Consider the following 288,358-nt stretch of genomic DNA (forward strand, 5'->3'; position numbering starts at 1 on the left):
AGGTCGGTGGGGCAAGAGGTATTGAACAGAAGCATGGCCTTAAGCGAAACCTCACCTGGAACAACAGGCGAGGCCAGATATATATTGAGGACAAAAAAACTTCTTTATCTACGTCATCCCTACATTGCAAAACACACACACACTAATTTGATTTTTTGTCATGCGTCACGAGTTTTTTGCTGGTTAATAGCACTAAATTTTTGCTATGTTTCTACCATGGTTTGGTTTAGTTTTATACCACAATGAAAATTTTGGAGGGATGCATATTATATATATATTTGTCCCGATCCTCCAAAAATTTATTCGCGACTCTCACACCCAGTTTGGGAATCTCTAACTTGTACCTTTTCTGTCTCCCTGGAAACAGAAAAATGCTTTATATCTTTCTAAATCATTAAAAGGTAGATTATTCCATCTCTGTCAACCACTTGTAGGGTTAACAATTGTTATTCTTTCTTTCCTAGTGATCAAATCTAGAAAATAGCATATGTAATATAACAGGAGAGGGATTCAAAGAAGAAAGAACCACGTCATGAAATTCTCTACCGAATAACTCCAGAGATTCTTGAATCAACAGATTGTTCGATCCGAACATAGGCAGAATTGGTTTTGACTGAGATATTCCACTAATTTCACGTAGTTGGAAACAAGTTGTACAGAACGCTGATGACTACATTGAAGGATTACATGTATTAGAAGCTATTATTTATCTTCAGATGTAATTATATTGCAGCCACTAATAAATTTCCAGCCATTATAATTAGAGATGTCACAAATTTTATAAATGTAGAATTAGAAGCTCTGATATTTTAATAGTACAACAGCTGCACCAATTGATACACTGAAGAAAAATGCCTGTTATTGCAACATTTGTAATGTCCGTAAAGAAAATGTTAAAAGTAGCAATAAACAAATTTTTTTGCATTTATTTCTCATTTTACACATTTTTGAAACCATGATTAGTAGCATTCTCTTTTCCCTATTGGGTGATTTTTAAGGATTCAGTTTATCAGTTTTCTATCTATAAATTTCTGTGAGTAAATAGCATTCTCCCTTAAATTATGTTATTTTTATTTATTTTGTATAAATAACGCATTCATTTGGATGTTTATCCATCGTTTACTTTGAAAACAGCTTAATACTATTAAAAGTTATGGTTTCTACGTATCCTTCTACGTAGCTTCAAAATTTGTGAGTGAAAAAAGTTGCTTGTATCATACGTGGAAAACTTGTACAACCTTGACAATATTTGTCTTTATATAATAAATGAGCATAACACTGTTTAAGTAGGCATTTTTAAAATTCAACTTACGAAAGACAACAACAAACTAGAAGCTCGATTTTGGTACTTTTAAATCTCAACTACAAATTTTATTAAACACCATAGGCGGATTTAAGTCCTGGCAATCCTATACAGTGCATATTATGAAACCTCCTCAACATTGCATATTTCAACTCATATTTAATATATTTATTAATCATTTTAGTTCATTTTTTCAGTAACTTTGTAAAAATACATATTGTGGTGGAACGAAGATCATTATGATCCATGCAGTGGAAGCAACAGGACGTATGTTTTCGGGAACTTTTCTTTAATGATCCCATTTCACACAAAACAAACACAAAAGATAAGATATTAACGCGCCTACACCTTAACTGAACAGCATCGCATCTCATTATTTACAATTGCAATGCACTATGGGATGCGTACTTAATCAGGCATCGCCATTTATTATCCAAAACAGAAGATAGAGTAATGCAGCTGCTACAATATTTTTTTTATTATTCACTTATGTCTTATGACAGGATGGCATGCGTTTGTACCCAGGACTATTTAACCTTATGCTATTGTATATTAAAAATTGTGCTAAGTGAACGGAATGAAACAAAATACTAACTAATTGACAAAGTGTTGATATTATTAATATATTATAGAATTCGTATTTCTAGAGTTTTGTATTTGCATTTTTTGAAAACTTTATTTGGCAACTAGGCCAATAATATATTTTTTTTTAAATTTTGTGCTTGCTGTCCCGCAAGCCTTATGTAGTGTCTTGTCTGTCTAGTTGGAAATCCACCGTTATTAAACACTGAATAGAGTAATCCTTTCTTTTAATCATAAATTTCAGTTGTCCGATTCAGAGTAGTATAGATTTAAATTCAAAATTTTCTGAAATTCAGCAGATCAGTTTTATATTTATCATAATTTGAAGAATCTTTACAGTACATGTCACATAAGATATTATCATTTTTCAGAGTTTTGTTTCCCCCTTTTAGAAAAACAAACGGAATAGGAAATCGTGGGGCTAGTTACAATTTTAGGAAAGATGTTTATATATTCGAATATATTTTACTTGATTATAACTGCTTTTATTTATAGCATAACTTTTCATTCATTATTTGCATAAAAAACATTCTACAATTTTTTGATTTTAGCATTAGAATTATTTTTACAAAATAAGTCATCTGTTAGAATTTGCCTCATTGTAACAAGTTGTAACAGTCGTGAGGCAAATAATTACAATTAAATAGGTAATATTTAAAAAAAAAAACGTTATCATTCTTTTATGAATTAAAATACAAAAGACATATGTGTTATTATTATTACTTGGCATAGTGATAATGAAGGATATCAAGTGACTTATAGAAAAATAACACTGTTTTAGAGAACACCATTAAATCAGTCTTGTTCAAATGGCAGTTAGCGAAAGCAAATAATAAGACTGAATCCTCTCATACTTTTTACAAACTAAGCATTACATCCATTCTTCTTCAGAGTTACCGTATGCATTCCCAACAAGCTACACAATACCAGTCTTCTGTTTCAGAATCATTAACCGAGTTCAAAATTCTTTTCTTCGCCCTTTCTCTCGTCGTTTTCTTTCTTGAATTTGTTTTTTTTTTAACTCTCCTCTTATTTCTTTTTACCCTCCTAGTTTAATATTATATTAAAAATTCATTAAATTTTATATCATGACGCCATATTCTCTTTCAATTGCTTCTTTTTCAGGTGTGTCATTTAGACTGGTAATTTTTTTTTTTTTTTTTTTTGTATCAATCAGTTTTACACTCTTTTCGAGATAAATCCTAAGGCAGAAGTCTAATCTTTGAGGCTGCATATTAGCATTTAAAGCAGAAATTCTAACTACATGAATAAAGACACTAGGAGAAAGTTGTAACATGTTACAAATTGTCCCATCATATAATTTCAGACATAATTATCGATTTATAAAACAGTATTGTGACCAATAATAATAATAATAATAACACGCATTTTGAAATCTAATACTTAGAGAAAATAAATAGTAAAAACATTTTTTAAAGAATCAATCAACTTGCATTGAATTAAAAGTTACGAATCCTTTTCCCATCATTAACTATATAAAACGGAGCATATCTCACAACCTTCAACTACCTGTCTTCTTACGGGCATTAATTGTGCTGACGTAATAGTCATAAAAATCGTGTCTCACCGAAATTTTGATAAAAAAAAATTCAAAATCATTGCGTAACGTGTCTATTATTACTACTCATCTCCTTTACAAATTACCCCTAGCTCCCCTAAAATCTAAATCTAACATTCCCTTTGATTCTCCAGTTAGAAATTAACATTGATGAAATATTTGTTTAAGAAATTAAGCGCTTTATTTTGCTGAAATATGGGGTGCATAGTCAATTTTTAAATTGCAAGTTGGTTTTTATAAAATAGATACAATGTATGCCCAGTTACTTTTAGGTCACCTCATTAAATAGCATTCTTCAATTAACACACTAGGCTCATTAAATAACTTCCTTCAACTTGTGTTGAAACAAGAGTGTATAGGCAATTATGAAATTTAAATTGGGGTTTATAATATAATGTTAGGTTGATAATGCCCATCTACTGCACTGGTCACTCCATTAAATAGTATTTTTTAACTTGTCTAATAGGTCCATCAAATAGCTTCCTTTAACTAGCATAACCAATTATAAATTTGCTTGTTTTAGTTTTTAAGGTGGATACAATGCATTCTCATCTGCTTTGGCCAATTCATTAAATGATCTCCTTATCAACGATCGCAGCCAGAAAGTCTCTGTTACAAAAGCTTGATCCATCATTGACCAATGTCGTTCGTCATATCACACATGATGGCCATTTGGGCCGATGCATCATCAAAATACCCTCCCCTACCCCCTCAGGGCTGACTGGCCAATTCGGTGTTGTTAATCAAGTACACTTCGCCGGCTTTCTATCTGACCACTTAAGGATCGAGTTGTTGATGGCTTGTCCTCTTATCAGAGCATTTACTGGGTGGGGGAGATCTCGCTAAGAAAGTTGATGAAAGAAAAGACCCTAGTCTTTATCTTTTCAATGTTGTGAGTGTTTTTTTTTTTGGTAGGAAAGTTGCAGTGAAGGACATTATCACAAAGCGAAGCTTTTATGGTAGCGTTTTTGTGTCGTGGTAGCAATTTTGGAAATGTAATGCGATACAAATAAGATGAGGAATACATTTGGGGTAAGAATTTTTATTTAAGTCAGAAAATTTCTTATTCGTAATCTTGCATTCGGGTTGTATTCTTTAAAAGCTATTTATACAATTATTTGATTCAGATTTCACTTTGAGCTAGCAATTTTAAGCAAATTAAAGACGATACTAAGCTCTGCGATACTTCTAAGTCACGAAAGTTAATTTATATAAAGCTTAAGAGTTAAATAATTTATCCCCAATAAGTAATAGTTTAATTGCAAGTGATGATCCAGATATGATTGATTCAATCAGTAAAATGTGTATATGAATAATCCTGATTATTATCAGTTCTCAAGTCAAATAAAATTATTTCCGTATGGAAACAACATTCCAGTTATTGTGTATGAAGGTAATTACATTTTTTAAAAATTGTCTATTTTACTTTGCTTTACACCTTCTGTAAAATTTCTTAAGTAAATAACCTCTATTTAATTTCCTGCAAAAGCCTCAAAAAAATTCATTGCAATTCCAGTCACAATGACGAAATATAAAGAAACTGAACTAGTGTGACATGCTAAAAATTTACTGGTAAAACTGAAGATTTCTTGTATGTATTTGATGAAGTTTGTATCTTGTAATCAGTTTATTTTTCTCAAATTATTTTCTCCAGTTTATGCAGCACAAAAAATTTCAATTTTCTTTGATTTTTTTAAAAAAAATCAATTTTAATTATTGGAAAAATATAGTAAAATTGTCACCGATATATACAGTATTCCTTTAGTACTTCGATTTTTTCCTTGTTTTGCAGGATTAATAAATATATTTTCAATATCGTCATGTAAAGTTTTGAATTAAATATCCCTACATCATTTATTTTCTTGCTGAAATTATTTTAAACAAATGGGAGAAAGGAGGGGGAGATGGTGGATAAACATAAATTCCATTACCTAAATTTATCTTGCTTAAAGACAATAGTTGTCATATCCATTTCTAATTTGTTAAGTGGTAAATAGTAGGAATCACATTGATGAGAATAATTTGATGCAGGGAAAAAATGAAATGAAAACAGTTTTTTTAATAGTATACTTTTATTAGTGTACTATGAAGTAGTATTATTTTATTTTTTCTAATTTTTATTTAGAATTTATTATTACATATATTAATGAATATGGAGATAAATTCTATCTCCCCTCCATCTTTCTAAGGGGTGATAAATTTTATCTTTACTACCCCGTCAGAAGAAAAATGGAATCAACCTGGTATAAAATTAAAACTCAACTAAGCCAATAAGTAAATTAACAATTAAGTCCTGAAAATATTAAAATTACGTATTTGCATAAAAAAATCATAAATGTACGAAATTTCAAAGTTCTAGTACATCAGAAAGTGTATGAAAAATCGATTCTAAAATTCCCATCGTTACCAAGTCTGGAAATTAAATGAAAGAGCTTAAAAATACAACAAAAGGTAATTCTCAGAGTTGATTAAAATTATGAGTCACTAGCCAACATGTAGAAAAGTCTCCTTAAACCCTAATTAGTAATTAACAAACATGAAACAAGTGTAATTAAATAAAAAGATTTAAAAATGTAATAAATCAGAACGATCAAATATCCGAACCAAAACAAAATTTGACTAATTCAAAAGATATATGCGGTGGGTATAAAGATATTCTGAAAATCCTACCATGTTGAGGAAATTTATATAGATCGCTTGCCTGACATGTAGGAATATCTCATTACCCTCTTGACTTATGAATTTACTTAACTTTCCAATTAAATATCACACCCTATTCGGAGATTCATTGTTATTTTCCTTCTTATAATAATATAAGGGGTATTTGAGAAATGAGCAGTTCTAAGAGATGTTTGCATTTTAAATTAATTAATGTTTTATCTTAATTGCAGATATAAAATTAAAAATTCAGTAATTCGTTGCCTTTTCCCTATGTGCGAAGAATTTAATCACTAATTCACAACTTGTTATTTTCAAGATAGATGGCTCCCTTTCCCCTATCCTCACAAAATATTTAGTAGTTTGAGAAATAGGCCATTGCATTTCTTAATTAAAAATTGCTTAATTAACAACTAAAAACAAACACTGTAAAATATCTTTGCAAAAATATTATTATTGGAAGTGTTAAATTATATGAAACGTGTCACAAAAGTGGTCTGTGTGTACTATTTACACACGAGAATGTGCCTTAATATGTATTTTTTAAAAGATGTAGAGATTTTCCAGGTGAAAAGTATTACCATTTTTTCATAACAAAACATTTACAAACTAGAATAACCACTTATTATCGGGGCATTTGAATTTTTTCTATCCGTCTGATATTTTCTCTAAATTAAATGAAGTAAAATTTCGAGATAATTTGAATTGGGGAACCCAATAAAAAATACAGATATATATAAAAAAATGTTATGGAAAAAACCAAGCGTAAATTTTATATAAATCAGAATAATTCATTACGCAAACGAAAATATTTTTTGTTCGTATTTGCAATAATTTCGTGTCTATGGGGCTTTTGATTTTAATTTATTGTATTTATAAGTCAACAGCAGTGTTTGACTGCATCTGATCTATCTATCTATATGCATGTTATCTATATACAGGGTGTTGCCAAATTCGACCGACAAATTCAGAAGGGTGATAGTAGGCATCAAGAGGATAAAGAATCACCATACAACATAAGATCCCAAACGACGTTTAGTAGGTGAAAAATCACAAAAATATAGGAAGTCCGTGGAATGTTGGAAACTTCAAAAAATTAATAAAAAAATAACAATTGCTGTTTCAACTATGAATTTTTTTTAAGGGAAAGCAAATTTTTAAAAAGATTTTTTCATACAATTAACACGCCGATTTGATGATCCAAGGGGTGATAAATTACTGTAAATGAAAAAGCAGTTTAGAACCCTTATCTGTAAAAATATTAAAACTTGAAGAAAGAAAAAGCTTGAAAATATAAGGAATTTTATATTCTATAATTTGATATGTAGTGTGAAAACTGAAGAGTTTTTAAGATATTCAAGAAAAACTCAAATGAGCATCAGAAAACATTCTGCAACATCGGTATCGATGTTCGCAAAGGGCGTTGTCAAATTCGAAAGATAAATTCAGAGCGAGAATAGCAGGTATTAAGGAGATGAAAAATTGCCAGAAAACATAGGGTTGCAGTTAACGTTTTTCAGTGAAAATCGCAAATCGGGTGGAGTTCTCACGCTGGAGGCTTGATACCCCACAGGAAGATGCACCCTTTTCTACTAGAGTTTTTTTTCTCAGATGAAGCTTGCTTTACGAGAGAAGGTGTCTTCATCACGCACAATGCAAATATTTGGACATTCGAAAATCCCCACATCACTATCTCGTCGAACGTGCACCACAAATTTCATATTAACATCTGGACAGGGTCATCTATTGCGATCATATCTTCTGCCCGAAAGCCTCAGTGGCACAAAGTACCTTGTTTTCTTCCAGCAGTTTCCTCCGGATTTACCGCAAGGAGCATCGACAATTGTAGGCTAGAACTTTAGTTAATGCATGATGGAGCACCAGCACATTTTAGTTGCATTCGTGAAATCTGACTTGTTTACGAATGAAGTTTAACGACCATCAATTCCGCAATGATCATAAATGAATACTTGCTACCTGCTTTTATTTTTATCGAACGCGTGAAAAATATACATACGAGAAGGCTTCTTCTCAATTACTTTGTTCCTAATCCTTGTATTCATAGGGCCACTCTCTTCGTTAGGCTCACTGTCAATTCGACGCCTGTTTTTGCGATTTTCACTGAATAAACGTTACCTGTGACACTATGTTCTTCGGTAATTTTTCATCTACTTTATTCCTATCGGTGATGTATTTAGGGCGTTAACGAAAAATAGTATACCTCCCTAAATCATTCGAGCTTTTCAATATTTGTCTCGGCAAATTCTCGCTGATAAATAGGTATTCAGCCGCCAATTCATAATAGGTTAGCCTCCTCGCTTACCTGATCACATTCCATGCGACTTTTGGTTTTGGGGTTTCTAAAAAGACCCGGTTTAATATGAGCCTCCCTTTCTTTATTTCTAGTTTTTTTTTTTTTAAATTTTACGAACTTTTGTATTTCTTTCATCTAATAAATGTTGAATGCTTTATCCGAAGACCCAATTGCTAATTTTTTGCATCATTTAAATAAATAAAACACTCTTCACAGCACCTAAAAATGTGAAGTTCAGTTTGAACAACTTTGCATTTCTTTTGGTTATTATTTTGGAATAAGAGCAATTTTTTTAAAGGTAAATTTGTTTTGCCCAGGCATTTTATCAGTCCCTTTCTTATTATTTAATTGTTCAGAAATGCTGCCATTTTTATAAAATACTTTTATCCATGTATATAGACATTTTTAACCCAGTGCCGTTAACTGTTTCCTTTCTTTATGCAGTAATAAACTGATATACTATTTCCTATTGCATTAATCTTATATTGAATATGAAGATAACGAATCTTTTATCTTCCTATTCTTTAAGAACATACTATACAACAAAACTATTGTGTCTGGTCGCTGCTTTTCCTTTTCCTTTTTTTTTTTTTTTTTTTTTTTGAATATCGCCTATTGGACAGCACAAAGAGAGTTTCGGATAGTGCATTATGTATAAAAGTTTATTGATTCTAAGCACTATCAACCCACTCTATTATTCATTCTTAAGGTAATTTATTTAAATAAAAGGGAAAATTCATAAACAATTTAAGCTCTATAGAAATCCAAACTTCTGAATCGAGTCTTTTCAAAATTTGCTTTTAAATATTGTGAAGAATAAAAACGAGTTTATTAAAGCTTTGGTGTTAGTAAATTTAATAGTTAGTTTTTTTGTGAATAAAAACCACGTTTTCATGTATAGAAAAGATAAATTTACCATTAGTAGCGCCATTCCTACTGAATGAAAAGGTTAGATATTTTAAATCAATTTATTTATTTGCCCCCAAGATACCACTCGCAATGTTCAATTAAATTTTGTAACATTTTTTAACAGTTATTCACAACCAAATGGGAAAATAATAGCTTTCAACAGTATTAACAAATCTTTTGCAGTGGTACGTTATTTTTCGAAAAGCATTTTGTTTAGTATAGCTGATATAACATTAACTGATATATTTATTTTGAATGAAATTATAATAAGTTTTTCAGATTTTTTTTCTACATATACTAAAGTCTAAAGGAGGTTTCAATGCGAAACAGTTAATTAGTTAATTTTTGATTAATGAAGAACATGAAAATATTATCGTGCCGAGTAATGCCGGATGCATCGGCTAGTTCTTAAAATGAATTTATCAGTAACTTTAAATAAAGTTAAAAATTCTAAATAATTATTGGATTAAAAAAATCGAAGAATTATTGAAAAAAGTAATCAGATTTTTCACTTCATGGAAGCCTGTTTTCAGTAAAGAAATCGTTGCTAAGAAATTAAACATTTTTTCATTAATTTAACTATGGAATAAAAACGGAATTTTAATTTTAATTAAAAAATTTTCTCAATTATTTTTCCTTTAATTTTTACACCCGTTTCTAAAAAATTATACAAATACAGTTAAATAATAAAAAATGTCATGAAATAAGATACACAAATATACCAAGAATTCATATTCGTGTTTATTTGCAAGAAAATTTTAAAAATACTGCATTTGTTCAATTTTCTTTCATCACTAATTATTCTTCATTTTCTTGTTTGTTTTTAAATTTTGAGCTCGCGAAGTTTTTTTTTTTCTAAACAGAGGAAAGATCAAAATACTCTTTTTTTTTAATTATTATTTGTTTTACTCTTTTTTAAAGTGCACTCTTCTCTTTGTCTCGTTGAAGTGCATGCTTAGCAAAAGGATATCGGGACTACGCTAAACCGCAGTCTTTGTTTCAAAGCATTTCCCGGGAACGTTTCCCTATAAGACCAAAAACTGTTAGAGTGGGGATTCCCAAATTTTGGGCCACGACCCACTGGTGAATCATGTGTCAGTTTTTGGAGGATCGTGGCAAGATATTGAATAAATATGTATTATTCCATAATTTGTATGGATATGATATAAGCTCAAAATCTTCAAACTATCTGACAGCTACATGACAAAAAGAAAAAAGGCACAGTACAGAACACAAGCGACTCGTGTTAGTTGAAACTCCACCCTTCTAATCAGAATCTTCTTTTCGCTATAAACATTCAATTCAGTTTGGTACGCATTAATTTGAAAGGAGTTTATCATAATTTGTATAAGCATTTATTATATTTAATAATGGATGTTTTTAATTGATTGATTTAGCTGATAATAACTCGTTAAAAAAGAGCATGTGCTGTTCGTCACAAAATAAAAATTCACTGCTCGAGGCTGAAGAGGATCGCAATATTTAAAAGTTTGAGAACCCCTGCGTTAATTTGCCGATAAATTTAAATAGAAAATAAAGAAAATTAAAGCAAATAACCATTGAATTTATACAGTGATAATATTTAAAGGGTTTCAGTTCCGTATTTCTTCCCTTTATTGATGTAATGTGAAATTCTAATTTCATATTCAATGATCTATATCTATATAAAGAATCCTATCAAATGTTTCACAGTTCATTTATATCCCAAACACCTCCTCTCATTCTTTCATATGTATTTCGTTCAAATGTGCAATTTTTTTCGACAATTACACGTGCAGAAAGATGTAGAATTTTTTTTATTTGAAAATAATTAAAATATTTATTTTAAATAATGGAACTGAGTAAAATAAAAATTAATACAAAAATATATTGCTAGGAATCTGTAATACTTCTTTCCTGCCATGTTAGTCTTATAACAAGAAAGAGAGATTTACAGACATTCTTTATGGATCCCAGGTAAATCATCCCCGACCTTGATGGAAGCTTGCTGATAATAATAATAATATAATAAAAAAGAGGCTTCTGAAATATGCAAGATTGTGGCTCTATTAGGATCCGAGATCTTGAAATTTTTCTGGAAATTCCATGCAACGTCACACCTTCTTAGGAGACTATATAAGTCGATGTGGTCACACTGGAACCAATTTCTCTCTTTGGAATTAAGTTCACAGAACGAGCTAGAAGTTGAGGTCGCTGAGCGTATTGCGGTAATCTTATGCTGTCTGCCTGTGTTATGTTTACAAGTACTGTTCTTTCTGTATATCGTGATTACGTTTTTGTTGCCTTTGTGTCATTTTTTTTTTTTAGATATTCATGAAATAAAGCGTTATTTCCCATTATTCTGCGTGTTAGAATTCTTTCCCGTATATCCTTCGGTAATTTTTTTTACAGTATAATAAAACGTTAAAATTCAAAGAAACAATTAAAAATAATTAAATACTATAACACATTATGTAATATTCATGTTTTATCCAAAATATATCACGACGTTGTCATTTTGACAATAGTGAGCCATATTGAATGACAAAGATATCCATGCATTGATGTTATCCCATTAACTAGCAAGAGTATACTCTCCTCGACTTTCTGGTAAATATCCATAACATGACTTGTTTCAAGCTTTGTAGTTAGCGAAGAAAACCGAGGAATTATTTTATACCTGTTTCTTGTTACCAATTTGGTTCAAAATTTGAAACAGATTTCTAACTTTCATATGAAGACCAGATACCGAATTTCATTTATTTTCCTTCTTGAGTTTACATACATAAGAATAGATAGAAAAACAGATTGTTAACTGTCGGTGGACTTATATAAACTGACACATATCTAAATTTCTGGTGATAAATGCTTGGGCCATATTCTATCCATGTAGTTCGTTACGTTTATGAGGTCCCGTATTCTCATACATACGTGAGGACAGGCTGACAAAGCTCCTATAAACGGATTTCACCCATAATTAGATAGAGTTACAATTTTGATGCGGAACAATAACTAAATTTCATTCATCTAGCTTAATGCGCTTTTTGAACTATCGTGTTCAAACTGGATTTTCAAAATTGGTTTATTCTAAGGAAGGACTAAAGCGTGACTATTCCTCAAAATCTGTCGAACCGTCATCGAATTTTTTGACGTTTACAATACTTATTCTTCTTATAAGAGAAAATGAAACTGTAAAATAATATTTCATAAATGAAATATAAACTAAGATGACAAAGTAAAAATTATTTATCTAAAATCTATATCCAAAGCTACAACTGATGGATATTCTAACCATACATAAACAATGTCATTTAACGAAATGTCATTTTAACTAAAATAAACTATAAGTTAATACTCATGATTTTTCCTTTTATATTTTCCCTGGAAAGGTCTATTCAGTCGCCGCCAATTACAAATGTAAACGCACTATACGTTATTGGAAATGATTAGACAAACACTAATCATAGCAGAAATTTATTTTTAATTTCCTCCGAAATGTTTACCCAATATTCTCCCAAACTTACAAGACACACATCGTGCATTTTTAAGGTACACAAACAAGCCGGTTATTATTCATGACAAACATATATTTAATTTCGTTTTGAAATGTTCAATTCAATTTTCGTTTTGATGTCTAAATATTCCGTTTGAAATTTTCTTTTATTTCAAATTATTAGCTCAACCAGAGGAGCAGACAATCTAAACTAATCCGCAGAATATTAAATGATTAAATAATGCTATGGCTGAGTAGAATTTTATCGATTTTGTCGGAAATGCCATATTTAATTTTCATCCCCGCTACTTAGTGAGAATTCAGTATGAAAAGTGAATATAATTTTCAAGTAAGCTCATCACTAAAAATTCTTCCAGTTTGAATGTTATCTTTTATATGAAAGTATCTTGAACTTTTTATCCTCACAGAATTTTTTAAACAAGTATTTAACTTGACATTTTTCATATATTATGCTTGCTTATTTTTGTTTTTTAAATAAAAAAAAAAATTCTAATTTTTCTTTTTAGCTTATTTTCTTAAGTTCAAGAAAACTGAATGTTTCTATATTTGTGCATTTTCGATGACAATGCATTAGTTTAAAATTTTCAGAACATAGTTATCAGTTAATTATAAACAAAATTAAAAAAAAATCACTATATTCAATATGAGATTAAAAAGTAGCAATTAATGAAAACCAAAAAATTATGTTTTTAATGTACTAATAAAATGGTATTTAAGGACTTTTTTAATTAAATTTATTGTGCGAAAAAATTTTTCTTGACCCCAATTTCATCCAAAAATTTGAGTTGCAACCGCAGAAGCGGGGAATAAATAACAAAATGAAGCATCATAAGCTATAATGATAACAAAAGGTTTAGTTTAGATATATTAACATTCTTTTTTAAAGCAATAAGAGGGCAATTTTGGAACGGAGCTCGTAATTTTTGAACCATGGCCAAAAGACGAGGACAATATCTATGCTGACATTTCCTCTCCAAACTTCCGCAACTCACCAGCGGCCGAATATAATAGAAGAACAATATGCACGTTTTTGTATGTAAGTGCCCTATATGATAGAGCCTTCGATATATAGCTAAAAGAATGAAATTTGGTATGCAATTTTAACAGCAATGATCTATTTCTTATTTTGTATGAAATCTGATAACAGGAATTTTGTCTGTCTATACATAAGTATATATTCACGATAACTAAAGTACGCAATGAGTTAGATAAAATTTTGCATGTGGTTTTATTATTAGAATTGTATAATTATACAAAATTTTTAACCAAATTTGTCAACGGATTGTCTGTATCGATCTGTATTTTCCTGTATATGTGAACATGCTTATTCAATAACGCAACGAGTAAGATGGCTCAATTTTGTATTAAAACTTTAGATACGCGGCGTCTAATTTTGAATAAATTTATCAACAAATGGACTGTCAGTTCATGCATATACGAGAAGACGATAAATCAGCAAACGCAGCACGCACAATAAATGAAATTTGGCACGTAGTCTTTTGACCAATAGTATAAATCCATGTCAGAGTTTATCTAATAGACCAAAAAGGAAAAGCCCCAGAAATTATACTAGATTTTATTTACTATACTACGAATCAAAACACAGAATTTCCCATTTTGCGTAGTTGAGAGAAAGTTGAAAGGAAATCGTTTCTGCTGGATTTATAGCTTAATGGAAAATAAAAAGACATTCTATTTTAAAACACTTATTCAAAAAATTTTATTTTTTAAATGATTTTTTATACATTTTTATTCAGCTTGATTTGCTTCATATTTGTGAAGAGGGAGTTTTATAATTGATTTTTCACTCTCTTCTTGACGTCTTAGAGTTTTGAAATTTTGTAAACGTGTGTTTTCTTTATGAAAAAAAGACTACATTAAAATTTCTAGAAATTAATCGATAAATTTAATTAAATCTTTATTTTATTGCCAGCTGACAGCAAATTTAAGAATAAATCAATTTTAAGATTTCTTAATAATGTTATGAATCTTTAATACCTCTGTCTTGCCACGCAAATCTCATTCCTGGAAAGAGGGAATTACGGTGATTTTTAATGTATGCTGAATCATATCAGATCAATGATCTATGACCTTGCACACAATTTTGGAGATGTTGGTAACAAAAATAAAAGTTCTAGAAAAGGCGAGAAATATATGGCTCATCTTCATTAAGAATCAAGATCTCGAGTTTGTTCTAGAAAATTCTTTGCATCATACTCCTTGTCAGCTGTATGAACGAGGGAGGCTGAAGCGAAGCAAATTTCTCTCTGGAGTTGTGTTTGCTGAAAGAGCTCTCAAGCCGTGCATTCAGAGCATTATCACTTCTTTCTAATTTACTGACTTCTTGATTCGCAAACTTGAACAAGTACTGTTCATTGTGTGTGTTTCTGCTTTACTTTTATTACCTGATTTCAGTTAAGGGCAGGTAATAAAACGGTTATAAATCGTTTTCCGTTATCTAGCTACTCGGATTTCTTTCCTGATATATCAACCAGACAATTTCCATGACAATATTTATAATAATAAATTACAAATTAAAATCTAGAAAAAAATAATTAGGATAAAAATTCTACTTTTTAGCTCACTAGTATAAGTTTTTTAAAAATTAATTTATTGTAAAAATTCTTGCTTACGAATATTGAATTTCAATCTTAAAAATCTTAATCATTCTTAAAACTTAATTAATCTTAAAACTTAATTCATTCAAAGACACCTGAAAAAATCTATTGCTGATAATGAAGTATATTACTGTTTCTAGTACACTAACAGAAGTATGTTTTTAAAGCCGTTTTTATTAAATTCATCTTAACAATTCTTGTTGACATATATTGGAGAATCTGAAAGATGAAGAACGCTATAAACTTTTAAGTAACATTAATATAATTTTACATGACAAATGAGATTGCTATTCACAATGTAATAAGCCCTATATTTACTACTAGTTCATTCAAAGACACCTAAAAAATTTTTAATGCCAATGAAAGAACTCCCTTTTACCATGTAGCAGCATTACGTTACAGTTCGAAGAATGCAATCTTTTTTGTATTCCCTTGGTGCTCGCTACCCAGATGGCCCAAACAACCTCATTTTGCATGAAAGCATTTCCAATTCCATGTTTTCATAGAATAAACACAGGGAAGACACTCCCAGACACTCCCAAGAAATAAGCTTTTCTACTGTTTCTCTTATCTTGTTCGAACTATAAGATTGATAGTTACCGAGTCATGGAAAGGTATGCAATATATCTGCTTTGGCTTGAAGTTAAAACTATTTATATAGTTTTTAAGCATTTGATGGGGGAAAATTAACAATTGGTATCTGAGTTAACAGTGAAGTAGATAAAAAATATCAACATATGATCAAAAGTTGATTTCAGTTTTGTTGTACACAATGACTAATTGAACTATGAACAATTTGAATTGAATTTGAATCGAGATTAGAATGTTTATATTCCGCCATACAAGTTATTGAAGATAATAAACTAACAAGTGAAAAATCATTTTATCACAATTTTTATTTTGAATAGTATTTTATATCATATATTTAATATGAACTTAAATTCTTTTATAATACAAAGATGTTGTACAACTTCTTTTCCTTTTAGAATTATGCATCTCAAATAATTAATGGAGAAACTTTGCAAGTGAAAAGCAGTTTGATGCTTAAAATGAACCATATTTAAAAAGAATGGTGGAATTATTTCACAACATTTAATGTAGAAATAAGTATTAAAATGTTTTTGGCACTTAAAAGCATTTTGTTCAAAATGCCGCGGAAGAAAAGAGTTGGATTAAATATTAATTTTACTGCCACCGTTGTCATATTTTATCATTCCAAATATTTAAAAAGGTCGAAATTCGCTTTCTAAATGAATTAATGGCCTAGATGGTAGTTACTTGAAGAATGAATGAAAATAGAGCTCTCTCGCTTTTAAAGGAAAACCTTTTCAAAATGTTACCACCGAATAACCGCTTTTGTGATTGATTTCAGAAGGAATGTTTTTTTAATCTTTTAAGAAGCTTTCTTTTAGTAGATCCTTTTATTCCGAACTTTACATTCTTTCTCCTTTTCTTCTTCGTATTTGAAGCACAGAAAAGAAAATATTCGTTTAAGTAAAATGTTTAAAAATTCGTCTTAGAGATTTTAAACAATTTCAATGTATAGTACCAACTTAAGTCAGAAAGAATCTTTGTTATGTCTGTATGTCTGACTATCAGTGAATATTATAACTTACAAATATAAGGAGAAAAAAGAAATTTATGGTATTTTCATTGGAATGGTTGCTGTGAAATACGATTAAAAGAAAACTGTCCATATGCATGTGAATACGAAAGTTTGCGAAATGAAATTTTGCATATTGTTTTATTATTTGAATTGCAAATCGATATCAAATTTTTTATCCAATCGAATAATAGGATAAAGTGGCATATTTCACAATCCACTGCGTAGATCCACTCCATAGGGTTTGGAAACAGTTAAATGACCGAAAAAGACGAGTTCTTACGAGATTCACGTACAGTTACATTAAGGATACTGGGGCGTTCTCAATAACGAAAATCGTCAGAATTTAAGTTTTAAATATAGGGAATTTTTTGTAAATAAGTTTTATATCTGATGTACAGTATAGTACGCATCGAAAGAATGAGTTGATTTCATTATAAAAAAAACAACAAAAAATATTTTTTCAACACAAATAGAATATATATTTCAATGGAATAACTTTCGAATTAATAACCACAAATCGATAGGCCAAGAAAACAGAATTCTGATTAAAATCACTCCAAAAATAGAATACTATGAAAATATTGACTCAAAAATTATAGAGAAGTTATAATTTTAATTTACTTTAAATAAAAAATTTAAAAAAATTAATGCCAAATAATTTTAAAATTCTGAAATATTTATGATGCACGATTTTTTACTTAATAAAGAATGTCTTAAGATTATTCCATTGTGTAGAAATAAATAAAAATTGAATTATAACAAACACATAATATTTATAAATACTGTAAAACAACAAAACAAATTTGATTTAAGAAAAATAATTTTTTTATGCTTATCAAAATTTGCAAAAAAGGTTTTGAGGCAAATGTAAAAACTACACATTTCTTTCTCAGGGGCTCATATTGCATTTATAAAAAGTTAATTTATAAGTTTTGAGCCTTTGAAACCTATGCACATTAAACAATCCTGTTACCAATGAAACATCTTCCTATAATTATACCACAACCATAAACTGGTTATTCCGATCCACCTGAAGGCACACGGAAAAATCTGAATGACCGGACCGCTGCAACAGCAATACTGGCGGGAACTTTGGTTGTGTCCTAAGGATCATCACCGGCCACGGTACAACCCCTTCCTAAGGAAATATGTACCGTCATCGATGAGAGAAACCAGATACCCACCTTTTTGTGTATCCACCAGGTGTCCCAGAACTAACCATCATGCCGGAAGATTCTCATCCTCAATTATCAGGTCCCCCCCCCCCGTGGGACCTCCCTATATTATACGACTAAAATAGAAAAATTAACTTTTTTAAAGATGTAAATATTCTCCATTCCGTTACATTTTTTTCTCACATTGAAATAATATACAATACATCATAATGAATAATACGATTTAATAAGTGATAAAACATTCCAAATCACATATATGAGGAAACCATCCATTGCTCACAAAATAAACAAAAGTCACAGACATCAACAATACCCCCAAGAATATTAATAAAGCATTATAAGATATTTCTCAAATTTTGAGAAATTGCAAATTTCAAAAGAAATTTCCATTACAGACAGCTCAGCCAACAAAGAAAAGATTTTTACTTACAGCTTTTATCCATGTAGATTTATAGGCAACTGCTGAAGAGGAGAAATGAAAATCCGTTGTGACATCACAATGAAAAATAAAACGGTGTTCATCATCAAGTTCCCCTATGGCGAAATTAGGTGAATTTAATAAACTGAATTCGAAAAGATATTCAAAAAAGAGATCATGGTTAGTTAAAAAGAAAATTAGTGGTAGATTAATGATCAGAGTTTTAATATTAACTTTGAGAAGAAACTCTCTCACACATATCCCGGTCTCAGAATCATTCTTTAGAAATCGCATCTTCAAAGCAGCGTTTTTTAAATGTACTAATGGCGCCGAAAAAAAAGGATAATCGATTTTTTTGAAACTGCGAAGCCAAACACAAGAGGTACCCTATTGTGTACGTATAATAATAGAAAGATGAGAGAAAAACACTTTCACAAGTTTAATCATCAATCTTTTTCTCGGTATAATGTATATTTCCTGAGTGTAAAAGTGCTTTAAGTGTATAACCATGGACTACATAAAAAGGTAAGTTTATCAAATATTGCGCCTCATAATTTGCGCTGTTAAACGTAATAAAAATATTAAATTTTTTCTAGTTTTTAAAAAAATATTTTTAAGAATATTTAAATTATTCTACATGTCATCAATGAAAATTTAATTTGCCACTTGTCAATATTAACTCATACAAGATTATGAGCATTTACACCTTTATGATTCATAGCATTTTCTGCTTTACTCTAGTGCTAAAAATTTTTTACGACGAAAATTTCATCATGGTTTAATATTTAATACCCAATATTAAAATCCTATAATTAATTTTTAGGATTTTCTTTATTGAACTATAAACGCATGATATCACTGATAATATGCTTTAAAGTTTTTTGAGTTGGTTAATCTTTCTAAAATAATTTTTCTTTGTAAATCGAATTGTTCTTTCTAAATTGAAAGTTCTGTATATCTTGATGTTTCTTAAAAGATCTTGCTTCATGTCAGTTCATTCCCAAAGGTTTCCGAGAATTTCCACATTCGAAAAACTTTTCGTTCGTAAATCCCTATCCTGTTTTTCTGGAATGCTTTGATGCCATATCATAAAGTATTCATGATTTTCCAGTCCAATGATTCTTTTTATGAGAAAAGCTTTATGTATTTCAATGTTTCTCATCAAGTTTTAATTCGTGCTAGTCAACTCCCAAGAATCAGTTTCCATGATCGGAAAAACTCTTTGTGTAATCGTCCTGTTTTCTTAGAATGGTATGATGTCATGCTAGTGATAGAATGGCTTTTTCATATTTTCCTGATTTCTGAATCAAATTATCTTTTAAAATGGAAATATCACATATTTCAATGCTTTTCAGCAGAACGTCAATCCACATAGAAGATAAATTGTTTGTTGAAACCCTTTATGTTTGCATAAATACAGTTCGTGTTTTTTGGAATATTTTGATACTTGATACAGGATAATGTAGCAATTTCATCATGCAATATTTCCAATGGCCCATAAATTTTTCCTGCCTATATTTATTCCAGAAATTTGCTTTATTTTCAACATTCCTTATCTACTGAATGACTCCAATTCAGTGGAATTTTAATCCCAGAAATATCCATTAGCTTTAAATGAAATCATAATTAGACATACTCATTAGCTTTAAATAAAATCATAATTAGACATACTCATTAGCTTTAAATGAAATCATAATTAGACATACTCATTAGCTTTAAATGAAATCATAATTAGACATACTCATTAGCTTTAAATGAAATCATAATTAGACATACTCATTAGCTTTAAATAAAATCATAAATAGACATACTCATTAGCTTTAAATGAAATCATAATTAGACATACTCATTAGCTTTAAATAAAATCATAATTAGACATATCCATTAGCTTTAAATAAAATCATAATCAAATCGGAAAACGAAATTTTATTTTTGATTAGTCATATTTTCAGCGGAACAATGTGTACACAAATGCATTTAGAATTATAAATGATAAAAAATGCATTTATTTTGATTATAATTGAAGCTTTCATCATCAAATAAAAATTTTCGTATGAAATACTGATATTTAAATTTCATAAAAAAGTACAATTGATTTTGTTTATGATTATCCGCATGTACACGCACACATCTTATCGCTTCACGTTCACATGTAGAGATTTTCTGTTTCCCGATATTTCACTTTAATATCTCTTTAAATTCAGATTTTTGGAGCTAGTTCAGAATTCTTTCACTTTTTTCAACAAATTATCTCATTAAATGGGCATCTATTTTATCTTTAACGCTAATCTAAACACAAGTGTATACTGTGATAGAGACTTAATTATCTAAATTTCCATAAACATGCACGAAATAAATTGATAAATTTTAAAAACATATTTTTAAAATATCCCGCGCGAGTAATTCGAAAATACCGCACAGTAGTTACATCATAAATTCACCAGTCCCTTGAAATTTAGCTGAGCTTTGCATTTAAAATCAATAACTCAGATCTGGTTTTAGTTTTGTAAGGTTTTCGCGATTTTCTTTTTCGACCTGCGTTACGTTAAATTAAATCCTGAATTCCGTTATTTTGTATAAAGCAAAACAAAGTGTCCATTATGTTTATGTACAGCTTAAAATAGTTCAAACTCTTTTCAGTGTATGTTATTGAAAGAATTGTTAAAAGGATTAGAAAATCTAACATAACTAATTTTCTTTATATACTTTTATTAAATTTTGCCAACTTTATGTTAGTAAAGGTTGAATTTTGAAATCAATTTTCTTGATGCACTATATTTTAAAAATTTTATACATTTGTGCATTTTTTTAAATAATACATTAATATTTTCAGAATTTAAACATTAGTTAATTGATTGGTTAAGTTAAATTTTGATTTCATATTAGTGTTGCCACCTAGTAGCGAGATTGAAATTTTACTATATTCATAACAATGAAATTAAAGATAAAAATCTAGAAAATGATTAAAATATTTTTTGATATATTCATATATATATATTATACTGAAAAAATGAGTAATTTTAATTTCTATTTTTTAAATAAAATTTGAATGCATCAAATATTCCAATTTTTTTCTTTATTCTATCACAAATGCAGTGATTTCAGTAGTAAAATTCGAGTACTTCCATGAAAACTTTCCCAAAAAGGACAAATCCAGGAATGATTATTGTACCAAAATAACAATTTTAAATTCTATTGATTATAATAAAATAATCAAATATTGCGATGCAAGCAATAATGGTAACTGTATTTTGTTGCATATAATGTGATAAAATTAAATAATCATAGATATATGCTTACTTAAAAAATGGTTATTGTAATAAAATTGATGAAATTGTCATTAAGTGCTGTTGAAATTTTTTAAAAAGTTTGAATTTTAAAAATATTTTTAATTTTGTGAGCATTGTCTGAAATTTCAAGCATAATAATACAATTTTATAAATCTATAAGCGTACTAAAATATGAAGTAATACCAGCATATTGCACTTTAAGTAATTTATAGAATTTTGGGCCAAAATTCAACAAAACCTCGTTTTGAAGTGATGCCTTGAAGAATATATGATAGAGATTTCACTATACATACAGATGACAATGATTTAGAATTGCACAAAGAATTTATAGATTTCCAACGATGTATGGAACATAACATTAAGACCCGAGAAAAGGAATCTATTCAATTTTTTTGCTACATCCCAGTAAATTGCATTAGTTTAATAGCAAATATTTCCCCTAAGAAATTCAATTTAACCTGCGGAAAAACCACTTGGATTGTTTCTGTGTCATCTTCGGAAAATAAAGCATTTTTAAAATAATTTTGCTATTCGGATTGTGCCCTTCTCTTGGCGGAGATTATATGAGTTCAGACATTCTAGAAATAAACTAAAATTTTAGAAATGAATTAAGGAAAATTTCAATAATTTTCTAAATTTTATTATGGAAAAAAAGATAATTCAAGATGACGAATAGAATTAGAAATAATAATTCTGATTGTTACTACGAAATTCATTGGCACAAGCAAATATGACAAGATGAATAATTTAAATCAAAATAACAGATACAGACTGGATTAAGAATTCATATTTATAGCGTGAATTATTTACAAAATTTGTGCAATAGTCATAATAATGAAAACTTATTTTTAAAAAATCTTTAAAACATTAAATAAAATTTAAAAAATAATAAATAGAAATTTGAATAGCAAAATAAATGGAATTTCAATGCCCAGAAAGTTACGAAAGTAACAATTCTATATTGTTCAAGGGAATCGGCGTAAGCTCTAATTACTAAAAATGATCAAAATAATTATAAAATAATAACTACTGGCTACCAGAACTATTTCGCCATTCAATAAGACGAAATATCATGAAAATTATAAGCATTAATTTGAAACCAAAACTTATTTTTGGATTAGAGAATACATCTTAACTACAATACTTAATAGAGGCTCTTAAAACGAGGGAAAAATTAATTTGAGCACATAGGTCGACCAATTTTAACTATACCTTTTTTAAACCATAAAAAATTTTACAGATTTTTATTACTTTCTCTCATCCCAAGCATACAAATAAAAATTATTGTAATCGTCAAGAAAATTTGAACGCAAGAGTTTTATGAATTTCTACGTTTCAAATTTCTTCGAATAGGAAAAATAAGCATTTTTGGAATTATGTCTTTCTGTCTGTGAATACGATAACGTTTTCAGCTAGACGGATGAAATTTTGTATATAGTCATTACCCTACATTTATAGATTTCTATCAAATTTTAAACGAATTCTATTCAGAAGATTGTCTGTCTGAATATAAATGAACTCGCTAACTGTAAAACAAAGAGAGATGAATGGACAAAATTTGGTACAAAGATTTAATATTTAATACATAGATATATATCAGTTTTGGAGCCAAACACATCAAAGGGTGACCGTCTGTCGGTTCGTACTTTCAACAGCATGTAAATCTGGTAACTCAATAACGCAATGGCATATATATGTAATCTGGAATGCGGTTTTGTAAAATATTTCAATTTTTTTTGTCAAATTTTGATTTTAATAAGCACCCAAAATACAAATTCGGTTTTCGATACTTGTGTATTAACTGCATCCTAGCAATTAATCGCCAAACAAAATCTACTAAGATCGTATACTTATTGGCTTTTTCGTAACTATTGTAAACCAATTACAAAATTAATAATACACAAATACATTTAGTACAGAGAGTATACGATAAAGTTTCGGAGAGACCCCTCCGGATGATTTTTCTGCTTATAATCGAAATAAAATTTTCAGCAATATTTTATTCTGTAGTCTTACAGTATGTGATTTCAAATGCAAAAAAATACGTCAAGCCTTAGTAATAATTCATTATTTTTAATACTTAAAACACCAACTTTTAGTGAAAAATTATCATTTTCAAACAATTAACTTGGTTAAATTCCAATCTGATATATCACTACTTTGTTTATGAATCATAAGTAAATATTTTTTAAATTTTGAACAATGATTAACTTTTTACCTGCGCTCAGGATAATTTTTCTTATACCCGTGTTCATGCACCTGTTGTTTCTCTTTAAAATATTCCGGCAGTTGCATTTAGGATGGAAATTTCTTTGTTAGGTTTCATATTGGCTAGAAATGGAAGAAAAGTGAGTAGCAAAGTAGATTGTAATTAATTAGCTGGATGATATTTATTTAAATGATAAATTGATAATCAGTTGCTTATTTTCAAGCCTTGGTTTCTGTATTAAAAATAATATTTGAGCAAGTGGAATCTTGAGCATTAATTGAACACTACCATAAAGAGACATACGATTATGAAACAAAATTTCAAACTATTAAGCAATAAACTCGTAATCTGAAGCTCGAAATGGAACTGCTGCTTTAGACTATTGTTTACCTTACTTGGGAAGTATGTAGGTGGCCCTTGAAAAAATTTCAGCTAATAAGTTAAACAAGATCAGATATTTCAAAATTTCAACAAAATATTGTAATATGGAAGGATAGTAATTACTTAGCTTGAAGAGACTTCTTATGTTTATTAAAAATTTATAAGGAACATAGAAAATTTTTTTTGTACCAATATACAATAAATAAATAAGTCGATTTTTCCAGTCCTTAACTTTAACAGAAGAAAATAATGTATGCATAAAAACTGGCATAAAAAAAAGCATCGATTTAAAGCACATTTAAAAATAAAAATATGTTTAAATTATATATAAAAAAAGTGTAGTGTATTCTGAAACAAGAAGAATAAATTGTTATTTTCTGGCTCTTAGAATGCCAAACAAGTAGGATAATCGCAATTCTAATCCCGTTTGGTCTAGCATATATAATGAAGACCATAAGTCAAGGACTCGTGAAAAATGGGAAACGTGACATTTTCTTCTCAATCAAAGCGCACTTGGCGCAGCTAAGTGGTATCGGAAGAAATTTTGTTTAGTTCCAATAAATGGGGTTAAGTTGTATTCCTTGGGGAACATCAGGATTAATTTTTTACATTTTTATCTGGCTTGGAAGAAAACTAGAAAAACCTCTAGTACCCAGCCCGATCTTAACGAGAAATTCATTGTTACGTAGCATATCGATTTATTAGTTTTTAAATAAAAATTGTTGAAAAGCTTTACACTTATTCAAATTCCTTAGCCTTATGATGCTATAATTCATTAGGCATTTGGTGCGACTGCATATCACCTTGTACTATATAACATTAGTAGTTTTTTAACCAAAAACAGAAAATCTTAAAAATTAAAATTTACAAAAGCTACAATTTTTTTAAAGCACCATTGAAAAAATAATAATACCCAGTATAATAGCTCTAAGTACATATGATAATCCTTTTAAGCTCTAAAACACATTTGAAAATGCCCATTTTTTGACATATGCACATGACACAAATGACACCGAATTAAACCGAATTACACCGACAGGAATTAAACCGAATGCTAATAAATGTTTAGTTCCTGAGGGAGTATCGACTTGAGCGCAAGAACAGACGACTCCGAAAATGGAAAGGAGTATCTAATTAAGTAGGGAAGAAAATCCTCACTTTAAAGAGATTAAAAGCGCACTGTTATCAGTTCAACAAGTCAACTCTTATAAGATGTCCTTAAATAAAAATTTATCATCTTTCGCCTTGTTTTTGAAAGCATGGAATTTTTCAAACCAAGTATTTTCAAAAAGAAAAAAGTAGTTTACTTAAAAAGTATTCTGAAAAACAAATAGAATTTGGTTCTTCATTTAAAGAAGACATTTTAAGAACAATGTATGTTTTGATTTAAATTTTTTTACGCGACCAAATTGACAACTGCTGAAAAAGCAATAATTTTTGTAAGATCCTATTTAGTTTTTCTTAAAAGGAAGTGATCTTTTAAAATAAATCATTAATTACTGAGAGTATTTTCAGTAAGAGTTGCATTCTTTGAAATACTCTTCTCTAAATAGACACCATTCTTATCCAGTTAACTGTTTCGACCGCTTCGAAAAATTCGTATCTAAACTGTCTCGCAAAAATTTAGCGATGACGAGTATACTCGTCAAACACAGTATGTGTAATATGAAATTCTGTTATAATGAAATGGCTTTTATTTTTTATTTCAATAATCATATTTATTTATTTACTTAAACTATCATACATTTTTTTTTCCTGTGAACGAAAAAATTTATTTATTATTTTAATTTAATGTTAGAGAATGGTATTGAGCAAAGCATGGTAAAACACATAAAAATCTTTTATTCGTTCCTTTGATTTTGACTTGGTCTCAAAATATTTTAAACATCTTGAAATTTACGAATATAATTGAGTTTTTACTAAAATTATAATTCAAACTGTAAATTGTCATTACTTATTACTCCTGACGAGTAAACTCATTATAACGCAAAATGTTGCACTTTTTTCGTGACGAGTATACTCGTCAAAAACAGTTAATTGATTAACGTATTTTCCATTTCTGGAATGGCTTCTGAGAATCGTTAGTTGGGACATCAAAATCAAAAGAACGGCGAATTTCCTTCGCTATTTACTATTTTTTCAACGTTTCAAGGTGCATTTCAAAGCTGGGAATAAAAAATGTCTACTGGGTGATATCTGGTAAGTAGAGGAATAGTTCAGAACGTTTTGACCGTCATTTGAATCATTCAACAATTCCCGAATATCTGTAACACTATTTAGATTTTGATTATCTATCAATCTTCTTTTATTACAAATGTTAGGAATGAATAGAATCACAATTTTTATGACTATATCAAGGAGTCGTTATTATAAGAATCGCAATAAGTAACATGCAATTGAATGAATCTTACCGGAAGTTTGAAGCTTTGTTAACGGCGCGAAAAATTTCATTTCAAGGAAAGAAAGTACTTACAAGAACTTTTTATTATTCGACAGTCATTTCGAAATCCATTTAAGCTAAATAAGTTTTCAAGTAAATTTGTTTCGTTATAAAAGGAAAGAAAAATAAAACGAAATTCGATTCATCAGTAGAACTGAAAAGATATAATAACGTAAACAGTAGAATGTAAAATTCCATATTGAGTTTTTTTTTAAAATTTTTTATTTATTTATTTATTTATTTTTGTGAATTCTGAAGTCATTTCCTGGCGCAAAATTCCAATCTAAGTATAAAAGACACGATGAATGATCTCTCAAAATCTACTTAAACTTAACAGAACTTTTAGTAAATCAATCATAAAAGTTAAGAAAAATAAATGGAATCTCGTTCGCTGAAACAGTATTGTTGAACAGAATCGCAGAAAATAAAATTTTATGCACAGAATTTTATTGAATTTTTTATTGACGAATTTCACCCATTTTGTGACTCAGTTTTGACTCTATAAAAGCAATTATTCCTAAGTGCGCTTCATCAGTTCGGAAATTCAGTGGAATTGAATCGAAATCATCTTTCTGCTGTAATAAAAGTCAAGAATGTTGATTCAAATTCATTCACCGCGGTAGTTTCTTGTAATAGATGAAATAATTTTTTCCCAATGAAAACAAAGTAATTTAGTGTATTCATTCATCGCTTTAAAAAGTTTTTATAAGTTTAATGACTCAAAACTCGATATAATCTCTCAAGATCTATTTAAACTTAGGGGAATTTTTAATAAATTATTATCATAAATAAAAAAATTGCGATTTTATTCACCGAAGTGATCCTTTTGTACGTAATCGTAAAAAAAAATGATGTGTTGAATTTTGCTGAAATTTTATATTGGCTGTGTTCCTTTCACGCTAAAGAAAAATAAATAAATAAATAAACCCACCGAGGATTGTTTCTCAACACTTTTTTACATTCCCTCTAATAATATAATTTTCTAATATTCCAGAAAACGACTTCTATAGCATTGTTATACGATAGTTACGAAATATCAACCTTTGGCATAAATTTAGCATTTTTACTGAATCCATAGTGTAATCCATGACGAGTCCTTGGCATGCGGTTAATAATATCTGAAAATCGAATTTGTGTTTTAAATGTGTTTTTCCCAACCGATTGAAATAAAAATTTGACACAAAACTATACTTGTAGTCACAAAATCACATACGAAATTTGATATATTTAAGTCACTGCGACGTTGAGTTATTACTTTGATATATTTTTAAAAATACAGACCTACACACAGTCAATCCTTTGATGTCTTTGGCTCAAAATTTGATAGGTATCTAGGTTATAGATGTTAATTCTGTGTATCGAGTTTTATCTATCTAACTTTCTTCGTTTTATAACCATCGTTCTAATTTATATTCGAACAGCCTGACAGCCAGACTTCTTCCGAGCGGATTTTGCGCACACTTAGATACAAACCTACAAATTTTGTGTAAAGACCGTATACCAAATTTCCTCCGTCTAGGTCAAAGTGTTTTTGAGTTATCTTTGTCTCAGACAGACAAACAGACAGATGGACATTTTCGAAACTTGTGTTTTTCGAACTAAGGGAGTTTCTAAAACGCGGAGATTAGTCAAAATCGAGAGTATGTATTTTTTGACGATAACTTTGACGATTTTTACTATAATTTCTCTCTACTACTTATACGAAAAAGTAATAATTATTCCGAAATGCAATTTACTCTAATTTGGGAATCAAATAGAATCCAATCAAAATATTCCTCAAATAAAAATTCCATAATAATGAAAGTAAAGAATGATGAATAAAATTTTATTCATCGCAGTAATACCATATAAATAAGGTTTTAAATGAATAAAAATTAATTTACTATATCATTGTTTTTTCTGGAAGTTTCCCTGCTCAAAGGAAAGACAGCGCACTTCATCCACCGATGGCCATTTTTAAATATATATAAATTAAGCTAAGTTTTAATAAAATAATAATTGGAATTGATTCATGACAGCAGTATCATCACTTAGATAGATTTAACAAAATTCGTAACAAATAAAATTTAATTTAATGTTTTTAATGAATATTTTTAAAAATCCGATATGCGAAGGAAAACTTCAATATAAGAAAAGAAAGTGCTCCAAATGACCTGTTTCATCATTTCAGGATTCTAGCGGAATTGACTTAAACCAAATGGAATTTTTAATAATGATAATAAATATTCGGAGCCATAAATCAAATGTTATTAATCGGGACGATATCATTTAACAGGATCGCAAGGAGTAAAATTAAACGCAATATATTTCATTTGGAAGTTTTCTGTTGAGTTTAGTGGTGCAAAACTTCAATGAAAGAAAAAAAAATAACCAGACCGGATGGCAGCTTCATCAATCTAAAGACACCTCGACCTTTACTAAATAGTATTTTGAAGAATGAATAATGCCGTTCATCATGGTGTCTTGATTCATCGGGGTTACAAAAAATTTATATATTTCATCGAAATTTTCATGGAATTTTCTAACTTATTTGTTTCGCACCAAATTCCATTCTCAGAAATGCAAAAACTAGGAAAGACTTTTCATTAATCCAGAATCAACTTTTAATTACCATAACCTATACTTATAATAAAGCTCAATGTGTGTGTGTGTGTTGGCGCTCTACAGGCCAGGTCATTTGACATACAGCTATCAAATTTGGTACATGTATACCTTAGAGGTCGGGAATGTGCACCTGGGGTCCCCTTTTTTGAAATTTTAATTAGAATTTTAATTATTAGTTAAAAACTAACTTTCCCGCCAAAAAAATTTTCCATTTTCCCCACTTCCAACTTTTCCGCCAAAAAAATCTTCCATTTTCCCCACCGCCAAGTGAGTAAGGCTTCAGTTATTTTTTTCTCCCACCAGAATTGAGGCTAGGGTTAACATTTTTCGGCGGATTATTTCAAACGATTCTGTTTATTTTCTTAATGTTTTATGCATTTAAAATTAAACATTGTTAATTAATCCATGTTTCAGATTCATTCTGAAGTACTTTTGAATTAAAATAACACAGAATAAAGGAAATTAAAAATGTATAATCTGCATAGCGTTACAACAACTGGCGTAGAAAAATTCACGCATTTGCGTTAACGTAACTGGCGAAGAAAATTCACGCATGCGCATTATTTTCTGACTGTTGACATGACAACCAACGGATGATTTAAATTATTTTTAGGTTAGTTGCATGCTTTTTTAAGTAAATTGTATTTATATATTTTTTGTATATGCTTATAGTTTTAAGTACATCGTTTTTTAATTAGTTTTTTTAAACCTGTTTTCGACCGATTATTTTAAACGATTCATTTTATTTTCTTAGTGTTTGATGCATTTAAAATTAAACATTGTTAATGAATCGATCTGTTCATGATGAGTCTGAGAAATTTTTGTTGACAAATTCTTGAGATATTACATAAATTAAGAAAGATATACTTTAGTGCCCATAAAGTTTAAACGCTCAGTGACTCTATTATCAGTAATCATAGTATTAAAAAAATGCTTTGTTTCAGTAAAAAATATTATTATATTAATTGCAGATTAATCATTTACACTTTAATTTAAAGCATAATTTCTACGAGGGGTAACAGAAAATTAGAGAGATACATATCACGCTATGGCTGAAGGCCTTTATAATATTATGAGTGAATTATATGACTATCAAAATTTGAAGTTTTAAAATATTTTGCTGAAGAATCTATTAAAGTTGGAATTGCGTAAAATATTTAATGGTACGACCGGAGTTTAACCCCCTGCTTGGAGCAATTTTTACAACAAAATCGCCAACAACGGCCTTGCGAAATGTTCAAAAGCAAAGGAGCAGATGTTCAATTATAGTGCATAATAAAGATTGCCAGCTTTGGCGCGTTATCGCAACTTGGCGAAGAAGGGGGTTAAACTCCGGTTCAACCTATTTAATTATTAAAATTTAAACGAACATTAAGATTGGCGAACCGGCTGGTCGCCAAAGGCGGCTAGTATTTCAATAAATATAAATATTATTAAAAGCAATATCCTTCATGAAAGAATTATGATCTAAATACGAATCGAAATAAATGGAATATCGTTTCGGTACATTCGATTGCAACATTTTAAAAAGTTTCGTTCAGCTTTCGTGACATCAAACTTCCTTCTAATGAAAGTAAGGAGACTTAATAATAAATACAGAATCGTCTAATGATTCGTTATTCACGATTCTATAAATATTTAATGGAATCATGAATAACGAATATGATCTTATTCATCGTAATGGGTTCATTGAATAGAATTGCAAAACTTCAATTCGAGTTTAATGCATCCCATCGAAAACTTTTTTAGAAGTTTCAAGTTTCAAGCCTATTTTGTGACAATTCGGCACATTTTCTGGAAAGTAAGGATGCTTCATTAATCCAGAAAACTTTTATTAAAAGTGTTAATGAATCTTTTAATGAATGTGCAGAATAATGAATGAAATCTTATTCATGAAGATAGTAGCATCTAAGCAAGAATTGCAATGAATGGAATTTAATGTTCTATGTTTGAGAGTCTCCTTTCTTTCTTTCTTTTTTTGGGGGGAGGGGGAGTTTTGTTCGGATTTCGTGACACCAAACTTCTTTCAAAGGAAAGTAAGGATGCTTCATCAATCCAGGGACCTCTCGGAGGCCTAGCAAAGTGGCTTCTGAACGGAACGGAACTCAATCAAGTGATTGATTGGTAGAGGGAGCTGGAGTCGGGATCAATGGCTCCGGAGCAGTTTCCAGTCGCTCGACTGTTGCTTCTCATCCAGCAGGTAAGTCGCATTCATTCTCCTCTCCTGTGCAATGGCATGAATGGAACTCACTTCAAAGTTGTTTTTGCAATCGATGCCGATATTAAAAATGATTCAGTTACCGAGAACTTATTTTTAAAAAAATTTCAAAGCTCGTCTTTTTTTTTTTTTTTTTTTTTTTTTTTTTGCAAAACTTTTTCCATTCACTTAGCAGCCGATTTTCCCCCTCTTATTTATCTGGCATGAAGATAATGAGGATGAAAGAGATATTATATAGGGTCAGTCATATTTTGACACGGTGAGATGGCCCGTATCGTTCTAGCGGTAGAATTAATTTGCTGTCAGAAAAGACGGCGAAATTGATGCATAAATAATCTTTCAGCGTTAATGTTTCGTAGCTAATTCTCGCTTTACTGCAATTAATAATTGCTCGCTTATTAATAACATAAGAGTAGCTTAAAGTTCTTTTTTTATAATGAGAACGAAATATTATCAAATGCAGGAATTCATAACGATAATTTTTTTTAAAATCCAATAAGAAATTTGTAAAATTATTAACTGGCATGAATAAATTTTAATTTCAAGATGCGGGGATGGATGAGGTGTTATATATGGTTACTCACTTTGATGCGGTAGCATGTCCCGTATCGCTCTAGTGGCAGGACAACTTTTCTGTCGGAAAAGATGGCAAATTGGTGCATAACTAATTTTTCAGCGTTAAGGTTTTGCAGCTTATTCTTCTAGTTTCGCTGTAATTAGTAATTGCTCACTTATTAATTGTAAAAGAGTCAAATAACGTTCCTGCATATTTATGTATTTAATATAAATGAACTATTATCAAATTCACGAATTAATAGCTGCAATATTATAAAATCTAATTAAGAATATTGTAAAATTATTAATTGGCTCATTATTAATTAGTTTAACAAGACAGATGTGATAAAGGTGTACCGTTTCGTTGGATGGCTTTCCATCACTTTTTAAAGCGTAGAAAAGTATCATAAATTTATACAAAATAATCTAGAAATTTATATTAAATAACAACATTATTTGTTAATTTAACTATGCGCGCTTTCTCAAATAAAGTTATTTTGGGAAGCAAATATTTCCAAAGTACCGCAAAGTTGCACTTTAGAAATACATAATGCAAATTATTTTTATAAAAGCATTTCTCATCATTATATTGCTAAAAATATTAGAAAATGAATACTATTTTTGAATTACGTAGTAATAATTATTAGTTATTTGACTATAATTATTACTACAGAATACTTTATGTGCATACATATTTCAGCCAACAGCAGTTCAGAAGAACATAGACTGTGAATGGTATTATATTAAAAAAGTAAAAAGACTATATTTTTTTAAACGCTTCAGCTCAATGCCTTTGAAGCGACTTAGTTTTAAAGAGTTTTATTAGTGCACTTCGAAAATCCTCCTAACTTTTTAAATATATAAACGCTACTGAAAGCATTATAAACCATGAGAGTTTTTGTTTTCATATATCAGAAACAATTTATTAGTACGTAAATACCTTAAACAAAGTAGCAAAACTGGTGAAAATTTTGTAAGGTGTTAAGTGGTAATTTTTTGAATTTTTAGTATTAATGTCACATTTTTATATTAAAAATTTAATAATTCTGCACTTTTTTTTGGAATAAAAAAGTCAGGAGGAGTCATGGGGACATTTCTTCGTCAGCTATTCTGATGGTAACAGTTGCTACACCAAATAGATAATGAATGCAATTAAGCAAGATAAATAATTTCAGGGAAAATATTTTTTCATCTTATATATGATAACCTTGGGTTTTGAAGTGACATATGTCTAATTCTGTTCATACAGATGGTGTTTAAGAGAATTTAAAGCAAATTACGCGGGGGGGGCGGGGTCGCAACTTAGGAATTAAGACTTGTCTATTTTCTGTATGAAGATACTGAAGTTTCCGTTATCGTTTCCACTATTTTAAATCAATTCAAAATATAAGAAACTGAATTGTATAATTAAGAGTATTTTATACCCTACACAATTTTAAAAAAAAGTTTTGAAATTTCTTCCCTTGATGCATTGATTAAAAACCACCTTTTTATTAACCAAGGATTCACACAACTTGAAATTGTTCTATTGAATTTTTTAAATTGAATTCCTGTTAATTTACATTTAGGAGTGCAAGAATTTGTTACAAATTGAATAAAACGCAACTACTTTGAAATATTCACAAAACAAATTTCTTAAATATTTTATATGTTTCGTAAATATTTTATACTATTTTAAACGTTTCTTCTGTACGTTTTCAAACGAATTTCGAAAGCAGCGATCAAAACAAGTAAAGTAGCTATTAAGGAGTCATTAGAATCCTGTTCAAAATGCCAAACTGTCATCACTTCCCGGGCAAAAATGAGACATACGCTTCGTCACTCTAGAGATGGCAGCTTTATCGCAACGAAGTAAATAGGTTAGTTGATATCGCATACAATTAGTGGACGTTTAGGAAAGAGGAAATTTGCGGAAAGCAACCTTTGCTTTGACGAATTATTAAAGATTTATCTCGGTAGATATCGATGCAAAATATCTAAAACTTCCTACGTATTAAAAACTTTCAAAGTTTTCCATTTTTCTCTTTTTTTAAATTCATGCAAGAACAGAATGTTTTTTTTATCAACATTATTGTAAGATGAAAGCATATTCGTCTTCCAGTCATTGCACTTCAACTTAGCTTTAAAAAAAGTTACAACTGTTCAAACTCGAGCGAAATTGTTATAAAGCATTTGGAGATTGCATATTTTTATGTGAAGTGATTTATTGTTAAAATGATTCTGAACTCCTTTTCAGTTCAGAAAATTTAATTTAAAGCAATATTCTTATAAAATGAATACGTGTTCTCTTGTGAGCCATTTTGTTTAATTTTATCGCTAAATTATTTACATTCTAGTTTATCAAACTAGAAGGAATTTTTATAGACCATTTGGAAATGATGTCTTTGTGTATTAATTAGTTATAAACTGCAGTAATTCTGAATTGATATACAGATAAGAAAATATTAATAATTAATATAATATACAATTCTGTAAAATTTGGAATTTCACTTCAATCTTTTAAATTGAATTTGTTAATATGCTATGAATATTGCTATTTTTGTCTAAAGAGTAAATTGATGAAAGAATTCCGAAATTACATTTTATTTGCAAGCATTATATTTTGTGAAAAGCTCTAAATTGAGAGCATCTCTAGTTTAATTTTAATAACTCTAAATTAAAATTTTAAAAAGCTACTCAACATATTTACAAATGTTTAATTATTGAAATTAAGTTCTAGAAAGTTTTATATATTTCAGAATCTCTTTTTTCGATATTTTATTTAAAACAAAATAATTTGTATGCTAATAAATATCTGATAAGTTTTAAGGATATAAAATGCATATTTTCCTCTTATGTATTTTTAGATATTATTTGAACATAATTTTTTTATGAATTAAAATTTTTAAGTGTCATTATCAAAGCAAATTACTTTGCCTTTTTTAAATGTTATGCTACAATCTGTTATTTAACATTATCTTTTGTTGTATGATCTTGGATGTTGAAATTGTACGTCATACCATTTGGCATCCCGGTTAGAATATTTTTTGTCATTTCATTGAATTTAAGTTAAAATGTTCTTTCAAAGAGATTTGAAATTTAGTAATTATATTTCTATAAAACAATTTTAAAATTACTGATCACTATGCAATTTTAGGGGTATATTCTCAATTAGAGTAAAAGATTCAACTGTAGAATAATACAAATATTTTAGCTCATGAATGAGTGCGTAAGTGCATATAATTCCATCCTTTTTACAATGATACGATACTGTGATATATAAAAATTTGAAACTATGATTAAAGTAAAATACTTACTGTTACCATGTATGCAGTTTTCAATGCGATAAAGCAATGTTCCATACCTTACAAGTTCATATTTATGATAAGCCTTCACTCTTAAGGGAACAGCTGGTGTGACGTACTGCCCTGATCGACAGCTTATCAGGGTTCGCTTAAAATGAATTTTACTAGACGCTTTCAAACATTATTTGTTAATACAGAGTAACTGGTTATAAGTTCAGTATCATTTTGGAGTTTTCGGAATTGGCGCATTTTCTATAAAATGCAGCTAATTCAACTCGTAATAAGAGACGAAAACGCTTTAGGCACTTTTAGAATGTCCATTAAGAAAAAACGTCTTTAAAGCTAAGAAGTTTATAGTAAGTAATTATAAAAATTATCGCTTGATTTGGAATTGCCGGATCTAAATAAATTGTTTTAGATTTTTGTTGAATGGCAAAAAACAGAATATTTTATACAAAATTCAACCAATTCAACGTTCAAAAAAGGGCGAAACATTTTCAGGATCCGAAATTTGGCTTAAATCAAGCACGGATTTGGCTTAAGATCGGATCATTTTAACATCTTGTTAATGCTAAAAGGTTTAGACAAACCTTTTAGCATTAACAAGGTATCTTGTTAATGCTAAAGGTTTCTGGTAGACAATATCAGGATTTGCTTACAATGCTTCTTAAGTATTAAGCCCTTTAACGTATTATCTATTGATACAAAGTAGATAATAAATATTATTTTAGACTTTTGAGGATTACTGAAAAGCACAACCGAACATTTCATATAAAATTCAATTAGTTAATCCCCTAAAAGGGAAGACAAATTTTCCGACCAGGTTTGGAGCATACTGAAAGATTCTAACAATAGATAGGAGATGGATCAGAGCTTACATTTTAATGCAGTTGATAACGAAGCTGCCATTTAATCCCTTTTAAAATAATTACGATGAGGGATTTAATATCTTGTTAATACTAAAAGGCTTATTTATTAGAGTGCTTATCAAGATTTATTTAAAAGAGTTTTTAAATAAAAAGCACTTTCAAGCATTATTTGGCTGATACAGAGTGGCTGTATATAAATACATTATTCTTTTAGATTTCTTGAAGGTTACCTAAAAACACAACCAAATATTTAATAACAAATCCTATTAATTCAACGTTTTAAGAGGGATGTAAACGTTTCGATCTTGTTTGAAATATGCTGTAAGATAATAATTGAAATATGAGAGACGAAGCAGTCTTTACATTTGATTGCAGTTTATAACGATGCTGCTCAAATCACGCACTTCTAGAAATATCACGATGGGAAATTCAACACCTCGTTAATACTAAAGGGCAAAGATATTTGAACTTTGAAAAATAATCTTTTCGAAATGTTTAAGACCTTTGTTTGAGTGTGATTTATTTAAGCATTTGCTCATTTTAAATAATTGAACAATTTTAGTATTATTATGTTCTTTTTATGTTAGATATACGGTTAAAATGTCCCATTTCTAAATTTTAATTAACGGAAAAATAGTAATGCGAAGTTTCATTAGTTATATGATTTTTCTTAGTCATGTATATATTTTCTTAGTTTTAAATTATTTAATGTATTACTAGCTATTTTAAGAGTATACCTAAACAACATTGATTCTTAGAATCTCGGGAAAAGTACTTTAGTTTTCAAGTTGCAGAAAGTTTCTTAGAAAATAAATGTAGTGTGACGTATTAAGTAGGCTTGATTCAAAGCTATATTGTTCAACACCCTCTTCATGTGCATTTTAATACTTAAAAAAGTTGCAAATATCTTTGATAGCCAGCTTTATAAAAATTACAACGATGTTCACTATCACTGTATTTAACTTTGCTGTTTTGTTTATTTTATGTAGTGCTTTATAAAAAGTACTGCATTTTAGTTAAGATCTTTTTTTATATATAACTGAAGTATAATACATTTTAGCATTCATAAATAAAATCTTTAATTATTGTTAATTTATCTTTAATGTTTGCGATATTAAGAAAGAATAAGGTTACTTAAAACTTATATTTCTCTTTTATGAGCAGCATATAGTATTGAGTTATAAAGAGATCTGTATTGAGGGAGTCAATACAAAAAGGCTTGATCTTAATAGAGCTCATTATTATGCATTTTATTCGGTAAAATTAGATAAATTCCTAATAATCGGTTCTGGATTATGAAAAAATAAAACAAGTGTATTGCTACAAATTATATATTATAGTTCATTAGTAAAATATCGCAACGTAGTTACTTTCGTTAATTTGCATAAATTTTAATTAAATTAAATTTTAAATAATGCAAATATAAATATTAAAACAATTTTCTTGTAATTTATCTACTTTACGAATTATACTAAACACCAACAAAGCAAAAACTGTATTTTTATCTTAACGGCTTTTTTTGATTTAATACTTTTACGATGGACTTAAATGTAAAAAGAAAAATCGTGTTTGGTTTGGCTTGGTTTGCGGCAGTCATCTTGAAAACATTTTTTAAAGCGAATTTAAGTCTTTGGTTAGGTTGTAATCATTGAGCCATTCAAAAATCTAAAACTTTCAAAAGTTTGGGATTCCTTCTGCCAACACTGCCGTGAAAACATCAATATCTTACCTAAGGTTGAACGCATTTATCGTCGAGGTGAGACGTATTATATATTTATTCGGATAATAAAAAGTTCAAAAGACTATCTCTATTCAAACTGGATTTTACATTCCGCTAAACTTTGGTTGCTCCCTTGTGAAAAATTGTTACAGTATTATTTTATACTGTTTTAAAGTTTTTTTAGCAGCTGCTAAATTAAGCTGCAATGCAGTGTTAGAGCAATGATTTATTTCTTTACATCTTTTTGAACAATAAATATAAAATTCGAATGTATTAAGATATTGATTTGTCTATATTTTTTCACCAAATCATGAAAAATATTCGCGTATCTAGATTTTATTTTTATCCCCGATTCAAATAGAAAACTATTATTTTTTGAGGCGAGGAATAACTAGAATATTGGGACAGAAAAATCAGAAAATTCTTGTGCATATATTTAAAAAAAAAATTTCATGAAAAGTAATACAAATTGTTTATTTTTAATCTTCATTTTAAAAAAATCTTAATATAATCTTTTTTTTATTCTTTGATTATTGAGTTCTGTTGCTGCCAAAAATTTTCCCGGCAATTTTTACGTTGATATATCAATGATTGTATTTCTCGGTTTCTAAATAATGAATATGAAAACATTCGAATGTATCTCAAAATTATTTTGACTATATTTTATTCAGTAGTTCAGTACTCCTCTTTCTAAAAAGTTTACTTTAAATCATATTTAAAAAAAATAGTAAACTTTAACCTATGCAGTTGTGCAAGAAAATTGCACTACTCCAATTCTCTAAGCAAAACCGCTCAAGAACTTTTTAAACGTGCGTTGTACTACTAAAAAAATTTTTAACTGCTAATTTGTAATGTGCTGCTAAACAAATTTTTAACTGCTAATTTGTTATGTGCTATTGAACAAATTTTTAACTGCACATTTCTAGTTATTCTTTGTTGCAATAGTATAAAAGTTACGTTATAAAGATTAAAAAAATTGTTTATAGTTTCAAATGTGCTGTCATTTTTTCAATAATTTACATCAGTTCATGACTGTTATTGCTTTAGAAGTAGTTATTACTTTCTTTATCAAAAACACTGAATACAGCATATCATGTAAATATTTTGCCTTCTAGGCGAGAAGTAATAGAATACATTAACGACAAAATCAGAAAATTCTTTTAAAGATATTTTTTTTATTAAAAATACCCAGACGAATTATTTTTTTCATATCAAAATGGCATAAAAATATTTTTTTAACTATATTTGATTATTAGATTACTGATTTTTTAAAGGAGTATGTAATGAAATAGAAAGAAATAAGAGTAATACATGTCTAATTTTTTTAAAAAAATGTCAAGTTTTATTATATGAAATTTTCAGAAGAAAAGTAAAAAAAAAATGTAACCATCATAGCAACGAAGCTAATTCAATATATCGACGTAATATGCAAATCGGTTCCCAAATTATATTTCAACAATTCTATCAGAAACTTGTTAAAAGTGAGCTGTCATTTTATGACAGGTAAAAAATGAAACTCTTCTATTATTAAATTAATGGGAATATGAAAAATTCATGATTTTAAACAAGTCAAAAATACCGCAATATCTTTTCTGGTGCTGATACTATTAATAATTTGAAGGAATAAATCTTTGTTGTCATGTATGGATTAAAGTTTCATTAAATAGTTAATGCATAATAAAATGTATAAGATTTTTAAAAATGCTAACTATTTGCATAAAAAGAAGCTCCTGATTAATATAATCTTTCCACTATCGGAATAAAATTACTAAATTCTGAAGCATCTAAAAATTATTGCATTTTCATAATTTAAAAATATAGTTAATGTCTTTTCATCGTATTGGTGCTGCGAAACATTTTGACAGAATGAATTTTTGATTTAGTTATTCGATTAAATTTTCATTGAGTATTTGGGATACATGTAATAAACAAATGAAACTTTTGAGAGCGAAAAAAGGACTATAGATATAGATAGTAAGGATATATCTATAATAAAAATATTTCGAATGACTTGTAAAAAATTAAAAAAAAATGTATAAAAATATATTCTCAAATAAAAATCTGTAGGGTGAAAGCAGATGTAACCGATTCGTAAAATTAAATTTTATATTAAAAAAATGCACGAATGTTCCTAACATGCAGAAAAAAGAAATAAAAAAAGCCTTTCCAGTCCCTAAAAGATTTCCAAAATGAAACCTTTCAACTAATTTGCTGTTTCAGAAAAGTGACATATAGTTACCAATCCCGGAGAAAGCTTTTTTGAAATTTTCGTTTAAAAGCATGGTAAGAGTTTTATTTATACGAAGCGCATAAAACTTTTCCAATAAAATGATTCTACGAGAAAATCTAAATTAAATTTTTAATAAAAGTTGTCAGATGCTGAGAAGAAACTACTTTTAAAAATATGAAAAAGGGAATTGTAAAGAATATGACATTTACAAAAGGAAGATTGTTCACATGCAAGAAATAACTTTTCACACATACTAGGTGCAAGAATTAAGCTGTTTTAAAATGAAACTTAATTAGAATGAGTAGAAGTTGCGGTTTTCTTTTAAAATTATTTTTATAATTAATTAATTATTATTCTGGTTTTAATGATAGTTTTTTTTAAAAAAATTAGTTAGTCATTCGTGACGGCGTATTTTTTGATGACCGTCCTCAAAAATTGAAATTATTGAATTCCAATAATTTATTCACAATGTTCTACCCATATTTTTTACTTGGAAATTCTTTGCACTTTTTCAAATTCTTAAATTATTAAAAACAATAACTTCCAGAAAATTAAAAATTCATATTATTTCAAAACTAGACATTCAATAATGTATATATAATATTAAACTAATGTTATATACAAGGATTGGAAACTTAATAATGACAATACAGAATAAAAGCCTTATAACATTTGGTACAGAGCTTAAAATAGTTATAATACTCAGATGCATTCAATAGGGTTGAGTACAACTTATTTCCAACAGACTGAAAGTCGTAGAATACCTAAAAAATCGCTTAAAAAAGTTTCTGTGAATGTTCGGATCCGAATGCCACGAAGGGGCTCCTGCTTTAGTTTGAATCATAATCACGAGGGCTTAAATCCGAGATGAGTCACTCCCGCTACAGCGAGCAAATGAATAAGTTGGGGGTTGCTATTGAAATGTTGAATAGAGTCTTATAGAAACGTTGAAATATCTCAGAAAGCAACAGACTGTTTCGTCCGAATTTTCAACAAAATTGATACTGCTTCAAATGTTCTATGGCTTCCTTGCATCAATTGAAATTATATGGTTTCCTCTGTCAAGTTTGCAACCCTTTCATAAATATATGGTTTTAGGCAATACCTTTACATTTGATTATATATAGTTAAATATTGATAATTGGAGTAGATTTGCCGTTTATTTAACTACAGAGTTAGAGAGTAGAATAATAAATATGTATTGGGGGAAAATTATGAGCCTCGTCGTATTCAAAACATTTCTGTATGTTTCTGAAGAATATAAGCATTTTAAATAAAAAATTTCAATCATTAACAGTTTCGAATTGCAGTTTAATCGAAGTCCATCTCTAATTTCAATTAATACAAAACAGGTTATAATAGGCAAAGGATCGACGAACGACTGAAATCAGGCCTTACATAAAACCTGTCATGGAAAATTAATTTCGACCAGTTCTATTTAACAAAATGAAAATAGCTGTTTTTAATTCAATAACCATTGCTTCATGAAGAATATGCTAACAAATAAAAAAGTCTTAACTAAAATACCAAAATATGCATTAATATTCACTCTCATATATCACTTGAATAAATGCAAAAATTATCAAAAAAAATCGAAATTATAACCGTAAAAAGAGCGATTGAATACAACCCAATATAATGCAACTAATATGTAGTTGTATATAGTAAACTAAAAAGTAGAAAATGTCGCAAATAATATCATAGCAGTAGATGTAGACAACATTTGCATCATAAGCAAGTATAATTAATCGTGGTAAAAAAATATTAAATTTGATAATATTTTAACAATGCATACTAACTTATCAAAGGAATTTGACAATTTGATTTCATTATTTCCTAACATAACTTAAAGCATACTCCACTTATGATATCCATTCCCTGAATTCGACGTTTAAAAAAATTATGTCATTACGAAGCGTTGATTCTTTTCCATTAATATAAGAGCGTCTTCCGAGTCACATAATATTTAACAAAAACTAGCTAATTTCATTTCTTCAATTTTCTATAACCTCAAATTCTTGCTAATTTAATTTCGCCATTTACTATCGAAACTTAAAGCATATTCAATTATATTCTTTACTCGAGGAATTTAATATTAAAAAAACTATCCATACATAGAGTTGGTTCTCTTTTTTATTAATATAAACTCATCTGTAGGCAATTACCCCTTGCTGATGCAAGTGACATAATATTGAACAAAAACAGGCTAATTTGATTTCCCCGTGAAGTGACAAAATACTTCTCCAATATTTCCAAATTCGATTTTTTTATTTACTTTCATAATTTAAATAATGCTCAACTTACGATATTTTAATTTATATTTAACGAGTATATCCGTACACGATATTATTAATTTCCGTTAATCTAAACACAGCATGCGACAAGAAATCCCTTCTTCCCGATGCAAGTGACATAATAAGGAATCAAAGCAGGTTGTCAGTGACACATCGGGATAAAACTCTGACTGAAAGACCCACGAGCAATCATGACTTATTTGGATTATTTCTGACATGGCTTTTTCCCCACCAACGTAACATCTAAATCCTAGTTTTGATGGGTTCTTTTTCTCCCAACAGCAACTCTAGCAAAAGGTGACCTTCCTTCCGTTAGACAAATATTGCCTGTACAAAAAAAATATTTTGTAGCAATATATTCAGATTAAGACATGCTCTTTGTTGTACAGTAAGGAACTAAACTCCAAAGATATCTTAGTATAACTTTTTAGAAAAATATTACATAAAAAATTCTAATGCCGCATTTTCCCAAAATTTATTATTGCAAGTAAAGTAAAAGGCTATGTAAAAGATTGAATAGACTCACTGTCTGATGGCAAATTATTAATTATAATTTTCAATTATAAATCCGAGATTCCTAAAACAGTAGTTAGTTCCTAATTATTTAACTATATTGATACATAAAGCTTAAGAAACTGTAAAAAGTAAGGAATCAGTTTTGAATTTTAATTCTGTAAAGGAGTTTTAATCCAATATCCGCATTGTGAACTGAATTCAATCATTTTTTTAACCAAAGATTTATGATATTGATTAATTTCAATTTGTATTTAATTTTATTTATAATTTATTTTTACATCCTTTTATTATGCTATACAGTTAAATGAAACAAATAAAGTGTCTTTACGGCTAAGAATTAAATAAATTTTTTCTTGTCCTAAAAGCGATTATTTGTGAAATGAAAATAAAACGGAAATAAATTCATTTTCATCAACAATATACTTCAAAATGAAACCATTTCCTCGTAATTTAGACATTTTTTTTTATTTCGTGCAAAAAATTCTTTTTAAAGTATAAGACATCATTAAGATTCAACAAGAGAGAAAAAAAGAAACAATACTCCCCGTGAAGTTTTGGAATTGAATGGAAATGGTAATTTCCTTTTCATTTCTTTAAAAAACATTTTTCATTTTCTTTAAACATTTTTCAATAAGTGTATGAAAACTAAAATTAAAGCAATTTAAACAAAATGCAAATTCAATCATGAATATTTGTGCTTGAGGGAATCATAACGCATTAAAGAACATACTTAAAAGGAACAGCTGCTCAAGGAGGCTCAAAATATTAATAATAAAAGCAAAAACAACAGCATAGGAGCAGTAGGGCGCAATGCAACTCGTGATCGCTATAGGGTTCTCTGTGACAATGAAGCAACAGGCTGTGATGTACTATTTCTAGAACCGATGTAGCGATTTTGCTAGTTAAATACAATCTATGTAGAATATATTTGACGCTTATTTTGATAACGAAAGGGAATTTTTCTAGCTTTCAATGATTATCTTTAATAAATTCAATCGGCTTAGAAGGAGAAAAATCAGCCGGAAAATGAAAAAACACATTTTTGCTTTTAGTTTATTAGGTTTCATATTTATAACAATATTCAGTACATTTCGTAAATCTATAAAATAATCAATGCTGTTGATTTCGTTAATATGAATATTGAATTCATGATATTCTCGTTAGCTAATTGGATGGAAATAATTTAGTATTGTAATCGTATTCCACGATTTAAAAATTTTACGAATCGCGATTCGTTTTTTCATTTTCTCGTTGAAATAGTAAATTGAGTAAATTAGATGCATAATGAGATTCAGGAATGGAAGTTAAGTCCAAGTTATTAAAAAAAATTGCTTAAATTCTACATGATGACATTTATTTTTAACTAATGAGGTACTTTAGAAAAATAAATACCTTCGAATAAAAATATTTTAAGCTAAAATGATTAAGCACTTTCATTAGATTTTCATTCTGAATATATTTCTTCTGAGAATTAGTACATCTTTAACCGCTGTCATATTAAAAATCCAGATTTCAATTGCTGCTGAGGCATATTTATATCAATTTATATCCAGTTTTCTTTTTCATTTTATTTCGTGAAAATAATTTTCCCCTCATGTCATGTGGAACATGGATTGAGAAATTTGTATTTTCCTTTAGATATAAAACTTAAAATGAATTTTATAATATTTATTTTCATTTTATAACAAAAATGAAGCGGCAGTTAACCTGAAAATTTTGAAAATCATTTGCTTGGGAATTGAAAGTAATTGCTTGATCTTATGTATATTTTTTTCGTATACAAAGACATTTTATTCTACCACCTGTTGTAAAATCTGCTTGTATTAACCGATAGAACAGAATGCAAGCCCCCCCACGTCTTTAATAATTTCATCTAATAGCATAAGTAATGTACATTCATTAGTGGGTATCATTAATTAATGCGAATTATTAACGTTCATAATCATTAACGTGGCCATCATTAAAGCGCATAAGTAATGTCACACGAAACGCAGTCAAGTATTAAAAGGAATAGATTGATTGATGAATATGCTGGAGTAATGTCTCGTTTTGAAGATGCATTAATGCTTTATTAATGCTCTCTTGCCACGGAACGAGAATTCTCGTTTTTATCATCTTAGTTTCATTGATTAGTCAAAAATGTGCATATTCGAAATAAATATTTAATCTTTTTCTAGATAAGCATTATATTAATTCATTTGGTCTCAGTGCTTGTTATTTTGATATTTCTTCTCAGTAATTTACAAATTTAGCTTTTCATTTATTTCAACTAAACATCGATGTATCAAAAAGGGAGAAAATTAGTTATTTAAGACATCGTTGCAGACCATTTTAACACTTTTGTAACGGAAGCTGAGAATAATCTTTTGTACTATTGCACAGTATCGTATAAAAAGATACACTAAAATATATTTAAACATAAAAAAAAATTAGGCTTTATAAAAATACTTCAATTAATCTGGATAATTTTCAATGAAAAAAGATCTATTATTTTAAATATTTACATGGGAAGTTTATAATTTTAAGTATCTAAAAATCAGAAGTATTTTTTATCCATCATCATAGCTATAAAAATTTATGCTTAAATTACCTACCTTACTTTTATAGTTATCATTTATCAAGGCAAGAAATACTTTTGTAATAATACCATCTTCGCTCTTTTTTGCTTTATTTTCACATCGATTGAACTTATAGCTGTCAATTTTAAATAGTTAAATAGTATAAATTTATTGAAGAAGTTAGATTTAGTAACGAAAACGCAATAAAAAATGACAGAGAAATGTTTACTGATTTCATTTTATTGGATATAGTATATGTTATTATTGATGTATTTATAAATATTCTAATGAACTGTTGTAGTTTTATACCTGAGTTACAATAATCCTAATTATAGCTCATCTTTGAACAACTTCAGGGGCACAAACGATATATTTTCCTTCATGAGAATGATATTAACCCTTCGCACTCGGAAAAGTAATTCGATGCATAACTATTCACCAAATACAAAAACTTGTTTATTGCTCAGAAAAATAAATATATATATTTGTTTTAAGTTGAATTCTCCCGTTTAATTAATTTACATCTTCTCATTATTCTTCTGGTAATTTTAAAAATCAAAATAAAATAAATGAATAAATAAAACGTCAAAATGATGCACCTTCTTGAATGGTGAGTGAGAGTCACCATCCGAGTACAAAGGGTTAGTAGATATAATTACTCAAAAGCGATAAAGAAATAAAATTAGTTCTGTTCTTCGAGTGATTATATTCAGGGCTGTCCATTTGCAACTGTCAAATTGTATAGAGATTTATTATAACTTTCATTACCAACGAAAACGTAATAAAGAATGTCCCTATAAATTTCGTCAGAGTGACAGAGATATATTTACTGCTTTTATTTTGTCGGTTATATTATGTGTTATTACTAACGCATTTATAAATATTGTAATGAATGACCTAACCTTATATCTACTTTGCGATCATCTTTCTTATATTTGTGTGACAGGTAATCTTTAATCCTTTCATGTGTACAAATAATTAATTTCTTTTCATGAAAATAACGTTAATAGAAGCATTAATTCAAAAACGTTAAAAGATAGAATTTATGTTGGCCTTCTATTGATTGCATTTAGAGTTGTCCATTTGTAACTGTCAAATATCAGAGTTTTATTGAAAAAAGTAGTAGTGAAAATGCAATGAAGAAATTGAAACTCAATTTTTTTTAGCGTGACAGAGAAAATGTTAACTGCTTTTATTTAATTGGATACAGTATATGTTATTAATGATCCTTTTACAAATATTGTAATGTATTGATTTAACTTTATATTTGTGTTGCAATAATCTTTTAGGTACCTGTGAAATAACTCATCTTTGAAACCTCTCAGGGGTACAAATAAATTATATTTCTTCACGAGAATGATGTTAATAGGTGTTTAATTCAAATGTGAGAAAAATATAGATCTAGTTTTGTCATCTACTGTCTTCATTATACTTTCTAAAAAGACAATTTTCCCCTTATAAATCGCTAAAAAATGTGTTTTTTGGACTCGAGGATCTCTAAAAAAATAGAGATTTTTCAAAATTTCTAATTCGAAGTGTTTGACTATTACAATACTTTCTCTATACTTCGTACATTAGAAAGTAAAAACAGTGAAGAAGAATACAAAGCAAGATACAAGATGAAAGAAAATTTCTAAAATTTTATTTATAAAACGAATATCTTCAGTAATTTGTTGGATTTAAGATTCAAATTTGTAAAATAAAAATAATCGGTGGAAAAATAATAAAATATCAATATTTCTGTTTTTATTTTAGCTGGAATAATGACACAACAGCGACAATCTTTTAATTTTTCATTATGAAAAGTGAAGGCAAATGCAATTTCATGGAATCTTGCGTATAATCCTAAAGCATGAAAAAAAAAAAAAAAAAAAAAAACACTTAAAATCTCAAGCATCGGCAACGCAGTTACTCGTAACTTTCTACATACTGTCAATTCAAATTGTGCTAATTAATGTTAGATCATGTAGGACATTATTCATTTATTAACAATGAATTGAAGATTACTTAGGGCTCTAGACAGGCGAGGAAGGGAAATTATAACGGCATAATAATAAATAATGTTAAGAAGAAATAAAAAATAGAAGAAGAATAATAATTAAGAATAAATAAAAAAGCATAGTAAAAATAATGTTAAGAATGTTCTTTCAAGGGAAAAATGTGACGTAAAGACAATATCGGGGAGAAATCGGCGAGGAGAAAATTAAAAAATAGGAAAAACCTCATTTGAATAAATTATAAATTATAACTGTATGATTCTTAAGACAATATTAAAAAAATACACTTTCAAAGAGAAAATAGAATGAGAAGATAATTTCAAGAAGAAAAATGGATTAGAAGATAAATTGAAAGAGAAAACGACAAATAGAAAATAAAAATAAACCTCAAATGAGTAAATTATAAATGCGATATTGACTTATTTGAAGTGTATAAGTTAGCAGGAATTGCAACCACAGTCTAATATCACTGGTAACTGAATCAAGAAAATAAATTTAAATGAAATGAAATGAAATGAAATGTAAACTGAATAGGAAAGGAAATAAAAATAATGAGAATTTGATGATCTTAAGATCACCATGAAACTTGGCAATTTCTAAAGCAACTACATAACAAATAATTTGTAGAGTTTAAAAAGTAGCTGACATCTCAGAAAATGATTATAGAAATATTCTAATATTTGTGCCTAGTCCTCATAAAAGAGCATTCACTAAAGTATTATATGCTTTTTTTATCGGAACACATATCACCAAATAAATGTTTCCAGATAACATTAACAATAATCATGAGAATAATGCATATTATTCCTCAGAATAAGCGTAGAGCAGCTTAAATTTAAAAAGGGAAGAAAGAATAGTTTTACAAGAATATTTACCTCCTGTAATAAATGAATATGAATTTAAAACAGAGTCATAAAATTTGACAATTTCGGTAAGCACATAGAATCAATATTTATCAAATTTCAAGATAAATATTAACCAGTTATTCTGAAATATTAAGATGACAAAATGGTTTGTTAGAAAAATTAGAACCAATCATTAAAACTTAGGATGATAAATAGCAAGAAGTTTGAGCTAAAACAGAGAATAGTACAGCATTAATGACAAGGAAATGGCAATTCAATTAAATTCCGATGCAAATATATAAGGAAAACAGTCTTTATTGCACGCAAAAGAATTATTAATCAGTGAATATAATTAAAAATATCAACGAAAGATATTTTTTAGCTGTTGCTAAAGAATCAAATAATATATAAAACGCATAAAAATTTAAAAAATATTCCAAGAAACAAACAAAAAAAAATTAAATGTCAAGGTTTTTTTGTCTCTTTAATTCAAGTGTACACGATATTCAAAATACAGTTCTAAATTCAAATAAAATCCCTCAAGTTTCTCCCAAATAATAACAATTATGATAAAAAATGAAGACAGAAAGACACCAATAAAATGGCATAGATATAACAGAAAATAGCCTTTCTAATTCTAGTTTTAAATGCAATATAAGTTAGAAAAGCAGTAGAGAAAGAACTTAAATATTCCCAGAGATTATTTAGTATTAAAATAATAACATTGTGAATTGATTACTGTAATATCGAGATAATAGATAATTTTTATAACTCTTTGAAATATATTTTTTCACATTTTAATAAATATTGAATGTAGAATCCATTCGACAATCTATTTTTTTCTTTCGTTACATGTTGCAAATAGGGAGCGAACTTCAACAATTTTAAAAGAAAAGCAATAAGTAGACTTGTTATACTATTTGGTCGATTGCCAAGGTAACAAATGGTCCATAAAATACGTGAAAAGCTAAAAGTATTTTCATAAATTTTAAATCTAAAACACCATCAAGAGTTTCCTCCCTTTTTCTCTGTACGTACATCATGCCGCATGGGCGAAAAAACGTAAAACGTTAAAAAAAGAACCCTGGAAATTATCGGATTGAAAAACGATTTGTAGGGAAAGCATCCTATCCAAATGTTTAAAAGAAAATCTATAGTTTCTAAAATAAGAAAAATTGGTGGAGGGATGCTGATATAAGCGAATAAGTATATACACAAAATAAGAGAAGATTTTAACATTTTATTTTTAACAACATCACGTGCTCAACATAGTTTCCATTCCAAGATGCACCACATTACAGCCTTGCATGAGATATTACTGAGAAATAATACTATGAAGTCTTGAGTACATAAAATCATAAATTGCATTCTAATTTGTATATCTCCGTTGAAGTTGCTCTTTAGTGTTTCACCGATTGGCGATACTTTGTATTGAATTTTTTTCACCCCCCCCCCTTTTCTATAAAACCCCACGCGCATGGGTTACTTATCCCATAAATCGTTTTACAATCCGATTGAGTTTCAATTTTTTAGGGTTTATTAAAATGCAAATGCATTTTCTTGTCAACCGTGTATATTGAAAATACGCCTTTAAATTCAAACAAGAACCATTAACTTCCTCCATCGTTATAATAATTCTGGTAAAACCGAAAAACAGAGCCATAGTATAGTATAGTATAGTATAGTATAGTATATAAAAGTATAAAAGTTTTATGTTAAATTTCTGACATAAAAGAATTACGAGAAAAAATTCGCATATTTTGCCTACCATGTATATTGAAAATACATTTTGGAAATAGAATACGAACCATTAGCTTTTTCCAAAATAATAGTAATAATTCTATAAAAGTGAGAAATAGAATCATTAATCGTCATGGATACAGTATAAAATCTCCTTTTTTAAATTTTTATTTCGAAAAAGCTGTAAGAAAGAATTTGTATATTGTAACAGCAATAAGCTTAAAAGGAATGATATTACGAATTGGTTGCAGTGATACTAAAGCAATGATTTATTTCCATAATTCTGTGAAATGGCTTTTTAATCATTTTAAATTTCAAACGATTTTTTTTTCTGTAAAAGTTGTTTTTCCTTTATACGAGCTCTATGGTGAGGAAACAAATTTCAACGATTCTGAGGGAAATGGAGTTTGTAGCTGACTTGTTGCGCGAATCGATCGATTCTAACTCTTTAATGAAGCCGTTTGTCTCCAATCACCTACTGTTATAATAACAGATCGGGTGATTAGATAAGCCCTATCATTATATATTTGCAGATCTACTATCTCGTGAATTGTTACAAACTGGTTGCTATGTTTGTAAGTGTAACGATTAGCTTGTAGTTGATGTAAGCACCTGCCTTACGCTCATAAGCTTACAATTTAAATTATGTCTCGCTTAACACACATCGAAAAGAATTTTGTTGAGACTAAAGTGTCTATTCAGTGCGTATGAGTGATTTTATTCACGGTATGAGTGAATTTATTCGTCATGTGGAATTCAGGATTGTAGAACGTATGAATTTTTAAATGCACTAAGGTATCTAACTTCGGGGATGGTAAAATAGGAGATTTTATAAAGTGATAATTAACTTTAGCAACATGAAGTAAATGACTAAGTAATTTACTTTTATCTTTTTCAAAACATTCAGATTTAAATAGGTTTTGAATCTACGACAAATCGTATATTCTTTCACAGACATTTTGGTAATCACGGTATAAGTGATTTTATTCATCAAATTCACACGCTCACTTTTAAGAGGAAGCCAAAAATGCTTGAAAATGGCGAATTAACTTTTAAGTGACCATTCTAGAGGATACTCAAACAGTGAATATATAGATTAATGTCACAGTATTTAGCCTTTTGATTATATTTTTCTATTTGAATTTACAAATTATTGAGTTGTTTTCAGGATTTTATTAGAGAATGACTGTCATAAGCATAAATGATATAAAATTATTCTATGAGTGAATTTTCCCATCAAATTTGGAGCTTACTTTTTACGTAAAAGTTAAATCTGAATAGCTGAAGAAAAGGAGGTCACTATTAAGTGCCCATTCTAATCGGTGCACAAACTTTTGATCTGTAGACTAATATTATAACATTTAACCATTTTACTACATTCTTCTAATTGGATTTATAAATTTTTAATTTAATGAATTGAAATCAAATGATTGCCTCCTATTTGCCGTTGTAAATCACTATCTTTTAATTGGTGCTTTATATTACGAAGACCAAATATGACATTTTATTAAATCATTATTTAAGTGACTTTTCCCATTAAATTTACAGGCTCGTATTTAAGCGACAATTAAGACAGAATGTTTGAGGAAAACTCAGGTAATATCAAATTCCATTTTTAATCGATATTCCAATTCTCTGTATGTAAACAGTTACCATGAGATTCAACCATTTGATCAATAATAATTATTTTTTTCTATTTTGTCTGCAAATCGTGAGGCTCTTCATGGAATTTCATTAGTAAATAATTTCTCTTTGAAACTATGAAATGTCGAGTTCATGACAAACTTCGAATCACAATATTGAACTTTCTTTGCTAAATTATAGACAATAATTATGGAAATATGTTTTGATTAACCGTATAGATTTATCTGAAAGAATCTTTATAAACCATCAGAATATAAGCGAAATATACATAAAATGTATCTTTGGACATATGAGTAGATATATCATGTATCCGAAGTAGCATTTTCAAGCCAAAAAAACATCTATTATCATATACTATGATAATGTATACATTTATTCAGAATCAGCCATAAAAAGAAAATATTAAGGAAATGAAAATTGTAAAATATACGAATTAAATTCGGAACTTATTTTATATTCTAAATATATGAGACAGATTGAAAATATTGTCCATTTTAGCTCGTCACTGCAAAAAAAGTACAAGAGAAATGAAAAATGTTATCAAAAAAAGAAACAGCTACTGTTGTTGTCTGCTCAATGATATTTATGCAACGTCTAAAGTTCAGAAGGTTTCCCGTAATCGAATGTAGATCCAAGTATGGCAGTATAATTTCCTTTTCCAAAGTGACTGACGTATTTTGAATAGCGAAACATATCCTTAGAAATCGCATCGTTGAATACCGCCGTTTGCTTGAAAATCTTTTTGAATTCTAATCTAAATAACTTGTAAACTTTCTGAAGCTGTATGCTTTACATTTGGAAAACGATTTTGTATAACTTACATTAGCAGATGATTTTTAACTTAAATTTAAAAGTCGTTTTATCCGCAGTAGGAAATTTAAACGAAGAAAATGACAAAACGTTAAAAAAAAATGTTTTTGAATTATTCAGATTTAGAAGCCATGTTTTTATTTTATTTTTTTCTAAATCCGTATTTGAAATGACGACGATAACATAATATTTTTTTGATAAATAAAATAATTCGCCATGCTGGAAGTATATGATTCAGAAGAAGAAAAAAAGTTAAATACATTTGTTGATTTTATTCCATAGTTATATTTCATTGTTATCCGGATAGTTTATTTTCGCTATCTTTGATAAATTCAAAGTAGTTATTTCAGTCATTGATTGCATTTTAAAAATAAATAAATACATTGACTTTTTTAAAAAACCAATTCCAGATTCAGAGTTTTAATTCAGATATTTGCATAAGTTCATTAATAAATAATGTTGTAGCAATAGTAATGATGATATTAAGTATAATTAATTTTTTTCCATAACTTTTGTCGGAAAATAATCTTGCGAACAAATAGAATAATCCAATTTTTGTAGTTTGAGTGTTATAATATTTTGAGTATTTATAATAAAATTGATAATAAAAAAGAATATACAATATAATTGCTTATCTGCAATATAATTTATAATGAATGTGAAATATAAGAAATAAAAATAACGGAAAAATATTTTTGACATTCAATGCAATTTGGAAATTCGAAATAATCAGTAAAGTTAGCTCACGAAATCGTTTATATTCTGCCAATAAAAAAAGAATTTTCGTCTGTGTTCATATATCTTTAAAAAATATAAAAGTATATTCTCACTTTTTACAAATCTACTTCATCAGTTTTGTTATTTGTTTCCAAACCAAGGAAAATCAAAATAAAAATATTAATATAAAAAATATAAAAATATGAAAAAAAATATTTTCTAAATTTCTTCATACCATTTAAATCATTGTTGCAATTTAAACTTTGTTTCTAACGATTTAGAATTTAAGACTGAAAATCTTGCATATTCCTGTTCTTATTTAAATTATAATTCATGAACTGAAAAATTCTTTTTAGAAAATTGCTAATTAATCCGCCTCTTAAAACATAATTTTTCTGCTTCTAGAATTTAGATTGCCATTCACTTGCATAGTTAGAGAAAAAGCACATTATTTTTTAAGTGACAAACTAATTTCTAAATTTTAAAAGAAGATGTGCAATTCATAAACCATGATTAAATACTTCTGTATTTAAAACATGATAGATAAATTACATATCTTCTTTGGAAAACAACTGTTCTGAGACTCAAAAAATAATACATCTTTTTCACCGTTTTAAATCCGTTTGTATTATTTCAAAGACGGAAAATTATGAAAATGATGAATCTACGCTTTTAGCACTTTCTATGAATCTACGCTTTTTAACGCTTTTAGCACTTTCTCTTTGTGAAATGAAAAAGAAAAGTGAAGCTCAAAATATTTTTAAAAATATCGAACATCGCTTCCCATTCTTCTAAGGATTTAGCAATACAGGCTCTCAAAAACGGATATGTATATATTGCGCCTATTTCTTTATCCATATATTTGTATAAGTAGAGCATTAAGAATATTTTCTCGGGACAACCCATTGAAAGAAACAACTTTTTCGGCCAGAAAGGCTTGAGAATTTACGGAAGGAAAAACTTTTGTGGAAGGAAATGGTGGGAAGTATATCCTCTATTCACTAGTAACTAAAGCACCGAGTATAACAACAGCGAGGCTCATGGTTGGGGGATTCAATACTAAGCAAACCGTCTGTGGGAGTTACCAGATACAGCTAAAGGTGAAAAAAAAATAATGTGTTTTGTCGTTATAGGTCTTCATTTGAAGCTTGAGAATAAATATAAAAGTCTCTATAAAGCATTACTATTATTTTTATTATTTTTCCGAGACAGTCTTTTCCATAATTTTTTCTTTATTCTTAAAAGCCTTAGTGTTTTCTTTCTGAGAGAACATTAATGATTTTTATATCATTAATATGTGGCTAAAAATTTTTTTATTGCAAAATCCTTGATGCGACTAAGCTAAAGATGAAAATAATAAAAATAAATAAGTAACTAAACAAGTTTTTATTTATGTAATAAAGAGTATATTTTTTTGTTATCAAATATTTTATAATTGTTATCCAATCATAATTATAAAATCGAGAGGACCGATGGAAATAATCTGGAATTGCGTTCGTGCTTATAATAGTTTTAATTTTTAAAGAAAGTTTATGAATTTTCTTCATTTATTTCATTGAGTCTTAATTACCTCATCTTACTGTTTGAAATACCCTGCTTTTATGATTTATGTTTTTGAGATACCGATTTTTGAAAGGAAATTCCTTTCATATTACATTAACAAAAAATATTTTTAGGTAATTTTTTATTATTTTCCATTTTTCAGTCTTTAATGTATTTTATAATTCATCATTATAAAGATTATGAAATATTAAAATCAATTTTTCTTAAATTCACTAACAGATGACTCCCTCTCATAAGGAATCAAACTTTAATTAAATTTTATCAGTTAACTGATAATGAATTCTAAAAGTATCAAAATATTATACTTCCATAGAGTGCACACAATAGCGCAAATTATAATCAATCGGCCTCACATTAATCTAGCGAGGAAATTGGTGAATAGGAGGGAGACTTATGTTTCATCCTCTTCGTCTGATTTCAAACCAAAATTACCGTGTCCGTCACAAATGTTTATTATGTAGGCTTGAAGCGAGTCACTAATCTATTAAATTAAATATTAAATTACACAGCATGAATGAATTTACTGGTGGTGTAATGATCTGATACCAATTCTATCGCAAATTCTATTGCAAATTACATTTCAGTGACATAAATAAGACAAGTGATGTGCGGAAGATAAAATGCCTTCTCCCCTGATCTTCCTCACTAGCTTAGCTAATGCAAATGATGCCTACAACAAGGTTTTACATTTGTGCCCCTACCACATATAATTGTAGATTCCTCGTGGCGAAACTTCAAAAATTTAAAACCGAGTTCTGAATCCACCAAATGGCACTTAAATGAATTTTTTTCACGTGCATAAGAGATGAAAGGATATCTCATATACATGCCTATAGAGGTCGACATACTCAATATAGAAAGGCAGATCGTCTACAGAAAAAAAAGAGCTTACAAATGTAGTTTTCTTTTAATGATAATCGCTTCTATAATTCTTAAATATATAGATGATATTTGACTTTGAAAATTATAATAGACTAAAAATTAAAAATAGTTATTATTAGAAATAGAAAATTATAATAGACTTAGAAAACAGAATAGACTAACGTTTTTTCAGTCTATTGCTTCCTTTGACCAATGCCTAGTGGATCTATATTTCTCTTCCCTCCCCTCTTCTCCCGACCTTATGCCATCGTTACATATTCATCAGAATGTTTGTAATCAGATACCTGTCAAGCGTATCAACGTTTTAAATATTTTAATATATTCTACATTAAAGCAATCCAACAAAACAAATTCCTTTTTGAACTTGACCTCATTTTGCTATTTGTCGATGTCTGTTATGAAGAGCAAAAGAATTCCAGAAATGAATTGGCAGACCCATATACCCCATCGAATTCCACATGATATTTTAAAAAAAAGTCGGACTATTGAATTCATCTCTAAATGAAATTCCTTAATCTAAGTTATCAGACAGTCCCCCCCCCCGCTATTTGAAGAATGGAGCGAAGTTCAATAATATCATGCCAAGTATTTTCTGATAACATTTCTAGAGCAATTGAGGCAGTCATTATGCCGAAAGGCAGTATGTTATATATTGATTTTTATGATTTTTTTTTATAGAATCTATATTTTCAGATGATTCAAAAATTATAACAGTGTAACAATGAATTTCTTTTAAATACCTCTCTTTCTCGAAAAAATGTATTTTTCTGTTACTTCTTTGTAAAGATATTTTATGAGAATTACAATAAAGGGGCCATATTAATTTTTCTCGGTTTAAAAACTTGCTTTTTTTCTTTTCTTGAGTTTCGTACTTTGAAATATTAAAAAGTAATATATCACTGATCTTACTGCAGTACATTTAAATGTATACAACTTATTTATTACATAGTAATACTAAAGGAAGTGTTGGACTCTATAATATATATCTGGAAAATCATTATGAAATTATGGAATTAACTAAACAATTAAATTCTATATTTTCCATATTTATAAAAATAAATGTCCATAATCGATTTTTTACTCACTGCCTTATATGCTAAAATTTTAAAATTTTATACATTTGTGAATTTTTGATGGCAATGTTACTTTAATGTTTTCAGAACTTAATACTCAGTTAATCATTAATCAAATATTAATTTTGATTCTGTACTAATTGCAAATTCGAGAAAAAAAATACTGAAATTAAGATTTAAAAAAATGGAAAATAATTATGATAAAAGATTTGCCGTTTAATACAAAACTAAAAGTATTTTTATATTTATTCCTAGTTATATTCATAAATAATTCCCCTTAATTTAATATAAAATTTTAATTAAAACTATATGTGATGAAATAATACTTGATATTTAAAAATTGTTTGATCTACAGCATATCTGCGGTTTCTTAATCATGAGAATTCGATCATAGGCATAAAAGATCTTTTTCTTCATTGTATTATATTTTTTATTATCTAATCATTCAATCTTAAACAACATGATAGCACGGAATGGGTATGTGGGAAGTAATAACTTTTTTTCCCTCTGTACGCATTCCACCAGTTTTGATGAAGTTCTTCTAAAATAGTGAAGCCATTTCGGAATTAATCACTAAGTTGAAAATTGAAATGTAAGAGACTGATTTGAATAATTTTTTTAATAAGCTTTTAAAACTATATCAATAATCCATTAATTTCCATTAAAATTATTTATTTATGATCATTTGAAAACTTTTAGTAACTGAAAAAAGACAGAAACCACCGACGTTTTAACTTCTTCGAATGGCAGCTTTTCTGTTGTGTGCTTCTTAGAAAGAGTTTTGCTCCTTTTTTGCATCTACTTTGAATTTTAAATATAGGCATTGCGTTTTACCACATATTTTTGCTGAATATCTTGCACATCGGATATAAAGCTTTTGTAGGGAAAAAGGACAGAATTTGAATTGCTAAATTTCTCTGAAGTCTTTTTTGTGCCTAAGTGCAACATAGAAAATGATGCTATACATCTTTGTAGCAAGCAGATGTTTTGTGGTGATCGTATGGAGTATAAATGTTCTTCCAGAATTCTTCTATAGAATAGCGTCTTATAAACTTTTATTTAACTTGTTTCATGTGGGCAAAGATGGAATTTGATAATGGATTTCTCGCTTCACCTTTTTATATGCCAGGGAATTGAATTTTGTACCCTCATGAGTTGAAAATATAATTATATAATATATTAAATTTTCAAGAGTTACACAATATTCATTATCTTTTATTTTTTGCTGTAAGTGTACTAAAATGAATATAAGTTCACTTCAATTATTGAAACTATGAAAACATAATATGCTAATTTTGGAGTAATTTTAATTAGAATTTTTTTCCTTGAGCGCTCTGATTGGTGGATAAGAAGATGAAGATTATCGTATCACAATGCATATTAGATTTGTTATTAGAAAAACAAAATCTTTAAGACATAAATATTTTTCTGCTGTTGTTAAATGAAAGCAGCTCATTCTTTTTATATATGTTAAATTTTATGAGATTTGCTTGCAAAATAATGCTCTTTATTCAGAAATGGAATTTCGGTGATTTTTATTATCCAGATGGCTTCAGTTCCTTTAATGTTAAATAACTCGGCATTTCGTTTATATAATTAAATTGTGAATGGAAAGCGGTTATTTCATCGATCGCAGTACAATTAGTATCAAATTTGAAGGTAGTTCTATTCTTGCAACTTTTTCAGTCATTTGACAATAGATCTTTGTGTGCTTTGTGATTCATTTGTCTACTTCCCACCCAAATATCGGGGGATTCTTAATAGCAGGTGAGGAGGAAATGAGTCATCAAACTATCTTCTATTATTCAACCATTCAAGAGAGGGGCTATCTCGTTAATCTCCAGTGGTCTCGGTGCTTGCAGGGGGAGGGATGGATAAATTTTTGATTACGCTCTACAGTGCATGAGCTTTCTTTTCCTTCTCATTATGCTCAAATGACTAATCAATACATCATTGTTCGAAATGATCTTTTTTCCGTCTGTTTCATAAATGTTGTGGCGCAATTTGATCTATCAGAAAAATAAAATGTTTAGATATAATAGAGCATTTCTTTTTCGTTTTCGTGCTGAAAAAGAATGAATGCGACATGAATAGCCAAAAAATAATCTGGGATTGAAAGAGCTTTTGCTGAAAGCAGGAATAAAAATCCTTTGTAAAGATTCTTAAATATCTTTTAGATTATTCTGATCTACTTTTTATGGCTATATACTTAAATTTCTTTGTTCTTTCTACGGAGGCCAATTTTATTACATTGTATCATTAGTTTCCAAAAATACAAACCAGAGATCATTAAACTTTCGTTCGTTTTCAATAATTTTAAATGCATTTAATCGATCATATGCTAAAGAGAAGACTTCTATTATAGACCACAATTATGTGTTCTATAATTTGAAATTAATGTGCTGAAATTTGAATTGTAAAATAGTCTGTGTATGTACACTCAAATTGATTACAATACATGACAAAAATATCGTCTTACTCAAAAATATTTATGTGCAATAGCGTTAAAGTTGAATTTACAGGTTCTCTTCAAATGACTTATTTACTTCCTTCATTTGACAACTTGAAGATTTCCTGCATCAGTTCGACGATATTATAAATTTATTTCAAATCCAAATAGATCATGATGAATAAAAGTGCGTTTAAATGAAAGATATCATTTGCAATATATTTTCATAAATATAAAAGCGATTCTGATTACATTTCACTTGAATGCCACTTAAATGCGATTCTTACAGGTACTGTTAATTGCGTTTCAAAATTTTACTAGACAAGTGCTATTCAGAAAACTGTTTTATTTCCTGTGTTCTGAAAGTATTCTGTTAAGAAGCTTAAGAGCTTAAGAATGTTCTTACTATCCATCAGAAGTCAGATGCATTCAACAGTTTTATAGAATCCATACAGTAACTCTTATACGGCTTTAGTTCCCCGACGGCAAATACTATTTATAGCTTGTATTTTTACGGAAATATAAATAGTTTTATTGCTATGAATTCCTACCAAATAATATCGTTAGAAAAATAAACAGAAATATCGTTTAAGAGCCAAAGTCCAGCTATAAAATTCTATATGAGAGTTATCAATTGTTTTTTGTAAGTATATATTAAACGATGCAGAAGCTGATAATTTTTGAAGGGAATTACAGGAAATCTGAAAATCTTTAAAATTCTTATATTTTAGTCTTCGCAAGACTTTTAAAAATAACAGATTTGGTTGAAATTTTTATGTAAAGATTTAAAATATTCCTGTTCATAACATTTGTGGAATGCTGCATGCAACACTGCTTAATATCAAATAATAAAACAAGATATTAAATTACTGACAACACTTTTTAGAACTTCAAAATGGGTAATGCCCTTATTTTGAAATGCAATGGATGAGAAATAACTGATTGAGCATTCTAAAAGACGCATGGAAAGAATTATTACGAGTATATAAACTGTGATTTCAAATATAACGCTGTGTACGACATTGCATGTATCTCCAGTAAACACTTAATTTTAGAAAGAAGATATTAAATTATGACAGTACTTTTTATAATTTTGAAGTTTGGGTCATGTCCTTAATTTTTGGGAGTTTTTTGGCAACTGAATTCTTAAAAATCTAAATATCGTGTTAGAATCAATGTGAAAAAAGAAAGTAAAGTTAGCTGCGTCCTATTTAATCCCAAATGAGAAAACGTGTGAAGAACATTAGACTCATTCCTCCTATTAATTATCATAATTATCAAAATAAGTTCAAAACATTTTTATGTGATCTAAAAAGTATTTTTATGGATTTTGATCAAATTAAAAAAAATATTGACAGTTTTGAAAAATGCACTCATTAGAGTTTAACATAGAACGATTTCGGAAAAACTGAATTCAATAAAGGAGCCAAGAATAAAATAGGTTGGGAACCATTTTCCTGCATTTTATAAATCACAACTTATTATAGGAGAATATAAAAAAGTTAAAGGAAGCACACTCATATTCTTTCTTTCATTCAGCTATAAATAATCTTCCTAATTTTTGATTTTGAACTTTAGTGATATATAATGTAGGGCTAGCGGATCTTCAAAGAGTTTATAATTTATTGGATTTTTGCTATCTAAATCAGTAATTTTTTATTTTTATTTTGTACGTAGTTGAGACCTGAAAATGAATTCAGATAACTTAACTCTCTTTTTTTTACAAAAATTTGCTACATTAATCACAGAATTATTTCAAGGGATATAAGGAGACTTAGCTCCCAGATCTACGAAAATATATTATAATCCTTTCTACTTTTTTAGCTTCTTATCTGACCGTTTCTAGCCGTTCCTTTTTGATCGAGCATTGCCATCCATCTCGGCTGTCTAGGTTGCAGGAAGAAATCCGTTTGTGATTTATCTTTCTTGCAGGTCTAAAACTATTAATAAAACTTTTAGGTGACTCTAAAAATGTCCATTCAAGGTCGTTATATGGACTTCAAAGAAAAATTAAAATTAAATTTTTGTTTCTATCAAATGAGCCTAGTTTAGAACAGGTATAGAAACATGTCAATGGTAATTTTTAAAGTATGGGTATGTAACCAGAATATAAAAAATTTCGAAATGAAATGGCTTCTCCTTTTTATATGGAATTTTTATTTAATAAAGCTTTTTTGGTGTATTTTTAGTATTTTGGATGAAAATTTAATTAAGTTGGCTAGATTAAAATATCTATTTCGATATTTTTAAGACTATTATTTATATAAGTACTGAATATTTGAAAAAATATAAACATATATTAAAAATTAAATTTGAAAATTACTTTTTTTGTATATTTTTTACAGTAATTTATATAGAATTTGTTAGTTTTACAAATACAAAATATTATTTTATATGTTTAAGTCAAAGACAGATGTATTATAGTTAGCCTAACACTCCTCTTCCATCCATTTAAGGATCGGTTTTAGAATTTAAGGAATGATCATATGGAAAATTTCATAGATAGGATCAATTGTCTAATTGAAGAAAAAGAATAAAAATGCATCATTTACCAATGTTTTAACTGAACAAAATCTTATTCTAAACAATGTCTCCTAATTAAATTTATTTAAGGGCATAAAATTAAATGCTTTGAATCATGTAATATTTACTTCCACTTCCTAATCTTCTTACTAATTCACTTTTGTCGGCAAAAGAATTAAAAGCATACAAAAAATTTGGTGCAAATTTACTAAAAAATTTTTCTAGGTTTATTGAGTTTTGTTTAAAAAATGCCTAACTAATTTAATATCTCTAAGATCCTTATTTGTATGATAAAATTGTCTACTGTTTTAGGTTACATAGATTATGTTAGCCAATTCGAATGATCGTTATTCTAGATTATGTTATCTAGAATAACGAACTATTACAAATTAATTTTTAAAATTTCTTTGAACATTCCTCGTACTCATTTTTCTAAGAACTTTATAGCTTATATATAATAAGATGTGGGGTAATTTACCCTTGGCATTCTCATATATCTTTTCAATATGTCCATTTTTGGGCTTATCTTCGTTTTATACTGAAGAGAATCGTGTAAACAAGTTAGAACCGTACCTATTTTGTTGACTTTTTCTCCAAACTTTGGTACCAATATGTAGTTATGTCCTAAACATCACACATCACATAGAAAAATTCACATTATTAGCTTATAACATTTTTGAGTTACCGCGTTCACGTATTAGACATAGAAAAACAACCAGTTGACGATTAAAACCATGCACCAATTCCCCTTATTCTAGTTTGTTGCTCTTTTGAGTAATCGTGATCACGTTACCACAGACGGTAACGTGATCACGATCACGTTACCACAGGCTGATTACTCTTTGAGGGATTTCGACCGAAATATAATACAGATTTCTAGTCTAATTGTAAAGCTCATATATCAGTTTCATTAATCAATCCTTTTCGAATTTTGAGTTTACATGCTTACATGAGTAATTTATTTTTTTGAGCATACATGAGTAATTTAATTTTTTTCGAATTTTGAGTTTTCATGCTCATATGAGTAATTTTTTTTCGAATTTACTACTCATAACTACTGAGATTTGAAACGTAGAAATTCATCAAAATTTCGAGATTAATTTTTTTAAAGATTACAATATCTTCTCTTTCTATACTTTTTTTTAACGAAAAAGATAACTTTTAAAAGAAGCAAGAAAGAGTAAATTTAATAAAAATTCATTCTCTTTGTCTTAAAACTTTTAGAATTCTCGTTTTCTTTCTCTGAGAGTTTGCTTTGATCGAATTTCTGATATTTTGGGCGATTCCTTAATTCTTTTTATCTGCGCATTTAAAAATCTAATATTTGTGAGTTTAAGAGTCTTAGAATTTTTTTCGCTTAGAATTTAATTAAGTATTGATCCCGAAGTTCTTTAGTTACCTTTTCGAAAGAGAGGAGCCACTTTCTCTGTTAATAAAAGCCTTGGAGGTATTATTAACTACTTCTCTTTTCGCTTTAAACGCTTCTCTAATTGATATGCGTGCTACGTCTTATTAAACTCGGTTATGAACTGGATAACTTAAATTTTAATCTAAAAACTTAAAATTAATTTTTTTTTATTATTTCAAGCAACTGACCTAATCTTCCAATAAACTTCTTATCGGAATTTTGCATTTTTGTATTACATATATACATGCATATTCCATTTTTGAGTAATCATTTTCACATAGAGACATAATTTCAGAAATGGATTCAAGGAGGTATAAAACATAGATATCCACCAAAAATTCGAGGTCAAAATTGAAAATTTTGTTGATTATAATACTTTCTCTCAGTATATTCCACATGCGAGGAAGTAAAATACATTGCTCTGTAGTGTTTAATTGCAGTTTCTTCAATGCCCCTCCATTTAAGAGTCTAAATGATTTTCTAAAAAAACTTTATGGATCGGATCAGTTACCTATCTAAAGAAGGCGATAAAAATTAATCTTTAACTAAGCCTTTACTGAACAAGATCTTACACCAAACAAAGCCCCGTCATTAAGTGCGTCTTAGGCCGTAAACTCACATCCTCGGAATCTTATAGTATTTACTTCCATGTCTTAATCTTCCCAAGAGGCACTTCTTTTATGTGGACACAGAGTCACAATCCCTGCTACTATTCTGATCGTTTTTTTTCAATGGGTTTTACTGTCTGTGGTGAGCTTGAGCGAATCAATGGATTGACCTGCTGGCCATTCCCATTTTCCTGCCAGTCATACATTTTATTTCCTTTTCCCGGACGAGACAGCAGCCGTTATGTTCTAGTAAAGTTGTTTAAATGGTTTACACCGTCTTTTTACTTCTTTGTATACAAAGTAGACTAAAAGAAGCTGCTCAAAAGTTGGATCGATATTCGGTGAAACAAATATCGGTCTCGAGATTCGACATACAAGCATCGATCATCAAAACCTTTGTCCTCGAAATTCGGTATCAAAAGTTGCTTGGCAAAAATTCGACCAACAGACTTATTTATGAGTGTTTGTGAGTATGTGAGCAAGATTCTTTAAAATCGAAACGAATTAGATAAATAAAATTCGTGATGTGGTCATGTACCAAAATTATAGCTCTTCATCATATTTTGATTCAAATCATTGTAAGAGAAAAATATTTTGCTGAAACATGTTTAAGATTTTCTAAAATGTGCTGGAAAACGTTAAAATTGGCCTTATTAATGAAGATTTCGATTATTATGAATGTTCGTATTCAAAATGAAAAAATATTACATTGAATAACGTTTTATAATATTATTTTAATATTTTTTAATAATTTTTTTAATAATTAATAGAAAGTTCTAACGTTCACAGTGAAAGAAAAATATTACGTTTATTAAATTTTAACTTCTTATTTTATTTACTTGAGTGTTTCCATTCGCATTAATTAATACTAAATACATCTTTAAATAACGTTTTGTTTATAAGATCTGTCATTCCGTCCACTGGCACTTTTAATTTTAGCACTGTACATTAACAAGAAATTTGATTACTTTAAGCACTGAGATGGCTTACAAAAACCACTTTACTTTAATGCATTTTTGACGGTAAACATAATTTTACATCTTTTGGCAATTCTCTTGATAAACTTCTTAAAATCATAAATTATATTTAAATTAATGTTTAAGAATATGTAATAAGATGTGATATCAATGTTTATATAAGGGTCCACTCTAAATATGGCCCAATATTTGGAATTCCCAATCCCAATATTTGGAATATCAATATTCGAAATGGTTAAAGGCAGGCATATAGTTTCTTTTGAAAAAATACTTTAAAAGGCTTAAAGAATTATATTTTATATTATTTGAGTCAATAAATGTGTTTCTGAAAAAATTACGAAATTGAAATTTTTATACAATTTTCCGATCTTATTTCATAAATTATCCTTGAAACACTAATGCATTAAAATAAAGAAGTTCCGTTCTTCTGCGATAAAACTGGCGAAGCTTTCATCGCATTTTATATTAATACCTTCAATAGTAGCCTCGAGGACATGGACCTTCATGGAAGCGGAATCAGATATTGCATAATTTTCTTAATTTTATTAGCATTTTAAATTCAATAATTTAAGGTACTGCCCCACCTGGATTTACTCTTGCAATAGAAAAGAGCTGTGTAGCGATAATTTACTAAAAATCAAACTTAACAAGGTGAAATTAACTGCGATTCGGTTGAAATTGAAAAATTAATATTAATTACTATAATTAAGGATTAAAAGGATTAAAACTCGAAGAATTTTAATTCTATTTGCTACATATTTGGGCGAAGTTGAATTTTCGACAGTTGCTTTCATAAAATCAAGGTATCGCTCGAAAATCTACGTTTAAAAGGAAATGAGGTTAGCTGCTTCCTATCTAATTTTACAACATGAGAAAATATGTAGACATCCGACTCATCCATCCAACCCAATTATCATAATTATTAAAATTCGTTCAATAAATTTTTATGTGACCTAAAAGATATTTATTTATTTTTATTTAATCTGTACGTTTTTAAGAAAGCCCCACGTTTTTAAGAAAGTTTTTGTTGGATTTTAACATAGGACGTCTTGGAGGAATCTAGATTCAATTACTATGCCGAAAATCGAAATTTTTTTAAAATCATTGTCATAAAGTATATAATTCCCATCGTAATATAGGAGCATATGAGAAAATTAAGGGGTTGTCCTTACATTTTTTTAATTCAATTATAACTAATTTTTCTACTTTTGATTTTGAACTTTAGGGATATACAGTGTATGGATTTTTTAAAATTTATTTTGATGCATAGTAATATTACCTAGTTTCTTATCTGGCATTGTACAATTGAATCAATTCATTCACTGTCAACTACCCTCATCCTTTCAGCGTCTTAATACAGGTGTTTTCTTATTAGACTAAGTTGTCTTAATGAGATACTTAGTCTTAATGTGTACCCATATGCAGGCGTATTTATTTCTCACTATCGAATAAATTCCGAGCAGTTTTGATTCAGATTTCTCAAATCTTTTTTGAAAATATTTTATATTTATTAGTTTTCTTTAGAATGCAATAAAATGTCCGATTAGTCGATTGATATAAGCTGAAGGAATTGAATTTATAATTTTTTTTTATAATTATATATTCAAATATTTAAGATTGTATTTCACTAAAAGCGTTTTTATGCAGTTTCCAAGACGAATAAATTTAATTAAAAAAATTTAAAAGCCAAGTTTTGTTAGCGTACAAAACTGAAGATTATTTTATTTTAGTAATTTGTTTTTTCATTTTAGTCTTGATATCTATTTTTCAAGTTTATTTTAAGGGTATTTCACTTGTATAGAATTAAGATTTAATTTAAATAATTTTTAATTGATAATTAAGTACTGAAAATATTAATATAGTATATTACCATCGATAATACACAATTGTACAAAATTTCAATCCCAGACATCAGAGCTGAAAATCAACTCACTGCAATAACGATATCTCCCTGAATACAAGGGTATTATTTAGCTGGAATTCTTATGTAAGTTTTCCTATATATCTGGCTTTAAAATTAGGGAAAAAAAAAGAATATACTAAGTTGCGCACGTGCGCATTTAATATTTTTTTACGTAAATACTCTTATTTCTCCCAAATATTCCTATTATTTGCTTTAAATTTTATTGTAAAGTTTCCCTAGCATCTTTTTATAATTTCTGTAATTAGGTTGAAAACTTTTCATGATTTAAGCTAAAAACAAGCGAAAAAATTCGGAATTAAAAGAAAAACACAATTTACATGTTATTATTTTTTTTAATCATGTGATTTTTGCTCGCAGCAAACAAAATAAATGATATAGATTTCAAATTTTTATCAACTTCCTGTGAAATAGTGTGCGCCCAGATTATTTTATTCTTTGTTACTTTTTAACCATAAATTCTGTCGTGATCAAATCTGTATAAAAAAATTTGGCTTCAAACATATTCTTTATTGGAACCAAATTCAAAAACAATTCATCCAGCCTTTTTAAAGAAATTCGAAAAAACATCAGAATCCGAAGATGTTCGCATACTTTTGATGAAATAATGTATATATCGTATTCAAGCAATATTGCTTTTCATTTAATACATATTGATCAACTCGTCAATGTCATGCTTGTAATGAATTCATCTCTTCAAAATAGATTAATCCAATTATTAACTTCAAAGACCGTTTAGAGCCAACGGTTTTAGCGCAAATATTTGTTAATGCCCTAATGCAAACATTTGCGGTGGCTTAGTACAAATATTTATCGGCTCAGCAAATCATTTTCATCAGAATTTATCTATTAGACGCGACCCTAGATTGATCCTTTATGATAAGAATTTATCAATATATTGGTTTGAATTAACCAACATTAATGCGTCTAAAGACAGATACCTTATTTTCACATTAAAATGCTGATATAAATTTTTGACATAATTTGCTTAAAGGAGGAAAACAAAGGGATATAAATTTTAATTTGATATTTATAAGACATAATATTTTATCACAATTTTATCTATAGTGAAGTAAACGTTTTTAATACGATTTTAATGCATTAAAGGGCACACAATTTCCATAATGTTATCCAAAAATTTACTTGCAAGATGAAAGTACAAGGATTTTCATTTCTTAAAGTTGTTTGCATGAACTCATATTTTATTCTAATTTTATTTACAGTGAATTAAATATTATTAATACAGTTGTAATGCAATAAAGAACAATCAATTAAGAAAATCAGTTATTAAGTATTTTACTCCCTTGAGGTAAATATACTTTTATAACATATTCAATATTTAAACTTAACTATGGAATTTTTAATAATTTTAATAATTTTTTAGTTTTTAAATAATTTAAATAATTTTTATGTTTGAAAACATATTTTTATGCCAGAAATTATTTTAAAATAGACAAAAGAATACCATTGAAGCGTAAGAATTTAATTAAATTTGTTAATTAAAAGATTTGAACTGAAATTAAAACCAAATTTAACTGACATTAAAACTGTACACTTCCAAAAATTACTATTTAAATGTAAGAGTAAAATAGTGAACAAAGACTTATCCTGATAATTATTCAACCAAATAATTAATAGCAAACCTTTTACGTTATGTTATCAGTCATTTGTTACTCTCTCATTTCGATACTTAAAGAAAGTAACATAATCGTTAAAAAATCTGATTTTACGTCTTGGATTTTCCCAAATAACAAAAGAAATATTTTTGAATCAACTTTTTCCGTTTTTTGATTTTACTGAATGTAAAAGAATATAATATTTCAGAAATTATCTGTGGAAGAAATTTAGCTCTATGGAAAAAAAAATTTGGCTTATTTAAAAATAATTGCACAGATTGCAAAATCTATAACATCCTCGCAAACCATATTTGAAGAAAAAATTCTAAACACAATGCTGAAAGGAGCTTAAAGTTTTGTTTACTCTCATAATTTCTCATTGTGGTTATGCAGACAATGTACATACGGTAGTCCATTTCTACTTCTAGTTAATTCATTGCAGTCTTAACTGACAAACGCTGCATGCAATAGCTGAAGAAACTATAAAGCAAAAAATAGCCGCCCATTACAACTAAGGACAACATAAACCATATCCATGCTCTATACAAGAGGGACCTTGCAAGGGCTTTATTACCCCGCGACCAACACGAGATCCTCTGATCTCACTGCCAAGCTGAAAAAAAGGCGCATTTATGGGCTGAAGAAGTCAAGAAACCGATATTAGATCAGATATCTTCTTCGTCAATCTGATGGTGGGGTTTGGGTGTGACGCATTTCGGGGATGAAGAAGGACCATCAAAGAGCAACTCCTTCCCTGCCATAGCATCCACGAAATCTGAATGAAGGAGTCGCCAAGTCAGAGAACTGAGGCAATGAGATGAAAGAAGTAAAACAACCCTAATTACGGTGCAGCCCATATACCTACCAATCCTCAACAGGTATGCCCCGATATCTATATGGAGGTACATCAACTCCATGTAATTAGCGTAGCCTCTGGGGAAGCGAGAACCTGCTAACTTACACTGCAATTTCTCATTGCGACATCTGAGGTTCTCCCAGTCTGATGAGATGAAATGGGAAGATTTTATACCTCCAAGATACTTCTATTTATACTGAGAGAATTAAGAATTGACCCTTTGATAGCATAAGCAAATATTCTTTCTTAACCATTTTTGCAATTTATAGAGTCATAGCTTAGCATAATATCTACTGTCATCAAATCCAAAGCAGGCTTAGCACAATTAGTACACCGTAACAGGATGTTCATGAAATTTTGGTCATTTAGTGTATAGCATCTTCTACAGAACTAGATCATTAGCTCCCTTTCATAGTAAAAATAAAATGAGGTTCATAAAAGCTAATGCCAGCTATTAGAATAAGGGATAATAACAATACGTGCGCAGAAAGATGATTAGCATTTGAGCCTCGGTGGTCTTTTGATTTAGAATTTTATTTTTCATTTGCTTTCGGAAAAAATAGCCTCATTAACACTGCTTTATGGTTTAAAAGGCAATCAAAATGTCTAATGGTTGGATAGTGGATGAAATAAAGTGTTGTGATCAGTTACAACTGAGATATCTCGCCTGAACGAGGTGTTGACCTTTAATGGCTGGATAGTCGTTGCCATAGCAACGGGTCGATCGCTTCTCTTCGCTCATTACTCGGGATGAAATGCACATTTTCTTCGTGCGGCATGCAAATCATAATAATAAATCTCGATTTAATATGCTGAAATTTTAACAGCATTGAATGAATTTTCCGAAACTGACACCTATGTGCTGTTTCACATGATCATCTGCAGGATCATAAAATGCTTAATATTTACTCTAAAAATAGCTCATATAGTTCTTTGAAGATTATAAAGTCGAATATTGCAGCTACAGGTTTCGCTCCGTGTAGCATATTGAAAAATGGTTTAGTGCTTGGTAAGATTTTCGCGCGACTGCTTAAACTGCTTTAAAAACAAAATTATGCTTCTCGTTTTTCTGTTTTTGTATATTGGTATTTTGCATGTTTTACATTGGAACTTAGCTAATTTGATAATAATGAGATCATAATAATAATTCGATATATCCAAAAATTTAAATCAAGAAAATATGAATCTATATACGTATCCAGAGAGCGCAAATGATAATTTGAAAACTAAAGCTGTCAGTAAATATTTATTTTTAATATCCAATAGTTTTAACAAAAAAATCATAATTCTTAAAGAAACAGCGAGTAATTTTATTAAAAATTTCTAATGATTTTAAAATCTATAAATTTAAAAATAAGTACGTAATTTTAATAAATAAACGATATCCTGCAATAACAAATTTACTTTGAAGACAATTGCTGTCACATATAAATAATTTGTATATAATAAATAATTTTGGTGTAAAATTTAAATAAATGGCATAAGTTATGTCTAATTTGTCCATTTTTTGATAGAATTTTTTTATTATTTTTGATATTGAATGCATTGTACAGCAGTCAAGTTTTCGAGTGAGTTATGGGTTTAGAAAAACTTTTTTTTTATTTTGTTGGATTAACTGAATTGAATCAATAAACCAAATTTGGCGTTAGAAATTGAATATTCAAATATTTGCGTATTTCTCTATTCATGGATTAAGAAATAATTTTGGTCATTCCAAGTTTAAAATACTATTTAATTTGGAATTTTATGTACTAAAATTGGAATATTAGTCATATATCACTGTTAAGTTCATAATACAGCGACATTTCACTAATTCAACCATTTTTAATTCGAGTCTTTCTTTTGTTCCTTAAATTTTCTTTTAACATAATGTTAACAAATAGTGCCAAAGTCGAATTTATTTTGCTCCATTCGAAATCAAAATTAAAAATTGTAAAAAATCATTTGAAGTATGAATTACTTTCAGTTTTTAAATACAAGTGAATAATATTTAAGTGAATAATAATAAGTGAATAATATTTTCTCTTTAATTTACTCGAGAATTTTATTATTGTACTATGTATTCAAAGAGAATAGTAATATAAAATTTCTCACTTTTTTAAAATGATTCCATAAGATGTGAATGTACTATTTATTTTGAAATTAAAATGAACAAATATTAAAGTCGAAGTCTGTTTATTATTTATTTATTAAAATTGCTTATTTGTTGAAACTATTATATTTAAAAGTATTATTAATTTGTTAAAATCAATCATTTTTTTTATCATTGTGTATTATTTATTAAAGCTATAAAATATTAAAACTACATCTTTCCAGCTATTTTTAATTTAAAGATAGTAGTAAATTTTGCTATATGACATTTTCAGATCCAGTTTTACTGAATTCAAATTTTTGGATAAATTGAATTTTTAGTGCAGAATTAAACAACTGCATCTGTATTTATTTCTAATAGATTTTGAAGTTTTTTTTTATATTTTATATTATCTTTTTTCCTATGCAAAAACAATAGTAGTTCAAAAATAATGTGATAACGATTTGACTTTTACTTTCTTTCTAATACTTAGAAAAACATACATGCATCATTAGAGTTGCAATTTTAAACCTGAACTCTGTGCTTGAATGTGAAGCTGAATTTATGCGACTTTCAATTTTAATTGTCTTATACGTCAAAGGTTCCTAGAAGAAGGATGGAGATTCTTTCCTCTTTTAATGAGATTTCATAAAGAGTTCTGAGAATTTTCCATAAAGCGAAATATTGAAGAAAAAGATGATTGGTGAAACAGTAAAAAGTTTTTATTTGAATTTGTCGGTAATTTGAAGTATTTTGTGGTCTTCCGAATTTCTTATTGAACATAATGTTAAAATATCGTGCATAGCTTAAAATTCTTTTGGTTGATTCGGCATCAATCTGTTAATTTTTCTGTTTTTTAATAATCTGTTTTTATTTCTGAAATGTTTTTGTAAGTTAATTGCTTGCGCATTTTATGTTTCTCAGTAATTGTTCTTTTACCTTCGTATTCGTTCTTACCGCTTGTATAAGGCCTTTAATGTATTCAAATACTTTTAAACAGAGTAATCAACCGAAAAAGTGGTAAAAAATGTCACTTAAAAATACTTTCAGCATGTTAGTTGTGAATTGTATAGTATATATGAAATTTTATTGCATAATTGTTGTTTTAAAAACACCATATTTTTTATATATTTATCCAATCATATTATAATTTTCAAAATTATTAAATTTTTATTGTAATTAACATCTTACTATTAAAATTATTTACTGTTTATTCATTAATGTACACACGTTAGCTATTAAAACTGCTAAACACTAAAAATAAAATTTTATTTCTCTTTTTATTTTAAAAACTGTCATTTTCTTTTGCGGAACTGACTTGTTTTCTTAATTCGAAATTAGTGCATAAAATTCAATTTTTATTGTGGCGCTATGAGCTTCATATTAGTCGAATTCTCCTTTGTAAAAAACTTGCATGCTCTATCTCAAAACGAAACTAAGTTTTGTTTTAAAACAATCTATAAAATTTTATCAAAAAATCATACTGAAGCAAGAAAAAATTGTATCGCAATCAGTAACTAAAATTTTACAAACACCCACGGGTTAAAAATATTTATCAAAAACTTATTCTTAATCAAGAATAAATTAATTATTTCGCAATCAGCTAATATTTAACAAACATTCCTCAATAAAAAAAAGCGTTTGAAAGGATGATAGAAAATTATATGTCACCAAAATAATTGTTTTTTCTCCCACAAAGACCTCTTACAAGGAATAACTTTTTTCATTTTTTGCTCCCACATTTAAATTCTATTTCTGTGCATTAAATAAGCTTAGTTCTTTTTTATTACTTTTTAAAACTTTCAACTTTCATCTCCATTTGTCCTTGCCGGAAATTAATTATATGGGTCTGATGATGCAGGCGCGAAATGCCTGGAGCTTAACTGTAAGGATATTCGTCGGTTAACTGGATTGTTTATGTAAAAGGAAATCTGGAGTGCCTCGGGCAGTGAGCTATTAATAATAATAAAATATTCTTTAATTATCTTTAAAAAGTATGAAGTTTTATATAAATAGAACAACAGATATCATGTTTTTTCTTTCTAATTTGAGAATCTTTAATTTAATCATACACTAAGCTCAGTTCATTTTAATTTTTTGAATTAATCAAATGTCAAATAAATACCAAGTTTAATTTTATAATTGTATTTACGAAAATCTTATTTAATTAAAACCATTATTTATTAATATTTTAATAACATCTATAAAATCCTGAACAAGCTGTTAATTTCAATGCTCTAAATGTTTAATTAAGCATAAAACATGGTTAAAAACTCCAAGTTATAGATAGAATTGATCTAGTGTCCTTTAAAAATGCAGTGATAGATGATTAATAATCCCTTGGTGATTAATGTATCCCTTGCATGAATTATTAGAATTTCAAAAGAATATCTTTATTAATGTGTTAAAAAAGATGTCAATTATTGAATTTTACAAAACCTTTTAGAAAAATTACCGTTTTTAAAATGAAAATTGTTATAAGATATAGCATCTGATGTAAGTAGAGAGGCCGCGGTGGCCTGGTGGTAAGATCTCGGCTTGTGAGCCATAGGGTTTGAGGTTCGAGACCTGATTCTACCGAAGAACCGTCGTGTAAGGGGGTCTGTTGCACGTTAAATCCGTCATGCCAAACGCCCTCCCGCTGGTATGGTGTGGTGTGGAGAGGGGGGTGCCGGCTCAGGTGTCGTCTTTGTCATCCGACCGCGGTTCAAAAGTACGAGGTCCGTCACGAAATAGCCCTAGTGTTGCTTTACAACGGGACGTTAATATAACTAAAAAAAAAAAAACTGATGTAAGTAGATAGTAGTAAGTTTTAGTAGATAGGTATCTGTTAGTAGATCGGTTAGTATATGTAAAAGATGCATACAAAAAAAATTCCTTTTCTTTCGTTTTTTTTTTTTTTTTTTTTTTTGTATTACATACATTTGCCAAAAAAAAAAATTAAACTATTATTCAATTAAACTAACTTGCACAATTAGTTGTAGCTTTCCTTCTACAAAATCGCTTTTAAATAAGTAAATGATAATGAAATAACTATAGTTTTGCAAAATTAAATTATTTAGACTAATTTCTAATCCTTTGTTATAACACTGCATATAAAATTATTTTGGTAATTTGTAATCTAAGAAACATTTTATGTTGAATTGTTACAGCACATACAGCTGTCATATATTAGATTTTATAGTCGTAATACCTAATTAGAGCAAACAAACATGTTTAATTATGAATAATTTCTGCATGTGGGAAATAATAGCTACATATTACCTACTTTATAGTATACGTATTTAATAGAAGTCATAGCTGCAATATTTGATATTATCTTTAATTAGTTTGTATGCATTTACATGAATTTGTAGAAAAAGTATTTGTTTTAACAGACACTCAAATTCATAAACATTCATTCACTTGAATACTAGGTTATATGGCTATACAAGGCGAAATATTTTCCTTCAGATAAATATTGAGACAACGAGCGTTTATTTAAAACATGTACCGATGTCAAATATAATGTTGCATTATAAAATATAAATAGTTCAAAAAAGAAATGATTTTTATGATTTTTGAATTTACAAATGAAACTTCGTGCATTCGTAAACATTCAAGGAACAGTAAAAAAACCTTAAATTAAATATTCTGAGCATCTGTAAAAAATACATAGTAGTATTATTGCCAAAAATCTATTTCTATTTTTTTTTTAATTCTCTTTACAAGATGCATCTGCAAATAGAATTGTTAACTGAAAAAGTAACGATACGTGATGTAAAGATTGATGTAATAACTGAATAGTAATGATTGATGTAAATTTTACACTTTTCAAATCTTGATGCATTCAGTAATTTCTTCGTACCTTTACCGATTGATTTAAAGCAATTTTTCAATTTTTGTAGGAAAATATCTCCAAAGGTGACTCAAATTGAATGATTTTTAGTGATCTACTCAGATCTCTTATTACCTTAATTGGAGGATACGTCGATACATGAGGGGATCAGAAAACATAATTTGAATCGAAATCTTATTTAAGGGAGGAAATTTGAGATTATCGGTTAAATAATTATTCAAACAGACAGGATACTAATATTTGGGAATACAAATGTTCGGTAAATTGAAGAATAAATAGAGGTAATTTATCTGATTAGTTAGACAGGGGCTAAAAGAAAATAACAACCAATTTGTAAATATCATTTGTGAAATATAATACTTCAATAAAAAAGAAAGGACTTTACATTCTCTTTTATTGTAGACTGATTAAGCAAAATAATTCTGTTCTTTTAGCATTGTTATGCTGTCTTGTTAAAAAATAATTCCCGACATAAATAAGATCTTAAAAAATTATTTCACTCACGATGTCTCATGTAAAAAAGCATTGCACAATCTGACGTGTTCGTTTGCCTAGGAAATAAGATTTAAAAAAAGCGTTGCATTTCGAATATTTTTTTTTTTTTTGCCACTAAGAAATCATTGTCATCTATTAAAGAAAAGGGAATTTTAGCAATAATAATAAGAGAGGGAGTTTTCATATTTCACTTTATTTAGAAAAAGAAAAATAAACCGAAAAAAATTCTTTTGAGATTTTCAAATTTGAAACTTGATTTAATCCTATGATTATTAGGAAGTACGTGAGATGCAAATCAAAGAAAGGAATAAAGAGGGAAGATTATTCAAGTTTTTTTTCTTTCTTTCGACGAAATATTTTATTTCACATACAAATGTGCTTAATTTTGATAATAAATTTTTAAGAGCATTACCTTAATATTTATTAATTGACTTAGTGAGTCTATTTTTAGTTATTTAATTGACTTAATAAGCCATTTGGAAATCAAAAAACTCTGATAAAAAAGTTTTCGTTAATCTTGATTTGTGCGTTCATAAACATTAAAGATCCTAATCCGTAGGTAATAACTTCTTATAAAGAAAATAATAACGTTCCACTAATTGATAAAAATTAACTACAAATAGAATCTTATTTTCATTTTAAAAGTTTCTCCAGGACATAAATACTTATTTTTAAAAATCTAAAAATGTTTTATGAAAAAATAAAAAAACATTTGATAGCAACACGTTATATGTGTGTGCTCCATTTGCATTCTAACAGTTCATTGCTTTATTAATATCTATTAAATATTTAATATTTTAATAGCAATAATGCTCTTTGTAAAAAGTAATGTTATGGTGTTTAAGATACGAAAGCATATTTGTGTGATTTTAACAATGTTTTACCATAACAATGACTTACAAAGTGATTCAACATTTTTTTAAAAATAATATCTAACCATCAATAAAATAATTTTTCGTTCACTTCCTTCTGAAATAATCATTTTCAGCATTTAAAAGATATTCATTTTTTGTTTATTATTCTCTTGAAGTTTATGCAAAGTGCGTTAAAAAATTTTCCACGAAGAACAAATATACCTTAACTTTCGAATGAAATACTTAGAACGTACAATTTATTTATTACCATAACATCATATTTATGTTGCTTTAATCTTGGATGTAATTTATTAATTATTTATGTCAATGGAATTTAACATTGAAAATCTTTAATAGTTTTTCTATGAAATATTGTTTGATATTTCCGTCAATCTTCTGCTCTTTCAGCATAAAGCAAATTTCTCTAGTTAATTAACAATCAGTGTTTAAACAGACAAAGTAAGGTCACAAATCGATTGATGAGTATGTGTTTATTTACTGTTCTGCTAAACTTTATGAGCAAATATCCTAAAAGATCCGTTTTGACTTAAATTTAAGAGCCAAAATCATATCGGATATTATAATTTAATAATTAAATATATATAATAAGTTACTAAATACTTTTTAACCTTTCAGTTATAAATTGGACATTAAAACTTTTAGTCATTTTTTTTCTTTTCTACAAAATAAATAAATCTAAACAAAATTTTGAATTTCTATCCAGAAATACTTTTAATTTTACCACAAAACTAGTTGTTCTATGTTTTAGCTTTCCATTAGCAAACAACAAAATTAATCAGTAGGTAATCAAAAAGAGAAACAAATGCCGCAGGCCTTTTGATAAGGACAGGTGTTTATTTATTTATTTTTTGTTTTGCTTAATTTATTAACAAATTTTTATGAGAAAATATCCTAATAAATACATTTTCGTTTAAATCTAAAAACCAAAAGCATTTGGGATATTTGGGTCTATAATAATTTATTAGCTACTTTATAAGCTACCACTCATCAGAAAGACTAAAAATTTTAATATTTTTCTCACAAAGATCATTTTGAGCATTCAAACTAAATTTTCTAGGGTCTCCCGAAAACAAATTATTTCCGCTTTTAAGCTTGAAATTAATAACCAAAGCTAATCCTTGGATAAGGCAAAAAGGAAAAATAACGTTTTCAAACCTCTCTACACGACCAGGTATTTGCTTTATTTATTTTGTTCTTGTTTCGCTAAATTTCATTTTAACTTTATGAGCAAACATCCGGAAAGATCCATCTTGTTCTATATCTAAGAACTGAAAAGATCCGGTATATTTGCGTCAACTTAAAAGACTTCCCCTCCAAAATTAATTTAGCAAACAAAACCAGGGAGACAAGCTAAGCTAGTAAATTACTTGAGTTCACAATGTATCCCTCTCCCTTTAGTGAACGTCACGAATGTAAATGGGGTAATACATTCAATAAAAGGAAATGGCGGCACTTTTTCTTTTCGAAGACTATGTTATCTTTCATCTTAATACTTTGTCAACATTGCGTCTGGTGAGTAACACCATTCTTTAAAGTAAAACGTTGAACAATGGATTCTAATCTTTTTCTTTCTTAGCTTGAAAGGAGCATCATTGAGACACTTACTTTGGTTGGTGACTATTTATATCGTTTTAACGACTTTATTTATGATGATTTTGAAAGCGTTGACTTTTTAAATGACAAGACTGTGATTTCTTCAAACACATAAATTTGTTGGAATTTTTATTTCAGTTCATTTAGCCTCATTGAAGAAAATACAGAGATCGTTGGCTTCTTTATTCACTTTTATTTAAGCTGGCTTTTCATTATGCACTTTAATTTGCTTTGTTTCATGTTTGTAAAGATGGATTTTTGTGTTCGATATTTCACTCAGTTTTTGATGAGCTAGAGTTTTGAAATTTTGTATATTAGTTTTTATTTTTGATGAAAATAAGCTATTTTAATATTATCAGAATATAGTTTTCAATTAATCATTCATTTAAATTAAATTTTGTTTCCATAAACAAATGATAAATGGTACTGATTTTGAGGGAAAATGGTTTAAGATTTTTTTAATATTTATATTGAAAAGTTATAAATCAAGAACTGACACTCGAAAATAATCAATATAAAAATACTATCTCGTTTTTATTGCACTAAAAAAAGTGGGTTTTTAAAAACTATTTTCATTAAATGTTTCTCTTATGGAATGCTGCTTCAATTTTTAACCGACAATGTTTAAAAGCGTTTTTTTTAGTATCAAAATTTGAATATTGCAAATTCAATTGAGCAAGGAAAATAATTTCCCCACTTTTGTTTTTGTTTTATTTAGTTATTCAGACATATACGAAGGTTTTTCCCTTTAAAAATATAGAAAGAGGGAGGGGGGAGGTGGCTGCCTACGATGGATGATAGTTACTTTGCAGTCAAAACAACTTTTAAAAAAAGAAGAAATTATTGATTTTGAAAGTTTTTTAAGCTTGAGTCGATGGATGCAATTATCGGATGTTAAATTATTTGATGCATGATTGCAAGTACTCGATTTAGCTTAGTTTCAGTTGTATTTACGCCCCTTTTGCAAACAACAAAAGATTATTTTGTAATGCATTTTTTAAATTTTGAACTGATGTCAGATAACGAAAGCAATACCTGAACTGGCACCTTCGTCTTCATATTTTCGCCCTACACCAAAGAATGTTTGTTTGACCCTCTGTGTCAGATAAAACATTCATCATACCTACACGAAATATCATACGATTAAATAGTATTTCAAGCCAAGAACCCTCCAGTCTCTAAGCTAAAACCTTACCAACAGGTTATCACTTCTTCAGAAGAAAGCGAATTTTAGTTTCGATTTGATAAATTTTATGAGGAAAGTTAAATAAAATCTCAAAACAACCAATAGGTATTCTTGGAGCGAATCAGGAAAATGCTCTTCCCATTTAAAATCACTGAAAGATAAGATTTTCTGTCTCATCCAACAACTTGTGGAGTTATCAATCCCTTTTTTATCTTATTAGTTATAAACCTATTTTCATTCTTGGGTTGAAACAATAGAAAAGTAAGGTAAAACTATTTCCATAGTGAGTAGAGAATTGACAGATAAGTTTAGTGAGAGCAGATGGCCAAATCGGGCAAAGTGATGAAATATAATGAATTTAATAATTGTTATGCGAGTGCAACTGATATACGGTGAAGGGATCAACAGCATTTTGTCATCAGTCTACAACTCTTTCCACCATCGAGTAAACTGCACTTGAGGATGTACTCTCAATCCCATATACATTCCTCATTCGATTGTAATTGTCTGTTTCCTAACATTTTTTTTTTGTAAATAATCATTAGATTATTGCGCATTGAGCCTTTCTAGAGGAATCTGTGGACGTATCTCACTTGTTTTGTCTCTTCTTTTTCATTCAATTACACATTATCTCTACCATTTTGCACAGTATTCTTTTGATATACAGAGCCATTTAACAGAGAAATCTTTACCATGTGGAATAATGCCGCTAGAACAATTTCATTTTCATTGGGTTTCATTGGGGCGCGGCACACACTTAATCCGCCGAATGTTAAATATATCAAGAGAAATCTTACAAAATTAAAAACTTTCTTTAACAAGTACAACTTATCTTGAAAAAATTGCGACATAAATATTTAATTCTGTAAACCTACTTCCCCCGTAAATTTATAAAGTAATTTTGAATTTTGCTATTTTTTCTTCACATGATTTGTTTTATATCTGTAAAAATTAAATTTTATAATCGATTTTGTTCTCATTTTCTGATTCTGTTCTCTTTTAATTTTATCCATTTTTGTATTTCGATGGTAATATTTAATTTCAGTACTTAATTGTCAGTTTATCAACTAATAAATATGCCTTGATTTCATACCATTGGTGACACAAAGTAAAAAATTTTGAAATTTTTTTTTCAAGAAACCATAATGTATATAAAATGAATTAAAAATTAAAAATAAACAATCATTAAAAGAAGAATTCTTTTTAGTACATAAAAAAATGCTCTTAAAAACTCTTTAAAATTTATTTATCCTTTCATTCAGTCAAGCAGTTCATTAATAATTAATTAATTAATTATGACATGTACTCCTATTAAGAAATTCATACTGTCTCTTTTATCAAGGAGATAATTACTAAGGAGAAACCAACAAAGTTTGTTCGAACTTAAGCTCATTTTTAAGATCTCTGTGTCTACTCTGTAAAACGTCTTTTATATAATCTCTTCCTGTCTCTTAATTAATTATAATGCACCATAATCGAGAATTCTATCGAATTTCTTAATTGGGCGAACAAATTAATATACAGTATGTAAATGTCCTTTAATTAATTGCAACATTGTTTTCGTTTAAGATTCCGCAGAATATATTAATTAACAGACAAGTATTTGTGGTAGTTTATTAATTTCGTAAACAAAATCAAACCCAGTACAAAGGCCCTTTAAGTCTTTTGAGGCTTCTTTTCCTTAAAATATCCCAATATTTCGAATATTAAATAATTTTGGAAAGATTTGAAGAGAGATTCATTAAAACTTTATTGAACAGCCTATGTGAAAAAGAACATTAAAAGTTTCTGAATAACTATTTTATTTAAACTATTTGCTGATTTAAAAAATAAATATATGGTACTTTTTGTATTTAATTAGCATAAAATTTTCTGGAAATGACTTAAAATTTAAAATTTCTAGTATGAATCGCGATGAAATCAATCCAACAAATAAAACAACACAAAATTAAATTTTCAAATAAACTATATAGCTTAAGGCATTAAATTCATGAAACTTCGTGCCCTAGATTATAAATTTATAAGCAGATATATATGTTACCGGGAATGTATGAAACACCGGCATTTTATAGAATACCTAGGAATTATATAGCGTAGCGTTAGACAAAGTGTGAAATGTGATAATGATTACATAATTACTCTAGGCATTATATAGAACGACAAAGGATGTTTAGGTGAAGTATGAAAAAAAGTATGAAGTATAATAATGCCATTATTTAAAGGACGTTCATTCCTTAAAAGTATAAATGTTATTTTGAAAATCATGATACAGTGTCAGTAAAACATATATTCAAAATGCATTAAAAAATCAATATTGTACAAAACAGAATTTATCTTTTTTAAAGAAAACAAAACAAAACAAAAAAAATGTTGCCTTTACTGTACCAATATAGAAAATAATTTTAGTTTGAATTACACTTAATTTTATTTCTTATTAAAAGTAAAACAAAATCATTAAATGAACCGTTTCATATTTTGCCACCTTGTAAATTGATATTCTATAGAATACCTAAGAAATGTGTGAAATGTTAATAGTTTCATACATATTGCAGGTTATTTTTCGGCATTCGACAGAATTCCTAACTTTGTCGATAACATATGTGTGTGTGTGTGTGTGTGTGTGTGTGTGTGTGTGTGTGTGTGTGTGTGTGTGTGTGTGTGTGTGTGTGTGTGTGTGTGTGTGTGTGTGTGAGAGAGAGAGAGAGAGAGAGAGAGAGAGAGAGAGAGATGACATATAATAACAGTCTTAATTAATTCCACTGCATTTTCCTCAGTATTTCCACACAGTCTAAATAGTACCATCTTCATTAAATAAATATTAGAAAATTCAGAAGGAATTTGTCCTTGATGAAGACAGAGTAAACAAATAGATTAAATTGAAAATGATAAATTGGACAATGCAGTGCATGATTGATACGGAATTAAATTAGACACCTCAGATGAATGCAAGTATCCATGACAACTCATTTATTTGAGTTAAAAGAGTATCAGACTATAACAAAGAAAGTATTTCCCTAAGGACAGCTGTTAAGTTCTGTCCTATGTATTATCAACATCCCTTTTCTCAACTAATACAAATGTTTCTTCCATGAATATGGTATTAACGGAGAAAACGTTTCACCGAATTCTGACACATAATTACTCAGTTTATGTTGAAATATATAGATTGTTTGAAATTTAAGCTGGAGAGATAATTCAAACTTAGGCAAAAGAATACTATTTAATTTAAACTAAAAGCGTTAATGACTTTATCAAGGCAAGCATTTATGCCCGAAAGATGAAGATCGCATAGAAATTAATAAAGATGTCGAACTTAATAAAGAAGAAGGAAAAAGCAAAGTTCACAATACTTCAATAATACAATTGGTTAACAATTTCACGAAATGATTGTTAACCAATTGTATTATTGAAGTAAATAGATTGAGCTCATAAGGCTTGCCAACATGTATGTTTGTTTAGAAAAAAACACTATTGTTACATTGAGCAGAAATTTAAATGCTAAACGTGGTTTAATTAATGGGGACAAGAATAGTCGTTACACGCTTAATTGAATATATTGTTACTGCTAGAGAAACTGACTCAGGAAAAGCTGTTGTCAATACACGAATTAACCTCAGCCCATCCAATCCAATTATGCCTTTCCAAATGACAAGAAGACAGTTTCCGCTGAAAGTTGGCTTTTGCAATGACTATCAATTAGTTTTAGTGACAAACGTTTCAAAGAGTTGCATTATACTTGCCAAATGGTTTATTTACTCGTGGGTCTTTTCAAGAGTGACTAAATCTAACTGTTGTTGTCTTTTTTGCATCAATTACCGAAACTGAAAAATAAAGAATTCCGGATGATTGCGCGAGGTATGGTAACTTGTAAAAGCTTCCTCATCAATAGAATGTCTTTGCTATTTTATTTATACACCTCACTGAATGTTTAAATACAACAATCCCACAAAAGAATAAATAATTTATTAGGGCGGGTTAGAGATGGTATAGAAAGTGCGAAGAAATGTCTTTTTGGTTTACTGATTGTATGCATAAAATTGTGTAAATTTTCAATGCTTATGTTGGTGTTACTTACGAAAAGATGCTGACATATGCTACAACTATGCTCTTTCTTAATATATATATCATTCGCATTTCGGAAAAGCCCTTCCCTAATTTGTTCTCCTAGTTCTGTTAAGCAGTTCTTTTGACACTGCTAATTATTTGCCAACTATCAAAAATTTGATTTATAAAAAAAAGCATGCGAAGGCACAGTTGACTTAATATAGATTTCAACACCAAAAAGATTGTCAATTTAGGATTCTTGAGTATATGAAAGTAGAACTGGGAGAACAGTGATGGATATTCGAGCCTTAATACATTATCTTTTAAATTTTTGAAGAAATTTGTTAAACATAAGAAGGCGTATTGTTGATATGAAACAGACAAGGGATTTAAAGTTTAAAGTTTCATTTCTATGCAACATAAAATGAAAATATAGATATTTGTATCGCTCATAAAGTATTCTCAACTTCACATTCTAAAAGGATTTTCTTTAGTAATTTTTCTATTTCTATTAGTTCCTTTTTCGATTTATTGTGATTTTAAAATAAATTATTATTTTAGATTTTGTTAAAATCATGATTAATTATTATTTTCTAATTTATCAAAATCCCAAATAAATTATTTTTATTCAATCGGAAAGAATTATTTGTGTCTAATTTTCATTTCAAAATAATAATTAATTAATAATTAATAATTTAATTTTAAATAACAATTTAATTAATTATCTATTTTTATTCCTACCATATTATTTGTTAAAAAATATTGTGAACTATTCCGAACAGTTAGATAGAAATAATTTTTAGGTTCTGAATTCTACAATGGCTCGCTAGACCATAACTTTTTTGTTTTCATAAATCAATTGAAATTGTGTCGTATTTTTTGATATGTTGAAATAAATGCAATTTACTTAATCGCATTTCCAGTTTAAACTTGAATGGCTACTAAAAATATTCTCATGCAAAATAAGAGAGGGCAGCACGTGATATCCGTTCTTCATATGAAATCGAAAAAAGAGAGGAAGGGGGATGGAAAAATTCCTTGTTGCGTGCCACTTCGTCTCTGAAAGTGTTACTTTTCATCCCTGTAGGTGTCGCTCGTTGTTTGAGATTGTACCTTCAATGCATGTTTCGATGCATCTTAAAAAATGTAAGATTTGATACTCAAATAGCAACTATCATAATATATATTTAAATACACTTATATGGATAGTATTATCTCCTAATTTAAAGACCATATTTTACAGCATTTAGTTAGGTATATTTCCGTTTATAACTAAGGTTTTTTAAACTTCTCCTAAAAATATGTTTAAAAACTTAATATGATTAACATTTGTAATTAAAAGTATTCTAAACAAATGTAATTAAAAATGTAGCAAGAGCAACATATGTAATTAAACACATTCTAAGTAAATATAACTAAAAATGAATAACTTTTTAACTTTTGTAATTAAACATATTCTCTGTGAAAGTTGCTGTAATACTTTTTTTTTAATATTTTAGTACCCTTAACCTTTTTGGTTCTTTGGATAGTTTATATATTTTATAAGATGTCGTATTCTATTTTGGGAATGTGCGACTGATTTGATACAATTAAGAGACCATAGAGTATTTGAGGTATTTATTGATTCGACTTAATTTTTATATCAAATTATAAAGTGTATGAACTATTTAAGATTCCACTTGTATGATCTACAAAAAAACTTAAGTGATTAAAGTACTTAATATTTTCCCAAATATATGATTTAAATCCCTTTATGCTCGAAACTTTTCTTTGAAGTCTAACGTATTATTGCTTAACAAACAATAACATCAGTACCACTTTTACAAACTAAAAGAAAAATTTAAATTTGCAAACCAACAACGAATGTTTCCGATTTTTTTTTTTTTTACATCTGATGTAAGCTTAAAACATTATAACAGAAATTTTAAAGCATTTATAGCAGAAATTTAAAAATAAATTAATATTTGATAATGGTTGCAACAAATTCAGTTTTTTGCTTCCTTAACTGAAATCTCGAAAATTAAAATATGTGTTGATTGCCAAGCAGCATTTTTTGCATTTTTTTGATGCGAGATAACTTTTTTTAAGAGTATGTCAGCATATCCATGATAGGAAGAAAATTGATGATTACAAAGGATTATAACTGTTTTATGGACACTAGTACAAAGATAAAATACACATCTCGTAGTAAAATGGAGCTCAAAAGATTTTTTCCAATATGCCTTTTATTCTTGTCGTAGCACAATTCAAACGATTGATATTGTTTTTTTTTTTTAAATTTCTGAACTTCATATTTTCTTTTAAAATCGGTTTCTGTTTACTGCCTTCAAATGAGAAATTAATTTCCCCAATGTTTTGATATGCGGCCACCCCTTGTTCTTTTGCACTTACATCTTGTTTCTATAAAGAACCGATACCATTTAGATATCCATTTAATATCAGGTACATTGTCTTAGGAATGATGAGATTTCTGTACCGTCATGACAAAAAAAAAAAAAAAAAAAAAAAAAAAAAAACGCATTTTAAAAATAGGGTTAATGCCTTTCCGACGAGTTTGATCATTTTCATTTACGCTACATAAAGAATGAAACTTCTTTTTACTATTTTCTGTAAATCTTAAGTTTTTACCTTTGTTCATTTAATAATTACAGCTATTTGGAATCAGGCAACCATTTTTAATTAATTAGCAATATCTAATGCCAAATTCCTAACGAATAGAGCACTCTCTGTAAACTATGGCTGAATTTAATTACAGTTTGAAATCTACTTTAATGTATCACTTTCATTCCACCTACGTGAAAAATTAATTTGATCACTAAGGTAAATAATTCTATGGAATCGTCACTAAAGAGCTGATAATGGACTTCGCTTATTTGTTTGTCTTCCTTTACCGATGGCAAACTCAAGGGACACATACATTAAAGTGAACTTCAATGCAATTGCCTAATTCGATTAACATCGCGAGTCCCATTTAAAAGCTGAATTAGCTAGTCGTTGACGGAATTTAACTCTGTTCTTAAAGCGATGAGTAATTGGGAAAGGCAACAACAGCCGCCATTCCTTATTTTCCAAAGGAGTCACAGTTAAGAGACACCAAAAAGCTTAGAATTTGAAAGGAAATAAGAAGTTAGGATTTATTGCCTGTGAATTTATCAACAAAACATTAAATGAGATGTTATCCTTTATATTGAGAAGCAGTTTTGCCCAAAGTATACTTCTGTAGTAAGGAAACTTTTTGTAGACTAGTATATATTATCACTAACTCTGTTGCATTCTTGGCAAAAGGGTCATTATGCAAGTTGAAGCACTTCAAATATTTAACTGCACTGATTTGAGATATTCCGTTCTTAGTCGATATATCATATCTGTCACTAGTTTTTCTAATTTTTTATTTATTAACTTTTTTACATTTGGCGTTAGTGGAATACCTACGTATTTCACATTTCCTTTTTTAATGAGATAGATTTCGAAATACCTATCTTATCCCAGTAATTTTTATGATATCTTGGAGTATTTTATTGACAATTGTATAACAACTATATTTTTTTACTTTAAAATATATTCGCCAGTCGGTATAAATAAAAATATTTACACAGTTTCCTATTTTCTACAATAATTTTACTACACAAAAGGTTGGAAATATATCGTGCATTGAAATTTTTCTGAGTTTTTTATTGATAAAATTGTACAAATCCGTTCAGGATATCTTACCTTATTTCCAAAAAGAACACTAAGATATTTCCACAACAAAAATCTTGTAACAATTTAAAATAAGCCTTTAGAAATTCGTACTAAGAAGTTTATTTCTTACTCAACGGGGATCTAAAACGTGATAGCTACAGTATCTGACAGGTGTTAACAAACTACAAAAGCGAGAACTGGCGCGACTTGAATATAAAGTAGAGAGCATACTTAAGCCAATAAATGTCGACATATTCGAATGAAATCTTTTGAGAATTTTGATGCAAAAGCCTCAGCAATAAATTCTTCAGCATTTGCTTATTTAAGAAATAGAAATCTTATATTTAAAATGCATTTCTGAAATAAAACAAAGCAAATACATTGAATATTAAATACTATTACTTCATAAAATAGGATTATTATTTAATTAAACAGAAAATATTATATATAGAGGAAAAAGAATTTTTAAAAACAAGCTTTTATTAATTTTCTATAGTGTAATTTTTTTTAATTTTAAAAACTTTTTACTTTTTAGTCTTTTATTTATAGTTCATTATTTAAAATATTATAGAATCTTGGAATAACTTATTCTTTCAAATTTCCTACCAAGTGCTTGTGTGGAATTAAAATTTCATTAAATTAATGAATTAACAGATATTCAAGTTTTGGAAATATTACAGAACTGTAATGTTATTGAGAATACACAATTGTAAAAAATGTAAGAGAACTAATACCAGGAGTACGTATTTTATCTTTACAGGCATGAAGAGCATCAATTAAATAAAAGTGTGAATAGACCGTTAAAAAATAAATTCATAATCTAGATTTGTAATTGATACAAGGTTTATAATCGATGCCTATACTGTGATTATTATAAAGTTTGTAATCGATGCTTCATTGTTATCGATATAAAATTTGTTTATGAAAAGGTGACTGGCGAACAGTACAAAAGTTATACAGTAAAACATTTCTTTTTTGTACAATAAGATCTGAAGTGTTTTGATCCAATTATTAACTAAATCGTTGCTAAGTTAGAATAATTTTCATTCTAAAATGTTAAGATGGATGACGTCAATAAAGTTTTTGAAATGAAATATAGAAGAATAGATGTTGCTTTAAGTCCCAAGTAAAAACATAATGCAAGAAAATGACTTCATATTCATGATGCATTTTAATTACGAATTCTAAGTAATGAAAACGTGAGATAAACATTTAAAATAGTCTTAAACACTTAAATATCTGTTTAATTGCGCATGTGTCTAGAGCATATTATATAAATTTAATTCAAAAAAAATATTTCAAACAGACTTTTATCAGTATACCAAACAACGGATTTTTTTTTAGTTAACTTCTGCTTTTTAATCATGAGATAAAATATTTCTCAAGCTTCATATCCGGTGTTGGCCCATGCATACCGAATCTAAATTTAATTAATTAATGATTAAATAATAATTAATATTTAAATTAATAAGTAAGTATCAAAATGTAAAGATAGTATTTTATCATGTAGAAAACACTAGCATGCAAATTTTCAATTCTCTAGCAAGTAAGGAAATGAGAGCAAACAGAATAAAAAATTCCATCTTTACAAGCATGAAACAAGTTAAAAAAACTGTTTAAAAAGGATATAAATTGATATTTCGTTTTTTTAAATATTTAAACTTTTTTGCACCATTTATTTACCCATGTCCCGAAAGGCATACTGCACAAATTTGGGATTCTTAAAATGATTTTCACCTCTATCCTCTCCTCCATCCGTCCAGGATACTTTGATTCTAAAATCCGGAACTAGATACATTACACACTCAATAAAAGTTTTAAATAAAAACCTCTGAGAATTAAAGATTTAATTACAAGTAATGCGTCCTTAAGAATTTAATTACGGTTTTTAGTCTTTGATTTGATGATTTAATTAAAGCATCAATTTTTACGAGAATTCCAGAAGCATAAGAATCATCAGTAGCTTTACCAGTTTAATTAAATTCACATTGCGTCATTTTATTCTGCTTTAAAACTTTCCCTGCTTTCTATCTTGCAAAATTAAGTTCACGACTTATAAGTTTAGAACTATTTCAAAAAAATTTCTACTTTCTCACCGAGTAATTAGCAATTTATTTTTATTTTACCCCTGAATAAATGCACTATTAACCAGATGGCTGGTAAATTTACAGTCCAACTTCACCTCGAAAAAAAGATATCACTGAAATATGCGAATCTGTTATTGCAACTTTACATCATTTTCGAATAAACCTTTTAAAATTAATTTACACCTACTTAATTTTGTAGCTTTACAACAATTTAACATATACCAATTGTTATTTTCACCCCTTCACTTACGAATTTATTTAATCTCCTAATTATATGAATATCCTATCTGGGACATTTATTGTTATTTCTATCCCTATAATGGCATAAAGAGCTTTTGAGATATTAAAGAGTTTCCAAGTGGTTTTTGTATTTTAAATTACTTAATAATTTCATTAAATATCCGACTTAAAAAGGCTAAAAATTTCTGTAATTCGATGCATTAGTCAGACGCGTCAGTGTAAGCGAAGAGGTTAAATGAATTTTGCACCAACCCGTTACTATCATCTTATATCGATTTTGCATCAGCCTATTATTTTAAATTTACATAAAATTTCTACCTTTTATGTTCAGCTTTGTAATTCTAAATATATATCTAAGATCAATATTTAAGGAATTAAAGCCAAAGTCAATATTTTTAGAACACGCTTGTATTATTAATTGGGTGAATTTATGATAGAATGTAGGAATAAATAAAATTCATTACTACATTTAAACAGATTTTAAGATTAGATTCTTTGTTAGATATTTGTTTAAGATATTTATTATATTTTGTTTTCTGCCAGTTTGTCAAATTCATTTCTGTCGGTTTCTTCTTCTTCTTCTTAATTTCGGTTTTCCAGATAATAGATTCCAGAATTTGATTCATGATAAATTAGCATTTACAGCATTTGAATTTACTATTTATTGATGGCATGCCACTTATATTTAATTTTCAAGTCACAGAAATTCAAATATTCTTATGGCTCATTTACATTGTTTGAAAGATTCCCCGGAAATTCACGTTTTCTATTAAAGTGTCTACCTGAGTAAAGATCACAAGTTAACAAAATAAAATTTGATAATCATTAGCAGTGAATGAGAGCTATTACATATTTAATATGTTTCTGTCCAAATGTCCTAATGATGTATTAATGCATACATTTAGAGAATGTTACTCATTTCAAATGTCATTTTAATCATCTGAATATATTCTAAATTACATGCTCGTTCTCTACTAATAATGTGCGGTTTCAAATTAGAATAGTTTCTAAAAGCGTCCGGATTTTCTAAACTTTGACCCTAAGAGCTCTAGATATTGAGAGACAGGGTTAATTGGGAGAAAACCGAGAGTGTCGTTGATAATTAGAAATTACTGGAAAGCTTAATTTTGAGGATAATGATTGCAAAAGTTTGGATAGATTGAAAATTAATCATGTCCGAAGGATTTATGATACTAAGGTTCCATCATTCACTAAAATAAGGAGAATATATTCTATGAATGTAAAAGTTGGGATATATTTTTCAAAGATTTTTTGAATCAAATAATGATAAGCTACATTTGTTATTACATTTAGATAAGCAATTTGTAAATATCTTTATATAAAAAAAATTCATATCATAAAGATAAACGGACTATCCTGAACATTTAATTAAAAAATGGAACAAATCAGAGACATTTATTCAGATGGAACAAAAATTCGAATATCTAGAAACAAGCAAGCAAATCGAGCTGCATTTCTTAAAAAAACATTCTGCAAGATTTCATTTTATCTCCTAAATCCAAGTATATCGGAAAAGTCGGGACAACCCAATTAACTCGGGATTAATGGCCCCTTTATTTTGATAATAATGAAGGTAAGAAGTTACATATAATGGAAATTAAAAATGTTAAAAGAGTGAAAGCATTAATTTGCCATTATTTTTTTAAATATTGTGGTCATATTCTATATATAGTAAATAATTGGAAAGAACTTTTCAAAAGTTAATTTTTCCCAATTATTTTTAGCTCAGAATTTTTTAAATATCTTAAAGTAAATTATAGACACTGTAAGTAAAACCAGCGAAAGTATTATTCCCTCATTTCGCTCACACACCATACTCAATACATTATTTTGTATTTAGTTTTATAATGTAGGAGAAAAATTGAGAATGGGAATCTTAAACCTCTTCCTTTTAAATGACTTAGTTCAAATTTAAATATTCAATTTTCAATTTCGATATCAGGCTTACATACAAAGTTTATTTTATCTAGCTTCTTGCGTTTCTAAATTATTGATTTTATATATTCAGGAACAGAAAAACAAAATTACAATCTACCCATTTACGAATTTGGACCAAAATTAGATACAGATTTACAATTTTAGTTTGATTACCATATATCTTTAATAGTACACCCCTAGCAGACGCACAGCATATGGCAAATCTAAATGACAGGCCGCCTCGTATAGTAATATTTCGGGTTTTACGATCGACAAATAACCAGCAGCTATTGTGCTTACCTTTCGAGTGGGGGCATTTACCATTATCGGTAATGGTCCCAAAAATCAACAACATCATTATAGTAAGAATCAAATATAAAAATTCATCTAATTTGCTATACGCTAAGGTAACATTTTCACACACGCACGAGCACACTAAGAAGTTGATGGAAATTCATAATTCTAATATAGAGAAGCATAACAAATTTCAACCATCTAGTTCTCCGCTTCTGTGAGTTGTCATGTTCATAGTCAAACACAATTCTCTTTCTTGCCCTATTCATTCAGCTTCAAAGTGTGGAGATTTATCACAACCTGAAGGACAATTTTTTAAAATAAATATATTCTTTGTGTATATTTCGTATACTGGGAAATAAAAATGGTACAAGCCGGAATATTTCTCTTAAAACCGTAAGAAACCGAGGAAGTTTATTTAAAATGAGTCAAAAACTCAAAAACAAGGACGTCTGGAACTCTGTGACTGCTCAATATATCAAAGAGATTGAAAGCTTGGGGAGAAATACTTTAAATTCAATTTGTAAGATTCATGTTTATCCGTATAAGAAATAAATCCGAGGAAAATAAAACCTATATTCAAATATTATAATATTATACAGCTCATTTTTTCATACCGTCGGAATTTCTAAGCTGAGACAAAAATTGAAAAACTGGAACGTCTAGACGCAGAGTAAATTTGAAAACAAATTAAATACCTTGGTCGCCAAAATTTCGTAAAATTTATTCTGGAAGATTTCTTTTTACCTCTACAGCAAAAGAAAAAAAATGACAAATAAAAGAGCTACTTTCAGATTTTTTATTGTTCTATACACCTACTCTTTTCACTTTTTCACTTAGCGTCAGAATTTATAACATTTTTTACACTAATTAATGGTCCGAAATTTCTCTTCTTTTACTGCGCTTATTTTTCATTCAGCACCATGGAGATTTTTATAGGCGGCTTCTGCGCAAGAAAGGATAAGTCTTAACAATTTTATGGATATTCCCCCATTTCGCGACTTTTCTCAGATAATCAATAATTAGCACGATCTGTTGAGAATAAACGAAACTTTGTTCACTCAACTGAGAAATGAAAATGAGTTTAATCAATGACGATGTTTTAATTAAAGGAAATGGGGAAAAAAAGAAAGCTATTCTTCGATGCTATTATAAAACCACCTAAAAAAATAAAAAAAATCTGGAAATTTCACAAAAAATGCAACAAAATAAAACATTGTTACCAGATTAATTTATTAGCATGCAGACTTCGTAAAAACGGTTTTTATTTAAATAAAGAAATGAATACTTCTCGAATTAATTATCGGCTTTAATTTTTATTTAAATATAGTAAAGGAGAATAGGTGTTTTTTCAATACAATATGCTAATAATCATTTCCATTTGTTTTATTTTTTTCTAAACTCGGATAAGAGCAGGTTTTCTTATAAGATCTTGAATGATTTTAAATTTAAGACTGAAAAGAAAGATTTGATTGTAACGGATAGGAATTTAAACAAATAATTGAAATAAATCTTTTGCTGTCTTTATTTGATAAATGAATTACCTATGGCGCAGCATGAGATAAAAAAAAGAATGACATCAATATGGGTTTCATTTAGTAAATACTAAAATGTAATTTATTACATTAATTAATTTCAAATAAAGATTGCGGTGTCTTCTGCTTTGAGGTTCTAATCCCAGATATCTATTATATTTAACAGGCCCATGACGCAAGATAAAATGTAACATTTTCTGTTGGTCAAACTATATTAAAGCCCCTAAATAGAAGTCTGCCTTAGATTCTACTATGGGAGAAGGAGGAGAGCCTCCTGGAGGACAGTTAAAAGAAACTTGCCCTGATTTTTATGTTTTATAAGGAGAACAGAAATATCTCCAGTTTTCCCCTCAACCATAGTAAGCAACTCAGCAAGACGCTAGAACGCATAATATTTGCCCTATAAGTCACACTGCTCTGATACAGCTTAACTGACTGGATCAGGTGTCTTACAAGAATCTGATATTGATCTTACCACGAGGACAGGGCTCATAATCAATTTTCTAAAATTCATGTTGCTCTGCCATTCAGTCTCTTAGACTAGATGTTTTACAAAACTTTGTGTTGAGTTTAGCAAGAGGACAGAGCTTGTAACAACTTTCAAAGTTATGAAAGGAAAGATAAGCATGCACGCACAAGATAAAACGTCAAACAGGAACTAAATCTATTTTATAAATAACGCACTTCACTGGCTGTTGCCAAATGTACTTAGTTACACGATGCTAATAAATGCATGGTAAAACTCATAGTTTACTACAAATATTATTAAAGAACTAATAATCATCTTTATACGATTCCTATTGCTCTGCTATAGCTTAATTTTTAAGTCAAGTATCTTACAAAAATTTTGTATTTAATGAGATTGCTCCATGATTATGTGATCTGTTGTTTAAATAATGTTTTTTAGTTATTAAAATTATATTAATATTGGCTTGTTTCACTTTAATAACATAATACTTTTCGTTTTGCCTTCTTTCTGAATTTTAGTTCATTGGGGGTAAGAATGGATAGTTGACAATCTTAATTCAGAACCTCAGAATCGCAATTCAATACCATATTTTATCACAGATATCTCATGTGAGCAACCCTAGTGTAAATTTGTTGGGCGAGAACCAACTCCAGCTGATATGCTGCATTGTGAAAGCTGTTTCCGTTACTGAAACATACATAAAATACATGTAACCAATATATACATAAATTTGCCTGTTGCCTGTTATAGATTAAAATCTACATGTTAGATTTACGTACATTTAGCAGACATACTGTCTGCTAAATGTCCTGTCAACCAACTGCTGTCGCTTAATGTCCTCAACCGTAACCATGTTAACTCATTTAATTTAATACTGTCTGTTTTCAAGTACTATTGCTCAAATTTTCAGAAATTTAAAAGACTGACTTGTAAAATATATCATGATTGAAATATTATTAAATAGTGAAATATCATTACATTATTATTCAAATATTTAAATATGTTAAGATTGAAATATTATTACGAAGCAAAATATTATTAAATTATTACAGTTTAAATATATCATTTCTTAATTGGAATAATGTTTGCACAAATCTGAACTACCTTAAATTAATTAAATTATTACAGTTAATCTGTTTCGAAATTTCGAACGATTCAGAATTTTTGATATCGGGTACTGTCTTAATTACATTGAATTAATTAAAACCGAATTAGTTTGATATTTGTGTTTATTTGAATATGATTTCGGAATTTCATATCGTACAATATTTGGCAAAAGTTTTGTTTCATGGTTATTTAGTTGATATTTTACATTATAATGAAAAATATTACAAGAAATGTTTAGAAACCACGATTTACACAAGTTTTAATTCCTAAGTTTAAATTATTTTATTTGATACTCAAAATTGGTTAACAACTGAGGAATTTTGATACTGTCTGAAAATGTTCTATATTTTCACTTATGAAACCCATAGTGAAAGAATCAAAAGTAAATTAAACTTTATAATATAATCTTAATTCAATAAGAACTTTTACACAAATAGGATCCAGCACTATAGATCCTGAAATAACGCGGAATAAAAATTTTAAGAGGAAAATAAAATAATAAATGAAGCTTTTTAAAACAAGTTTTTACTAGTGTACTAAAAAGTGGAATACTTTCTGATCAAAAATATCGGCATCAAAATAAAATTTTAAAATGTGAAGCCTAGAAAGGAACACTCTAATCAAATAAGAATTTTAATTTTTAATGAAAGTTTAGAAATTTCCACTCTTATGGTATTTATTGGAGCTTAATGTTTATTGAATTATTTTCAGTATCATCGGCTTTTACTATTTTTTATATCAACATTTTTGACAATTTTTAACTAGATGGTGAATTAATAAAGAAGGGCATTTAAAAGCCTTTTTTCATCTTTATAATTTTTCTTTTTTAGTCTAATATTTTTCTTCATTATAAATATCACTGAATCGCAAAATTATTATTTTTCTTAAATTGACTAGATGGCACCATTAATATGTAATTAGAATCTAATTGAAATTAAGACCTAGACTTAATTGCTTAGACCGAACCGAACTTTGAAGCTATATTTCCTAAAGGAGGATATTTTAATAAAATTTAAAAGAAAAGTTTACAAGTGGTTTTGCAGTACAGCATATCTGAGAAAAATTTAGCATCTTAAACTCCCTTTTCTGAATCATTTCTTTATTTGTACTATACGGATTCGCATAGTACTCTATATTTTAGGAATATAATCGGATATGTATATTTTAAGAAATCGTGGTCAGTGAGTCTACTTATATATACATTCATTCAAAATCTTTTTTCAGCCTTTTATTGCTGATAAGATATTTAACTAATAATCTTTGTAATCACTAACAATACAGGATATTCACTTTAATCGTTATCCAGTCATTAAGCATTGCAAATAGACATATATATCTATATAGAAAAATAAATTATGTAAAAAATAATATTCTACGTTGTTCGAGTCAATAAATGGACTTCTAAAATTACATCTAGATTTTTATACTGTTCCTCAGTCTTAATAATTATATTCAATAAAATATTTTTGTCAGAAAAATATTTTTAAAAATAAGAATTTCTCTCTTCTGATGTAAAAATTGACCGAGTTAAGATTTCAATATCACTATTTTAGATACTTCAATGGTTGCTTATAAGAAGCCCTATGAATCAAAAGGAGCGCATACACAAGGCTGCCGTTGATTGGCTTCAATTAGTAAAACTAATTAGCTTCAAAATTCTATCACTTTTTAGCCACAGAAGAATGGAACTTCTTTTATTTAAAATATTACCGTGTCAAGAATAATTTATTAAATATGATTAATAAGACCAAGGAACAATATATAAATGTAGATCTGGTATTGTTTTCAGCGGTCTATTTATGGACACATATAACATAGGATAAAATTCTTTAAAGCATTTTTCCAACTGGAAGCATATGTTTGTTTCTTTCGGTTTAGAAATTAAGTGTTCGGATAAGACTAGGATGGAAAACACCCTGTATTTTATAAACTTCGAGTTCAAACGAAAAAAATAATTCATTGAATATAATGAAAAAATTGCAAATGGGTACAAATGAGTCGGAAAATAACTGATGTCGCTTTTAAACAAAATAATTTATTTTGTGTTAAAAATTTAAATAACGAAGATAAGATTTTCAAATGTTAAATATAATTTAGTGCTTATTTATACTCTGCATAAAACTCACGATTAATCCTTTTAAAACTATAGGGCTTTATATCTTCAAATGAAACCCAAGTTGCTTCTCAAAGAATTTAAATATTTTACTAAATGTAAAAATGTAGATAAATTTATCCTGTAAAGAAATCTAACATGGAGAGAAAAAATCCCGAAGCCATTGTATATGACATTTGCATGAGATTGCACTTTAAAGGAATGTAATATTTTAAAAAATCTAAGAAACTAAAAACAAACAAAGTTGCGAAACATAAGCACTGGCTTAAAATGAAACATAGGCATTTTTGTTTGTTAATTCATTCCACAAAGTGAGAGAAAATTGCACTGGAATAAAATTCAAAACAAGCTTAACTTTGAACGTTGTTTGAAAAAGGAAAATGAGCTAAATATTATTGCGTTGTTTTGAATACTATACTTTAGATCTGGGGAATAAGAAAAATCTGCCGAGTTCGCAAAATATATGCGCATATTTTCAAGCAGCTGTTAGAGTAACGTTATTTTTGAATTTAAATCTGAAAAATTTTAAACTAGTTGCACTGAAACGGTTTTTTTTAACTTTTTAAGTGTGAGTTCAGTCAAAAAAATTATTCGAGTTCGACTTTAAAATGTATTGCTACAAGAAAGAAATATCTAAAAGGAAATGTAGAAAGATTTCATTAGAATTAGGTGGGATTTTACAGCAAATTATGTTAAAATTGGATAATTCATTTAAAAATAATGAAAAGAAATAAAAATAGATGGAGAAGTAAATAAGTATACATTTTCTAATAAAAATAAATGGAAAAGTAAATAACTATACAGTTTCTAATAAAAATAGATGGAGAAATAAACTAGTATACATTTTCTTACCTAATTTCATAATAATACATTGCAAAAACTCATATCAGTAAGATTTATATAATAATGAATAGATTATTTCAATTAGATTCTTCATTAAGATCCCTTATTTAGATTCTTTTTTCTCAGATACCTTGAATTACTCTTAACTTTTAATTTCCTTTATCTTCAAATGAACGTTACGTTGAGATTTTGTGTTTACTTTTTAGTGTATTTCGTTACAATGTTGATTTTTAAAAACAGAAATATATACTAAGTACCAATTTTAAATCAGAAAAGAGGTTATTTGATGAAAGATTTCTGGAGTAAGACCCAAAGAGAAATTCATGCAGAAAATATCTTCAAATGAATTTCATTTTAATATCGACATTCTAGGCACTTTTTTTGGAAAAAAAAATCTTATTTGTAAGAGAGAATTCGTGAGCAGAAATTTTCCCATTTACAAATCGTTCTTGATTTGAGACCGAGTTCCATTCGGACTGATAGGTCGTAAGCCGAATTTGTATTTTTTTACCACATTTTTTCTTTCAAATGGGATTTAAAAAATGTTATATACAAACACACACAAAAAAAATCAATCTCGGTGCTATTGTTTATATGTGAAAAATACATGATATTCATTCTATTGCACATTATATAAACAAAAACAAAACCCGAATAAACAGAATTTAATTTAGAGTTTATTTCTTTACTAGCCGCCTTTGGAGACCAGCCGGTTCTCTGGAAATATGTTTAATTTCACTTAATTCTTTTATAAATAACTTTGTGTTTATGATTCACTAAACAGTATATTTTTAAGCATCATATTGTAACAGATATTATAGTTATGTTAATAGATTTACATCTGTTCTATTTATTGGGTACATGAACCTTCCAAATAGAGCTGAGTCCCATACCATCGTTATGGCAATAACAGCTGAACTGCGTGGGTAATCTGTTTCAAAATTCAAGTTGCCTTTTGTTATAACCTAATTTCTTTTTCTGATTTCTCCTATAAACTGAGCAGATAATAAGGAAAATCTTTCTAATTTAGCTGTCAACAATGGAAAAAATCCTGAGATTTAATATTTGTCAAACAATGGAAATGGCTTGAATTTCATTGTAGCAACGAAATCTATTGCTGAAAATTCTGCAAAAAATATTTTTGAAGGATGTCAAAAATCAAGAAAAAATTTCAATTAAATTGATTGCATTGAAAGAGCTTTTTAAATCTTTAAAACAATTTAAAATTCAATTTTATGCAGTAATATTTTCGGAAATTGAGGAAAAATAAAATCTTGCTTAATTTTTAATTAATAAATTTTTTTTGAAAAGTCACAAAATCTATATTTCGACCCTTTAATGCCAAAATTCGCAGTTCTAGGTCAAACGACTTGTCTTTTAGAGTTCCAACACACACACACACACACACACACACACACACACACACACACACACACACACACACACACACACCTTTAATAGTAGTATAGATTTATTTTCTTTTATGGTCATAAATAGCCTAGGTCGAGGAGCAGGTGCAGTTGCAGATTTTTTTTTATTCAGTCATAAAGAATATTTATTTTGGAATCTTCAAAATTATAAAATATCCATGACAGGCAATTATATAGGCACGTAATTTAATAAATGATATTTTTTTGCAGATGATCAGAGAGCAGAATGGCGGCCTTCGTCGCCAAGCAAATGATGGGCAACAAACTCAGCGCTGTGAAAGGTAAGACATTTGCTTGTTATTTCCTTTCAACTTAAAATTTGTAAACGCGAAGTAAAAAACTGACCATATATCTTCTCTAAGATATATTGCGCCTAGATACAAACCTTTTAGTAATATTTCATGCTAGTCTAGAAAATATGGAAAAGATATATTCTTGAGGTGGGAAATTAAACTTTTAAAAAGTTCTTAAATATTTAAGTCTGGCATAACCAGGGTTCCATATCTTATATTAGTATATTACTGTTCAATTTTTACAGTCGGTTGAGGAATTTTATGAATTAAATATTCTTTTTATAAATTAGTCAAGGATTGGCACGAACCTAAAAAATAGTAAACGGAAATTTAAATGGAAGAAGCTATGATATTTGTTCAAACAATTATATTGTATTATTTTTCCTAAAATAAACAATTGATTATTAAATTTAAAGTGGCATTTTTTTCTTGATATTTAGTATCAGGTTCTATACTTCTAGAAACATTACAGCTGGTATAAGTTTAAAATAAATGTATGTGATTTTTAAAAAAGAATGGATGTAATTGTATGGAATACTAAAATAAAAAAACAAAACAATAAGCAATAGTACAGAAATAGTTTCCATTAAATAGATTTCAATTGGAAACAGAAAACATATCATAACCAGAAATTTTAGCCATTATTCTGCCAAGATATGCGAGTGTTAGACAGAGAGAACCATCAAAACAATAATAATACAGATACCGTGATTTGCACAAAATAGCTCCTATTTCGAGCAACATATGTACAGATCTTCCATAAAGAGGTACTTTCCGTCGTCGGCGAAGTTTTCGTTTACTAATATTTTATTTTTTCATCTCAGAGGAAATGAGAACCTACATATTGAACGGAGCAACTTCTCATACCCACATTCGTCATAACTTTTTTTCTCAGCCTCCGAGGAGAAAGAGAGATAGAGGCATTATAATTGAGTAGAGTAAATCCACAACTTGCCGTAGCATTCCAATATCTAAACATTCCAACACCTTCGATTAATAAATTCGGGCTTTGTAGCCAATGAACCATAGTTGCCATTGCGAGTTTTGCCTGCGATAACTCCTACTCGTCATCAGTTATGGAGCTGTTAACCAAGCAACACCACCAATATTGCACCTTCCAGGGAAAAGGGAACCTGTCAATGTCGTTTCACATTTGAAGTGTGCTCTTGAGTTACAAAGAAGTGGAATTGGAAATGAATTGACCAAAGTGAATGATCGGATCACCAGAAAGGGCAATATGGTTATCAAATACTGTGGAAAATACACCTGTTACGAGTGTATCACATGCGGAATTCTTACAAGGAGGTCATCTCTTCACTGGCAATAGAGCCGTTAACTACCCAACAACATTATTATTGCACAGTCAAGAGAGCTGAGGGTATGCTTCTTTATACCACATCACATCCTCGAAGTGATTTCCTCGTGGACAAGGTGCGCATCAACATTCTTGATATGTGAACAAATAGGTTGGTTTTGGAAGGTTAAGAAGCCGATCTCATGCACAAAGCTGGAACAGGCAATAGTACTGAAGTGGAACGATTATGTCATGAACATTTATCTAGCAGAATAGTTTTTGATCATAAGTCATTTCTAAACTTACATTGGTAACTTCTTGTAATGGAAAACTAGATAATAAATATTCAAATTGCAGAGATTCAAAGACCGTGAAAAAGAGATGTGCCATAGCAATCATCATAAGTTTTGAAGAGGACTGTTCCTATCTTGGTGAGGGTTATTACATGATATGATGGGTGTTAAATAATGGAAGCGGATCGGTCAAAAATAAATACTAGTTCAAGGTCCTAGCCTTGGTATGGGTTATTGCGTGATATTACGGGTGTTAAATAAGAAACAGTAATACCCGCATCATTTCAAGAAAATTTAACCTTGACAGATTCTTTGGTAGCGTACAAATTGCCCAGTAGACTCTGAAGTATATTGAGGTTTCTTTAATATACTTGATATTTCGCTAGATTCAGGCATTAAAAAAAAGGCTGATTTTACATCTTCCACTGCCTGCTAAAATTCTACTTATCTTTTGTGAAGTATTCTATAGTTGTAGAAGAATTATCTAAATTAAGGTGAGCTTCTTAGCTAAATTTTTGTAACTCTTCATTGCTTGAAAATTGTGAATGTGAATATAGTGAGAGTAGTAAAGTGATAGTGGTTGCATTGCTTCTATCCGTAACTCTTTGTTTCTTCCAACATGTGATATTTACAAATTCTACATCATTAGCCTAATATACTTTTTCGTGGCTTCCTGCTTTATTTGAATTCAGTATCAGATGCTAGGTGGTTAACACAGAAATTTGTTTTTAATAATTTGAATTTTTGACCATCGGATGGCAAGTAGTCGAGACTACAGCTAATTTGCTTTCTCATTCATAAAACTGATTCCTGTCTTTATTTTTACGGGCTTTTTTATAGATAAATGCAATAATATTACATAGATTGGTACAAATGCATATAAAAATATTATTTCCAATTGTTTTAGATTGAAAATGTCTTGAAAAAATAGTGTTCAATGCATGGATAATAACTTCATCTTATTACAAAATGTATAAAAAATAGCGGTTTTATAATGCATTATAATATGTGTACTTTATTATAATACGTAATTTTAATTATAGAATGATTTTCAGACATTGCCCTTTGAAACTTATTTTAGAGTATATAAGCATTGTAGTAATGACTAGAATTAAAAGGTTTTTCTTATTTCAATTTCTTATAAATAATTTTTAATTTAATCAGGAAATAAAGCTTTATTCAATTTTTTTAGCATATTTGAATACTAAAATCAGACAAAACAATCGGCTGTTTAAGTATAATCCTTTTAAAATAGAGAAGATTCCTCACGTATATTAAACTACAATGTTTATTTAGTAGCTATTATTCCATTTCAAACGACACTTTTGATTTAACTGTACTATCCGAGGTACAAAAGTCGAGACAGAATTTTGTCTTGTTTTACTTCAGTGGCCATGTATAAAAGGGAATGTGAAAGTGAGATTCTTGCTTTCTTCTTTTGTGACATAAACGTGTGTCAAGCTAGTAGACCGTTTTTCACGAAACAGCAATTGGGACAAACGTGTATCACTCCTTCAGACTTTGCTTTTCTCGAAATAGCGACTAGGGAAAGACTTTCCTGTGGAACTGTCTGACTCGGGAAAACGTGTTTCCAAGAAATAATGGAAACTAGACATTGGAATTTTCACATTTTTTTAGTATATCGCAAAATAAAACCTTATTACACAAAGTGGAACTAGATTTATCAAGTACTTTTAGAAAACTCACTTAGAGTTGGGCTATTTATGAAAAAAATGAAGTAGACATTCTTTTTTAAAAAAAATAGTATTTACTTTTAGTGTAAAACTTTTTACTGAGCTTTCTCATTTTCTTTAAAAGTCAAAAAGTTACGGCATTAAATTTTTAAAATAAAGATAGTGATGGTTAGAGTCCAGCGGCAATTTCGAATGTTGGGTACTTAGATGCAGCATCACTGGCAATGCCATATTGTAGAGAAAGAATGTCAAGTTAGCGGCGGACTATTTATAAGTATTTATAATTATTCAAAACATAGAACAACTTTAACGTGAAATACAGTACATAACAAATCGTTAATTAATCATTTTCAAAAGGTTCTTGGAATTCATAAGAATCAAACTAGGTCAGTTGGAGTTTTGAAAGTCACGGATAAAAAGGATTGATAGTATGTGTTTGTGTGTTAAGTTGCAATGTTAGTATGTATGTTAAGTTAGTATGTTTAAGTTACAATTAACGAGATTTAACTTTGTTCTATTTTGTATATAAGTAAAATTTAATAAAACTTAGAAGTGGAATATTTTAGTAATTTATAAGAGCAAAACCTATTTTCTTTTCATTTTCTCGCATTTCAAGAAATCTAGTAAAATTTAAACCAACAAAAAACATTGAAATCGTCAAAAAATTTGGCCTCATGATTTCGACGAATGTCTTCTTTTCAGATCTCACTGAATTCTGAAAATATATATATTATATATTATTTAATTTTGTTTGCCTGTAAACACGATAACCTAAAAACAAAAAAGATACGATAAACTACGAATCTTTGTAATGGCTTCAGAAGAATGCTTGGTAAGTGTCTTTTAACACCAAAATTTTAGTTTCTAGCAGATTTCGACTGCAATCTTTCAAAGGTAAGTGCTTCTTCCGTCTGTCAGTATCTGAACAAGATAACTCAAGCTTCACCTATAAAATCTGTAGCAGATTTTATCAAAAAATTTGCTCTATATTTATATCTAATGTTAGACTAATCTCTCGAAGGGTCTCCTGCATGTTGAAGGAAATTCAGTAAGTGGTCTTTAAACAAATATTGTAAATCTGTATTAAATTTTATGTGCAATCTGAGGAAAGGATCTGAATGTTCGGTTTTTATACGTAAGTACTGAGATTTAACTCAAAACTCGCCACAATATATGAGAAAATAGAGGAGAAAATTCACCCACTGGTTGTAAGCTGCAAGCCAAACGCGAATGTTCTAATGTACTAAATGAAGGTGCCTGCATCAATTGTGGCTTTCTAATGGAAAGCTCAGAACCTTGTAACTCGCGTAAGAGGATTAAATAGAGTTCAGCGGCTCAGAGAATCTCCATCTCCGGTACATAGGTGAAATTAAACTGGAAACCGCCATAATATGAAATGATTTGCACCTAAATAATGAAGCGTCATGTGCGCTAATTAAAAGATGTAAAGTGCTACTACAATTACCATAAATCCCTCATTCATACTCAGTTTTAGAATAAACTCATTTATCTATTAGGACATTTAAACCGGTTAAATTCTGTGAAATCGCAATAAAGGCTTGAGTTACAAAATTTGATATAAAGAATGATGTCATTAAAATGGCATGTAGCAATTTATTTTGAATGACTAAAATGTAGTCTTAAAATTAGACAATATATATTTTTTTTATTTTAAAACATGAAAGTAAAAAAATCATAAAAACTGGATGAGCTGGGAACAATATTATAAGGAAATGAAATCACAATAAATGTAACAAAAATATTTTAAGTTTAGTAAAAATAAACTTGTTACAATTGTAATTAAAATTCCAGCTTTCATTTAGAGTATTTAAATTAGTGCCACCCCAATCCGCCTCATGCCACCCCAATCCGCTTTTAACTTTCATATTTTTAGTGAAAAAAAATTTTTTTTTAGCACACTAATAAAGGCGTGCTTTAAAAGTTCTTTACTCCTATTCTTTTAATTTTTCCCAAATCCTAACTGATAACGTATTTTATAGTATTTTTCTAACTAAAAAAATCGTCTTTGTTTGAAAACTCAGATAAATATGTTTAAAAGATGTCTTTGATATATAATGATTTAATTCGTAATGATTCAAGTAGAAATCCACTAATTTTGTTTCCACGAATATATTGTATTTTTAAGAAGACGTCAAGATTATCCAAAAAATGTGTGTGATTTAAGTCTTGACGCGTTTGGGAGAATGATATACATTAAAAAATTATTATTATTCAAAGCTGATTTTAAAATTACAGAATTAATATAACTTCACTTTTCCACCATAAAGAATGGGTTTAACTTTTAACGCAAAGAATGCTCATAGTGAAAATCATTTTTTTAAAACACACCTTTTTAAGCATAAAAAAAGTATAACTGTTTTTATTTCAATTATTTTTATTCCTTAATTTATGATCTAGTATTATAAACGCTATGTGATCCTGCAATCAATTTTTCCTGGAATTCACAATCAGGTGTTGCCATGGGTATAAGATCAAAATTAAATTAAGTTGATCGATTGATTGATTGATAATTCTGTTCTGCAACTTTTGAAAAGATGCATTGTAATTGAAAACAAATAAATGTGCAAATATGAACATCTCTAGCATATTAGGAGTTAGTAAAAATCGATAGCAAAATTCAATATTTACAAACATGAAAATAAGTTCGTTTAAATAAAAAACTTTAAAAAATTATAATATCTCGCTCAAATTCTAAGTAAATGGTATCACACTTGTAATACTTATATGTAAATTCTGCTTTCGCAAGATTAGAAGAATTAATTAATATCATCCATAATATAAGAATAAATTTTAAACACGGCTAGTAATTAAATATTGGTAAAAAAAATCCTTAAACAGTTTCAAGAAATTATATAAAATATTCTTTTCGACAATTTAACATATTTTGAATTATTCACGGTTGTTTCTGTTATTAGAAAGGGATTTGCAGTAATAACAGAAAAATATTGAATTTTTTTTGTATTGAATTTATTTTGTAAAAACCTTTATTTTATATCTTTCTTAAATAACTGCAGAACATTAAAGTTACTGCAAATTTAGTCCCTATCTGAATGTCAAAACCTTGACTATAAATTATTTTCAACATTTAATTGGAAAAATGTTGGTTCATATATTGATGTCATTACGCTTTCCGAGTTAAAATTAATTGCAAGTTCCTTACTTAATTAGTAGAAAGTAATTTTAACTGCAATTTACAAGTATTAGTGAAATGTATTTTCACGAAACAAGCAAACAGCAATCTTTAACTTCGTTGCAAGATTCTGAGTTTGAAACTTGTTTACATATTTTAATTACGCGACACACGAATTCGAAACCCGCCTAATGTACTTCAGCAGTACGGTTATACAAGTTAAATTAAAACGAAAATGAAATAGCTCTTCATTCGGAAAAATATAATCTGTAAAGGATATTTTGATTTTTCGCAGGTATGGTATAAACAGAGAAAACCGAAAAAAATAATAACCGATAATGATGTTATAATGATAAAAAACAGATGCGCTAATAATAATAATTTATTTGTGCACAGAAAAACTTATGGTCAAATGGATGGAGAATTATGTAACTGTAACTCTGTTTTTCACATATCCCTGCGACTAGAATTGCGAAGATTTCCCATTAGGGGTGGAAAAATATGAGAGAAAAAAAAATTGTGAATGTTTGAGAAAGCCTTCGAAAAAAATGCAAATGAAGATGAAGCAGGAATAAAAAAGGCATGATACATTGGGATTTTCCATAAAAATAAGCAGGGCTTAAGAGCAAATCTTGTTAACAGTATAAGATAAGTAAAGTATAAGATAAGGAAGAACTCAGTATAAGACAAGTACTAATTAATAACTTACTGGAAGAATGGACTTAAAAAATACTCAGGACAAAAAAGAAAGAGACAGAAGAAGACATAGATACACAGACAGAAAAAAGGACGAAAGAAACATATAAAGCATTAGTCTACTAAGACAAAATACTGGCAAAAAATGGATAGTTATAGGGAAAATGGAAAGATTTTGCAAATCTGAATTCAGAAAAAATTCGTCTGAGAATATGTCTTAAAAAACTAAGGCATGAATAAAAAGAATGTTATATAGATAGATAGATTTATAATTATTTTTTTATCTCGTCCTGTTTTGTATTTGATGTTATACGTTGCAATCTGACGTATTATAAAAAAATCAGTTTTAAATAATTATATAAAATAAATTGTTAATGTATAATTTTACTTAACATAAAACAAATTATATCATTGTTTTTCCCAAATTTCTTTTGTATTTCCATAGAATGCACGTCTTTTAAATAAAAGGCTTATTATGATTTTTCATTCATAGTCTAAATAGCATTTTTCATTCTATGTAATGCCTAGGTATCGCATACAACACCTGTGAAAAGTGCATAATATATTCGAATAATTTCCATATTTTATATTTTTTTAAAATACCCAAGCATTCCATAGAATACCATAGCTAATTTTTTATTGTTAGTAACATATCTGATACAAAATTCTTCTATAATAAGGAAATACCAAGATAAGTTGAAACGCTATTTCTTAATAGGTTCTGCACTTCTGAAAAAAAGTTAGCCGTGGAAAAACGATATAAATATATATAAAAAATAAAGTCAATGTACCAAAATCTAAAATAATAAACTATTCTTCAAGTTAGTCACGTTCAGACCTACTTGAGTGCAGTGAAAATCTTTATATCGGTCTTCAACAATAAAACTCCTTGAAACTTACGAAGAAACAGCAAAGAAAGAAGCTATAAAGAACATATAGAACACATACCGGTATAAGAACGATACAACCAACATCTGGTATTTTCCTCCTAATCTTTTCTGCAGTCATAAAAATACTAGTTTCAATCGATCCAGTTTCTGATCGTGGCAGATTCATTTTTCTTTCTATTCGGAAAGCAATTTTTAATATCACCACCGTGAATCATGGACACAAAATGAAAAGTGATTTTTTTCAAAGAAATGTTGATAACTGCAGAATCACAGGTAGTTTAATTCTCTATAATATATTTACGAGAATAGAATTATCTCCAAACGGAAAATGAGTTGCTGCAGCAAACAAATATCTTCTAATCAGTAGAAAATTGAATTGATAAAAGAATTAATAATTGCAAATATTTTGAATCATAAAAATGCTTTGGCAAATTTGACATAAGATATTTTTGGTAGCAATGACGGTATGATAATTAGAAACTAAAAGACAGATGTAATATATAAGAGATACATTTTTCACGTGAAAGCCTTTGAATGAAGCAATATAAATCAAACTATCCGGATTACTTAGGACTGTACAAATTGACAATGGTATTGACAAGAAAAGGTTATTTCTTAAGGGAGGGGGGGGAGAGAAATTTTCTAATAACGTATTAATTTAATTACTCAAAAACAATGTTATTTACATTTTATATGTTGAGGGGGGGATTTTCTAATTGCATATTAATTTTATTTGCTCGAAAATAATGTTTACATTTTTTGTTTACAAGTTATTATGGTAATGGCAGATACCTTATTCATTTGATAACAATATTACATTTTTTGTTTACAAGTTATATGAAAATATCCTTGATAGTCATCAAAGGCAGTTATTTCGCTATTTTTATTCATTTTAAGCCAAACCGAGATTGTATTCTTTCTTTTTTTTAATTCAATTAAATTTGGGTATTTTTCGAATCGAGTAATTTGAACCTCACTATAAATAAACTATCTAGTATGTAAAGTTTCACCATTCACAACTAGGAATAATTAATTTTTGGTCGTTTTATTTTTTTATTTTTATAAGGAAAATTTCAATTCACAAAAGGATTTATCATACCCATCAAAATATATAAATGAAAAGAGCGAGATTCATTAAACTGATATAAGGAAATAAAAATTACAATGCGTAAGAAGGATTCTGTGGGAAAACTATCGCAGACGTGTTTATAAAATATAAATTCTTTAGATATTTAAAGTCATGTATGTTTCAAATCCATCATTTCCTTCAAGTTACAAATCGGCTCTTTCATAACAAACAAACTTTCCCTCCTTTTCCTAACAAACATTTTAGTTGGAATAAACTCATTTATCATCCTGCTAATCTTCGGAATATTTATTCAAAACTTCAATACACAGCTTCGCTTTTGAATGAAATACAAACGAACTGTTGCAAATGCTATTTCTTATGTTATCTACAATCGGTAGGGAAACATGCTGACAATGTTTTCCATTTAATTTAGAAATCTTAGTTAATATATATAACAAAGTGAAAAGAAATGAATCTGAGATTGTCATGCATAAGACATCACAATATTTTATATAAAGATTTGATGGTAACTTTTAATTGAATATTTAGCTTACCAAGGAAAAATTCACATCACTTCGACATTTAATTAAATTTTAAACCTTTTACATGAACTCAGAAATAATATTCATAACAATTAATTTTATGCTTCTGCGTTTGGATAAAAATGGTTATTCGATTAATGGCAGGAATAGGCTAAAATATTATGTTGTGCAAGGTTATTTATTGAAAGGCAACCTTTAAGTTAGTGATAAATAATATAAAGATAGAAAAAAATCATAAGGTTGTATATTAAATTTTTCAAATTAACTACATTTGTTATCAAATTGTTTATGCGATTTTTGTATGTTGTCATAAAATGCGATATATCGCTAATGGCTTTGATTCATACATCGAATTTTCGTTTTGTTATGTGTGGGTTTTGGAGTATGATATTTTGATGTAACAGAGTCGACACGCATTTATATATTTGACACGGATATAGCTGCAAATATCAAAAATGATTTATGAATAATTTTATGAAAGCCTACCTAATTATGAAGCACAGACCTTAGTACAGCGTTAATTCCTTATAACAATAGTGAAATACGTGTTTTTCTTTAACAACTGAATAGTAACTGAATGAACATTTGCAAACAGTTCATTTATGAAACATTATCTGGTATTATCAGTATCTGGTTTAATATTTTATTATATGACTAATATTTAGCAGCTTGTGAAATAATTTTACTCTGCCAAAAATTAATAAAATAACTAATACAGACATATCTAAAAATAACTAATACAGGCAAAGAATGTCTTTGTTATTAAAGAAAATTAGTCATATTTTCGACGTGGAAGAAAACGATGAAACTCATCTATCTAAAATCCTTCATCATAATTTGTGAAAACCAACCAAATAATTCAAATATACTCAAAGAATCAAAATAAAGTCCTGATTTCAAAGCTTTTCTGTTCAAATGGCAGATACCTTATTCATTTAAATAATGTATGTATCAAGATGTATTATGCTCAAATTTTGGTTACAATCATCAAAGATTTTCAATATGCTCTGCATTTTTTATACGACATGAATAAAGTCTGTCATACAATTCCTGAAATATCTTCGTCACCTGATATTACTAACTTTTGATGCTGATATTACTCACTTTCATCTTAAATAATTATTAACTTTCAGATTGTATTCGAACTGAAAGTTAACGCATTACATCTGGCTGTAGTAAGCTCAAAAAATTTTGGAACTTTTAAAACATTTTTCGAATACAAATGACTTGTGCTATTTTCTGCACTATAAGTAAAAATTATCTTGTTGTTGATAAGTTAGAATAGATTTCATCCAATTAAATTATGTGCAGTGCATGCGATATCCTGGGATTATAAGCATCCAAAACTTGTATCTGGCAAAGGAAAATGGTTACAAAAAGAAAATGACATATTTAGCTAGTTACAAATTACCAGTCAAAATGCCGTTTCGGTAAGTAGCTTATTCCACTGATCTGACTCCATGTGACTTTTTTCTTAGCTCATGAATTTGCTTAACCTCTTAGGACTCTCGGTACCCAACTAGACACATTTGTAAAATGCATGTTAAAATATATGATTTTCTAATATCCAAGCCCAAAGGGAAACTAACGTCCAGAGTCGATTTAAGTAAAGGATGTTTACAGGGTAGGCATTCATTTCCCTGAGCATATGAAATTGCCTAATCAGTTAAAATGTTATACTGAAGGTTGTAGGGGCAATTCTCGTGCAAGATGCAAAAAATGTGACATGTTGTTATTAGCGCAAAATTGCAACTGTTTTTATGAATTTTATCATAAATATTTTTTACGTTATGTATATTTTTAAACCGAAAATGTATGGCAACTTAATTATTCCTATGTAATTATAAAGTACCCATTTAAATACCAATTAATTAACTCAATTAACGATTTTGAAAAGCATGTTTTCCTATTTTTTTTCTTTTTTAATGATGATATTTAATTCAAAACATTGCTAAGTTATTAAAAATATCCATATATTGTGACTTGGATCCAAAAGATTAAGGAAACTATTCTTAAGTTCCGAAGAAGTGCAGCAACGAAAACTCTAGAGGAAATAGAAAAAGGGGGCTTGAAATTTAAACACACACACCAGATTTTCTCTGTGTTAATTCCCCAGTAATAAAATAAGTTCAGGAAATTTTTGCGCTTAGTAATATATACTCTTCAAATAGATGCAATAACTGTCTCAGTAATTAATTCGAAACTTGATGAATGAATACTTGGAGATTGATTCCAAGTAGCATTCCAGTACTTGGAAATTGATTCAGAAGTACCATTTTAGTATAAGTAAGAATTGTATATTTATGTCAAATCAATAATGCAAAACAAGAAGGGTTCTAACCATATTCTACAATTTAAATAACCTCGCAAATTCCTCATATATTTGCTTTATATATTTTAGAATTTTCATTTCAAACTATTCCAGATACACAAAACTAAAAAAATTGAAGGACAAACCAGAGAAGACAGAATAAATTTATTCACGTATAAAAATAAAATTTTAAGCTTTGAAGCTGTGAAATGTATCCAATATAGTTTGTTGGGACACTAAATCTAGTTTATTTATGAGACAGGCATATTGTCGTCGCGAAACTCAAAAAAAGATAAATAAATAAATAAAATGCACAAGAGATCGTGCCTTGGGTAAAAAAGTGACATATTGAAAAACGCCTAAATTTTGAAGGTCTTAGTTTCTTTGCTTTAAATTTTTAGCCAAGCCCTCAAAAATAAAGACAGAAACTGAAAAAGTAAAAATGTTGAAATATCCGGAACTTAGACGACGAGTCAGCTTTACTGATTTATTACTTTCTTATGCTTGTTTCTGGTGGTTGTAGCCATAATATATTATTGGAATTTTTTTTAAAAATTACTATCGTGATATAAAATATAATATTTAAATTTTCAATTTCCAATTATTAGAGATAATTAACTTGAGATATCAAATTTATTATTTTAATCATACTTCTTCGAATTGGGTGAAAGTAGTTTGAGGAAATTATCATTTTGACATTGAGATTGTTTATAACTAGCTAGCAAAATCTTGCAGTCAAATAAATGTTTTTTTTTATAAAATTCCATTATGAAGTGGTTAAAGGTTAAAAAAGTTTCTTGGAAGATTTAACTGGATTCATTTCAGTACAGGTATCGATTTCCTTTTAAGAAGAATGAATTATTTGATTGTAAAATCTTAATTAAAGCAAAAAATATAACGATATTTGCCGCCTATGGTGACCAGCATGTTCACCAAGATTATTAACTTTTGAAGCGGTTAAACAATTAATAATCATTGCATTTTTTTTTTTTTTTTTTGAAATTTCAACTTTTTATCTGGAAAGGATGATAAACAGGAATCTGATTACATCAGTCTATAACAAATTCCTGTGGATGTAAATTAAAATGTGTATATATATTACGAAATAACAGCGGAAGTAAAAATCCTATTTCGAAGTTAATGTCTATAAAAAGCAATTTGTTCATCTTAATTTTAATATTGGCAAAAGCACGCAATGGGTGTTTGTTTCATCGACGAGTTTGAGTTTTATCATAACATTAAAGACATTGTAAAATATTGTGTACTAAATTAAATTTAAGGAATTTAATGAAAATAAAGAAAAAATTGCACAGAAATGAAATGGATGCCAATAAAAAGGTAATTTGAGTTTTAAGAAAAATACAAAAACCAAACCATATTCGTATGATTATGATTAATGGTTTTAGAAAATATAGTCTTCATTTTCTACATATATAAGAGAAATATAGTTTATAGTATTTGTGAATTCATATCGATAACCGATCTAGCGATGTTTAAGCCTAGTTTCGCATCTAACTTTCTATTTGGAGCCTACTTCTTGATTTCATTTATATTTTCTTTCCTCTGACTGAATGGAGATTTTGGTGGTAAGGCGCAACCTCTCCATTACATTTCTAATAATATTTTACAGCTCCATTCATTGGAGAAGCTTTACATTAAGAACAGCTATAAAAAAGTTCAATGAAGCAGTCTGAAACGTTCGTAAATCGATTTATTTGTATATGACTATTGCCTTTCGACAATAAGCAATAATAGCGATTTCTGTGCCATATACGTTAGCGTTTTGCATATATGAAGACGATAGATGATATTTAAAAGCATTAATGTTTTCAGTTATTAAACTTTTCATCTTTTAAGCAATGAATTAATATTTGACCTTTTGAATTTTGTTTTTATTCACAATATTCTGAATTATTTTTAATCTGTAATTATATTTTTAAGAATTAAACAGCAATAAACAGTCAACCTTTGTTCTATTTTAAAACTATTTTAAATTAAAATCGTATTCAGATACTGAAGAAAATGAATGTGTAATGTTCAAAACATGACTGATAGTTACAATTCACGATACAGATAATATTTCAGCTAATTGTTCGTTTGGAAATTCATTCCTTGTCACTTTTCACAGAATTAAATTAAATTCTCATCATGAAAAAGTTACAGAAAATCCTACATTTTTTAATGGAATATAATTAAATTTAAATCTGCCATTTTCAAAATTGCTTCTGATCCGTTATAAAAAGAACAATTTCAAAAGGCGTAGATATCTGAAGAATTAAAAATTCAAAATGTACCAGGCTTTAAATGAAAACCTGAGGTCATTAATTTAAAACTGAAGATTCACCCTCGAAATTCAAGCTTCTCTCCAATCACCCAGATCAGCGATTCCCACCTTTTATCTTCTCTTGTGCGTCCTGATTAAATGTTTAATTTCGAGTACCTCTTTCCGTCTTCCCTGCCCCCCCCCAGCCCACTATAGACAGCGCAAAGAATCTTTCATTAAATGTTAAAAGTATAGGTTGGCTTATCAAACGATTTAAATTAATGACATCTGTAAGAGTTTAAATTTTATTTTTATAATGCAATTAACTCAACACTGAAATAAAAACAGCATTCAAATAATTTCACGTTAATTTATGATAACAGCTAACAATTACTTATCGGGATAGTTAAATTTTCAAGTAGAAACAAGATATATACAATACTAAAGTTTATCTAACCCTTTAATTGTCGTGCTCAAGCGCCATACGGGCATCGAATTATTGCTTTTGAGATTATAAGCTTAAATTAAATCCTTCAAACATATTATAATTCGATAAAAATTTACTTATATTTCACAAACACTTCAAGGTATTATATGGAAATATCTTAAGTACTCTATTTAATCAGTAGGATTCATTTCTGAGATGGGAGGTATCATTTAAATAGATTATGAAAAAAGCAAAACAGTTAAGAGGTTAATCATTTTGAATTTTATAAAATTATGCAAAATTGCGATTCACAAAATTGCGGATATTATCTCATATCTGGAGCTACGTCATTTTATACGCATAAGATGAGAATTCTCTTTATACTAGCCCTGTATTAGTGAACAGCAATAAATATTTTATTGCTTTAACACTAAGAACTATAAAAATAAAAATTCTACAATTTTTTTTTAAATTTTAATCCCTTACATTTTAGATTTTAAGCTTCAAGCAACATTATTTTTGAATACCTGCAATCGCGTACATCGTACTCTATTAAGCATTCGTGTGACAAAGGTTTAGAAACTTTAATCCAGATTCTATCTGAAAGGTACCTAATCAATAAACTTTAAAAACTAAGATATCCAAAAGTTGAACGGTTTTAATCTTTTATTTATCATTTCTTTGCATTCCTATACAAGAAAGATTGCGCTATTTACCGTAAACTCCATATAAATTATTTTGTTCCTATTCTCAAACACAGTTTCATTGTTAACCAAGTAATAAAAAGTAAGAAGCCAAGAAAAATAGATTGAGTTCCGAGGGAGCTAGACTAAATGGCTTCTCTTTTTATTCTCTCGCGCGATTCTGTTTGCTCTTCCACAAATAAGTATTAACCATCTTTTGTCATTCAGCTCCCCCTTGTCTATTTACAAGCACCCGAATCAACAGACTACTCAAGAAAGTCGCATTCTATTGTCTGCTTCTCGCTTCTTATTGAAGGTATTTTATGCTTGCTTTGTACTCTTATTTAGGATTTTTTTGAAGAGGAGACGCCAGCGCTCTCTTTTTATACTTAAACTCTAGAATGTTTCTTTTATCTAAAGTAAAAGAATGTTTCAAAATAGTACTCATCCATATTCAATGAGAACGCGAAGGATCAATAATGTATGTAAATACCTGAAACTTTAGTGTATAGGAAGAAATTCAAACTTTGAATCTACTTAGAAATAAAAATAAATATCTCGACATCCGACAGTGAAATGGCTTCATTTTCTTTAGATCGGCGAGTCTGGAGACATTATAAGATATTTCACAGAAACAAAAGTTTTATAATACTTACTTCCGTTACACAACAACATATCTTTAGCAGTCCGATTCTCCCCAGAGACGTTGAAGCATTTCATTTCCCCATTTTCATTTAAGTCTTGGCAATACGGTTCTCATTCGAAGGAAATAGTAGTATATACACTGTCTACGAGATATCTGAAAGAAAAAAAATCACCTCATAAAAAAATACTTTAATTTATTATCTAATAGCTACAAAAGTTTTATAATACTTCCTTCCATTATACAACAGATTGTCTTCAGTAAATCCGATCTCCTCAGAGGCGTTGAAGCTTTGCATTTCCCATGTTTATTAAAGTGTAGGTAACATAGTGCTTGAACGCATTCATAAGCAATAGTGGTACATGCATTATTTCTTTAATATTACCGAAAAGAATGAAATTGTAAACAGTAAAACCTGGATACTTGTAGATGTATCTAAAATGCTCTATGTATTCATCAGTTAACTCAGCTCAGGGAGGAAACTGAAAGCATGATAATAAAAATTTAATTACATTCTGCTGCTTCTTCCTCGGTCACCAATGAAGAATGTAATCAATAATTTTAAGGACATATCATTTCAAAATTAGCTGCTTATAATTATAATTACCCTGTATATACTGCCAGACCTGTTGTATGGTACTTGAAAAAATAACTTAATATTAAAACGAAACTTCTCCAGTTCGAAAAAAGATTTTCGAAGAAAGTAGTGTACAGGATAAGAAAAAAAATTACCATTGATAGCCCTCTAAAAAGATCTGAAGAAGTACTGTACAAGAATGCCAAGCGAAGATTCGTTTTTTGAAATGTTGTTTCATTTAAATTATTTGTTTAATTAGAATTTTCGAATTATTAGTGTGCATCAAGAAACAAAATTTGTAATTGAGGACACTCAAGGAACACTTGTAAAAATGTCTAAATCTGGTTGGAGGACTCACCCTTTCCAATAATTACAGTCGGTTCTGATTAATTGGGGATTATTAGACTAACAAATTCAGATTCAATTAAACGGCTGTCTCAGTTAAACAAATTTCATATAAAACTTAACTTTAAACAAGTTTCCGCTAGTATTTTAAAAGTATATAAAGCATATGTAAAAATGATAAGAAAATAATGCTAATATTCACGTCTTCCCAATGAACTATAGAAAATCTTTAATCAAATTCTTCTTCTAAGACTTCACAATCTCTGCCATCATGTTTCTTTTTGGGGTTTTCTTCGTTCATTCCGTAACAGCGATTCTTACAAAATTGTTTTCCCTGTTACAAGAGACGTTTTATATTAGATTCTTACTCCAATTACCTTAAGCATGCATTAAATGGGTGAGCATTGATTTTATCCAGCAAAATATGTCACCAATATGTGTGAAGCTCTTTGTTGGCATCTTCGGTTGGATATACAATTTAAGGAAATTAAGTTCCTTCATATATCGCTTAAGCAAAACGTTGTAGCTGTAATGGTGGAATTGACATACTCTTATTTTCTCCTGAGCAAAGAAATATAGCAGTGTAGCATAGTTCCAATAAATAGGTTGAATATACATATGCATTACCATCTGTCCAAGTTTATATATCACTTTAGAGGGACTGTAAAATTGGTGACATTTTAACTGAAAATGCTTCAACTACTATTCCAATTAAGTATTTAAACTACTCCTTATTTTTATTTTCGTTGTTCAAGATACAGATAAAATAAGAGGTCAAATTAACCAATGGCATAAATAAGCCGAATCGATTGGTAATGTAATGCAGTAAATTTTAGATAAAAATGAGTAATTATGAAATGCTATTTCGCTTTATAATGTTACTCAGAAGCTCTCATCATTGAAGCATGTATATTTGTTGGTAGGAAGCAATCATCCACAGATTAAATAAGTAATCCCGATTATTTAAATTATCTGATTATAAATTATTCATGCAATATGCACACTGCATTTGCAGGATTGCATAAATATATCGTAATCGCATCGATTGACAATTTAATATGTAACTCACTTCAATTTTAGTGGGAAAAGCTGCAATTTACTTCAATTAAAGCATATTACCGGTATCTAATTAAAGCTATCTGTTTTTACTGTTGATGTAATGGAACAAAGATTCTGATATTTTCGTGCAAATGATTACAAACGAGCTACAATTCAGGCACTTTGTTCTGATATTCGTTGATTTAAAGCACCTGCCATTGACGTCATAAAAGCTTACAATTAATCATATTATTAAAGAACCATTAGGTTAATAAAACTCTGGAGTTATTAATCTTAAACAATAGAGCGCCTTGCGCCTTGACCATTGTAACAAATGTTCTCTTTCGCACAATACTCATTTGTTGGTGCAAAGTTTTGACATACATTAAAGAAATTAATTTCTTAACTAGGCGAGAATTGATTAATTCTTCAAAAGTGTAATTTTAAAATTATTTTGAAGGTGCGTGGTGTTTATAATATGAACCGTTCAATTTATTAAATTGTTAAACTTAAATAGAAAATAAAGTAATTTGAATAATTGTTAGAAATAATTCTAGCACTCTTTGAAATCACAAGCTATGTTCCATTAAAAGTTTTCTTATTGAATAGATTAACAATTTAATTATTTTGTGAAGGAAGATCCTATATTTTTATATTGCCTGGAGTAAAATTTTTGATATTAGTAACCCAAGCGTTAGGAAGTTAATTAATAATTTGAATCGAGTTCCGACAAAAGAGGAGAAAATGCAAGTTCCTTCTTAAATATATAGCATTATCAAGATTGAAAATTAAATTTGTTTCCATATATATGTTACTGTCAATGCGATTAATCAATTATTATTAATTATTATCGCAATACTAACCGAGTAATCACACTGGCTGTAACGTGTATATAAAATGGTTTTTCTGAAAATTTTGAATATTCGGCTTAAAAAATATGAAAGTTACGTGAAATTCTTTGCATTTTCTTGCTTTATTTGAGAAAATCATCTAATTTTTCAAGTTTATGATTATTCGTAGATAATGAGAAAATCTGTTAGTCTTCTGTTTTTGATGATGAAGAGGTTCTTAGCTCAAAGTATAAATTTCAACCTAGAATAATCCCTCTAGTAAAATTCCATTTCTGAGCTGTTTAGCTCCGATTATTTGAAGGATCAATAAAATAAGTAGTTACTGTGGTTTCTATAGTCAAGCTAAAATAGAATCGCTTTTTTTTTTGTTACCATTCATTCTAAATGCAAATAGAAAAATATTTGTAAAAATGTCACGGTATCTAAAAATATTGCGTACAAAAAAATTTATAAGTGTTGTGAAATATTTTGGATATTACTTATTTATCTGTTTGGAAACAAAAGAACGCGAGAGAAGTTATAGCTTTCTGAAACACGGTACTCTTAGAGCTTGACCCTCTCACTGAGTTTTTGAAGTCCAGTTGGAAGTTCCAGTAATTTCTTTCACCTTGACAATCAGGGACGTCAATCATTTTATTGGTTAGGCAGACATGGCCCAATGGAGAAGGATAAAAAGATGGACTGTCAATATAAAAAGACAGATAGTAAAGTATTGGGTAATTGATTAGGAAAGAAATAACCACTCAAAAGTCTGGACATTTGATTGAGAAGTTCTGGCAGTAGATTGTTTCTAATCAGTAACCTGAGACAAGAGAAACTTGAAAAATATTTTGATATATCGTGAATATTTATGAGCATTGATTAGTTGGTAACGAAGTTTCTTATGTTCATTATCATCTTTCCTTGGAATATAATTTAGCATAAAAAATACTTAACATATTTCTTACAAATTGCTTACATAATTATCTATTAGAATATCCTTCCTTAGTTTATTTCTTTTTAGAAAAATTTGGCGTTCAGTAACTGAATAATAATTAAAAAATCATTTTATTCTTTATTACAAGGGGTGTTCAAACGAAAAGGTACGAAACGACACTGTGGGTATAAATGAAGACTTTATTCAAAGTATGCACCATAGGCCTGAGCACAACGATCCCATTGATTAACGAGACGAAACATTCCTTGTTCCCAGAATTCCAGGGGCCGTGACGTGACACAGTCCTTCACAGCGTCCTTGAGTTCGCCGTCCAAATTGAACCACTTCCCTTTCAGATGTTTATTCAGGGGACCAAATACATGAAAATCGCACTGTGACATGTCCGGACTGTAGGGCTGATGGTCGAGCTGCTCCAACTTGAATTTGACCAGTTCTGCGTATGTGACCCTGGAGACGTGTGGACTCGCGTTACCATGGAGCAGAACCACACCCTCCGTGAGTAACCCTGGTCTTTTGTTCTTGATGGACCAGCTATGTCTGCGTACTGGGGCGTCGAAAAAGACGGTGAGCAACACTTTGCCTGCTGACGCCACGGCTTTCAACGTTTTAGGGGGAGGTGACGGCGTATGCTTCCATTGCTTGCTGTCCCGCTTTATCTCTGACTCGCAGTGACGGCACCAGCTCTCATCACCTGTGACGATCCGCTCCAGGAAAGCGGGGTCTTCATGATACAGTAACAGAAGTTGAAGGGTAGATCCATAGTCAATTCCTTGTGCTAGTCGGTCAGCTGCTTCGGAACTCACTGCGAGCGCACCTTCCGATAACGCAACCCGTCGTGAACAATTGCTCACACTGTTCCAACGCTGACATCCAACTTCACCACCAACACCCGTAATGTGACAGGACGATCACTTCTCACTAGGTCGTCCACCTTGTCGATGAGATCGGCCGTGACGACTGTTTTCCTGGCCTGGTCTCGGATCAACCAAACTCTCACGGCCTGCACGAAAACGGACACTCCATTTTCTCACTGACTTGTCTCACACACAGTCTTCCCCGTATACGGTGACCCCCGGCGATGAATAGCGGCCGGTGTAACACCTTAAGCTGTCATAAATCGGATAACGCTGCGCTTCTCTTCAATCTTCAAATTTTGCAATGTGAACGCCATCCGGCTTCACATGCACTGCCACGTCAATTAGACGGCGCTCTTTATAAGAGCCTCTGCTCTCTCCTGCGCATGCGGGCCTCCCTCGCATGCTCTGATCTACGCCGGAGACTCTAATCGCATCCGTAGATGTCCCGCTACGTTCTCCCATAGTGGTATAGGCAAATATGTTAACGGTTACGTTGTTACGACATTTCGTACCTTTTCATTTGAACACCCCTTGTATGAAATAATATATTATTTAAGTTTAATTATTTAATTTAAATTTTTATAAATATTTTATGAATTGGTTATGAAATCATGCATTACTTTTATTCATTTCATTTATTTATTCATTCTTCATTTAAATAAAAGAAGTTTTTAAAAATCCTTTAAATATATCATTTATTTAAATAATAAGTTAATGACAGATATAAACATGTGTCTTCAAAATTGTTAAGTTATCACGAAATTTAAAACTGTCGATAATCCTGTTACTTTTGAGTGGCGTTAATAAATTTAACAGAATATCAATATAACATCATCCCTTAAAACCTGATTAAAATGGCTTTTGAAAATTATATTAACTCCAATAACAGTATGTAATGAATGTAAACTGCGACAATTGCATTCATAAAAATTGCATATCTTAAAAACTAAAAAATTAAAAAAAAATCAAAATAATTTATTCCAGTTCTTTCGTGAGCATACGATTGAAATATCGTAGATTCTTTTTATAAAGTGTTTCCCCATAAGCTGAATTTCTATTACAAAAATACAAATATAATGATGAATTTACAAGAAAATGGGATTCAATGCAGAAAATAAATATTAATAGTATTAAGTAATAAATCATATTTCTATCATCTTTTAAAAATCATTATTAATAAAACATGTGCCATTTTTAGAATAATAATATTCAGTTATAAAAAAAATGCAACATTGGTAGTCTGTACAGCTGAATATTTATAAAAACTACATATATCGATTAGGAAGTAAAAGGATTAATTATTCTTAATACTACTGTATATATTTGCATATATTAATTTTAAATATAATCATGGATGCAAGAAATTATTAAAATGTAAAATTGTTTTGGCTTTACATAATTTAACATCATATGTTAGTAATTGATAAAGTAAAATTATTTATATACGAGTAGCTGAAGTTCCATATATTATTTATAGTGGAAGTGTATTATAAAAGAGCTAAATAATCCAATACCGACATCTTTAAAGCTTTACTTAGGCGAAGTTCATTTTACAGTCATAATATTTCATATAAAATAAAGTTACTTTACCATTTAAAGAGAAAAGGCAATTAATTAAATTTTGACTTCAGCGAGTATAGCAACAAATTGTTTATGATGATATGCATTGGGGATGAACCAAAGAATCCCAGTTTCGATTCGGGAATCAACTTATCTGAGAATGTAAATTATGGCCATGAATCAATCATATTTCTTTTAATTAGCTACGGGCACTTGGCAAGTGTAAACTCAAAACTTTATAGCTGTATTTACCTTCTGAACATAGTTAAAATTACGACGCCTATCAATATTGCTTACAGATTTACACAGAAATATTTCTCAAACAAATCAAATCTATCTAATGGATCACAGTTCCTGTCGGCAAAATCTCATCCAGAATTCTCAATCGTCTTTCTACTCAACTTTTTAAAGCCCTAAATTATAAGGTCATGGGTTCTGGCAAATCAAATCTAATTTCTTAAATTTGGATAGTAAATAATCCTCTTATAGTGTGGTGGCTGTTTGAAAACAGAAGCGAATCAAGACGTTTATTAATTTTCACACAACATTTTTACTTACTCGTATAAAATGTGCAGATAAAATATGGCAATTGTCAAAAAATTCGAACTCGGGATTTTGATGAATCTCCACATTTCAGACCATCTTGAGCTCAAAAACACATATTGATATTATGTCTGTCCGTCTGTCGCTGTGAACTCGATAACTCATAAATGCTTTGAGTTAGATGCATGAAATTTGGTACTTGCATTTTTGACCAAATTAGTGGTTATCTTTTAAATTTTGAAAGAAATATATTCAAAGTAAGTTTGTTTATCTATTTGACGAGTACAATTGAAATATATAACTACGAAGTGTAAAAAACCAGTTTGATCAAATTTGGTACACAGGTTTAGCATCTAAAATGTAGATTCTTATCAAATTCTGAATCAAATCTACCGACAAATTGAACGTCTGGCGCTCTGTACTTCACCATGCATGTAAACTCATAAAAGTAACGACTCAAATCAATGAAATTCGGCATGTCATCTTGTAACTACAGCTATCGTTTCATATCAAATTTCGGTTCCAATCGATCTGAAAACAAGGCGCTCAGAATACATACTTGTATTATGAATTCAGTTAAAATGCTAGATTTACGCCAAAGATCTCTATTTGGTAACTATTGTTTGCCAATGTGAGAAAGCTTCAGGGAGACCATTTCTTGTGGTTAATATTTACTTATAGTGAATATATTTATATCAGTTATAATAGAGTCGATAAATGTTGGGGATTTTAATTAAATAAAGATAATATGAAATTAAATTGTAGATATATTGAATGTATTTATTGAATTATTTTTTTTTATTTCATTGTCTTTTACTAAAGTAATATTTCGATTGATCTAAATATGGCCTGATATAAACCTGTATTTCAGATACTTAGATAACATAAAATAAATCTTAAATAAAAACACGTATTAAAGTAAAAAAGATATTATTACAATTGTGCCACGTAATTGTAGTTTTACCATAGGTCGATTCTTTGAAAAAAACATGTGCTTCTGCAATATTCATTATGCGACCTTCCTTCTAATGCACAATCCTGTCTGCATTTACAGCTGTATAGCGCAATTACATCGAAATCAACTGATAGTCATCCAATAGTTATCTTTTCACTTACTTTTACACCGTCTCCTCTCCTTAACGTTTCGCTTCTCAGGCACTTTTATTTAACTTTACTAATTTCATGTTTGCAAAGATGGAATTTTGCCATAAATTTTTACTCACTTCTTGGTGTGTTATAATTTTTGTTCATTTTCGATAACAATGCACTGCATTTATATTGCCATTTCCTTATTAAGTAATCAATCAGTTTAACTAATTTTAATTCCGTACCAGTGACAACACGTAGCAGTGAATTTCAGAAACAAATTTATATCTGTATTCCATAACATTCCATACAATAAGAAATTATAAGTTCAAGGTTAAAAAGTAGAAAGTAATTTAAAAATATCCTACCTTTACAAATGCAATTTTGGATAAGAAAAAACAAAACTAACAAAAGATTTTAGATAGCAATTGCATAATGTAACCATTACAAGAAGAAAACTTTTTTATATAGGTACACTTCGAAAGAACAGTTCGTAGAATAATGTATATGCAAGGAAATGCTTATTTCTTTGTTCTAGAAAGAGTCTAAAATAATTTCCCTCTCTGAATTTATGAAATTATTTAAAGAAAATTTAATTTTTACTATGAAAGCATGAAAACGACATTTTAAATTTAACCAATATTAGCAGCTCAAACGCACATTCATTTTAACTCTGATATGTTACTGCACAGACTTGCAAGGTTTCAAATGAATTTTTTGGAGCCGTTAAAATTTATGTACGAAATAAGCACTTAGTTTCTGGAAAGTTTCTTTATCTAAAGACATAATTTTTCATTTCCATGACATTTACATGATACTCAACACTCTTTTTCACTTTTTGAAAGAATCCTTACATGGTGAACACTATTTTCCCTGAAGACCACTAAAACTTTCTTACGGCTTCCAAAAATTAATTTCAGCAAAACTGTTTTAAAGGAAACCGTTCAATTACTTCTAATTAATTTGAGTAAAAATGTTTTTAAGAAAAACTGTTCTGCGAAATTTCGTGTTATGCAAATTTTTATGTGTCGTACGTGGACTTTTTTTAGGTTGGTGACCTTCTATAATTCCTTCGGTTCGGCACATTGTTAATTAAAATAATTGGCTAAGTTTGCATTTTCTTCATTTATCATTGCATACTCGGAACAAGTATCGAAACTAAAAAACCATTTTTTAAACTAAGCTCGTTTTCAAATATTCATTACTTTTAACAAAATATGCTCATTTTGGTTGGATTTATGATTATTTAAGAATTTTTTTTTTTACTTCTACTGACAATTTTTTTTATGTTCCTATGTAATTTGATTTTCCAGACACTTGTTTCTTCTTTGTTTATTTGATATTTACATCCAACTTTCTAAAAATATGAAATTTTACCACGCAAAATAAGACTTTTTTTTAATTTCATATTTTTACTTTCTCGTGTATCAAATAGACAGAAAGAAAGTACTCTTATCATTAAAAACTTCGAATTCGGGATTCTGACGAATCTCCTCGCTTCAGACTTTCATGAGTCCGAAAAATACATTTTTAACATTAATTTTGAATCATTCTTGAGAGTTAAGTGTTTCGTAGTGTATTTATAAAAAAACAAATACTTATGTATTAATTGCATGGTATTGGGTTATTTACAAAATACTAGTCTTCGTTAATCTAGCATACGATCATTGGCAATTAATATAAAGTACCAGAGAATTTGATTTTGGATGATTTTTTGGACTGACTAAAAATCAATATTTAACACATAATTACAATTGTAGTCATACGATCACATACCAAATGCCATTTAAGTCTCAGAGTTTTTGAGCTATTGCGTTTATATGCATGCGGTAGTATAGATCGAAGGCAGTCAATCCTTTGACGAATTTGGTTTCAAAATTGTCGTGGATATGCATTTTAGATGCTAAATCCATATACCAAATTTTATTTTACTAATTTTTTGGTTTTCTAGTTATTTTTCTCATTTTTATTTGGGCAGCCAGACAGGAAAATTTCCTCTGAATGGATTTCGTTTAAAATTTGACAGAAATCTACAAGTTTGGTGCTAAGTCTACATACCAAATTTCATTTGTCTAGCTGAAAAACGTTTTTGAGTTATCGCGTTCACAGTGAGACAGACAAAATCTCTGAGCACTCCTCGCATTCTCGGCCTTGACCAAGGTCCAAACTTTTCTGCGGGGGGAGGGGGGATAAAACCAATACCTTTAATAGAGAATATGCGAAACAATTTTATGGAGACCACTCCCACCTGCTTACTATAAAGTTATTGCGCATAAAATGTATGACTTTCTTTCCGCATTCGTTCTAAAATTTGTGTAAAAAAAAGGATATCATTCTCAGAACTTTTAAAATACGTAATTCAATCATTATGTAAAAAAGAGATAAGACATAAATAAGTGCTTGAAATAAGAGCAATACAAAAACAGATCCTAAAATAATCCAATGCAAAAAAAAGATATCTGCCTTCTCGGGCCTTCTCTTGCAACAAGAATCGAAAGTGTAAAAATTATCGTTATTATAAAAACATTTTAATAATCAATGCGAAGGAGTCTCCCCCTCGATTTCCTCATATGCCGTTTCTTTCTCCCTCTGGGGAAGGAACCTGATTATCAGCATTTTCACTGACGGATTTCGTTCAAAATTTATAGAAAGCCGTGTGTGTGTGTGTGTGTGTGTGTGTGTGTGTGTGTGTGTGTGTGTGTGTGTGTGTGTGTGTGTGTGTGTGTGTGTGTGTGTGTGTGTGTGTGTGTGTGTGTGTGTGTGTGTGTGTGTGTAGGTGTAAGGAATGCATACCAAATATCATCTACTGAGTTTATTATATTTTTTAGTTATTTATTTATAGACGGACAGATATAATTGCAATATTTTTTTGAAACTGAAGGAGATCTAAAAGCGGGAAAATTCATTAAGAATCTCGAGGTCGAATTTTTTTGAAGATTAAGATTTTTTCTCTTATACGATCGAAAAGGAAAAGGCAACAAAAATCTTCGAAATGCTGATTGTTTTTAAGTTTCTAACCAAAAGAAAGTAAATTTGAAAGAAAGAAATAGTTTCTATCAAACTGTAGATATTTCTAATAGCAACGAAATAAGTTTTTACTGTTTCTATCTTATCTATTTATGATTATGCCTGAAACAAAAAGAATGTAAAGTTTAAACAACCATTTTAATAAACATGCTCTGTAACTTCCCTAATTTTTAATGAAATTTACGCACTCTTAAACTGGATTTTATTTTCCTGGAAACTCTTTTTTTAACATTTCAATTCTGCTATAATTTTCAAAGTATACAAATGATATGTTTGGATTAAAGTTATATTGGTGTTAGTTATATTTCCTTTGTTTTACAGATATTAATATATCCCAAAAGGTAGTATATTATTCGGATACAAAAACACTGTTAATGTTATCATTTTAAGAAAAAAATGATAAACAAAATTATCTCTTGGGGTTTTAAAGATAAAATTATTTCTAGGATCCAAATTGAACACAAAAATTGAATTGAATTTGTAAGATGGTTACAGTTTTAAACTAAACTTTTTTAAAAGTGTTTTACATTACCCGTCCATACAATTTCCTTTCCATTTGTTTCTCCAACCTTTATTTTATTCATATACATTCTTGAGAATCCAAAATTTTTCCGAATAAAATATAGCTTTTTAATTTTTCACATTTTGGATGAAGCTGTTTAGCAAGGAATATATCAGTTTGTGTTCTTATATAACAAAAGTGTGGTACTTTTACTGCAAAAATACTTTTTTAAGTAAAGCTTTTGGTGTTTTCAAAGTATGCAGTTCTACCATTATGGGTTCGAAAGAAGAAGAGTTTTTCCACGCTTATTTCTCAGAATTTCCCTTCCAGCGAAAAGCCTGAAGTATAAGAACTTTCTGGTTCAAAACATTCGGAAAAACGTAGATTTGCCTCTTCTGTATTCTTCAAATATGAATTTTTCAGGAGTTTCCTTCTTTTATATTGTAAACGGTGCAAAAGAAGGCAAACATTTTAAAAGAAAACGCATTTCAGACTTTTAGAAAATTCATTCAGGTCAGAATATTCAATGGGTTCAAACTGAATAATTCCGCAACGAGGTAACATATTTCTACCATTATGCATCCGAAATACAGTTGATCATTGATTAACGAACGGTGTGATGTAATAAGGAACATAATAGAACAATGAACATTTTCTTGAGACTTTGATGCTCGTTCACAGAACACAAGTTCGGATTCAGTACACCTCAGAGAAAAACCAAAAAACTGGTTATGCTTGTGTGTAAAATTTATGAAACAGTTTCTATTTGCTATCAATTCATACCACAGCAGGCGATGTGAAATTTTCAATATAGCAAAGTGCAGGAGTGAATTCGCTAAGCGAACAGATGAAATCAGAAATTGAAATTCGTTTTTATATTTTTTGGTGGTTGCAATTTATTTTTATTAATTTTGAGTTGTAATTTAATTGATGATTGATTAACGAACGGTTTGATGTCAGAACGAACATCTTTATGAAAGATTTTTGCGTTCATACAACGAGCATTTTTTCGGATAAAAAAAACACATCACAGAACGTAATGCAGATAGGTGCAAATCTCTTAGAATTCTTTACTTCTGTCATATTTTGGCGCCAGCGTAAAAAATATGGGCAAACCAAAATGAATTACTAAGATGTTGTCAAGTAGGATGTTGTCAAGTTGTCAATTCTAAGGTGTTATACATAAACAAAGGAATTTCACAACAATCGAAATATAAGCAATAATGTGTAAAACTATTTTTTTCACAATAGAACTCAATTATTAACTATTTTTATAATCAAATGTTATAATAAAACTTTTTTTTACAATCATCTGTTGTCGCTGGGTTAGAAGTTATGAATTAATAAAAATGGGCACTGAAGTGATGTAAAAAGCAGTAGTGAACTTGTCAGACGTAAAAATGAGAACGGAAAAACTCAAAAAAATTACCTTCTTAGCGACATCATCATTTCTATACAATTTTTCTTTATTTTTTAATAAATTCTTAGAATTTAATTTAATACACAATCTATTATAATGTTTTTAATGTTTTGATAAAACTCAAACACATCCATCAAACACTCATAGCGTCTTTTTGCTTATGTTAAAATAAGCAAATTGCTTTCTTTAGACACTAACTCCGAAATAAGATTTTCATGTCCACTTTTATTTCGGAAAGTATACACTTTTTAACTTGCCCCCATAGGAATTCGTAATAGATTGATCCAATTAAATCTACATTTTCCAGTCGTATCAAATAAGGAGCTGACATTTTTAAAAGTGCATTTTTAACAGTTGAAAAAGTCAATCTGGATAAACAATCTGATCGTCAAAAGGTAGCTAATATTAGGAATTCTTGTAATAATAATCAACTGCACTGACTCAAAAAATTGAAAATTTGAGTTCGTAAAGAATACAAAAGAAAAGCAAAAAAAAAAAAAATACTAATTACAGCTAAAAGATAAAAAAAAAATATGTTAAAAATTAATAAATTATGAGTTCTTGGAACGAAGCTAAATCAAAATGCAAGAAGCTTGACCTAAGATACAAGATATATCAAAATACAAGAATACCAGAAAATTAATAAAAAGATTGGTACAAAGCACCTTTACATGAAATTTGGTAGTTTTTTTACGAAATGTACTTAAAGTTACTTTTTGAAGCGTATTTCAATTGTATTTTCATGAAAATTACTTTTTGTTGTACAGCTCATTTCTAGTATAAACTGTCGTCTGTGTTCGTTAGCTCAAAATTCGCAGCTCTTCTTAAATTTATTGTGTTTTTAGTAATAATTAAATAATTTAATTGATATTTTATCATTTTTTCTTTTGTAGGTTATAATTTTTAGATGGATCATTTAAAAGTATTCATTAATTTTGGGGATACATTTATGCTTACTGACAAAAAAAAAAGTATGAGGTACAAAATCGTATCATAAAATTCTCTGTTATTAAAACTTCTGACATTTATGAATCTTTAATTAAAATTTGTCTGATGTATTTTTAATACATCTCAGTTTCATTAAAAATAATCATTAAAGAAGAAATATTTTTCAATTATTAAAAATGTCAGTAAAGTAAATTTTAATGATATTCTGCATATTCACTCATCTCGTTTTGCATATCTCATAAAAAATTATTTCCAGTTATTAATTATAAGTTTCCCATTTATTAATTCATTGCGTTATTTTCAAAGCGGCGAACAAATATTCTCTTCTTTTCTCTCCATTTTTTTCTCAAGCAATGTAATTTGAGAATCATTATTTTGCACATTGTTGAATTTTTCATTAAATCTCAATTTTAATGATTATTTTTCAAAACACCAACTTCAAGAAATAAGTACATGTTTTTATTTCTCCGTTTTTTTCAAAATAAAATAAAAGCGCTCTATCCTATTAATGAAACATTTTACTTCCAAAATTCTTAATTGCTTGAGGGTATTTTTCTTATTTAGATGCGAACATAAACACTAATGACCCTCCACTTTTTACTCTTTCATGCTGTTTTAAGCTCTTTGCGGTAATTGCAATTGCATGAAGTGGAAAATAATTAGGATGACTTTACGTTCAGTTTTTGCCAAATTTTTTCAATTGTTATTGAATCTCAGATTTTTATCATTTTTGGAGTAATTCTAATAATTAAATTAGATACTACGGTGTTTAATATTGCTAATGAGATACCTTTCTCTGATCATCCAAAAATCATGAAAAAGTGACATTATTTTAAAAGTAATATGTTAATTTGGGAGATTTGATTTTGAGATTTGAAAAAATTTTTGATTAGCTGGTTATTCGAGTTTTAGTCCATCTACTTGATGTCAAGCAAACATTTTTATTAACTGAAATTAATTGTTTTAATTGCAACTGCCCAAAAAATGATGGCAAGTCACTGAATACATTTATTAAGTCCAAAACGTAAAGTTGTTCGAAATAATCAATTTAATTATTACATATGCATTTTTTTTACTCTCTTCAAAAATGAAATTTAATTTGCTAACATTATTAAATTGTTGCATTTTAGACATGACAGCAACGTTAAAAAAACATAATTTTGGGAATGGATAAATTTGTAATATATTTTTTATTTGATTCCTACATGTAAAGATGGAATTTTATTATCGATTTTTCGTTCACTTCATGATGTGTTAGAGATTTAAAATTCTGTGCAATCGAGGATTTCCGATGAAAATGCAATGTTTTACCATTTTCGGAAGTCGATTAAATTCTTATTTTTTTTCATGTAATTTTGATTTAATGCAAAAGATGTTACCTGGTAGTTAATTTTATAAAATCAATCATAAGATTCTATAATAATTACCATAATTAATCATGAAATATATTAAACATTGATAGGTAGAGAAAAAATAAAAATAAATGTTTTATTGGAAATTTGGAAGTCAAAACAAAATTCATAAAAGCTTGATGGGCTAGAAACAATTTGATGAGATAATTATGTTATAATGAATATATAGAGCTCTTAAATATTTATCAGAATTGAAATGTGATTAAAATTCTAATATAGTCATAGAATCTGTATCAGTGCTTTACGCTTTTATTATTTTTGCTTTGATCTTCAAATACTTCATTAAAATTAATATTTTCTACTTTTTATGCTCTAAATAAGACATGTTTCTAAAAAAAATTAAATTTTTACCAATAGTAAATAAATGGGTTATATCCTTTGAAAAGTAGTTTAAATTTGTTATTGATATAACCTGCTCAAAATGCGTAGGTTATGCTTATCAATAATTTATAGCTGTATAATTAATTTTTGGTATTCTTTACTATATTTTAACTGTTTAAGAAACATTAAATCCCTTTACTTTCACGGAAATAACTTTCTTCAAGTGCTTGAGGAAATCCATCTGAAATAATATCTTTGTTTCATCTCATACTCAGCGAAAAGAATGCAAAGTAATTTCTACGTTTGCACCTTCTATTCAGCAATGTGATGCAAAGTAATTTCTACGTTTGCACCTTCTATTCAGCAATGTGATGCAAAGTAATTTCTACGTTTGCACCTTCTATTCAGCAATGTGATGCAAAGTAATTTCTACGTTTGCACCTTCTATTCAGCAATGTGATGCAAAGTAATTTCTACGTTTGCACCTTCTATTCAGCAATGTGGTGCAAAGTAATTTCTATGTTATCAAATTATACTCATCAATGTGATGCTGTATACTATCTATATTACCTCCTCATAATCAGCAAAACGATAAGAAATAATATCTATACTGTCACTTTGTACACAGCAAAATGATGCAAAGTAGCATCTATTTTGGCGCCTGGTATTCAATAATGTGATGCGAAGTAATATCCATGTTGGCGCGTCGTATTTTGCGAGATTATATTAAGTACTATCTACCCAATAGTTCTGAATACGATCCTAAATATCTAATAAATTAAATAAAACAACGCTTTTATTATCGGAAAAAAGTGAAAGTTTTTATTTCCGCTATTTTCTACTGTTTAGCCTTACAATTCAATTCTCAAGAATTCAATATCTGAAAGCGACAGTCGTAGAATCAATATTTCAATAACTTAATCGTTTTATTGATAATTCAATTCTGAAAATATTAAAATAATGCATTATAATCAATAATATGCAAATGTACAAAAGTTCAAAACTGCATCTTATCAGGAATCAAATGAGAAATCCGTTACAAAATCCCATATTAACAAATGCAAAAGGAGTAGAATAAAAACAATCAATAAAATTGAACAGAATTCATTTACAATAAGAATTGTGAAATACCCAAAAGCGAAAGTAAATTGTATGCTATGTTTATTTTGAATTTTACGTATAGATATCCTTGGTAAAAAACATAGAGTATGCACTTACCTTTTTAGAATTGAAGTCAAAAGTAGTAATCCAAATTAAAGGTATTTATACCTTTTCGAATGAAACCTTTATCTAATAAAGACTTGCATTACTTGATGTCAAACAAAAACAAAGTTTTTCTTCTTAAAAATAATATACAATGAGTTAAAATATACTTTTTCTAACAGAATATCGAAAAATAAAACTTTTTTTAGACATATTTAATAAAAATAATCTACTAAATTATGCACATTACAAGAATAGTCCACATTTGAATGAATGTTGCCATCTTGATAATTAAATAATAAACCATATTATTAACATTCATTTCTAGTAATTAGCGCAGACGATAATTCAATTTTATAGGAAACATTTAAAGGTTTAGAATTCAGATTATAAAAAAATAAAAATAAATACGAGGAGAGAAGTAATAAACATTAAAAATCACAAAAAAAAATATTTTTTTTTTTTTATTTAAAAAAATACCAAAAAAAAAGACCCCAAGACCAAAAAGACTTTTTAACAAAAATCCATCTTAAGCTGCCATCTAAACAATAAATTCAACATTTTTAAACACTTATTTAGAAATCAAACAAATATCGCGTATAACACGTACAATTAAATTCATTTATTCCAAGGGATTCTTTCTTTTGTATTCTTACATGCGTGTAAATATGTATTATATCCTTTAATGGATATTCAACCGTTCCTATTTTCCTGCATACTATCTAATTCAGCAATAACTGTATACAATGAAAACAAAAAAATGGAAAATTAGAAGTATTTATTGTGTCCATTTACGAATTTGAAGAACTTAATAATTTAATCATATAATTACATCTAATATAGCACTAATCAGAACTGAAACATTTATAGTAGAGGAAATTCTTGTACCTTGGACGTCGTGTGCTTCGTCGTTATCTCTTATCTTTGTGTGGGCTGCAATCTTGAACTATCTTAAGCAATATCCATGTGTATTTATCAGAAATCTGTTATTATTTCACGCCTTACTTATGAGTGCAGTTATGAAATTCTTCTTTCTAAGTAAAAAGTAAAATGTTTTTTATAAATTATATATTATTTATAAACTAAGAATTTTGTGGGAATATCCACTATATTCCAATTTGCGCAGTATAATTTGGTAAGTAAAATTATATGTCATTTGTTAGTTCAAACACAACCATTAAAAATTACTACGTGTTAGAAATGTTAACTGTCACTTTTTTCTCACAAACACATCCTATTTAATGAATCACTGACCAAAATATATGACGTTAATTATCGTAACTTTTTCAAATTATAAATCATGTCGCAGAACAAGACAGAGAAAAAAGGTGAATATATTCAACCTGAAGCTATTAAGTAAGCAATTTAATCTATGTCTCCAGAAGGTGAAATGAATATTTCAGCTCGAGAATCTTATAAAGTGTTTAAAGTTAAACGTAAAATGTTAACTTGACATTTGTCAGTTTTTGAAAATTCTAGGAAAGAGAAATTTAAATATTATTTTCGATATGACAATAGAAAAGTATTTTCTGAGAAAGAACTTTATTTAGAAGAGTATATAAGCAAAGTGGTAAGGATGAACTATGTATTGAAAAATAAAGGAGTTTAGACTTTACCTTATAGGTTTGTCATGGTAAGTAATAAAAACTTAACCTTTCAAGGGGAACGGATAAAAAAACTGCTAGGTTTAGATTATTGATGACAAAACACATTGCAAAATTATTCATTAGATATTCAGAGAGATATGTTTGTGAAATGCAATAGCTTTCAATCTACCAGCTTCGAACCCTTTTTTTAAATGCTTCAAGACACACATTTTAACTGATAACTTGCTTACATTTATAGTTTTCTTTTTCGTACTCTAGGAAACCTCTCAGAAGTATAGGCAAGGGAGTAAAACTATTAATAAGATGATTACAAGATATGCAGATTATCTCTGTATGCAACTAAGAATTTCAATGTTTTAATGACATAGCATCTGTACAACCGTATGGAAAAGTTTAGCTTGTCATTGATAAGTGATATTGTTTTGACAAAATTAGATGATAGGTTAAATAATTTAAAATTATACAATTTTAAAACCCATAAATCATCTTTTCCTTCTATGCACCATAACGTGCTATTTTCATCTATTCATTCATCAGTCATTTGCAGATTCATCGATACATTTAGTTATTGTAATAGTTGTAGATTCCACTTATCTTTAATTTTTTGCAACCTCTCATTTATATTTTATTTTAAATTACATTTACAGTATAATCTATTTGAAATCAATAAAGAACTATAACAAAATAGCCTAGTAAAATTTCGCATATGAGCCACAAAACTGACAAGAGTTTCCAGAATCGTATTAAAAAAACAGAAAAAACTCGCGGTGCAATGATAATGCTGCTACTTTTTGTCAATAAAATTGATACTTGAGTCTGGGTAAAGTGGTCCTAAAGAAAAGTACACGAAATGCTTTATGGAGTATGTCCGTCTAAAAAATGCATGCTCATATTGCATGCTATTTATTTTTATGATAAAAAAAGCATAGCAGTGAAAGTAGTTGCATCATTATTCTTAATGGTACCTATAAAAAGGGTCGTCTATGAAGAACATCAACAATGTTAGACAAAAAACATCGGTACCTTTGATAAAAATCATAAAAATTCAGTAAAATTGGCTAAATTGGACCAATTGTTGAGGATATGTCATTTTTATCGTTCAGTTTTATTTTGCGGTAATAATAGAAAATGGAGGGGGGGGGGGGGGTGATGAAGGGAGGGATGACCAGCTATGACGCTTTTAAGGTTCATGAGCTTTCATACGGTATAAAAACGGACGAAATTGGTGCAATGGCTATGATTGGGGGTCTCAGTGAAGGTTATTTATCACAGAGAATGTACATAAATGTTTCTGAAATTCTTCTCGAAAATGGAAGGTGGAGGGACGCAGGCAGCTATTGATGATATATCTACGGGTAATGAGCTTTCATATAAAATAAAAATCAGCGAACTCATCTAATAATTAGGGTAATTAGTGATATTGGGTTTTTTTTATTTTGCCCAATATTTTGCATATATAGATTCTTTAATTTTTAAAATAGAAATACTTCATTCTGTGAAGTAACATATTTCTTTTGTAAAAATGTTACGTTTGATTAAACTGATATTGGCGTCATCATTTATAAGACAATTAGAAGATGTGCCCGTCTAGAGAGGTTGTCATCCTGTTAACAATATTTCAGCTCTGCTTATCACAGATTAATTAACGAAAATTGTAGTAGAAAATCTCATGTAATACATTCTCAGAGTACTTAAGAAATATATATATATATATATATATATATATATATATATATATATATATATATATATATATATATATATATATATATATATATTAACGTCCCTTTTGAAAATAATGGTCAGATGACGAAGACATTGCCTTAATTGGCACTTTCCCTCCAAGCTTCCACACCACACCAGCGGGAGAACATTTGGCACACGCTTTCAGATTTAACATGCACCCAGCACGCTTAAACGGTGGATATTTAATGGAATCGGGTCTCGAAACTGGAATCTTCTAACCCCAAAGCCAGGGTCTTACTATTAAGCCACCGTGCCCAAATCCATATCTCTGTGAATTCCGACAATGAATTGTCAGTAAGATCTTTTCTATAATTTTCATAATAATCAATTATAGGTCTTATTGTTATAAGGCTTAAAAAAAAACACTAATCCTTTCTTTTTATAAAGAAATATATTTCCTTCTCAAACATGTTACTTTACATTAATTGGTACTAAACCTCGTGTTTAATACAGCAATGGGAATATATTTTAACTCTATCTGAATTCTTTATGCTGTAGCAAGTTTCACAAATCCCTCTATTTATTTATTTTTATTTTCGTCTAAGTACCTTATTTCGACTACTTGCAGAAAATACGTCATCAGGTTATAACTCTGTGAATGTCGATAATGAAATACTGACTAAAACTTTTTCATAAAATGAAAGAATGAAATATTTCAATGCACGTCTCAATCCTTTGTAAATGATTTTCTTTTATTTTCCGAAAGAGAAAAATTTTCTTTCTATAAAGCAATATATTTACTTCGAAAACATGCTACTTTGCATTAAACTCTATTGAACAACGCCTTTAATACGACGATGGAAACATATTTTAACTCTATTATTAATTCTTTGCTCTCTATATAACAAGTCTAATAAATCTCCATTCTTATTTTTTGAATACTTTTATTTCGGGTTAAATGCCTTACTTTACCTATTTGCAGACTATTGAACAGTTTATACCTCCTCCAGTGCCGATAATGGGCTGTTAACACAATGCAAGCACCTCGTTAGAATTTTTCATCATAAAACTTTTATAGTATCCATGAAATCGTCTAGTCTTTCTTATTCTGTTTTATATTCGTAAAAGGGTTTTTACCCATTGCAGATCGATAATTTAAAGCAGTGTTTCGTCTGGGAAGAAGTGGGATATTATGTTTCTCGGGAGTATTTTATTATAGCTTATCGCGTAGTTTGAAAATCTGCTTTGATTGTAAGGCAATTTTGTATGAAAGAATTGTATATAAAGCATTCGTTCAACCTGGATTCGAAGAAGAAAAATAATGATGAATGCTCTCTTGGTAAGTGCCTACTAAAAGCTTTCATCGTTGAAATAAGCACTGTTTTAAATATAGCTGTCGTTTATTTAGAGAGTTAGCGATAACATCAGTTGATAAATTATGTCTTTATGAGTTATAGTTATCAAAATATCTACCAAGTAAAATGCATATACCATGCTCAAAAACATTTTACTAAATTCTGCTCAAACGTGCAGCATTATAAATGAATATCATTTATAATACAAATGTAGTCTAATTTCTCTTGAATGGTCATTAAAATCCACATGTACACGAATTAAGATTTTTTTTTTTTAATTTCTTGCTTAGCCAAGATTTGATAGGAAAAATAACGATGAATACCTGTGGTTAAGCACCTTCGAGAAACTTTCATAGTTACAAAAATACTATTTTAAATTCGCTTTAAATTATTTAAAGTAGTAAATATAACTTTGTTAAGTAAAAAGTGTTTTTTATGTACAACTATCAAGACAACGATGAAGGGAAATGCCTGTATTAATATACTTAATATACTCACTAAATTCTGAGCAAGCGAGTAGTGCTTCTTAATAACTTATTGTATGCGGTCGTTTATAATACAAATGTGGGATAATATCTCTTAAAAATTCACAAAAACATCACTTATCTCCATAAGAAGTGTGAAAAAGAAACACTATAATTTATTAATTGAGATTTTCAATTTTCAGAAAAAGGTGCACCTGGTTAGGTACTTGCTGTTTCTTTGAGTGTTAAGGATATTATTGACAATAATGTATATAAAAATGTGTTATACTTTCCTTGCTGATAGCTTATATTTATAATTAAATCCATTTCCTACATTTGAAAATAAAAATAATCATGCATTTTACGAAAATGCGAAAAATATTTTGTTGTTGTACAAGGTATAAAATTTTAAAAAAAATTTAATATTATCTTGGTTAAACATTTAACCTAATTTTTAATAATTTTTACGTATGATTTCCTAATTTTTTTCTCCGGAAAGCATAATTTATCTACTGTGCTTAAGAAAATAAATTCAAATATATTTAAATCAATAAATAATTGAAATTTTTAAAAATTGGTATAAAAGTCATAAAAAATTAAGAAAGGAACACAAATATGGAATACTTTTTATATTTGGCAAAAAGATAACGACTAAAAATATTGATATTCAAAAAACTGCAATGCTGATGCAGTCAGTGTTTTCAATAAACTTTCATGAAATGGTCACAAAATATTTTCTTTGCGAGTTGGGGAAATTCAGAAATATTTAAAAAGGCGATTGTTTTAGTATAAAATCTTAAATATGGGTAACAAATATGAAATTCCTAAAAATCTTTGATAAAAGTTGAGGAAAAGTGCAAAAATATAATAAAATGTTTTATTATTATAAATCTAATGTATTATATTAAAATATTAATTAAAGGAGAATTTATGATGAAGAAATAATACATTTAAATGGTAGTCTGTATAATGTATATAACGAAGTTTGTTTCAGAGTGATAATATGGAATACTATTTCATATTTAAAATCCTACTAGTATTCCATATTCATCTCTCAACTGAACTTGATTTGGGTAATTATAAGTAAGGAGCTTGATATCGAAAACTGTAATGAATATAAAGAAAATAATTCTAAAAATGTACTCTATTAGTAGCATAAGTATCTCGAACATAGAAATAAAATTTAAATTTGGAAATAAAAACGAAAGAATGATTTACAGAAATTTATATTTAAAAAAACTCGTCAGGCAAACCTAGAACAACAATTACAGCACAAATAACAACTCTAAGATGATGGCAACTCAAAAAGAAATTTTCACCTTTATTGCCCTTTTACTGCAGCCTTTTAAAAAGGCCAAACCAACCTATTCCATATTTTTATTTCTATCCTATATTTGCGATCCTTTCACTATAAATAAAAGTCGCTGCATTTAAATATATTAAATAATTATTTTAAATGAATTTGTCCATACCAAAATTAATTAAAAACCTCTCTTTCCCCAGCATAACAAAATATTGCAATAATCGAGACGCAAAATTTCAGAATAATTTTCTTTTTTTACAGAATGTCAATATATTTAATGAATGTGTCTGCTGAAAAACATACTTGTGGAAAGCTTTTGTTATATTCCACTGAAATTTTTCTGGCGTTTTTCGTACTTCTACACTTCAGACCAAATATAAAGTTGAAGGTCATTTGAACAATTACTTTTTACTGTTTATTCTGAAGCTATCGAAGAGTTTTTATTGGCATTTTAATGATGTTTATCAGAAAAAAGTCATAAAAATTAATCGGTTGAGACAAGGCATTTTCGAAACTTCCGAGTTCCAAAATGATTGAAATGTGAAGGGAAAGATAGAGATTTTCAATTTGATAATCAGATTAAACCAACATCTTTCTTTTCATTAAAACATATTAAAGCTCTATCGCGAAAGTCTTTAAAAAATATTTTTAAAAGTGTAGTAAATAAAAATAAATAAGTATGTACATTAAGATAAATATTTAAGATAAACATTTAAACATAAACATTTAAAAACTATTCCACATTATTGGAAAATTCAGCTAAACGAAAACAAGATTGTAAGATGATATAAAAGCATTGAAGTAAACAAATCTTTGAGCGCCTTTCTTCAAAAATAAATTAAGGTAATAAATGGAATTGAGAAATGTGTTGAGATCTTGCAGAAAAATTGTCTGTTCGGGAATTACTTTTGTAATCCGATATAGCTCTATTCAAAACAACTTCCAGGATTCTTGGATCAGAAACATTTAATTCGAATTTAAAAATAACTGTTACGACTGTTTATTGCGGTGGAGATGTAACGTGATCTATATTTCGCAGGATTATAGGTAATGCTTTCTAATTAATTTTGAGTAGTTAAATATTATCAGTCGAAAACAATAATAAGGTTTGAGGAATTAGCGTAAATAAATTTTAACACATAAGTTATTAACTCTTATGAAATTTTTATTGTGAATAGAATATCAAAATAAATACTTTTGATTATTTTACATGCATTTTTTATACTTGTTTGTAAAGATTTAATCAGTCCTTGCTAACTAATAAATAATAGTGAAAGTATGTTAAAATAAATACATGTGTATGTATGTTATTTTCAGGTTTGTTTCTGAAAAAAATTAATAGTACAATATTTGAAATTTATTTTTATTTCTCAATAATTTTGCTTCACATTTTAGTTATATTCAAATTTCAAGCCCGAAAATAATTCTGCTGTTGTTTTTAATTACATTTCCTCTGAATATTGAACATTCTGAAAAATATGCTATTTGATTACTTATGGATTTAAGTATCACAGGCAAAATTGAATAATTTGTTGTTTATATTTATTCACTAAAAAAAGTTGGGATGCTGCAGTTCCTCAATGCTTGTGCACTTATTCAAAGAACCTACGATGAATGCCAGTTAAAACAAGTTAATTGATTGTGATAAATATAAAAAAGATAATTTAACAATTTTTGAATAAAAAAGATTTTATTCCTTAAGCAATTAGCTTATAGCTCTTCGTATTTATAGAATGAATCAATATAAATAATTCTTTATCAAAAGTTTCCAGGCATCTTTCGTGAACATGTCGTTTGTATGTGGAGATATTAAAAGAAAGGCTTGAAATATTCAGCAGAATAGTTTTCCCTTGATTTTCCAATACATCTCCGTAAAATAGCATTTTTTTTTTTGCGTGTATGTATTTAGATTTGTCATGTAATGAAGAGAATTGAGCATGCAATTTGGAAATCTTCCTATTGACCTCCTAGGTCGAAAATTTGGTACAGATCGAGAATTTTGATATCAAATCAAACACTAAGTTTCATTTTTCTTGATTTTTGCCCTTTTGAATAATCGTTTTCCTATTTATAAAAATATTAATTAAAATAATCAGCCATCGGTAAACGATTTGTTTCAAATATGATATTCATAGAAAATTCTGATGGAAAAGATGAACTAAATTTCATCCTTTTAGCTTGTGATTTTGAGTAAACCTATTCATGTACACGCATATGGATTGTTAGAAATAGTTTTGCAGGGTTAGAATTCGTCTAAAATTTGATGCTGATCTTCAATATTAACATAAAAACCACATATTAAATGTTATCCGTTTAATTATTCCCATTTATGAGTTGCCATTTTCACAAATAGATGCATAGATATAATTTTAATTTTTTTTTCTGACTGGGGGAGTTCAAAACTTAGAGATTCGATAAAACTTCAAGGAATGAAAAAATTATTTGGTAAAATTTACAGCTCATTTAAAAAAGTATATGCTGAATTATAATGCTATTTGAAAGTATTCAGCTTGATTTACGAATCTTGATTTGTTTACCAAATCTAGCCATGCCTATCTCTGATAAAAGAAATGCATTCAGGATAAAAGCGTAATTTGCTTGATTTACGAATCCCGATTGTTTTACCAAACATAATTGTGTTTAGCTGTCTTAAAAGAAAATTATTCAGAAAAAAATATAACTTCTTTAAAATAAGTATCTGTTTGAATTCTAAATTTTTAAAAAATCATAAGCATTTGTAAATGATCGGCAAAATATGATTATATAAATCTCTAATTTTCTCTACGTTTGTATTTTAAAAGCCATAAAAAACATGCTTTTTTATAAAAATATCAAAAACAACCGATTTTTAAATTTATAAGAAAACTTCATTCGTTTCGTTTGCAGAAACGCTTAGATTGCTTTCCCTGAAGCAACAGGTGTTGAGTTTCTCAGGCTATTAAAATATTTTTTATTATGCATCGCGTCTTCAGAAAATACAATAAGCAGCCATAAAGAGAAAGGAATAATATCCAAATTAAAAGAGCTTAACGATGTATAATGATGTGATACAACTACAACAATCTCAGATAAGTTGAATTTATTCTGTTTCAGTTTATCTAGAGGCATTTTAAGACGGAAAATTTTATATTTTCTTAAAGCATGCGATTCAACCATTACTGACCTAAAGAATAAAATTTTCCTACTTTCGCTTAAATCTAAAACCTTTCCCTTAGCTTCACATCTAAGGCAAAGATATTTTTAGATCAAACAGTTTGAAAAAGCGGAGATATGCGTCTTTGAGGCTCTTTGAATTTCTCAAAAGGAATCTCTTTTTTCTGCGACCAGTGACAGACAGTCAGCGCAGATTTCGAAGAAAATACATTTCAGTAAACGTCTATTTGTTCCCTACTATTTTCAACCCCCTACGGTCTCCAGCGAGAAAATGAAGGAATTTCAAAATCACCTGTGTTAGCAATCAGAATTCAATTTTTTTTTTTTTTCAGAGAAGAAATTTCATTAGTTTTTAGTATTTCTTTGTGTGTCTAGAATTTCAAATAATATTTTGACATTTTAGCAGATCTTGCATATCCATTCTCAGGGGATGCAATTAAAATATATGGCTTCTCTAATTAAAATTCACTATCTATTTTGTAACAAAATGAAAAATAATTCTAAAATTCAGGAGGTGGAAATTTGTTAGCATTGTTAAAAGAAGGGAATTATTATTTATTTGATTATTTAATGCAGCTATGCTTCTTCTAGAATGTTGCAGCTTTTTAAGGCGAAGCAAAGCTTAACCATTCCGGGAAAATTCAAATAATGATAAAAGAAATCGATTGTAGCATGCTCATATATTTTATTTGTTTTATTCTGAAAATTTTATCTATCTCCCCAAAAGCTCTCTGTTCTTCTGAATTCTGCGATAAAAACAATAAAAGATTATATCCTGAATATTTGTCAACAGATGAAAAGAGTTTTATTCGATTCTAAATCAGAATTTTAATAAAATACCCTTTATTGGATTTGTTTCAAATAAAGAAAATAACTTCGAATAGAGAAATTCGAGATTTGATCATTTTATAAAGAGATTAAGAGATTTTTAAGAGATTATAAAGAGATTTTATCAAGAGGGCAAAAAAATACTTTCAAAAATAAAATATTTACATTTTTTTAAAACAGAATTTTAATCTTTTCTTATTTTTAAAGTAAGAAAATTGATCAAATAAACGAAAAACTCCATCAAATTATCATGAATTGTTTTTCGATTCTTGTAAAAAATAAATATATATTGATTTCTTTTTCCGTGATCACTGATTCTGTTTGCTAGCACTTATAGCACCACAACTTAGAAGTTAACAGGCACGAAATTCATGAAAGATTTATATATATATATTGATTTCCTTCTCCATGATTATTGATTATGTTTCATAACATTCACAATAGCCCGAATCAAAAAGTAGCTTTCTTGAGATTTTTCACAAACTTTCATATTAAATTTGAGTATTTTTTTTCTCATTCTACGGAAAAGGAATTGATTAATGTATTTTTGGAAGCGTAATAGTTATTTTGAAGATGACTAAAGCGGAACACGCTATTTATAAAAATTATAATAATGCATCCACCTGTTTCATTCGGCAATGAGCATATTTAAAAATGTTTAATCGTCTATCTATAAATGCTAAATTTTTATTCGTTTCATTTTTATAAATGGCATTGTTGTTTTTATAAATTAATTATCCAGCATAAATTCTTTCACAAACAACCAACAAATCATTTTTTTTAAGTAATTGTCCATTTCAAGTGTAAAATTTCAAAGGGATTATACAGAACTTCAAATTGTCATATTCGTTATCATGAATTCATCTTTGGTGAGATTATTGAACCTCAGGCCTAATTTTAATTCTGAAACTTGATTTTTCCATATCCCAAACTTAATTTGAAACCTGATTCTTTAGAATGTCGTACAATTTTACGACATGACTAGAAATCAAAACCATGACTTGAATTTTAAACCGTATTAATTCTAAACCTCAACTAATCAACTAACTACTCTTAAAAGCTTTAATTAACTTTTTAGTTAATATTAGAAAAAATTAATTCTCTTTAATATGAAACATTCCCCAAATTCCAAACTTAATTTTTCCATATCCCAAACTTAATTTGAAACCTGATTCTTTAGAATGTCGTACAATTTTACGACATGACTAGAGATCAAAACCATGACTTGAATTTTAAACCGTATTAATTCTAGACCTCAACTAATCAACTAACTACTCTTAAAAGCTTTAATTAACTTTTTAGTTAATATTAGAAAAAATTAAACATTCCCCAAATTCCAAACTTGATTTTTCCATATCCCAAACTTAATTTGAAACCTGATTCTTTAGAATGTCGTACAATTTTACGACATGACCAGAGATCAAAACCATGACTTGAATTTTAAACCGTATAAAATCTAAACCTCAACTAATCAACTAACTACTCTTAAAAGCTTTAATTAACTTTTTAGTTAATATTAGAAAAAAATTAATTCTCTCTAATATGAAACATTCCCCAAATTCTTCTCTTTGTTCTGGAGAATCGCATAATAGTGTTGCCCAATAAAAGAAACAAATGGTCGTCTCAACGGGAGCAAAGAGCATAGTTCTCAGACAACGTGGAGGGATTTTTTTCTATGAGTATATAAGTTCCCGCGGCACGAAAAAACTCGGATGATGATACTGAGAACATATGGGAGACAGTGAAGCCACGCCACCAATTCATCATTGCCGAGATAACCGAATTCCAAACCTGAGATTACCAAATTCTTTCACATGCCGTACAGCCATATGACATGAATGAGAATCCCCCACGTTTGACGGAAAATCGAATCCCCGACTTCAACATAAAAGGAAAAAATTATAAACCGAATACATTTCAACGCTTCCATAAATAAACGAAATAAGTATCTTGTGCCAAGAAAATGCTAATTACTCATTCTATCAATGAATAAATTTCTTTTAAAAATTATAATCGAATTTATAAATTTTACAACTTTTTGAACCAGTTTTTTTTTTTAAATTCAGAACCAGTTCTGTATATTTTGCTTAAAAGATATCTTTTAACGAATCGTGTTCATAATTTGAACAAGGGAAGTTAGCTTCTTATGTCGTATGCCATCTAAACCAAAATAACAAAGTTTGTTTTTGTCCAAACCAAGTTAACACAGCAATTGCTTTTAAAAACTATAATCAAACTTTTTAAGGTTGGATTAAAGTTTTAAAACAAGCTTTTAAGAGCATAAATTTAGAACATGCTCAATAAAGTTTACTTAAAAGAAATCATTTTCATGAATCGAAATCATAAATTGAACATACATATTAGGAGTGTATCTTAAATTATACGCCTTCGAACCTCAGTTATTAAAATAGTCTCTTTTAAAAGTTATAATTTAACTTTTCAAAGATATGTCATAATTATTAGTAAAAATAAAATTGTTGCATTTTTCCAGGCATGCATTTAGAAAAGGTTCTATAAAATTCCCAAAAAGATATTTTTTAACGAATCGAACTCTTAATTTGAATAAATGAAGATGGTATCTTAAACCGCATACCACCCAAACCTCCATCGCCAAAACGATTGGTTTTTAAAACTATAATCCAAATTTTTACCTTTGAACATTTTATAGTTGTTGTACTTTTAAGTGCATGAATGTAGAATAGATTCCATAAAATTTTCTTAAAAGAAATTATTTAATGAATCGAAACCATGACTTAAACATATGAGACTAGCACCTTAAATCATATGCCCTCTGAATTTCCGTTTATACAACTATTGCTTTAAAACTTTAATTTATACGGCTGAGCATTTTAAAATTGTGGTAACTTTTGATGGTATGAACTCAGAACAGGTTATATAACATATTTTTAAAACGATTTAATGAATTTTTCTTTTGCTTTAAAAAATGTCATGCGATCATCCAAACAACAACTCGAAGCGAAGACCATCTCCCCTGGATACTGTGGAGAGGATTTTTATGTCAATATATTACTTCCCGCGGCACAAAAGAACTCTGATGACGGCGCAGAGTATTCGTGACAAAATATGGGGGGAGAATATCACTAATAGTCTCTCCTTTTGTTATCCTCACTAAAAAATATTCTTTGAAAAATTCTCCTGTTTTCCGTATCCCTCCACAAGTATAAATCAAGTTTTCTTATTACGTGCGGTTGCGTGAGGTATACCGGAGTGTTCGCGTAATGTATATGACAGGTACGGATTCGGAGACCAATCCTAGAATAGCACAGGGATCGGGGGGAATGATGGGAGAGAACAAAGGTGAAAGGGGGGAGTAGAAAAGAGAAATCTGTCCAGAGGTAGATATTCAAATAGATTTTGTGTATTCGTGTTTAATCCGTGAAAGAGGGTGGTTGTAAACGATTTCGCGCATATCTTGAAAATTTTTTGAAAAACTTCTGCAGAAGAGGAAGATTTTTGAAGTTTCTTCGTTAAGAAATGGAACCGGATCCTCAGTGTGAGTATGAAATTTATTCCGGCTGATTTTTGTTTTGTCTATCTGAATTTTTGCTCTTCTAGATAATGTAAAATTTATTTCAATCTTAAGAAGAAAAACGCAAAAAAAATATATCTTCTATGCTTATGGAGGTTATTTATGAATAAAGATGAGAGTATAAAAGGGAACAAGTCGAAAAATTTATCCATTGATGGATGTTCAAATAGATTTTCTGTATTCATGTTTATTCTTTGAAAAGTAGGGACCGTAAACGATTTCGAAAATATTTTTGAAAATATTTCTCAGAACCTTTTATGGAAAAAGAAGATTTCTGACATTCATGCTACAGATTGAGTTTTTCAGTGTAAATATAAAATTTATTTCAGTGACATTTTCTCTATATAAATTTATGTTTTCAAAGAAATTTAAAATTTATTTCATCGCTTTGAGAAAAGATTTAAAGATTTTTGATTCATTCCACGATATTTTTTTCATTGCTTATACATCAAAGAGATTCTTAAATAAGCATCTGATAATTAATTTGAAGTTCCACTCCGACACTTTATTTGAAGTTAATCTTTTATTTTTCTGAAAAAAATTCAGAAATGGATGTCAGACAAATATTTGACATTAAGATAGTTAAATTATTTTTGTACTTAAAAACATTTATGAAATTTTCAAAAGGAACCTATTTCTTTTATTTTTCCTAATCAATAAAAGGGAATTCAGCTTTTTTATTTTCTTCACAGGTATTTTTCTAACTAGAAATTATAAGTAAATATTTAATTCGATATATAGAACTCATCAGAAAAATAAACACAGCATTTCATTTTTTTTCCATTTCAAAGTAATTCAGCAATTTTACATCACTTTTACTCTGAACATTTTTGTTCAACTCCTTTTATGTAAAAAAAGAAGAAAAAGATGTACCAATTTTTTCTTTCTTCATATTCCGTCTTTAGAAATTCTTCTACATTTCTCCGAATTTTTATATTTCAACAAGTTCTTGGAAAACAGAATTTGTTTCATTTCTTAGAAAAACATCCGAAATTTTCTTTAAAGCTTTTAGAACTATATTTTTGAAGTATAGAATTTCTAATTGTTTACAGAAATATAATTCTGAAATAAGAATCCATTTCGAAATAAAAACTTAAATGAGTTCTTAGAATCTTCTTCCTCAGGAAAAAATATTCAATAACTGATATCTGTATTAATATCAACAATTAAGAAAATGATGTCTTTTCATAGAACTTGTTTCGAATTTTTCAAATGAATTTCTTATTTTTATTTTCTTCACTATTCTGCAATTCTCGTGCAGCTATATATTTTAAATAGAAATTTCAGATAATCATTCACTTAAAAATACTGTTAAAACTAGCAGTTTTAATTCGGCATAATCCAGTAATTAAATATTGATTTTCTTTTCCTAAGCATAGTTTCAATGTTTTATGTTTTTTAAAAAAATAATGTGCGTTCCTGTTCTTATAATTGTGATTAAACATTCTTCTTCTTCAATTTAAATAATTAATATTCTATAAAAAGACATTTTTGTTGTTTCTCTTGTTAATTTAATTATTCGAATTAATATTTGAAGAATTCCTCAGAAAAAATAGCAGCCGTTATTCTATACGAAATAAGTCTCTAGAAGAAATACAAATATCTTATTTAAATACCATGTTTTAAAAGAAAAGATTGTTTGCTCCATTTCTTAGAAAATTATCATTAAATGTTTTTCCTTATAGAGTTAAATATTTAATATTTTATGAAAAGAAATATATCCAGATTGCTAAGATTCTTAAGTATACGGCATTTGAGTAAGTACAGTATTTGAAAAATCTTCAATTAAATTAACAGTTGGAATTTTATATAAAATTAGTTTTTAGAGGAATTCTTAGTTAGAATTTTTTTTCAGAGCAATACTAAAAAAATTTTTCGCAAGCTTTTAAAAATGCAATTTATAGAGCTAAAACGCTTCAATAAATTGGCTTTAAAATGTTTACTCTTAAATCTTTTTACAATAAAGTACTTAAAATATACTTTAAAAAAACAGGCCTTTATTAAAATGTCAAACGGCGTTAACGGAACGACAAATTTATCCAGTATATGAAGATTATACACTTCAGTCACGTTTATAATTTTTCTTTAATACACATAAAATAAACAAAAAGTAAAAGCTCATAATACTCTTTACCGAAATAAAACAAATCTTAATTTCTTTTAAATTCCATAATTTGATTTTTTCATACAATTTAAACATATAATCTTTTAAAATATTTTAAAATCATACGCATCAACTTTTTCTTATCTCATAATCTCTGGTGGTGTACTTTTCTATCTACAAAATCTTCATATTGATATCATAAAGAATTTCGCATAACATTCTGCACTGTTTTTTATATTCTTTAGCAGGAATTAATAAATAAGTAAAGCTTTCGGATTATTCATAAGTGAACGAAGCAAAACATTAGAAAATGTAATATTTTAACATATTATTCAATAAATATTTAGATATTTGCGTCTTATATTTACTGTATCACAAAAAGATAAGATGTCTAGACAATAATTAGATAAATCGTTGTTATTTTTATAAACAATCACTTATATTCTCTTTTATGATATGTTTTTATGCTACAATTTATCCACATTTTAAAGTTATAATATTTTCAAAAACACATAAAAATTATTTGCTTGCAAAACGTTCTTCAAAAAAAATACTAAAAAATGCTTTATGTCTGATTTAAAATCTAATCTCTATTTTTAAAAGTTAATTTAATATTTTAAAAATGAAACTCTTAACAATTTAAAATATTCATTTTATGACTAACAATAGGTATTAGAATAGCTGTGGATGTCTGGTAATTGAAGTTTCTTCTTAATTCAGAAACATTTTACATGATTTAAGCTGTTTTTTTTTCCCTCATGTCATAAAGATTATACGTTACATTTAAGATTTATGTTGTTTATAAAATATTTGAACCTGTGTTCTTCGTTTGCATAAGAGCTCACAATATGAATTTTTACTTCATATTTAAATTTTGTCAACAAGGGTTTACTCAACGTATCATCTCATTTTAAAAGGTTTAATATAATTAGTTGTTTACTAGTTCACAGAATATTTGAATTTATGAAGGAAATTGGTTTAAATGCTGAATATTAAATTATATTCATATTTAACAGTATTTATATTATATTAAAAATAAATATGAAATGCTATTTTAATATTTTAGAGAAAAAGGCTCCCTATATAACAACTTAAATAGGTCTGTCATTGCATTAAAACGTAAGAAGTATGCATTTCTTCGCATTTCTTGTATTTAGACAAAACAGTTAGTTTTGCGTTTATCTTCGTAATATAATAAAGAGAATAAAATGTACATAGTATACCTTTCTTAATTGATCAGATTGGTTCAGCATTTGATACAGCTGTACAATTTTGGTGTTAGGGCTATATTCCACATTTCATCTATCTTGCTTACTATGTTTTTCTGTTATCGTGTTCACAAACACTCTGATTAACGAATAAAATGACAATCCATTCTTGGATGGATTTAATCCCAAATCATATCATTAATTTGACTAAAACTCACTTTCTAGTTTGCTGTGTATTTAAGTTATCGCCTTCATATGCACAAAAGTATACAGATTGACACATAATTAATCGATTAACAGACTGATCCAAGATTTCATATATATCAATCTTTTTATTAATAAAACCAAATTCCATCTATTTATTCTTCTGCGTTCTTGAATAACCATGTTCGCATGTCCACAGACGGACAAACAAAACAGTTTCCAGAAAAAAGGTTTGTATCTAATATTTAATCGAAGTCTAAACTTTTGATGTAATGACAGAATACCAAATTTCATACTTTTAACTTGTTGCGTATCTATATTAATTATTATGCACACAGACAAACAGATAAATAAAGATCCTTTTTTTTTTTTAACACGGAGTGTCTTAAAACTTGGATATTAAAATCTCGAGATGGTATGTGATGGTGATTACAACACTTTTTTTGTGTGTGTATTTCGAATATGAAAAAGTACGAAAGGAAGACAGAAATAAAATCAAAAAATAAATAAAGAGTATTATTTACTTATTATTATATCACGCATGAAGCCAAGTGACTGACAAGACGACTTCAGTTGCAATAAGGTGAACTGCATTCACCATTTAATATTTTTATACCATCATTGTGCTATGAATTTACATTCTTTAAAATGCTAATACGTAGAATTTGTGCTTTAATGACGTTTCATTCAAACTAATTATCTGCAGATTTTGGTATATTTGAGATTTTCTTGCTTGGTACAATACTAATGTTGACCATTTTGGCGCAGTATGGTCAAAATCATGGCTCTTGCGCCATAAAACCTCAAACAAACAAAACAATGTTGACCATTATCCCTTAAAAATGTCTTCATAAGAAATTCATTCATCAATGAAACTTTACGAGTAATGATAGATTAGAAATGATTATCAAATCCATCTAATGAATCACGAAAAAAAATAAATAAGAGAATCAGAAATCTTGAAAATTGTACCAGAAATGTTAATTGTAACAAGATGCTCGATTATTGAGTTAACAATTCATAAATAAGTACTTTTTGGTATCTTCACTTAACCTTAGCATGGCTTAAAGAAGGTATATAATCTTATCTAACTTAATCATTCTTGGCATAAAAAGATATGCCGAAAAGAAGAGTTTGGCATAAATCTAAGCTTATTTTGCAAATAAGTCAACAATATTATTTTCAACTCACTTCTTAAATGTGATTCATCTGTCACATACTTCCACAAAAACTTGATAGCACTTAAAGGATTTAGATATCCTTTTAATCTTTTTTCTGCAGAAAAATGAATGATTGTGGAGGAGAAAAATAGTCCTATTTTATATATTATAACTTTATAAAATAATATTCTAAAAATAAAGTAAGCAAATTTTCACATCTAGTAAATTCCTATGAGCTTCAAAGAATTGCCCCTACCTAGTGAGATTTGAGCCTCCACTTAAAATTTGTCTCCCAGATTTCACTGTTTCTGAATTATTTTCAAAGCCGTATCTTTTCTGAATTCTGCAATTCGTTTGTTTTTTAAATGAGCGTAAGTATGAGTGGAATCATAATTATGTACTACATAATTAGAATCATTAGTGACTAATTAAAATAACTGAACGTTGCAGTTGCATTCGTCTTTATGCATTCGTCTTTATGAACGAATGCAATGCTTTACGAAATGGTTGCCCAGTTTCTTGCCAAAAATAACTGTTATACCACAAACCTATTGATAGCAAGCCCATTGTCAGCTTTATTTCTGATAGTTGGTTGGCTTCCCTAAAATACTAAACAAACGAATTACTATGAAGAAGTTAATTCAGATCCATATATCTCGAGCTTTTGTTATTTTTCGAAAACCATAAACATGTTGAGCTTTTCCGCTGTCTGACATATGTTGTTATCAACCAATAAGCTAAGGCTACTAATAACTACTTCTTTTTGCCATACTAACCAAATACCAAATATTTTAACAGCTCTGGGGGGAATTTTATGCATCCCTTTATGTGTCTGATAATTGAAAGCAGCTGAGCAGTAAATCTATGATCTTGATCTCAGGTCAATTAGGGACATTATCTGTGGGGTTTCTCCGTAATAAGAGCCCCCTGATGCTTAAGTCCAAAGAGCATTTTGATGTGCGCCGCGGTTTAATGAGGGTCATTTATTCTTTGAGTCTAGACAACATTTAGTCGTTTTCGTGTACCAAATAGGCAATTACCTACAAGTTTTTTTATTGTTTTACTATGTTCCGATTTTGGTTTGCTCCATTTACTTCAAAGAAGGAACTTCATAGTTTGAGCATATTCAAGTTTTCCAATCTACAAATTTCTACATACCTGAAAATTCTTTGAAAGCCAACATGCACTAATTAGGCTCCGATTTTGCATTTGTTCCCTTTATTTTTGAAGATAAACTTTATTACGAGAACATGTTAAGCTTTCCTTTATCCATATTATCACATCCCTGAAGATCTTTTAAAGATTACGTTGCCCTTTAAAGATGTACTACGTTGAGATTCATTAAAATCTGGATTTTGTAATTTTTGACGATTACAATACTTTCTCACTAAATATTTTGTAAAAATGAAAGTAAAAAAAAGCTAAGAGTTTTTTTAAAGCTTTAAAATGCTTATTTTTATATCTAGCATTATACTCTTAAACATTAAAAATTCCCTGATTGTGAATTAAAAGTAACATTTTATAGAATATCATTGTATCCTTTCAGTAATTCAACAAATCTATCCTGAATTATCTGAGATAAAAAAAAACTTTCAAACACATCTCTCTCTCTCTCTTTTTATCAAAAATAGTTTTTAGAATTAATTTTCGAAACACGGTTATTTTTTTAATCCCTAGAAAAAAATTCGTGTGGCTGTAAATGTAAGAAATTTATTTTTCCTGTCATAATCCGTTTTCATCGCATTCATTTTTCTTGCATATAAAATGCCTCGAACTCGTTTATTTTCGTTGTAATCGGTGTTTCGACGATAACTGTCTCGAAAAGTTTTCAAAATCGGGAATTATGTATTATTAAGTTATCATAGAAATGAAAAGCACGATCTTTATTCTCATATGTTTCTGCATTTTTCGATATTTTGCGTTTTTCTTTATTTCAGCAATTATTTTCTTCTTCTGTTTTAAGAAAATATCATTGAAACACATCATTAAACTCTACGTACTAAGCATAGTTTACATGATCATTTTTATTTAAAATAAAACTTTAGTTTGGCTAAGAGGATTATTTGAAATGTTGAATTATCTGCCTATAAATAATAATTTTTTATTCTTTTTCAACTATATATGAGTTATTGATGCTATCAAGAAATACATAACATACTTAAGATCATTCATATATTTTTGGAGAGATTACTAAATTTCAAACTAGATTTTACGAAATTCTTTAAAATGCTGCACAACTCTATGATCAGAATTCGTATACACAAATTGAGTACATGCAAGCAACTTGAGTAAAATATAATCCAAACCTGTATAGTTAAATGAATTGCTATTTTAAACTATAGCTCCAGGCAGCTTTTTAAAATATCGGCACTTGAACAGTGTGAATTCAGAATAAATGCTGCAAATTGACCTAAAGTGAAATCATTTGATAAATTATCTGTTTTATACAATACTCAGTTGTAATGTGCGTCACTCAGCTCTCTCAAGTAACATAAAACATCATATTAACTTTTCCAAACAATGAAGTTGCGTTTTGGATTGCTTCTTTTCACACAATGTCTCCAAAATTCGGTAAAGATCTATAATTTTGGTGTTAGAGCCATAAATCAAATTTCATTAACCTAGTTTGAAAGTTTTTTGAGTTATCGTGTTCACATGTACGCGGGCAGACTAAGAGACAATATTTTTTTTTTTTTTTTTTGACAGAATTGGCTTAAAATTTGTAGCTGATCTCAATTTGATGGGAACTCAGTTCAGAAGCATATTCTTTAATAAACTGCAATATAAATGCTATCTAGAAATTCAATTGGTCTGTTTTAACATTCTCGTACATGAAATAAATAAAAGGAGATAGTTCAGGCATCTTCAAGATATACTATCTCGAAATTTAAACGTGTCTCTACGTTTTAAATCAGCTGAAATCCGAAAAACATATCTATAATTATGTTCCTCTTCATACATTGTTTCTCATAAGCTTAGCAAACTAAATGAATATTGGGAAATTTTCGTCTTCATATCAATCAAGTATATGTCTGTCAGTCCTTCCCTGTGCATATGAACATAATAACTCATAGCAAACGCAACGAGATAGGTAGGTGAAAATTGGCATACAGTTTTATCATCAAAATATTTTATTTATATCCCATTTTGAGTCATACCCATAGAAGCTTTTAGATATTTGTAGATCTGTCTGTCTGTAGGTACATAAACGAGAAAACTCAAACCTACAATGTTAGTTAAATGAAATTTCTTATGGGCTCTTGACGTCCAAATGTAAATCTGTACCAAAATTTGCACTTAATAGGTATAAGGAAAGAAATTCAAATGCATATTCTCTTCTCCTTACTACTAAACCTAAACATACTACATAATACGTTTGAGTTCGCACCGAAACGCTTAGTTCGTACTGGGCAAAACATTTCTATTTGGTTCTTTTCATCTTCATAACCTAACGCGATCAAGACTGTATGACTGTTAAGATATAACTTAAATGGCTTAGAAACATGTCTTGTATTGCTTAAGAGCCTCCGATTATTTCTAAATTAAGTCTTGAAATCTGCATGATTGCATGTTTCCGACGCATCGTTACTTAGAAGCTCATTTTTTATCTTCTATGAACAACGAGTTAGTGAAGAAGCATATCTAAATTACATTAGCGATCACGCAATCTCCGGAAGGCATAGCTGGTTGAATCCGAAGTAGTAACTGGCTTTTAAGGTTACATCACCTTTTAGATGCTTTAAGTATCCTTAAAGACTCGTTATCTTCAAAAACATTGGTTTTACATTAGATTAGCTATGCTTTTCTCCAGCTTGTGCTTCATTTTTTAAATTTATTTACTGATATTTTTGGCTATCGAAATCTTTAGCTTTTAGTCAAACTATCCTGATTTATCTGCAAGTTGCTTTTTTTAATTGAAAGACTGTGTAATTATAGTAAGTATGGTTAGATGGCATCAATGCAAGTATCTAACATTTTATTTTTTTGTATATGATGCAACCCTGGCAAAAATTAAACGTCGAGATTAGATGAGCTTTCAGATTTTAGAATTCTTTCTGTTCAAAAATCCCCTTTTTGTAATTCTGTTTATTGGTTTATGAACAATACAACCCATGGAAGTCTCTCCGAAACTTTTTTGCCTTTCCTCCAATAAAAATCTTATTCTCCCCTACCCCTCTCCACATAAAATTGGGGACCTTCGGTAAGGCCACAAATGCCTCTCATAGTATTGGCGAATAATAGTTGCAAAATATAAATCTATGGCTTGAATCTAGTATTTCAATTAACCCTTTAAAGGGCCATTTTTTTTTCTAGTCATATTATGTTAAAATAATTTTAGGCTTGAAATTAGAATAAGAAAAGGGATGGATTCATTTAGCTTATTAGATAAATTTAACTTGATTAATTAATTAATTTGGTTAATTAATAATTAAGTAACAAATCAAGACACATCATTTTGTCTGAGATAAAGAATTGAAGCATCTAAGTTTCTGACTTACTAAAAAAATTTGTCAGAAGTTATGCCAATCTACATAATTTCATACAAAGATTGATAAATTTGGTGGGAAGCATGCTTCCCACGGCCCTAGAAAGGGTTAAGATAGTATTTTGGACGCCTTTTCCCAATCGTTTGAAGTCGAAATTTGGCACAAAATTGCAGTTATAGTCACATTCCGAATTTCGTCGACTTACGTTTTAGTGATTATAATAATCGAATAAAACATTTTTAAGTGTAAATTATTCAGTTAAATTTGTAAATGAAATTTTTACATCATAAAAAATCTAAATATGCTGTTTAAAAGTAGTTAATAGTTGGTAACAATACATTTTAGAAAATATTAAGATTTAATTTCGTTGAGAATCCATGTGACGACTGCGCCCGTTTCATTGAAGCCAATTTTGATATATATAGGACTTTTGCTTTTAGAACTTTTATTTCAAGCCTAAACTAACTTCAAGTGGCGACTTTGACCTATGTTTATTTTTAATTAATGGCATGATTTAAAATCTAATTTCAGGAAGAAATGAGGTGTAGAAAGACATTAAAAATTTTATCACTTTGTCGGAAATATGTTTATATTTTCCATTTTAGCCAGAAATTGCTTAAGTTGGCTTTTTTATAATCATTCATGTGATTTCTCTAACCTAAAATATCTAAAAACTTATATCTTTCCTGGAATTAAACATTTCTAGAATAGTATTCTAGCATATGGTAATATGTTTGCCACTGCAGTTGCTATATTTTATGTATCTGAATAATGTATATTAAAAGAGATGCCGAAAACAGGAAAAATGCATTTATATCTGAATGATAAATGCTAAAGAAAAATGTGTAAGGAGGTTTCAAAAACAGAGAAAAAGTGTATGCATCTGGTGGATAGATATTAAAACAAAATATTATAAAGATAAAATTTACATTAATTTTGAAATTCGTCAAACTTTTTTGTACATAAATTGTACCTCTAAAAATAAAAATAAGTACTCCGAAAATATTGTCATCATTAGTGATACATGCTCCATACACTGATAATTTCTGGACTAAATACACGAAATCTAGTTTGGTTTCAAGTATCTAGTCTTGAAACCAAAATTTGAGATTTATATCAAATTTTGGATCCATTAGATCAAAGGAAAGACAAAAATGAATTCTTGATTTTAAAAAAAAATTAAACTAAGAAGCTAAACGCAAAAATCGCCATACTGAGCAAGTATGCGTGAAAATAGATAAACAATACTCTCGCTAAATTATTATTTTAAACTTCAAATAATAGAATTTTTTTTATACTCAGAATGAATTAAGGTATGTAGATTTGCATTGATAATTTAATAAAAGATGGTCGTATTACATATTGAACACTCCCTCATTTTGATTGCTATTCAAATTTGTAAAGAAATGAACCCCTCTACAGCAATTAGCCAATTTGAAATAATGAAGGATTTTAATGATGTTTTATTTTCAAGCACACATGCCAGACATCACGATATAATGATAACGTGAGTTTATTTACTGATTAAAAGGATAAGAAAATGTTTAGTTGTTCGGTCCTCTATCCTCACTAATTAAAACTTTCAGTTTTCACGTTCTATCAGTTACCATAACAGTGAAGTTCAAAAGTTTAAGATAATTAAAAGTTTTAAAGGTTTAAGTTTCACCATCTTAAAATATGAGCCTTAATTGTGATCATTAAAAGCTTCGCCTCTTTTAAATTCCACCCAATACAAAGAAAATTCATATTACCCAGTCTCTGCATAATATCGATGAAATTTAAATAACCAGCTTTAAAATGTATCTTTACGAAAAGCTTTGTTGAAAGTTAAAAATTTTTATTTCAGATATTTCAATCGCATCTGTCTCCACTACAATTTTCTCTTCTTCCTCTAAATTTTTTTCATTTTTTGTTAATAATTTTGATTGTGAATATTAAGAGTTTTAGCTCTTTCGAAATCCAGCCAATACATAGAATGTCATAAGAGCCAGTATGTATTTTCAGAAGAAGGATGTTTAACAATCAACTTATAAAAAAGATCTAAGAAAAATTGCTCAATCCAAAGATTTTTCTTTCAAATGTCTCGAACGCATTTTTCTCTGGTACTCATAAATTATATATATGCCGAATCTTTATTTACATTATAATCAATCATTTATAGATGTATCGACTTTCATGCGACATTTTGAGAATAGTAAATTACACACTATTAAGTTGCCTTTCCAAAGAGAAGAAAAGAAATATTTTCTTTTGTGTTTCGCTATTTCTTTTTGATACCCTTATCGTTCTCTCTCAATCATTCTTCGTTTCTTTCTTCTGTTGTGGGGACGAATAAATGGATGTGGTCTCAAGGTCATCAGTTTTAATCTATACTTAGCAATGAAACATTGTAGCGACATCTGAACATTTTTCATTTCTGGTATATGTAATATTAAATGCTAGGCTACAGTTAAGGAGTTGTGAAAGAAAAGTTGTGGTTAAGTTATGTTTGTTGATAGATTGCAGCTCATACATGCGAAGTGCTAGACATAAACTTTTGCTATTTATCTAGCGATGAGTTTTTTTAAGAGGTGGAAAGTATTTCTTTTAGAAAAAATGAGCATTCGTGAAGCACAGACAACTTTTGTTTTATGTTATTCTTTTTAAGAGGTGTCTTTTATACTAACGAAACGTTCTATGACATTTTACGGGCCTATGACATATGCGAAAATGCATGTGCCATAAGTTGGTATTATGAACTTTAAAAAATGAATCTAGCTCTACCGGATGATGCTTTTTATGTGATTTTGACTTGTTTTGGTTAATGGCTATTTTTCTTAACGTTATCAACAGTTTATGCGTTAAATTTTGAAGCATTCTGTGAAACAATTTCAAGTTACCCCCATGCTGCAAGTTTACTTTAATATAAGATTATTATGTAAAATTAAATTGTTTTATTATTTTTTTAGTTTTTATTCGAATAATAAATTTACCAGAAATGTCTATTTAGTCGGAAGGCATATCCCATAACAAAAATTAATGGGAGTTTAATGTCTTCATATAATTTTCCTGATGGACATTTACGGAGTCATTAGTCTGTTGAATCTAACTTCTTTCTATTTTCTGAAGCATCCATTAAGACTGCTTTTAAGTGTAGCAAGATTATTCTCCCTTTCCGTTTAAAATATTGCATTTTATACTTACGCAAGGAGACTGATTGCAATAGAATAATTTCTAGATTGGATGTTAAGAATGTTATTTCTATTGAATAAAAGGAAAAAAATTGTTTCATAAATGTTCTGTTTTCAACCATTAACTTATAATATATTTCTGTCATATAAAGACAGATGTTATCGTCTTTTTTTAAACAAATGATGTAACTTAAGTTTCTAGCAAATCTCATTTTCTTGAGCATTTTTGGAAATAAGCGCTTTTCGTGACATCTTTCATTCAGCAGACTGATTGCTTTTAAATAAACCTTACATATACATCGCATTTAGAATTTTTTTAACCTTAAATTTCATTGTTTAGAAGTTTCTAGTATATTTTTCTAAGATGACTATTTTAATCTAAAATGATGAGTTTTTTAACATAAAATTTCATTTGTATAAAATTTTCTAGTATCTTTTTTCAAGAATAATTATTTTGACTTGAAATTATGAATTTTTTTAAACTGAAATTTCCTTGATATAAAATTTCTAGAATCTTTTTCAAAGACGTTTATGACAAATGATCCCTACTTGTGTACAGTAACTCATTCTTGATCTAAGTTATTTAAAAACTTTAATAATAAGATCAAAACTGCAAAATGATTAGCTTGAGTACTACAGTGTTTTTGGCATATCAATATACTGCCATACATCTACTTATTGAAAAGAGTCGGCGGAACTAGTTAGTTTTATTGTAAAACAAAATTTTAGCATTGGAATAGAGATCCTAACTCCATGTTGTTACTAAAGAAATAAATCTTTGGTGATTTTTTTTGCAAGACTTTATTTCTTTAACTCAGTATTAACTTCTAATATTTAGAAAACGATAAATTCTCAAAAATATAAAAATTAGTAAAAATTAATATCCAAAGCTTCGTCAAACTTTTTTTAAACGTCAAAATTTTTTTTTATCTTACAGATAAAAAGAAAGAAGGTTTTCAATTCCAAATTACTCTTGTTTTACAGTATAATAAGGCAAATCAGGTCTAGCTGGTTCAAAGAAGTGTTTTTCTCTAATTTCCAGAACTAAAATATACATTTGAAAATTCAATAGTGGCAACAATATGATTAAAGTCGAAACAACATTAGCACTTGCTTGAAACGTTAAAATACTTCAGTGTAGTCACCAGATGTTACTACTTGTTTCCAGTGACCTGGAAGTTGTAGACTACCTGAAACAGTACTAGTTTTGCTGATGGATTAGGTGGAAAGACCTGTCATTTTTAAAATTTCTGGAAGAATTGAATAGTGAATGGCACGAAGTGATTCCTTACTTTTTGGAATCAAGACATAATCACAGGAGCTTAATTTCCAGTAAAGCAATTCCCAACTCTAGCAAGCAAACAAGCAAAAATCAGTCACGGATTGCTGCAGGATTTTATCAGACATTCTTAGTGCCAGATTGTTCTATGCGAACCATCCACAGAACTGGTATTGTTTCAAGAAATCTATGACTTCCATATCGCTGGAAGTAGATTATACACAACGCAGGGGACTGCATAGAGAAACTATACAAGCTTTAAGCTAGTATCAATGTTGTATCAGCTCTAATTATGAGGATGCGACTATTGAATTTCCAACCCTTCAACCAACATCTAACTAATGAGGTTTTTTTTTTTTTTTTTTTTTTTTTACTTCCGATCAGGGAGTATTCTAATTTGGTATGGAACAGGAGAGAAATCGCTAGTTTGGCATTTTGAAGAGGCTGACGGTGCTAGCTAAATCTTCAAAATGCTGAACTAGCATTTAAGGCAATCAAAGTTAATTTCAGCAGTTTTAGTTTGAAAAGCGAGATTAAAAGAGGATTTACCACTCACATATTCCAGGACAATCATTTGATATTTTTAATGAAAAAGTAACTAATATACATAATGATTAATTAATAAAATAATTGATCCATTCGTTTTCGATGAGGTTGAATAGATGCAATTCAAATCGGAGTCATAAGTCAATTACATGTTATTCAGAATGAAATGGAAGTGTTGTTTCTTTTTTTATTGGATTACGATGTTTGATATAAAATTATAAAAAAAAGACTAACTAAAGCAAAGAATAAAAATGAACATCTTATATTGCCTTTTTTTATTTATTTTATTATATATATTTGCTGACTTTTTTAACTAATGATCTTAATTTTCATATCTATGTTAGAAAATCTTAAGTTTATTAAAATACCCAAGAATAAAATATTCATTTTAGATTGCTGTAAAACTCTGAGAAGCTAAAGAAATTATAAGTTGTAATATACATTACTTGATCATAAACCAGAGTAATGCAGTTCCTAAATTGCGTAAATGCCATTGTAAATTAAAAATTGTTTTTCTCTACAATTCAAATAAATAACTGGTATATGAATAAATAATTCAGGCGAGCAATTAAAAAAACTATATTAATTGTTTTAATGAAAACTTAATCAAACAAATTTTCTTATTTTCTATATTTATATTTGATTAAAATTATTATGCTCAGACATAATATAAAAATATCCCATGTGCTGGACATGATAAAAAGTCCAAAAACTCTAAGCTAAGCTTGTTAACTCTAAGCTAAGTCAAAAAATTAATGCCTGAGGTATTAAGAAATTACAAACTGACAATCCGATTATCTATATCTTTTACTGGAGTGAAAGTTTTTCCTAGGTCTACGAGTTCATCTTAAGTTGGCTTAACCATCTTTTACAAGATTATACACATTCTCTAGAGAGATCTATCAAAGGTTCAAAAACTTAATATCTGTCACTTAGCTCAACCAAAGTTTTCTGAGGCTTAGCAGTGCTAAGTAGAGGATAATGTTCAAATTTCATACAGATAGAGTGTGTTTATCCTTAAAAGCAACATTATGTGTCTTTTGCATTATTTATTTATTTTGAAAAGGGCTTAAAAATATTTATTGATTGCAATTATTATTAATGTTTCAGTGGAACTTTTTTTGGTTTCCTTCCTTTTGAGTCATCTGAATAGTAAATTTTCAAGCAATCCTGAATAAATATAGGGACTTGTCTTTTCCCTTTCAGTTAACAAGTGAAAGCTTTTTGTGATATATCTCTGGTTCATACATGTAGCCTTTGTCCTGAAATGTTTTTAATACATGGAATATCGCAGAAAAAATATAATATATTTATCCCTTTCAATGAAGCTAACGAAAAAGTACAAATTAGTCATAGACTATAATTTTTATCCTCATAGTATTGGCATTTTTTTTAATTTTCCTGATTTCTACCTATAGCCTTGGTCTTGTCATATTTTTATTGCATTTAATAGCACACAAAAAGATGTAACATATATTATCTTAAAATGATTTTTATGAAACAAAGACAAAATATTCATGAACTACAGTTCTTATCCTCAAACTACTGGACTTTTTCATAAATGTCTACTTTTATCTAAAATTCACTTATCTCTTTATAATAATGTTTAAAAATTACGAATTAACAGACCTGAATCTTGTCTCCCTCACCTAATAGTCAGCGCTCTCTATATATAGCCTTCTATTAAACTTTTCTGAAACATTTATTCCAAGTTAACAGTAGTTAATTGTTAATTCTAAGTACAACATCTAATTTCAACCACAATAATTTAAGCAAAAAGTACAATATTACGAAATACTGTTCAATATTATACAATATTATACGATTGCGTTGTACCGTGTAATACTGTACAAGAAATTATATTAATACAAAATCAATAACAGCAAGATTATACGGGAAGTAGATTTCTCTTTTATTCGTTTCACTTTCTAAAAATAAAATAATTTGCATAATTGTTTATCTTCAAGAATAACAGAATAAAACACATCAAACAACTTCGACAAAAGAATTTTTCAATATCTACCGCACGAATAATTTGAGTAAAAGAGTCCTTATCTTTCTTATTTTCTTAATAGAGATGTACTAGAAATGATAATGGAATAATACTTCACGGAGCTTTATTTATTTCCTAGAAAACAACTGCTGAATACCTATAATGCATTCTTCCCTCCAGTTCCCCAAAAAGTCTATTTATAAAACATTCACGTAATGGAGACGAGCTATTATGCTCCTTTTTTATTTATTCACGATTCAAACATAAGTTGTTTTCGCTCCATTAGTGCCCCTCTTTTTTTCTATTAGGATGGTACTTTACGGATAACTCTCCCTCCGACATTTATCGACGTTCAAGGACATCAACAGATATTTAAGACTCTTTCGTTGTCATTGCTCTCGTCGAAAAACGGCAAACACTACTCGTGAGTCATGAATAATTAGACAGCAAAACTGAAAGAGAATTACTCAGAAGGGAAGGTCCAAAGAGCGAAATGCATGTCGTCCGACAGGTTCGTTGCGACCTCGGCTTATAGGCAAGTGGTAAATAAAGTTACAACGGAAATAAATTCATTTTACTACGGATAATTAAGATCCAATTTGTGCGTTTATGCCTTGTTGCGTGGAATCCTCTAAGGCTCTTCAATGTTCCTAAAGAAGATTTTATGGCGTATGTATTAAATGGATTAATTGTTATAAAAGTAGCACGTGATGCAGATGTGATTTGTTATTGTTAGCACTTCAGTGAATCTTAAAATAACATTCAGCTTTGCACTTTATGAAGTAAAGTAAAATAGTAAATTTTTGATGCAGTGATCTTTTCTTGTGTGAAATTGACTATTAGCTTGTTTTAAAAGGGTGTATGGCACATATTTGAAGAGAAGATTTTTTTATTTCATTAACAAAATTAATGTGGAAAATATGTGCAATCTCCTAAATCTGTGTAATGAGTGATTCACCTTTTTCATTGATTATTATTTTCTGATAACTCATTTAGTTCGTAAAGAGGAAATTGAGATTTGAGATTTAATTGGAATTGAGGAATTGAGATTTAATAAATTGAGATTGTTGTTACAAGGAAATTAAAAAAAGAATAAGAAAGCTCGGTCTTGATTAGATCGTTTATTCTCTCTATTGGTGATTAAAATTTATTTAACCTTAAAAAATGTATTTTTATAATAAAAGAGATTAAAAAATGTAATATAGAAAATGCGCTAATCACAGCCACTAATTAATTTATAATTAATAATATCAATATTTTTATATGAAAAATGTATAATCAGAATAGTATTCTTTTATAATCCAAAATACAATTATCAAATGAAAGATCTGTTTCTTCCATTTATTTCAATACAATTCAGTTTTAAATATTTATTATATTTAATGTAAATCTAACTCATATATAGCGTATATCAAAATGCAATTATTTCTTGAAGTCCGCACATTTTATATTTCATTTTTTATATCTATCTATCTCATTATAAATTAAATGTTTTTATAAACATTTTGAAGAATTTTTGTTTAAGATGTTGATTTTTAAAGCTTTTTTCAGGCTTAAAGTCAAAAAAGTATTTGTCTGCTCAAATTCACATCTAAACAATCATCTAAGACAACAATCTAAAATCTAGAAATAAGTAAACAGCAAATCATTTTGGGTTTATTTAGGTTGAAATTCATTGATTCATTGTTTATCTATCAAAATAATACAAATATTTATAAATATATAATTAAAACACTTAAGTATTAATAAAAGTAATTTCCATAAGTTGGAGATAAGCGTGCGGGGAACCAAATACTTAATATCAATATAATATAATCAATCAAACTTTAATGAAAACAATCAATCAACTTAATATCTGAATATGAACTAAAAATGATTTCCAATTTTCACTTTATTATTTATCAAAAAATATTGAATATATCACGAATATTAAACTCCGCTCATCAATATGCAACAAATTTTGAAGAATTTAAGCGCTTATTCAAAGGCTCAAATTTTATTTTTCAATACACTCTATTGTATTTGAAATTTCCTGAAATATTTACGATAAAAATGGTCAATAAAGCAAATATTAAAAGCGTGAATTGTTTTGTAAGCATCGAGAATTCGTTCTCAAAGCAATCAGCTCATTGCTTTTTCTCCCCTCTCGTGCCGACCCCTGAATCTTTTCGTGTGAAACGAACGATGGACTCGACAAGGATGAATGATCAATGAAAACCACGAAAAACAATCTCGAAGCAAGCTATAAATCAATACAACACGGATGGCAAGAGATTGAATTTTTAGCTGTCAAAATATTCTTCCATCCGATACGTTGTCAAGGGAAAAAAAGGTGAAATAAAACCTTTTTGTGTGAGATATTGGAAAGAAAATAAAGATAATATTTTTGTGGAAATGGAAAGATCCATGAAGAAGAAAATCCATGTTTGAGATAAAATTGCTCACGCATTAAGTTTGAATATCACCCTTGGCTAAGCTTTGATAGATTTTTACTAACACCTTTTCAAGAAGTTCTGTAATCTACGTACATTTTTACAACATGAAAAAAAAGAGCTTACATTATTTCTTTTCATTTTAAAGAAAATGGAAATGATAAATTTTGATTCAAATAATTGAAAAAATGACTCAATTTTTTTTAAAAAAAATTGAAATAATTCATTTATACGGAAAAGATAGTATGCATTCTAATGAAGAAATAATGTATTTCAATAATTTTAAAGAGAATTTTATCTAAAGTGAGGATGATGTTAATCATTTCAATCTATCCGTTTTATTCATAGGTCTGAATAGGAGGTTCACTCTAATTGTGATCCATTATCTAATATCTAAGTCCTTAGAGATAAGCATACACTTTGCTTGGAATTTTTTTTAACTGAAATAAAAAATTATATTTTATGTAAATATATTACTGATAAAATTATGAAATCCAAATTTTTATGCTGTATTTCGACCCTGTTAATAATATTTAGTAAAATATTTTTGACCCTCTAACTTTTTATGTGAAAAACCTACTCCATTTCTGCGATTAAAACTAATAAAGCAATTTAGGTTTGAATACCACCGTTTTAAACGATTTTAGACCTTTCAATGGCAGCATCGAGAAAGACCCGCGCCTCAACGGACAGTACTTGCTCCTGGAGGCCATTAATCAGATTAAAATAATGAAATTTAAAGCTTCATAACACGATCAGTTTTTGGTTTCAGAAGAGAAAAGCTTTTTTCATTTAAAATTTTAGTACCAGAAAAATATTTTACTAAATGTAACTAATAGTTCCAAAGAAACTGTATGAAAGTTCAGATTTCGTAATTTTTTTCAACAATCCATTTATTGATTGAGGTAACATAAAATGCACTTCTCTAAGTCAATTAAGGTATTTTTTCAATTGGAAGTGTATACCTATCGCTAATGGCTTATAAAGTAGCATTTGGACACTCATAATTTCGTATATTAATTAGTGGAGGCTTCCCATATATCTATCTGCAATAAACCTAATTTGTATGGATATTTTCCTAATTATATGAATATTTTTTCTAAAATAAATCATTTATTTAAAATTATAATATTTTCTCTTATATTCTTCTCGTGAATTTATTAATCTATTTTTTAAAAATAGATTGTATGATTTGAATAATAAAATTCAAATGATAATATTCTGCAAAATGTCTACATAAGCTTATTGTTATTTGAATAAACGTTTCACGTATGAATCTCTAAAATACCGCTACAAAATCTACATTTTGAATATTATCTTTATTTTCTTCCCAATATCTCACACAAAAAGGTTTTATTTCACCTTTTTTCCTTCAACAGCGTATACATTTTGAATAACGCCGGTATTATTACGTTATTTTTTAATTATTTACTTACATATTGTTTTTTTTCAAAGTACCATGTTTCGTTCTTCTTAACTTTAAGATGTTTTAACAGCTTCGAAGATGAATTTCATATTTAGAAATTTTAGAATTCAATTCCACCATGGAAGTATCTGCATATTTTTAAGAAAGGATTAAGATAATTTGTTATAAAACACAATAGATACAAAAATATATTATATTTAAAAATCAACACTAATGAGATGAATGAAACTGTGACTGCCTTTTCTAAAAATTCCCCATAATCTGATTTGATGCACTGATTATACAATTGTTTTAAAATCAGAGACAAGTACCATATAGAACCTCTAAGAGAATCGTATCTGGCTTACGAGCCTTTAGATTGTCCGTTACTCCATCAGGGTAATGTTGATTACCTCATGGAATTAATTCTAAACCTCCAATTCCATTAGGAGAACCAGAATTACCTGTGTTCCTGACACATTCAAGTAACTTTATACATCAGCATTTGTATGCATTAAAACACCGAGCATTTAATGTGATGACGGTTTAAATGCTCTATCACTGATATTCTTGGTTACAGAAAGTTCTAAAGTAATGCAGAACTTAGTCATCCTTAGTTTTATTGAAACTTTGACTTCGGAAATCTACTTTCAGCAGCTCATGGAGTAAGTTTAAACTTGAAAGTTGGATCGCAATTCAATATGAAATATTCTACTCAAGACGAGAAGTCCTAAGTTGTTGATAAATCGTTTCAATTGACAGAATCTAAAATACAAATATGTATATATATATACTATCAGTTTCGTGGCCGAATAGAAGAAACTTTTGAATTTTTAAAAATTCCGATTTTTTTCCATTCCGGAAGGCATAATTGATGTGCAAACATAAGTGGTAAAAAATACGCAGTCTTCATTGCGACACAAGAACAGAAGAGCAAAAGAGACCGAAATTTTCCCTTCAGTGGTTTATATAATAAGATTTTGATAATTATTTCTTTGACACATGTCGATTTAGGATAGAGAAATTTAGATGTATTTAAAAGAATGTGCTAAGCATTAAAGATTTTAATCCCTTCTCTCAGAGCGTGAGAACCTGCTGAATTTACAATTTTACAGAGCGCCTGTAGGACTAATTAAATAAAAAGGTAGGAATTGGCTCAAGAAATAAGAGAACATTTTAGCATGAAGTTAATATGGGCTAAGATAAAAATTAGAAAATTAATTAGGATTTAATTTAGATTAAGGTATATCATTACAAACACACAAACACACACATATATATATATATAGGGTGATCAGTAAAATTCTTTTAAGCCCCTTAAATTGAAAGCGGCGTCTGTTATAGCCAGAGAAGTAGTATGTACTTATAATAAAGTGATAATTTATAGTAAAATGAATTTATAGTTCTGAATTTATTATGACAAGTTACAGCCCCCCTAGTGACGAAATAAGGAAGAAAAAGGAAATGTATTGTAAGGTATTATCAAAAAGTTTTTCCTGGGTTATTCAAAGGAGGAGTGAAATTTAAGCAACGAAGGAAGTAAACAAAAATAATAATAAAAATATATGAAAAACACATTCGGAGGAGGGGGGAGGAATCTGAGGATGCATTTTTTAATTTTAAAACGAACACTTTTTCAAGTCACGGAAAGTTCGTAATTTTAAGCGCAATATCTCCACCAATTTTACGCCATGAAACGTTTTCCCGTATTTTTATTATGGTAGAGCATACAATTTTTAAATTACACTTTTTGGCCGATCTTCTTTATTCTTTGAATAATTTTATGTAGTCTTTATTTCACCTGTAGGGCGCTGAAACCTGTCTTAATAAATTCAGCATAGTCACTTTACTATAAGTACACGCAACTTCCCTGCTTATATGAGGAGCTGTTTTGAATTTAAAGAGCCTAAAAGGACTTTACCGATCACCCTGTATATATATAATCAAGAATAAATTAGTTTGACCATGAATACATCAATGTGGAAGTAAATAACTTTATATCAATACTAAACTTTAAACTTTAGATAAACTTTCAGCATTTATATAGATAGCTTTCAGTTTGGATATTACCAAACTTTTCAGTTGGTATCTAATATTCATAACTTAACCGAAAACAGAACTTCGAGTTTGACAACTGGGATGGAATATGCCTTTCAGCACTTACCACAATTATTTAGAAAGCAGAACCCTTTCTGGATAGGGTATTAATGTTCGAGAATATTCTTGCGAAATTCTGTCTATATGTCGCATTTTTAAAACTTGAAGTGGCTGCGATTTGAAAAAGAAAACATATTATAATCTTCCTTCCCCTTCCTCGTTGTTGAAGTGAATCCTCAAGGTAAGTAAGGTATATTAATGTTACGAAAAATCCATTTTAATCAACACCGAAGAAGTCCTCGGGAGCTGTTGCAATCATCCATTTTTTCGACAAACGAATCTTAGGCACGCTATTTAAACATTGCAGGGGAAGAAATGCGTTCTGAAATGAAACAAATATAATCTAGTCTAGGGGTGAACTGCATTGATTCCAGGACGTGACAGGGGTTGCAAGTAGATGAGATTGGAAAAGTAGCTGAATCCGGTGTCACCAGACACTTGCAACGAATCCACGCTATGAAGCGGTTATCTTTTCACAAGAAAAGGGAGTTAAAAGATAAAACATCAGGAGGGGTTTCTATGAGGAAAATGGAGGAATTAAATGTGGATATGGGTAGGAATCTGCTTCCTGTTGCTCTGTGCATCAGGTGTATCAAAGAAAAGAGAGAGACTATTTTTGAAATACCCTCAGACGTGCTTTTTTTATAGTTCATGCTAACAGAACGTGAAGTTGGGGAGCGGGGAGAGGAATTTATTGAAGGAAGAAAAACGTTTTATATTTGAAGAAATAAGTGTCAAAATTTTTGAAGTAGCAGGTATTAGAGAAGAGAGTAGGATTGCTGATGGCTTAAAGTTTCTGAGACATACTTTTATTTTAATCATCAAATAAAGATAATAAATAAAGAAAGAATCTCCAAGGTACCAAATAAAAAAAAGACTTACCATAGAGAGATAATCCATCTTAAAGAAAAATAATCTGCATGTATTGACCTAGACTCTTCTAAAATCTTCACTGTGAGCTTATTAAAAGAGATTAAAGAGATTTAAAAACAAAGTAAGAGAAGTTTCTGTAGGAAGTATTAAAAATCGATGCAGGCAGACGATTTTGTTTTTGTCATTCATCAGCTTCAGCAAAGAAAAAAAGTAATGCGTTTTATTTCTGATATCTGTTTTAGATATCAGAAATCCAAGATGTTCTGTTCAAAATCCGTACTAAGTAAACATGAAATTAAAGTCTTCTAAGAATTCTTAGATGAAAATGCATTTTCTTCTTAAAGGAATGAGGGCAAGACTTTTAGGAAAGAACATGTATACCGAAGAGAGAAGATTATGTTTGATTCTTATTGTTAGTTTCTTAGAAAAAATTTTCTCGTTTTCCGTGAGTAAAAGAATTAACTTGTAGAAAAATTGCAAAACCTGATGCTCTCGAGCAAGATGCGAAATAAAATGTAAATATACTTGTCATTCACACATAACCAATCTTAATATAAATAAATCATTGCAATTATGTATGTTAAGTCTTTTAATACCAAGCTATATCGGGTATGTCAGGTAGTAAAAAACAAACAGAAGCTTAATTCGATGATCCAGACTTATGCAAAGTCTATGCTATAAACTAGTTATTGATTTACAGAATTGGAGGATTAAAGGACAAAGTAATAGAAGGTGTTTCTATGGGAAGAATCTGTGATAGATATGAATTGAAGATTTTGTTCTTTATCAAGTGTACCAAAAAAATGCGTACTGCTTCTGATATTACCTCAGATGCTCCGTTTTTATGATATATGCCACCTGAAAGCTGAAAAACTGGGAGAATTCATTATGAAAAAGTATTTTAAATGAAAACGTTTCAGACATTTTGTGATGTATTTTATCTTGCCATATTGATAATAATAAAAATTGTATAAATGAAATAGATATTTCAATAAAAAGTGTACCGATCTATAACATTTCTGTACGCAGGTGTTTTTTTTAAATCTTTTTTGAGAGCATGTAGGATTATATATAATTGCTTGTTACGAAAAAGCAAAATGAATATTTGAACCTCTGCTGCTGCACATTATTTACGTTGAAATATAACAGAATTAAAGAAGAAGCTTTTTAATCTTCAAATAAGCTATTGAAATTTAAAAATTTTTAAGCAAATTAATTCATTTACTTAACGAAAGTTTTGCGTAAAAAAAAACTAAAAAATGAAGATTAGTTTGATACTTATAGCGAATCAAAATAGTTTATACATCATGAGAAGGTCAGAATTGTTTATATAATCAAACCTCTGTATATCAAACTCGTTGATTCTGGGAAGTGAGTATGCATGTTCTGCCATGCATATTGTTAAAAGAAATTTTCTTTTACCTTACATAAAATGCATTACGTTAATTTATTTAAGTACATGTATTATATGTGTTTTTGTATTCTTCTTTTCAATTCTTTCCTTTTTCTACAAGTACAATTGTTATTTAGATACTATCTTGTGTATTTTAAAATGAAATATTCTTCTTTTCCAGGCCAAATGGCTGGAGAGGGAGAAGGGTCGGCTGAAGATAGGGAGGCTGCCGCTGAGGAGGAACAGGAGCGGCTTGAAGCATTACGTGAGGCTGAAGAAAGAAGGAAGGAAAAGCATAAGAAAATGGAAGAAGAGCGCGAGAAAATGCGACAAGGGATTCGTGATAAAGTTAGTACTTTTTTTTATTCGCATATGAAACTATGATTCCGTAAAAAATAAAATCCAGTGAAAATAACGAGCTCAATACTCATCATAATTTATCATACACAAAAATCTGGATCTATGGGCATGTATCTTTTTATTTTCTGTTATTTCTTGTTGTATGATACTATAATACCTCCAAACCTTACAAGATAGGTAAGTACTACAAAAAAAGCGTATGAGTAATTTTGCATATAAATGCATCCGAAATTTAATTGACCAGAGGCAAGGGCTTGAAAAACAACTGTTTGTAAAAAATTATATAATGAAATATTTATACAAAATTAATATAATAATAATTCTAAAGTGCTACACAAAGCGAAGATATTTGGCTTCATAAAATCTTACAAAATCATTTGAATATTCAAAGTTTTTTTTTCTCCTAAAAATTTTTTTCATAGGACAATTAATAATATTTTTATCCTTACCTGAAATTTAGAATATGTTTCTTATTAAATTCTATTATCTTCCAAATTGATATTCCTTTTTCAATTGAGCCGAAGCATTCTGGCACGTTTGCAATCGCCACTTGCTTTTCTGCTGGTTTATGACTGAGATTCTTCTGTAATAATTCACTGACATCATTATGATCAACTTCTTAATCAAAGGCGGTTCGAGTAAGAGGGATTGAGAAACTGCAGCAACACCACTCCGTCCTCAACACACCCTTTTTCAGTGTATAATTTTAATCACTATTTATTTATTTGCATAAAGTACCTAAATCTATTAACAATTTAATGCATTTTTTTTTCGATGCTTCAGATAAAACGCAGAAAGGAGGAAAAAACCAAAGTTATTTTAAAATAGAACTAGGAAGAAAGCCGAGTTACTTTGAAATTTTCTCTAGCCGATAATTGTGAGTTCCATTTTTCTCTATTTCCTTTTGTTGGCGCACAAACGTTTACTGTAAATACAGCTTTTAACTTAAAAATAGAAAGAAAAAAACTACTGTGGTCATTGCAGTACTTTTTTTTATCATTATCAGTTGGCAGTAGTGCTAGAAAATGGGTTTTAAATCTTTTCTTGGCAGAAAGTTTTTTTGCGAGATAAAATTTGATAATAAATCATATATAAAATGACGAAATAATTAATAATAAATGAGAAAATTAATGCAGGTAAATTTAAAAAAATTCTAAGTATTTTTTTCAATTGCTTTTAAAATTTGTTTGATTGCATGCTGAAAAATTTAAAAGAAAGTGAATTTAAAATTTCTGTAATATCATTATTATTCAGCAGAATCTAATTTAATGTCTTACAGAAGAAGTTCTGTCAGATTAAAATGCTAATGTCTTACAGAAGAAGTTCTGTCAGATTAAAATGCGATTAGATTAAAAGAACACGATTTTATTTAAATTTTCAAATAAGGCGGTTATAGTTGTAGCTATGAAATAGTAGACTGATATAATTCCTTATATTAATAACGAATTTCCTTCTTGAATTCGAAATAATAGAGAAAGTATTAAAATTTCCAAAATATTCGGTCGCGGGATTTTGAAATATATCTAGATTTAGAACTCCTCCCTTACCCCCTCCCCCACTTTCAACAAAAAAGAAAAGAAATTTAGAATTATGTCTGCTTGTCCATTTATATATTAAGGTTATAATTTTTTTAAAGCTATCCATCCAGAAAAATTTAATTCAGTACAATATCTTTAATCCAAAGTTTGAATCTATATCAAATTTTGATGGAAATCCACCAAAAGGAATTCTGAATTCCAACTAGAAAAATTAAATCCAGTAGAATATCTTTAATCCAAAATTTGAACTGTATCAAATTTTGAAGGAAATCCAACGAAGCGAATTCTACCCGCTCATGTGCGTTTTCGAGTGATATGATAGTCAATCGAACATGAAAGAAAAATTTACAGATCTCTAAATAGTCTTCAATATTTCTAATGATTATTATTGTCTATGTCCCAGCAGGTATATTTATTTTAATTTAACGCTTCTTGAACATTTAAATATTAAATAGCTATTGTTGAAATTTTTATGACTAACAAATAAGGAAAAACAGCAAAAATAATGGAAAAATGTATTTTGATTTTAAATTCAAAACTAAACAAAAATAAATAATATCTTCGTTAAAATTTCTTTATTAAAAATAATCTTTGTTAAATCAAAAATATAATAATAATTTTTACTAACTAATTATTTAACTATTAAATATTAATTAAAAAGGGTATAATTTAAATTATGCAGAAGCTATCATTATGTAGCAAAAGACTGTAAATTGTAGTACCTTTGCTCAGCGATAAAGTGTACTCCTTCGATTGCAACCTGATCAGTTTCTAGCATTATTACATTTTTGAAAAAGAATGGACAAGTTTTCATTTTATTTCTTTATTTTAAATCAATATCATATTCTAAATTGGGAAATATTCGTAGTGGAAAGGGGAAAATAAGGAACCTGGTAGCTTCGCGTTCGTTTAAATTGGGGTTGTGTTACTCGAGATATTATGGTTCGTGTAATTCAAGAATAATTACATTCTTGGGGCTTTAAAGACTGTTTAGATTTTCATACAGTGACAGAGTAAATGAGAAGAGGAAATAGAATGAGTAAAATTCACTTTTATTAGATTATTTAATTGCAGTACAGATTTTAACGAAACAAGAAAATGGAGAATTGGTAAGCGATGGGAGAGTAAATAGGTTGCATAATTATTGATGAAATGTCGACTTATTTCATTTCTGTAATGAGCAGCTTGTTCCCTCCTTGCTTCCCCCTTTGGGGGAGATTCAGTGAGAAAGAGAGATGATTGGGGGGAGGCGGTGAAAATCCATTAATGTCAGATTCTTCTGAGGGAGGAAGAAATTATTGTTCTGCCCACAAGCGGAAGAATATGGGTATTTTTCTCCTCTAACACCATAAATGTGACTTTATAGAAATAGTTTTCTTTTCTATTCGTGCATTAAAAGACTTCAGTAAATAATGTTGAAATAGGACGAATATGTTGAATGAGTTGGTCATTTCACATTAAATTCGTTTTGAGAGTATGCTTGTAAACAAATTCGAGGGGAAATATATAACGACAAATAACTAATAAAGCCATTGTTGACAAAATAAACGACTCAATTTAAATTGTTTTTCCAACTCAATCATCTCTTGAAATAAAGAAAAAAATTATTGAATTAATTTTTTAAAAAAATTATTCCATTTACTTTATTATTCCTAGAGTTTGACAGTTTTTCAGACCCGGTTTTAAAAAGCCGGTTTTTTAAAATAAATTTATCATATTTGAAAACTGGTTTTTAAATTAAGAAAACGTTTTTCCGGAACATCTGGATATTCCTCCTCCTCTTCTCCTTCATCTTAAAAAAAAAAAAAAAAAAAAAAATCTGTTGGACAGAATCGTTCAGCAGCTGAAGGCTTAGGGCGACGAGATGTCAATTTTTTTAACATGTGAAGGTATATTTGAATTTCTGTTAAATGAACTAAAAAATGTAAACACTGAAATAAGTTTGAAATTATTGTAGGTTTTAGAAGAACGAATTCAAGATAGAAGACAAGTAAAATTAGCAACTCTTTCATTGTATTTGCAAAATCTACAAAACATTTCTAGTTCAGCGAAATAAATCTAGTGTACTTTCTTTTGCTTCAAAAACCGAAATTATTAAGTTATCTGGAAAGATATTGTCTCGAATATTTCCAAATCCTTATCTGGAAACCGATTCTGATAAATAGCAAATCAAAGAACCTACTCATTAATGTTTTTTTAAAAGAAGCCATGGAAAAATCAATTCATAAATTTCTATAAGAACCTAAAGGAAAACTTACAAATCCAAAGACGCTGAAAGCTGAATTTTCATTATTTGAGACAACGAATAAAGGAACAAAAAATTAGATTTGTTATTTGATGCCTTGTAAACTATAAAACCAAGCTCAGTAGCAAGTGAACGAGTATTTTCAATTTCAGGCAATATTGTGTCCAAAATAAGAACAAGTTTTAGCCACCGTTCAGTGGATATTTTAGGTTTTTTTAAATCCTATTTTTTTAGGAGAAATTAAGATTTGTGAAAATAATATTAATATTATTTGAAATTTTTGTTTGAGTTTTCGTTATTTTGTGTAAATAATATAAATATGTAATCCCTAATTTTTTATATATTTTGAATTTGAATTTGATATTAACTTCGTTTTTTGTTATTTTATATAAATTAAATAAAATATTTTTTCCTTATTCCATTTTTTTTTTTTTTTTGACAAAAATTCGAAAACCAGCTAAAACCGGTTTTTTGGCAATATTAAATTCGAAAACCGATTTTTCAAAAAGTCGTTTTTTGTATAAACCCTAATCATTCCTTGTATTTCGTGGATAATTGTTAGACACTGCGTCCTTTTTGAATTCAAAATTATTCTTTCCCGGATCCTATCTCTCTCGGCGTTTTCTAATTTTCATACGTGATCTCAAATCAACTGATTCGAATCGGATTTATATATATTTTAGTTATTTGCAATTGGCAGCATTGAAATGTAAATAAAGTATGTATTTTAAAACTAGATAATCTTTGCAATTCTTAAAATAAATTAATTAATTTTAAGTTTAGCACAGAACATTTATTAATCTAAAGGAAACAAAAAAATAAGTACAATAAAATGCATCCCATTTTTTATCCATTTTTCAGGAAAGACAGATTCTGTTATTTATCAGATAGGTATTTATTTGTTATTTTTCAGATAGAATTTGCTTTCTTCGCTGAGTAAACAAAACAAATGCTACCTATAGGAGATCCATTTAAAAAGTATTACTGAGGCACAAAGTAAATAATTACTTTGGTGTGTCCTAAGAACTTGTTGCTGTCCTACTGGGGATAGAGGATACAGATCGGAATGCAATTATTCTTCATTCCGTAAGAGAAGGGTCAGCAACTTATTTGATGTCACATGGATTGCGAAAACGAATTCCTTTCGATTGCTTAGAACAGTAATTGAAATTGATTTCTTCGGTTAAGACTGGTTTCTTACTACAGATTTTGAGATGTCCTATACTATGAAATACGTTTGGATGAGTGTGCATTCAATAATTTAAAATAATGATTTATTTTTAATTAATAAAAAGTTTTTGTAGAAACGAATTTTAGTGCATCATTATACCAGACGAAATTTTCTCCCTCTGTTTCCTCGCATTCTTTTATAATATTTTGCAATTTGAGTTGAACTTCGTAGTCATTCAACGAAAAAAAAATAGAATATGCATTTTCAACATCTTCTTTTTAAATATATTGTCCAAAATTTGATATTGATTAATATAGATTTAAAAATTTTATGCTAAAGCCACATATCGAATTTCACTTATTTTACCTTTTTAAAAGACAGGTTTTTTTTTTCTAGTCATGCATATTAAAATATTCTTAGAATTGAGATTGGCTTAAAAAATGATTCATTTAGATTATTAGATAAATTTAATTTGATTAATTTAAGTGTGTTGTTACTTATGGCACTTAGACAAGCCCGTTGACGAAGTGAGCGATTTTAAGCTGCGTTTGCGCAGTAGCTTCTGAGGGTAAAGAACCCTGATCACCCAAGGGCAGAAGTCTGACTTCTAGCTCATATGAAGACGACACTCAAACATTAGCTTGCACAACCCCTTTTTACAGGGAAGCTCTTTCACACTCCTCACTGATAGAACACAAGGAAAGAACAACCATGCTCAAACACAGGACGCCCAGATCACAGGAAAGACGCGCTACCCCTAGGTCAAGACGCCGGCATTTAGTTAAGTAATAATTAAATGACAAATCAAGACATACTATTTTGTGTGAGATAAGGAACTGAAACATCTAAGTTTCTATCGTATTGAAAAATGTGCCAGAACTTATGCCAACCTACATAACTTCATAAAAAGATTGATGAATTTGGTAGGAAGCATACTTTCCACGGCCCTAGAAAGAGTTAACTTGGAGAGGTTTAGAATTTTCTCTTTACATACACACGAATATACTGAAGGAAAAGCAGTTAACTTATTGATAGATTTAACCCAAAATTTGAAGTAGCTCTACAAATTTATTGATAAAATCCATCCATCTAGCTCATTAAGTTTTTGATTTATCACGCTCACACATACAAGAAGTTACAATTAAACTTCCTTTGGGTGAATTTCGTTAACCCTTTCTAGGGCCGTGGGAAGTATGCTTCCCACCAAATTTATCAATCTTTGTATGAAATTATGTAGGTTGGCATGACAATTTTTTTTAGTAAGTTAGAAACTTAGATGCTTCAGTTTTTTATCTCAGACAAAATTATGTGTCTTGATGTGTTACTTAATTATTAATTAACCAAATTAATTAATTAATCAAATTAAAATTATCTAATAAGCTAAATGAATCCATTTTCTTATTCTAATTTCAAGCCTAAAAATATTTTAACATAAAATGGCCCTTTAAAGGGTTAAACTGTTTAGTTCTTAAACAAACCAAATTTCATTCCTATAATTATTTACGGTTTTGAAATATCTTATTCACAGATCGACAAACAGATACAAGAACTCCATTAAAAATTAGTTATTAAAAACAAACTTTTATTTCTTTAAAGAATATATTTTGATACAATAAATGACAAAAAAAATTGTGCTTAGAAAGATATTTTGGTAGCCTCTCCCATAAGTTATACAAGAAAGATGTCATCGTGTAGCTTCAAAAAAGATGGAGAAAGGTAATAGAATAAAATGGATTATATATAATTCAATAAAATAAAATAAAAATCTTTTTGTATTTGTTATTATAAAATGTTTTGTGTTTGTTATTATAAAAAAAGTATTTGTTATTTTATAATGAAAAAAAACTGTGGGACAATCTAGTAATATTTCAGAACCAACATTTTTAATTCTTGCTCATGCGTAAACAAGTTTGGAAGATATCGCATAACTAACATGATCAGCAAACGCTAATGAATTGAGATGATTCTTGCTAGCAAAATAACATTTATTCTGTCTGAAGTATTTATTTTTCTGCTTTCTTGGAGAATTAATTTTATTTAAGCGGGGCACATTGGCCTAATTACATTGGAAGGAGTCCATTAACTTTGGTCCAGCTATGTGAGTAGATCAGAAGAATGAAATTGGACAGGAGCATTCTCAGTAAACAGCTATATTAAATAAGGACATCTTAATGTGTACGCCGCAGCTCGTAGATGGACCTTTTAAAAAAACAGTAGAGTTACTGTTTTTTGCTGATTTTTTTTTTTTTTTTTTTGCAGCATTTTTCGGGGATAAAAAAAAATATTTTAAAAATTTATTTTGATCATCTTATCAAAATATTTACTTCCTCATATGCGTAGTATAAAAAAATAAATATAGTGATCATCAACAAATTCGATTTCCAGATTTTGATGAGTCTACTCGTTATAGAACAATCTGGATTTGAAAAATCATTTTTAGGACACTACCTGCTTGTATATTAACTCAAAAATTGAATGACTGAGAATTGCGGAATATAGTATACGCTTTTTACTCTAAAAGTGTGAATTCTTATAAAATTCTGGAAAAACATCGTCGACGAAAAATCCGTCTCTGTGTTCACCTGTGTGTATGTGAACAAAATAGTTCAAAATTGCAAAGGAGTGGATAAATGAAATTTGGAACATTGCTTCTATCCATAGAGCTACAGATCTGTATGAAATTTTGAAATCGTTTGAATTTTGTTATCAAATCTGCAAAATGGCTGACTATCTATCGGTCTGCATATTTGTGTAGACATCAGAATTATAATTAAAAAATGCATCTGTTTCCTTATATGTCCTTTAAGCCAAAATTGCAAATCAATGTCAAATTTTCGAACAACTCCTTCTACTGTCTATTTTTATTTATTCTACTGTTTTTCTGATTGTATACCTGTGTAATGTGCGCATGAGTTTTGATCAACAGGGCCAAATCCAAAATGCATACTGATTTTTGTTCGATTTATAAAGCTTTAAGCACATAGCTTGCCATATTATAGAGGTCTAGAGATTTAGCGTAGTTTATCGCCAAAACTGTATATCAATTTCGGATTTTCAGCCAAATTCTTCTGTGTTTGTCTGTGATTGCCTATCCATGTAACGTGAACATGATAGTCGGTCAATGGGGACAAATCCAAAATGCATACATATTTCTGTTCGCTAAACGCCGTTGTTAAGCACTAAACGTACCATATTATGGAAGTCTAGTGGTTTAGTTTGGTGTAGTTATTTATTAATTTCCCAATTTGAAACAATAGATTGTGTCATTCTGAGCCATGATTCGATGACGAGGACAATACTTGAGCCGACACCTTCAGTTTAAACAGCACACTAAACCAGCGGAAGGGCAGATATCCAAAGAAGAACATTCCCACTGATCTCAGCATCTATTTTTAGCTGAAAATTCCTTTATATTTTCTCATTCTACTTTCCATTGATTAAGGCTTCATATTTAGTTTTCATATTCCGATTTCGGAACCATAATTAAATTCTCAGAATGAAAACTAGGTCTTCAATGGGAAAAGTATTAATTCTGCATAATATTATTACATAATAAATGCATTCGTGATAAGCAAAAAGCATATTCAATTAAAAATGGGCTCTAGAATCTCTTACAAAAGCGCCCCAGGTATGAAAAGATAAAATTCTGTACAAAACATGAAAGAAATGCTGCTTTTACTTCTTCTAATAAATAACTAACATTAATTTTTAAATAGCATGTTTCTTTTGATTACATAGATGAGTTAATCAAAAATATTTATCTCTTGCCCCCTCAGCTGATTCTATCTCTATTCAAAATTAATGAGAAAACGACATATTTATATCCAAATAAAACAGCAATGAATTTGGATTTTGATGATTAAATTACGAGGCCAATAGATTAGATTATGAATTATTTAATTACAATTCTCTAACCAGATCCATCTTTTTGAATATATAATGCATTTTATTTAATTTCACAGTTCCTATGTTTTCAAAGATAAATATTGTAATCGATTTTTCTCTCGTCTTTTTATGTCTTACAATTCAGAAATTTTGCTCAGTTGCGTATTCTCCGAGTCAGTATAATATTTTAATATTTTAAGAATGTTTTTAAGTTAATAGATTTATTTCGAATAAGTTTAATTTCATATTAGATATATCATCTGGTGTTGAATCTTTAAAAAAAATTGAATCACATTATTCCATAATATTTATAATAACGAATTATGAATTCTATAAGATTAAAAAATAAAAAAATTTTTAAATCAGGATTCATTCATATATTGAAAAGCATAAAACAAAATATATGGAGGACAAAACAAAGTCCACAAACATGAGACGCTAAAACTGATACTAAAAATTGACTAAGATAGAATGAAAAAACAAATGCATAAAAAAAGATAAAGATAATAATATTGTTTAAAAATTAAATATAAAGTATAAATATAACTAAAATTCGAATATTCTTAGAGCATTTCTGTAAGACCCTCATATTTTTATGATTTTATTTTGACCTCCATATTTTTCATTCAAAACATTATTTTATTTTTCAGTGCGTAGTTAAAAGAAAGTTTTCATATAAATATATTTTCATTTTTTAGCATGTGCTTTTCTTTTTAGTGTGCACTTTTTTTTGTGTGTGTGTGCGATGTTTCATAGGGGAAAAAAAGGAAAAAAAACTGAATGTGCCGATTTCTGAGCTAAGAAATGACAAACTAAAGTTAAGCTCTGTACTTTTATTTTTTACAGTACGGCATCAAGAAGAAGGAAGAGGAGGAGGAGGAACCGCTACCGGAAAGCAGCAGTTTGAACCGGAAGAAAAAAACTCCGGCTGAAATTGAGGCTGAGGATCTCGATGATTTCACTCGTAAGTGAAGTTTTTTTCTTTCATCGCTTTACGCTCCAATGACACATGTGATTTGTGTCGCACAAGTCATTAGCGACACAAAAGCGATTAACGGCTTGAAGTACAGCCAAATGCATATGCCGGATTTGTGTCAAACTTGACGGGCATTAATAGCATGTATACGCAGGGCTTATATTGATTAGTAGTGCACACTGACTTCGACTTCTGTAGAAAATGTATTACTAATTACTTGTCCGAGACCTGAGCTCGGCAGGTGATAGGTATGTATTACCCAACTACCATTTATTCATTGCTATCGACCAATTGTATTAAATTCCCTCCATTAATCACTTCGCCAAAATTTTATCGCCTATAAAATGTTCGACGGAAATCGTGCAGTCGAACCTCACGCTTTGAAGGAACTGTAACGGTCTGGTGAAATAAGATCTAGGCTTAGGGCTTAAGGGTTCCAGATTCGATTCTCAATTCTACTAAAAATCCTCAGTGTAAGTGTTCCTCGTTCATGTTAAATCTGGCGTTTAGAGTTAAAAGTTCTCCACTGGCACACACACCTGATTTGTCTTTCCTCTTTGTTGACGTTATTTTGAATCCCCCTGTACAATACTAAATTTCACTATAGTTAGTGGTCCCTTGATAATAAAATGAAAACTATGGAGTGTTAAATTATACCCTGTTAAATAGTGCGAGTTTCATCCTAATCTATTCAAGCTTAATTGATGAATTTGAAGAGAGCTAGGCTTTAAACAATAGTTATCAATATGTTGTGTATGAAATTGGTTTTAAAATAAAAATTGTTCGATTTCATAGAGATCTTTCTACAGCCATGGTGTAGAAACACATCCTTCACTTATAATTAAGCCGCTTATAATTTCCTGCTTTCTATCAACTTGGAACGTGAATTGCAAATTTAGTTACAACATACTTAAGTAGTTTTAGCTTTATAGGCGAAATATTTTCTTCTTAATAAACAAAAGTTTTTTTCTCCGTCGTTGCTTCTAATGAAGTTTCATTTTTCTCTCACATAAAGCGAAAAATTAGTTTTTACGTTAGAATAAATGCAACTAACTCCTACGCATTTTGTTTGAAATATGATTCTTCCTTATTTATGCAAGCAGTAGCACGAACTTATGACGATGCGAAAAATATGTATAATGTGGTTTAAGAAGCAATACTAAGGATTAATGTAGCAGTTCTTTGCGTCTCGTCGGCGCTATAAAGAGAAAAAAAGCGTCCCTGTGCGACATTAGTTTAATTATGGCAATATATGCTTGTCATTTATAACTAATGTCTTACTATTAACCTAATCTAACATAAACAATATCTAACATAAGCATTTTTTTCCATTTAATTTAAGTGATTTATATTTCACAACAAATTTTAACAAAACCCTAATCTCTAAAAAGAGCAAAATGAGATTTTTTTAAAACACACTTTTTTTTTTCAAAAAAATAAGTCATATTTTGTAAACCTCGTTTCAAAAGTCATATACATCGATTGATTCAACTCTTTCATTATTATTCAGTTATTTATTATTCTTAATTTGTTTTGCAGTCAGAAGTCACATTAACTTTTAAAGGGTTGAAAATTCTTTTAAGTTCTGCTCGGAAATTTTTAAATCCAGAATATACTAATCATTTATAATACAAGGGAATTTCAATAAAAAATGTAGATTTTAATAAAATTTTGATTAAAAAACTTCATTCTGATAGACTGTAATCTATATGTAACACTTTGAATAAAACATTTGACAGTAAAACTTCAAAATAAACTATAAAGTTTTTAACTAACGGAAGAGCGTTAAACTCACATGGCAGCATGGGCCAAATGGCAGCAAAATCTAAATTTATGTGGACTGCAAAAAATTAAAACTTAACTTTTTATAGAAATTAGGTTTATTTTAATAATAATATATAATTATTTTAATAAAATATCGTATAAATAAAAAAGAAAAGTTACTTATTTCAATTAAATGCAATAAAAACCGGTGAGATAAAATAAACTGGTGAAATATAAACCTGTCTTCCCGAAACTTTCTCGCGTACTCCCTAATAAAAAAAAGTAGCCTCTCGCATGAAAATTGCAAATTTTGAGCAAGGAAATAATGAGCGCTACGAGTGCTCATGTTTTTGTTTTCATACATAAATGTTTTGTGCATCGTAGTATAGGGTGTTCATTAATTATTGTCGGGGTTTCCGTACCTCATAACTTTCGAATAAAAAATATTACGCAAAAACCGATTACGTATTCGTAAATTACAACTCAAAGAATTTTATTAATGTTATTAAAGTGTAAAGCTTGCGCAATTTGCACTTTGTAGGCATTCAGCTGAAGGCGATTATGTATTCGTAAATTCGCTGAACAAATTTTGACTTTTGATAATCGTGCGGGTTCTCCGAGCCCCATATTCTACAGTTATGTTTATTCACTTTTTCTGACACATGAAAAGTGGATTCGTCACTGAAGAACCATTTCCGAAGGTAACTTTCATCATCCTCAATTCGAGTCAAAATTTGTTCAGCGAATTTACGAATACATAATCGCCTTCAGCTGAATGCCTACAAAGTGCAAATTGTGCAAGCTTTACACTTTAATATCATTAATAAAATTCTTTGAGTTGTAATTTACGAATACGTAATCGGTTTTTGCGTAATATTTTTTATTCGAAAGTTATGAGGTACGGAAACCCCGACAATAATTAATGAACACCCTGTATAGTGAAAAAAACCGATTTTTTTTTTTTTTGTACTTTCTTTTGACCGATGGAAACCAAAATTTGTTATATAACTACAATTTTAGTATCAAAATCATATATTAAATATCATTTATCTAAATTCCTGCGTTTCTAAGTTTTCGCATATACGATCAACCGATTGACGGATTTAATTGAAATTCGATACGAATCTACATTTTAAAAGCTAAAACTGTGTACAAAATTTTATTCTTCTAGCTCTTTGCTATTTGTAGTTATCGTGTTTACTTGTAGTCAGACTGACAGACAGATAATCTTCGAGTTAGTGGGTTTCGTTTGAAATTTTATAAAAATTTACAAATTTGATATGATGACCATAAACCAAACTTCATCTATGTAGCTCAAAGCATTTTTGAGTTATCATGTTCACAGACAGACATAATTACAAAAAAGTATTTTCAGACTCCCTTAGACCTGAAACGTAAAGTTTCTTGAAAATCTCGAATTCAAAATTATCACAATTATATTACTTTTTCTTTATATACTTCATATACTAGAAAGTAAAAAAGAACATTGTAAAAAACTGAAGTTAATATTTTTTTTTTTAATAATCATCTTCCCTACTTCGGGAAATGTCTTATTCGTAATGCCTCTTTTTCTCAACTAACAAAAGTGAATGTCAGTAATCCTTGATTGGACAGAAGATTGGTTTCTTTTCATAAGTGAAAATAATTGCTTGCTCTTACATGTACTTCCAAACAAGGATTTAATTTCATATGGCCGTTAGCAAATGTTTTCATTTCTGGCTGAAAATTATTTTCAAAATTCAGCAATCATTATTTCACTGAAATTTTGCTTTTGAATCTGCAACATAGATAAATCTGAATTACTATATATCTGGAAAAAAATTAAGAGACAATAAAGAAAATTTTTCTAAAGATTTGAAATCCTCAAACCTTGCACTATATTTAATTCTAAGGTTTAAAATGTTTTCCGCTTAAATTTGCATGTCGTTAGGTACTATATAGCTGGAGAAAATCAAGACAATAAAAAAAAAACGTTTCCAAGGATTTGAAATCTTCGAACCTTGCGCCACATTCAATTCTAAAGTTTAAAATGTTTTCCACGTATTTTTGATACTGTGAAGTTTCCCTAAATATGATTTGTTCGCATCACGTGTCGGAAAGTACGTTAAAACGCCATTTTTCAAAGAATTAGTTTACATACAAATGCTCTAGCTTGATCACACATCTTCATAATAATCTGATTTTTCTTTGCAATTTTAAATAAAATTGAATAAGTATTTTGCTGTATCAACCATGAAGAATAAATCTTACAAATATACCCGGCCCGAAAACAAACTCATGTTTTAATTTTTGTTATTAATAACTGATATTATTATTCTTTCAAGTCGCAGAATTGTTTAAGATTGTGGAACAGGACAACCAGTGTACTTCAGTATAGTAAAACAAACTGAAATATGTGCTTTCTAATTCACTTAAGCAAGCAGATGACAGTCGATGATTTATGTTATAACAATCTTATGAATTGATAATTTTTTTAAATATCTCTCACAATTTATTCCATCTTTATTACCTTGGCCCATAATATTTCTTGATATAAGACATGTGAATCATGAATGCTGTATTAAGTTCTCTTAATATCTTATGCAGTAATTCCATAAAAAATTTGTTTTTCCCTGTCATCGTAGGAGAACCATCTGCTGCTTCGGAAGTCAATTTTGAAAGTGGTAAATTATATTTTTTCAGAAGTTCATGAGCACAATTAATTATATCTTGCCCTTTAGCAGTTTCACGCACCGATATTAGTTCCAAAAATTCCTCAAAAATATTACAATTCCTATCGGAAACACGAAGAATGACAAGTTACTGAGATCTGCATCCCAAATGTCCAGACATTTGCAATCCGCAGAAAAAGGAAAAAAATTCAAAATTAGATTACTTTGTTTTGATCTGATTGCTTAGATTGCTGGATAAATGAGTAACTCTTTTCGCTTCTGCGTTTCGAGACAAAAAGATTACTTGAAAAGCTTCCAACTTTCACATTTTCAGAACAACTTCAGACATTTCTCGATGAAATCACCTTTAGTAAAAGGTTTCGAGTGTTCAGCAATTAACTCTGGCAAGATGTAGCTTGTACGCACAGCCACTTCACTTACTCGAGACACTCTTCAATACGCATCAATTGCTTCTTTTTTTTTTACTCCCATTTTACACTCCTTAGCCCTTCGATTGATTTATGTTGTTCGTAATAATGCTTTATATTATATAGCTTTATATCTAATAGCATTATTACATATCAGACAGATTATTTTACCCTTTATTCTACACAAAAATACTCCAATAGCAGCTTTAATTAAATTTTTTTTTTAAATCCCCCTGGAAAAAAGGTTAGTATTCAACTCAGGCAAGACGTAGCTTGCATGTATAACTATTTTACATACAAAGTTAGTCGTTACGTACAAAGTCTTACGATATTTTAGCAAACATTGACTGTTCTTTTTCTGCTCTCTTCTTAAACTCTTTCAACTTCTCATTAATCCTCCGACTGATTTATGTTGTTCACAATAACAGTTTGGTACAATTATAGCATTATAATGTATCAAGCAGATTATTTTATCTTTTATTTTATTATAAACTTGATTTGTCTATCTTTATTTTATTTTTTAAATTTGTAATTACTTGCACACACAAGTATTAATAATTTTTCATATAAGCGATGTGAGCGAGTATTAATTAAAACAATGGAAAGCATTGTTGCCAACTATATTTAAAAATACTTTTCAAAATTAATTAGAATTAGAGAAAAAAAATTGCGAAAAATGCAGCTGATATCACTAAAAAGCTTAATTTTTGAATTTTTAAGTGGAGTAAAAAGGTTTGATCTGCAATAACATTCATCTTAATATTCTTATTAAGAGAAAAATTTAAGTTTTCAATAATTTTTAATTAAATTACTGAAAAATATTTTCTTTGCGATCAACTACTACCCACAAAACAATTATATATCGGCTTCATTTTTTTCGTTAGCTTTGGTGGCATATATGTGCAGATAAAAAATATTATTTTATGGCCACCCTGTATTTATAAAATATATGATTTTGTACGCCATACAAAAGTGAAACATCATGAAAAAAAATTAATATCGTGCTTTATTCGATCGCAGTTATGTAAACTTAATGCTTTCATTATATCACTTGAATAGAGTAGGGATATTGTACAGCAATGGAATATTTTATTATGGTCCACTTTTTATTTTCCTTCCTTCTTTCTTTTTACTTCCTTTATTGCATCTAAGCTCTTTCCTTATATTTAAATTTTTACAAGAGAATTTCAATCTCCGCTTCTATGTTTATACTTGTTGATAATATTATAATAGAAAAAAAATTGTTTTCAAAGGAAGGACTATTCTTGGGTTTTTTTTTTTTTTTTTTTTTTTTTGTTGAACCGAAGGCTTGCAATGCAGAACAATTCATAATTTCTTGATACTCTTCAAAGTTGATTTTAAACTCAAGTAATTTATGTAAGAGAATGAGATTTGCTCTAAAATTCTTCTAACATTAAAAAAGAATTCAGACCAAAAAAATAATAATAAATTAGTTTCCTACCTAGTACCATAGATTTTTGCTATGCTTTAATAAAAGCGTACAAATTCACGACAAGGAGTTACAGAATAAAGCATTTACTTCGTTTCAACATTTATCTTGTACAATCCACTGCAATGGATTAATAACTGTGATTTTTTTTTTTTTTTTTTCTTTTTTGCATTTTGCATACAACTTCCAATGAACTGTTTTAATATATTTGGTTTCAAAGCAATAAAATAAGCAATAAATCTTTTCGAAAGGAGCTGTCTTCTTTGGAGCGCAAAATTAATTTGAAATTCTCAAGAGTCGTTATGTGCGAACCTAACAATTCCAATCTGTAGGGCTTTAGGGAGTTGAGATATGGCGCCATCTATAGGGAGAAAGGAGAACTAAATGTTTCATTGGCAAGAAAATAACTTCATGAAGAGAAGTTTAATGAAAACTACTCTCTTTTAGGCAAATTATTTGACTTTGATTTTGAATTTAAAATGTATCAAGAATTTTTTCACGTCTTTTTAGTGTAATATGCATTGTGAAAGTGAATTCATACTAGACAGGAAAGTATTTATATTTAAATTGTCATCATTGTATGGTTTAGATATTTACTATATAAACAATAAAGTTGCGTTAAAGCGAAAAATACTAATCAGTAATTCCTGATGTTTTGATATAAAGAAGTATATATGTACTCTTGCTGTATATTAATTTGTATACTTCTCTCTAAAACGTTTTTCATTAATTTTATATGAAATTTTCAAGGGACCAAGTGAAGTTTAAAATGAAACGTTCGTACGCTGCTGGAAAATACAAGTTCTTTTGGAAAAAATTTTTCTACTTGCTAAATATAATAAAATGGCTACTTTTTAAAAGAATACTACACAACTTGCGAATACGGATTTTAAAATTCCCGCATTCCTTCACACAAAACGAAAAAGGAAAAGTGGCCCAAGCGAAATTTAAAAGAAAGTTTGTTAGTAAGATAAAATTCGAATTCCTTGCTTTAAAAAAACTTTGCTCGCTAAATTCTATAAATATGTTAATTTTTCAATATACACTACGTAAGTTTAAGATGAACTTCTTAAATATTTAATAATTTTTAAATTGCTACCTCCCTTCAATCTAAATGAAAAGGAACTTTTCTGTGAACACAGTAAAAACATCTTCAATTCCGTTTAGGATTTTAGCTATTAAGCAATATTAAATATGATTTGTTAAAACTTTTATTTACAAAAAAATGAATTTATTTTTATCATATTCTTCTGTATATAATAATATAATAAAATGCTTCTTTTACATTCTTTATCTCTTCTGCAATTTAAAAATGCTTTCATCAGTGATGTTTCCATTATATTTTATTTTCAAAAACAAATTCTGAATCGAAACATATTGTTTCCGCAGATGCACTGTTATGAAAGTTCATCATAAAAAAATAGTGGAACATGACTAATTCGAATTTGACAAGACCAAAATAAAAATTAAATTTATCTAAAAATTCAAATAATGAAAAATTGAGTCTAAAAATATGAACAATAAAGAAAATGAAAATTTTTAAACTGAAAAGGAGAGTAAAAATTTATTTTTAATGCTAAACAATTGTAATGATACACATTATTAATAGAAAAATTATAATATTTATAATTAGGAAAGGTTAAATAATTTTAAAATGAATAACTTCTATACATAAGTAATGTTTTAATAAGTAAACAATATACTGCACTTTGAAAGAATTGTATAATAACTATTCAAAATAAGCACAATTCACGTCTAATGCTTCCTTAATTTTCTGAGAGAGTCGGAAATTTTTTATTAAACGTGATTATTGCTTTTTTTAATCGAATTTCGAACACATCTGTAAAGCATTATTCATTTGTTATCGCTGAAGACTCAAGATACGAAAATATACAATCAAGGTCATACCAAGCCTTTTAGGGGACCTCTTATCCCCTCTCTAATTATGTAAACCATCAATAAACAAATTACAATCAATTTTTTGCTGATTTAAATTTCATTATATAATTTTGACAAACTGAAATTTAAAAAACATTCAATTGCGGATCACTTTCAAGACAATTAGTTTTGGCATATCGCGCATACAAAAATGCAAAATTTAAATTTAAGAGTAATTTTATAGAGAATAGTAAAAAAAAGTAAAATTAAGTTTTTAAAACTTAATTTTAATAATGTTTAATTGTAGAATCAAATTTTTAATAATTATAAAGCATTATATTATTTTTAAAATTATGAAATAGCATTAAAAACTTTATATTAAAGCCTATTAATTGGGAATGCTGTTACAAAAATATTCCAAAATGTAAATGATACTTACTAAGTTCGAGTGTACAGCATTTATAATTAAATGAATATACAAAATTAAATTGCCCTGAAAATACCACAAACAATCTCAAGAACTCGGTCCCCTTAAAGCTATGGGCTCCTAGACAATTGTGTGCTTTATCTATTTAATAATCTGGCCCAGTATAAAAGAAAATAGTTATTAATTTAAGTCCTCGAATCAACCAAAGTAAATTATAATTTTAGATGCTATATTAATATTATGCCGATGAGAAATTCAAAGGACAAAACAAAAACAAAAAAAACTCAACTTAATAACCTTCGAATTAGTCAAGCACTTATATAGTTTATTTTCTGAAAATAAAAATTTTTCGTGTAACCATGCTAACAAAAATTATTTTCATAGTCGTATTTTGCCTTTACTCGAGCAGAAATGTGCCTAAGGACACATGGAAGTCGATAAAATATCTAACCCATCCAAACTAGGAAATTAATATCGATGAACTTGACAATTTACTTCTCTTCTCTGTGACATTCTTATCAGTGTGATGAGTGAGATTTCTGTTTACCCACCTTTCACCCTTTTTCTTTCTTCATTCATCTCTTAGTTTGCTTTCTCATATTTTATTTCTTTATTTGGCATTATTTTCCTTCTACATTCATTCTTCCTATTCATTTCTTCTATTTCTTTTCTCTATTTATGATCCTCTTAACCTGTTTCGCTTTTATTCTAATTTCTACAATATATCTTATTCTTCTCTTCTTTCAATCACTTTTCTTCTTTATTCTTTTGTACGTCTTCTGCTCGTTTCGTTTTTTTTTTTTTTTTTTTTTTTTTTTAATTTCACTACCGTTTTTTTTTTTTTTTTTTTTTTTCTTATTTGCTATTTATTGCTTAGTAATTTTATTCGTATTTTTGAAATGTTTTTGTGCTTTTATGGTCATACTACGGCAATAAAATTTCCTTGGAAAATCAATGAAAAAAATGCAATCTTGTTGGATTTTTTTTTTTAGTTCATTGGATAAAATTAGAGCTGAACTCTCGTTTTTAAAGTTTCCATGTATCGAATTTCTATATAGAGAGCTTTTGTCGGGAATCTTGGATTTTCAGTAGAAAAATAGCTTCTGTATGTCGAATAAAATTTCTATAAATCTAAAAAGAATTTCGCATGTAATATATATAATAATATAACAATAATAATTACAATAATATATAATATATATTAATATTATTAATATAATAATAATATAATATTAATATATATATTAATATAATAATAATATATAATATGTATAATAATAATAAGACACTAATGTCAGAAACCATCCACGGATTTCGTTGAAAAGAAATGCAATTTTCAACAATTATTGTTTGCTAGATTTTAAAGGGAAAAATCATATTGAATCATTCCGTTCTGGCGTAAAGCGTTTGGTGGACTTGAAGGACTGCTGGTATTATCATGGATACAGTGATTAGTGCAAAATAGTTTCCATTACAAGTAGCTCATGCACAGAACCCCCCCCCCACACACACACACACAAAGAGGCATAGTCCGTCATCGACAATGGAACCGTTTACCAGCTTTACTATAATTTTTGTATCTCGAGAGATAAAAAGAAATTACACCTTTCAAACGCTTACTCGATTGTCTCCCCCATCCTTGAGAACTTTGGAGGAAACCAAAAAACATATGAAACAGAAAACTGGTATGAGGAATAGTTTCTCTTTTTGTTGTTCCATCACCGGCTGAGATTTACATTCTTTTAAGAATTTTTCTTCATCCAATAGATTTGCTCTGCAGGAATGAGTTTAACAATCAGGTCAGTAAGAATAAGGTCAAAATTGAACCACGAGTCACAATAAATGACAATTATTAAGTAATAAAATAATCGAACTTCTCGCGTGGGTCGGGCTAGCTGTTGGACGTTTTCTTTCAGGTGAAACGCAAATGTTGGTCAGGTACCTCTGAAAGTCCACTAGGAAGACAACTAACTCTATATATATTGGAACGAAGTCAGACTTTTATCTTAGATGATGCTTAGATGATCCAAGATCATCCTGAAGAAAAGAAAATGTCACATTTAATTTTTTACATGGGGCTGGATAACACAATTTTAAACTAGACAAAGGTGATTAAGGCATTACATGGGATAATTGCCACAATTTTAAGTTCGATAAAGTTTCTTTAAAGCTTTACATGGAGTTAGCCACCATAATTTTAAATTAGACAAAGGTGATTAAATCATCACATGGGGTTAGCCACCACAATTTTAAACCGGACAAAGATGATTAAAACATCACATGGGGTTAGCCACCACAATTTTAAACCAGACAAAGATGATTAAAACATCACATGGAGTTAACCATCATAAATTTTTAAGCTAAATAAAGTAGCTTAACACATTTTTCAACAATATTTTTCTTTAAGAGTTTTGATCCAAAATACAGACGTTTAGAAACTCTTATTGAAGCCGTATTAAAGATAAAGAAAATGATTTTTACATTTTATACGGCTTCACTTTTATCTACCCAATTAGTTTCCGAAAGAAATTCATGCAAAAGTTTAAACAAGCCAAGGCTGATCCAGCTTTGTTAAAAAAGTTTAACCCCGGGATGAAACGAAAGGCTGATAGAACTTTTAAACATATTTTTGCAATGTCTAAAAGAGGCTGGTTCGAGATAAACCTAGTTCCCTGGAAAAGATAGGAAAAAGGGGGAGGGGGGATTGGTTTTCTTTTCTGGAGATTTCTATCCCTGATAATCCCCTTCGCAGACAGAGAAAATTTAATAAAACACACGAAGGTCTTTCTGGTTTTGCTTTAAGACAGCTTGCAGAACATTTCTGATCAGGAGACTCGACATTCTTTCTTTATTCCAGCAAATCTAATGAGATTTTCTGACACCAACCAGTATTGCATTAGCAGCTAATAAATATCCTCTGAAGGCACTATAAATAGCATCTTGTAATCAAAGTAATTCGTACGCTAGAATTTTTCTAAGTGAACTTCGTTTCATCTTTACATGCCAATTAATTAAAAATTTCGAAACTGCTGATGAAAAAAGGGAGCTTTCTATTCATAAAATATGAAAAACATTCACTCTACTCAGAAAAAACGATTGTGAGAATTTTTTCATACTATGATTAAACATCGAATGCTTACATACAGGTTTAATTTTTTTCTCTTCGTTTTATAATGGTGTGGATACTGAGGATCTATATCATTATGAAGTATTTCGTATTTTTATAAAAGTATAGATATAAAATAAAATATGGCAGATTTCAACATTAATTATTCTTCTTTTTTCTGTTATCTGCGTCCTTCGAAACTGTGATTGTGTTCTTATGTTATTTTTATTACTCTTATTTTTAAGGACAGAGATGAGATGCTTATAGTTGGGCCTTTTTCCTGCTTTTCATTATGCTAAAAGATTTCAATCAGCGTTTTTTTTCTATCATATTTGCTAGAATCTTTAATTAATTTTTATTTTGATTAGCGTGCTTTTTAACTTCTTATATGAGAATTTTTAAAAGAAAAGTAATATAATCATAAAAAAGAAATCACGAGATTGTGATAAATCTCCATGTTTTAAATCTTCCTTACTTAGAAAAAAATATTTTGAATTACGTCTATCCATCTATCTGTCTGTCTATGAGCAATACCCCAAAATCAGGAAAAATTAGAAGAATAAGTATCTGAATAGATTTGGTATGAAGCCTTCTATTCCAGACTGCAAATTTCTTTCAAATTTGGGGGTTGGAGGGGGGAGGTTCGCAGTGTTTGTCACGTAGAACGCATAACTTATCTCTTTGACCGCGCGCATATGAAAACGGTAGATAACTAGATAGACAAAAATTGGCATAAAGTTTTATTACCAGAATTATCTATTCTTATTAGAATTTGTACCAAAATCAACGGGTGGACAGTCTATCGATCGCTCCTGGTCGTGTCCATGTGAACACGAAGATTCATGTTAGAAATGAAATTTGGTGAATAGTCTTTACGGAGCAATTGTAGATCTGTTAAAACTTTTGGATTCAATTGATGAAAGCGAAGAGATCCAAACGTTCATGATTCTCATCTTTAGATAAATTTTGTCTAATTTAGTACTTTCAATGTATCATTTTGAAGTAACACTAGGGATATTTTTAGATGGCCCTCATAATTTGAACCGTGATCAGGTAACGTCGGCGACACTTGAGCTGACTCATACTCTTCAAACTTCCACATCACATCAGAGGGGAGAGCCTTTGGTCCCGGTGGATTTATCGGATTAATTGATCATTTCAATCATTGTCATTAATTGATCCTTCAATTTCTCATTAATTGATCCTTCAATTTCTCATTAATTGATAATTCAATTTCTCATTAATTCATCATCAGATTAATTAATCATTTTAAAAGTTCGTTCCAGATCTGTTGATAACCTTTAAACAAATGAAATTTAGATAATTGTATTAATCAAGAATATAATCTCCATTATTCTGTATGACAGATTTCCATCACTGCACAAATTTGCCAATTCCATTTTTGAAGAATGATCTTGATTTTTCCTTAAAAGATCCTGATGGGGTTTTCTACATCTTCTTTGGATTTTAAATTTTTGACACTTAACCTATTCTCCTAAGACACAAACAAATGATCATCAAATAGCGATCGGACAAATATGTTGAGTGTTGAAGAATTTCCCATTTCAACTCTGTTTTCTCAGCATTTGGGAATAAACTTTTACACTGACCTGGTAGTAAGAAGCGTAATGCCCTGGTGGCAAGCTCTCTGATTTGGAGCTGGAGGGTTTCAAGTTTGAAACCCGATTCCATCGAAGAATTGCCGTTTTTAGCGTATCTGGTGGACGCTGAATCCATCGGGGTCCAATGGTGTTCTGCAGATGGTGTGGTACGGAAGCTAGAAAAGGGGATTTCCAGCTAGGTGCACATCTGATTACATTTATCATCTTACTGTGGTTCAAAATTAATAGGTCCATTCCAAGATGATGCGAATGTTGCTTTAAAACAGAACGTTAATATAAATAAAATAAACTCAGCTGATCCCGGCGGATGAGCTGAGTCATGGCGATGGAATCTCATTTCGGTCTCTATGCCCGGATCTTTCACTATACGTAGAAGCTTAACATAAAATACACCATGTTGTAGAAGTATATGTAAAAGGAGAATCGAGAAATTCAACCCAGTTAAAATTTCCTTTGTTCTGCGAATTCTATAAAGACACTTGCTGTATTTTTTAGTGAGCTGGATCAAATTATATTATGTTAATTACTTTTGTAATCAAAATGCATATAAATTTCATTTTATATTGAAAACATATTCCACTCTTCCTTTGTCAACAGTCTAGACAGGAATTTGGAGACCCTAGTTTGTTACTTTTCAGTCTAGACAGGATTTTTTTTTTCTTGTCATGTATAAATATTTTTTTCTGTTCCTTAATCATAAGATTAAAATTATTTAATGTACTGAAATTCTAATTAAATCTATTTTTTTTCAATTTTAACTTTTCATTTTGAAGATAAAAAGCATGCTTCGTTTAAATAGTTGAAATTTTCAAATAACTTTTCAGATATCTCAGTTGATGATAAAATTTTTAAAGAATCTTTTCAATATTGTTAATCTATTTTATTTTTAAAAGAAATGACTAAACTAAGAAATTTCTGATTGTGAATCAGAGACATGTTACAGGCTTGAAAGCGGGACATAACTGAGATCTAGATATTTTGCTATATTAATTTTGAGTATCTCTTAAATGAAGAAATAAGAAACCGCATAAGGCTGAGATTTTCATAGTATTTAAATTCAGCTGTAAAAGAAACTTAATTTGTGTTTCTGCTATCGCTGATTTAACTGATAAGCCATATTTCTAATATAGACATAGATTATAATTATCTGTTATTTATTATGCTTTTTATAATGAAACCTATAAGTTCCTATTCTGGCGAAATCGAAAATAAAGTAATTATTTTTTTAGGATATAGAAATTACTAAAATTCCAGAAACAGTTAAAAGCTTAATAACTCAAGCTTAGACAGAATATTCTGCTTAAAATAAACGATGATTCAAATGATAAAACATATTTCGATTTAGATCTGCAACTCATTACTTCTCATTTTCATGAAATCTAGTGTATTCTATGCTTACAAAACCGAAAAATAATATATTTGCCTCTTTAGAGTGTAGAAGTTTTTTAATTCCAAAAACAGAAATAAATCAAGTTTAGGCAAAATATTCTATTAAAAAAATTAAAACACTTACTCAAGCTGAAATGAACCATCATTTAATGGATTTTGCATTCTTTATTTTAAGCTATACCTAATCCTATGGAAAATTAAACTTAGTCCAATATTTAACACAACAGACCTCTTATATTATCGTATGAATTTCGAATCCTCTAATATAAACTATACCTAATTATCTGTAGTTTGTTGTGGAAATTTGAACCCACTTCAATATTTTATACAACACACTACTTGACAATACCATAACAGATTTCGGATTCTATTTTATAAACTATATCTGTGTATAGTTAGCTGATAAAAATAGAATCATCTCAACACAAACACACATATATAACACAAAAATACATATATAATAACCAGTTAAATTTGTAAGAAATACAAAATTGGAATTTTTCCTGCAATAGTCTACATTTCAAACTGTACATTTTGGAAATGATTTCCAACTGCATAACCACGCCCAATTTCTCTCCCAAAATTAACTGCTGATGTCACTCGTTGCTGCCTAATATTTTACTTTCGAACTCCTCTTCTGATTGCAATTGGGCATATTATTTTAGGGCTACCACACCCGATCACTCCTTTTCCTTCAATAAAAATTTAAGACGATTCACAGCTTCTCTTTTACCATACTTAAATTTTAGATATTCTATCCTTAATCCCCATTTTTTTTTTTTTTGCCATAAATTAAGATGCCAAAAATGTGTTTCACTGCTAGTAAATTGAAAGTATCTTCTACAAAATGGGTCTTTTACAAAATCCCATTATTTCCATACCTTTGTAAAAATGCCGATCGATATTAAGCTTCACGACAATTAATAAAGTTCTTTTTAATTCATTCGTGCCATTTCATCTAATTGTCATTATTATTTTTTATAAACATTAATGCAACTTTTCAAAAAGAAGATATTTTGTATAATAAGGAATTCTTTTTATAGATGAAGAGCAGAATTTATATAAGTCTGAAAAATTTTCATTACATCACTGAATTTTTTTGAGTATTTTGATTTCACCCACTATCCGCTTAACAGAAAGAAGTAAAACAACATTCACACGGAAAACTGAAAAAGACATCAAAATATGATTATTACAATAAATATGTAAACACTGTCCACATTTATTTATTAACAGTTCATCATCATCACGATTTATAATAAGAAAAATGTAACATTTCTACTTTTCGAAAAATATTCTATATCAGCGTTTCTCAACCTTTCAGTATTTGCGGCCCAGTTTCCCATCATAATTATCATCGCGCCCCCCGCTTACAATAAAATGTATACAACAATAATGTATATTGAGTATTTTTTATTCTGTTTTTAAATTACTTTTAACTAACTGCCAAAACAAGAGTGAAAGCGAACCACCGTTGGCGAGAAACCACATCTTGCATTTTGGACAAGCCGGCAGTAAACAGATGAAACGAATGAAAGCGGGGAAAATTTAAATATTATATTTGAAATGAAAGCCAAACAGGGAGATAACGTTAAAAGAATATGAAAGTAAAAAAATTCGTTAATGAAAGTAAACCTAGACGGGATGAGCTAAATTTAGAAACTGGAAATACATTTTTTCGAATAATAAAAGAAATAAAACAAAAGCATGACTAAACAAAAGTGAAAATATAAGCAATGTTTGTGGAAAGGAATCCACACGACCTATGCTGTCACGAGCATGCGCGGAGCAAATGTTTTATCATGTAAAGAAGGAAAATTTTCGATAACGCAAGTTTCAATTCCAGAAAGTCTCATTCGAGTCGATCCTTTTATTGCTATCGAATCTATAGTGAATGTTATATATGTTTTCTTGTTAATTGCAATTCACCATATTAATTATTCACGGCAGTAGATTTATTCAGATTCATGGATAAATTTTTAAGCGGAAGTAAGCAAGCATTAGACGGTAGTCAAGCATCAACAAGTACACAGACGAGTGTGATTCCGAAAATAAAATCAAGAAAATATTCTCAAGAATACTTAAATTTTGGGTTTGCTCAAAAATGTTGGCCGCAGACAGCATGAAACCTAATAAACTTAAACGACATTTGGAAACGCTTCATAGTGAGTACGTCAACAAACCCAGAGAATTCTTCATATAAAAATTAAAATCATATAAAAAGCAAAAATCATTTTTAAAGAAACTTAGTCTGTGAATAAAAAAGCTTTAATTGCATCTTACAAAGTTCATATAAAATACCCAGATGTAAAAAACCTCACACCATTGGTGAAGAGCTTATTTTGCCAGCAGTAATTGAGATAGTAGAAACTATGTTTGGAGATAATTTTTCAAAACAATTGCAGTCCATACATCTTTCAAATGATACTGTTTCTCGTCGAATTGGCGATATAGCCAAAGATGTACAGTGCCAGCTTTTCTCGAAGTTGCGTGACACAGAGAAGCTTTGGCTTCGAAAGCAATGAGTCCTGGTCTGAATATTGTGTTAACTACGGTTGTAACCGTTGTAAATCATATAAAAATGAGACCCCTGACATCAAGAATCTTTTCCGCACTTTGTAAAGACATGGGTTTCAATACATTCAGCATTACTATTTTATTGTGAGGCAAGAGGGTCATCACGTGGGAAATTTTTGCAACGTGTTTATGAATAAAGAGAAGAAATTGTCAATTTCCTAGTTGAAGAAAACAGACCGGAGGCAGAGAAATTTGCGATGGTTTATTTGTGATGAAATTGAGGTACTTGGTCGCCATATTCGAGAAATTAAATAACTTGAATCTTCAATTCCAAGGAGCAAATATACATACAGTGGGTAAAAAAAGTTTCCGGACGGAAGACTAAAATAAAAATGAACTAGCATAATTTCTAATCTTTGCTTTTTATCTTTATAAACTATTTATATATTGTTAATATAAGTCTTGAAAAGGGAGTTTCATAATAAGTTTCTCTTTTTTACAAAACTCAGCAAGTCCGTTTGCAATTTTTAAGATAAATGACGAAGTATCATGCAAAAAAAGTTTCCTTACGCAATATGCAAATTCCTCCTGACGTGCTCTGCAACTAATCCACAGTAAATATTCGAAGTTTAATGGTTTTTCAGAGTGAAGAATACGACATAACAGCAGTTGTTTAATTTCAATGTTTCGCTGATCGTCTTAAAATGGAAATTCAGAAATCCATTCGAGAGTTAGTGATTCGGTTGCGAAAAAATAGATTATTTACGAAAAAAAATCAGTGAAATGACTTACAAACCAAAGTCTACAGTGCAGTATATTATTGAAAGATACCATGATGTGTAAACATTTGAGGGTAGAGATCGATCCGGAAGAACTCCGAAGTTAAATCGCTTACATAAAAGAAATATCATGTGTAAGGTGCAAGATAATCCCTCGGATTAGTGCACCTCAACTTGCAACTGATTTAACGGTTAATTACAACATTAAATTCGCATCTTAAATTGTAAGAAATGTCATTTTAAAAAAAGGTTATAATGGATGTGGGGCCCCCTAAGAAGCCTGTTATAAGTCTCTGCTACAGAAAAGGCGACTCGAGTTTACAAAGAAGCATATAAGCAAGCTTCTATCTTTTTGGGAATCGGTCCTTTTTAGTGATGAATCAAAATTTAATCTCCGTGGGTCAGATGGTCGAGTTATGATCTGGAGGGAATCGAAACAGCATATGTTACTTAAGAATTTTTGTGGAACTGTGAAGCACAGTGATGGTTGGAATATAGTATGGGGGTGCATATGTGCTGCTGGTGTCGGATATTTATGTTTTATAAATGGAAATATGTATAGGTACATACATCTTGGCATTCTGAAACAAAACGTTTTAACCAATGCAGATAAACTGTCCTTTGGAATAGACTTTACTTTTCAACAGAACAACGATCTTAAGCACACCTCCAAGATTTGTCAAGAGTAATATCTCTATAATGTTAAAAGACAGCTTCATAGCCCACCCCAGTCACCCGATTTGATCCTTATAGGACATTTATTGGAAGAAATCGGTCGTGAACTAAAAAAATATGACACAAAGAACAAGGTTGAACTCAAAAGGGTCATTCAAGACATTTGGAGTTGTATTTCTCCAGAAACAACAACAAAAAATGGGGATTATGCGACAACATTTGAGAGAAGTGATAAAGGCCAAAGGAAGGCCTACCGATCATTAAAGGCAAGTTGGTCAGCATGAAAAAGGTTTATCATGTACTATATAAATACTGTACGGAAACTTTTTTTGTTCCTTATTAGAGGCGTTTTTTTTATTCTTTCAATTTAAGTATTTAATTTTCGTCATAGTTTTTCCTTTATAATATTCATAAATAATAAATGACATTGTGTTAAACCAATTTTAAAATTTTCATTTTCATAACAAAATATTTTGTGCCAAAAATAAAATTTTTATTAACAGTCATAGCTGCGTACGGAAACTTTTTTTACCCACTTTATATTGGATACGAGTGATAAAGTTAATGCTTTTTGTAGAAAATTGGAATTGTGGAGCAGAAATTTAAAGCAAAAAACCTAACAATATTTGCAAATGTGGATGATTGTACTAAAACTTATAAGGCTGAAGAACATGTAAAAGTTGTTTTGTAACCATTGAAAATCTTTTAGGCATGCTGGTAAAGAATTTTAAATGGTATTTTCTTGCTGACGACAAACTGATAGCAAGTTACGAGTGGGTTAGGGATCCATTTCATAAGACTTCCGAAGGACTCTCAATTGATGAGAAAGAAAAATTCATAGACTTCACGATAAGTGACGAAACTAAAAGACAATTTAGTAATGAATCGCTATTTGAATTCTGGGCAGGAGTAAGGATGATTTTTCTGCTCTAAAAACAAGGGCATTTCACATTCTATTACCATTTTCAACATCCAACTTTTGTAAAACTGGATTTTCTGCTGTGACTTCTTTGAAGACAAAATATAAAAACAGAACTGAGAGTGGCTATTTCTAATATTAAGCCTTCCTTCGAAAAACTTTGCTTTCCAGGACAGGCCCAAGAAAGTCACTAATAATTATTAAATTTGTTTTTAATTTAGTATGTTTTGATTAAGTAAGTTTTGATTTAGTAAGTTGTTTTACTTCAATAAGTTATTAAATATGTCGAAATGTATTTTGTTTTCTATGTGTATGTGTGCTTTCCTTTCAGTCAGTTAATCAATTTTTTAAAATAATATTTTCTCTTGGATATTCTCGCGCCCCCCCCCCTTCTAGTGTGCTCGCGCCCCCCTAGGGGGGCGCGCCCCACAGGTTGAGAATCGCTGTTCTATATAGTTAGCAGTTTCTTGTACTAAATAATTAAAGCTTCTCGTCTATGAAGAGCGCAGTTAAAGAAGTTTCAAAAATAATTATTACCTCATTGAATTTCTTTATTTTTTTAATATATTGTTCGCACTTTTTTTACATTAAGACGTATAGAAAATAAAATAAAGCAATATCTACTCTCAAAATGAATAAAACTTTAAAATCATTTCCAATAATTCATAAATACTGTTCAAAATGAATCGTAACATTTCATCAGGTGACATTAGGAATAATAATAGGTAGCTTTTCTGCCTTTCGAAAAGTATTTTATACGATTGCTTCTTGGGTTAAATAAGAAAATCTTTGCATCTAGAAAGAACACATGAAAACAGTTTTAAAAATTGAGCGTTGAGTATCTTCAGACTTTCTGAAAACATTTCACTACTAATACGATCATCTTTATCTTATCCATACCATTATATTTTTATTATATTAATGAATTAGAATAGATCTAGGACATTATCTTTTTTTTTTTTTTTTTTTTTTTTTTTTTTGCAGAAAGTTAAGAATATAATGTGTGGCAAAAAATGAATTCAAAATTGAATATGCCATCAAAACAAATTAAAATAAGCAATCTATAAAAACTAAAATTCACAAATGTCATTCCTTTTATCGAATTTTTAAGTGAATCTGTTGAAAAAAGCTCAAATATTACCATTATCTCCGAATGTAATCCTTTTTCTGTGAAACTCTACAAATTACTCAATATCCTATCTACTGAAAGGATTTTCAAAAGTAGGTGGTTTATTAAACTAGGAATTACCGCATGAAATGCAAAACTATTTATTTTGCTAAAATTTCGATATTGCTCCAAAAGTTACAAAACAGTATCGACACAAAGTTTATAAAATTTATGTATAAGATTAACTGAAAAATAAATCACTTCCAAAAGTATATAAATCCTTTCCTGTTTCATTCTTGATATATAAATCCATTGCTGCTATAAAATCCTCTGGAAAATCTGTTGAAAGAAATACGAACATTGCTTAGTACGAAAATGCTATCATTTTTGTGAGAAAAACTACTAGTCTTTCAATGTCTTTTCTAAAGGAGGGATTTTTAAAAGTAGCCGCCGCTTTGTCAAACTAGAATTTATTGAATGAAATGCAAAACTATCAATTTTGATAAAATTTCAATACCATTCCAAGGATTATAATTACAATGGTTACAAAATTTATATGCAAAATCGACTAAGCTATCAAATTTGAATAATTGTAAAAATATATAAAACCAGTCCCATTCCATTCCTGATTTATAAATCCATCTCTTATTCGAACTCTCTTGCAATTTTTTTAAAGAAACTCAAAAATATCTAATCTCAAAATGAAATCCTTTTTCCAAAACAAACTACGAGTCTCTCAATATTCTTTCTAAAGAAGTTATTTTTAAAAGCAAATGATTTATCAAACTAGAAATTCATCTAGAATATTCTAGAATACAAAATCATCGATTCTGAAATAATTTTGACAGTTTAAAAGATACAAAAAGTTGCTTTAAAAGGCACAAACTATTATCATAATCTTGGAATGCAATCCTTCTTTTCTTGGAAAGAAAAAAAGGAGGTATCGGAAGCGCCATATTTACACTCAGCTCCCAAAAGACTAGGCATCTTTTCTAAACTGAAGTATTTTGTGTTTGTAACGAAAGAAAAGATCAGAATTTAAACTAGCAGATATTGTAGATGGAGACAAAAGAAAAATATCGGAATCAATCCTTGCACATAAGGTTTTCATTTTCCATGGTATTGAATTCTTTTACTGTATCGACTTACCTGTGAATGTTCTTTTGTTCTTTTCTTTACAGGCTGGAGAAACAACATCGAAATACAGCTTGGAGAGCTCAGACAAACTATAGAAAGTAAATGCGTAATTCAGTGATGGATGCAACGAATAAAGTGCCGACTTTTCTTTCCGGATATTTACTTGTGTAGTCTCAATGTATTCAGCTTTCAGGGAGCGGCATATTTTTTATGTATTTGGCTCAGAGTTCATCAATTGAAAAAGTGCAAAGGCTAATGGAGAGTTAAGAAAGGCGAAAAACGCCCATTAACTTTGTATTGCCTTACACAAAATAATCATATATGCTCATTTCTGTTTCATGTGTTTACACGATTTTTCTCATACTTTGCTGAAATTCCCTGGTTAAGTAGTCATATTTAAAAAGTTTAATGTCTAAATACATTAAAGGCTGAAGAATTAAGTGTATTATGTGCAATATGTAACTTTACCACGTTGAGGCTTTTTAACATGTGATTAGTAATCATGAGGGTGACTATGGCATTCAGATGACTTATATTTAACATGTTTACTGCCACGACTCTCCATTGATAATTGGACCGTCTATCTAATTAGATGACCATTTCTTTACTATATCTTAACTTTGTAGAGAAGAGGTCATCTAATTAGATGGTTCGGTACAATTATATAGTAGGTGTGAATCACATGTGAGTCATGCGGCAGTCAACGTATTAAACTGAAGCTACTTTCTCATATAGAAAATGTTAAGGTGGAATAGTAGGATTAATGATGCATCTTTATTGGAGAGATTTTCTTTTTGTTTTACGTTTCGCCCATGCGATCAAACAATGACTTACGCCTAAAGTAAAGTTACATTCTCATGCGGGACGAGAAACAAAAAATAATAATAATATGATTAGTGTTTTATTCTTTTATTTTTGCTCATAATTCTTGACATTGTTTTATCCACACAAGTCTCTTTCTAAATGGTTTTTCAGTTCAGATATTTTCAGGAATCTTCTTAATATAGATATGCTATATTTTAATCATTATACTGCCTATATTCGCCGTCTTACATTTCAGTGATGTTTTTTTTTCTGTCAATAAAGGTTTTAAATCAAAATAAGGTTTTAAAAAAAATAAGAAGTAAAAATATTTTTTTCTTAAAATTGTTCAATTTAAATTTCTGATCTAGAATTTGTAAGTTAAAAATATTATAGTTTTCCGTTTGTTAAATTTTAAAAATAGCGGTATCTGAGAGACACAATAAATCCATTATTTCTACCAATATAAGTCAATTTATTAACATTTCCCAGTAATAAAAAAAATACAAATACAAATTTTAATGCTATACAAAAATACAAATTTTGAAAAATACAAATACAAATTTTAATGCTATACAAAAATACAAATTTTTGGAAGTCAAATAACCAAGCAATTATGATTACAATTCATTTAACTTTTTTTAAAATAGAAATATGTGCTTGGTTTTTTAAATAAGCATTATTAGTTCAATTTTCAATAATCTGGCAAGCTAGACGTATTCTGTCAAAAATAAAATTATGATACGATGATAAATTGATGAAACAAAGACAGTGTTATAGAATCTAATTCGGGAAACCAATAAAGTTTACACAATTCTCGCAGATTTATTTTTACGAATTGATTTCGTTTTTTATTTCTTGGCATTCCTTTTTCTTTTGCCTAAAATATTTTTAGATAAACATATATTTCAAGAAAACACTCCTGATTTTTAAGTGTGTTGTTTATGAGTCATATTTCTAAAGCAATATGGTCTCTAAATGCTAACTTAATCAGTATATAATTACTTAAAATTTAAGAATTTAATATTTCGATAATGACTAGTGGCTGGAAGTACTTTTTAATTTGCTTGCATTAATGGTTTCAAATAAGATCTGGATACTGTTCAAGCTCAAGCATCAAAATATAAAAGGAATGCTTATGAAAAAACACATTTGAATTGCATAGTAAATAATGATCCATCGGGAAATAAAAGAAACAGAATAAAATGTGTGTTTTAATCATTTTTCTCTTCAATAATTATTTTCATCGGATTCCCCTAAGTGCAAAAGGGCCAATCAACAAAATATCAAGACGTAAACTTTAAAAATCAAATAATAATAACGATTTTTTTTTTAAGTATGATCAAACATTTTCATTTCTTTTTGTATTAGTAGCTGGATGAACGTTTTAAATAAAGAAGTAAATATTTGAGCTTTTTTATGAGTTGGTCTAAAAGTATGAAAATTATTGTTACTTTTATTGAGTTAATCCTTTATCTCTCTCCCTTTCATTTTTTTATATGGCTTGATTTTTAAGCCATAAAATAGAAAATTTTAAGACTGCTAGAATGAAACAATTAAAAATCGATTATTACTGGACCTTTTTCGCAAAGAGAATATGTCAATTAAAAGTTAAAATGATTACTTTTCTAAATTCTTTTTAAAGAACACTTATCTCAATGGGACTACTTAAATAACGAAGTAGGTAATTTCCCCATCACACATACACACACACACACACACAAAAAAAAAAAAAAAAAAAACAGTAATATCTGTACGTAATATAAACCATAAAAAAAGCTAATATTGGCACCAAAAATGAAAACGAAAAATATATGTAATGTAAAGCGATGAAGTTACCAATGTGATGCTTTAGATAAAACATAATTATTCTATTCCATTTTTTTAAGCTTTTATTTGCTTAAAGGGCTTTAAGTTTTTTCCTCTCGCGGTTCGTAAGATTCCTCCAATCACCATCCCCCCTCCGCGTTGTCCTTTTGTTTGTATTTCATTCTTTGGTAGTAATCTCTTTGTTATAAAGTCCCCTCATGAAACTAATCGCATGGAAAAACAAATCATTGATGTTTCTGACATGTTAGTCTGTTGAGATAAAATCGTGCTGTAAATGCTGGTTTATACTCATATTTCTTTGATTTTCGTAGTATTCTGTGCCATATTATCATAAAAGAAAATACTTACATGTATGCCAAAACTACTTAAGAACTTGTAGATGATTGCCACAGTGCAAATAACTTCTTCCGGCGTGTAAGACAATCGTTGAGTTTGCTCCAAAATTGTACTTAAAAAATAAAATATTACTAATATCAGAATAATGGGCATATCACAGGAATTCAAACAATGTTAAAAAAAATTCATTCAAACTGAAAAAATAAACATTGAAATAATTACAAACAAACTTAACGTATTAAATCGAAAATTAAAGTAAAAAGGAAAGATAAAGTCTGTATTCACTTCATATTCGCCTGTTCTAAGGACCTATCACTAAATTACGTGTTTTTGGACGAATTTTAAAATTAACTATATGAGAGAAGATGTTTCAAACTTTTTATAATTAAATTATGTTTGGATAAGATAAATACAACTAACATTTTTAAAAAAAGAATATTCTTATTGATGTATATTTAATTCCATTTGTATTTGAATTTTGGAATGCCAATATTGGAACATTTTTATCCAGTCTCATCTTAGAGAAGCACATTTTCTAAATTCTTTTCTGATAATATTTTCTATAATGCTTATCTTCGGCAAGAAAATTTTTCTGAAATTCTGCTACTGGAATATTTTTTATGTCTCTTATTTGTGCCTCATATTAGAGACTATTTTTCTACCTATGTTTATTAAAAAGATGAATCATACATATCATTATCCTTTGAGATGTTCTTTTCTATACTTGCTGACCAAAGCAATTTCAAAAATTAAGCTGAGACAAGTTAGCTGAATGTATTGAAACTATATGTACTAAGTGTTCAAATGACAGAATTACTCGTATGAGTTCAATGGATTTAGCACTTCATCACTTAGTCTTGGTTTTGACATCTAGCCCTGTATCTGTGTTTCAATCACTAAATGTCATGTTTATCACAGTATTTAAAGCTGATGAAGCTTTAACAGGTAACATTATCAATTGTAACCCACACGTAACGCGTAACATTAAATCGAAATTGTAAAGGTTGACTGGTATAGGGATAGAAACATTTAAAAAATCGCATTACTAATAATATTCATTAATATGCTCAAAGGAAAAACAATCATTATATAGCTTTCTTAATGAAAATACATATTTTTTTACGTAGCAATTGCGGAAATAGGTTTTTGAAAATAATGTTGTTTCTAAATAAATAAAAATAATGGATTAAAATCGATTCTTTTTCATATTCATTCACCCTCTCACATATTCATTAAGTATAAAACTGAATTTAGATAAATAAATCTTTTACGTTTGGTTGATTATTAAAAAGATCTCACACCTACAACCAATATAAAAAAAAAGTTTTTCAAACAATACCTATCATAATCTGGCCCCCTTTTTATCCCAATACGAGCGATCGATAGATATAGGTAACTTAGCTAGAATAAATGAGAATAAGGATAATCGTAATCTTGATGTAAACATTAAAAGCTGTTATGGAGTATTACAAAAAAAAAAAAAAAATGTTAGTCGCTATAACATAAGAATGAATGTAAGGAAAATGAATTCTAGTTTATGCGTTCAAACGGAAGAAAATCAAGAATAAACACTTCTAGCTTACTGACCACTTTGGTGTTTCCCCATCCAATAAATGTGTTTAACATGTGTAATCACATAATCTCTAACGCACTGTGCGTAAATCCCATTTCAATATCTTGAAACATATATTGTTGTTTATAAACTTTAAATAAACGGAAATTTCTGAGGTTGTGTTTCTTGTAAGATTGAGAAAAGTGGCCCTTCAACAGCGGGTGATTTTTATATGTTAAATTTCAAATGAATTTTAATAATAATTAAATCTCAAGCAATCTTAAGATTGTCATTAAAAAAGTTTGATGCATAAACATAAAAATCAAAATAATTGTAATCAGAAGAAATACTGTCCTTTCGTCGAAAATAGACTAAATCAAGGCTTCTTAAACCTTTCCCCTTTCCGAAAAAAAATATTAAGACATCGTCTTTTAAGAAAACATTTTACACGTACATTACGAAATAAAATAAAATAGACAAATTAAATGGCTATTAATAAAAACATATTTATTTAAATGTAGTTATTTTAATAATTTCGATGAAATGCTTTGTGGTTTACTGTTTTCTTTCTAAATTTAAGAATCTGCTGGAAGTTTGAGTTATGAATCGACAGGCATTCATAAACAGAATAATTTAAGACTGTCAATTATCACCTGCCATTGAATATTTCATAGCTGGTGATAATAGATCGTCAGCATTTGCGAAATATTTCGCGGTTGTTGATAATGGACAATTATGGTGTGCGGAATATCTGAAGGCTGGTGATAATAATAGACAGTCATTATTTGCGGAATATGAGCGGTTAATAATAAATAAATATCGTTGCGAATGTATTATTCTGTGGTTGGTGATTATAGATAGTCATCGCGTGCGGAATATATAAATAAAAATCATCGTGAGCGCATTATTCCGCTTACTGATACAATTGGGTTAATGTTTTCGTAACTCCAAAGCTTAGAGACGATACTCATTTAGGACTGGAATCCAAAGCTTAAGAAGCCTTGAAGAATACTATTTCTTTTCATACCGCTGCTTAAGGGTTAACTATTCTTCTTTTACTGGTCGTATCTAATCGCCAATATTGAACTGGCATTAGGATACTCTGTATACATATAGTTTAAATGTTTCACACAAATTGTTTAAACTCGTGCAACATACATATCTTCAATAGTTCAACATGCAGGAAGTTGTCAAAATCTGACAGCATCGATAGCGTGTGTTTAAGATATCTTTATATTTTTCAGAAAAGTTTCACTCTTATAGAATGTATTTGACTTGGATTTTTTAAAAACATTTTATGATCAAAAATAATTTCTTAAAAAGTTTCTTCTTCGATGTTTTTACATATAAAAAAAATCTTGCTGTGTTTTTTGTCCTACCTTCTTTATAAAATAATTGCAAACTTTAAACTTGAAATGTGTAACAATTTCATTTTGTATTTGAAATAAGCGATTTAACAGAACTTTCCATTCTTGCTGGAAAAAAAATTATATTTTGTGATGAAAGATTCTGAAATATTTTTACGAGATTGGAAATTCTAAGTTAGAAGGTCTACAACGAGAGACAATAAAGATATTATGAAAATCAAAATTCGCTGTCATGTGCGTATGTTGAGCTTGGTGCTTCATTTCTCTTAATAAAAATATTCATATATATCCCGATTTTTGCAAAAAATAAATGAATAAAAGAGCCATTTCTCATTTGGTTCTCTTCCTTTCAGCAAGAGCTTGACTAACGTGCTCATGGAAAGTGATTCCTATATTCATATTAATGTAGAATTAAAATATCAAAAAGGTTCTTGCATTACTTAGACATTCTAACCTCGTCTAGATTTCTCAATGATCCCAAATGTTCACAGGTCCTTTTGTGTCTCCTTCTACTTGCTGTCTATATCAAAGTTCATTAAGATGTTTTTGAAAGTCGTATTTCTTCAGAACCTCAAACTCACACCATCTCAAATTCAACGATGTAGTTACACACCATGCAACGAAGTGTATCTTGTACCTGTGAATTAAACCGCACTCGTAAGAAGTTGTGAAATTATATGTTGAAATAAAATGTGTAACAGTGAAATAAAGGTGTTATAGAAAAATATCTTTGTCTGTGTTTTCTTTCAGTTTCTGATATATAATAGTTTATTTAATACTTTTTATACCATTAAACTACCAAATTCGAAACCTCCAACACAAGAACTAGAATTGCGAATGAGTTCTAACTAGGTGGGAAGTGCGACATGTAGGAAACGAATATGCTAATATTCAACAAAAACAAATATGAACTTAATAGCTATTGCTAAATGTTTTATTTCATATATACAGAATTAAGATAATAATATTAAACTTACTCGTTTAAACAATTAACAGAAAAATTGCTTACCACCTTGCTAAACAAAGATTTACTAAATACAAATTTCTCAAACAAAAGTTCGTTTAGTTTTTTTTCACTTCAAGATAATTTTTGAAGAATTTCGCTTCAAATTTAAATAAATGCAACTTCTAACTGTAGAGATAGAAAAAAAATCACAATTTAAAATGCAATAGAACTTGACTATTTCGAATTCTTTGATAATTGTCTTGCCCTTGTATTTTCTACTCGCATATTTTTAAAACATCGCCTATTATTCAAACACATTTTGAATAATTCGAAGTCAAAACTCATTTCTGCGTTGTTTTCATTATTTAAATATGTTCGGACCTAGTTTCTATAGTGTTTGGAAGTAAATAATTTTTAAAACTCACACTTCAGTCGAGAACTTCAATGCTGTACAATCAAAAAATATATAGGAAACTTTTTCACTATTTTTTATTAGATGTGAATTGCATTGTTTATTTTGATGTTTTATTTAACAATTTTGTATTCAAAATGCTGTATGCCATTTATTTATTAAAATTACTCACTTATTTCTGGAAAATTAAAATTATTAAATATCCTTCATTTTAATTATTTATGAAAATTATTTACCATATATTTTTAATTATGTACAGTTATTAAATTCGTTAAATATTAAAAATAAATATATTAAATATAATATTTCAATTATTAGTTTAAAAATTGTCATTTCCTCTTGTTGCACTCATTTTTTAGATCCTATTTTTCTAAATTCGAATTTTTATAGTTAGTATTTTTATTATGATCATATCAGCTGCTAATTGGCCACTGTTTTTACCGAGATTTCCAGCATCATAGGCACTCGGATAATAAAACTTATAATGTGTTTAAAAATGAAGTTTTGAAAAGGAACTCAAGAATTCGGTTATTACTGAACGAATCACTTTACGGCAAAAATATTTTATTATATTTGTGAACTTTCTTAGATGAATGAAAAGGATAAATGAAAAGTTTTGTCCTATTTACAGCCGTTAAATTGTGTCATACATACGATAGTTTTTCAGTTGCCCTTAAATTCAATTACCTGCAGACAGGACAACTAACTTCAGGGATATGTTCTTCATTAGTATTTATTTCAGGAAGAGTGAATATTTTTATCATTTTCATTAAAAATTCTATGCAGTAATATTCACACGATATCAGACAATATTAAATCTAATCCAAATCACATATAAATTTCATTGACTGGCATAATTTCTTTTGGTCAAAGAATTTTAATCCTCAATTAGCGCAATATGCCCTTGTCTGGCTTTTGTGCCATTAAAATCAATAAACCAAATCTTAAATGGGATATTCGTACAAAATATCTTTTTTTTATTCTTAAAGTCACAGAAGAAAGGCTAAAACTAAAAGATAATAAAAACTTCGTTAATTATTGTATATATAATTAAAAGGATTGCATAAGAATTTTATAGAAATATGCAACGATATAATAATTTTTAGCTCTAATGAAATGACGAGAAAAAAGATATACCAAACTGATCAATGAGAAATTCTTCAGGAAAGACGAAACTGTTGCGTACGTATAAAATTTATTTAACTTATATTTGACCAATTTTTAAGTTCTATTGAACTTAAGTTTGGATATACGTTTGCAGAAAGCAAATCATTTACGACTCAAAGAACGATCATAATATTTATTCCTTTCTCTAACGACGCTGTTGCGGTAAACTAAAAAAATCGCTCACAGAATTTAAAATATTTGTAATAGTTCCCTTTATCATCTTCCACAAAAATTATTAATATGTAAAATACATGGAGGTGTACAACACATAAAATTGTTGGGCTATCGTTTTTGCGTTTCTAAATTGTCTTCCTATAATCAGGCTATCTTTTCTAAAGAACTGTACTTAATCAAAATCTATTCTAGTTTTTCATCGCATTAAGTTTTTTTTTTTTAATTAAAAAAACAAAGAAACAAGACTGTTTCTGTGATTCAAGAAGAAAAAAAACTTTTGAAGAACACTTCAATATGCCGATTTTAGAACATGTGTCCATCTATCAAAAATCGAAATATTTTAATTCTTTATATATGAAGAGACAGAATTTACGGGAAAAAATCTATTTATTATTTATTGATTAACAGAATGAGATTCAAATACCAATAGGGAGTTTTGGTGAAAGATGAAATATATTCAGTTCTCTGGTGTTTAATAATGATGCATGTTACGAAGCGCAACCTTGGATGACATACCATAAACCTAAAACACAATGAATATGCAAATTTGATCTCTTACTTCATATGTGAAGAGCTGTTGGAAATACTTGCTTCCTATGCAATGATTGTAGTAGAATGGCTTAAAGGACACAATATCTAAAAGACCATATTTACATGAACATTCTACTTAATCAGTTTGAATAAAGCTACATGGTAGGTCTTCAATAAAAGAGATTTAATGCTTTGAAATTTCCTCAGTACTACAAAACATTTCATCAGTTTTCAAAGAATAGTTTTAGTGAAGAATAGCACCTCTAAGAAATCGGCTTCCAAATTCAAAAGAGAATGAATATTAGATTATTTGTTGGATACTTATGAAAAATTGTGGGAAATTGGCAACAGTTGATATTCGGCATTTAAACCTTAATGGCTTTAAATCTCATTTATTGCTCATTATTATTTCGTGTTCAATATTTACTTATTAAACAACTTTCCTTGAATATTTTTTAATTTAATTTGATGTTGCATTAAGCATAAATTAAATCTTTTATACTATACTTTAAGAGATTAATGAATCACAACCAAAACATTTCAGTATTAGCTACCATTGTTCTATTTTAAATTACATATAATGAATTATTATAAATGATAAATCTAAAAGTGAAAATTATTGCTTGTATACAAATGAATAAAATGATAGATACTTAGCGCTAAGAAACTGTCTGCTTTTCATCTTATATTTTAATTAAGATTTTTATTATGTCTCGCATTTCAGTAAAAGCTGAAAATGACTATTAAATTATTTGTCATTGCTATAAAAAAGTATTGTTAGGAATCATGTATTCATGAAAGAGAGTTTCCAAGAGAGAGCGAAAGAGCGCTCACGAAAAGAAAACAATGAAATGTTCTTCTAGAAACTTTAAATTTTAAAAATCCATTCAACGTTTATGCTGCAATCTATAAGATTAACAATCCAAAACAAAAAATAATAAAGTATCACTATTTAAAATCCAATCGCATATGAGCATAAGAATATTTGTATTAATATCAAATACTTAACTATCAGAGCATTTAAATCAATAGTAACCATACATAAGATGCACCTGGATATTCTATATAGCTTACACTTAATGCTAATATACTTAATGGTATTCATATATTTAATATTAAAGCATGTTAGAATTTAAAACTTGACTACTATAAAGTTTTGGTAAAATTTTATTGACAATTGTAGTCATTTTCTAAAAAAAAATATTATAATCGCATCATTGTAAAATATTCTTTGTTTATTGATTTGTATTATTAGTTTTAATTTTGTGAGGCTTAAGACTATGGAAAATAATTATACAGTTCGAAAAAATGACAAAATATCTTCAGCAACTGTAATAGTAATTGAAATAAATTGAAGTGAATTGAAATATGAAACTAACATTCTATTTATAAATACACAACTACAAAAAAAAAATCAAATTATTTATAATAAATATACCTTCTTTCTTATAAATACATCAATATAAGCAAAGTATATTAAATTCTATGTGAAATTTAAAACAAATTATTTCTTCTTAAAGGGAAAAAAATTTATTAAATTCAAAATTAAAGTGTACTTGTCGCAAATATTATATTTTCATGTGAGGAATCCACGTAATACATGCTAGTGTACCAACTAAAATATCTACATTTATAACTTAATACATAATGTTTCTTCGTGAAAAGATTTACAAAGCTATCAATCTATGAATAAATAAAAGAGAATTTATACATTGGAACACATTACTCTCAGATGACTTCACTGATTCAACAAAATTTATCGACATTGACTTTAGGAATATTTAAAATACTATAAAGTCCTTTGAAAACTACATTCTATATAATGTACATCTTAAATTGGAGTAGAACAAAATTAATGCAAGAGGATCGAGTAGATTTTTTCTTGTGAAACGACTCATGAAATTGAGCACAACCTAGGACTTTTTAATTATCATTCACTTTGTACTTACCTACATAACTACAAACATAATAATAATAGCAAGTTCGAACATAGTAATAATAGCCTCAAATATAATAATATCAAGTGATGCATTTAATATCAAACAATTCAAAATATATTAGAAAATAAATCATCTAAAATTAGTTTTCGTAGTTAGTAGAAGACGTAGTCTGCTGTCGGAATATGCTGTCTTAATTATATTCATCGTTGAAAATGCAGATTCCCACAGGTAGATAGAGCCAAAGAACAATGATAAATGCTGTGCAAATTTTTAAAATTAAAATAATTTATTTCGTCCATTAGATTCTAAAAGTTATTCTTTGGTTCTGAACTACGTGTTTAAAATATTATACCATTTTGAAATTGGAAATTTTCGTTTTCCTCAAGAGGTAAAGAGAATATATAATTTATAATTTTAGTTATTTCTTCCACATCAACATTGTCAAATCTGTAACATATGAATGTAACAATTGGTTCTAGTCTAGTAAATTCTTGAAATACGTCCCTAGAATTCGGAGTGAAGTTTTTTCTTTGTTTAATGTGCCTCCGTTTTTAAACAACTCGTCAGAAATATTTCTGAAAATTTTCATTGGTGTTCCATAAATGTGTTTCTTTTAGTATGCGCGTCTTTAGGTCTTAGTAAAGACGGTCACCCCAAAATGTCTTAGCTGTCCACCGGTCAATCGCGATCGACATAATGCCCACCTCTGCTTTACAGAGTGATAAAAGAAAATCTTTTATTGATAGATAACCCCTTACAGAATATATCATTCGAAGAAAACGGAAAAATAATTTTTGAATGCATATATTATATGGTATGCGATGAAGAATGATGTAAAAAATAATAGTGCAGATATCACGAATACGGTTAGAGCGGCAAAATTTCAAAATTTTCAAATATAGACACCTAATTCTTTTTCTCAGAAATGCGATTATCACAATAAAAAGCTTAAAATGGAGTTGGAATGGTATTTTTAGTGAAAAAGATGGTGCCTGTAAGTAGATACGAAGAAAAAGTAAGTAGATACGAATACAACCAATAGCAGACAGAGAATCAATAATAAAACGAAATTTTTTATGATTTACAAATTTTCGATGAGTTCTCCCTCACATGCGACGATACTTTACATGTTGCAAATGCTATATAGTACTACAAACGTGCCATGTGAAGAAAAATCTAATGAATTTCACATTGAATAGTATCTTTCAAATTAGATACATTTTACAGATGATTAGATGCATCATGGTTTCAGGTATCCCGATATCCTGAAATCCAATGAAGAGACATCGGGTGGCTTTGGCGGCCATGGGAATATGAAATGGTAGGAATTAATTCTGTCATCAAAATGTTGAGTTAAGACTATTATCGATATAAGACTATTCATGTGGTTCAACATCTTTCTGCATCCACACGTCATCAAAGAAAACATTTCGTTGTTGTTAATCGGGAATAATGTAATTGATCAGCATTGATTATAACAAACTCTCATTAATCGCCCTTGAATAGTAATCTCTTCAAAAAAAAGAAAACGCTAGGGCCTAGAATGAAGATGTTTCTCATCCTTCACTACACAGTCGCTTTTGCGTCGGATGACAGAAATCGTGGGGATTTGAATCCGTTCAACGCACGCAATTCTTCAAATTGATGCTTCTAGTCAACAGAAAATGTGTCTAGTCTGTCTATAGAATGTTATTATTAGTGAAGAGCCGATTGATGAATTCAATAGCAAAATGCAACAGCAGTTACTGGTCATTTGCTTGGAGCATTTAAAAACACTGAAATATGTAGAAAACAGAACAGATCGCAGAATTTTGCGAGCGAGAATTTTTGGCATATCCAATATATATGAAACCTCACATTTGCGACGCAATTTTTGTCTATAGCCTAGTGCACTACTGCAACAGAAACGGATGATACATAAAGAGAGAGATCACGTGTGAAATCATATTCTTCAGACTGGCATAAATCCTCCCCTAAATCTTGTATTTAACACGGGCCGCATTATCGCCGTTGGTTTCTACGGTAGACGCGGTGAAGCATTTTGTCCATTCAGGTAATAAAGCTTTAAAATTTCTCTGCGCTGTTTCATTCTGAGAGAAATAATTTTCAAACCAAAAGGCAAGAAAAGAAAACGCACCGTATAAGTCACAGGGCCGTTTTCACCTCGTAAAGTGAAGACGTCAACCATAACAATAACTATTATAGAACTGGAAATCTGTATAAAGCTGGAGGCAAAGTATGGATTGTGACGCCAATGAGAAAGCATTTTGTATTTTTTTGAATACCGCTGTCGTTGTTTTCAGAGAGGATGTGAAGTGAAGTCCCCCCCCCCCGTCTCCAATTCTGTTTTAAGAGTTTTATTGCAAGAATAATATTTTCGTGAAAAAAGTGAGTTTTTCCATTTGAACTTTTGTCAATGTAACCGAAACTGTAAGAGCTGGTCTGTTGTTTCTTGCCTCAGTTTCGAACGCATAGCGGTATGCTCTCAACCAACGGTATATGCTGTGCGCTCTACAAGTATAAACTTTACAATTATCCTGAAAATAAGAATGTTCTTCTCAGTACTTTTTTTTTTCTTATTTTCAAGTAGAAGGTAAAATTATCTGCTATAATTTCTTGTTACTTTTTGAATATGCAAACACTGCTCTCTGATAATCTGAATCACTTGGCCTTTACTGTTTCAGATTCAACTTTGGAAAATGTTTTCTCAATAAATGCAGGGTTCGATTAGATCAAAATTCATCCTAAATTTAATGAAAAATTCTTTAGGAGCGGAAATTCCTCCAACAAACCTATCATTCAAATTTACCAAAGGAAATATGAAGAGTTTAAAATAATTTTGTACTCCAGAAAGGCAATATCCATAGTCCCTCGTGCAAACCTAATTCTTATTCAAGGATATATTAAATAACACATCAATCGGCATAATAATACTTGAAATAGGTAATTCACTAGGCAAATGAATTTATTTTCGCAACATCGGACCCCATGTGATCTCTTCCACTCTTAAATTTGGATGAAATTCTGGAAACCCCTATCGGCCGTTGTAATCTGGGAAAATGTGACTGATAGATTCTTGATCTTTTATATTCCCATTCAAACTCCATTTGAAGAACTGATGCTGTGTGTCTCATGAACTACCACGCAACAAAGATATAGAAATAAAAAAAAAAAATTTTGAATTCAATTTTGCACGAAATTTTTTCCTGTTCTTAACACATACTCGGTACCATCTTGCCAAAATCCATTAATATTTGATTTACAAATTAGAAAATACAGAAGCTTATATATAAACCAATACAATAAATAAATGCAACAGTTTCTAGCATCCATCTAGAATATGTAAAAAACAAATTTGTCACTTATACGGTGTAACATACAAAGACCGTTGCCAAGCACCAGTTACCAGGGTCCTCACCTAAAGAAATCAGAATTTACATCACAGAACGACAAATACTTGAAATCAAATGTCGAAATCATTTAACGACCAGGTGTCTATGACCAGACATCTCTTTCAACAATTTTCTAAATAAAATTAATCCAATGTGGTTAAAGCAAATATGTCTGTGAATGATGCCCAGGAAACTGCAAACCAAAAAAATTGAAAAAATTGTGGAAAACATCACAGAAAAATTAAAGCAACAAACAACTATGTTAATTGAGATTTTTTCCTTGACAAATTGTTTTATCGAGGGGAATAAACGAATCTCTAAGTAGAAGGGAAAAACCCGGAAAATCTACCTTCAACTACATGTATTCCTATGGAATGGGATATATATGGTCCTTTAGTTTGGCATAGAACAAAATTTCGGACTTCTTTTGTTTGTTTTTCCACCTTGTTCATGTTTTGTTGTTTGTCTTTCCAAACGGAGTAAAATTTTTATCAAATTTCGGGTTCGAATTCACGGATGTACTTGTTTTTCAATCCCTTTCGTATTTGTGTTTTTTATGAATTTTCTGAGGTAGAATTTCTGGGGTATAAAGGTAAAAAGCTTTGGCTTACAATCCTCAATTTTCAAGCTTCCCCTTTTTGATTCTTCAGAAGGGGTTTCTATCTAAAACAGAAACTTTTTCCTTTCCTAACAGAATATTTTTCCGAATCCCGAGAATAAATCAGCTGGTGGTCTTATAATAAGCATTCCCGCAAACATGTTTGGTAGAATAATTCCTTACAACTTCAAAGGAGATTTGAATTTGAAAATCTGGCCAGTTGAGTGCCAATTCCAGTGTGTCAAGTTTAACATTGCCAATTTATATGCTCCACAAAGCTTTGATATTGAACAAACAAAACTATTCTTTGAGCCTACCTACTTTCATCCTTGAAGATTTTAATCTGCACTATATTCTTTCGAGAAGATCCGATTCATCAGCTCTATATAACAATATCGTTGAATGGCTAATTATTTATCATTACATTATTCTTTATATAACTATTTCCACGCAATTCCTTAACCACTTGCGATGGCAAGAAATTCAGAGATATGCGATCCAAGACAGTCTACTGTAACTCTCAGCGAAGCCTCACAAATTATTCAATATCTTATAAGAATCAGAATAGGACATATTTTCTAAATGAATTGATTTTAGACCTAAGACTGTGCTCCAGCAAACAATTTCACTCGACCGGTCGTGAACATCATCTTTACTTCTGTAAGAAGCTTCCTGCTGAAGTGTGTTGAAGGTCGTTGGCGAATCTGTGACAAAAACATCTTGACGTAAGTGGCATATCTTTCCAACGTAAGTCGTTAAGAACACAATAAAACTTCGATATAACTCTTTGTTCAGCTGATATTCATAATAAAAGCACTTGCTATGTGGTGAATTCAACTTTTGATAGCGATCATAATCATATAGTTGTTTCCTCGTTGATAATAGACGGTGTGCCTGTGACAATTTAAAAACAATTAACTGGTAGAGAATTATACAACAAATATATAAAATATTTAACAATGCCAACAAATGCTCCAACGAAAAAACAATAACGGTGAATGCAACCAAAATAATTACCCAAAATATATTTTTAAACTCTTGTCTCCTAGAACTTGCCACCCTATTAGCACAAAATGCCGCACAACATTGAGCAGCATTCAAAACATCGAACAACATCCTGGGAATATCGTACAATATCTTGTGCTAATAGGTTTCCTTTATGGAATCTTTCTTGGCATAATTATAAAAAATTTAATAAGTATTTCCGGAAAAGAGCAATCAAATATTTTTGTGGCAGATTAGATAAAACATAAGAAATTTGCAAGGTGATTACGTTATCATAAGAAAAAAAGGCGAAAAGAGAATATCGAGAAAAAATTTTAATATATCTCGAAATCTAAAAATGTTTTTTTAATTTTAAATCATCTTTCAAATTATAGAAATCCTAATTCTAAATATAACATTATTTTACAAAACAGCCGTATATTTGCGACCAAAAAGCACTCCCAAGTAAATTTGCTAATAATTTTTCGAACTAAATTACAAATATTGAACCTATACTGTCTGTAAAAAAACCTCCCTCTTTAACAACAAATTTGAAATTTAGGAACTTAAAAAGCAATCCATGGACTAAAAACTCTATTGCTAATTGCCAAACAACGGAAATAAGCTCTAATCAATACGATTCTAAAATCATACAAAAGCGAAACTACGATTCTTCCCTATCGTCCAATCTTCCTAATTTCAGCTTTTTTTTTTTTTTTGTAAAGTTTTTGAACGCATTCTCACTCGATGTATCATTAACTTGTAATTAAAATAAAGCTTCGAAACTGTTTGCATGGATTCATATCTTTCAAAGTCAACCATACTGCAAATTGCACCCAACATCTGCAAATTGCAAAAGCATCCAACACTTTTCAAACAATAGCTCTGAGAATTGCTCTAGGTCTCCCAAAACGGACCATGAATATTGTCTTTTTAAATATTGCTTCACAAGAAACTCTGAAAAAAAATCAAGAAAATGACTTCCCAAATCTTCATTAAACAAATAGAAGAGATTTACACATCTCACTTCTAAGCTTTCTCACAATAATAGAAATATTCAATTAAGAACCACAGACGAAAAAACAATTTAGTACATTCTGAAAAATTTAAATATAGCTTCCAACCAAATTACCACATTACTTGCTTGGAAGTGATTGGAGCTGTCCTTGGTGAATTCCAATCATTTCGAAATATTTTTTACGGAATTTAAGTTTCAAGGTAAAAATTTCTCTTCGATATAGATAAATAATAACGTTAAAGAATGCATTCCTTTCCTGATCACTTAATTATAGCTACTAATGCATCTAAAACTTCGTGTTTTCACTCTATTCAAATTCGCGTTTCCGATCCATCCCGTCAACCCTATTTTCATTGTCGAAAGTTTAGTCATTGCTAAGTCCTCCCCGTAAAAGATTGTCTGATTCTTACAGACAGTTTCTCCGTGCTTACATCCTTGTAAAATATCTCCATCCGATCTCCAAAAATCATACAACGTATGGTCTCCAATATATATACATTGGCCAAACTAAACAAAGAAAATCCTTCCTGTGGGTACATGACTATTTGAATATAATCTGGAATAAAATAGCAGATCGTTTAGTCAAAGAAGTTGTATAAAATACTCTTACGATCTCTCCTGAAGGATTATTTTCAAGCCTCAGAAAAACAATACATCAAATCACAATAATTATCGAAACAGCAAATACTCCATCTCCTTAGGAGATATTCCAACCATTGACGCACCTCTCCCTGATTCACAAACGAAGCAGAGTTGTAGTTTTGGCCAGACTAATCAGCAAAACGATTATAATGCAAACAAAAATTTTTGGTTAAAATTATTGCAAATGAAACCAATTTCCATGTCTCTCTAAAAATAATGAATCACTTCAAGATCTATTAATTTCATCGATATTATTCTGTTGCGGTCTCTATGGGCCTTTTAAATCAAACCCTATCTCTTTGCTGCCTCAAAACTTCGGTCTGTTGTACCTCTACTTTTGGCTCAAATATTGGAGACATTAATATGGATTAAACTCCAACAGTGATATTGTTCTGCAACTGTGAATGGACTGAAACTTTCTTTTTTCTATGTGTGTACGGTGGTGAATTTACTTATTGTCTATATCTAGAAACAAGGTTATTACACAAACCAAATTTCAAGAGCATAATACCTACTTTCAAAATGTTTCATTCGAACGGCTCACTAGATGGTCATACACCGACAAAAAAAAAAAAAAAAACTTTTATACCTACCCTCTGTATTATATACATGCATTCCAACACATATCTGAAATAACACACTGGAATTATGGTTAGTATCTCTTTTTAAATTTCTGTAAAGGATTCATTGGCTTAAAAGACGCATTCTTTCCAGATATTTTTTCCCAGTATATTTTGGTGTTAATTATAACTAAGAAAATGATTTCCATTACTTTATTTAATTATATCGGTTAATAATTTAGATATTATAAATGGATAGGTGCATAAACATCTAAACCTTCAATACAGCAACTCTCCGATTTAACCAATCGCTTGAAACATTATTTCGAGTGTCAAGCTCAGATTAATAAAACTTGGGGCTTTTAGTAACCTTCCCTTGTTATTTCTTTTGTAACTTTTTCCTTGTTCCGCCATATTAATCAATAATAGTATCTAATTTCCGTACAATCTGAAAAAAAAAAATTAGTAATCTTCACCCTATACTTTTATGCCTAACAGCACAAGATATTGTACAATATCACCACAACGTTATCCGATGTTCTGAATGACGGCTAACGTAGCGAAGATATCGTAACAATGTTGTTCGAAATTTTATGCTAATAGGAATGTAAGATCAGATAAAACAATGTTTACACAATTATAGAGTCATTCCATAAAAAGGATTCCAATTTTCGATGAATATCTAAAACTAAAGAAAGAAATACCTCAAATTACGAATTTTCAAAGCATCATCTTGCAATAACAATAAAAAAAAAAGATTTCAAATTCTAATTATACAAATCTTAATTAAATAAACGCAATAATTAAATAAACTAACTAACTAAGCTAAGTTCTTAATATTTGAATACATCCAAGCGTCCTGCTAGAAACTATATACTGCTAAGACTGAAAAAAGCGTAAAATCAGCAGATATATTTAAAATACAGAAACCTCACGAAAGTGTACTAACGTGGAAATAATTGCCCATATTATATTAATCGGGTAGTCTTTAATTGCTCATATTATATTAATCGGATAGTCTTTAATTGACCATATTATATTAATTAGATAGTCTTTCACATTTAATAGATTTTTTTTTATCACCAAAAGAACCATTGTTGTCAATTTACTGCATTAGTATCAGCCTTTCTACACATACCTTCAAAAGCTTGAATTGTACTTTACCACTATGCGAACTTGGCGATTGCGTCACATAAATCTCTTTCTTTCTATTACCAATCGTAACCGCTAAAACTGAATATCAACATAAACATTAACCGTCATGGATTCGCAAAAATGGGTGTGGATACTTTTGTTTACATGTTTTTATTTAAAACCAGGTATTCAAATAATTTCTTTTTTCTGTTTATGTAGAATTATTTAATAGTTAATTCTGTAGTTTAATTATTAGGTTTTCTGTCGAGTAGTTTATGAAATTTTAAATTTTCTTTTAGTAGCCCAAGTTGATTTCGCTTATTTTCATTGAATTATTTACCTAAAAATACTCTAGTAATTCTTCATTAAAGATTTTTGTGGAATCATATTAAAATTTATGATGTAAAGTGTACTTTTTCTTCTCATTTTATAGATTAATATATTACAGCATTTATGAGGATTTTAGTGATCTGCCGTCCTCTGGTCACAAAATCCTACTTGTTTGTCATTCATGGTTAAATTATACTTGTATTGCTGATCAATCATATGTGCATCGTTAAGGAAAAATTATATACATTTCTTTTGACTGTATGTCTTATAAATCTTTGTATGTTTCTCAATGATATTTGATTGTACAAAAAAAATTATTTAAATATTTAAATCAAAATTTTAAACATTAGTTAGATATTCTCTAATTCGTTATAACTTAATTACTGTTTGTGAGAAGTTTTCTAAAATAATAATTAAAGTGTAATATTATTATGTTGTATCCTCAGTGTTCTTACTTATCTGTGTTCTGTTTGAATTTACTTTCTGCTTATTATTATCATTTTAGTTCACTAAATGAAACAGTTTCTAATGAAGATTGTCAATTTTATTGCTATTGGTATCTTGGATGTTTAATATTGAGGCAAAATTTAATTAATTGTAATATCTGTTGATTAGATTCTCATTTGTTTACTGCCTTTTAAATATTATTTGCCACACTGACAGTGGCTCTTTGTATTTTATTACTGAGGTGGCAATGTCATTTATAGTCCTTTAGTGCAAAGTTATAGTTTCTACATAACTTAAATTACATCTGTATTGATTTTCAGTATTTTAATAATAAATTAATGAAAGCTATATTTTTTAATGAATGAAAGGCATTTACAATAAAAAAACACTTTAATTTAGATATTTCAATACTTGCATCTTACACTCCCTCAGATTTTTTCCCCCCAATTTGCCAAGATATCTGCAAGATATTGGCATTATATATAATATAATACCACCAGATATTGCATAATCTGAAAATAAATAAATGAGGGGACTGCTTTAAGATGCAGTTTTTGGTATTGCTTATTTTCAGTTGTTAAGAATTTAACATTTAAATGATTTTCTCCATTATATTTGCTACATAGTTCTCTTGTTCATGAGGATTTAGACAATTTTAACTGAACATTTAAAATGCTTGTGGAATATAAAGGTAGAATAAATATGTATGAAAGGATAAAGATAATATTGATATTAAGAAGTATTTAAATATATAATTTATTTTCCTGATGCCCTTTTCCCGAGTTGAAAAATGTATAACTTTTGTATAAAGATATCTATTAAATTGAAGTCCTCTTAATGATTAGTTTTTTTTTTAATTATGATGTTTTTATGCAGATGGACAAACAGTTTAATAGTTACTCCCTTTTTGGAGATGAGGGAAACACCAGGAGTTGCAAATGTAGATATACCTCTGAATCCTAAGGTTGAATCTTTTGGCAATTTTGCTTCTTTCACTTTTATTCTTAGAATACAGGAAAGAAAGAAAATATTAGTTTGATTTATGTTATATCTATCCGCAGATGTGCTGTGTTGCTTCTCAGTGTGAAGATATTCGCCAAAGTTCTTTAAGAATTTATATTCATTCAAACTTCCTTCATTCTATTCTGAATGTATTACTTATAAGGTAGCTGTAACCACATTAAAAAAAAAAAAAAAAAAAGCTAGTTTATACTCTGTTTTGCCCTAACTTGGCAGTAATGTATATTCTACACATGCAGAATCGCAGTCCTTGTCAAGGGAACTGGGTTCCTTTAAAGTACAAAGTTACTGGAAATGCAGATCGCTGGTGAAACTTTATCTCCCAAATTTTTCGCCAAATAGTAAATATTTATTAACTTTATTATATTATCATTTTAAATCAGAGAATTAATTCTTACCTTATTTTCATTATTTTGTTCAATATTATTGATACATTATTTCAATAAATCTTTAAAATTTCATTTTGTTTCCTCGCTTTTCAAAGAAAAAAAAAATCCAAAATCTTTCAATATTCTATAAAGAGTTATTCAGCTAATGTTTTTCGAAAAGATATCTCTATCATCGTTTACATCTTTTAAAACTTTATCTAATGTTGGGATCTCATTTCTACGAAAAAATGCATGGATTTTTCGTCGAATACAGGATAATGTAAAGTCATCATAATTTACAAGTCTTGAATGTTTACCTTACTGAGCCTCGGCATTCTTTCCAAGGTTACTTAAAGGACTGAGTGTCTTTATTTCTTTTTTCAAGAGGAAAACTGTTCTTTGCGAAATACCTGTAAGATGCGAAACTTTATCAATGAATTGATTGATAGAATCTTGAGGGTTTTCTTCTCGGAGTCTAAAATAAACATTTAATATGTTTCTGCCTGCTGCACTTTTTATTAGTTTTCCTGGTCATGAAGATGTATAAAATGCTATCGGTGATAATACTTTCTCGGACATTTTAGAAGTAAATAGAAAGGACGACTTGAATAAATATTCGACAGTCGAAACTTATAACTACTAATGTGATTAACAGTATCAAAAATATCAAGTGGTAAAAAAGCGAGAATAAAGAAGTAAGAATGATGATAATAACAGTTGCGAACTAAATGAAGCAAAGTTGGCGTTCGTGTGCAAGAAAAGAGTGCCAAATACTTGACCTTGAAGAGCGGTTCTAGCCAAAGTGGTATTCATGTCAATCTTTTGCTTTTATTCGTTCACTTTATTTACAAAATACTTAACAGGTAAGCTCTTCTAACTTGAGAATAATTTTAAATACATGCTGATAAAAAAAATTTCTGTATCTTGTGATATTTTTGATAAATTTCCACGCATTTTAATTATTTTAAAATTAAACTCTTGGGAACTCTTTTCCAACGCGGAGCTTCACATTCTCTACCTTTTTACAGTACTGCCAAGTTAGGGTGAAATAGAGTATAGTGTGTGTGTGTTTTTTTAAACCATCTATGGGTTTTTTCCCCTAATAAAGGGAGGCATAAGTTGGAAAATTGAATTCAGGGTGAGCTTTAGTATAATGGTCATAAACCTTTAGGATGTTCATTCATTAAAATTTTAAAATACTATAGCTGGCCAATTCTGAGAAAATAGCCTAATTTTTAGCATAGCTTATATACTTATAATTTGTCTTCCATGTGCAGCAGTCCAACAGGATGGGTTCCAGAGAGATTGTTTCATAAGTAGAAACTCATTATTTGATCCTGGATGTGTCTTTTTATTTATTTTTCAATTTTTTAAAACAATTATTTGAATTAAATTAACAATTTACAAATACTTTTATTTAATATGTTTTAATTTTCATGTTAAAATAAGTGTTTTTTCTCCTAATACTTGAATTATTATTGATTCGGAAAAAAAATTATTATAAGTATAAATATTTCTTTTTTTAATTTTCAAAATTAAATTAATAATTTGCAAGTAGTTGTAATAAATCACAGTTTGTTATGCAAAAATAAGTGTTAATTCATTTAATACTTGAATTATAATTTTGAAATAGAAAAATTTTTTATGTATAACATAAAGGGTAATAAATATTAATTATAATTAATATTTATCATTGAAAATTTTATTCAGTATTTCTTGACGTTTGTTCTACATAATTTAACTTTTCAGTTACATATGAGAACCAGAATAGCAATTAATAACATAGGAAACAAAATATATTTTGACATCTTGCACAAATTGATAAATGATGTTCATAAAAGCAATATTTTTTTTTAGTGATCTGTTGGAAAAAAAAACTTCATTTACATTAAAAAAATGTTCTCTTTTGACAGAAAGTTCAATTTGTACCAAGCATATCATCTTGTAAAAAACTGGTGATGACAATTGATGGTATACTATTTATTGTGTTTTGCATAATCTTGATGAGAATTTATTTCTTGATCATGTTTGATTTAATATGCAGAATTCTGCATGTGCTTTTTAAGAATTTTTGCATATGAAAATAAACATCTATAAAACAAACAACATCTATAAAAATAAACATCACAAAACAGAAGGACAAAAGGGGCTACATTTTTTGGAGGAATAGCTTTTAATTTCACAAGTTGATCATTTCTGGCCATGTTAGAAGATTTGATCATATGATTCAAGTTTCACATGCCCCCCCCCTAAGAGTTACTAATTTAAAGAAAATACTCATTTCCAAAATAAGATTTTAAGGAATGTTAAGATAATCAATATATAATTCTGCTGTCAGTTTTCTAGACTTTGAAAACTTAATAATACATTTTTATACTTTTTTGCAAATTGATTTACTGCTTTTTGAGCATTAGAACCAAAGTTACTGATTGCTTCCTATTGGCATACAAATATTTTAGAGAATGTAAATATGTGTTATACTTTGTAAAAATGGGGCGTTTTCTTTGTGCTATTCCTTCTGACAAATACAGTTTTGCCTCCTTTTTTTTAGTAAGAATCTTATTATAAGTAGATTCGTACTGACATCCTGAAAAAATGAGAATATATAGGATGGACAAGTGTAAAATTGAAATCAAGGATGTGTTAGCTTTAATGTCTGCATTCGAAAGGTTGCCGTTGAAGCTAAGATTTCTTCCACAGTAACTGTTTCTTTTCTTTCTTTCTTTTTTTTTTTTTTTTTTTTGACAAATTTTGTGACTTATTATTATTGAATACTGTGCTTGTTGTGAATTTCAATGCCCATGTTTTGGCAGTTGTGAATTCAAAATCTACAAATTATCCTGCAGCATCTTAAATCCACTGTTGTAAATTCTTGGTTGTTACTTATTGATAATTTTCTCTCACAAGGACGAAGGGATCATAATTATAAGAATTGATAATTGCATATTTGATAAATCTGTATTTTCTTTCAGCCCATTTGGATGAATAGTTTTAAATTATTGTAGATTCCACACTTGCAATGTCAATCTCTTTGATTTTGTAATCCAAGTGTGTGTGTGTATGTGTGGGCTTCAACATGTCAAAAACTATTTTGATAAGAGTTCTCCACCCATCAACATTGCTGCATGAAAAGTTGAAGCTGAGAATTCTGCTGTAATCAAACTATTTTCAGCTAGCAATCCTTAATAATAAATAACTGCATTTCTTAATATCAAATTTAATACTTCATTATATAGTGATTCTAGTGCAATTTCATCTTTAGTCTCCAATATACTTACAGCATCTGTATTCACAGATATTTGAATTTCAGAATATTTTATCTATATTATGCATAATTAATCAAGGGGAGATATGATTCTAAAAAGGTTTAGGACATCAACCTTTATTCAAATTTGAATTATCATTACAATTTTGACCATCTGATAATTCATTCAATAGCTTAACACTTGTTTTCTACTATTTCTTTTCAATTATTAACCCCTTATACTGAAATGATAAAATAGATTTATGTATTGAATTGCTGAATTTTTTATATTTAATTCTGTATTCAAGTAAGTAGCAATTACTGTAAAAGACAGCAATCACTTGAACATGCTTAAATATTCTGCATATCTTTTGCTGTTTTTTGTGGAAGGAAATAATAATAAATATTCAAAATAAAATGTGACATATAATTAGGTGATCAAAACAATTTGCAGTTCAAGGAATGAACATCGAGAATGTTTACCTACATATTTAATAAATTAATGACTGCTCTCTTTAATTTTTGACATAAATATAGTTTCATTAAGTTAAAATAAAACATTTATTATTATTAAAATCTAAAATTTTAATGCTTTTGTTTTTAAATGATAATAGTAGTTTAAATTATTTATAACTATTTTGTTTCGAAAATTGAATTACAATTCAAATAGGAGAATAAACACTTATTTTTGCATGAAAATTGAAGAATATTGATTAAAACTATTTGTAAATTGTTAATTTAATTTGTATAGTTCTTTTAAAAAATAAAAGGATGGAAATGCATCCAGGAACGAACTCTGACCTCCTACTTGTAAAGAGATTCCCTGGATAACCATGCCATTGAGCTAGCTGCCTTGGGGGGGGGGACAAGTTATTACTATATAAACTAAGCCAAAAGTGTGAAGGCTATTTTAATGGAATTGGCTGGCTATTATTTTAATCTTTGATGACGAACATGCTCAAATAGGATACCATTATGCTAAATCTTGTCCCAAACTCAATATTCCAATCTATGCTCTCCCCTTGTAAGCCAGGACATCTTTATGATCTTAAATAGTATCCTACAATGTAGAATTGAACTATAAAAAATTTTAAGTTCATGTTTTCAGATTTTTCAACATGTATGATTAAAATCTCTAAGAAAAATTTATTTAAATTTATCCCTAATATTTTTTATTTGTCATTAACTGTTTCTTCATTTTTCTTTATTATTTATTTTCAAACCAGTTTCCTAATTTCATCTTGTGTAAAAAGCGTTTTCCATTGGGAAGAGTGTATATATTCTCTTTCTTAACAATTACTTATTGTAAACAATTGCAATACTTTGTAAAAAGCTGGATCTGTTAAAAAGAGCAATCTGAATGTATATACATCAATGAAAGGACTGGAACAAAGGAAGTCACTGTTCTTTGATAGGTAAAATTCTAAAATAGCCTAACTTTTTCCTTAGTTATATGTAAAAGTAATCTTTTTTTTCCCCCCCTCCATTTCATCTGAAGGATCAAAGGAATCTGCAATAAATCAGTATAGGGTTTTGATATTATATGTAAGACAAATAAATGTGTTATTAAATTCATACATTGATAAATATTGGGATGCTATAGCTGTGTTATACACAAGTTTTTCCTGTGCGTCAATGATTAAATATAGCATTTGTTTGTTTTTTTCAATCATTTTTAACATATACCAGATATTTGTTAAAAATCAAGCAAGAATATTGTTTTTACTAAAAGTCCGTGAAAATAAAATGAACCTGCAGATTACATCTTTCCAATTTTGACATATCAATGAATTTTTTATACTATAAATTTAATTAAAATTATTTGAGGTTGTTTCATTCTTCTATTTTATAAATTTTAAAAACTTTAATTTCTTTTTTCTTCATCAGCTTTAAAAAAATTTTACTTGCTTGTTTAGTAATTTATAGTTTCTAAATTCAGTTGTGTTACTTAAATTTACTTTTGTATTACTACTATTTAACATACATTAATGAAGTAATTTTTATCTTAAAAGTACATTTAAATGTATATTCAGATCTAATACTATTACTGCTAATCTATGTACTATGTAAAAATTACAATGTACTATGTAAAAATTACAATGTACTATGTAAAATTCTTTACAGGAATTTTTATTCAATGAACTGTATTTGTTATCTTCCAGTTTTAAAGTTTCTTCTAGCAATATGTGAATATTTGAATTTAATGAAACCTATATTTAGTATTTAAAATATCTCTTTTCTGTGGTATATTATTGTTCTCTTTAAGATTTCAAAAGTCTGTAGGAAGTTATGAAAATCTTGGAGAAATACATTTTTTTAAAAATAATATACCTTTTTCTGATAAAAAAATAATTGAGCAAAAAATGAAACAGACAATTTTAAATATTGAAATATAAATGTACTGAAATCATTTTATTAGCATTATTTATTGTTTTTCTTGTTGTTTTGTTCTCATTTCAGTTATATCCAGTGATCTTAATACCATAACTTGGTGTACTGTTAGTAATGCGGAGCAAAGAAAATGCAATGACTTCTCAAGAGCTGTCAATAGGACTGCTAGTTTTAAAGTAATGCTGTCTTGCCAACAAGCTGCTGATAAAGATAAGTGTATGGATTTGCTCGATACTGGTCGAGCTGATTTGCTTACTCTAGATCCAGGTGAAGTATATATTGCCGGTCGTTACAACAGTTTAGTCCCTGTGATGGCGGAAGTGTATGGTTCAGGTATTTTCCTTTCATTTATCATATAGCTTGAAAACATTTACTGCCATATATGTTATCTCTCTTCTTACCCTTTTCTTAAATATTCTTCTGTAAAACATATACATAATATATACAAAAGGAAACTTTTAAAATAAACCATTCCTTAAAAGTACCTTTTAATGTGACTTGTCTCCTTCAAAATCCTCTTCTCTTTTATTTATATACATCTATCATATTTCCCATTGCTAAAATGGTTTCTTGGGATATTTTTTTGAGATTGCTTATAAGTCTGAAGATAAGTTTTTTGTTCTTTCAAATACTTTTCAAAGTGTCTTTCAAGTTTGGGAAGTAGTGAATGCCCACTACTGAAATCTAAAATGTTGTTCCTGTTATAATATATTTTTGATCTATATTTGAAAATTCAGGTTCTTCTGGCTAGCTGTGATATAATTTGTGATTTTTTTCCCCCTTCAATAAAGAGACAGGGCACAAATTTTACTCTAATGCAATCATGTAAAAATTTACTATCAATATTGTGTGAAATGAACTCTTGTTGAAGCATAGATGATCAGTAATCTCATGGATATATAAATGATTGCATGTACAAATCAAAGTGCATACTTGCTGGATTCAGAGATTACCACTGTTGTAAAAGGGAACCTAGTTTTCAGATTATCTGTGACTAATGCTTTGCCTAGGATTTAGAATGTTGTTAGAACCATTCATAACATTAGCATTCATTAATAGTATATTCTCCAAAACTTATTGCAATGTTTCAGTAAAGCAGTTTTGTGAATTTTGTGTAAAATTTCTCACTAATAAATTGCTTTTCCGTTTTAGACATGAAAAAAAAATTCTATCAGTATAAAAAGTTTGAAATTAAATACAAAATTAGTTCTAGCATTAATCTTTTTAGTAAATCATAGCTAGTGCCCTGTTAGTATGTTAATTGAACAGAAGACGTAATTCAGATTATATATTTAAAGTGTTAGCTTTTTTTTAATTAAACCCTAGAACATACATTCAAATATGTCAAGATTAAATCTGAAAAAAAAAATATTATTTAAGTATTAAATTGGACTTTTTATTTTTTATTTTTCTGTAGTTTGATTAGATTTTGTTTATTTGTTGTGCAAAAGATATTTTGCATATAGTTTTATAAGTATGCATGTGTATGGACAAAAGTCAGTATCTTTAATTTGTTTAAAAATGAATCATTCTTCTGAATTGATAATTAATGAAATATCGGAGAATGTACGCTTCTTTCTCCAGACTAAAAATAGTTAATTAAATCGGTTTTAAATTTTCCTTATTTCTTATTTTATCGCACTGTTTTTGTTTACTTGTGAAAAGAAATGTATGTGAATTCATCAAAATATAAAATATTTTAATTATGTAATTGAAGCTTTTAAGTACAAAAATTAATTGTATATGTTAAGTTATTGTTTAGTTATCCTCAAAAGCATTTTCCCCCTTCATTTGATGAAATTCAAAAATTTTGTTGTAAATATTCATTATTGCTGATCAAAAAGTTGTCTTAAAGTCCATCATTTTAATTAACTTTTGTCTTAGAGAGAACAATAGATTTTTTTTATCACTGTAGTCCCCTACCCCATAAGATACCATCAATTCTAGATTGCAACAAAGCAGCTTTTGAGATTTGAAAATCAAATTTTAGTTTGAGTGTATTGAAATTTAATTGAAGGATGCCTATGAGTTATAGCATTAATAAACTAGTTTTAAATTATTTTGCCTTTTTGTAAGAAAGAGATAAAACTTTTCTTTCTTTTTAGAGGAAACCTCTGGTTATTATGCTGTGGTTGTAGCTCGTGAGTCTTTGAATATCAGAACCCTTGCTGATTTGAGGAATAAAAAGGCTTGCTTTCCTGGTATTGGACAAATGGCGGGCTGGGTCATTCCAATCTCTGTACTCATTGATAAGGATATAATTGAAGTTATTGATTGCAATAACCTGATAAAAACAGCTGCCTCATTTTTTGGTCCTAGTTGTGCACCAAATTCTCTCATTGACAAGTATAATCCTACAGGTATGATTTTCAAAATTACCTCCCTGTAGCTTTATTAAGTTTTTAATTTTTGATAATTATCTTATTAATTTAAAATTGCAGCTTGAGTTTAAGTTGTTCGGATTTAAAATTTACTACTTTTTGAATGTGTATGTTGAATGTGCTATTGCTTGTTCATATGTTATAATCCACTTAATAGGTGGTTAGTTTTATAATACACTTAATATAATCAACATAAATGAAATAATCAATAATATAATCAATTAAATGAATAATTAATTTTCCAATACTTTATATATAATTATGCTTAATTTTATTTAATATTGATTTTAATAACTCCCATAGTTAATATTCTTTTTAACAATGTTAACTTCGACACTCTAATATTTTGTTGTTCTTAAAATTCGTATTTTATAAATTTATTTGTTATTTAGGTTATTGATATATTAAAATCAACCTGCCTATACACCTCCCTTTAGCTCGGCTGCCTTGACAAAAATTTGCTACAGCTAATATTTAATACAAATGTTTTATAACATTTCTAGCATACCTCTCTGAAATCGAAGTGTGTATTTTTTCCTTCATTCCTTTAATATTTTTGATGGTGTGTAATATTCGAGTATTATTATAAAACTTTAATAATTTTTTGTGCCTTCTTTGATGTTATTATTTGTGATTTTTCATTTAATAGGTTACTGTTTAATGTATCAACAACATTTATATGAACGAGTTCTTTATTCTCATTTTATATTTTAGGTGATAATCCAATGCACATGTGTGATCTTTGTGCTGGTGACAAAAGTACACGCTGCTCTGGAAGTGACCCATATGCTAATTTTGATGGAGCATTCAATTGTTTTGTCAATGGCGGTGATATTGCTTTTGTCAAACATACAACAGTAGATGAAATGACTGCTTCCGAAAGTTATCGTGGTCCTCATAAAAATCAATTGAAACTTATTTGCCCTACTGGATTTACTGCTAGTGTAGATTCGTATAAGACTTGCAATTGGGGTTATGTTCCATCCCATGCTGTTGTAACAACTTCAGCTGCTCATCCAGACAGGAAGTTTCTATACCAAAGATTTTTATCAGTAAATATTGTTATGAAAAACTTTTCTTTAGTAAATTAACTTGGTAATATTGGCTTAATTTAAACTTAATGTTTTTAATGTAGCAAGCTGCATCAAAATTTGGAGCACGATGGAATGATGGAGGAGGAAGAAGATGGCAAGACAACTCAAATCCAGACACAATTGGTAGTGCCTTTTCATTATTTGCTTATAATGAAAAATATGAAGGAAGAAATCTGCTTTTTCAGGATTTAACTGTTAACTTGATCCCTCTTGAAGAAAGTCAGCAAACTTTTTCTGGTTATTTAGGTAAGACATATACATGTTCTCCTCTAATCTAATGACTTCTTACTTGGAAAAATAAGATATACATAAAGTCCTTACCAAAAATTATTTATAAATAAAAAAAAAAATAGCATTTTGCTTTTTTTTTTTTTTTTTTTTCTGTTCTAATTTTGCCACATCATTTTCTGAAGAAATTTTTTAAAAATCCTGAATTACCTATAGCTTTCACTATCATCAGATGGACCAGATGTTAGGTAATGGTTAATTATTTTTTTTAGTGGGGGAGGGGTGCTTGGCAAAAAAATATTAATAAATTGAAAAGTGATTATGAATGTTTTAAATTGATGTATGATGAAATATTCTAGCTTATATGTTTTGACTTATACATTTTTTTTTAAAAACCCAAACGAGGTCAGTAGTGCTAAAATGACTTATAGAATGGACTCAATACAATTAAAACTGCTTGCAAAGTACATTAAACAAGTGAAATCTTCAAGAATGGATTTGATGCTTTTCATGAAATAGTGTGATTAGCAATTATCAGTTTAGAGGAAAGCAACTTAATGTCAAAAAAAAATTTTTTTTAAGTTTAACATTAATTATTTTATGTTCTTTTTTTATTATTATTAAAATAGACTTGGATTATCGATTTATTGGCTGTGTTGGTATTTGATCCATTCAGGCTGCAGTGCTGCAACATTCTCCATAGTTTCTTCAAAAATTTATTCTTTTCTATAAAATGTGCGGACATTCCAGTGTTAAGATTTTGATTATTTCATGCAGTTAATGATAAAATAAAATTATTAATCTCTTTCTGCTATCATATCGTATGTATAATTTTTTTTTTTTTTCGTAAAGTTAAAACTCGAGTTGAAAGACTGCTTAGTTGTTTGCCTTTTGAGTTCAGAAGTGCTAAAAAAATCAGTTGTGCATTTGAAAATTACTATTTATAAGTAAAGGAAAATTGTTTCATTAGAGATTTGAAAGTAGCACTATTGAAAGAAAACTAAAGTAGTACTAAATAAAGTATTGATAATTTTTAAAATTCATTTGATTTCCTTTTTTTTTTTTACACATTATATAAATTTCTATTTTTATAAATATTAGGAAAATTATTTGCATTCCATTTTTGAATTGTTGCCTTGTCTTTAACTAAAAATGAAATAGATTGAAGAGACAAATTGTGTTCGTTTAATAGTTTTAATGCAGAAAATTACAAAATCTGAGAATAAATGTTTTTTAAAAAGTTCAGTTTATCAAAATGATAAAGACTTTTTTTTTTTTTTTTTTTTTTGATCGCATGCTACTAGTTGACTACTTACTCCTTTCTCTTTCTTTCTTTGTCTTGAAATCTTTGAAGTGCATTTAAACTTAAAAAAATATCTATATAGCTATATCTATCAACTTTTCTTGTTATTGTGTTTTTGTTAATATGTTTTGTTTTCATCAGGAAGTGTTGAAAAAACTTTTCAACAAAAATTGCAAAAATGTCCTATTCCTTCTGCGAGACTTTGTGTTGTGTCTGATCAAGAAATGAAAAAATGCCAAAAAATGAAGACAGCATTTCGAGCTCGAATGTTAAGACCTGATCTAGTGTGTATCAAAGGTTTCAGTCAAATAAACTGCATGCAACTCATAAGAGAAAATGCAGCTGATCTTGTAGTGCTAGATGCTGGAGACATCTATCGAGCTGGACAGTAAGTTATATAATATTCTGATACGTTTATTACTATCTTTAATAGAGTTGATCTAAATTATGATTAAGTCTTTAGTATAGCATTTATTTACAGAACAATGTTTGTTTATTAATTTCAGGAAGTATAATCTAATGCCTATTGTCGCTGAGCAATATGATTTAGAAGAACCAGCTTATTATGTCATTGCTGTTGCAAGGCAGCCTGATAAGGATACAGATCTCCTGTATTTAAAAGGTTTGAAAACTTTTTTATGCTTGAACTAATCAAATTTCGAAATTTCTCAAATCCTTAAAAGAGGATAATTTTATTTCTTCTGATTTGTGTATCTTAATTTTTGATTTAGATGTTAATAATACTGTATTTAATTTTGTAGAAAGCATGTGATTTTAATGTTCAAAAATTCAGTAAAATCTTAGATTTGCTGAGGTTGGAGTGATGAAGGTTTCATTGTATTATTTTGCTGTGTTCTCGTAGATATAATGATCTTAAATATTGTTTATGTACTTGACATGATTGCACAAAAATAATTTTTTCATTCATTCAGTTTAGCAATCGAAAATAAATATGTTGGAAGATATTTCAAAAGTTTTAACTAAACATTTCTGTTTATTCTGACATTTTGTTTTAAGACAAATTCTTCTCTGTAGTCCAAGTATACTTTTTTTTTTTTTTTTTTTTTTTGGTTCCATGAAACAGTGATTATAATTTATATTTCAAATCACATGAAACTGTTGCTTTTGGGGCATAAAATTATATAAGGAAATAAATACTATAAAAAAAGATTTGAATTTAGTTTTTTACACTTTTATGTTATATTATGTTTTAATATGAAATTGTGAGTTATTTTGAAGTAAGAAGTCACTGATAAATTATATTAATATTATAAAGGATGTGCATGTTTTAACTTCCACACCCTTATATATGTAGATCAGCCCTTTCATCATTATGCTAAGTGATATAAATCAAATATTTCAGTAATTGCGAACTATAAATTGGTAAGTTCATTTGGTTAATTTTGGTGATATCTGTTAATCTTTTTTTTTTTATCTTTAAAAAAAATATTTCCTAAGTGTTTCAGGCGTGTTTAGTTTAATTTTTTTCTTTTCTAAATAACTTTTCAAATTTTGTGTGTCGCTGTATCGTTCAATCCATTATTTTTAATGATAAACTGATCCAAAATTTATTTGTGCATTTTCAAACCCAAAGTGAGTGAGGGCATATAGATTACTGTTCTGCCCATGATTGTGTCTTTCTTTCTTGTTAATTTGAAACATAATTTTTAATGAACTTATAATTATTTTTGAAACTTGTAACTATTTAGAATTTCTTTCATTTTGTAAGTTCCAGAGTTCTCTAAATAAAAATCTTCTTTTTTGCTTTTGATATGAACATTGAAAAATAAATGGAAACCTCCAAAAATTTGGGATCAGACCATGTGTTTAGTATTCTTCGTGAAGTGATTAAATTTCTGCAAACAAAATCCTTTTTATTTGCTGAATCTTTGCTTTTTTTCTTTAGATTATTTGTCTGTTCTTCGCACATTTCAAAGCATTTTGAAAATAATAGAAAATAAGGTTGTGAAATCCCATTAAATTGATTTAATTCTGAAAAAAAAAAAGTTGGAATCTATTGATTCCATATTAATTTATACTTGGTGGCAATTTCATCCTTCTTGTTATGTTTTTTTTTTTTTGTTATTAAACTTTTTTTGATGTTTTGCAATCATTTCTGTTCTGATTTTTATAGATTTTTTTACATAATGGAATTTTCGCCTTTTTTATCTGTGTTCTTACCGATTTTGTTTTAAACCATGAAGTTAACTTTTACTCTTGCCCAATAAAAGTAACAATAAATTTATCGTAAAAAGTAAGAAAAGATCGTTCTACTTTTCTATACATTAATAAAAGGAAAAGTCCAATTTGCCATAATTATGTTAACTAATAAAACTTGTAGCTTCTCAATTGAAATGTCCAATAAGGAGAATTCTCTATCACTGTCACGATCGATTACATATATTTTGAATGCTTAATATGATGTATAACACATTGCATATATTTTAATGGAATTTATTTGCTTTTAATGGTGTAGAAATCGTAAATGTGCAGGAAACAGGCCTCTGAAATGCATGAAAGAAAAAAAATATTTACTACTTTAGTTATTTTAACTATATACTTACATAATGTGTTCTTTTTAAATAATAGATACAATAATTTTAATTTATCCACATTCTTAAAATTATTTTTTTATCACTTGAAATCAAACTTCACTTTAACATTTGAGTTGCACGGGCTTTTCTCGATCAGTCTACATGCGCCGAAACCAAAATACTACCGCAGTTGAATTCACTTCTATACTCTGTTTCATCCTAACTTGACAGTGGTGTATATTCTACGCATGCCGAATCGCAGTCGTTGTCAAGGGAACCGGGTTACTTTAAAATACAAAGTTACAAGAAATGTAGATCGCTAGGCCAAACTTTTATCTCTCAAACTTTTCGCCAAATAATAAATATTATTAACTTTATTATATTGTCATTTTAAATCAGAGAATTCTTACCTTATTTTCATTATTTTGTTCAATATTATTGGTACATTATTTTAATAAATCATTGAAGTTATTTCATTTTAAGTTTATACTTATACGCAATTGACCAATTAAAATCCCATATAACTGAAAGCAATGCATAAGTGAGAATGGCTAGTTTTTATTTCTTAAATGAATGTTCTTTATCGAGAAGTTGATTTTTCAGAGATTGAAGTTTAGAACTGTTAAACAAAATATAATATTCGTTTCGAGTAATAAGCATTGCATTAATAGCATTGTATGGCATTATTTGCGATGAAACAGCGATAATTTGCGATGATGTAGTGCTTAATAAAAAGTATTTCTCAAATGTTTCAGAGTTTTCTCAGTAAAGTCTAAGAATTAACAAAAGGAAGAAATTTAAAAAAATAAAATTTTCGAATTAATACAATAATTAACATATTTATATTAATAATAGATAATTTTTCACACACACACATATATATATATTCATGAAAATCAAATTTACAAATCGAACATTACTAATTTAATCCAGAAAATCAAGTATTTACAAATATATAAATAAGCTAAATATTCAGAATATCCTAAAGAGATTAAAATTCGAAGTAATTGAGAATATCAAGAGAAATAAGTTATTTTATGGGGGAAAAAACATACTTCCTAAAATTATTCAGAACATTTTAAAAATATATTAATTATGATATACATTATAAATGAGACATCAAAATTCATCAGTACTCATTAGTTCTGCCTCACTATCACGAATCACTGTTCAAGGAAATTATTAAATTTTGCTTTTCGCATACTTCCTCTACACGTCCATCAATTTCCCATATTTCTTTCTCTTTTGTTGTAACATGATTAATGCATGTTTTCCAATTGTCAATTGTTACTTTTTGTATTCCTTGGATTACGAGCTCCTTTACATCATTCAGCTTAAATGTTTTATTTTCGCGCGCAACTTGTACTTTAATTTGGCTCCAAATCATCTCAATAGGATTTAACTCGCTGTGGTAAGGTCGCAATCTCAAAATTGTATGTCCATATTTTTCTGCAGTAGTTTCTACTCGATACATGTCATAAAAATGTTTCACTTCAGAAAGTTTCTGCAAAAGTTCGATTTTAAACATGTCTTTATCCCAGGAAATATGCTTTTGGGATAGCCATTCTTGAATAGACTAAGAAGTTGTAGGAATTTTTTCCATTTTTACTGAATGATAAGAAGCATTACGATTACGCTGTTTTTCTTCAATTTCGGAAGAACACTTTCTAACCATTTTTCGAAATGATCACCATTCATCTAATCATGATAGTCACCACTTTTTTTCCCAATAAAAATCCCAGCTGCGTCACGGCGAAACCTTTTTCGCATCCGATATGTGTAATAATGAGTCTTCTTCCTCTTCCTTTTGGTGCCGGCAAACCTACTGTTAAATTTGAGGAGGAGACTTCGTAGCTACTTTTAATTTTTGTATCTTTCCATACTCGACTCTGAGAATGGCCTTCATTTACCCATGTCTCATCAAGATAATAAATCGGCGTGTTTTGTTTCTTATAATGAGCAATTTTTCTCAAATAATTCCTCCGCCACAAAATTATGTCTTGTCTCTCTAGAAGTAACGCCTGTCTTTTTCGTTTTTCAAAAGAAAATCCCAAGTCTTTCAATATTCGGTAAAGCGTTGTTCGGCTAATGTTTTTCGAAAAGATATCTCTGTCATCGTTCACATCTTTTAAAACTTTATCTAGTGTTGAGATCTCATTTCTACGAAAAAATGCATGGATTTTTCGTCGAATACAGGATAATGAAAGATCGTCATATTTTATAAATATTGATTGTTTACCTTCTGAGCCTGGTCGCTTCTTTCCAGGGGTACTTAAAGGACTGGATGCCTTTTTATTCTTTTTTCAAACGGAAAACTGTTCTTTGCGAAACGCTCGTAAGATGTGAAACTTTGTCAACGATTTGATTGATTGAATCTTGAGGGTTTTCTTCTCGGAGTCGAGAATAAACATCTAATATGTTTCTGCGTGCTGCACTTTGTATTGATTTCCCTCGTCGTGAAGGTGTCTAGAGCGTAGTCGGTGATAAAACTTTTTCAAACATTTTAGAAGTGACGACTTGAGTAAATATTCTACAATCGAAAGTGAATGTGAGTAACAATATCAAAAAATATCAGCTGGTGAAAAAGCGAGAGTAAAAAAATACGTGTGATGATAATAACGGTTGAGAACTAAAGTTTGACCTTGGAGACCGGTTCTAGCCAAAGTGGAATTCATTATGTCAATCTTTTGGTTTTATTCATTCGCTTTATTTACAAAATACTGAACAGGTAAGCACTTCTAACTTGAGAATAATTTTAAATACATGCTTATAAAAAAACGATTTCTGTAATTTATGATAAAATTTGATAAATTTCAGCGCATTTTATTGATTAGGAACTTTTTCCCAGCACGGAGCGTCACATTTTCTGCCTTTTACAATACTGCCAAGTTGGGGTGAAACAGAGTTTAAAACTATGTACTATACTTTTCGAATTGGGGCAGATGGGGAAAAATGAAACGTGTGTTTTTTTTTGTTGTTGTTGTTGTTGTTTTCCCTTCCAAAAAATCTTAGTTTTTAATCATTACATACCTTAAGTAGACTGATAAGTCTCTATATTAGTACAATGTATGTCCTCCTTTAGCAGAAATGACCTCTTCAATAGGTCTTGGCATTGACTCCAGTAGTGTAGCTCACATGTTCTTGACTTCATCGTGGAACTACACATATATATACTTTTTATCATTTGTTCTGTTGTTGCCTAATTCATCTTAGCTAAATGATTCTTGAAAATATGCCATAAGTTCTCAATGGGATTTAGGTCTGATGAATTACCGGGCCAATTAAGCAATTTTATTTTATTTTCTAGCATAAAAGTCTGGGCCAATATTATCGGTATTCTTTGGCCCATGCTAAACGTTTTTCCATCATTTTCTGAGTTAGAAATTGTTTTTCCTCGGTTCTGTTGCCTTACGGTCAACTTCCAGAAGCTTTTTCCGTACAGTTGAGGTACTCACTTCACTATAATCCATAAATCCCTTCGAAGGTCTGTGCTTGTCTTTCTTGGATTTATTTGGCACTTCTTATTTGAATTTTAGCAATTCTTGAACTAATTTTCCATTTGCGTCCTCATTTTCTTTTTCTTTTTGGAGACGGTGATCCGGAATCTTGAAATGTTCTTAAAATTCTTGAAACGTTTGATTTTCCCACACCAACTGCCGTAGCTATATCTCTCACAGTCATAAAAGTGTATTCATTAAGAGCGATTATTTTAGAACGCTTCCTTGAACGATCCATCTTTGAAAAAGCAAAAATAACGCGTGTTACACGGAACGCAAAATTATAACCACCAGCTGCCACGCTGAAAATCTCTTTACTGAAACATTAAAACCAGTCAAACGAGTAAATTATAGGTAAGGTTGACCCGTTACACTACCTCTAGGCAGATATAACCGGTTTGAGGTGGTTCGGGACATCACTGGTAATTACATATCAATTCAGACAAGAAAAACATGTTTTCCCAAATAATTCGAACAGTATAGTAAATTCTGAATGCCCGCTGGCATTTTTTAACTGTTTATGTCTTTCCATTCGAACTACGTCGCTGCAAGTTTGCAAAGAAATCTGCTACGTCGCTGCAAGTTGCAAATCAAGAAAAAGAATAAAAGTTTCATTTTAAAAAACTTATTCCCTGCTTTTTTTTTTAGCCATGAAAATGCATTACATAGATATGTATTAGAATGACTTAAAATATATTATTACTGCTCATTTTGTGTATATTTTAAGTTTGGTGAACAAATCAACTGTTTGAAGAGTTTATTTAAACTACCCTTTCCTGATTATCAAATCCGACAAATTTTATGTCTTTTTACAGACTTCATCTGTACAATTTTAAATTAATAATTGACAATATAATAATTAAAATTATTCAAACGTATATTGTGTAAGGAACCTTCAAAATTAATATCGCATTATTTAAAAAATAAAATGCGTTAATTAAGAATTTTGGATAATAAAAAGATAATTGTTAAATTTAAAATTTAAAAAAAACGTACTAGCACTATCAGTTTATAAGATTAGATCATTTTTGAATTTGTGCCTCAAGTGAGCTGTGCTCTTACTTCTGCAAATCATATTTAATTTATGCATATTTTTGATTTCAGGTCATTATTTTATTAATAAAGAAATTTCGTTTACAAGCAAATGCATATTACTTGATAGAATTTCCAAAATATTTTATTGCTCTTTATCACATTTTAATACCTTTAACTTTTCATAGGTAAAAGATCTTGCCACACTGGTATTGGAATGGCTGCAGGTTGGGTGATTCCTATGAGTTTTCTTCTATCCAGTGAAAGAATGCGATCATATGGATGTGATTCCGCACATGCTGCTGCCGAGTTCTTTCAGAAGAGCTGTGTTCCTGGGGCTTTATCTCGAGAGTACAGTATTGTTGGTGATACACAATATAATACACTTTGTGATTTATGTCATGGTTCAAGTTCATATTTTTGCTCTAAAAGTTCTCATGAACCTTTCTTTGGTCACACGGGTGCCTTGCGTTGCCTTGTTGAAGGAGGAGGTGAGATTGCATTTATGAAGCATACAACCATTCTGGAAAACACTGCTGGAAAAAATCAGGATTGGTGGTCACGTCCTATGATGCCAGATGATTTTGAGCTACTGTGTAGGGACGGTACTAGAGCTCCTTATGATAGCCATGAATATTGTAATCTTGGAAAAGTTTCATCTAATGCTATTGTCACAGATCGAATGAAACCAAAAGAATACATAAATGCATATATTGATTTATTTTTATATGCCCAACAATATTATGGTTCAAAGTATAGTGAAGAATTTACATTCAAAATGTTTGTATCTGAAGATGGTTTTAGTGATTTAATATTTCAGGATGCTACTCAGCAGCTGAAAGTTGTACCTGAATCCAGAAGAGACTATCGTGAGTATTTAGGTCGTGACTTTTTGCAAGCAATGAGAATTGTTGATTGTACTGCATCATCATCATATGTAACAGCATCAATTTCGAATATTTTACTTTTGTTATTGGCTCTTATATTTTGTAATCAGTATTTTTCCATATATCGGTGATTTAATTTTAGTTGTATTCAGATGGCAGGTATATTCTTCTCCGTCCAGTCAAAACTGTACAAGTGATGTTTATTAGCAGTTAAATATTGACTAAATACATACCATTTTATGTATTTTTAAATGTAAGTATTGCATGTTAATTTGTTATGACCTTGGAAAATATGCATTTTTATCTGTACTTTTCATTTTTTTAATGTACTTGTCTCATATGGCCTTTAGTCATTCCAAGATCTGTTTTATCATTGGTTTATTGTAAAAGTAGCCATCCGTCCAGTGAGGAAGTGTGTTGCATACTGATAAATTTATTTTTATGCTATATAACCACATATTTTTATACACTTTTTGCTGATAAGATTTTAATTGAAAGCATTTTTGTGATATATGAAATTCCTTAATGCATTTTTTTTCTCTTCTTTATACATTCCATGTTTAACAAAGTACATATTTATTTTATATTGACCTATAATATATAGTTTATATCTGGTTGTGAAACAGTCTTTTTCAAATGTTCAGAATACAAAAGGAGTTATTGTCTTTAGGATTAGTGTCTTAGTAAATTATCATCTTAAGAAGAATTCATTCCAAGGAATCAACCTTTCAGTCATGAGCACAATTTTATTTAATAAAATTTTATTCTATATAACACTATACTAATAGCCTGCTTAATTAAATTTTGAGAAGTGTTGCTGTTTATTCTTTGTTACTGTTTATCTTAAAAGATTTTTTAGTTTTGAGATTTTTATAAATATAGGCATCTGAAAACTCGCCTATACACCTAAAAATCATAATCAATTTTGATTCAACATCAAACGCTTCAAAAAGAAATTTTTTTTTCAAAAACTGTGGCAGTTACAAAGCAATTGATTTTTATAACATAAGTACTGGAATTTGTTAAAAGAGAAGCTTTTATTTTTTAATGTCTTAAAATTTCTACAATTTCTTTGAGAAAGGTTTTAAAGCTCTATTTTATTCTACAATATCCAGCTAAATTTAAACAAGTATAACCTTTTTGCTTAATTGATAGTATTAGCTTAATTTTTGCTGAGAAAAAAGCCTTTAAAAATCGGAAATGATTTTATGACTAATAAAGCATTTTAGTGTGTTTCTTATAAGCATTTAAAAATTGTTTATTTATTTTCTGTAGTGGTAATGCACATATTTTTTATGACATATATGGACTTTGAGTTTCTTAATTTCAGAAAAATTTCCTCTGTGACATAATTTGTTTGCATCCTGCTATTCTTATAAACATGCAAACTGTAGAAGAAGGATTATGTAAACATAAATATTAAATGTACATTGTATACACACTTATTTTTACATGTGTTGTTAGGTTTTGGTGAAGGAGCTTATGGTTTTGATTCTGTAATTTTAGTTCTGTCAGCTACTATAAAAAATTGTGGGTGAGTCGTAAAATATTATATTATATTATTATTAATATACATTGAAAGGTTACATAAATTAATTATATTTAATGTACAGTATTTTTAAAAACAAATTTGCCTTGGTTTTAATTAAAATTTTTAATATTTGTATGATTTTAGGCTTCATGAAACCTTCCATAACTGAATGTAGCCTGTATATTCTTTTTGATTATGTACAAATGTATGTTCCTGTTAAGCTAATAATAATTGGGTACAATATTTATTAATTAAATTTACCTACATTTGTTTTCATATTCATAATTTGCAATTTGTGATGCCATAAAGCTTTGATAAATATGAATTGCTTCATACGAGTAAAAATTCGTTACTTTTTCTGAAGTCATAGTGAAACTCTCTTACATAGAATGTTTTTCTTTGTACCGTGTAAGATTGTGGTTAACTTTTAAAACAATGATATTTATTGTAAAACTGTATGGAGCCCTTTTTATCCAAATATTAAGTTTCTTTGTAAGTCAATCATTTTTAGAGACTATTCTAATTATATTTTGATGATGCATGTGATGTTGTCAACATTTTAGATTGAAATTTCGAAAATTTTGGCACAATCTTCTTTACTACCTGTTTTATTTCTTTCAAGTTTTAAAATCATATATAAATTTTATACTTTGACCTTTTTTTTTTTATATATAGAACTTCTGTTATTTTTAATTTTTATTATTATTATTATTATTGCTCTTGGAATTGCTTATATTTTTTTGTTACCATTTGTTTTGATTGTATGGGAATGTTTTTCCTGTTATTTTTGTACATATAACACATACAGTTTCATATCCAAGAAAAGTTTAAACTAATTGTCTTATCCATTACATATTATAATATTAGTATTTAAAATATAATCAATTATCTGTGTGATATTTTCACTATTTTTCTAGAAAATTTTTATAAATTAATGTTTTTCTTATTTCCAAATTATTTCTTTATTCATTGTTTGTTCTAGATCTGGATGATAACACTATGTTGAGCAAGTTGTATAGTGGACTGGTATTTCTATACATGCTTTGTAAACTTACTGAATTGTTTAGGTTCTTAAGTTTATTTTAAACAATTTACAATATTTGATCTATAGCTATGTGATAAGACGTAAATATTTTGTAAGTTTGGTCTGTTGTTGATTTCTATATTTATTAGATTTTTTTTTTCAGATTTAAATGCTATTAAATGTTTTTTTTTAGTATACTCATTAGGATGTACAATTAATCTTCTATAATACAGTCATATGCCCCAGTTTTTGCATACCTCAGTATAATTTTTAGGTTTCAGAAGTTTGATTTTGATGTACAAATTTTGAATCATAGAAAAATTTGTGGAAGTTGTAAGGGTCTAATAACTGACGACTCCATGATCAAGGTCATCTCAGTCTCGGTCTTACGTTTCCACATATATGTCTAGTTTATGTTAAACCATGTTCTCTTAAAATCTTAGATGGCCCCATGTTTGTGTTGAATAAAATTTAAGAAAGTGCATTATCAGATCAGATATCCTTATCAACTGATCATGTTCAAAACAATCAACTATGATTATTAGTCGTCCTTATTTAGCTTCAAATTTAGGATGCAAATCAAAACTTTTTTATATGTTATATTGAATGAATATTTCTATTTTATACAAATTTCAACAGTGTTATGAAAATTTATTCATCATCTCTTGCATATGACTTCAATCTGTTTATGTAAAAGATATTTATTGTATAAAAGATTTTGAAGCCATTGTAAATTATTTGTGCTTCAGATTTACATGATCTACTATTGCATGTTTATCTGGAGTGTAATGTTTAACATTGTATTGAATTTTAGATAAACTCTTTTGTGTCTATTTGTGAAATTCTGGAAAAATTTTATTTACTTTTTAATAAAGTCAAATAATCATTGTATTATTGCCACATTTGTGCTTCATGTAAAAAAAAAAAAAAAATCTATTCCAAAACTGTCTTTTTATTTCTCTCTCTCCAAATAAATAATATTTAACTGTTATATATATAATTATTCAGTAAAGTCTCCAAACATTCCAGAAATCTTTTCAATAAATTTTATTGTTGTATTTAAACAATTTTACAGCCCATTTCACAATTTATACTGTCGAGATTGAATTTAAAAAAAATATTTAAAAAGTGTTGACAAATTACAGTTACAAGATTGTGATATTGACTATCAAGTTTTGAAATATTGTTACACAATTACTGAAATATTTAATTTTTATTAATGAATTTGTATTTGGTTGAGTTATTGTTACTCATTGCATAAGAATCTCTACTATATTACCATTGAAATAATATTTATCATCTTTTATTGTTGTAATTTTATTTTCTTCATATGATGAGATATGTATTACTTGATCTAGTTTTGGGAATGATTTGTTGGGTCTTTGTGTGGTTATAGTTATATTTTCTCAGAATGTTTTTTTAAAGCATTACACCTTATTTCCTTGTTTTTATTTATACACATTTGAATAAAAATTTTCAGATAATAAATTGAGTTATCTGTCATTTTCTTTGAATAAAATGTATTTTATGTATATAATTATGTTTCCATTAAAGTTTATTCTGGTGTACGAAAATACTTTCATTTATTATTGCCTAGAATGCAATAGAGAATATAATTTAATTGTTTTCAAACAAAACTCTCTTGAAAACTTCACTTATATCTGAAAAGATCTTCTATAGATGTATCTAAAATAAAAATGACCAGTACAGAAAATGAATTATATCTTGTGCATATTTTCTCAAAAGATAAATTTTTTGCAGTCATACCTTTCATATTTTGGAGTTTATAAGTTGCATGTATGAAATCCTCTAGCAGCTGCTTTATTGTTGTGTCTCTTTTTTTTTATTTAAGATTTTTAATTGTATGCTTATTTATAGTCGCTTATTTCATGATGGTATTAAAAAATTTTGAAAACTCCTTTGTAAAAATATATTTACATTCAGATTTTCAGGGGGGGGGGGACACGTTCTGCGCATCTTTTAATTCAGTTTAAACTTCTGTTAATTATATTTGGTTAATTAGAGAAAACGGGTTTTTTTAAAGATTTTGTAAATATGTGATTTTTTTATGCATTGCTTAGTAAATTTTTACTTGAAAATATTACAAAAACACAAGATTGTTAATAGATAATCGATTCGATGATGATATTCTTTAATTATTTTACTTTTATTGTGTGATTTTTTATGCACTTTTTAATTCTTTTCACATAACCCACATAAAATAGATATCCATACAAATTCAGAAAAATTTAGATTTTTCAAATACACACATCTTTTACTTTTCATTTTCTCATTGTTTTCAATTAATTTTATTTTTTGAAATACGTCATTTAATTTATATTTGATACCATGTTCTTTCTGATAATCCATTTGCATGTAAAAAAAATCAAGAATTCTGGAAATAAATGGTTGAAGGGTTTATTTATTTTTTCAATTTTGTCTGTGTGAAATATCCAATAAATTGGATTTGAATTTCATTCAGTTCATAAGTGCATAAATGATAACTTTATACATTTATAATGATAGTTAAGTATATAAAATTGATAAATTTACTTTAGAAGCTTGTTTGTAATATTTATATTAGCAAAATGCATTTTATAAAAGACCAGGTATGCTGTGCACAAAAAAAAAGGCAAAATTAAAAAAGAATGTTTATGTTGATTCGCTGGAAAAGAAGTAAGGAGAAGGACCAAATAAACTGAGTCTTGAGTTGTTATGAGCTACAAAAAATATAAGTAAATAATTATATCTGGAACTTAGTTCATTTCGAACTCTGTAAAATATCTAAACGATAAATACAAATGCAAAATTAAAGATTTTCATGATGTTTAGCACCTGTTTTGTGTTGTCTTCTTATTGTTCAAAGAAATCAGGTTTGCAATACGTTTTTTTTTTTTTTTTTTTTTTTTTTTTTTTTTTCAAACTATCCAATGGTAACTACTATCAGGATTTTACCAGTGATGACATCTTTTTATAAGTGCAGATATCAACAAGTAGTTAGAAGCATGGAAGGACCGCGTTGACATGGTTGTAATGTCTCGGCCTTGGGATTGGAGGATCCAAGCACGAGATTTCATTCCACTAAAGATTCAGTGGGTATGTGGACCTAGTTACCGGTAAAATCTATCCTGATGCCGTTTGAAACTGGAACATTAATATAATTAAATTGAACTCAAAATTGGAGATTTCATAGAATCATAAAAAGGGACATGCTTCAACGCCCGAGATAATATGAAGATCGGACCGCCGCAATAGCATATTTGGATACTGTGATGATCGCAAAATGGCCCCAGTTACGGTGCAGCCCATACACCCATCACCTACGAAAGGATTACGACCCGACATAGGTATGAAGACAGCTGAGCCCCACACTATTATTATACCCACCGGAAAGTGAGATGGAATACTAGTTTTTAAAGTTTTGTCATTATTACTGGCATATATGTATAAGTTAAGATATCAAAAATGAGTTTTGCTTTCGAATCGGAATCGCAATTAAATTAATTATTCGTATTTTCATATAATTAAATGCCAATGGTATAGTGAAAGAGTAGAATAAAACGTTTCCCAAAGATTTAAAGTTGACAAATATTGTTTCAAATTAAATTCAAGGTTTAGTATTTCTTGAATATGTTTTTGATGGCAGTTTGCCATAATTTTATTCTTATATATACAAAAAAAAATTTTTTTAATTAAGCTTTAGGTGTAAAAATTTATTAACTATTTGAGTCACTACTCTAGACTGATTTTTCTGAAACTATTACAATAGTCTTTCCCTGATATCTTTCGCCCAAAAACAGTACTTTTAAACTGCATGTTTCTTTCCTAACGCAAGAAATTGCAAATGAGTTGCAATTAATGCATGGGCAATCACCCAACATTTAATTGCACTATCAAAGAACCAAATATTGCGTTAAGATTCACCAAGCAGTACACCTCGTATCTTTGCGCAGGTGCAAAACCTTCCTTTGTTCAAGCCTGGCCCTTCTAATAGAAAACAGTATGCTAAAAGAGAGCCAAATTAAATAATCACCAGCCTATCTCTACTTCAAATTTTACTCCTGCCCCGATTAACAATGCACCCCTAAAAGAAATCCCTGAAAACTTCTATGAAATTAAATCTGATGAACGAATTTCTTAGATTTCTGAATGTAGTTACAAATATAAAAGCTGTTAAATCGATGGATGAAGGGAAAATCATTCCAATCAATGCTCGAATTAATTCTTTTCCCTTCCAACTGCATTATGGTCGCACACCTTGATTTCTGTTTCGATAACTCCTTACTGGCTTTGAAAACTCTTTCCTACTATCTCTCCTCGGATTTGTTCCAGTCCGAGGAGGGATAGTTTGCTATTGGTACTCAACCTAAATTTAGTCGACCAGTAAGTTTTCACCCATTTGTTTCCGTTCTCCTTTTCTATTTTAATGTTTATTTTTTTCATCATTCTTGTTTTACTTCAAATATTTTCTATAGCTACCAAAAGTTCTGACTACTAGAGGGACCCAGCTGGCGGCTAATGTATCGCAGTTACCCTTCTGCTAGAGTAATTTTTCGCTCCATGAGATCCGTAACTAAGAATTTGAACGCGTATAATTCAACGAAAGTATCTACGTAATAAGCAATGTATAATTTGTTACATAACGCTCTACGTTGTGACTAAATCTGATGCACTACTTCGATATAGGATACAGCTACCTGCTTTATCATTGATAATGCAGAAAACATTTATTTCATGCATATTTTAGATGCTTCTCACTGATTGTCTTTGAATTAATATTTTTTAATTATGGAATTTATAAAATTCGATGGATGTCAAGTTTTAATTCCTAATCATATTTTTTTCTTTCAACATATTGAAAAATTCATCCGATGTTTTTAGATTTCTTACAACATATTCCAAACCGATTAAAATTCGAATAAAATTACTCTAGTTATCCTATTCACTAGATAACATGGGCAATATATATATATATATATATATATATATATATATATATATATATATATATATATATATATATATATATATATATATATATATATATATATATATATATATATATATATATATATATATATATATATATTGAGATGTAAAAATTTTTACCCACAGAATGCAAAGGCTGATGCAATGAAGTCAGATGAGTACAAGACAGTCGAATCGAGCCCAAAACATTTTCATGATGCGATGCTTGAGGCTAAAGATAAACAAATTAAGAACGATTTTTTAAAATTGTTTTTGTCCTTCGTTTTACGTAGTCGAATTTTTTTGTTAGAAACTTTTTATATTGAATCTGATTTTGAATTTGATCGGGCTGTTTAATTTTATTATGAGTGATACTAAATTGTTTACAAAATTATTTACTATTTTAACATTTTTAACTTTCGTTAATGTATTTGTTGAGAAAGTTATGGAATCTAGAGTTTCATCTTGCATTTGGTTGACAGCTTATCTTAAGTTTATCAAGAGCTTATCTTAAGTGTATCAAGGGTAGCAGGACTATCAAAACGCCAGGAATCCAAGTTCTGAAACGAAGTGTTAAGGTTTTGTAGACACGTAGACACTGCTACTATTATTGTTTAAATTTCTAGGTTAAGCATGTTAAAAATTTTCCACCAGCTCCAGAATCGGAGACAGTGGGGGAGGAGCAACTTCTGGTGGCCGCTTGCGCCCCACCCATCGGCAATAAGTTGAGAATTAGTCTTTATTGCTTCGGAACAATGATGTGGCGAGTTGGGTAATAACGAATATAATAATTTAAAATAGTTTTACAGGCAATGTATTTTAAACAATCGAAATATCTGAGTAGTGATTTAAGTTGGCAGAATGACATGTTCGGCAAGAAGTCGAAAAGGCAACAAGTGAATAAGGTGTCTCATTTTCCGATTACTCTTGGTGGATCGACTAAGAAATCAATGCAATTTTAACGTTAGATATGATTCAATAGTTGATAGTTCAGTCTATAATTTCTACAATATTTGGCAGAAGAACCGACGAGGTGGCAAGGGCCGGCTATTCTATGTCGTTCCACTAAGAAATCAAAGTAACGGATGCCGGTGACATGAAAATCAGAGGTAATCAGACATCTAATTTAATTGTCGGTCATCCAGCCAGATTTTCAGAAATCTAATTCAGTTCAGCCAATAGTTTCTTTCTAGCGCGTTTACCTACATTTATGGTTGACTAAAAATCGATATGACGGACACCGACGACTTTTGAATTACATTTGTCAGAAAAATAGTTAAGGTGGCAGTTATATACAATGTCATTTTTCCCACTATTCTTCGTTAGTCGACCAAGTTATCTGTGCAATGGATATTAGCGACATACTGTCGATAGATTGGCGGACATATGATGCAAATGTCATACATTCAACCTATAATGCACTCTAGGTTTGACAGAAAAACCGACGACGTGAAAAGTGTCACGTTTTGCCAATTATTCTTTGTCGATCCACTAAGAAATCGAAGTGCCGGATGTCAACGACGTTAAAATGAGAAGTAATCAGACATCTAGTTTAATAGTTGGGATTCAACCATATTGCTAGTAATCTAATTCAATTGTCGCCAGTTTAGCCTATAGTTTATAACACATTTCGTAGAATAGCCAACTAGATGAAAAGTGAATAAGATATCGCATTTGCCAACGTTTATGGTTGTCTAAGAAAGGAAGCCTACGACGTTTGCATTACATTTATCAGAATACCCGATAAGGTGATAATTGAATAAGATGCATATTTTTCCCACTGTTCTTCGCGGTCGTCTAAGTTATCTATATATGCAACGAATGTTAGCGATGTTCTGCCGACAAATTACTAGACATATGATGAAACTGCGACACAATCAGCCTACATTTGCTCTACATTTGACAGAAGAGCCAGTTAATTGGCAAATAAATAAGTTGTAGTATTTGCTTTTCGGCTAAGAGATATCAGGATTTATGAAAAATTTAGTTTTTATTTTTATCCACTTTTTTGATTACTTGCCGATTAAATTATTCAGAAAGAGCATCTATATTACTTATAAATAAGGCGGTAGGGTTGTTTTCTAGGATTCAGATTTTGCTGCATAGTTCATAAAAGAAGAGACATTTTATTCAATCAAATATTTCTTTCTCAGCTATAAACTTGCAAGGTATTCTGATTTATTATGCTTTATTTTGATTTTGATAATTTTTTGACTAAATTCTGATTAATGGTTAAAGTAAATTTAAATATAAAAGAAATTCGCAACTGTAAATTATGTAAATGTATATTAGGTTTATTTGACTGTAAAATGCTAATTTTTTACTATCTAATATATTAAGCTACACTTATTTCACTAATATAATATGAAGAATCACGATTTGATGACAATATTATACATACATACAGGGCGTTGCCGAATTCGTCCAACAAATTCAGAGGGCTGATAGTAGGCATCAAGAGGATAAAGAATCACCATACAACATGGGGTCCCAAACGACGTTTAATTGGTGAAAATCGCAAAAATACAGAGTAGGGGAGCTGTTCGAAACTGTAAAAAATTATTTAAAAAATAGCAAATGGTGTTTCAACTACGATTTTTTTTTTAAGGGAAAGTATATTATTAAAAGTTTTTTTTTTCATTCTGGTAACATTGGAACTTATTATTATAAAGTTAATCAGTAGATTAAATTATCAGGAATTAATCAGTAGGTTATTTAAAGCTTTGATTTAATAGCGCGAACACAAACTAGTAAATAATTATTTAAAGGTTCCAAAATATTTATAAATTAAAGGAAGAAAGTGTAAAAAAATTAAAATAGAAGCATTTATTTTTATTTCGGTACACATTTAAAATTGTGTTTTAACCAGTGACAGAGCTTCACATCTATTAAAATATCGCTTTTTTATAAATAAAAGCTAAAATGTAATTAATTAAAGACAAGTTAGATAATTAGATACAAAAATTGAACATAATCCACAAAAATGTCAAATATTATATGGTTTCTTAGTTCGATCAATCGAACAACACACTGTCGAAACAGAAGGAGTGCCAGTTCTCACTTTGATAGAAGAGAAAGCCAAAGAAATAAGGGGTAAATTTTTTTTTTTTTTTTTTTTTTTTACATTTCCCTATCAAAATTTTTATTCTAGTGGAATATATTCTGGCAGATTTGTGATTATTTACAGAAGAGACTACTTAAATGTTTTAATAGTAGCCACCAGTTCAAACAAAAGTCATATACTATTTTAAACCCAGATTATCCCTCAACTAAGTCATCGCATGTTTTATCTGGATTAACTAAACGGAGCTATCTTTAAATTATTGAATGACTCTTATATAATTTCAAAGCAAAAGAGCTAACTATGTGAAGAATTTCAAAACAGCTTTTATACATAGTGATTGGTATATAGTGCTCATAAAATATAAAATCTTTCCTACATTTAATTTTCGAAAAATATGATTCCACTGTTGTTTCAATGACTATTTTAACAAGTTTGTGTCTCGAAAGCCGTGCTTACAAATTATAGATAAAATAATTTTTTTTTAAAAATCCAAAATTAACAAATAACTTTTGAATATCAACAGAATATGGATATTTGAGGTCCTTATCATTAATTAATCTTGGTAAATTTAAATTGTTCAGAATTGTATCAGATATCCCGCTCTGTTTGAAAATTACGTATATGTCCATTATCGTGAGTTGGAAAAAAAAAAAAACATTTTCCTTTTACCTTCGTGTTGCTATACCATGGAAAATTTCCTAATTGATGTGAAATTTAAGAAGGAAAAAAAATTATTAAACAAATTGATATCTTTCTCATCTTTTTGACCAAGGGGTGTCTGTTTTTCATCCCCTTAATGACCGAATCATCAGTCCTCAAACTTGTAAGTGAAATTAAATCACTCAAAGACGTAATAATTTGATACAAAAATTACACATAATTCACAAGCATCTTAAGTATTCCATGGATTCTTAATTCAGTAAGACAGCGCATTTTCGAAAAAAGAGATATCATCTAATTAGATAATAAAAAATCAGAACAATTATGAGGTTAATCTACCATCGGAAAAATTATTTCAGTATCTCATATTGTTTTATGCTGAGGGCTTACAGATGCAACTTTACCAATACACCATCAACAGCTCACTCAGCGACTGGTTTATTTGTTCAGTTTTATTTCCACTTGACAACTGTAGTCTAGAACGTGGTATGGTGTATTGATACTATCCATTTAATGCAGTTTCCACTGAACGGAACAGAATTACAAATATTAAATTCTTCTACATTCGAGGCATAGCCGTTCATGAAAGTTCCAACATTATTCATGCAAATGTTGAATTACTCATTCAGTATGTTGTTGATAATCCCATAAAAATAGAAAAGTATCGCTTAAGCCTTAAATAAATGGAGCCATTTATTCGCATATCATGTTCGCTTTGTGAATATGGCCAATCTAGCTATTAAAATAAGGATAATAAAAAAGAAATAATGCAAATCTTTATGCAGATAACGCAGTAGAATTCACAATCCATCAACGAAATATATGCCTACTATTTAACTAAGATTAGTTTATCATCAAGGTAAATTTTAAGATGCACATAAAACGATTGTATTAATTTGCTCATTTGATACTTTCAAGTTTTTACTAATAAATCTTGTTTGTGCAATGCTCCAGCAACTTTTCAATGTCTTATCGATAAATTTAAGTCAGAATTAACAGGTTTATTTTCATTATCATTCCTTTATAATATCATAGTGTTATCAGAAACGTTTTTTGAACATTTATCGGTTTTAGAAAAGTATTTGAAACATCTTCTGTTTTTAAACGAAACCCCAACAAAGGCGAATACCATTGTGGTTGTGACAGACTAAAGTATCTAGTTCACTGAATTACAGAAGAAGGTGTAGCATCAGACACTGACAAAGCTCCTTCCATTAGGAAAATTCCTAGGCCAATATGTGGTAAAGAAAGTCAGCCCTTTTTACTAACTTGTTCTTGTTCCCGAAATATATATATATATATATATATATATATTTCGTTCCTCAGTCTAAATGTTTAAAAAAAATTTAGGATCTATTAATAGAGATATTAACCGAAAATTTCTATAATATCTTTATTATGTTCAAGTAAATCAGGCACTGCAGGTATCAAACTATTGAAATAAATCTACTTTTTTAATCTTCATACGTTGTAAAAGGTTATAATTCTTTAAAAAGTATATTTTGTATTTTGCATCACTAATAAAAAAAAACTGTAATTCTTCTGTTGGTCTCGAAAGGCACTTATTGTGATACATTTAATAAAATGATGCTGTTTCATTCTACCAAAATGAAATTGGTTCTTTCATACAAATTTTTTTTTAAAATTTTATAAAGTTAATTAATATTTTAATTTTCGAAATTTATTGCTATTGTAAACTCACACATATATATAATTCTTAATAATATTACCAGAAACTAGTATTATTCAATATTTAAAAAAAACTTTATTACCGTACTTTTAAAAATTAATATACCTATATATATATATATATATATATATATGCATACCAGTTGTTAATATTAAAATACGGTCCATGCTTTTATTTTAAAAATAAATGCTAGGAGCAATTTGTGTCAAAACTTAGATTACAGAAATAATGCTTTTGAAAGAATATTAACAACTAAAAAAATATTTCTGTTCTCGGAAAAAAATTCTGCTACTTTAGGTTCTATAAATGACATTCATATAGGCCTTCTGAAGGAAATGTTTTTAAGATATATAGATACTGCAGTATTTTTAAGTGGTATCGAATAATTTTTTAACAATCAATTTGTTCATGAGACTTCTGATTCGTACATAAAAACGTTTGGGAGTGGCGTCACGTTTTCTGCAACTACTAGGCCTCCATCTATTAATAGCGAATGTTAACTCAAGCTTTGAAGAAATTTACAACTTCAAAGAATTTCCATTAAGAACCGATATTCGTAAAATGATATGTTTGTTAAGAAATGAAATTTTAATTAAGGATAAGAGTATTCTTTTCATATATGAGATAATGCATAATATTTTTGTGCAAGAAGTCGACACCGAATTCTTATATGAGAAACTTTCCTTTTAATGAGATACCAAGTCAGCTAATTTATTCTTTGATCTTCAATATTTAAAAAGTTATAGATAATTCCTCAGATGAACCATCGTAATAAAAAGAAATTTGAAATTTAAATTCAGTTTATTTTTCTACAGCAGGACATGATTCGTAAAAGGGGGGAACAAACGAAACACGACTCTTTATATCGTGACACAAGAGAAAAGTTTTCCCTTGAGGCTTTTACTAAGAGATTTTGGTAAGGATTTCTTTGATGCGTGTAGATTCAGGCAAGCGATTCCTAGATATCTTTGAAGTAATGCTGTAGGCATTAGGGATTTTTATCCCTTCGTTTCGAATATGAGAAACAAAAGCGTCGACAATTTTTTAAACGCCCGTTAGAAATAATTCAATAAAAAAGTGGGATTTGGATCAGGTAATAAGAAGAAAATTAATAAAGTAATATCGGCTAATTTAAGATGAAAATTTGGCAATTATTAGAATTTAATTTATTTGAAGATATATCACTACAATTTTCCCTCACCACAAGACGTGTAAGAACGTTGACGCCCTTCGGCACCCAACCCTATACTGATATACACTAAATATGTTAAAAATTAAATTAAGATATATCATTACACACTGACACACACATAACTTTTAACCAAATTTCTTCATTTTTTTTCAATGATTTTATTTCACAACATATAATTTCGGATTGGTTAATTAAAGGATAAATAATATCAAAGGGATTTAAGAAGAGCAATGCAACAGTAAAACATACAAATGTAAAAATAAAACATTTAATTTCGGATTGATTTCTTAAAGGATAATTAAAATGAAAGGGATTTTAGAACAGAATGTATAACAGTTCGAAAATAATGTATAAAAACCCATTATTTCGCTTTCAGTGGTTGATTTGTTTGCATTATAAAACCTATTGACAAGTCTGTAATAAGTGATAACTCAGAAGTTCTAACTTGTGATCAATAATGTTTACATTTCTTTGCTACTGGGGGATTTTTTTTATGAATTTAATTTAACATTTAATGAATATTAGACAAAAACAAAATACTTTCATTTTTGTTAAGAAATGATACAGGCCCTCTCTTTGTAGGTACGAACATTTAAAATTAATAAACGGAATCAATCTAAACTTCATATGCAACTTCTGAAAGACATGGGGCGATAAAATATGAAAAAATAAAGCCCACTATTTAGATGCTATATCTTATACTCAGGAATGATTAGCTCATTGAAACGCATGCACGTTAGCTAGGAACTCTACTGATGAAACAAAATTACTGCCTGTGAGTTTCACATTGTATATAATTCATCACTATTTATTTTTATCACTCAGACGTCAAAATTTTTTTATACAAACTGTTTTCCTTGCATTATTTGTGATTATTGGCCAGTTTTTGTTCCAACATTTAAACCTTTATTAGTCATTGTACAGAGAAAAAAATGATTTCCTACTTTTTTAATACATAAACGACAGGGCTAAAATCTAGTTATATGTAAAAGGAGCATTAAAAGAAGATTTCCAATAAAAAAAAAGGCTTCTTATAATACTAATTTGCAAACATGATGTAACGCGAGTTCGCAGATTGTACAGACGGCAACGTACGGCAACGTCGTGATGTTTCGGAGTTCCGCGATGTGACAAAGTGGTCACTAGCACCTCCACATCATAATTTGGAATAGATACTTTAATTTGTTAGTTTAGGGAAAGTTAAATTTAATTGAACTAGTTTAGACGAGCGCAGTAAAGCTCTAACGTCATGAAATTTGGTGATTAATTTTATTTATACATATTTTTACAATATTTGATCTAATTTATTTAATTAAAATAATAAAAAGATTATTTATGGGGTAGATAGATAATTTTAATGGATTTACGTTGCACGTGCCTTTTTCTATGGGGACTGATTTTAACTGGGCTGAATAAAATTACAGAAAATTTTCACGCGTGTAGCACATCGTAGCTATCTAGGGCCTAAACAGTAATAATTTTGAGAATTTTAAGCCACCAGATTGGCAACAGAGTTAAGATGTCCTCAGCTTTTTTACGGCTGGGAAATTGATATAAACATTATCAATTGCAGCTCTAGGTCTTTTCCTAGAGCTGGGTAAAGCAGGATCATATGCAGGTAAATTCAGTAACTCGTTGCGAATCTGGGGTAATTTTTCAAAGAACTTAATTGACGTTCTTTTAATAAATTCCGAAACAGGTTCAATTTTGAGGTCGTTATGTATTATTTTTCCTCTGACATACCAGGGTGCGTTAACTATTTTCCTCAGTTGTCTGTTTTGAAAAACTTGCAACCTCTTGATGTTAGTGGCTGATGTCGCCCCCCATATTTGAGAGCCGTACATCAGTATTGGTCTTAAAATAGCTTTGTAGAGCAGAAGCTTGAGCCTAATCGATAGCTGGCTCCATGGAGCAATTAAGCTGTTGAGTTTACAACTCATTTTGGTAGCTTTGGAGAGGGCTGCTTTAATATGACTATTATAGCTTAATTTTGCGTCTAAAACTAACCCTAAGTATTTGTATTCATTTACAAAGGGGACGGGTTGGCCGAATATTTGGATTGGGGCTAAGTCAGGCATATTCACTTTTTTAGTAAACAGGAGGCACGCGCATTTACTTGGGTTGACTTTTATTTTCCAGCCGATGAGCCAGCACTGCAAAATAGTCATGTACTGTTGAATGTTTGCTATGACTATGTTTGGATCCCTATGCTGTGTAAGAATGGCGGTATCGTCTGCAAAAATTGCTAAGTGACAATTACTAGCTCTAGGTAGATCGTTAACATAAATGTTAAAAAGAGTTGGAGAGAGTAAACTTCCTTGCGCGCAACCGCTTAGGATTGGTCTGGGGGAAGAAATTACATCATTAACTCGTACCCGAAAATTACGAGAAAGTAGGTACGAGTGTAAAATTTTGACAAATATTGCCGAAAATCCAAGTCGCATGCACTTGAATAAAAGCCCTTCGTGCCAAATTTTATCAAAAGCCTTGGCTACGTCCAGAAAAAGTGCACCTGTGGTTTGGGACTTCACAAAGCCACTGTGAATCAATTCTGTAACACGAATTAGCTGGTGATTCGTCGACAGATTTTTACGAAATCCGAATTGTTCGAAATTAAAATATTTCTGTCGCTGAGAAATTGATTCAGGCGTTTGAGAAGCACAGATTCGTACACTTTGCTCAAGCTACTAAGTAGCGAGATGGGACGGAAATTTTGAGGTAAAGTCAAATCAGAGTTTGGTTTTGGAATAGGGACAACCACAGCTGTTTTCCAGCAATTGGGAAAATAACAAAGTTCCATTAATTTATTTATTAAAAAAGTTAAATATAAAATAAATCTGAATGGGAGGTTTTTAATCATGCGAATTGTAATTAAATCCAATCCTGGCGATTTATTCGGCTTAAGGTTATTCATGAATTCCATGATCTCCGTGGGCCGAACGGGTTGAAGGTTGTTTACGTGTTGTTGCGATAAGAAGCTCTCCAGCTGATCTGTGACGAATTTCGTCAGCGGGGGGTTCGCCAGCCACGCGTCCGCGTGGGGGGCGAACTGGTCTTGTAGGCTATTTGCCAAAGTTTCCGCCTTTTCAATGGGAGCAAGAGCGAGTTCCCCCGTCTCCCCTCTCAGGGGGGGGAATCGGGGAGAATGGTTTTCTGAGAAAAGAGGAGCGGCGCCAGAGGCCACGCGTGTCAAGGTTTTCTAATTGACTAGCTCGCCGTTGCTCGAAGTGACCTACTTTTAACCCTTTGATCTCATCCTGGATTCTGCGAAGTTCCGTTCTTACTTGAGGGTCGCGAGAACGTTGCCAAATTCTTCGCAGGTAGTTTCGCAGTTTAATTTTGGTTTGGATTTCGAAAGGAAGCTGTTCTGGAGGTTTGTTAAATTTTGGTTTTGAGGCTTCTGCGAGCGCCTCCGTGAGAATTTTTCCTAGACTTCCAACTGCAAATTCAGCGTCATCATTGCTATTAATTTTGAAGGGAGGAAGGGGTTTTGAATTTAAAATATGCCGAAAGTTCTCTCAGTTGGTGGAGAATTGTGCTGGTGAATTTAGAGGAAAGGTTCCAGTATTAAAAGTCAAAACTACTGGAAGATGATCTGATTCTAGACAATTTAGCACTCTAATTTGAGAGTGGAAAGGAATTCGCTTTAATATTGCGAAGTCTATGACGGAATCATTAGAGCTAACTTGATTAATGTGGGTTGGAGAGTGGGGCGCCAAAACATTGATTCCGTCCTGCGTTGCAAGATAATTAAACAACTGCATTCCATATCTAGTTGATTTATAATTGTTCCAAGCGATATGACCTGCGTTCATATCGCCCGCAATGATGACGTTAGGGCCTAAATTTAAAAGTTTTTTCAAATCCTCCAGAGGGAATCTGTACGAACTCCCAGATCGTACATATGCTGACACAATTTTGAGAGGTGGGAGATTTCCTAACTTAACCTCAATAATTGTCGCTTCCATCCTCTCTAAAACGGGAGTGGGGATGACGTGATGTTCAATTATTGATTTCACATAAATACAGGTGCCTCCGTATATGCGCTGACGATTAACACTATCTCCGGATCTATCTGTTTTATAAATCCGGTAATTAGCGATTAGGGATGTGCACTCCGGGGGGAGTTGGGTCTCTTGTACCAAAAACACATCAAGATTTTGCTCTAAAACAAAGTCTCTTACTTCCGCGATCTTGTTACGCAAGCTATTTGCATTCCAAGTGCAGACCTTAAGATTATGCAAGTTTACTGAGTTGTAACGATTGAATTTTAATGTTGGGGACCGCAACTAAGTTTGACGTATTCTTGGAAAAGTAAATACGCCATATCAGCACCGTGGGATGCAGCACGAATTGCTGGTAATGCCTTTCTAAAGGCTTCGAGTAGAAGAGGTGTTTCACACCAATCTTCTCTCATTAATGCAGCTAGGCCAGAAAAGATGTCGATGAAAATTTTGGAATTATTTGCATCCACTGGGACCGACTGTTTTTGAATAGGTTCGACGACAACTGAGGAAGTGGGTTCTCGCTCCAGTGATACATCTAACGAGGGAAAATCTTCTTTATTTGTTAGAATATTTGAAAACGACACTTTTTCTTCTACTTTTCTGTAATTTTTTTGAGGTCGATGTGTCCTGGGGGGATCCCAGATAGATCGATTGGTTGGGTGGATTGTACAGACTAACTCTGCGGCAAATGGTACCGACGTGCTCTGATTGGTTTAAGCCTTGGCATCTTTTTGGCAATGTTTTGCACTCATAATAGTGTAATTATCGCTTTTTTGGCACACACCTTAAGGTTTTCATTAGTTTTATGGAAGATGTACGTTTAAATTTTCAATACGATCTAATTTTTATTAAAAGAATTGTATTCTCTAAATGTTTATTTTTAATGAAACATTAATTCTAACCAAATAGAAAACTGTTTCAATCAAGAAAAACGTTTCTATATCTACTTTATGAAACTAGTATTAGAATTAACTAATATTGTTTATGCACAGAAGTATAAAAACTATATGAACGTAATTGCGAAATATATGATGCAGCAATTAAATACTTCTTATTTTTCTATAATTTTCGTGCCATTATTTAATAATTTATGCAACCATTGAAACTTGTAGTTGAACATTTATTATTTTCCAGTCCACTACATATAGGGGGAGATAATTGCTTACTTCCCCAAAACGTATAAATATGTGATTTCGTTGCTACTTTTTTAGTTATATCACAATAATATTAAGGAGAAACACAAAAATATTTTTAATGAATTGTAATTTTTATATTTCTTGAATTTAGGTTTCAGTATTTGATCTTTTCTGCTGCATATGTGTTCCGGATTAATATGACATATAAACCGTAAAAAAAAAGGGTGGTGGGAGATAAATGTATATATTTCATTTATTTAGATAAAAAAATATTTCACAGTAATAAATAGTATTAAGAAATTTAATATATTTTCCAAAACTTTTATAAATTATTCCAAAAATTTTATTAAGATACTTTGAAAAGAATTGTTTTAATATTTATTTTTCAATAACTAAAATCAGATATCCCCAATTCCATTTAAAAATAATTTCTCCTGACTTTCAAACAATTAAATTTTTAAAAACATGTATCTTTAGTATTTGCGAGTTAAATATATTAATTAAGTTCTAACAATATTTTAAAATATTTTTTTCTATTTCCACAAGCGAATACATTTTGAATTTTGTCTATAGCAAATAATATGTCTTCATTCCTTCAACAATGAAAACAATTTGATAAAGTTACAAAAAATGATATAACATGTCAAATCACTACTAAGTACTTTAAAATCAGCAATAACATTTATATTCTTTTAGAAATAATTTTAAAAACTCTTTTAATTGGAAATTTTTTAATATATTTAATGTAATATTTTAGTTGGAGTAATAGTACACTCTATCAAAACAAAGCATATTTAGCACTGTGTTTACTGTTCATTCTGTTCACATAAGTTATTTTAATGAAAAAATATATACTGACTTTAAATACAAATCTTACTTACTTATCAATACTAATAGTCTATTTTTGCCTCCTTTGTGAACTATATTTATAGAGTATATCTAAAAACATGAAAATGAAAAATTTAATTAGGGCAAGATCTTTTTACAAATAAATCAAAATATTCATTATAGTTTGAAGACTTTTGTACACATTTATGTTTTTAATTTTTTTATATATCTTCTAGTGAAAATAATTCATATGTATTATTGATGGTAGACTTAATTTTAATACCTCATAATAATAGCATAACACTGATTATTTTTATAATTCTTGGAAAAAAAATTTGTGGATTAGGGATACATTTTTCTTAATGCTTTTTCTCTCTTTGTTTAATTGATAGATTTGTAATTCATATAGAAATACAGGTTTACAGAAGATAGAAAAAAGTATAAATACTTCATATATTTTTTTCTTATATTTGAATTTTAAAAAAATATTTTCTATATTCTAATATAAAATGTTCTTGTCACTTTTAAGTAGAGGCACTGTGTTAAATCTCTTCTTCACTTAACCTTTCATCCTTTGGCCTGACTAGCCAATTTAACTATAAGGATTAAAAAAAAAAAAAAAAAAAAAAAAAAAAAGAATAAATTTTATTTTTAAATAGACTTTCACCAATTACATTAAATAGATGTCTAATCATAAATATCTAGTGTTTTATATTTTAAATAAGCACAAACTATGTTTTATGTCATTAACTACTTCAATTTTCAACTGGTAAGGAAGATGAAAATCCTTTGAGGCTATGTGCTTCCTAATGTCCTTTTTACATCCCTAGGAAAAAAATTTTAAACTTCTATTTTTTATAATTAAAAAAAATCATAAATTAGTCTATTTTTGTTTGTTTGTTTCTTCTATATACTGCTTAAGACTAACAATTTATTCAAGAACTTTGAAGAGTGTTGCAGAAAATAATAAAAACTAAGAAAAAAATAGAAAGTGCAGGAGAAGAATGACTTTAATGTACAGGAGTAAGTTTTAGAATGCATGTGTAATGAATAACTTCAAATTCCATCAAATAGCAGCTCAAATTTGATTACATGAAAACTTTGGTTAATATATGTGAATACATATAACATCAATAAAAAATTCAGGACTCTTTGATTTCAAAGGTATGTTTTATTCATTTTCTGAAAATACTTCGATACACAACAGAGCAACTTGTAAATACTTTTTTTTAACTTCTTTAATTTTTAATATATATATATAAAATAAATTGAAAAATATTTAACATATAACAGTTTTATGAAATAAGTGCTATTTGATACCATAACAACATTAAAATTTTATACCATATTAATACCAATTATTTTAACACTATACAAATCCTGTTAGTATATTCTAGTACATTTTTAAAGCATGTACAAAAAAAAAAAAAAAAAAACCAATTAACAAACATATTTTTGAAGCATAATAGTAATAAAATAAGTATAAATTAGCTAGAAATATAAATTAACTTGGAAGAGATACATTCTTTTCAACAAAATGTTTCACATTATGCTTTGGTTTTGGATGTTTTTTAGGTAACTCAGAGAAAATTCCAAATGCATGTTCTTTTAGGGCAGGTGGTAATGCTCGCTTAATTGGTCTTTCACGAACTTGACTTTTCCTCCCACAATAAATTGATTTTCATCTTGCAATTGCTGTAGGTTGGACAGGTATTTGATTGCCTCTCCTTTTGCTGCACTTCAAAACGCTGCTTGAGTAGTTAAGATTTCTAAAGGGAGGGAAAAATAAAAGAAGAAATCTAAGTAAATTTCTTCCAACTTTCATCATAGAGCTGAAGAGGTTAGTGGAAGAAAGTCCTACATGACATTTTAATGAATTAAAAAATTTAGCTTTAGAATGTATAAAAATACAAGAAAGTCACTTACAAAACTCCTTTTAATATTGAAACTATCTTATTAAATTTTATATAGAATAGATCCTACCATATTATTAAAGATGAATGCATAAGTTTTCAAACTGCCATTTGACACTTTCTTCCACTAAACTCTTTAAATGTGCTGTAAAAAATGATAAGTTATTAGTATTAACTCATAGCATATAGCATTAGCTATACTTTAGAGAACATTAAAATAAAATTAATAGAAACCCATACACTGTTTATCTCAAAGTTTAACAATATATTTTTCAATCGTGTACTAATGTGTATTGTAGTAAATTTATCTCTCTTTCAGTTTCAATTTTTACAGCAATAAAAATTTAAAGAAAATCATCAAACAATCAAGAAATCTAAAGGTAAACAGACTTCAAAGCTTGATAAAAAAAAGTTTAGTCTTTAAAAATAAAAATAAAAATTAATTTGCTACAATATAATGTAAACATTAAACTGCCAAACATTAAATTTTATTTTCTATCTTGCCAATTTTCTAATGTAAACTTAACAAGCCTGCAAAAATAAGTTTAAAAAAGTACGCTCCAAAGTTATTCAAGGCAGACATCAATCCAGTTTCTGTTTTTCCAAACTTGTTTACATTCTTCCCTATATTTTTTTTTTATTACTGGCTTAAAAACATCAGGATTGTTTTTGTACCCAGATTTAATTTGATTAATTATATCATTAAATTTTTGTAAGCAATCATCATCATCATCTGTTTCATTGTCTAAGTTTTGATAAGTAGCTGCAATAGTCTGTAAAGTAGTATTAATAGTTGATAGAACCATGTTGCTATCATTGCAAGGCTGTGAAAATTTGTCAATATGTGTCATTTGAAGAATGTGGAAGTATAATATTATCAGATTTCGAAAGTGTATCGTTAGAAGAATGTGGAAGTGTCGTAGAAGAAATTTGTGCATGTAGAGCATCATTAGATTGAGAAAGAGGGAAAGTTGCTTTGTGTGATGGGTCAAAGCTTAAAGGTAGCAAGAGAGTACTATTTGGATCCAATTTTTTCCCAGTATCCACTTCATACATTAATTTCCTACTTTCTAGTGAATAGACAAATGTGGATTGTTTATTTTGCTTCAAAATGAAAGCACTTAAATGCTTGCACAGTTTTCCATTCATACCAACAAAGCAAATACAACTTTCCAAAAGAAAAAAATAGTGATCAATTTCAAAATAAGTGCTGTCCTTATTTAGTGATCTCATCTTGTGAATCCCTTTATCATCAGAAAAAACGTTTTAATTAGGTTTTTTTTTTTTTTTTTTTTTTTTTTTTTTTGAAGAACACTCAAAACTAAAGTCTAAGTATCTACAATGTAGACATTTCTCAAACTTAGTGATGATGAAGTCCAATAACTGAACTAAGCTAAATGTTTTCACTAATTCAAGTATGGTTCTCTTTTAAAACTTTAAACAAACTTTCAACATAGTTTGTTATATTGTTTCCCCTGATTAAAAGTATTTTTCTATGACAAGTGCACCATAATTGCTTTTTGGAGAACAAATTGCTCAAATATATGATATCTTATTTCCTGACTGTGCTATTCTCTACATATTTTTAAGCAACTCTTTCAGATGCATTTCAGTTTCTACATATATCAATGCGTTAAATGAAATATATAGTTCTTGATAGTGCTCTTTTTAAATTTCATGTTCACTGTTCATAAACCATCACCACACTGCTTTCAGCACATGAAACTGACAGACTAAGTGAGTGGAATTAAGCCATATTTCACTCACAACTTCTCTTTCTTTCAGATCATCATCTGCCATTACAATCAGTGGCACATTTTACAATAAACAACATTTTTCAGGGAAACACTCACAAAGAAGTTTCACTCCTTCATGAAAAACATTATTTTCTTCGGCATTTGTGATGATGCACCCAATAGGTACCCCTCCAGCTACACCTGGAGAAATAAAAAAGTAAACATGATGATTTAATCTGTCCATGTGATCAGATACATCAACGATTATCAATTCTTGAACACTGCTAAAAAAATCTATAGTAAAAAAGAGACATATAAACTTATTTATATATTTATAAATCTTAATATTAAGTTAATAACTAGACAGAGTTCAATTAAAATTCCAGTTTGCTGCAAAGGGGCTTACTAAAAGATTAGAGCACAAAGAAAAAACAAAAATCTCAGATCACTCCTTAAAAAAATGAAACCATTGGGAATGTTGTTTCTTTATTACCAGATAAATCAGAAATATGATTTTTTTTTTCATAACAGAGTTGAAATATTCAAGGAGCAGCTAGTGCTCACCACTTTACATCATTTATCTGCTATAAGTTTCTCGATACATACCATCAATGTTTGATATTTTAGAATATGAATTTATAAGTGAAGTAGTTTTTTTTTTAATTGGCAAAAGTAAGAATTTTATTTAAACTCTTTTTTTCCATAAAATTATATATTTTGTTTTCAGATAAAACATAGATAATTTTTAATATTATATTTAAATTGAAAAAATCACCAAAAGAAATAGTTTGATTCTCAATTCATCTATTTTGATCTCTCGATTCAATTATGTTTCGTTTGTGTTATTTTGCATGTATATTCAGTGCGAATAGAAATGATTTATACACAATTTAATTTCATCTAAATATCTTAATAAATATAACATATTTGAAGGTAGACATCTTAAGGTAATAATTTTAATATGAAATTAAAAAATCTGTCTCTCCTTGTGTCATTTTATTTTACATGCATATTCAGTAAGAATTGTAATGAGTTCTATACTGTTTAATGTCATCTAAATATCTTCATAAATACAGTATATTTGCATGTAGATTTTTTATGGTAATAATTATAACATGAAAATTTGATAATGAATTGACCGAACATTTTCCTTCAAATAAAAGTTTGCTTTTCAATTCTTAATTTTATAATACTTCATTGAAAAATTGCTGCCTGTGCTAATTCTTTATTTATAATATTCGAAATGCGAAAAATAGCTATATTCTCATCATCCACAATTATTTTATACTTGTATTTCCCTGGAAGACTTAATTTCTCTATTCTGAAAAAGAGCAGACGGCAAATGTACACAGGAACTAAATATACAACGTGTAAGGTTGCAGCAGCTACAAAAAAGAAAGTCTGTGCGAAAGAAATTAACCAATCAGAGCCCGTCGGTTCCCTTTGCCATAGAGTTAGTCTGTACAATTTGTGAACTCACATATGTAAAGATGAATTTAAGCAACAAATGAGAGATCAGATATCTCTCATCATCAACAGAAGATTTAAACTAATAATTGAGATTGGCTATTCTACTGCAATGAAAAAACCATCTTTTTCTGAAGATGCTATTACAAAATCAGTATACTTATTCAGGCAATAAAACTTGAAAATACTGAGAAGATATTATATTTCAGGCATCTGATGAATAATTTTTTAAGTTGTAAGTCATCAAATAAATAAATATTTTTAATTTAGAAATATTGAGAATGAATTAAATATTCATTGAATTTTCAAACTATGATGCTTACTTTTAAAGTGAAGTATTGATGTAAAAAAAAAATCACTCAAATGATAGTCAAATTACACAGTAATTTGAAATAGTTAGTTAGATCCTAAGAATCCTATTTCAGAAGCCAAACTTATTAGTCTACTATAACAAGTGCTTTTGCCTTTTTTTATCTCATAAATAACGAATTTAAAAGATAGGCTCTTTCAATAATCTGTTCTTTGGGACGCATGCAGAAAATCTGAAAATCTAATGCCGATTTTCGAAGCAAATAAGTTTTTTTCGAAACATTTCAAAATTGACAACAATTAAAAAATAGATAAACTGCAAAAAACAGCATCCTGTAACTATTATTGTGGCAAACCTAGACCCTTAGTGAGTAGGGATAGAAAACTTCCTCCGTCCTGGCAAAACTTCTCGATAAAACTCTTTTGATTGGTTGATAGAATAGGAGAAAATATACATATCTTAACATTACATTTTGAGAAGTGTCATACTAGAGCATCAACTTGTCGTACTAGAGCATCTTTACTTCCATCATTTCAGTATGACAATTGGGCGTCTATTAAACATCCGATGAGTTCCTCCAGGCTTTGGCGCCCATGCGGAAAGAAGCTGTGAAGACTGTATTTAAACGCTTGTTTCTGACTCGAAATATGAATTTCAGAACGAAAGTACTGAATTTTAAAATTTATAATAACAATTCGCCCGCTTGTCAAAGTATCTAAATTTGGTTACAGTGTTCCTTATTCTTATTTCAGATAAGATTTATAAACAAAACCCATTTATATTATTATTACATCTTTCATTTGTAATTTTGTGTTTATATGTTTAGCAAATTAAATATTTATAGCAAGCAGCTGAGTACGTTTCTTGGTTAATTCACAAGTTGCCCATTTATTATTATTTTCTTTGTAGCTTTTTTGTAATGCTATTGTAGTATGCAAGTCGATTTCAGAGCTCTGCAGGAGAATGCGTCATCGATTTTTGAAAGCGGTAAGTGATTCTTCACGTTTTTGTGGCATATTATTTTATTATTTGTCTATAATATGAAGAATTGTTAAATTTAATTGTCGTGGTTCGCATTGATTTAAGCAAATGTCACTATGTAACAATCCTTTGATAGGATCAAGTATTCCTTTCTCAGATTTTTTAAAAATTTAATTTGTGAATGCTCTAAAATTTCTAAATATAAATAATCATCTGTGAAATCATTAGGCTCATGTGAACCCTTTAGTGACTATTCATCACAAAGTTCACATGAAATCTTTTATGCTTTGGAGATACAAATGGTAACCAAATGTTTATTTGTAATCTATGCTTGTTTAATATTTTGCCAGAAAGTTCTTTTAGAGTTCAAAAAATTATTATTTTGGACAGTTAGATGCAAAAAGCAAATATATTTATTTAATCTAATCATGATATTGTTCTCAAGCTTTGCTTGTAGTAAAACTTGCAGCTTTGTACTGTCAGTAAATATATATTACTATGTTCTTCTTTTCTTTTTTTTTTCTTTCTAAATATCTGTTTTGCCTTGGTTTATAATGCATATGATACAATTCTTGGGCAGATGTTTGTATGTTGAAGATAGAAAATACATAAACAAAAGTTGTCCTTTATTGTAATGTTTATTTTTTGTTCTAAAAATTTTTATATTTGAGATTTTATTGCATATATTCTATTTCTCTTGCTTACTGATGACTACAGATGCCTTGATTGTAAATATGTATCAAGAAATTTTAATGGTCTTTTTTAAAATTAAAGTAAAAACTTCTTGCAAATGTTTTACTTTCATGTTGAATAATGATGGATTATGAGTAATCAAGAACATAATTTGCTTTCAGAGCATGCAAAAGATGCTTGATTTCAATATTCCTTTAGAAGGAGTATTCTGGAATATTCGTTACTTCTAACAATCACCAATATCTTCTCAACTAATTGCTAATTCTGAGAATTTTATTAATTACTTTTCCTTTCTAATTTTCTTTTTTTATACTCAACCCCATTTGAGGGAACTAAGCAGTGACACTTGTCATGGACTTGCTTTTCCTCGTTTGTATAAAACAGGTTTGGTTTTTTGTCCATTTGATAAAAGTTTTCTTCTTCTTTTTACTTGAAAATAATTACATTATAAATGAAGTTACATATTCAGTACAAATTATTCTATTCTTAAATTATTGATATACAGATTTAAAATCAAAGGTTTGTGGAAATAAAGAAGCTATTATGTATATTAGATGTTTTACTGCACTTGGAACTGCCCCTCATTCTATAATGTAATGTAGTTGATTTAGCATTTTTCGAAAGAATTGCATTAAAATCGGACCCTCTGAAATGTTTCTAATAAAAACAATTAAAATACAGCAAAGTGAACTGTATTGAAATTTGAAGCTGTTCTTCAGAGAAAAGATTTATCACCTACTAACAACTATGCATAACTTCATTTCATCTGTTCTATAGGTAGATTTAAAAAAAAAGGAAAAGGAAAACGGGGATATATTTTTATGTTGTATGAGTTTTATATTCAACTCCTTAAGGCCTCAACTGTTATTAATTACTATTCGAAGGGTTTTATATAAATGATATTTTCAATCTCAAATTTGGTGCATCTTTATAGTCTGCTTGGAGCTCCATCTCTGAAATTTAATAACATATTATTGGCAATTGCAGAAATGTTCAGTTTCTAGATTTATCTTAGCTTTTTAAAGAAATTAAATTTTATTTTAAGTCATTAATAATATCAAGAAAAAGCAACCTAAACACTCTTTGGTGTCAAATAATAGTCCTGCGATTTATACATTTTGAATTTATTTAATAACAGTCATAGATGTGTTAATATTAACTACTGCTAAAAACAGAATTACAGCAAATACAATTCTGACAATAAATAATTATGTAGAGTAAAATGCAACATGTGAGTTGAAGAATATATCATTGTGCATATAAATAAACATATATTTCGAAATTTTTTGATTATTTTTTGGAACTATTTTTAGCATGGTACAAGTTTCATAATCCATATTCATGTATGTTCTATTATTAAAATTAAACTTCAGAAGCCTTGATATGCAAGTCTTTTGTGATGTTTAATCAAATATATGTAGATCCTAGTATTTGAATCTTTTCTTATTTTGTTTTTTATTATTCTATTATTATTATTATTTATCTTTTTCCCATGCTTAGTTTTTTATTTTTTATTTTATAGTCTTCCTAAAATGATGTCTGACATTGGCGAATTTGACCATAAAAGGTTTTTTCGAATGAAAAAATTATTACATTTAAGTGAATTTCAATTGCCATTTTGTGTCAAATAGTAGCTTATAATATTAAAGAAAATTTTTATTGTTCTTAACTTTATAATTTTTTATAAATAGAGGCGAGAACTGCAGGATGTTTGCTTTTAATAAATAATGATATATTTACTGTGTTTCAATTATATGTATATAATATATAATTAACAGCTTTGGTGTTCAGCTGATTACTAAAAATTTTTAACTAAATATTTTATGTAGCTTGATCTTAATGGTTGCTGCCAGAAAGTATTTTTAAGCTTCAGATTTTAATTTGAACCCTAATATATATATTTATATAAGGGAAGTATTGGAACTAACTGTCTCGAAAAGGTCTGCAATGAAATATTTTTGCAGATAATCTGCCGATGGAGTACCTTTTGCCTTGCATAACTCTAGTTTTCTTTTCAGCCCTGCATTTTTTCTACTTCATTACATTCATCCTTTATTTGTTTTTTGTTTTTTAAATCATCATTTCTCAGAAGTTCCATTCACTCCCAAGATTTTTGCCTCTTCCAAAGGATCTACCCAGGTTTCGATGTTTTGTGTACCATTCTCATTATAATAGTCACCGTTCTCCCGTGTTAAAGTTTACATTGCAATACCCAAAATGTTTCCTTCCTTGATTGTGTTTCATCAAACGATTAAAGTGTTCAATAAAAAAAATCTCTTCAGCTTAAGTTCCTTACACAAAAAAATGAGATTATAAGTGAATTCATTAACATCATCAGTCCTTACAGCAAATTAAAATTTATATTGTTTATTTTTATTATTATTATTATTATTTGGATTGCATTTTTAAATTGTAATACAATTGCAAATAATCTTTAAAATATTATTTAAAATATTGTGAATTTTTACATCTTTTATCAAATTTGTTATTTAAATTTTTGCATAATATTAAAATGTGTTGCTCTTGAAATATATCTTAATGCTATTAAGAGTAGAAAGTTGATTTACCCAAATAAATTAGATCTATCTAACCTCAAGTTAAAAGTAAATAAAAATTGATGTCATATTATGAAAAGAAAAAGTTAGTAAATACCTCAGATGAATTTATTCTGTACCTCTGGTTGTAATTAAACTATCCTCTGTTATCTATTGTGTCAGAATATTTTTATGTTTTAGTATGCATACAAACCTTGTAAATGAAGAAAAAATAATAATAATCCAAGGTTCTAATTCTTCCTAATGACACATGATATTCAGCATATAGTAGTAAATACCTCAGGGGAAATTTTTTGCATCTGTTTGTAATTAAGCTACAGTCTGTAATCTCTTGTGGTTTTGTTTTACCAAATATACAAATAAACAAATGTTTTTTATACTATTTATTTCACTATTAATATTTATTATAAGAGTATTCTAAATGTCGCATTTATTACTTCCATTTATAGGTGTTTTATGAGATTTTTGCATTTATTATATCCATTTCGAAGGGTTTTTCATGAAATTTTTAAATCCTAATCTTTTAATATTTCTATTATCCTTGTTGAAAATGATTTCTGTATTAATGTAAAGTTAATGGAAATTTAGGTGTCACTTTAAATATGCTTTTAAATGTTAACCTCTGACTTGAATACATCTGTAAGGTATGGTTGAGTGTCAAAGGGCCTTGGTGAACTTCCATGTCTTGTGGTGGTGCTGGTGGAATTGTAATAATGTTTTAAAATCTAATTTATATATCTTAATTTAGCCCATATTAACTTTACTTTTAATGTTCTATTACTTCCTGATTTAATTCCACCTTTTTTATTTAATAAACTCCGAGTGTAGGGTTAAAATTCCTTAATGCTTGCAATCTTCTTTTAAAGATACCAAAAATTCTCTTATCTAAATCAGCACATGTTCAAGAAATCCCTATCAGAATCTCATAGTATAAAATCGCTGAGTGAAAAATTTTGTTCTCTTTTGCTCTTGTTCTTGTGACGCAATGTAGACGGATGTATTTATGACCACTTATTCTTTCTATGCAAATTGTCACCCATGAATGAATATATTGAGTTTCAAAATATAAAAGTGTGATCTCTTCAGCCACATAACTGCTTAAAAACATGTTTACATACATATATATAAAGAATTGCAATCAATAAGCATACTTTTCCCCCAGTTTAATAGATGTTGATATATTGCTATTTCGCCGCCTTTGTCGACCATCCGGTTCATCAATCTTAATGTTCGTTAAAATTTTAATAATTATATATTTTATGTAACTCCTATTTTAATAGCTATTTCATCAAAATATTTTAAAGATTCAAATTTTGATAGTCATATAATTAATTCATAATATTATCAAGGTCTTCAGCCATAAAGTAATATGTATCTTTCTAATTTTCTGTTAGCTCCCATAGAATTTATGCTTTAAATTAAAGTGGAAATGGTTAAATTGCAATTAATATAAGAATTTTTTTTACTGAAACGAAGCATTTTTTAAAATATGAGTTCTGAAAACAGAGTCGCTGAGTATTTAAACCTTATGGTACTAAAGAATATCTTTCTTAATTTATGTAATATCTCAAGAAATATTCTATAAAATTTTCTCAGATTCATCATGAACAGATCAATTAATTTACAATGTTTGGTTTAAAATGCATAAAAATGCTCTAGGAAAATAAACAGAATCGTTTGAAATAATCGGTCGGAAACGTGTTAAGCCTTCAAAAGTAAGTCCGTATCCGTTGAAAATAGAATTGTCAACAATCAGAACACAATGCGCATGCGTGAATTTTCAACGCCAATTATGGTAACGCAAATGCGTGAATTTTCTTTGCCAGTTGGCGTAACGCTACGCAGATTAGAAATTTTTAATTTCCTTTATTCTGTTTTATTTCAATTCAAAAGTACTTACGATTAATCTGAAAGATCGATTAATCGTAACAATGTTTAATTTTAAATGCATCAAACACTAAGAAAATAAATAGAAACATTTGAAATAATCGGCAAAATATGTTAAGACTATCCTTGTTAGCGTGGGGAAAAACACTGAAATCTTACTCATTGGCGGTGGGGAAATGAAAAGTTTTTTGGCGGGAAAGTTAGTTTTTAATTAATAATTAAAATTCTCACTAACAATTTCAAAAAAAGGTCCCCAAGTGCACATTTCCAACCTCCAAGATATGCATATGCCAAATTTGGTAGCTGTAGATCGAACGATCTGGCCTGTAGAGCGCCATCACACACACATTGAGCTTTATATAAGTATAGATTACAGCATATAAGTATTATACATATGTAAGGAATATTAAATATGAATGAAAACTTGTATTGAATTTTAAATTAGTTTTGATAGCTATATAGCCTTCAAATATTTCAGAAATGTATTGTTATTTTGAGAATATTTTTAAAAATCCAAGCTTAAAACAATGTGCAAACTGTCTATCAATTTCAATATTTTTTTTAAAGAATACTTTTGTGAAAGATTAAAAGTATAGAAATATTATAAGTATTATACATATGTAAGGAAGATTAAATATGAATGCAAATTAGTATTGAATTTTAAATTAGTTTTGATAGCTATATAGCCTGCATTAAAGATTAAAAATAAGAGAAGATAAAGATTAAAATATAGAAATTCAAAAATATCGAAATATATTACATGCGGTTCACTCCTTTAAAGTCAACAATCATTTTAATTCCGTAATTGACTGTGAAAATCTATCAATGATTTTTTCTGAATCCAAATCATCGTATTACTCCCTTTCATTTGAAAGCAATAAGTAGAATTCCAAGTTCTCCTCTGATAATGAATTTCTTAATCTATTCTTAACGATCTTCAACTTTGAAAGTGTCCTTTCATTGAGAGGCTGATATGGTGCAGACGACTTTCAAAAGTTCATAAATGTTGTCATATGTTTCATCATGAAGTCTGTTTCATACTAAAATCTTTAATATGCTTGTTATACAAGTGTTGCAACTTTTTACGTTATTGCAACTATAATACATTAAGTGCTCATCAATATTTCCAATGTTACCATTTTAGTTGTCATGCTATTTCATTCTTGATATTGGATTCCTTTTTTTTTTTTAATGTTTAATGCATAATTTTCATTGTTTTTTCTATATCATAATGAAAATCAAATCAATTTCAGTGATCTATATAATCAGTATATCCTAATGTTGTTTTTCTGTTTGAAACATGGGTGCAAAATCTATTTTTAATCTTCCGATATCAAACTTTCTTTTGTTGTAATAAAATATAGTTCATTTGCATTGCTTTAATAGTTTTTTTTAATCTATTACTTTTCTTTCCTCGTTTCTTCAAATAAATTTACTTTTTGAATAGTTTAATGATATTATTTTGTTTCATACAGTTTTAAATTCGTTTTTCACCTTACATCAAGATGATGCTCCTTAGTGATTATGTTATTCATTTATTTGTTACTCGCGATCATTGACGTCCAGTTAGTTGGCGAAAATTGATTATTCTAAAATTTTCAATTAAATATTTTACAATTTTAATAATAATGTTTCAAATTTATTTACAATATCAGAGTGGTATATTTTATTTATTATGATATTTATGCGCTAAATTCCACATTTCCTTTTATTGCTCTGCTTTCCGTCAGAAATTTCTTACAGAATCGATTTCAAAATTATTTGTAAGCATATTTATTATAATTATTTTATATATAGTCGTCCAAATAATTACTTAATAATTATTACTTATTATAATTAACTTGTGTTTTAAATGCATACGCTAATTACTTTGAAAATGTAAAACTGATTATTATATGATATCAGGAAGCTAACTTTGAGAAATGTTATTTGCCCCCCTCTCTTCGAATATATCTTACTCCCGAGTCGGAAAATTGCTTTCGCTGCCTATGACGGATAATAAACGTTTGTATGAGCTACAACTCGTATAAACAAGCGTTAATATTTCAAATTAAATCAAATTGAATAATTGAAACCTAGGACATTCATGTCAGTTTTCAACACTATGAACATCTGACATTAACATTCACACATGTTAATGTGTTAAGTTATGGAGTTTTTATAGAGAATTTACTGGAATGTTTTTAAAAAATAAACTGCTGGTATCTTCTAGTATTTACGCTTTTTTAAAGATAAATAATAATAATAATAATCTTTTCCTTTACTTTAAATGAAGTGGGAAAAGTCCTCAATAAAATCAGATGCCTTCCTCTTTCACCTTCCCTGGATGCTTTTTACATATTGATGTTATTTAAAACGCGAGATGAAAACTAAATATGCCTACATAGTATGACACAAATATCGCATATTATATTTAATGGAAACATTCTTGAAATATCCTAAATTATCTTTTCTGCTAATGAAAGCAGAATCTTTTGGTCATATTAAAATGAGAAGCTATTAATTGCAGAAAATGGTTTTTGCACTAACTCAAAATTCAATTATGCCCTTTTAGTGGGAGCTCGGGTTTTTTGTATGAATTAACAGTATGTTAACTTTTCGTTTTAATTATAACCACGATAATTTGTGTAGTAACAAATGCATTTAATATTTTCATTTAAAATAATGCAATAATTAAAAGGTTATGCTTCATATAAATCTAATTCTCTGTAATCGTCCATCCGAACAATATTAAGATTATTATTTCAAAATTTTGAATGTGTGTGTAATGATATTTTAAATTTTTATTTAATTAATTCCCAAGGTTTTATCTTAATATAGCCCATAGTAACTTCCTTCTGAAATATTCTCTTACTTCGTGATCCAATTCCACTGTCTTAATTAATTAATTAATTCAAGAGAAGCTTTATAAAATTGCTGAATCGGCTAATAGCCTAACTTTAGCACACTCCGCGTGAAGGGGTAGAAAAATGTCCTGTAAGCACATTCTTTTTAAAAGATCCCTGCGTTTCCCTTACTTGTGATTGACATGCGTCTGAAATCCCTATCAGAATCTTAATAATATATTAGCACTGTAAAGAAATATTTTCCCTATCGAAATCTCATGTTATATAAGACGAGGAATAATTTATTTCGCTCTTTTTCCCGACTTCTGCTTTTCCAACGCGCTGTGGCGGACGTGCCTTGTAAATAATGCGTGCTTCTCCTATATGAAATAAAATGACGTGACGAAATCAATGTCTCTTCACTGTCTTGGAACCTGCATTCTGCTTAACATAAAATAATGCTTATATATTGTAACGAAATAGATTTTTAGCACTTTTATTTTAATTGGTTTTTACATATTTGTAAAGGTTGAATATCATAATTAATTTTTTTTTCACTTCCTGATGTGTCACAATACTTTCTCAGGAATTAGCTCCCATTGACTGCATTTTTTATATTTTCAGAACTTATAAAGTTAATCAGTAGATTAATTGAGCTTTGATTTAATAGCGCGAACACAAAATAGTAAATATTTATTTGAAAGTTCAAAAAAATTTTTAAATTAAAGGAATAAAGTGTAAAATAATTAAAATCAAAGCACTTTTTGTTACAAAATTAAAAGCGTGTTTTACATCGTGACAGGGCTTCACATCGATTAAAATATCACTTTTTATAAATATAAGGTAAAATGAAATTATTTAAAAACAAATTATATTAATTCGATACAAAAATTGAACATAATCCACAAAAATGGCAAATTTTTGTATGTTTTTTTAGTTCAATCAATCGAACGGCACATTATCGAAGCAGAAGGAGTTCCAGTTCCCACTTTGATAGGAAAGAATACCAAAGAATTAAAAATTTTATTAAAATTATTTTTCTTCTTTTTCACAATTTTCTTTCAAAATCTTTATTTTAGTCGAATATATTCCGGCAGGTTTGTGATTATTTACAGAAAAGACTAATTAAATACTTAAAAAGCAGCCACTATTTTAAACAAAAGTTATATATTATCCTAAAGCCAGATCATCCCACAACTAAGTCATCGCGTTATTTAACTGGATTAACTAAACCGGGCAATCTTTGAATTATATGTGATATGTTTTTATACTATGCGATAAGTTTTCAAAACAGATTTTATACAGAGTGATTGGTATATTGTGCTCATAAAATATGAAACCTTTCCTACATTTTCTTTTTAAAAGGAATGATACCAGTGTTATTTCATTATCTCTAACAATTTTGTGTCTCGAAGGCCATGCATACAAATTACAGATAAATATTTTTTTTAAAAAAATCCAAAATTAACAAATAACTTTTGAACAGCAACAGAATATGGATATTTGAGGTCCTGATCATTAATTAATCTTGGTGAAGGTAAATTCTTTAGATTTGTAAATGATATCCCGCTCTGTTTGAAAATTACCTATTATGTACATTAACGTGAGTGGAAACAAAATCCATTTTCTTTTTCCTCCGTGTTGCTATACTATGGAAAATTTACGAATGCTGAGAAATATAAAGACGAAAGAAATTATTAAACTAATCTTCCTTATCTTCTAGACGAAAGGGCATCTGTTTTTCATTCTCTTAATGACCAAATGATGACTTCTCAAATTTATGAGGGAAATTAAATATTCAAATACGTTATAATTTGACACAAAAATTACATATAATTCACAAGCATCTTAAGTATTCCGTGGATCCTTAATTGATTCAGTAAAACAGCGCATTTTCGAAAGGTGAGATGTCATCTAATTAGATAATAAAAAAGTAGAGCAATTATGAAGTTAATCTATTATCGTGTTAATTATTTCACCTTGCATATTGTTTTATGCTGGGAGCTTACAGATACAACTTTACCAATACAACATCAAAAGCTCACTCAGAGATTCATTGATTTGCTCACTTTTATTTCCACTTGACATTTATAGTCTAGAAAGAGGTATGACGTATTGATTCTATCCGTTTAATACAATTTCCACAGAACGGAACATAATTACAAAAATTCAATTTTACCACATTCGTCACTTAGCCATTCATGAAATTTTCGACATTTTTCATGTAAATGTTGATTTCTCCATTCAGTATGTTGATATTTCCCTAAAAATAGAAAAATATCCCTTAAGCCTTAAATAAATCCAGCCATTTTTTCACATTTCATGTTCGCTTTGGGAATATGGCCAATCTAGTTGTTAAAACAATGATAATGAAAAAGAAATAATGCAAATCTTAATGCAGTAGAGTACGCAGTCCATAACTTATTCAATCAATCAACGAAATATATGTCTACTATTTATTTAAGATTAGGTTATCAAGGAAAGGATGACAAGTACATATGAAAGATTGACTTTATTTGTCCATTTGGTACTTTCAAATTTTTACTATTACAATTTAGTTTCCGCAACGCTCCAGCAACTTTTCAATGTCTTTTAGGTAAATTTAAGACAGAATTGAAAGATGTATTTCCATGATTATTCCTTGGCAATATCATAGTGTTATCAGGAATGTCTGATGAACATTTGTCAGATTTTAGAAAAGTGTTTGTAAAACTTTCTGTCTTTAAACTAAATGCTAACAAAAGCGAATGCCATTTTGGTTGTGGAAGACTAAAGTATCTAGTTCACTGAATTACAGAAGAATGTCTGGCAGTAGATACTGACAAAAAGAGACTTCCTGACTTCCTTTCAGAAAATTCTTAGGCCAACATGTGTTAAGGAACAGGCCTTTTAACTGACTTGTTCTTGGTCCCGAAGATATGTCCCCCTTTTTTCCGAAATTGCTAAGACCTTAGTGACTTATCAAAAAAGAATAAATAGTGGACAAGAGCGGAAACAGAACAAACAGAATGCGTTTGAAGAGTTAAACAGAAGGTTCATTTCACCGTCTGAGTTATCTCAACCTCGTGAATCAATTCATCATTAGAACAAATGCCAGTAACTATGCTCTAGGAGCACTCCTTATCCAAGGAGAAAGCCTTGAAAAACATATCGTTGAGTGTGCAAGTCATAGAGCTGATATATAAATGGAGGGAGCTAGTCGCTTGTTTCTTATCGAAGCAAGTGTGCTCAACATGAATCACGTGACTTAAGGAGAACTTTTTTTGGCGCCATATCGCAAATCTTTTCATACTCAGAAATTATCGAGCAACCTTTTGCTTCCCGGCATTGGGTCCGGTCGTTTTTCGTTTTCTGTTAACATTTCTTGAAGGGTTTTTTTTTCTTTTTTTTTCTCTCTCTCTCTCTCTCATAACATCAGTAGCTTAGTTTGTTGATTGAAACCATGATTTGTATTTTTACTTTGTTTTTCAGTTCCTACTATTAGTTCATAATCTCCCTATATATATATTGTTCAAATTCTCAGTCGTTAATAAAATAGTTTTTATTCATCCACTCAAATTCAGATACATTTTTTAAACTTGTAGTGAATGGCACTTGATGTTATTACAGTTTTTTTCAAATATTAATTCATTAATTAATTCAAAGAATGCTACCATTAATACTATCATGTGCATCAACAGTACATAAGATGCAAGGTAGCACTGTAGATTATGCAGTAATATATCTTGGACGAAAATTCTTCGCTGCAGGTCAAGCATCTGGAGTCGTGTGAAATCATTAGATGGACTATTAATTGAAGAACTGGACTGCTCGAAACTCACAGGAAAGGTTCCTTGCAATAATGAAGCATTACAAGGGATGGATAGAATGAGAAATTATAGACCACCATCAGCTTCATAAATTAGAAACGAAAACAAATAGAAAGCGAATAAATTGTAACAAACAAAAATACTAGTCCAACACCATATATAGAAAGGAAAATAGACAATTGCAAGGAAATTCGCTTTCTCTTTTGCCACTTAATTTTGTGATTCTGTCATATGTATATACATATTTATATTAATTGTAATTATTTTATAAAAAGTAATTAAAATAAAATTTTTCTTTGTTGATCTAAGTAGGAATTGACTTAATTTTTTTATATATATTTGTTTTGCATTAATTAAAAGTGTTTATTTTTCTACTTTAAGTAAACATTTTATTTCTGTTATTTACCTAAAAGCATCTTTTAATTTTACATTACATGTTTAAATACTTTCTATTATTATCTCAAAAAAAAAAAAAAAATTATAAAAACAGATTATAAAAGGGTTTCCCCCCCCCCCTTCAGAATATTTTTAAAAAAATGCATTCGTATTTATAATTGTTTTTCTTTCTAAAAATTAAATCATAATCCAACAATTAGGAGAATAAATATTTAGTTTTGCAGAAAAAGGTATTAATTAAGACAGTTAAATTATGCAGAAATAATTTAGAATGAGAACAAAAAATACTAGTGCAGGACCGCACCCGAATGCTGTGCCAGAGCCTTAGCCACTATACTATTCGATCATTCGTTCACCGTGACACATTATTAGTGCATAAGCTATGTTGAAAGTTTCAGGACCATTTCCTCGAAATTGGCTGGCTATTGAGACTTAATATTTTTATGAATGACCGTTCTAAATATATACTGCCTTTATACAAAATTTCATCCCGGGCTCAATTTTGAACCTCATGCCTTCCCCTTATTAGTATCAGTTTAAAAAATTTCATTTTTGGTTTATAATTTGGCTTCTAACTACAGCAGAAACAAAAGTAGATCCTTTTTGGAATCTTAAAAGTGTTGATTTTAATAAAAAATAATAAAGAAATTCGAAATATTTATGAAAATGGTGATTTTACGGTATGTACATACCACAAGTTATAAATAAATGTTGACTTTCAGACAATATTTTTATCTGCAAAGATATCATTTTCTAGAATATCCACTAGTTTCTTTTTAGATCCCATTTAAAATTTATAAAAATATTACTTTATTTGAACTTTCATTTTAATTAAATCATTTATTTTTTGGTAAATAAACATTACCTTTTGTTTAAAAAAAAAAAAAAAAAAAAAGATGCCATATAAATGCTTAGTTCTGCTTGTCGTGGAAATTATGATGAAGAAAATAAAGTCACTGTTTTTGGATATCCCACTGATGAGGCTTTAAAAGAGAAATGGCTGCATGCAATTCCAAGAAAAAATTTTACCATTAAAAAGAATTCTAAAGTTAGCATTGATAATTAATACGTTTTAATATTTTGAAATAGTTTCAATTATTTTTAGGTGTAAAATATTATAATTTGTGTTAGTTACAGTTTAAATTTTTGTAAAAAAATTTAATGTCATTCTGATTTAATTAAAATTTATTTAAGATGCATTAATTTTAGTTCAATCCTAGTTTCACTATTTTGTTAATGTAAAATATAGGCCACTCAGATTTATTTTTTTTAAAAAAATAATGCATGAAAATAACTGATTTTTAAGCAGTAGTTTAAAACATTTTGAGAATTAAAAAAAAAAAATCCTCTTCATTTGTAGGTTTATAAATATAAAAAGTTATTCTACATGATAGCGAATTTTTTTCTCTCTTTTTCTTTCAGGTATGTGAAAGACATTTTAAAGATGGTGAAGTGCTTTACAGAACTTTTTTCTACAAAAGTACTGGGGAAACATTATCTGCTCCTCTGAAGAAGCCCAGGCTGAAAGAAAATGCTGTGCCAAGTATTTTTCCTCGCTGCCCAACATATTTGTTATCAACATCCTCAATTCGAGAGAGTCCTTCAAAAAAGAGGCAACGATTAGAACAAGTCCAAATTGAACGTTTCATAATTAAAAGCTTAAATTCCAAACAGAACTATGACAGCAAGACTGCATTTACTAATTTTAATGAATTAGAAAAATGTATTTAAGACCATACCTTTTCTTCCTTTTGGACTATTATTGAAAAGAATGAAAATATGTTACTCATCCACCTATCTGTTAATGATGGCATTCCTACCATAACATATGCTGTAAGTATTTACAATTATCTATTTTTAAATACATCATTTATGGGAGAAAGGATTTTGAAACACGAGCAATTCCCATTACCAATTAAAGTTAATAATATAAATCAAATATTTGATATTCACTGAATGTCAAAATTAATATTATTGAATCTATCATCAAAAATTCAGAAGATGTATTTACTGACAAATGTAAATTTTTCTTTGAATTTTTTCTTGAGTAATTCACTGCTGAAGTGTAAACCTGAACACCTTTTTTATATAGTACCTTTAATGAACCTTTTTTATATAGTACATAAAAATAATTGTTTATTAATCACATTTTAATAGTATTTCTATTTTGTATATGTATGAGTTCTGAAAAATTGTTTTTTTTTCCCTTGCTATTATGTTGAAATAAATAAATGTTTACTAATATGTGTCTTCATCTGTTTCATATTTTATAATTTCTTAATTCATTCATATTTATTAACTAAAATATGTTATTTCTTTATACAAGTACAGCTCATAGATTTGCTATATTTTTTTAAACAAACATTTCTAGTAAAAAATTTTAAATCCAATATTTATATAAAGAATTAAAAAATGAATCAATAATCTCATTATGTTACTAATCAAATTTTTTGATTACAGCAATTTTTATTTCCTACATGTAAATCTTTTACTATTAATTATCTTCCTTTTTTAAAAAATAAAATTCCTGAAAACTAAAAAGTTTCCATTTCAAAGAAAATTTAATGTAAACATCTATTTTACACAAACAAATAATAAATCATTCGTAAATAAGCAATTATTATACACCTATTTAATAATTCGGTGAATGTGTTTTTAATAACGAAAGTTGTCAAGAAATTGTGATATTCAATATCGGAAATTCTCAAACCCCCGATTGTAATTATTTAAATGCCATTTTTTTTAATACAAAGTAATATTTTTTAATTAGTATCTATGCAATTATTTGATAATTTAGAGAATTGTCGAAGGAGCATAACGCTGTACATCGCAACTTATACGTTATGTTAATCTTCGTCCTTCTTGGAGCGTACGCCTAGCTGTGATGACTCATTACAACAGCCAGCAGGCCTTATCTCTCGGAGGTCACGGGAAGACCCGCTACCCCTATGCCATTACGCCGGCGCCTTTATAAAATTTTACTGTATAGCATTTTCAATAAAACATACATTTTAGTTTCACTATTTCATTCACAATGATGATTTAATATCGTTCATGGTATAATAAAATTCGAATATTTATGGTAAAAAAGAAACAACATATTGGAAATAATAAGGAACTTTTTTTGCATTAAAATAAATGCACAGTTATTAATCGGTAAATACTGTTTATATATACACTTGTATTGACGAGAAACAAAATTATGCCAAGCACGTGCAACACATTCGAGATTAAAATAAAGCAAGTAGCAAAATATAATGCAGTTATATCAGTGTAAATGAAACTTAATAACAAATTAACAAAATTAAATACAATAACTAAACCAAACTATGAAATATTATTCAGTTCTAACATCAAAATCACTGAGTGATCCAAGTTATAAAATTTTAAATTAATGATAACTATTGTTGTCTACAAATTGAGCAAAATATTGATACATCAGTAAAACAGTGAACAAAGGAATGATGAATTGAAATATTACGATTTAATGTTTTTTTTTTTTTAATTTCAGGTGCTATTAGAAATGTCTGAACAAAAAAACCCATTAATAAATACAAGTTTTCTAGCGTTTCATGATAGTAAAGTAGATATATTTAACTATAAAGAAAATACCTTGTAAGCATAAGTTCGAAAAGAAAAATGTTATTTTTATTTGGAGGTGAGTATTTTAATTTTGATTAATTCCAAGAATCTTGCTCTAACCAGCATATGTTGCAAACAAATACATACATATATATATTATTATTATTATTCGTCAGTCCAAATGTTAAAAAACAACAACACACATTTAGGATTTGTTAATAGATATTTTAACGGAAAATTTCTATAATACCATTAATATTTTTAAGAAAATCAGGCACTTCAAGAATCAAACTATTGGAATAAATTGATTTTTTAATCTTCACACGTTGTGAAATGTTATAATTCTTACGAAATTATATTTTGCATCACTAATAAAAAAAAATAAAAATAAAAATAAACCCTGTTATTCTGTTGGTCTAGAAATGCGCTTATTGTGATACAATTAATAAAATGATGCTGTCTCATTCTACCAACATGGAACTTTTTCTTTCATAGGAAATTTCTTTTAATTTCATAAGTTAATTAATATATAAATTTTAGAAAATTATTGTTACTGTCAACACAAGCACATATATATAATCCTTAATAATATTACTAGAAAATAGTATAATTTATTATTTCAGTAAAAACCTTCATTCATTATTCAGTATTTCAGTTTCATATTTCAGGTTAAACAAGATAGTCTTTTTTAAAGAAATAATACAAAATACTTTTATGTCGGGGAGTGGCTATTTGGTACACTACAAATTGGGCTTGAAAATCTTTAATATCAGAATTCATGCATTATTCTAAGCATTCTGGAGGAAATGCTTTTATGATATAGAAATAATGCATTTTTTTTAAATGTGGTGTCGAATAATTTTTTAACAATCAAGTTGTTCATGAGACTTCTTTTTCGTACATAAAAACGATTGGGAGTGACGTCACGTTTTTTGTAACTACTAGGCCTCCATCTAGTAATAGCGACTGTTAACTCAAGCTTTGAAATAATTTATAGCTTCAAAGAATTTTCATTAAGCACCGCAATTCGTAAAATGAAATTTCTGCTATGAAAAGAAATTTTAATTAAGGATGAAAGTCATCTTTTTATTTTTGAGATAAAGCATAATTTGTGCAAGAGGTCGGCATCGAATTCTTGTTGACTGACTATTCGAGCTAAGAGATAACAAAACGACAATTTATTTTATTCATCTTCAGTATTTAAAAGGTTATAGATAATTATTCAGATGTATCGTCGTAAAGAAGAGAAACTTGAAATTTAAATTCAGTTTATTTGTCCACGGGAGGATATCATTCGTACACGGGGGGAACAAACGAAACACGCCTGTTTACATCAAGATGCAAGCAGAGGCGGCTGCAGAAATTTGCCGACTGGGGGAGCAAGAGAAACCCGCCAGGGGGGCAAGCACAATATCTCTAATTTGGCTTCAAAATAATACTTAATTTTACATTTAATTAAAGAAAATCAAATATTATTTAGCTTCTTTTTTATTCACTGTTTCCTTTCTTTCACTGTTAAAACTTTACAAAGGTATTTGTAAAAAAAATGTTCTCAGTTTCTTTTACTGACCATCAAAAAATTGTCAATATTTGAGTCTATTTCTTAATGAAACTCTTCAGATTTAATTTTTCTGAGATCTAATTTTAGAAGAAATATGATTATATTCCTTTCAAGATTGTAATATATACAGGGTGATCAAGAAATGGCAGGGACAGTTCGGAGCCCTGTAGCATGCTATGTACTGGACGAAATATAACAAAATTTGACCACCATGCACATTAAAGTATGCTGTTTCGATTTGCTGTTTTATCAGAGGGTTGAAAATGACAATGCTGCTCTTCGTGAATTCAGGCGGTTAAAACAGTTACGTAGAGGACCGATGACCGTAACTAACTTACGAAGAATGGTTGAAAGATTTGAAATAACTGGAATTCTTGGTGTACAACCATGCCGAGGACGTAAAGGTTTCTTCAGGCCAAGGACGGTTTCTGTTTGTGGAGCTACTTGAAAGCTTGAAAGGCGTTGTGTATCAAGGGCATGCTCCTGACATTCCTACTTTAAAAGAACAAATAACGTTACATATCATACGAATAAATGCCGATATGCTGCGAGCCACCGTCGAAAACCTCGTGTACCACATGCAATGAATTATCAGAACGTCAGACTGGTGTTCACGTTGAGTGAAATTTGTAAGTTGCTATGGTAAACGTTTTTCATTGGTATCTGGTGCGTTGTTATTTACGGTTTCCATTGACAGTTATGTATTCTTTTTTATAACATCCCCAGGATTTCCCCTGTCGGCATTTGGTACTATTTTTTTCCTTGACAAATTGCGACCGAATACTTTATATGGCGCTCAAATTTTGTTATATTTCATCTAGTACATAACAAGCTACAAGGCTCCAAACACCTCCTGTTATTTTTTGATCACCCTGTAGATAGAAACACAGATTGCGCCATAATGACGTGTCATCCTAAATGAACAAATGCATGCTATCACTGTTTTATATAAGCTATGAAAATGAATGTTGAAGCAAAAAGATTTATAAAAGAAACTTTTTTAGAAGTCTAGAAATATAAATAAAAGATATCGTTGTTTTCACCAAAAATCGATTTTTCTGCGTAATCCAATACCAAATATATTTATCAAGTAAGGATTGCAAAAACGAGCAGGAATTCATATGTGTTTCGAATTCGAGGAGAATAAGTTAGCGTACTCAACAAAAATTTACTATAGTTCGGATGCGAACAATATAGAATGTTGAAAAGATACAATGACATTGTTTTTTAACCCCTTACCTGCAGAGGATAACTTGCGAGATTCGGTCCATAGTGCCACGCATACGTGCCCAGTCCCATATATACTTATATAGTTGAGAGACGTATATATACGCCCGCGGCAGGCAAGGGGTTAGAAGGTTGGAGATAATATTTTGTAAATATATGTACAAATTTACTATTTTATGTGAGATAAGAGAAATATTCGTATGAAAAATGTACTGCTTAAACGTTAGATCCCCCTTGTGTCTATTTTTCAATATATATTTAGGCTTGAAAAAAAACCAATGAATTTTATTAAAAAACAATTATATTTTTAATATGAATTCTCCTATCTTCATTTTTAGGCATGCTTCATACGGTTAAGTACTTTTTTAATTGAAAGGTACTGCAAGCCAATATTCTTACCAAAAAGTGAGTATTATCCTCTCAGTTTCATGCATTAGTTTTTCTTAATCCCTTCGTATACAATAACGAGTTTGACTCGCATATGAAATTATTAAATTTTTAATTTTAAATCTGCAATTAAGTGAAAGTATTTAATAATTTAAAATACAAAAATCACTTGAAAACGTATCATGATCTCAAATGCCCTTATATTATTCTAGGGATTAAAATAATAATTGTCCCAAATAA

General features: G+C 28.9%; 3 protein-coding genes across 7 annotated transcripts; all 3 read left to right on the forward strand.

Moving 5' to 3' along the window:
* Positions 1-4,473: 4,473 nt before the first annotated feature.
* Positions 4,474-202,705, forward strand: LOC129958570 (complexin-like). 5 transcript variants are annotated; one of them, XM_056071132.1, is made up of 5 exons: positions 4,474-4,496; positions 99,502-99,572; positions 170,706-170,872; positions 180,570-180,687; positions 202,594-202,705. In XM_056071132.1, the coding sequence occupies exons 2-5, from the start codon at positions 99,518-99,520 to the stop codon at positions 202,665-202,667; spliced, it is 414 nt and encodes a 137-aa protein (XP_055927107.1). In that variant the 5' UTR covers positions 4,474-4,496; positions 99,502-99,517; the 3' UTR covers positions 202,668-202,705. The 5 variants fall into 5 exon arrangements, with proteins under 5 accessions (XP_055927107.1, XP_055927108.1, XP_055927111.1 ...); XM_056071133.1 differs by lacking the exon at positions 4,474-4,496 and adding an exon at positions 31,755-31,779; XM_056071136.1 differs by lacking the exons at positions 4,474-4,496; positions 99,502-99,572 and adding an exon at positions 133,162-133,302.
* Positions 202,706-222,014: 19,309 nt separating this feature from the next.
* LOC129958548 (melanotransferrin-like) lies at positions 222,015-243,003 on the forward strand. The gene is made up of 8 exons (XM_056071089.1): positions 222,015-222,118; positions 229,803-230,066; positions 231,839-232,093; positions 232,829-233,166; positions 233,250-233,454; positions 234,881-235,127; positions 235,246-235,361; positions 241,991-243,003. The coding sequence occupies exons 1-8, from the start codon at positions 222,061-222,063 to the stop codon at positions 242,818-242,820; spliced, it is 2,313 nt and encodes a 770-aa protein (XP_055927064.1). The 5' UTR covers positions 222,015-222,060; the 3' UTR covers positions 242,821-243,003.
* A 25,933-nt stretch (positions 243,004-268,936) lies between these two features.
* LOC129958924 (uncharacterized) lies at positions 268,937-283,338 on the forward strand. Its single transcript, XM_056071667.1, has 2 exons — positions 268,937-269,202; positions 282,784-283,338. Exons 1-2 carry the CDS (start codon positions 269,179-269,181, stop codon positions 283,090-283,092), a joined length of 333 nt encoding a protein of 110 aa, XP_055927642.1. The 5' UTR covers positions 268,937-269,178; the 3' UTR covers positions 283,093-283,338.
* The last annotated feature ends 5,020 nt before the right edge of the window (positions 283,339-288,358 follow it).

This window comes from Argiope bruennichi, chromosome X1, assembly GCF_947563725.1.
Source record: "Argiope bruennichi chromosome X1, qqArgBrue1.1, whole genome shotgun sequence".
Classification (NCBI taxonomy): Eukaryota; Metazoa; Arthropoda; class Arachnida; order Araneae; family Araneidae; genus Argiope; species Argiope bruennichi.

Bases quoted from the DNA above. Each gene is read 5' to 3' on its own strand.
- LOC129958924 (XM_056071667.1), top strand. From the start codon at position 269,179: ATGCGTCATCGATTTTTGAAAGCG. The intron at 269,203-282,783 runs GTAAGTGATTCT...TTTTTCTTTCAG, and splicing joins GTCATCGATTTTTGAAAGCG to GTATGTGAAAGACATTTTAA.
- LOC129958548 (XM_056071089.1), top strand. From the start codon at position 222,061: ATGGATTCGCAAAAATGGGTGTGGATACTTTTGTTTACATGTTTTTAT. The intron at 222,119-229,802 runs GTATTCAAATAA...TTCTCATTTCAG, and splicing joins ATGTTTTTATTTAAAACCAG to TTATATCCAGTGATCTTAAT. The intron at 235,362-241,990 runs GTTTGAAAACTT...AACTTTTCATAG, and splicing joins AGATCTCCTGTATTTAAAAG to GTAAAAGATCTTGCCACACT.
- LOC129958570 (XM_056071132.1), top strand. From the start codon at position 99,518: ATGGCGGCCTTCGTCGCCAAGCAAATGATGGGCAACAAACTCAGCGCT. The intron at 99,573-170,705 runs GTAAGACATTTG...CTTCTTTTCCAG, and splicing joins CAAACTCAGCGCTGTGAAAG to GCCAAATGGCTGGAGAGGGA. The intron at 180,688-202,593 runs GTAAGTGAAGTT...TTTTCTTTACAG, and splicing joins GGATCTCGATGATTTCACTC to GCTGGAGAAACAACATCGAA.